The sequence below is a fragment of the Spea bombifrons genome, chromosome 1, assembly GCF_027358695.1.
Source record: "Spea bombifrons isolate aSpeBom1 chromosome 1, aSpeBom1.2.pri, whole genome shotgun sequence".
NCBI classification, from domain to species: domain Eukaryota; kingdom Metazoa; phylum Chordata; class Amphibia; order Anura; family Pelobatidae; genus Spea; species Spea bombifrons.
In genome coordinates, this window is record NC_071087.1 from 117776216 (window position 1) to 118037023 (window position 260808).

At 41.9% G+C, this 260808-nt stretch overlaps 17 protein-coding genes and 2 long non-coding RNA genes across 35 annotated transcripts; 10 read left to right on the top strand and 9 right to left on the bottom strand.

Annotated features, from left to right (window-relative positions):
* The first annotated feature begins 1176 nt into the window (after positions 1–1176).
* On the top strand, positions 1177–5249 carry ACADS (acyl-CoA dehydrogenase short chain). Its single transcript, XM_053457261.1, has 10 exons — positions 1177–1316; positions 1391–1539; positions 1708–1857; positions 2839–2950; positions 3037–3188; positions 3436–3606; positions 3689–3826; positions 3909–4004; positions 4461–4517; positions 4846–5249. The coding sequence occupies exons 1-10, from the start codon at positions 1265–1267 to the stop codon at positions 4996–4998; spliced, it is 1230 nt and encodes a 409-aa protein (XP_053313236.1). The 5' UTR covers positions 1177–1264; the 3' UTR covers positions 4999–5249.
* Positions 5250–16541: 11292 nt separating this feature from the next.
* On the bottom strand, positions 16542–34804 carry SPPL3 (signal peptide peptidase like 3). The gene is made up of 11 exons (XM_053470069.1): positions 34556–34804; positions 21734–21811; positions 21204–21292; positions 20853–20972; positions 20699–20777; positions 19615–19727; positions 19057–19163; positions 18670–18833; positions 17931–18130; positions 17721–17830; positions 16542–17615 (listed from the first exon to the last, which is right to left on the bottom strand). The coding sequence occupies exons 1-11, from the start codon at positions 34576–34578 to the stop codon at positions 17544–17546; spliced, it is 1155 nt and encodes a 384-aa protein (XP_053326044.1). The 5' UTR covers positions 34579–34804; the 3' UTR covers positions 16542–17543.
* Positions 34805–51448: 16644 nt separating this feature from the next.
* HNF1A (HNF1 homeobox A) lies at positions 51449–69635 on the top strand. Its single transcript, XM_053470083.1, has 9 exons — positions 51449–51849; positions 58859–59058; positions 63072–63258; positions 64632–64861; positions 64944–65258; positions 67801–67989; positions 68312–68478; positions 68638–68725; positions 69171–69635. The coding sequence occupies exons 1-9, from the start codon at positions 51530–51532 to the stop codon at positions 69296–69298; spliced, it is 1824 nt and encodes a 607-aa protein (XP_053326058.1). The 5' UTR covers positions 51449–51529; the 3' UTR covers positions 69299–69635.
* On the bottom strand, positions 52448–53265 carry LOC128500834 (uncharacterized). The gene is made up of 2 exons (XR_008354955.1): positions 52981–53265; positions 52448–52785 (listed from the first exon to the last, which is right to left on the bottom strand). It is a non-coding gene; the product is annotated as an uncharacterized LOC128500834 (long non-coding RNA).
* C1H12orf43 (chromosome 1 C12orf43 homolog) lies at positions 69394–74633 on the bottom strand. Its single transcript, XM_053470093.1, has 6 exons — positions 74502–74633; positions 73176–73233; positions 73003–73101; positions 72839–72909; positions 70539–70629; positions 69394–70111 (listed from the first exon to the last, which is right to left on the bottom strand). The coding sequence occupies exons 1-6, from the start codon at positions 74593–74595 to the stop codon at positions 69724–69726; spliced, it is 801 nt and encodes a 266-aa protein (XP_053326068.1). The 5' UTR covers positions 74596–74633; the 3' UTR covers positions 69394–69723.
* Positions 74634–74662: 29 nt separating this feature from the next.
* On the top strand, positions 74663–80423 carry RNF185 (ring finger protein 185). Of its 3 annotated transcripts, none has more exons than XM_053470106.1 (8): positions 74663–74733; positions 76890–77049; positions 77140–77358; positions 77570–77588; positions 77988–78100; positions 78208–78262; positions 78578–78695; positions 79545–80423. In XM_053470106.1, the coding sequence occupies exons 3-8, from the start codon at positions 77189–77191 to the stop codon at positions 79640–79642; spliced, it is 573 nt and encodes a 190-aa protein (XP_053326081.1). In that variant the 5' UTR covers positions 74663–74733; positions 76890–77049; positions 77140–77188; the 3' UTR covers positions 79643–80423. The 3 variants fall into 3 exon arrangements, with proteins under 3 accessions (XP_053326081.1, XP_053326095.1, XP_053326090.1); XM_053470120.1 differs by having other exon boundaries at positions 79548–80423; XM_053470115.1 differs by having other exon boundaries at positions 74667–74740.
* Positions 80424–82170: 1747 nt separating this feature from the next.
* Positions 82171–93240, top strand: LIMK2 (LIM domain kinase 2). Of its 2 annotated transcripts, none has more exons than XM_053470142.1 (16): positions 82171–82309; positions 84368–84435; positions 88116–88206; positions 88639–88748; positions 88864–89028; positions 89273–89363; positions 89505–89665; positions 90441–90615; positions 90700–90786; positions 90908–91036; positions 91572–91628; positions 91714–91779; positions 92263–92437; positions 92554–92609; positions 92724–92881; positions 92975–93240. In XM_053470142.1, exons 2-16 carry the CDS (start codon positions 84416–84418, stop codon positions 93138–93140), a joined length of 1707 nt encoding a protein of 568 aa, XP_053326117.1. In that variant the 5' UTR covers positions 82171–82309; positions 84368–84415; the 3' UTR covers positions 93141–93240. The 2 variants fall into 2 exon arrangements, with proteins under 2 accessions (XP_053326117.1, XP_053326126.1); XM_053470151.1 differs by having other exon boundaries at positions 91714–91728.
* Positions 93241–94289: 1049 nt separating this feature from the next.
* On the bottom strand, positions 94290–97969 carry PIK3IP1 (phosphoinositide-3-kinase interacting protein 1). Its single transcript, XM_053470166.1, has 4 exons — positions 97771–97969; positions 95749–95940; positions 95442–95520; positions 94290–95179 (listed from the first exon to the last, which is right to left on the bottom strand). Exons 1-4 carry the CDS (start codon positions 97826–97828, stop codon positions 94984–94986), a joined length of 525 nt encoding a protein of 174 aa, XP_053326141.1. The 5' UTR covers positions 97829–97969; the 3' UTR covers positions 94290–94983.
* A 1785-nt stretch (positions 97970–99754) lies between these two features.
* On the bottom strand, positions 99755–110670 carry PATZ1 (POZ/BTB and AT hook containing zinc finger 1). Of its 6 annotated transcripts, none has more exons than XM_053470180.1 (7): positions 110459–110670; positions 108520–109659; positions 106934–106997; positions 106516–106575; positions 104733–104904; positions 102669–102806; positions 99755–101097 (listed from the first exon to the last, which is right to left on the bottom strand). In XM_053470180.1, the coding sequence occupies exons 2-7, from the start codon at positions 109656–109658 to the stop codon at positions 100598–100600; spliced, it is 2073 nt and encodes a 690-aa protein (XP_053326155.1). In that variant the 5' UTR covers position 109659; positions 110459–110670; the 3' UTR covers positions 99755–100597. The 6 variants fall into 6 exon arrangements, with proteins under 6 accessions (XP_053326155.1, XP_053326161.1, XP_053326172.1 ...); XM_053470186.1 differs by having other exon boundaries at positions 110445–110670; XM_053470197.1 differs by having other exon boundaries at positions 110411–110670.
* Positions 110671–113185: 2515 nt separating this feature from the next.
* On the top strand, positions 113186–116734 carry DRG1 (developmentally regulated GTP binding protein 1). The gene is made up of 9 exons (XM_053457272.1): positions 113186–113346; positions 113571–113694; positions 113828–114003; positions 114928–114997; positions 115072–115241; positions 115648–115778; positions 115858–116025; positions 116161–116283; positions 116511–116734. The coding sequence occupies exons 1-9, from the start codon at positions 113305–113307 to the stop codon at positions 116608–116610; spliced, it is 1104 nt and encodes a 367-aa protein (XP_053313247.1). The 5' UTR covers positions 113186–113304; the 3' UTR covers positions 116611–116734.
* Positions 116735–120560: 3826 nt separating this feature from the next.
* On the bottom strand, positions 120561–129574 carry EIF4ENIF1 (eukaryotic translation initiation factor 4E nuclear import factor 1). The gene is made up of 19 exons (XM_053470236.1): positions 129416–129574; positions 128741–128859; positions 128552–128625; positions 128338–128465; positions 127935–128227; positions 127525–127726; positions 127033–127190; positions 126193–126328; positions 125717–125893; positions 125182–125414; positions 124611–124685; positions 124343–124524; positions 124167–124248; positions 123364–123500; positions 123189–123276; positions 122111–122240; positions 121692–122018; positions 121442–121606; positions 120561–121291 (listed from the first exon to the last, which is right to left on the bottom strand). Exons 2-19 carry the CDS (start codon positions 128828–128830, stop codon positions 121092–121094), a joined length of 2877 nt encoding a protein of 958 aa, XP_053326211.1. The 5' UTR covers positions 128831–128859; positions 129416–129574; the 3' UTR covers positions 120561–121091.
* Positions 129575–132316: 2742 nt separating this feature from the next.
* SFI1 (SFI1 centrin binding protein) lies at positions 132317–146047 on the top strand. Its single transcript, XM_053452547.1, has 34 exons — positions 132317–132452; positions 133078–133176; positions 133279–133350; positions 133876–133986; positions 134746–134840; positions 134983–135100; positions 135196–135298; positions 135776–135932; positions 136051–136212; positions 136327–136397; positions 136490–136582; positions 136959–137056; positions 137148–137214; positions 137398–137528; positions 138346–138427; positions 138634–138812; positions 139125–139132; positions 139794–139883; positions 140102–140382; positions 140593–140688; positions 140788–140864; positions 141135–141237; positions 141307–141403; positions 141473–141633; positions 141745–141819; positions 141896–141970; positions 142124–142300; positions 142533–142768; positions 143194–143286; positions 143381–143846; positions 145108–145225; positions 145389–145509; positions 145608–145719; positions 145870–146047. Exons 1-34 carry the CDS (start codon positions 132430–132432, stop codon positions 145981–145983), a joined length of 4161 nt encoding a protein of 1386 aa, XP_053308522.1. The 5' UTR covers positions 132317–132429; the 3' UTR covers positions 145984–146047.
* A 416-nt stretch (positions 146048–146463) lies between these two features.
* On the bottom strand, positions 146464–155216 carry PISD (phosphatidylserine decarboxylase). Of its 5 annotated transcripts, XM_053470257.1 has the most exons (8): positions 155133–155216; positions 154690–154748; positions 154048–154223; positions 148444–148680; positions 147905–148043; positions 147677–147811; positions 147020–147180; positions 146464–146899 (listed from the first exon to the last, which is right to left on the bottom strand). In XM_053470257.1, the coding sequence occupies exons 1-8, from the start codon at positions 155180–155182 to the stop codon at positions 146675–146677; spliced, it is 1182 nt and encodes a 393-aa protein (XP_053326232.1). In that variant the 5' UTR covers positions 155183–155216; the 3' UTR covers positions 146464–146674. The 5 variants fall into 5 exon arrangements, with proteins under 5 accessions (XP_053326232.1, XP_053326252.1, XP_053326224.1 ...); XM_053470277.1 differs by lacking the exons at positions 154690–154748; positions 155133–155216 and adding an exon at positions 149818–149983 and having other exon boundaries at positions 154048–154183; XM_053470249.1 differs by lacking the exons at positions 154048–154223; positions 154690–154748; positions 155133–155216 and adding exons at positions 149818–149983; positions 151194–151783.
* Positions 155217–160634: 5418 nt separating this feature from the next.
* On the top strand, positions 160635–173437 carry LOC128500939 (serotransferrin-2-like). The gene is made up of 18 exons (XM_053470316.1): positions 160635–160746; positions 161097–161222; positions 161963–162120; positions 162841–162940; positions 163815–163991; positions 165122–165284; positions 165769–165833; positions 166180–166337; positions 166467–166653; positions 166770–166918; positions 167024–167114; positions 167918–167977; positions 169014–169196; positions 170411–170561; positions 171794–171876; positions 172575–172759; positions 172957–173146; positions 173302–173437. Exons 2-18 carry the CDS (start codon positions 161144–161146, stop codon positions 173349–173351), a joined length of 2229 nt encoding a protein of 742 aa, XP_053326291.1. The 5' UTR covers positions 160635–160746; positions 161097–161143; the 3' UTR covers positions 173352–173437.
* A 1713-nt stretch (positions 173438–175150) lies between these two features.
* Positions 175151–176036, bottom strand: LOC128500949 (uncharacterized). Its single transcript, XR_008354965.1, has 2 exons — positions 175584–176036; positions 175151–175552 (listed from the first exon to the last, which is right to left on the bottom strand). It is a non-coding gene; the product is annotated as an uncharacterized LOC128500949 (long non-coding RNA).
* Positions 176037–176241: 205 nt separating this feature from the next.
* On the bottom strand, positions 176242–188928 carry PRR14L (proline rich 14 like). The gene is made up of 9 exons (XM_053452651.1): positions 188880–188928; positions 187105–187521; positions 186020–186101; positions 179661–183888; positions 178786–178857; positions 178079–178253; positions 177819–177931; positions 177210–177281; positions 176242–176533 (listed from the first exon to the last, which is right to left on the bottom strand). The coding sequence occupies exons 2-9, from the start codon at positions 187471–187473 to the stop codon at positions 176242–176244; spliced, it is 5403 nt and encodes a 1800-aa protein (XP_053308626.1). The 5' UTR covers positions 187474–187521; positions 188880–188928.
* A 45-nt stretch (positions 188929–188973) lies between these two features.
* DEPDC5 (DEP domain containing 5, GATOR1 subcomplex subunit) lies at positions 188974–209463 on the top strand. Of its 5 annotated transcripts, none has more exons than XM_053470283.1 (43): positions 188974–189074; positions 189214–189318; positions 190274–190361; positions 190744–190790; positions 190877–190962; positions 191186–191269; positions 192601–192650; positions 192857–192926; positions 193008–193086; positions 193184–193245; positions 193331–193400; positions 193802–193877; positions 194299–194402; positions 194873–194947; positions 195072–195206; positions 195443–195504; positions 195615–195688; positions 195774–195843; positions 196000–196036; positions 196558–196678; positions 198219–198433; positions 198537–198740; positions 198824–198959; positions 199798–199895; positions 199998–200048; positions 201819–202002; positions 202502–202662; positions 202755–202872; positions 203132–203299; positions 203417–203636; positions 203720–203841; positions 203932–204031; positions 204130–204192; positions 205500–205630; positions 205719–205802; positions 206080–206212; positions 206296–206404; positions 206521–206748; positions 207643–207812; positions 207902–208073; positions 208257–208317; positions 208402–208484; positions 208579–209463. In XM_053470283.1, the coding sequence occupies exons 2-43, from the start codon at positions 189261–189263 to the stop codon at positions 208872–208874; spliced, it is 4755 nt and encodes a 1584-aa protein (XP_053326258.1). In that variant the 5' UTR covers positions 188974–189074; positions 189214–189260; the 3' UTR covers positions 208875–209463. The 5 variants fall into 5 exon arrangements, 4 of the variants coding, with proteins under 4 accessions (XP_053326258.1, XP_053326271.1, XP_053326265.1 ...); XM_053470296.1 differs by having other exon boundaries at positions 206521–206688; XM_053470290.1 differs by having other exon boundaries at positions 201846–202002.
* A 1754-nt stretch (positions 209464–211217) lies between these two features.
* On the top strand, positions 211218–213946 carry YWHAH (tyrosine 3-monooxygenase/tryptophan 5-monooxygenase activation protein eta). Its single transcript, XM_053470331.1, has 2 exons — positions 211218–211467; positions 212510–213946. Exons 1-2 carry the CDS (start codon positions 211381–211383, stop codon positions 213164–213166), a joined length of 744 nt encoding a protein of 247 aa, XP_053326306.1. The 5' UTR covers positions 211218–211380; the 3' UTR covers positions 213167–213946.
* Positions 213947–233862: 19916 nt separating this feature from the next.
* On the top strand, positions 233863–254576 carry SLC5A1 (solute carrier family 5 member 1). The gene is made up of 15 exons (XM_053470342.1): positions 233863–234170; positions 234840–234911; positions 242365–242469; positions 243639–243698; positions 244794–244898; positions 246685–246790; positions 248742–248822; positions 249200–249420; positions 249509–249644; positions 249742–249849; positions 250560–250710; positions 250893–251061; positions 252794–253009; positions 253203–253305; positions 253887–254576. Exons 1-15 carry the CDS (start codon positions 234048–234050, stop codon positions 254096–254098), a joined length of 1968 nt encoding a protein of 655 aa, XP_053326317.1. The 5' UTR covers positions 233863–234047; the 3' UTR covers positions 254099–254576.
* The last annotated feature ends 6232 nt before the right edge of the window (positions 254577–260808 follow it).

Below are 260808 nucleotides of genomic sequence, written 5' to 3' on the forward strand. Positions count from 1 at the left end.
CCACAAGTAATCGTGACGGGGAAAATAAAGGTACGTCACTAAAGAAGAAACCATTGTTAAAATGTATTTTTCCTAATGGTGATAGAACTTATCTGATTGCATTAGTTGGGTAGATACATACAGCTTTCCTATCTAATGCTGTATATGCTCCAGGCAACACAACTCTGCAAGCTATCCTCTCAACGCTCCCTTTAGGATATAAACCCCAGTGGTTTAAATCCTTAATGACTGGTTTCATGGTGGTGGGGGGGGATACAGCACGATAAACTGGTCCTGAGAACCTGCGACAGCAGCGACTAAAATTTCTTCAGCTCTCCACGATACCTTAACTTGAGCTCAACATAACTTACGGTGTGAAATATGATCATACATTTAAAAAGCCATGTCATTTTAAATAAATTTTTATTAATTTAATTGATGGGGCATCCTAATAGAATGACATCATACAGAATAAAAAGTCTATGAGATCAAGTTCAAGATGATCTGCATAAATGCATTTTAATAAGGACTGAGACAATTCAGTTCAACCTTAATGAAATCCAATTAGAAAATAAACCCCAGCTCGCTATTTGAATAAAGAGATACACATTTATTTATGACATTGTACAGAATAACAATTGGGTCTTCATCAGGTGCTAAAGACAGTAAAAAAAAAACAGGCTTTTACAGGTAAGAACCTGAATAATAGAGAAATTATTTTTATTAGGTGGACTCCTCTATTTCATTATTTCTCCAACCTTGATGGACTCAACATGTTTAAATTGGAATGCAAGATCCCACAATATTGGCAACACGATTTGGTGATCAGATATCTTGTTTTCGATATGCACGAATAAGGTCACTCTGTTTAGTGTCCTTCTAGGCACACACAATAGAAAATGATGAATCGAACAAGGGAAAAATTAGGCAAATCGAATATGTTCACGATAAGTAGATTGTTATGGCAGCCAGGATGTGGGCTTCAGTAAATAGTCACTGGTCCCTGGCTGGCCCGTATGGGCCGGCAGATAGATAAAGTACTCAATGAGCAGGAGAGCAGCACTAGCCCCACACCACGTGATCCTCCGTGTCTTCTATCATACGCAGAATAACCGTATCCAGCGGCAACCGCCAGCAAGTCACGTGACCTAGTGTTTACAACTCTCACGTGATATTCTGTCTTCTGCTCTGTTATGTGGACGCATCCAATCTACGTCACTGACAGGCGGACGGTGCCGGTGACGTCAGCAGAAGAACCCGGTGTTTTGGGAAAGTTTGATCCAGGATGATGTTGGGAATGTTGACCGTGGGCCGGAGCTGCGGGGCTGCCCGGACGGGTGAGCAGGGCACAGAGTGTCTGACCCGACATGTATGTTTGACCTTCGTGTCACTCATGACCTTTCTTCCTCAGCCCTTCGGTCCTTGCATACCGTGTATCAGACCGCCGAACTTCCGGAAACTCACCGGATGCTGCGGGAGACATGCAGGGACTTTGCAGAGAAGGAACTGCAGCCCATAGCGGCCAAACTGGACCGGGAGCACCTGTATCCGCGGGAGCAGGTACGGCACATGGCCACTCTTATCTAGGACACCAGAGGTCGCGCCACTTGTGTGCTGAAAGCTGCTGTGTAACTATTTGGGGAGGAATACATAGAATGATGTATTACACTGGCTGGGAAGTCAAAATGTCAAAGAATATAATTCTACTTCTATTTTTTTGTATTCTAGGTACTAAAGATGGGCCAGATGGGGTTAATGGCAGTGGAAGTCCCAGAAGAGTTTGGTGGTGCTGGGCTAGATTATTTGGCATATTCTATTGGAGTGGAGGAGATCAGCCGTGGATGCGCGTCCACAGGGGTCATCATGAGCGTTAACAACGTGAGTCCAGATGTAATGGGCCACTGCCCGTGACCTACGCTGCACCCACCCTGGGCAGCGTACAAACTGCATATATGGCAGTCCTTGGTTTTTTGGTCCAGCATTTGGATGTTCCTGTAAATGTGTTCAGTTCTGTATGCAGAGAAAAGTAATGACCTTCAAAGCTAGATTCATTTACTAAACTGGAAATCTGTGGGCAGGTTGGACTTTTCAGCTCATTGGGTTCATTGTTTATTCTGAGGATCTCAATTCATTGGGGATAATTCATTAATGGGAAACCTGTGGTTTTTAACTCGCTATCTTCTGTAATCCTTTATTAAGGACCAACACTGTCAGATTTCTCCAGTGTGAAGGGCTGAGAGGGTGGTAGATACATGGTAGAGGCTAATGCAGTGAGAGAATTTAAACATGCATGGGACAGGCATAAAGATATCCTGCGTCTGAGACGAGACCAAGAATTCATTATGGGCTGAGCCTTTACATCGTTTACAAATGGACAGACTACATGGGTGGAACGGCTCTTATCTGCTGTCAAATTCTGTATGTATATTGCATGAGAAGACTGAAGAAAATATCACCGATATAAGTATACATTATACAGGGCCCCACTTGGGTAAGACCTCCACAGTGTATAATGAAGTGAAGGATCTGAAACACAGATCTGTTTTAATGAATAAACCTTTGTGTACTTGTCATGCAATAAGGGTTGACATTACCTTGAGTGTTGCATATGCTAAAAAGATTAGCCGAGGTGCTTCAACTAGGTATATGGTGTATAGTCTTAAAGATATTAGCTGGAGATATTTGCCTTGCGTGTCAATTCTGGACAATATACTGGGTCCATCTCTTTTGCTTGGTTCTGACAATCCCCACATTTATTACTGTAGTAAAATCACAGTTCTGATGTCAGCTTTGTGCCCCCGTGGAGTGGTTTAGCGATTGCTAGAAAGATGATATACTTTATTCTGTTCTGCTCTCCAGTCCCTTTATTTAGGGCCAGTTCTGAAATATGGTACAGAAGAGCAGAAAAGACATTGGATTACTCCATTTAGCAGCGGTGAGAAGGTTGGTTGCTTTGCCCTGAGTGAACCAGGTATGTTGGCCCCACGTGGGTGTCCTAGACACATCTCAATACTTGAGATTCCACGTCCCACCATCACGGTTTTTGGTCTCGCGCAGGTAACGGAAGCGATGCAGGTGCTGCGAGCACTGTCGCCAGACTTGAGGGAGAAGAGTGGGTTCTTAATGGCACCAAATCCTGGATCACAAATGCATGGGATGCCTCTGCAGTCGTCGTGTTTGCGACCACAGACAAGGCCCTAAAACACAAGGCAAGAGACTTTTAGATTTATTCATCAAGGGTCCCCTTTTTAGTAAAGGTAGACACGTGATCGTGATTTTGCAAACAATATTTAAAAATAGTTTAAACTCTCTTATTGTGATAACATGAGACACTGTCCAGCTGATCATTTCACTGCTTCTGGTGTACAGCAGTTTAGATCATGATGCCATCGCAAACCTCTGCCTTACATCTTCTGCTTGCTCAGTTTGCTTTTCAACGTCATGTTTCTGCCGTAGGGCATCAGTGCTTTTTTGGTGGAGATGCCAACTCCAGGTTTGTCTCTTGGGAAGAAGGAAGACAAGCTGGGTATCAGAGCCTCCTCCACAGCAAACCTCATATTTGAAGACTGCAGAATCCCACGTCACAATCTCCTGGGACAGCCTGGAATGGGTTTCAAAATAGCTATGGTGAGGGCTGCAACACGACATGCACCGCGCATGGTGACAAAGCTGCTCCGTTCTCAGCGTACATTTGTTCCTGTGTTTACAGCAAACGTTGGACTCTGGCAGGATCGGGATTGCATCTCAGGCCCTCGGCATTGCCCAGGCTGCTCTGGACTGTGCCGTGGATTATTCAGAAAAGCGAATTGCATTTGGAGCATCTATCAGCAAATTGCAAGCCATCCAGGTGCGAGAAGTCTACAGCACTCATAACTGTGTTTTAGGAACGACACATGTAGGAAGTCTAACTTCATTTCTCTTTGCTTCAGTTTAAACTGGCAGACATGGCACTGGCTTTAGAAAGTGCTCGACTGCTCACATGGAGAGCTGCCATGCTGAAAGATAACCGGAAACCCTACACTAAGGTGAGGTCTGAGACAATATCTGAAGTCAGATAACAGAACCTTCAATCTGGTTGTGATTTTTTGAAACAAAACAAAAAAAACTATTCATCAAATATTATACATAACAGAGCAGAGGATAGTAATGCAATGCAACATGTATGATAACAATCTGCGATGGTGCACTTCACAGGGGAAGAGCCAGGGCCATGATCTAGAAAATAAATACTGCGGGCAATGAATGCTAAGCACAGATATCTTTAGTCTCCCCTCATAGGTGGGCCGAGGCAGAATATAAGAAACAGTGGGTTTGGGATCAGAAAATAATGTATTTGTTAAGCCACATCTTTGCCTTGTTGATGCTAAAATCTGTAATTGTTTTGGCCTCTACTTTAACAAACTTGGTGACGTTAAGCACGTTTAAGCACTGAGATGTTATAGAAATCAGATTTTAACTATTAAATTGTTTTCTCTTCTCAGGAAGCTGCAATGGCTAAACTAGCCGCATCGGAAGCTGCTACTCAGATCTCTCATCAGGTAATATCAGTAATAAGATAAGCTGTCTACAACGCTTATTTTTCTGTGTAGAAAAAAAAAATCTAGTGTAAATACATTAGGTGTATTTTGGAAAGACAATATAATGGAAATAAAAAAGTGTTAAAGTGCGCTCAAAAAACAAAATAAGGTAAATTATTAGTGGATTTTTTTATAGGAGCTGTGCCTTTAAAATCAAATGTTTAATTATATTTTTTATACATTTAATGATGAGTAGTGTACGATCTAATGAACTTTCACAATGTTGCGTGTTTTATTGATTTCTTTTTTTATTGGATATGAGCGTTTGTCATACTTTCCTATTTATCAGGCCATTCAAGTCCTTGGAGGTATGGGCTATGTGACGGAGATGCCAGCCGAACGCCATTACAGAGATGCGAGAATCACGGAAATCTATGAAGGGACCAGCGAAATCCAAAGGCTGGTGATTGCAAACCAGCTGCTGAAAGAATACCGCAGCTAGGACACTATCCTAGAACTGGATCATGCCAGCCTCTCTCTTCTATGAGGAACACCTCGTTTATGAATAGGATAATTACTTTTAATGCACTATTGTCTTATTTTAAAGAAAACAACGTGCTGCTCCGTGTCATACAAGGCAAATCTCCAGGACTGCTGTAATTTTTGGGGATGAGTGAAAGTGCTGAAATCTGAATTAATTTTGCTGGCTGGTGTGTGGTACTTTTAAGGGATTAAAATTATCTGCGCACAGTATGTTTAAAGAAAATAAACAGATATTTGTATTTTTAAAGAAAATAAACAGATTTTTGAATTTAGTCGCCACACAAGCCAGGTCCTCGACAATACAAATATAAGCATACAGTAGCCAAGGATGAGACTTTACACTGTTTGCAAGGTGATTTATGCCAGTGAATTAATTTTACTATGTGATTAAAATATCCAACCATGACAAATCATGTTAGATATAGAAGAATATAAAATGAAAAACCAAAAAGTGAAATTGAAAGTGTAAAGGCTACGTTAATGGTTTGAATTGGTTCTCTGTGCCCCTGTCCCCTTCCCTCTTGTATTTCCAGGAATTTCCTTAATTGTTCAACTAATCTTTTTGTAGAAGAGACTTTGGTGTCGCCATGTGCTGTGAGGGTACACACTCAATTTAAACTGCGAACTTGACAATCTCTTGCATGTCAGGCCTGACCTTTGTACTCCTGCCCTTTGGGTATCGCAGCGCTTTAGTATTATATATATAGAATTATAAAGAAGCTGCAGTACGTCATACAATTTAACAGAAGAGCCTCACCAGCTCTGAAAAGCCTCTTACCTACAGCGACCTTGAGCAGTAACCTTTAAATGTCACACCTTAGCGTGTACATCCTTGCCTATATTGTTCAGTGTATGAAACTGAGACGTGCCTTTTTCACGTTGTCTCTTCCTGTGATAATATCAGCATTAGGGTGCAATTCTTTAAAACAATATGGAGTCAATTCAGATTTTTCTATGGGTGAAGCTCACTTGACATATAAAATGTACATTCAAATTGTGTATAGCTTCCATTCTTTATTTCTCAGCGTGTAATTATGCACAGTTACCTAAATGGGCTTTTTATATGCTATTTGCATGTATGTACAAAATTTAATATTTACATTTTCACAGGGATTGAGGCTTTTAAGAGATATATTTAATTTGTTTGTGCCATTTTATTATGTGACATAAGGAACAGTTTACCTTAACCTACAGTTTTCTAACAGCTAAACTTGTCCTCAAGAAGAAGGGAAAGAAATCCAAGTAATTTATAAGACTGTTGCCAAAATATAGGTATGGGGGGGCAAATAAAGATAACTTAGTCCCACAAAATGTGGGTTTAGGTATACACTGCTTATTTTACCCATAAACACCATTAGTTCCATTTAGTATGCTAAACTATAGGATTCAGCATTTCTTTATAAACAGATCCACTGAAAGTTCACTACAAACATCCTTCACCTTGTGCCCTCCTAATGACTGCTGCCTGTCAACAGATATGAAACCCGCAGCGCTACTTACTCTATCAGTTTATAACTGAAGCATTCCACAGGAGACTTTGTGCCGTCGATGTGATTATAAAAATCTCTGTTAAACAGATCTTCGACCAACCATGCAATGAAAATGACGCACTTGCAGTAAACAGGACATTTGGGTGAGGCAAGTGAACTCTGCAGCCCAGCCTTACAGAAATCACCTCTCATGGAATTTGACAGCAGATAAGAACCATTCTGCCCATTTCTCTTGGTGTAAAGGATTTGAGCCCCTATCGGTCCTTGGTCTGGTCCCATAGTGACGATAGATTTATGTCTATTCCATGAACGTTTACATTCCTTCACTGTGTTAGCTTCTACCACCTTTGTTGGGAGATTGTTTCGTTAATCTACTACTCTCTCGGTGAAGAACAACTTCCTTAAATTACATCTAAGCCTCTGACCCTCTAGTTTTAGACTACTTCCTCTTCTAGCACTTCTCCTTTCAAATAAGCTTCTCTAATGTACTTTAAATCATTTTATGTATTTCAATTTCACATCCGCCCGATCAGCAGCTGCAGCCTGGAGGACTGGTTGGGGAGATCACAATTCCCCTGTCACCCGGCCAAAATTAGGGAGCGCTAGGTCTGTCAATTCAGACCTCAGCTTATGACATCATTCCTGCGCTCTGCATCAATAGCCGGCCCATACTGATGAGGGAGCACGGAAGCAGAGGTCTGAAGTGACAGACCTTGTGCTCCCATGACAGGATGGAGGATGAGAAGGTAAGATATGATGAAAGGGGTGTAAGGGCAGTGTATGTGTATATGTGTGTGTTTATTGGCAGGCGTGTGTAAGGGCAGTGTATGTGTAAATGTGTATTTATGGGCAGGTATTTGTAAAACCAGCATGTAAGGGCAGTGTATGTGTGTTTACGGGCAGGTGTGTGTAAGGGCAGTGTATGTGTATATGTGTCTTTATGGGCAGGTGTCTGAAAAGGCATAGTCAATAAAATAACCTCTGGTAAAAATAAAAAAATAAAAATAGCTAGGGAGGGGGCACAGAAACCAGAATTTTAGCCAATAGCTAACAGTTATAATTTTCCAAGATGGCGAGAGGTGTACCAACATCCAAGTCACGTCACTTCCTTTCTCTGATTAGGGATGAGTGACCTCATAGACTTTGACATGTCATAGAAGATGTGTTCCGTGCAGTGGCATCAGACTGGCAGAAACCGGCTAGTTAAGCGTTTATGAACCACTGACCGTTATCGAATGTGTCCTTCCTTAACATAGTTCCACCAATAAGAGGCTGAAAATGTTACTTTATACGGGCAATAGAACTTCAGAGGAGATGGCAAAGAATGAGTTGTTTTACAAAGAATTCAAAATGTTGTTTTTTTTAATAAAACCAAATTAGGATCAATCTATCCAAGAAGAATTCTGCTCGGTCACTCGTTCATTATGAAAGTAAATCTATTCCATGTTCTCGGTCTCTGTCGTTTCCCAGAGTTTAAGGTGATATCACCCAAGACTAATCATAGGCGTCGCTACAGGGGGCAAAGAGGAGCAATTACCCCCCCCAGATTACTCCTTGCCCTGAGTTCTGGGGGCCCCGTGGCGAGTCACATTGCTGCCCACAAAGAGATTCCCCACAATGCCCCTAAAACTGTAGGGTATCTATAGGGAAGGGCGAGTCTCCTGAGCTGCACCGAAGAAGGAGCAAGATTGCCCGATGAGCAAGGCCCTAATCACTATGTACTGGCAATTGATGCCGAGCGCCGGGATATGACATCATATCACGTGCTCTGCATTACTAGCCAGTGGATAGTGATGAGAGAGCACTAAAGCAGAGGTCTGAAATGACAGACCTCACGCTCTCACCACAGGATGGAGGATGATGAAAGAAGGAAGATGATAAAGGTAAGAGATGGGGAGAAAAGGTTGGGGGTGTGTGAATGGATAGGCATATATAAGGGCAGTGTATTTATATATTTGTTTATGGGCAGTGTGTGCGTGTAAAGGCAGTGTATGTGGGTAGTCCTGTGAAAGGGCTGTGTACGTGTATATGTGGGTTTATCATCAGGTGTGTGTGTGTGTAGTCATGTATAATGGCAGTGTATGTGCGTGTTTTTATGCAGAGGAGTTTGTAAAAGGCAGTGTGTATGGGCAGTCATGTGTAAGTGTGTCTTTATGGGCAGGTTTTTGTAAAGCCAGCATGTAAAGGCAGTGTATGTGTATATATATATATATGTTTTTGGGCAGCTATGTGTAAAGGAAGCGTGTGTGGGCACATGTCTTTATGGGCAGGTATGTGTAAAGGCAATGTCAATAAAATAACCTCTGTAAAAAAAAAAAATAAAAAAAAATAATAGCCGGGGGCCACAACATTTAATTCTTACCTTGGGTGCAAAAGGAGCCAGCTACGGTTCTGCTTTCGTGATACTTTTTATCCTGCAAACCGCATTTTAGTAGCTCTCCTCTGAACTCTCCAGTATGTCAATGCACTTCTGGAGATGAGGTCTCTGTAACTACACAAAATACTCTAGGTGAGATCTGGACAGAGATCTGTAAAGCGACAGAACCACCTCTCTCTCTCTTCCTGCTACTAATGCCTCACTATACAACCTAGCACCACTCTTTTTGATGATATGTTATTGCATGGTCTGCTCACCTATAACTCATCGAAAACAATTACTGTGCGTCTCTCTTCCCTTGTCACTGAAAGAACAGTGCTCCTAAAGCATCCTAATTGATCCAAGAGCGTGGAGATGGTCTAAAGTGCAGATTCCCTTTTTTCTTTTTTCGTTTCGAAACTTCAGTTTCTAAGGTTAAACATGAGGCGTTTTAATTCAGGAAGCTATGGTAACTTTTGTTCCTCCTTTCTGTACCAGCTTTATTATGCTATAGCAATGTGCCCATACACGTACCATCTTCAAGTAACACAATTATATAGGAGTGTGCAGTCCTCAGATACTGCAGAATAAGACACTGGTCCCTTTTATAATACTGTCAGTATAAAAAGAAAACAATGGTTGATGATATTTATTTTTGGAGTCTGGAGAGCTATAGTAACATTTACATGTGCATTCTTTCCTATGAAAGTACTATAAATAATAAAATACATAGTGGGGGTCAGCACAATTAAAAAAATAAAATAAATTATATATACTTCTAATGAAATCAAATCAAACTCCCTCAGCTGTAGCCAGAGAGTCAAGATGGCTGTATGTGCTATTTCTATTTTTATTCTTTATATTTGGTAGATACAAAGTAAGAGCAACCTGAAAATGATAACGTATGGTACAGCACAGTATACCAGCCAACTTCAGCAGTTTTAAGTGAAACAAGCCAAGTTTTTAAACATTGAAGGTTCATTTAAATACATAAGGGGCCTAAGGACTGGACAAACTTTTTATGTTGGCTATTCATTAGTGCTCTTACTGGAAGACCTTGGCAATCGCTAGCAGAGGGGTCTGCCAGAACAGATCTTTCTTGAAATGCAGACAGAGAGCTCACTTGCTATGAAACTGCACAATGTGTTCTATGGGATGGGCTCTATTTCTCCACAAAAGAGGCAATAATGCAGACAGTCCATCACGCTCCTCAGCAGTACGGAGGCACCAACCTTCAACTATTCCAGGACCTGGAACCATCTATTCTATATAAGAGAAAGCAATGGAAACTGTTTACAGGCAGGCTTTGCACCCTGGGCCTCTGGATAAGCCTAGGGGTTCCCCTTCAAGCTCATGCTCAATTATGAAGCTTAATGCAAGGTATTCCAGGCATATGACGACCTCCAAACCTTCACCAAACCACTCACACAAACATGACAGGCAGCACTTTCAATCTCCCATTACATAAACCACAAATGGATGAGTACCCATTTTCTTATTTTGCCCCCGGCTTTTTTTTTTTTTTTTTAAATTTGTGTAGTCCATGCTCGTTCCTGGGCAATATGCCAGTTTGGAGGCCTACTCTAATTTGGAGGCCCATCCAACCGGCTGTAAACTGTCTCCGTTTTGCTTACTGCTCACCTAAACACTCTGACTGCATCTCCTGCTCTCAGGGTAAACAGCCCCACGCCCTTACAGTGTCCCCCTTTGGGTCTACTCATCTACTAATTTCTGTGTCGATTTCACTGAAGATCGTGGATCATGACTGTTATACATGTATCAGACACTGCCGATTCCTCTCAGGTCAACTGATCTTTAAACTCTCCTACATTGTATCGTATCCTTTATTTGGCATAATAAGAGGCCAAGAGTCCGCAAATACACCATGTATCTTTTGTCTCCGCACAGAGGCCTTGGATTACCTGACAAAAGTACCGTATTTGCTCGATTATAAGACGAGGTTTTTTCCAGAGCAAATGCTCTGAAAAATACCCCTCGTCTTATAATCGAGGTCGTCTTCTAATCATACCTCATTCTGCTTCGGCCGTGCTGCTTACCGGGGTTTAATCGCGAGCAGCGTCTGTGCTATTAGCAGCAGGAAACAGGAAGTTAGCACAGTGCTCACATAACTCTAGCTCCCCCCTCCTTCCTCTGGGGGCGGGGCCAGAGAAGTTGCTCGCACAGCCGGGCCCCTGCAGAAGTCTGCGAGTGGGAGATCTGCAGTTCAGGTAAGGGGATGGGGGGGTGGGGGGTTTGAGCGTGTGTGTGTATGTGTGATTAATGGAATGAATGAGTATTTAAATGTTTGTGAATGAGTGTGTGTGTGTGATAGCATGTATGTGTAAGGGGGGTGGGGGTGGTAGCATGGCATAGGGAGGCTGTAATCACACTTCTCCAGAAATGAGTTTTAACCCCCTATATGCCACTCAGCCCCATGATATGCCTTTTAACCCCCTATATGCCAGAGTGGCATATAGGGGTATAAGGCATATCATGGGGCAGAGGGGCATATAGGGGGTTAAAAGGCACATCATGGGGCAGAGTGGCAAATAGGGGGGTATAAGGCATTTCTGGGGGCAGAGTGGCAAGCCTGGGGGCAGATGTGCATAACTGGGGGGGCAGGTTGGCAAATAAAAGGAAATAAAAAATATATTTTTCTCAATCATAGCTTTTATTAAATATGAAAATTAGTTTACATGAATTAATATTTACTAGTAAAACTTTTTTCCTATAGGGTCGTCTTATATTCAGGCTTTTTGTTTTTTTTCTTAAATTAATATTTTGATTTTGGGGGGTCGTCTTATAATCAGGGTCGTCTTATAATCGAGCAAATACGGTATTTCCTGGAGGCATAATTCACTCACATAGTAACCATGCACACCTCCACTGGACGTCCCTGATGGGTAGAACTTGAAGAGTTTTGTTTGGCCAAGATTCCCTCTTTAAGATTCACTGGACACATAAAGCAGCAAGACCTCTCTTGTGTACCAGGTGTCCACAACTCCACGCGAATTTGGGTCCTAAGTGCTTTGAAACACTCGCTTCAACCAACTCCCCACTTATGCCACTGTTTGGGAATAGGTCCTTCCCTATTTGTGTGGTACCATGTGCTTTCCACAACTATATTTAAGCTGACCTCACTAGGAGAACGGGACCTGTTTCACAACCATAAACCGAGGCCCTACAATGAACATAAGACTATCTTTTTCCTGGAGACACCCGATTTATTTTGCTATATACAACTATGTGTTGTTGTATCATCTTCTGACATTAATACAGCAGCTTGCAGACCCTTAAAGTGGTTCAAACATCATTATTTATAGGCAAAGTTATCCCTAGGTTTGATTTCCCAAATCTACCGGTCATATTTTTGGCCAGTAGAAGCACGAGGTGGGAAGAGGACACAGGGGAGTCTCTGGAGGGTAAGGAGTGGATGGACATCTGGGAGGCAGCAGCAAAGATCTCAATTTGAACTTCCCACAAGGAACAAGCCTACAAGACGATGATGCAGTGGTATATCACCCCGACTAAACTCTACCATATGGGAGTTTCTGCCTCCCCTGTCTGCTGGAAGGGCTGTGGTAATCCCAGGTCCTACCACAATATCTGGTAGTCCTGCCAAAGAATTCAAGTTTTCAAGACCTGATCAAAACTCTCATTACACGAGTTCTACACAAACCATTTACATTATCCACTTGGATGATACTACTATCTAAGCTACAAGACACGCTTAGGAATCCAGAAAATATGTGTGTGTGTGTGTGTGTGTGTGTGTGTGTGTGTGTGTGTGTGTGTCACAAACTACATTTACCAAAGGCATCTTGGCTCTCATGACCTCTTTACATGTCAACACCTATCCAAGGCTAGCAGCAGGATGCTACTGAATAGAAGGTTGGGTCATACCTCAGATGCAAAATTCCATATTTGCTATAAATATCAAACCAAATTCCTAGAAAGTAATAAGAAAATCAAGCACATTAAGATGCATAGAAATAAACGGTCACATTCCAGTTTATCTGCTCTTGGAATTCTCATACCAATCTGAGATGTTTCCTTCTCATTTCATTACCACAAATCATGTTTTCTCTTGGGCAGTATATAGATGCAGCCATGTTGCCGTCTCTCCCCAACATATCTATTGAAAGTAATCTCTAGAAGCAGAAGTTAGGTACTTTCACTTTTTTTTTTTTCTTGGGGAATTCTTGGGGCATACTTTTTCATACGACACAAAGGAAGGCACTGACAGGATGTTGCCTTAAGTTAACATTTCTCAATTTATATTTATGTAACCAAATATTAAGGAGATTAAATGAATGACGAGGCTAATTTCCTTCACGTGCAGAAGCAGTCATTATGTATCAATCTGGTAAAATCACCTTTAAAGTGCAGTCTGCTAAAATAAGGAAAGGAGGAACTACAAAGACTCACATCAATATTCTCCCTGAATCATACATACATACATATATATGGCTTTAATACAGGCATGCTGTATTTCTACCCCTTCTCCAAAGCGAGCAGCAGCATTCTACAGGTAAATAGAGAATGCTCGCTAACATTTCTTTACTACTAGTATCCGATTAAAACCATTAAGTTGTTTCAGGCAGCTACAGATTAGTCGTTTGAATGCACTTACAGCAGTTATCTCAGCCCCATCTACTAGACAAACACCCGGCCTCCTTTACATACAGCCTGTTAAACAGAACAAAGCAGTCTCAATTTGCCAGCCCAACTCTAATGAAAGTCTATGGAGGAAAATTAGTGTTTGCCATAAAATAATGCGGTTTGAGCAGGGAACCTCAGAGGGGAAAAAAAAAACAAGTTCAAGAAGATTTTTTTTTCTATGTGACATGACATTTGCCATGGTTGTAATAAAAGAATGTTTTAAATGAATCACACTATGCGTGTTTTATTTTAGGTCACAGGTCTGCTTTCAATGTGCTGAATCTTTAATATCACACAAAAACCTGAAAAAAGAAAACTTTATATTTTCCTAATTAGAACTGGAAGGAGGAATGGACAGTCTCCTCTGCCAATTTTCTTTTTTTCTTTTGAATTTGTCTACTGGATTTTATTTATGGATATATATCTTGGTTGGCTTCTAAAAATATGTTCAACTTACATATATGACCCATACCCTACAAAAGGTCTATCCAGCACGTCCAGCAATCAACTGGGAAAAGTCCACAGAGATGGTAATGTTGCATGAAGGCATACGATGGCAGTATTTCCCCCTCCTGTCCTACAGGAGGCAAACTTAAAGCACTGGGGGGGGCACCGGGGGTCTGGCACAATTTACCACTTGCAATTAAGAAGCTACAGTCACATATCCTGCTAAACAAGGGTTTAAAATAAACTGGGTTTCTTTTACTCTTAAATGATGTGAGGTGCTAATTATGGCCTCATTATCTGCACCCAGACAGCACACTAAAAATAATGATGCAAAGCGGTACATTTGGTATAAAGAAGAGTGCATACTTTCGAGAACATGCCCAGGAGCTGGGATAGATAAATAACCGTCATGAAAACGCTGCAAAACATCTGAAGTGAATAAGGCCCTTGTGTGCCCAATTTTCCGTTTTGATTTAGGACATTCCAAACATTACATACACACATGAGTTATCCAAGTTTTAACCTTTTGATTTTCCATAATAAACTATTTTATGTCGCTATTTGATAGTTTAAGGTTGTCCAGGCCCTGCCTAAAGCCCTTCCCCCAAATAAAATACTGAATACTGCAACATACAAAACGTATTTAAGAAGAGGGATGTAGTTATGGTTTGACCTACTGAATTCATTATGCATTATAAAATATTCTTGGCAAGTTTCTCCTAATCTAAAAGCTGACCCTGTACAGTGTATAGTGATATCTACGTTTATTTTTTTTATTTTTAAAGTAACCTCATTGATTAAACAACGGGCAATTGTCGCAGGATGAGCTTGCCAAGCATTGTCTTTCAGGCAACAAACAGTGGGTTGAACCACAACTACTGCTTTGGTAAACAGAGACCCATGAGTAACACAGAAACTACTAAAATACACAGATGGTATGCGGTTTCTTTCCAGGTTTCTTTACGCAGATCTGTCACGTTTCCCAAACCTACCTCTGTGTTAGCTTAATACTTAATGTACCTACATAATGATGTTGAGATAAAATAGGAAAGAAATAGGCAGATATTTTTTGATGTATATTTATAATATATATATATATATATATATATATATATATTATACATACACCACTGGGAGCAGCTACCTTAAGTGGGAACTGTCACTATCATTGCCTTTAGTATGTTTTTAAGCTTCTGCTTGTCAGTATAATTGTTTTGGAGAGATTTATTTCAGTTTACCTTCTAGAAATGGAGATCTGCGTGTCAATGTGTCACAGCTATCATTATCTAATCAACTCCTTGCCCTGAAGTTCTGAATCCATAAACACTCAGCAATTTTATGGAGAGGAGAAGTGATGCAAAGCCGAAGAAAAGAAAGGTGGGGAAGAGTCTCAGAGTTAGCATTAGTTGGGAGTTTACTTCTACGCACATTATAAATATATTATATATATAGCGACAGCTTATTTTAATTCATTAACATACTGAACTGTAAAAACTGAGGATTTGGGCAAATGACTCTTTTTGTTAAATTACTGTGACTGACGGCAGCTGAATTTGCAGAGTGAAAAAGAAAGATATCAACACCACAGATGTTCTTAAAGTAGTTCTCCCTCTTTTTTGAGCGAGATCTTTGCTTCGGCACGGTAAGATAGTTCCTTATCTTTAAGCCAGATAGTTTATTTGTTTTGGGACTGACAAGATGAAAAGGTAGCGGCACAGGTAGGTTTAATAAACTTAGATACGCTAAAAGCCGCAATTGCGACAGTTCCCCTTAATGTGGTGTAATATAGATAACTCCACACTTCGATTAATAGAACCTAGTTATTTGTCTTGTTACTATTAATACAGATTACAAAATAAAGCCTTGTTGTAGCGTCACAGACAATGACATCATACTACAAGTACTCGTTAGAACCTCTGATTGCAGGATGATGTAACAATCACACAAAGCTTTAGGCCTCGAAATGGCATAAGCCGTGTGTTAAATAGGCATCAATATGAAACACTCGGCAGTCGAAGGGCGTTTCTTTTAGACCTAGCTTTTAAAAAAAATAAATCCCAAAGCCATTTTAATATTCTTTTAAATACTTATATAAATATATTATTTATATAATATATAAATAAAGAAAATGTGAAAATGCATAAAAGTTGAAGAGGTGCAGCGCATGGTACTATAAAGACTTAACTACCGTGACATACCCCTTCAGCAAAAATATTGAATGGGGGACAATTTCATGGTGATATTTATGAAACCCATTATCAAGTTATCCAAGCAACTTGCCATGAGAAAGACATACTAATATTCTCCAACTCATTCCCACGCTGTAAGAGAAGCACCTTCACACATATATGACAATTAAGCTATACACACTATAAAGACTTTCAATAGAGAGCAAGTCAGAGAGCACGATAAAAGTTGCAGAGGCAGGACGACAGCACCATGTTTGAAAGTTTTTTTTGTCAGGGATTTTTTTTTCCATTGGTGGGTGTCACATGAGAGGTTCAGAAATACAGCAGACAAATGAAACAATACTAAAATACACAAAAATAGAAAAAGAAAAAATGTATTTACAGGAAGATAACATTATTTATGATGGAGGGAGCGATGAGCGCAGCAAGTCAGACATGCAAAAGTCCGAAGGGAACTGCTAAAACTGCTGCGCAAGGATGAAGAGACAAAGGGTTTGGGACATTTCATCTGCCCTAGGTCACTACATTGATCAGAACCAAATACAGTCACTAAACAGCCCATGAATACATCAGAACGAGCACACGATACACTGGATTGGAACTGAGGCTTCACTTTTGCATGGATGGATTAGTCATATAAAGCCAAAGATGAAATTGCAGGACATGCGACAGACCACAGCAGGCCTGACCTTAACTGGCCTCTTCTGCAAGTATTTATATTTATAGAAAATATGTAATGCAGTCTCACCTTCTGCAAAGTGAAGTGGGGTGAAATGGAATTAAATACATCAGACTATGTTTGTATCTCACACTGGCTGAGATCTAAAAAGTCACTTCACACCACATAAGATATTAAACAAAAAAAAAAAAAGAAGAGAATGGATAGCTGGTAAGAGGGCACTGTTGCTCCTCACTAGGTCTGGTCCCAAAGGCTGCAAGGGATTTCAAATAGTCCATAGCAGAAAGGCCTTTAATGTCACATGCTACATAGAGCTGTTAATGGGCCAGACTTCAAAAGTTTATGGAGTTAACACCCTAAAAATCATTCTTCTAGCTCCTGGTTTATTTGTTAGTTTGAGCTCCACATTGAGTCCAAAACCCGCTGTTGAGAGCATGTGTAAGGATAGTCGTCCTATGACCTTACAGTGAAGACACACAAAGAAGAAGAAGAAGCCACAAAACCCTTTTCCATGAATGTCTTTTTTTTTTTTTTTAAACTTTTGTTATTTTTCACAAAATCCATTCATCCAAGGTCCGTCAGCTCTAGCTGTGTCGAGTATGTATAGAGTCTTGCAGAGGTGATAAAGCCAAAGGGTTAACAAATTCTGCTAGGTTTGGCCTCGAGTGTCCTCTGCTCCCATCATACCTCGAGGAAGCGAGTGCTGGTGGCCTTGGCATGGAACGGCTCCGACCACATCCGACGAAGGTCACCCTTAATGTGAGAAAATACAGTAAACATATTGCACCATATGTAGACTTTACTGGTTGTGTGAAATTAGAGCAAACACTGGAAGCAAATTTCTGGTAACAAACCTACCTTTAGATAAGCCATAGTTAGGAGCGGTAATAAAGTAAATGGGACCAAATAGAGCAATGCAGGCTGAGCAGCTCGGTGAATACGTGAAGCCACTGTTGCAGTTAACAGTCCTGTGAAAGATAAAACCAAAAATACATTTGTGGCGTAGCTGCTAACAAAGCGTCGTACATTGAATATCATTCGTTAAATGACCTGCTATGGACTACTTACCCACAAAGTACCCAATGAGCGTACAGTGGAAATACGAAACCCTTTGCATACGGCCAGAGATATTGGCAGTCCCGGGGGCACCGCATGGATCGGCGGTTGCCTGCTTTTTGTAATTATCATAGCGCAGCACAAAACACAGGAGAAGTCCAGGCATCACAATGTCCCCAATTCCCAACATGGAGAAGTGACTGCCTGTGGAACTACATGAAAACTAGTGTTACAAATGGTTAGGTGCTTATTAAGATTGAACAGCTGCAGTCAGGTGTTACTATTCCAGCTTTCATCAATTAAAATACATTAGAATACACACTTTTTATCATGACACTGCCATAGCCATCCGTTTTTGATTTCCTTAGGCACATGATTGATAATCAAGATACTCAAGTACTTGCTGATTCACCTCACTGACACCACTTTACAGTATGAAAGGCCAACCCTAATGTGCTTCTGCTTCAAGAAAAAACTGGATGGCCCAGTATAAAGCATATTAAATCTGTGATCAATTGAACATCGCCACACTAATTGAACTGCACATTATGCAGGGAGTTAAGTAACATATTGTTACAGAGAGGTTTGCCAGGTGTCCCACTTCATAATGAACGGTGTATTTAGGGAGTTGAAACCATAGCTCTTGCAAACTTTCATGCCAACTCATGCTTTAGGATATAAACACAAAATACATCCTCTCCATTTCATCAATCTCTTGATATTTACTAATCTCTCCTGCTTACACTCTTACCTTGGGAAAACTAATTTCCCTGGTAGGGATAGCCGAGGGACATCTCTTCCAACATTGGGTCCCAGGTGAAGCTTCCTAGATAACACATCCAGAGGATTATCTGCAGGCTGGGTGGCCACTTTTACCATCACATTGCTATTAAATATGTAGGCAGAAAAGAAAACCTGAAAGAACAAAGACAAATAAATAGGAGACAGGAAGAGACACCACTGACATGAAAGGGGAATTTTACATTTCAGAATGATAGTAAATGCATTCAAGCAAAACAAAATGAACAATGTATTATTGTGTTATACATATTATATATCGGGTTACAACACATAAAGGGCACCGAAAACAGAATGAGGCTAAATATACTACTTTTTCACTATTATGACTTCTACTTACCCAGAATACATCATATATAAGCAGCCCAGAAAGCAGCAAACAGGACACCTTCAGACTGGGCAGACGAACAAAGGCAATCATGGCGACACATAGTCCCATGGCCAGGGCTGCAATAGTATAAAAATTATATATCAAAATAATTGCATTCCAAGATCTCATTCCACTTAGGAACAATGCAAAATCACCAACTCTACCAGCCAACAATCTATTTGTTATAAAGTGTAAGTGTGTGTGTGTGTTATATATATATATATATATATATATATATATATATATATATATATATATATATATATATATATATATATGGTCCAGAACTATTCATGCGTATAGGAGCTTGGTACTGAACACAATATACAAATGCTGGATTTGTTTATCTAACAAGCTGTCAAGTATAACTAGAACTATATATATCTATATCTCTCTCTATATCTATATATCTATATATCTATATATCTATATATCTATATATCTATATATCTATATATATATATATATATATATATATATATATATATATATATATATATATATATATATATATATATATATACTCACCGTCCATGAGCAGCCAGTGACCCGTGAGCACCCAAATAAGGACAAGCAGCACAGAAAGAGAAAATGAAAGCAGCTCCGCAACAGTGAAGCGGCCGCAGCATCCAAACGAGATTCTGAAAAACATAAAATGGGCTTAGCGTTATCTTTATAGGACTTTTATAGCAGTAGCTGGAGTTACTAGCAGAGAATGTTCAAACATATCTGTATTTAAAAAAAAAAAAAAAAAAAAAAAAAAAGTTTATCACAGTCCAAACCAATCCGAGAGCAGCAAATGGGATAAATTCCTATTAAGGCCAAAGCATGAAATTAAAAAATCGTTCAGTCCAGTTGATTAACGTGTTCAATCTGTACTGCAAGATTTGGGGCAGGTTTTATAAAGCACGGTCTTAATACACAAACCGCAGCCGGGAACGACACCGCACAACATGGGTGGAAACATCTTGTACCGAGCTTGAGGTTTACATGTATGTTACAGCAGCGGTACATCAAGATAGCCCATTACCCAGATCTTATGACTAATAAGAGGAGGGTGAGCACAACGCAACCGTAAAGACCAAAGAGCACAAAGATTAGAGATGTCTGGAAAAGAAAGAAATAAGGGCAAAAAACATAGCTGGTAATGTTCATAAGTCTCCACTTTAAAGAAAATATGATACATAAATAAAATTGTTGAATGGCAACATTTACAAAACATGCGTTTCTGGAAATCACTGAATGGAACTGTATATTGGTTAAAATGGAGAACTGTGCGTGTGTCTGCATCCCCGCTTTCCTGATCACTTAATGTATGATCAGCAACAAGAGCGTGATCTGTGAAGATTCTTCAAGTGTCTCCAACACTTACAGATACTTAGTGTGACATGAGCACAGATACTGAAACTGCCATGTAATGAGGCTTACATAGTGCGGAGGGAAGGGAGACCAGAAGGTCAGACAGCCTGATCTTCCAGCCAGTGCAATACACACAAGGCATACTATTACTGACCGTGTCCTCAGTATAATACAGCACACCTACAGGGGTGGCCAGATGTCAAGAGTGCAGAAAGATATCTGGGGAACGCTGCATCACAAAGCTTATACTTACTTGTTCTGAGTAGAGCAGGGCCTGGTTAAATACTGGCACATGGGAAGTAAGAGGAATGCAAACGCTATCGTCGCAAGAACTGTAACACACAAAGCAACGTATGAGTACCAAAGCAATATTAGGAATTCCTATAATTCATATGGACCACACTCACCTGCAGTGCAAATAGTAAAAACAACCTGTACAGAGTCAAAGAAGAAAAACATGACCAACAGTGACACAGAAGCTCCAATAGGGAGGAACAAAGCCTGAGTCGAGTCAATGGTCTGGATACCTGGAAGAAAGATTGGATCATATTATGATGATGGTAAAACCCAAACAGCATCATTTCCCTACAGACCAAAGCTTTTATGAACTGGTGTGATAGATAATTCTCTGTTTTCAGTTTAAGAATGGCAAATCAGCATCACTGGCCCCTGCTTACAACTGCAACGTACTGCAAGGCACATTGAGACACCGTGTAACACAAAAGGTAAAAGGGTAACCGTAATCAGCCATTTCTTACTATTATTGGTGCTGTTCCCACTAAATGTTCCAGGAGAGCCACTACCGTCCTTCTCTTTGTCTTGATTTTCAAAGTCCATGTTGAGAGACCTAAAAGAGATGAAAAGAAAGAAATACCAATAAAAAAGCAATTCACAAAATCCTGACAAAACAAGAGCTCAACATTCTGTACACAGGATTCAAGGAAAAGAAAACCGCAAACTGAAAATAAGGGAGCAGGCAACAGCTTCAGAAAACCACAGCTTGACATTGAGACGAACAGGTACACAACGCCCAAACGTGCACAACCCTAAAAGGTTGTTTCTGTTACACAAACATGGCCAACAATTGCTACTATGAATGAGTCTGCTTCATGGTTTACAGAAAGAGCATGCTTCACACACAGTAGCTCCACCAGTCCAGTGCTGAAGCAAATGGAAACAGAACTATAATAACCTAAGCACAGAATAGCCCATTAAAAAAATAAATCCAACTATGCAAGCATAAATATATTAAATATAAAATTAAATATAAACACACACACACACTCACCTGAAACTGCCATAGACTATGAGAAGGATTGAAATCAGGAACGTGGAGACTTGACTGGAATCCACCAGAGAATAAGCCCTGTAGAAGAATGGAAACAAAGTGGAGCTCAGTACACGCGGTCGTATGTTGGCGAGAGCTACAATACAAGCAAACTGGCCTGCTGTACAGCAAAGGCATTCCCTCAACCGACGTCTAATGTAAATACACACATTAACAGCAAAAATAAATGGTAAAAGCTGTTTTACAGTAGTAATGGAAAACAAAAGTATGATGAGAATTTCCTTCAACAAAAATTGTCACAAAGCCAATTTTTGGGAAATGAAAAAACACAAAGTTTCAACACAAAAAACCCAGAAGCAGGTTTTTCAGGGCACCTCTCAAATGTGAGGATTATAGGGAATAACACAAGACCAATGGAAAACAGCAATAATGAGCAAAGAGCATCCATCCTTTTCACAACCCGCGGGGCGTGGGCGTTTCACATCACACCCAACAGCAACGGATCGCACATCCTCTTTTTCTACCATCAATGCAAAGAAAAGGTCCTTGTGAGCCCAATACTGGCATTAGTAGGTTTTACTATTTTTGAGAGTAGGTTAGCACTGTTACACCTCTGTGCCCGCAAACACAAAAATCCCTACAAACCATTCAATGACTTTATGAGAAACAGAGGAAACGCTGTCTAGTAAAAGCCATAAAGCTGTACAACCAGACCCGACCAAACTACCCCATGAACTGCGACCACCTAACCTAAGAAAGGCCAGTAATACACAATGGATGGTATTTCAGATTATCACCCTAAGCACAATAAGCAATATTCACCGCTGGCAATTTAGAACAAAGTGGATGTTATATTATTCTGTGTACCTCTCGCAAAGTGGAATAAAGTGGAAAAACAGGCATTTATAGCACTACTGGAACCAAAATAGTTACATAAAAAAAAAAAAGTAACTCGCTCTGCTTGCAGAGAGTTTTGTGAAAGCGAGGAACAAGCCAGGCCGCCACTTGTAACCCACACACTGAGCAACGCCTGCCATCCACAGACAAAAGGACCAACCAATCCCATCCCCGATCTCGCAGGCCAAGGGGATTTTAATTACCGCTTTGCAGTCTCAGAGCTATTTGTGTCTGCTTCACAGGCGAGGGTTTCCATCATGGAGCCTCTGTAGAAAACGCCAGGCCAAGACACAGAGGGCTCTGTCAAAGCCGTACAATAGGAGCATTCTCCTCAGTTCACCACGACAGCCATCACCCCCACCGCCGTCAGCCTCCACGGACTGGCACACCGAGAGCAGCGCTGGCCGGCGGCGCGGATGAACTGCATGTAACACGCAGGTGCAAACAGCTCCTCTGAATGCATTCCAAAGCAACAGCTCCAGAAACGACACACTTACATAATGACACACGCACACGCACTGGCTGCGAACACCGGCCTCGACAACACGCAGCCAGGGAACCCCACGGCACCTGCAGACAGACGCTACCGTCCTACGCCAAGTACCTGCTGCTAACAGATGTATTCGGCCACACAGATGAAACGACACAAACGGCTAGATTTCAGTGCAAATATGCAGATATCGGTACGTGCAAATAATCACACCAACATATATTTCACACACACCAGATAATAGCAACTGAAACTCATCCATTCCACCTCAATACAAACATTTAGAGCCGTGACCATTAACATTTCATTCATTTTCACATAAATAACACTTAATTTACCAATTTGCACAAGAACAGTTTTTATCCATAATATAACCATTTTAGGGAATAACATTTTGCGGATTCTGATATGTTTTTTGAACCTCGTTAATGCCCGTTAAACATCTTTAATCTTTTACATATATACCTTTTAAGCGTTACGAAAAAAAGTTACAGAATATGGAAGTAATGAGTAGCAATCATCGACATTCAGTAACCCGTGCGTTCTCAAACCTTAGTGTACCGGCCGGGTATTTACACTGGCACGGGTCTCTAAAACTTTGGTCAGCATTTGCAATGAAGCTTGTACACAAATAGCATTAATATAACTGGTATTAAGTTAAATATTCCATCCGCAAGCACACACTTCCGGAGCCACCTCCTCTACGCTGCATCGGCAGCTACCGCGGATGGATACTGTCGCAGTAACACGCTAGGTCGTACTACTCCATAAATACACAAACACTGCACACCGCTGGAAGCCGTGAACACAAAGCACATGATCTTTAAAGAGTGCAATGTATGAAAAGGAAAGAAAACGTAACCCTCCTAAAAAAAGCAGCTCATTTGTGATATACGTCAGGTGATGCCAAAAACATACAAGGGTAGTGCCAATATATCATATGCCACAATACAGAACTTAGAGCACAGCATACTCCAGACACGTGCGGTGTGTAGGCCAGTAATATATGGTACTATTAAATACTAGCGATCGGAGGCTGTGCCAAGACGATCTGAACAGTTCACAGTCAGGTCATGACAACAGAACCTTAATTCAGAGTTTCACTAACTTAAATATTGTACCTCAACCAAACTCACCATATTACATTAAAGGGGGCTACGGGGTCACCTCGCATGTATATATCTGTGCATAGCGAGGCATTGTGCAACATTTACAATACATGCTTAATAAATTATGGCTATTTGTAAAAATAGACTGATAAAGACGCAGCAGTATTTTGGTAAGCGAGATAGTGAGAAGGCATACGGCTCCTCCTCGCTTCTCAGGAGATTAAAGACTGCAACATCAGCTTCATGATGCAGCGTGAGAATCGGGCAGACTGGGGAGGTGCGATGCTGAAGAGCAAACCATTTCTATTCTGAGCGCTCACATTTCTGGAATACTGAAGCTCCACCGGAAGAAGTGCAGAGTCATGGGAGCCAGTCTACCCTGGGTACCTGTTAACCTGATCAACAACCCACAAGGTTGCTAAAGCTCAATGCACCAGCAGTTGCCCATCCCCAACAAACCTGGAAAATGTCAACAGCTGTGCCAAGAAAACATGGAAATACAAACTCCATTAACTACAGACCTTTTACCTTACTTCCCATCTTCTCTGGGGTTCTGGAAACACAGGTCCACAAGAAACTGAAGGTATCACCAACAGCACAATCCCCAACTAGCCTCGCTTCCATCCGGATTTAGTCCAGATAGCTACATTTCTGCTCTGCTAAAAATCATCAACGATATCCAAAGCGGCAAGGCAGATATACAGGGCTATGCAAGGCTGTTCGAGCAGGCCAATGCCGCAGAGAAGCGGGCAGATCCCCGGCAGGACAGGCGCAGGAACTCTCAGGGGTGCATCTCAGATTTGGGGATACATGCTTCAAAATAAACACAGGTCAGAGCTCGGGGCAACACACAAGACAGGGGGCATGTAGTTCAACAACTCGGTATTTGCATGCAGTCGGGGCTGGCTCTGGATGACCAGGCTGTAATGTGGTCCGGGTGGAAGTGCAGTTGCCAGTGTGGAGATTTCAGGTCAGGTGGAGCCTCCAGAGATAAAGATATCCGGTATATTCACTGCGGTCACATTGGCAGGTATTCAACCCATACTTTCCATTCACTCTCTCATGAGTTTAACAGTTAACTATAGTTAAATTTTTAGTTGCTCTCCTCACCCCAACTCATTTCTTTTTCCACACATATCATGCCATTGATGGGCATGCTAGTTAGTCCTCTAATAAAATCAACATTGTAGACTTACACACTGGCACGAAATAACAATACCAGCCGTATGACTTCATATGTTGCCTAGGGCTGCAAAGAGAATTCCTCTCACAGCCTGCCTCTGCATCACCAATGGAATTTACAGCTAGGATAAAAATCTTATTCAGAAAGACGCTTGCTCTAGCTGTTAAAAAACAATATACCCCTTTAGAGGAACCGTGCAAGAAACATTAGCACTACCGTGTGAAGACCAATACAGACTTCGCACACCTCTGAAGTACCATTTCTAAGACTTTGGCTTCCTGTGCTCGGCGAGGGTCCCACAGCCATACAGCTACACACACTAACACTAGAAATGCATTAGCGTCACAGACCCAGCCAAGAACACATTGCATTCTTCACATAAAGAAAACTATATTGTGTTACCGCATTTGTACATCTTAGATGTATAACAAATAACAGACACTGTAGGAAAGGACACAGCACGAGCGTTTGGCAGTTTTATATAACTTGAATAACTTCAACAAAGAGCATGACTTTTATGAAGCTTTTATAGCAAACATCTTCTCATTCATTAATAATGGACCTTGGACTCCACTGAAGCTGGGAAGGAAACCAGAAGTGAAACCGCTATATCTGAAGCTCTGTTCATGATTTCCAATGCTTTGATTGCATGAACTGCATCACTCACACAAGCAACGTTATATATAAAGCATAGGTTGTTAAGTAACAGAATGCACGCCAACTGAGATGAATGCATCACTGAATTGTGACACGGCAGACCACGTTTGGCCAGTTAATCACAGTAACACACCTTTCCAGCTAGACATGGCCAACTGGTTTGGCTTTTTGGCAGAAAGCGCCTATCCAACGGTTGGGGCTCCTCTGCTTCAGGCAAGGTATATACACTGTGTCAAGGACAAGAAGCTTAAAAGTAGCCCTTAATCACTGCACTGAAAAACTTTCCTTCAAAATGTGCCGGGCAGAGAAACGATCCAAAGTAAGCCTTTCTGGCACCAAGTGTAAATGAAGCTGGAGAGATCAAAGGGTTGCACAGCGGTAACGCTTTTGGGGGGCAAGGGGTGTGTTTTTTTGCTATTAGTACTGATTATTTTTAACTGCAAGCTTGAAATAAAAATATATTTATATTAAAAAAAAAAACAAAAAAAAACAACATGCAGGAAAAATGTGTGCGTTGCCAACATACTGTATACATCGTTAGCAATGACGTTGATTTCCATCCTCTTTCATATAAATTACCCCAGAAGGAAGCTCTTTTAAAAATGATGGATCTAAGTCATGCAAAACGCTTCGATATATAAGTCATTAAAAAAAATCAAAAATTCCTTTTGAGGTTTTCTAGCAGAAAAGACACACCGATTCTTTTTCAGAGCATGAAGTTTTTGTTATAGTTGCAAGAAACTCACAATTATGGCAACAATAACACCCAGGGAATATAGGTAACAGTGCTATGCGCGCATGAAGAGTAATTCATGGTACCCGATTAGGCTGCAGGCTGGGATTATCATTACTCCCTGACCCTTACCCCAAAGAGGTAATCTGATCCTAAGAAATGTGTGTGTTTGTGTATACATTAATGGGTGAATTAAGGACAACTCACCTATTTGTGAAGCCGATTAGGAACCTTACACTGTTGTGGAATAGAGATTTTAAGCACTTTTTCTGTTAAACAATACTTATGTATCTGCCATCACCAAGACCCCGGTTCTATTTTCTTCCTACACCAGATCCCATTTAATTCGCAAATAGAAGCGGCATTAATATTAAGAAAACCCAACAGGTACATTACACAGTGCCCTGCAAAAAGAAACGCAACGAGATCCGATTTCTCCCCAACTCGTGGATTCAGAATGTAACCCCATTTAGGAAACCTGGGTTTATGTTAAATATAAGGACACAGATGCTTCTCGACTTATGATGGGGTTACGTACCCTTTGGGTAATCACATCAACGTACTCCATGCGAATCGCTATTTCCCAACATTTTTTTGGGGATAGATTTGCAATTCCACAATGTGCACATCAAACACGCTTCCTTATTAAACATAGAAAGATCTCACACCCTTACAGATGGACTCGTGTATTTGCTCCAGGAAAGGGTTGCCACACAAATAAATAGCTGGTGACATCAGGCAGCACCTAAACAATTTGCTTTCCTATGAAAAAATGGGTGTTTCTCCCAGGAAGGTATTGCTACACGCAATGATTGCATGTAAATATAATGAGAATCCACCTAGCTCTTTAGCCCCATTTAACAATGAATTACATCGAACCCAGAAGCGCTGAAAGAGGAGAGGGGGCAACAGCCGTGCGCAGCAATCTATATAGAAACCCTCCGCAGGGCACATGGAGGTTATAGAAAAGGGACAGCCGTGTGTACCATGATCCGCCGCGGATACTGTAGTAGAAGATAGTTTGAAATGGATGTATTCTTGGAGTAAATACATCATCTATTCTTGAGCTTAATACTCATTTGCTTCATTTTCTTATAATTTAGGTAAATATTAAAAAGCATTTCTCTTTCTTACAATGCAAGATGTTTGTGCAACACCACATCTAGCACGACAAACAAATGGATTCACGGCATGCACCAAGGGCTTCCTTTATAGATAATGGGGTCTGGGCAAACCCCACTTCATCTGAAACCAGGGGCGTCCAACCTGCGGCCCTCCAGGTGCTGCAGGACTATATCTCCCATAATGCTAAGGGGCTGGCTGAGGAGGATGGAAGATGTAGTCCTGCAGCATACTCTTAAAGCCAGACATGTTTCAGTTCCTGTACCAGAGAATACAATATGGATGTGCACTTCACAAAAAGCAAAACCATTTATTGTGAGAAGCACGTTGAGGAAAAGCCTTAAGTGGGTAATACCGCGTGATGCATCTGAAACGGCTGGTGAGTCACGCAACAGAGACGACGTACTGTCACGACAATCATCCGCTTTCATCGATCAGCATTCAGCTACACATTTACCTTGTTTTTGTGTGTTCCCTTTTCTCAAGGAGGGATGCCACAGGAGATTTATCGCTCTGACATTTTCCTTCAATGCGACTGCACAAAGTGAGCACACGGTTACTCGCAGCCATAAGCTTGAAGGGGAGTGCATACACATAGCCCAGATCGTGTGTCTGGATACTAGAGGGACCAACTACACTGGAAATATTATTGGAAGACCGCATAACACCATCCTATGCCAAAACATATGTAATATGCCTCAAGGCAACGGCCTCGGAACTTCACTTTCTGCAGAGAATCTTCTCTTTGGGAAGAGAGACTTTACACAGAATTAGAACAGTGTCATACATGCTGGAACAGCGGTTATTTGGGGACTTTTTGAAGCTTCATGCCATGGAATCGCCGTATTTGAACTTTTTTGGTAAGTCTGTGGCCTTGGTATAATTCACTTTTACAACTACAAACCGGACAGTTAATAGTGTGTTTTATTTTATAGTTTATACTTACACCAGGAATTTTACCTCTGACTTACGCAGCTGAAACTTAGCTGAGTCTGAAGGGATTTTAAGTCATAAACATGAAGTGGTTCCAGCCAGAACAGGCCAGCGGTGGAAGTGGTAAGACCGGTTTTAAATGTTAGGACCTGCTGACAACAACAATCCCATCAAACAAAACATCAATGGACTAAGAAAAAGGGAGGTGGAGAACAAAAAAAGGACGATTTCAATTTTCAACTGCCTTAGCCTAAAGCCCCCTTCTGCACCCACCTTAAAACAAAGATAGTATTGGAAGTGCCAATAACTGGAGAACTCCTTCCAAGGCTGCTTCCAAGCACAGTTGGGTGTACACACCGTGATCAGCACAGATCAGGAGAGGGAGAAATAGTTTCTCCCCCCCCAAAAAAAAGGGGGGAAAAATGAAGGGAAATAATAGAAAGCAAGGACACCAACAGAAAACTTTAGTTTTCCCTAATGCTAGCCACTGCTCAAAATACTATATACCCTACTGTCTACACAGCTCTACTACCATTAAATAAATAATCCAGCCGGCGTTCGCCTTTAACATTATGGCCTTATACAGGAAGCAATAACACAGCACAGCAGCACCATCTGCTTAAGTCAATGTGTGATCGCCTTTGTCTAATTAATATACAAGAAGCCAGGTTTAATCTGACGAATGGCATTATCCTATTATGCTATGATGTTTAAAAAAATCATGGTTATTACATAACTCTTTAGAGCCAAACTGTAAAATCATATTTAATGAGGAACTCGTTGTTGGCTTACAGCGCACAGATGCGCAAGACCTTTTTCCCACATATAGATCCAACATCGTCAAACATTCCCAAGAAAACAGGCATGTGAGGGAGGAAAAATGGTCACAATAACCAGGTAAAACGAAGGACATTAAAACCTGGGATTTAATTAGATTCAATTGACATGACAAATCTGAGGTTTGAAGAAGTTTGGTAAAGTTCAGAATACAGACATACTATAAATCAACGTTTAAGCTTTACATTTTCTCCAACATACCGCAATGTAGAAATAGAAGAATATTACTCCAATATTTCTGGTGCTCGAACTGGGCTCCACCAGCACCCCAAAATATCACAAATAAAGTCGCCCAGCACTACAGTAGTTAAGTTAGGTGTTTTTAATTCAACAACAAGGGCAACGTTTCGACCTTACGGTCTTTATCGAGGCAACATTGCCCTTGTTATTGAATTAAATACACCTCACTTAACTACTGGAGCGCTGAGCGACTTTATTTGTGTCAACGTCCTGTACTTAAGCTGAATGTCATGAGTATGCTACAAAAGTTTCCAAAAAAAACATGAAATACTAGAACGTGAATTCTCGGGGGAACAATGGCAAGCAATTATGCAGCAGACTAATAAAACCTTCATTAATGTACCATGCGAAGGGACCAGTTTCAAAGTATCAATGAGCTTGTACATTGCACTGCCTAGCCACGATTTAAAAAGTTATCCTCATGTGTTTGTTTCCACGAGTGGAATTCAGCGTTCCAAATTATATCCCTGGTTTTGGGACGCAGAATGGGTGGGGATCCTTGGGTTTCACTCCATAATGCTGGATCTCTCAAAAACCTCCAGATTGTGTTGCTAAAGGCTGGAAAACATAAGTCCCAGACATGGAAACGTTTTGCAAAAGGATGATTTGATTTATGAAATGGTGAGTTGGTTGCTCAAGTGGAAGATACTCAGAAGGCCTTGGTGTCTGTGGGATAGAAAGTTGTAAGGGCCAATAAAATAGGTGAGGCTTCCTTTCTCTCCGGGAGACATGGCTTTCTTTCTCCCTCCCGTACGGCTGAAGCAGGGGTGGCGAAGCAGTTGCCAATTTTATGGAGACCTTCTAACTTGGAGACAATTAATAACCTTTTTTTGTTCATTTACAGGGATAAGGACAAAAAAAGAAACCAGTGTTTTTATTAGTGTTTGGGGGGCTTATTGGTTGAGGATTTGGATTTTCCAAAGGTTCCTAGCCATCTTTTTTTTTTTCCTGACACTTAACGTGGTCAATGCTGAATATGGTTGTATGGCCTCCAGGCGAACACCTCAATGGTTATGTTTTCTTTTTTTTGTGGAACCAACAAAAATTTCATAATCAAAAAAAACTAAAAGTCCCACCACAGCATTGGAGTCCTAGAGGGAAGACTCAATAGATAAGGAACAGAAGGAAAGTGTCCAGACTTAATGCCCTTTCATGACTCACACCTGCCACTCTAAAGAGGCTATAATACAAAAATCAGGAAAGGAGAAGGAAAAGGATAAATTATTATTGTTGCTGTTGTTGTTTTATATAGCGCTGTACAGTGGGTAGACAGGACATAAGAAGTAGTATGTAACATAACAAATTGACTTACAGAGACAACAGGTGAGGGGGGGGGCTGCTCAAACGAGCTTACAGTCTTAGCTTTCCCTCCATCGCAAAACACGTTTACTCCGGATTTTAAGTTACCTCACTCCATTGCAAAATGCGCCAAACTAGGGCATAATTATATTTTATTTTGGCTTAATGAAGAACTAAATTAGACTAAGTTGCACTAGCTAAACCACCCACAGTGACCCTTGACCAATACCAGACACAAGCATTCTGAACTTCCAGTGCTTTGCCCCTTCGAATAGGAGTTTAGTCATGAATGTGGAGTTTGGCCATCAACACAGAAGCCATCTAATGAGGCCCAAGAGCAACAAATATTGTTCCTAAATATAATATTTTTCTTGGTTTGTAGTGAACCTGTGCTCCACAAAAAAACATATGCATCACAGATATATAATATATACTCTTTTCCTAGCGCATGCACTTATACAAAGGTACTGGCACTGGCCATTATCCATAACCCTCTATATTCAGTCACACAATACTATGCCCACACTCTTGTGAATAGCATTGGGGACACTCCAGAGGGATTTGAGTGTGTCCCTGTGTCCAGTAGCCATGGTTAACATCTTTAAACTGCTGAATAATTTCAGGTTATATAGAAAAACATAGAATTTGATGGCAAATAACCATTTGGTCAATCTAGTCTGCCCATTTTTCCCGATGTAAAGACTCAGACCTTAATCAGTCCTTGGTCTAGTCTTAGATACAGGGTAGTTTATGCTTATCCCACTTCTGATGAGAGGTTGTTCTATTTATTTATCACCCTTTGTAAGCTTTACATCTAAACCCTTGTTTTAGAGTATGATTTTTTTTGTTCCAACATATCTACTTTGAAATAAACTTTGCTCCTGTTCTTTGTTAAATATATAACTTGTCACCCAACGCTTTGCGATTAGGTGCCCTATAAAGTGACATGATATTCTTGTATGGTAGGTACATATTAAACAGGTAATCATGACCTAGCATTTTTTTTTTCTTTTCTAAGGACAAGTAGATATATGTTTCAACGCTCACTGCATGATATTGAAACACCATTTCAGTGAGGAGCTTTATTCAGTAGCCATCTCCCGAGGTCAGGCAGGATCGCATGTTGGAGAACCAGTATATTTCCTTGTAGTCTGAATGACCTATGAACTCAACTAGAAACACCTGTATAAGCAACATAAGTATGCTTCAGTATACAGAAGGGTGGTGTTAGCAGCTATAATACATTGGCCAAAGGTTAAAAAAAATGTAAAAAAAAAAACAAAAAAACAAGACTATATAATTAAGGGTAATAGTTTTGCCAAGAGAGGGGTTATTAGACTGCAATTTCTTCCTACATAATAGTTGAAAGTTAGTTTTACCAAAGTTCACAAACAATCCTAGGAAACTTTGAAAGGCCAGCCATATGTAGCACTTTTATACAGAACGCAACTTGTGCTGACTTTACAAGACAATTAGTGTAACTACAGATAAACGTTCCAACGCCGAACCTTAATATGCTACATCCGAACATGAATGATACATTGATAATGTACATTGAACGTGTGTACAAAAGTCTACACAATAACACGCTAAAAGTGCTACAAATTATATTTTTTAGATTACAGGGGATTGTTTGTGTGTGTATGTATATTATATATATATATATATATATATATATATATATATATATATATACACACACACACACACAATATGAAGTGTCGTTCCCTAGTCTACTGAAACTTTACACGGTGTTGGAACTACGCTTGGTTTGTCTATCCAGTTTAAAAAGGTTTTGCGTGTTAATGATGCACATTGAATATACAATGATATAGATCATTATTGAATTCTTTCTGCCCACTGCTCATGGATGCACATCATGCTCATGCTTTGCAAAGAAAAAAACCATTTTATAAGCTGTAAACAAAGAAAGCCTCATATTCGTTTTATTAACGTAAATTTATAATCCCATAAACAGAATTAGGAGCTTTTTATGAATTTACACAGAACTTGCTTCCCCAAAATGAACCGACACATGAATAGGTTACTCATATCGCGCCTTAATGTCCATCTCCCCTTTTCCCAAAAACAAAAAAAAAACAAATAAAAATGCATTTTTTATTCAAAAGCTAAGCTATAATCATATCTTTAAGCTTGTTGATACAGTTATAATGCAAAAATGCTTTGGAGTCAGCAGGCTCGCCTACACCTTTGAGTTTATGGTCACGCCAAAATGACAATTAGACAAATTCTGCGAATCTAGACAAAACAAGTCTTACAAACGATGCCTCAGGAACAGGGCTAATAATATTTTAGATTAAACAACCTCCCCCACCCTCACAACAATAAATGTAAAGGCTATCACAGTACAAAGAATAAAAGTTATCAACTTTAATATAATGCAAGTACTCAAGAGCAGGGCCTTCTTGTCTCCTCATACTATTGTATTTATGTCCCTGTATGTACGGACAAATATGTATAGAATTTAGGAGCCAATCACATTCGTAGGCCAGCATGATATTTGTTTTAGGAATTTATTAAGTGGCAAGTTGTATAGATCAATATAAAATGGCCCAAAGGAAAGAGCCAGACATAGGAGACAAGGAGCAATGGCTATCCAGCTCCAGGGTTGTGCCAAGACTTGTGTTACATAAATCTGTTGTCTATTGTTACTCTAAACGTTATTGTTAATTGCCTGGCCTTTGCCTGGATTTAAAATACGAGCCCAATCAATAACAATTCATCATGCAAAAGGTCAACCCATCTTCAGTGCTACTCACCACTAAAACAATAACCCCAAATATACTGAACAGGAACAGACCATCTAAAGCATGTCTCACACTGAACAGGGGGTCCCCAAAACAAGACACCCACAGATACATCTCCCACCCAAAGACCTGGATGGGGTACAGACCGCATCATCAAAGGGTTGAGAAGGCCGCAACGGGGAGACATTTATACCAAAAATTATAAAGGCAATCCTAAATGACTGCATCCTACAGAACAATGGGGTTTGATAAGCTATGCACTATGTGGATACACACCACAAATACCGCAATCAGTACAAAAGCCCTTCCCACACAGCTCTCAGCTCCATTCCGTGGCTACATAACAAAGCCGCATCCCGGTACCTATTGCGACGGCAGGCCCCCACTGGGGCATTACGGTGTCCCGATAAGACCACCAACGGGACTGCCCAGAAACGTTCACACCTAGAAAACACCTAACCCGGGGCCCAAACAAAGGACGGAGCCTAAAACGCTCACATATGCAACCTAGCAAGCAGCTGCGGCCCACAACAATAACAAGCAATCTCTCTCACCACGAATAGGTTTGCTCAGCCATGGCGGCGGCTGCTGCTGCGGCGGCTCCTCCGATGTTCAGAGCTCAGGTCCGGTGTCTGTCAGCGGCGACTCTGCAGGTCGACACACAACATGACGCCGGGACTCAGTTTCTGGAAAAGAAAGGACTCCTGAAGAAAAGGTCCATTGCAGGAGATGACAGAAGAAGCGAATACCGGGTTTACACTAGCGAAGAGGCCAGGGTTGCGCGCTCAGCTCTGTCGTGAACGATGCGCGGCCCCGAGACGTAAGCCTAAGGAGCGCGCACGCGTGTTGAGGGAAGCTTGTACCGTGACGACACATCGGGCGTACCGCCTGCATACACCACCCACTCACTGCGCCACTCCCTCTATTATGTCATTCGGGTTGGTACATTGGGCCCTATTATGAAATGTGCTCCTTCCAAAGCAGCGAGGGTGTGTCTACGGGTGAGGGCTTTACTGAGATTAGAAAACATTCGTGGCTTGTTCTTAGCTATGCAACCAACAAGAATAATGCATTTTATTTAAATAACTTATAGTTACATTACATTATATAGCGCCAGCAGATTCCGTAGCGCTGTTACAATCAGTTGGATCGTTTAAAGCCACTCACAATTACAATCTGGTATAAAAGAAGAGGGCCCTGCTCTAGTGATCTAACAATCTAGTGGGTGGTTGAGGGGAAGTGAAAGAGTAGGAGAGGACTGCATGGATGGGGATGAGTTGATAGATTTCAGATTAGGATGCTGGCTGAGAGTGGAAGGTTGTACGCTTCTCAAAAAAGTAGGGTTTTCAGAGAGCTTTTGAAAGGGAGAAAGTCTGATGGGATGAGGAAAGGAAATTTCCACAGAAGGGGTGCAGCACGAGTGAAATCCTGAAATGAGAAGAGGTTATGACAGTAGAAAAGAGATGAAAGTCATGAGAGGAATGAAAATGGTGGATGGGGGGTGTTTAGATAGGAGGGTGGAGGTATAAGGGGTTGCAGATTTGTTAAGGGCTCTCTGTAGATCAGGGTCAGAAGTTTGAATTTGATTCTGAAGGGTATGGGGAGCCAATGTTGCGATAGTGGTGCGGCAAATGGGGAACATTGGTATTTGCTCGATTATAAGACGAGGTTTTTTTCAGAGCAAATGCTCTGAAAAATACCCCTCGTCTTATAATCGGGGTCGTCTTCTAATCAGACCTCAAATAGAGGTCTGATTAGGAGACTAAGATCCAGATCCCCCGCACCGCTGCAGGGGACCTGGATCCTCCTATCGTCGCCCCCCCCCACGCACGCACTTACCGGTGCTTCCGGAGGTGAAGTTGGCAGCGGGGGTTTGTATGCGTCCGTCGCAAATACCTTCCCCGACTGTCAGAGATCAGAGTTCCAGAGTTCCTGATCGCTGACAGCCGGGGAAGGTATTTGCGACGGACGCATACAAACCCCCGCTGCCAACTCCACCTCCTTCCGGCTGCCGCGGAATGAGACGTCAACCCGCTGCCCCGGCAATACAACAGGAAATTGGAAGCACCGGTAAGTAAGTAAGTGTGTGTGTGTGTGTGTGTGTGTGTGTGTGTGTGTGTAGGGCATTTCTGGAATGCCTTACACCCCTATATGCCACTCTGGCACTTAGGGGGTTAAAAGGCATATTATGGGGCAGAGTGGCATATAGGGAGGTATAAGGCATTTCAGGAGGCAGAGTGGCGTTAAGGGGGCATTTAATAGTGCACTCTGCCTCCTGAAATGCCTTATACCTCCCTATATGCCACTCTGCCCCATAATATGCCTTTTAACCCCCTAAATGCCAGAGTGGCATATAGGGGTATAAGGCATTTCTGGAGGCAGAGTGCTCTATATAATGCCTTTTAACTCCCTTAATGCCACTCTGCCTCCTGGAATGCCTTATACCTCCCTATATGCCACTCTGCCCCATAATATGCATTTTAACCCCCTAAATGCCAGAATGGGATATAGGGGTATAAGGCATTTCTGGAGGCAGAGTGGCACATAGGGGGTCAAAAGGCATACCATGGGGCACAGTGGCATATAGAGGGTTAAAAGGCATATCATGGGCCACAGTGCCATATTGGTGTGGCAAGCCTGGGGGCAGATGTGCGTAACTGGGGGCAGGTTGGAAAATACAAGGAAATAAAAACAAAAAAAATATTTTTCTCAATCATAGCTTTTATTAAAAAAAATAGTTTACATGAATTAACATTTACTGGTAAAACTTTTTTCCTTTAGGGTCGTCTTATATTCAGGCTTTTTCTTTTTTTCCTAAGTTAATATTCAGATTTTGGGGGGTCGTCTTATAATCAGGGTCGTCTTATAATCGAGCAAATACGGTAATTTAGCTGTAGTGTTGAGGATGGATTGGAGGGGGAGACCAGTTAGCAGGGAGTTTCAATAGTCCAGACGGCATATCACAAGGGAGTGGATTAATATTTGGGTTGTTTTTCGTTTGTTTTTCAAATGTGACACCAAGACAGTGAACTTGGTCTGTCAACAGTAAGAGATATGTTAGGAATTATGGAAAGAACAGATGGCCGGATTACTATAAATTCTGTCATGGAGATATTGAGCTTTAGGTAATGGGATGCCATCCGAGATGCAATTCCTAAAATTCAGTCGGTGAGGCGAGTTAGAAGAGAGGGTGAACGGTTAGAATAAGAAATATACATTAGGGTGTTGTCTGCATATAGGTGGTACTGGAAGTCAAAGGAAAATATGAGTTGTCCGAGGAAAGAGGTGTAGATGGAGAATTGAGCTCTGAGGGACACCAACACATAGTGGTAGGGGAGAGGAGCAAGTTCCAGTGAATGAGACACTAAATGTATGTCAGAGAAGTAGGATTTAAACCAGGAAAGTGCTCTGTCATGGATGCCACAAGCATGAAGGGTTTGTAGGAGGAGAGGGTGGTCAACTGTTTCAAAGGCTGCAGAGAGATCCAAGAGTATTAATACAATATTTGCTCGAATATAAGACAAGGTTTTTTCCAGAGCAAATAGAGGGCTGACTATAAGACTAATATCCAGATCCCCCGCAGCACTCAAGAGGACCTGGATCCTCTATGGCTGCCAGACAGTCTCCTGAATTCACCCCTTCCTCACACAAAAAACAACCCAAATATTAATCCACTTCCTGGTGATATCCCGTCTGGACTATTGCAACTCTCTACTAACTTGTCTCCCCCTCAAGCCTTTAGCCTCTGCAATCCATCCTCAGCGCTGTAGCTAGATTAATCTTCCTCTGTCACTGTTCCTCATCTGTTGCTCCATTATGCAAATTGCTCCATTGACTCTCCATTTTATTGAGAATCAAATTCAAACTTTTGATCCTGATCTACAAAACCCTTAACAACTTTGCACTTCCCTTATATCTCTACCCTCCTATCCAAATACATCCCTAGCCTAGTCTTTATTCCTCTCATGACTTGCGTCTCTCCTCCACTGTCATAGCCTCTGGATGCCAGGAAGGCCATCATCGTATACTTAAAGACCTATAGGCAGTGGTAAATACTGGCCTAAGCCAACTAGGCCAAGGGGGCAGCAGCTCTCTGTCGCATAATAGAGAGCCTGATCGCTGTATTCACTCCACGTAGCTCAACTACTCAATGGGTCAGTTAAAATGGAGATCTCTTCAGCAGCTCCATTAACACTATGGAGGGTTGACCGACATAGTATCCTTCAGTGCTTCCTTCAAAAGTGGCGTACCGGTATATGATGCCATATTCTGACATCCAGTAGAAAGGACAGTGGTGCAGAGGTGGCAGCATTTAAATAAAGGTAAATATGATGCTGCCCATAGGGGATTATTTACTGTGTAAATCTGTGCAATCTGGGACAATAACACAGAAAAAGGTGACTGTAACAAATAAATTCATAATTTCCATGAGGCAAGCATGGCAGGTACCTCAGGCCACACAAGGTGCTTGAGCTGCCTACAGGCATTGGAAACCAAGTAACCCCCTCCGATCCAAGAGGGAATTACCCTGTATGGTAAATTTGGACTGGGTCCGGCCATGCACCAGTCCACCTTCAGAAGCAGATATAATGTCAAAGTGGGGTTTTGGCTTGCAAGGCTGCCCCAGCCAACATTGCAGAATCCCTGGAGCTTTAGGGTCAGCAGCCACTTAATGAATCAATTACCGTATTGGCTCGGATATAGGCCGCCCCCGTATATAGGCCGCACCATAAAAGTTTGGTGCTTTTTTAAAGAAAAAGTTTTTTTCTTTAAAAAAGCACCAAAAAAACATGCTGCCACTCTGTCCCCCCTCCCCCGAGATATGCTACCACTGTCCTCCCTCCCCGAGATATGCTGCCACTGTCCTCCCTCCCCGAGATATGCTACCACTGTACTCCTCTGCCCCCCGACTTACCGGAACAGACTCCCGGGTGTCTTGCGGGGCCGGCGGGGGACATCTACGCAATACGCGTATACAACTTCCGGTGCCGGCACCGGAAGTTGTATTGCGTAGATGTCCCCCGCCGGCCCCGCAAGACACCCGGGAGTCTGCTCCGGTAAGTCCGGGGGGGCATAGTCCGCACGATGCGCTTAGACAACCTCCCGTGCCGGCACCCCCCCCCCCCCGTGGGAAGTGCCGGCAGGTGAGGCTGTCTGAGCGTATCGGGGAGTAGGATGCAGGTCCCCTGCACCGCTGCGGGGGATCTGTATCCTAACCCCACTGCAGTCCCGGGCGTCGGGCGCTAGACCCCGAATATAGGCCGAAAAAGTGTGGCCTATATTCGAGCCAAAACGGTATTATGTATTATTTACTGTTTTATACAGCACCGCCGCATTCTGTATCGCTGTACAGTTTAATAAAAGGAGTTTTCTATAGCTTTGTTTTTTGCAGTTGTAGACTGGAATCTGTGATGGCATATTTGAGTTTAGACCTGGCCAGTCCAATGTACCAGGCTTCATTAACAAAGGGTATATACCGTATTTGCTCGATTATAAGACGACCCCGATTATAAGACGACCCCCCAAAATCAAAATATTAATTTAGGAAAAAAACAAAAAGCCTGAATATAAGACTACCCTATAGGGAAAAAGTTTTACCAGTAAATATTAATTAATGTAAATTATTTTCATGTTTAATAAAAGCTATGATTGAGAAAAATATATTTTTTAAATTTCCTTTTATTTGCCAACCTGCCCCCCCAGTTATGCCACTCTGCCCCCAGAAATGCTTTATACCCCCCTATTTGCCACTCTGCCCCATGATATGCCTTATACCCCTGTATGCCACTCTGGCATATAGGGGGTTAAAAGGCATATCATGGGGCTGAGTGGCATATAGGGGGGTATAAAGCATTTCTGGAGGTATATAGGCATATAGGGGGTTAAAATGCATTTCTGGAGGTCCAGAAATGCATTTTAACCCCCTATATGCCACTCAGCCCCATGATATGCCTTTTAACCCAGCATGTACTGGCTGCCTTGGCTTGATAGGAGTGTGATTGCTGTTAGCAGTTTGATATATATATATATATCAAACTGCTAACAGCAATCACACTCCTATCAAGCCAAGGCAGCCAGTACATGCTGGAACCTGGGGATGATAGCAGTGGGATTACAGCCTCCATATGCCATGCTACAACCCCCACCCCCCTTACACATCCATGCTATCACACACACACTCACACTCATTCACAAACATTTAAATACTCATTCATTCCCTTAATCACACACACTTCACACATACTCAAAAACCCTCCCCCACCCCCTCACCTGAACTGCAGATCTCCCACTCGCAGACTTCTGCAGGGGACCGGCTGTAGCAACTTCTCTGGCCCCGCCCTCAGAGGAGGGAGGGGGGAGATAGTTCTGTGAGGACGCTGCAAGCTTCCTGCCCTGCTTCTAACAGAAGAGACGCTGCTCGCGACCGGTAAGCAGCATGGCGCCAGCATTTTTTTGGAGTCTGATTAGAAGACGACCCCGATTATAAGACGAGGGGTATTTTTCAGAGCATTTGCTCTGGAAAAAACCTCGTCTTATAATCGAGCAAATACGGTATTAAAGTACTTTGTAAGTGCTTCAATATGCAATCACTAAAGCACTTACCTTTATGAGAAGATTTGTGGTCTGATGTTTCGTGCCACCATCTGGCTGCTTAAGGCAATCAATCAGTGGCGGGAAAGCATTTCCATTGAAATCAATGTGAGCACTTTACGTGCATGCGGGGGTCTCCCTTAGAACCTTTGCTGAACCAGTGCTAGAGCTGACTTCAGCCAACCAAATATCCTGCAAGTCAAATAGCTGGAGGGGCAAATTAACAATTCCACCCATTTTCAAAGGGGACCACACAAAAATGTAAAGAGAGCACTGAGCTACCATGTGCATTAAGTGCATATGATGGCTGGAGTATGCCTATAAGGTTTAGATGAGAGTTGCAGCCTAGATGTTTACATAAACCCATTTATTTTGCTCAGTTAATGCCTCCTCTGCATATGGTTGTGTTTAGCCATGGAATGCACATTTGCTCTAATACAGATAATTATGTCAATACAAACATGCCGAAACATCTTCTCAACAGACTATTGCAGTTGTCTGCTATGTATTTATGAGTTTGGGTGGGTGTGTGGCATCTATTAGCATTGTTTTCCTTCTGAAGGTAGTATAAAGCAGATTATCAGGTGACACACTTTAATTTTTGAAGATTCTATGTAGTGACTCACCTAATGTTTTTAATCAACATACCTGGGAACTTCCAGGCTTTAGCTCCCAGTAGCCTTCCTTCTTCGGGTAGGCTGATGGTGTTGGTGAGTGGGGCTGACATCATCAGTAGACAGGGCGAATGGTGTCAATGGGTGAAGTTGGCAACATTGCGGGTGAGGCTAGCCCCAACTACACTATATTTGTAATGACATAAGATGGCAAATAGCCATGGGCCATTAAAGGGCCCTGACATAAAAAGCCAGGTGTTCCCAACCATGACGTTCTAGTAGTAAAAGCACTAATTGAGAGGGTCAGGTGTAATGAGATTTGTGTACAATATGAAGAAGGCCGCTCCAGACTGTGTGACCCAGAGATGCGGGTACTTTATCCTGAGACCCTGAGTTTGGAGCAAAAATTCTGAAACTTAGGGGCAGAACCTTGGAGTCCCAGATATAATGATAGGGGTGGTAAGAGAGAGAAGGTACGAACAAATTTCAATCAATTTGGGGCTTTAATGTTTAAAGAGCATATCTTTGGAGGTCAGACCCAATGAGTGCATTCATTTTGTCACATATTTCGAACTTATAGTTTAATTTTTCTTTTTAGTGTTTTATGTAGCAGTACATCATTGGTGGAAGGGAATGCAGAATACATGGGTCATCTCTAAATCACTACCCTATGGGCAGAATGAGATAGATATATGGATAATTGTGGTTACTGATTGTGGCATACTGGAGAATCCTCAGGGTTTGTACCCTGAGTCTCAGGGTTTTTGCTCCAATCTCAGGGTAAAGGGACAGATTCTTAGGACTCTTTCCTATTCTACTCTCCTTTGGTCACACATAAGACTCTCAACTGGTGCTTTTGCTTCCAGTATGTTATGGTTGACATCCCTGCTTGAATGCTCAATTAAGTGTATCTTAAAATAATGACAAGTCAAGGTTTCATTGAGGACTGTTATAAGAGCCATTTTGTTAACACATTAAGGGAGTCACTACATAGAATCACCAGAACAGACTATTAAAGGGTGATTAGTTCAAGAGTCTCAGGGTCAGTTAATTTAGAAAGTCCCCAGGTATGCCGATAGGCAGAATCAGTAATGGGGTAGCTAAACGTATGTGTTGGGTCCATGAAGTGTATAAAAACATTTGCATGAAAATAAAAACACAATTTCTGGGGCAGACATTAAGCCTTGGAGTATGAAAAACAAAGGCATAGTCCTCGGAAATAGTCGGCCAGCTAGAAGGTTTACTGTTGTTATACAGAGACAAGGCAGATTTGTTGAATGTTTTTAAGAAGGAAGTTACATTTAGATTGATTCAACACCTGTCCTACCCTGAAGGGTCTCCCTTCAAGCATGTTTTGGATGATGAGATATGGAATATGCATACCTGGGAACCTATGGGCTCTGGTTTACCCAGAGCCTTCCCTTGAAAGACACGTCCAGGACTGCCCGCTGACATTGCAAAAAACACCCTCATTTAAAGGGGAAATGGGCCAGGAGTAGGGCGTGTCAGCATCCCGCTCCCGCAACCTGGCAGATTCAGGTGTTGACCCAGAGATCTCTTATCCCTGAGTTCTATGGGCCAAATGCGGCTAATTCCCAGGTATGGCATCATGTACTATCACATCATCGTTAGGGTGTTGGTCCTGGGTTCCTTTTGAAAATAGAGTCAGCTTTGAAGTTGTTACCACTGCACCCAAACAGTTGTATATTGACAAATTTACAGAGTGGGTGGTGCTGTTCCTTGTTCTTATTTTAAAGGCTTTTAGCACATTCATGCATTGCTGCCTCCAGCACAGAACAGATATTTAAAAGGTTGTGAACTGTTTAGGTGTACTTCTGTTAATAGGCCCGACAGGGGGCAAAGGATCACTGCAGGCTCTTATAAGGGCTAAAGGGCTTACTGATGGAACTAAGGAAGGGTTGCTGCCATTTCCTAAACATTCTTTGAAGGCTTCTTCCAGGGTGTGTGACCAGGGTGTGGTTTGGGTGTGGCTAGTGTAGAAAGTAGAGGAGAGAAAAAGAAGTGACAAGGGACAAGAGAAAGATGAGAGAAAAGAGGTAATGGAAGTGAGACAAGTAGGAACGAGATAGAGTTGAAAAACAAAGTAAGAATGGAAAGGACAGAAGTATTAAAAAGAAAATTGAGGCACACCCCCAGGCACACACCCTGCTTACCCTGTGTAAAGCTTCAGCCTGTTTTCAAAGTGGAGACACACAATAACACACAATCACTCTCACACAAACTAACACCCAGACGCTAACACACACCCAGACAATGACATTCACACATACATTTGCAACGCCAGGCAACATTACGTGACCCAGCTGAACCCTGCCTCTGTTTGGAAACCACCATCAGCCCAGTGGTTTCCAGGAAATAAAGAGGTAATTGCGACACTCGAGACCTACCTCTTTATTCTTTGATTGTCCCTGTCAAACCGGAAAATTGTCTGATGGCAAGTCCTGGCTAGAGTGTGGCTTTAAACAAGAGGTTACAGCAGGAAAAACAAGAAGTAATTTTAAAAGAATACTGACTAATCAAGTTTTTGCTTCTGTGGAACAAGTTTTTGACAGATTTTAGTAAGGTTTCAGTTTGTGAAAGGACCATGCAGAGCAGGGAGCCTCGCTTATAGATAGACATGTGTGGTCTTTTGGTTTTGGTGTATCACTGTGCCAGAAATGGCCTGTGGAATGCCACTGGCTAGGGCTCATCTAAAATGTCAGATTTATCCAAGCTATTCCTATTAAATTCTAATGATCAGTGCTTAGAAACTGAACAGGTATATTTTGGACAGATAATCTAGGGGCAATATTTCCATATACAAATGATAATAATAATATTTTATATGCTACACTGCATGAGGCCTAACATCAGTTCCAAAGCAAGGCAGATATGGTGGGCCTTCCCCTGTTACCTTAATTTAGGTATAATAATGTAAATTGTGTTATACATTTAATTATTCTAATTAAGAAAATACTTTTATTGTTGAACTAATTTTACTTTAGGCTTTAAATAAATGTATTCAAAATCTGGTTGGTTGTTTCTAAAGAAAGAGAAAACTACTTTTAGTGACCATTAAGTCAAAATGTAATTCAACCTATGAATCATCATCCACAGATGTCCACAAGGGGGGAGTCAGGAGCATCAAATGTTTAAAAAGGAAGGGGAAAGGAATGTTGTGACCCATCTTTCTTCCTCTAGAATACGTTTATGTGTTACCAGTGGATGTAGTAAAGTCATCATAAAGAGGTAGGTTTTCTAGAATACTGTGCTCATGTATTACCAGTGGATGTAGTAAAGTCATCATAAAGAGGTAGGTTTTCTAGAATACTGTGCTCATGTGTTACCAGTGGATGTAGTAAAGTCATCATAAAGAGGTAGGTTTTCTAGAATACTGTGCTCATGTGTTACCAGTGGATGTAGTAAAGTCATCATAAAGAGGTAGGTTTTCTAGAATACTGTGCTCATGTGTTACCAGTGGATGTAGTAAAGTCATCATAAAGAGGTAGGGCTTCTAGAATACTGTGCTCATGTGTTACCAGTGGATGTAGTAAAGTCATCACAAAGAGGTAGGTCCTCTGGAATACTGTGCTCATGTGTTACCAGTGGATGTAGTAAAGTCATCATAAAGAGGTAGGTTTTCTAGAATACTGTGCTCATGTGTTACCAGTGGATGTAGTAAAGTCATCATAAAGAGGTAGGTTTTCTAGAATACTGTGCTCATGTGTTACCAGTGGATGTAGTAAAGTCATCATAAAGAGGTAGGGCTTCTAGAATACTGTGCTCATGTGTTACCAATGGATGTAGTAAAGTCACTGTAAATGAGACGGTCCTCTCGAATTCTGAGTTTATGATGTTGTAAAGGGACAATCAAAACAAATATAGCCATATTAACCAAAAAAGAAAATGGAGTCTTTAATTGAAGTTGAAACCTTATATTGGGTCAACATAGAAATAAAAATATACAACCGTTGGGGCCTAGTAGGTTTCTTCTTCTTCAGTTAGCATTTAAAGAAGAGATCATATGCTCAAGTAAGGAAGCATTAGGGGCATCATCATATCACACTTCACAAACTCATACTCAAATATTGCAAAAGGGCAAATAGAATGAACACGGTGACATCAATAATTATCAAGTTGGTAACTTAGTGAAGATCAGAAAGCAGACATTTTTACTTCTGTATAACGATGTTCAACACTGACTAAAGGCTACAGTAAAAAAAAAAAAAAAAAATTTGTACATATTAGCATACCTGGAAACTCCTTGGCTCAGACAACCTGGAGCCTACCCTTGCGGGACGCCGCCAGGACTGCCCACCTACATCAGTGGGCAGTCCTGCTGATGTTGGCGGGCGGTCCTACTGATGTCAGTGTGAGTTCCTGCCGGCGTCAGTGGACGTTCCTATTGGCATCATGGGAAACACGCCCATAAAAAGGGGAGATGGGCACCCGCGACCCAGAGGATTTACCCTATCTGCCTCAAAAAGAACGTAACCCCTATAGTCAACAGTTGAGGTCATGAAGAATAGTCTCCGATGATGCTGTCTTTGACATTAGGGCCAATGAGTTAAAAGATGAGTTTAGAACTCCTGGAAATGATCATTGCCTCAAAGGAAGTTCAAGACACTTGACAAAGAGGACACATAGAATTTGTAACAAATCGTTGATAAATTGGTTCCTCTGCTAACAAAGCTCTTGTGGTTCTTAAAAAATCTGTGGGGGACCAAATGGTGCTTCATATCACAGGGTAACCGTATCAACTGCAATAGTGTGAGTGTATTTTTAGGTGTATTTTTCTTTTACGCATCGCTGAGTGTCAAAGAATGAAATTTGCTGGCGCTATATAAATACATTAATAAAATAATAATTTATGATTACCATATCACATCATATTTGAACTGCCTGTCTGTGGTATAGGTGTTGAAGTCTTCTTGCATTATCGAATACATATTTTAAACACTAGACCAGTGACCATACGTATTAAGGAATATGAGCTGTATCACGACACAATGTGACCTTACCTATACTGAGACAATTTAATGCACATTTTCTATCTCATTTTGTGTGAGCCAGCCATTTATTGCCTTACAAACTCTTTTCAAATATTTTTATTAAAGTTTTGTCAAAAAACATTTTTGTAACTCTGTTTACCATTTTGTACTGGAAAAAAATTTGTGTGCCCCAAACCCAACATACACTCTTGTCGGCAGTTGTTATGTTTAAAGTAATTAGTGTAACTAGTGTCCCCTAACAGGGAGCCTGATTATAGTAATTACAGTAGTGGTAGCGCACATGGGTTATTCACCAAAGGTTCTTCCCCTGGAGTGTGAGCCAGCAACTGTTTTCTATTGTACTTCCCAGTATAGAGTCACCCGGCTATGATTCATGTCTAGCTGCGAGGAGCCTTTCACAGAAGTGTCTCTAGGGCTTTCTTTAAGAATTTGAGTCTTCTGACCAGACATTATCATCTGCTAGGTGTGTGTGTTTTTCAACATTAAGCAGATTTTTTTTTCTTGTTTAATCCACTTTTTGTTTTTTCACAACCACTTTTGGTAAGTGTGTGACCCCACGAGTAATTCTTACTATTTTTTTTTGAGCTTTTTAACACCACTCTGTGTGGGTCCAATCTGTTTGTTTGAAAAAATCATTTATTAAAGCTACCAAAAGCTTGCAATTTTTTATATTCAGTTATGGTCAGTATACATGTTTTAGAGATTTGCTTTACAAGTAAGAGGCTTTCATATTATGTAAACTAAAGTCTATGTTAAAAGTTGACAGTACTAGACTTATTCATTTGTTGTCCTGATGTTAGTATTTATATTTCTCCCCCCATGATGTCATATTTTGGCGCCTGGTAGTGAAGATGGCAGCTGCGAGAGGAGCGTGGGGGGGGGAATCTGACCTGGAAAGAAATGCAAACGCTGAGTATACCAGGCAAATACCCTATTGTTGGACTTTTCAAGCATTTCTTGTAGTGGTCTTCCACTCGCTAACAGGACTGCCCACTGACATCGGTGAGTGGTCCCAATGATGGCAAGGCTGGTCCCCCTGTGGGCATCAGTGGGCATTACTGCTGACGTCAATTGGCATACCCACTGACATTGCGAGAAACGCCCCCATATAAAGGGGAAATGGGTGGGGAGTGGGTCGTGCCAGGACCCCGCGACCCAGGGGTTCGGGTGTTGACCTGGAGAAGTAGCACTTCTCCCAGAGTTTTCTGGGCCAAACCTGGAGGGGTTTCCAGTTATGCTGGCCAGACTCCTCAGGTAGACTGGGGACACAAACATCCTCAGGGGTCCATATACAGCTGCAACTTTCCCCAGTGACTGTCCTTCAGTAACCTGCCAGTGCCCTGTGAATAGAGAGTGCTGGTGAAGTTAGGAAAACCTCGAAAAGCTACCTCCCCCTGCCTGAATTGGAATATTCCAGGCCAGTCCTTTCTGGAATGGAAGCGGCAGCTGGCCCATAGGCATACCTGGGAGCTCTTAGGGTTTGACGCTGAGTCTGTGGGATTTTGCCTCAATCTAAGGGTGGAGGGGCAGATTTCCAGTGTCATACCGTCTGGAACTGACCCTTCCTATTCTACACTGCTGTGACTTGGAATTGGTGCTTTTGCTACACAGTTTATGAGTAACTACATAAAATCACCACACCAGGCTATTAAAGGCTCATTTAGAACGCTCCCAGGTATGGGCTTGGGGTACCTATTGGTTTCAATGAGAGTGCCTTCCTGCTACTGATTGTCTGCTTCTAGCAGTGGCTAGAAAGTGAGACCAAGGTGTGTGTGTGTATGGGGGGTTCTGTGGCACTGGAGCTGCAGCTTCTCCATAATGTTTTTTCTTACAGGTTGCAGAATGCACTTACTTTTAAGTACTTTAATGTGTATTCTTCATTGGTGGGTCTGCGTGGGGCACTGAAATGTTGCTTTAAGTGATTGGTGGATGGCATTGATTAAAATGCATGATTTATAAACACATTTGTAATTTTCACCAGATGTAAGTTAAGTTGTAAAAAACACAAACAGTATTTTATATAAGTTAATTTTGCCTTGGAGGTTAGCATGGATGAAGTGCTTTCAATACTATTTTAAGTCCTCATCTGGCCTGGATCAACTGATTTGAAAATGTAACATTTTAAATTCAAGTTCCTCAAAAATTGTGCTCTCAATTAGTCTCCTCCCAAGATTCAGGTCCTTGAGACTTTCCCTGCTGCACACCTGATGTCAATATTTGTGTTTGATTCAGATGATGGATGTTGGATGTTATCATGTCTCAGCTGCCTGAATGTGACCCTCACATCTAAATATGTGGGTAAGTAGTTCTGTGATTTATACATTAAACATGTATAAAAAGATAATCCAGCCATCACGCGCACTTTAATGCATATGATAGACGTGTCCCCTTTAAATTAACCTTTTATTACTCTTCTTAGTGCATGGAGAGATTTACTATAACCACCCTGTGCATCTGCACGATTTTCCTGCTCCCCAGCTCCTTGGCTTGCAAGGCATAGGTTAAGTAGTTTCTACTGCATAATTTATATCAACATTTAAATTAACTTAAACGTTATCAACACAGTAGGGACACAATATGTATATAGGTTGAACTTGATGGACTTTGGTCTTTTTTCAACCTTATGAACTGTTACTATGTTACTATGTTATTATTGTTCACATGGTATGGCTGTGGGGCAAGTGTTCACTATGACCTTTTATTTAACATTGTGATGCCCACCATACCCACAAAACTCTTTGTACTCCTCTCCTAAATGGGGGTACTTTGCGGGTATGTATAAATCTGTGTAAGGGATTCTGTATATGTGTTCACAACTTTCATTGTTATCTTACCTTTCATCCATTTAGCCGCTTCTCTGACCAACCTCCACTTTGCCACCCATTGCTTTATTAACCTTTAGAAAACAACTTCAAATCCTAGGGCCTGGTCACCCTGTGTGCCAACATGATGAGAATTCTGGAGATGATCACCTCCTCCCTGGTGCCTACACACACACATGATGCCACCGGCCACTGCTAATAGCATGGAAACCTGACATGTGCCAAGGCAGTAATGCTGGTAAGGGGAGCCACCATGCAGGTCTGTCTTATGTTGGCTGGTCCAGGAGAGTGAGTAAGCAACCTAGTTTACTTTGGCATTTTAGAATGGTACAAATGTTAGGGCCAGGTCACTTGGTCTGGCTGTCAGGCACAATGAGCCACTATCCTGGAGGCTGCTTGCACAGTGGCTGTGGGGGTAGGGAGTGAGTATGTGTATGTTTTGTTAGCATTAATGTAAGTGTGCTAGCATAAGTGTAAGTGTGTGTAAGTATATATGTGTTAGCATGAGTGTTTGTCAGAGTGTGTATGTAAATATGTGTGTCAGTAAGTAAGTTATGGGAGGGGGAATTGGTTCACAAGGTCACTTGTCTTTATCTGGCCCCTAGGCCAAGAGGTGCCAACCCTTTACCAGAATATACTCATCTAAATCCAGAGAATGAATTGGTATATGCAAAAGATATTTCCACTACACAAATCTTGGGATAATTTGAGTTTCGATGCCCCCCAGAGCTCTTCCCCTCATGCACCTTATGAGAGGTGTCAGGGGATGGAACTGAGTTGGGTCAGTTATTTATCTGCAAAGTTACTGGCTTTTGTGGAAACTAATATGGCCAAACTGTAACGGTCAGGGAAGTAACGCCAAAGCAGAAAAAATGGTGTGCTTGTTCTGGCACCTTGTGCCACATATTTCAGTCTCCATGATGCAAATTTAGTACTTTACCGTTTAATCCAAATTTCTCCAAAACATTTAAAATGCATGGGAAAAAGACGAGATCTAAGAAGTTTTATGAAAAAAACTGTATTATAATTATTACTATTATAAACTATGTATATAAATTGTGTTTGCTACAGTGCCCTTTTAAGGTGCATATACAACATTTCCGTCACGCAAGCCTGTGTTGTGGTTGACTCAATGTTATAAAACTCAATCAGGCGAATTAACCCTAAAACCCAATATGTTGAACCACTGGTAAATTACTTGCTTTTCTTTTTAGCGTGCATGAAAAATGTATTTGTTCCCCACAGGTGGTCCCACAATGTGGATTTCATACCGAGTATTCTAAGTAATGCTTTCTGTGCCAAAGAGGTAAGAGGTGTGGGGCAGCTTTCCCTTTCTCTTGGGAGTGTTGATCCTGCAGCACTGGTGCCTTTTAGAGATAAAGCCTGCTGTCACATAGGGCACGGCCTTTCAATCAAACATTGAGGCCACAGCTTCCTCCTGGACTATTTAACCCCTACATTGCTAGACAACTCAGTCTTTTTTCAGCTATTCATTGAGTTCTAGCGCTAGGTGATTCAGAAACACAATTTGTTGTGGCTCCAGAGGAAACAGAAAAAAAAACAAAAAACTCAATCAGAACCATTAGTGATTTTGCATTTTTATTTAACATAAAATGTATATGTACGGCTGCATGGTTTTAGACAGATTCTAATCATGTGGAGGGAGGCTTATCTATTTCCTAATACCAAAAGCATTTGTCCATTGCAAAATTATTAAGCCTTTTCACTGCTACATAGAATCATGGAGTGTATTGGCAATTGTGGACCTCCTGGAGGTAATTCTGTAGCTTTTATATTTTTTTAAATCTCCCAGTAGAGACATCTCTTTCCTTTCCAAATTGAATCTCTTATTTATCTTCAAAATCAATAAGTTATTATTATTACTGTTACACAACACAATATGTTCACAAAAAGGTCACCTTTATCTTTATTAACTATATATATATATATATATATATATATATATATATATATATATATATATAATTGTTATGTATCTTGATAATGGGACTTGCCATTATATATATATATCCTGTTATCAAGGCATATAGGAATTAGGGTATTCAATAATTTCTGGCGAGGTCTCCCTTCTTACATTTATTTGCTGTCACGGTGTCACTTCACCTGTTTTAAGCTTTCATGACTTTACTCTTATCCTTTTCTTTCCCTCACTTCCCTTGCTCTCCCCTCCTCTCTCACTTGTGCACTTTGTGCAGAGTTGGGGTCCAAAGTTCAGTAACTTGCAAAGCGCAGGGATAAATATGAACCTTAGAGGATTTGCTTTGCTGTGATGTAAACAGACAGGCAAGGGTCCCTTATCTGCTATGTCTCAGAGAAGCTTGTTCAGGGGGTGACCAGTCTGGTTGCGGCCACATAGCAAGTGTATTTTTTGGGGGGGAGGAGGAGACAGAAGGTGGGTAGAGCATGGGCTCCCGCCTGCTTATCCCTGTTACTGCCGCAGGATGGTGAGATGGTAGAAAGGGAACAGGATGGCGTCTCGACTCAGCTACTTACAACAGGAGCTTTTAAAAGCTCTGCTGGAATCTGGGGTCACCAAGGAAGCTCTGACCAAAGCTTTGACTGATGGGGACAATTACTCATACCCCAGAGACCCGCTGAATGATATGAGTAGTTTGGAAGGTGGGGAGCACTGCGTGCAATTGCCTAATGGGTTGGGAGAGCCTCAGATATCAGAAGACGAAAGTTCTGAGGATGGGGGGGACTTTACACCACCAATTATAAAGGAGTTAGAAAGACTGAGCCCTGAAGAAGCTGCTCATCAGAAGGCGGTGGTGGAGCGACTCCTTCAGTAAGACCTTTTTCCGCTGCACTCTTTTATATAACCTTTGCCGTGCATGTTCTTTCTCTGTTTTCCCAACTTTTGGTCTATTTTTTAAATGATCCTTCTAATAATTCTTGCGAGTCTCCCTTTTCCATGTTTCCATGTAATGTTACCTGCATCCCCCAAGCAGCTCTTAATCTTTTCAGAAAAGTATGCCTCCAATTGTTTCCAGGTGAGGTGTGATTTGTGTCTAGTGAAATAGCTCCTTTATGTTTAGTGTATTCAAATCTTCAGCCATGGACAATGACGTTCTTACGGAATACTGGAAATTAATGAATGGAATAGACCCCTTTGCTCGCAAACATTGTCTTGCTGCACCGGAGAGGATGTAAAACATATCCTCTAGTTCACAATTATTTCCTTTTTTCTTCTGGGCTCTGTAGCTCCTGTTCTTTAAATGGAAAGTTCTTTACTATTCCATGGTTACTTATAAACCTTCTTTATTGTTCTCCTGCGTCATATATTTTTTCCTTAAAGATGTTTTTTCCCGTTGTTTATCCCCCTGGACCAGGTCGATTGTCTTGATTTACATTGAATGTTTTGCCTTATTGGGATTCAGCTTGAATTATTTTCTTCTTGAGGTGCCTTTGCTGATGTCTCCCACTCTTCTTATGGTGATGTGGGTCTTCAGTTTCTGGCCTTGGTAATACTGTGGGTTATGATAATCACTGGACTCAGGGGGCCTGAGCTGGTTACTAATTATCCAAGTCCTCCATAATTTGTGCATTTATAAACCAAATGGCCCCTGTCTTATGTGATGATTAACTTCTGCTTAACCCCTCCATTGCTACTTTGAACTGAAGTTGTAATGCAATATACATGTTAAGGTGCTGTAACAAGGTACAGGGCAATATTCTGCTGTGTGCGTGTTTAATAAATGCCACAAGGTCCAGGTCCACTCAGCTGTGGAAAAAGTATGTAAGCAGGAGGACATACCTGATTAAATATCAATCCTAATTAGGTAGATAGTAATTTTATTATATTTTGTGGAATTTGTAGAGGTTTTCTCCAGAGACAGGATCCCAGGTAAATGTCCCTCTGTGCAGACACACAAAGGCCCCAGATTGTAGGAATGCCCATCCCAAAGCCCATTCTTACCTTTCTCCTTCATTGCCTTCAAGTGAAATAACATCCAAATCCAGCTCTTGTTCTTGTTAGCTGATCATCCCAGCAGCTCCATTTTATAGTCCAGGCCTTACTCTGCCAACCAGCACAGAGTGTTCATAGACAAGGTGCGTAGCCGATTTGGGTCTCTTCTGATGGAAATCTCTTCATATGAACTTTCCATTTAAATTGGTTGTGCTGCTATAAATTATCAACCAGCCTCTTGTTTCCTCTGAGTTGATAACTAACTAACTGGGTTACTTATTGTTCACGGAACAAAGGGGAGGTGAAAACGCCCTTAGAAATGACCTCTAAGGATGGAGAAAGAGGTTGAGGGGCATCAGCTTCACCATGGTGTATTTGGTTGGATCTGATACGGCTTCTGTGATGTTCTAAAGGTTTGGACAGTGTAGACAAAAAGGGATCCATCTTCACAATGTATAACCCACATGTTACTCTTGTTGCTTATTAGAAGTAGCAGGTTGGGTTTTCCCCTAAATTTGGGGGAGATGGTCATATTCCCATATCTCATGGAAAAAAAGATGTACTGTATACTTCATATTGACAGAGCACAGAACCACAGAATTTTCATTGGGGAAACGGGGGTCTTTGTGCCCTGTTGCATTCTTATTACAACAGTTTCATGTAATTGCTTCAGGTTCAGCCCTGTTTAATTGTTATAAACTAATGACTTGGAGAGCTTATTACCTCTAAAACCTTTATGAATTATTAGTCTATGTTATGTTGGGAATTAATCTACAATCATTTTTTTTCCCGGGGCCGCACTAGCCCTCTGGGCTTTTTTTTATAGATACTTTCCGCTCACACATTGCGTAACAACTATTGTTTGCTTGCTGCTTGCAACTTGGACTTTGTGCTTAGATAAGCAGGTATCAGTAGCTAAGTGAATCAACACATGGCATGGGGGATGGGGTGCTTGCTGTGTGAGTGCATACAGGTGTGCATATAATGTGATCCTGTATTCAACTAAGAAATGTGTGTCACCTTGACCAAACTAAACTCAGAACCCATGAAATAAGTTTTTATATAGGCACAGCCTGATAAGTAGGAAAGGTGACGGAGAAGTCATGTATAGACTAGGTGACCAGAAGAATTTGGCTAATGTTTTTTTTGTCTGTTTGCACACTTATTTTCACATAAACCACACATATTACAGGTGCAGAGGCACAGAAAGAGCAGCCATTTTTGGAATACATAATAATATGGAGAAGAGAAAAGTAGGACTTCAAAGGGCATGGTTGGAATCTTGGCGAGAATGGAGGGAATGCCTGGGAATATAAAAAAATGCCCCGTGGATCCTCCTGGATAAACCTGACCTTGTATTGTCAGAAAAGATCACTTATTTGATTTCCTTCTGTAACTGCAAAGATTGAGAGTAGCAAATCTTGGAGCAGCCTAATAATAGCTGAACTTTCAAATCTGGGCACTTCTCAATAAGTCTGGCCATTCACCTTTGGCAATGCAGAAAAAAAGAGACCTGAAGTCTAGTCGTGATGTAGTATACATATAACTAGAGTTGGAAAAAAACTGCTATATGCTTCATTTAAGTACTGCTCTAAAAGTATTTGGTTTTTCTAAGAACTGTCATGTTCCATCAGCAATAGATCATATCTTCACTGCATTAAAATTACCTGACTTCCACATACCTGCCACAACTAAGTAAATTTCCTTCTAAATCTTAACTTTGAAAAAAAAGTGAAGCATTCAACGCTGCTACATTTAGTAACACCACTCGATAAAGGAACTTACACACACATGGGCTACATTAAATGAAAAATATAAAAACATGCATTTGTTTCGCAAAAGGTGCTAAAAAAAAAGCAAGGATATTGTTTAATGGATTGCAGAGCTTAGAAAGGGGACTATCCTTTTCAATGACACCTTGTAATTATGGAGTCTACTTTAGCTTTTTTTTTGTTTTCCATTTATAAGCAAAATGTCTTAGACCCATTTCATACATAAACTTCCTAGGTTAATGTATTTGGCTACTGTCATGCTGAAACATGCTGATACAATGCTTAATGAGAAAGAAAGTGTGGTGAGAGTACCAGTGTCTGTGATTCAGAAACAATAATAATTTGTAGGCATAAAAGTGAATAAAAAAATGTAATAAATACTCTCCTTCCAAGTTTACTCTCACAGCTGCAACCCTAGAACAGCACTCTCCAGATGCTGATATCGACAAATGAAAGTCACAAAGGGGCGCTCATGATGAATGATGAAAAAATAAGCAACAAAACAATAGTGTAGCCAGACCAAAGAACTGCAACAATGTATTCAGTTATAGAGGTGGTCACCTTTGCTGATGATCAATTAATCAAGGGCATTTGATTAGCAGCACTTGTCTACTACTTAGCATCTTAATTCCTATGGGAGCGCTTTTTCATACATGGCTTCTCCACTTTGGCTTCATTTTGTTGAATAAATCATGACATCGTGTAATATGTCATATGTTGTTGTTCATCTAATTTTTAGAGCTGCTAAAGAACAGATGCTTGTTTTTATGTCCTGATATGGTAAACCATAGAATTCAAAGAGGTGTACTTTCTTTTTCACATGACTGTATATATTTTAAAGTAAAACACACAATTCTTAAATGAATCGGTCAAAAATGCCCACAGGAATAAACCCAATCAGTCTAAAACAAAATGTAAACTTTCTATTTATTTTTTCAATAAAAACAGCGTATTCTGGGCTGATTTTCAAGTTCCTCACGTGCTATTGTATGGAAAGAAAACGATAGATGAAATTACCAGTATGTCCCCAGGCTTGAATGCTATACTCGTAATAGGAATATCAACATGCGGTATTTTAAATGTCTCAGTGCCTATTTATCATTTAATTATAATTAGACATTTTGGATTGCATTAACCCAAAGCATAACCTGTTCTCATACCACCCAATATTTCTGTAAGTAAGATTTTTTTGGGTGGGGTAGAGGTGTGATTAAGGCTTTACTGTGATTTATGTGACTGTGACCTACTTCTCTGCTAACTATTTATGTAACTCTGTGTTGAGTTTAAAAGATGAATAATGTATTTTGGTATACCACTTGATATATTACATATAACATATTCTTCTAATTATATACACATTGCTGTGAATGTCCAGGCTGTGGATCACCATGATGCACTCCTATCCTCCAAACACTCTTAGGACCTTTATAAAAAGGCACATTAAGAGAGGAGGCAGATGGATTTTGGTCCCAAACAGGGACTTCCCATTCTTATTGTGGACACTTAGGACATGCACCTCATTTTGGTTCTGCTGATAATCATGAATAATTGATAATTGTTGCACATGGACAATATATATTGCATGTATATTATGTAACATATATTTTTTTAGGAACTCTTGTTTTCTTACTCTGCACAAGGTCCCCTCATTGAACATTATTTAAATGTATTTGTATGCATGAATCAAGTGTGAAACAACATAACGCTGTTCAGCTTTCCAAAAATATTGGACTACTCCACACTGCCAGAGAGTGTAGCTGATATGCCCGAGGGCGCATGAATTTAGGGCAGCAGGAGGAGTGGGTCGTGCTCATTGAGTAACTGTGTGAGGGGGAGACAAAAGGCCTCTGTAAGATCTTATAAAACATCTCTTCATAAAGTGTGTTGAGAATAGACTGATTCAGCTTTCAGAAGATCAGAGTTAGCCTTTTACATACACCTGCTTGAATGTTGTTATTGCCTGTGTGTGTGAGGGCGAGGGGAAAAAACTGTTGTAGTTGAGTAATTTTGATGTCTAGCATTATCAAGCAGTTTGTTTAACGGTTTGTGTCTGTCAGCTGGAGACAGGTGGCATTGTTCAGGAGATCAAACTATGTGTTTGTGGGAAATTAGAATGGGAGATTGGTAACACTCGTGTTGCGGCCCAGACTCCATTCTATACTCTTCAACAAATACAGCTACGCAAATAGCAGACTTTCAATGGTGGGTGAGAGTGGGTCTGACATCAGTGGGCTCTTTGGTGGATAATGGGAAAATGAGCTCTTTCGAAAGCCTGCGAGCATCACACAACATACCAGAAGCAGAGATCTTTACAGAAACAGTAATATGAGGTATAGTTGAATATTCTATTTATGAACGCTTGCTTATACAGAGAAGATGAGTACCTCAGCTCGTATCCCAGTTGTATTCGCACCTAATTAAACAAAACATTCACTTTTGAAGATTGGGAATCCCCTGTAGATTGATCCACACATTGATGGTATATACTGCAGTCAAAGAACAGTCCTATAAAACTGTAGTTTTATGGTACATGAATCCCTCTAGGCTACAGAGAATTTATCTCGATGCTTGAGGGGATAACTATCTTCATGCTTGCTGGACGTGTGGGGATGGGGCTTCCCTTTGGAGTTCCATCTGATATGAAGGATTCTCCATGTACGTATTGATCCTCAAGTGACGCTTTTCCCTCGGATACTGAAGCTCCCAATTTGACCAAACTCCAGAATCAGCTAGTCCACTGATTATGCGCAGCGACTACACAAGCACTAGCTAAAAAAACAGAAAGGAGCTGTTCACGGCAAAAATACAAGGTCATATGCCTAGGTTCCAGGCCATTTGGGACCCCTGGCTGACACCATTCCCAACAACTCATGGGGCTCACGCTCATCTGTACACAAAGTTTGTGTTCCGAATATTGGACTCAATATGTTAAACAATACCTAATTTAGTAATAATTTATGCTTGTGATTAACTCTGCAGAGATAATGTAGCTGTATCCAACAACACGTGGACTGTTTACATTGTTTAAAAGTGGATCGTGGACTGTTTCAAAATTATTCAAACTAAAATGGGAGATTGGAAGACTAGGGAATTTTGAGAGATTGTGTATTTTTTTTTCTGGAAAACTCTGTATAGATGTTATCCCCATGTTTGCCCACTCTAGAAATGGATTTGGAATAGCATATTTTGAGGAATGGAAGAAATAGTGAGTGGGTGCTGGAATCTTAGTACTATACAGTGCCTGTATGGATTTGGGATCTAGGAGATGTAGGGGTAGATCCAATAGAGATGAGAGGTTGGTGTCCGGGACCTCTAGGGAGGTGTAGGTGATTTATTAGAAAGCCAAACGCTTTTCTGGATGGTTTTAGTCTCTAGAGAGCAGACTGGATCGTTTTGTAAATAAATCTTGTTGAACAATGAGCTGAAGGTGGTATTTCTGGTTTTAGTAATTTCGAAGTATTTACTAGCGTAGGCATTGGTGTCAGGTGCTTTATTGTTAAGTAGGATGAGATCTCTTCTTGTGATATAGGTGCTTTAAACATCTCTCTCTGGTTATTAGGTAATCTGGATAATTTAGATTGTTGGAGAAATGAGACACCAGTTGAGAAGTTATTGGGAATATCTGAAAATTCATCAAAAAGAAAAAAGATTTAACATTATTATGTGATACCCTCCTAACCCTTAAACACTCTGAGGTCCTAGTGGAGATGGACATCTAGAGAGCCCTGTGTTAACTTTGGCTAAAATATAATATCAAAAGTGCATGGTCATGGGTTTTAATTTGCATATTACAATTTTTTCTTCTTTGTTTGGTTAAATATTGTGGCACACCATCCAGTAAATTTGGATTTGAGCCAGGATTTAGCAAGTCTCTGTGTTTGTTTCATGTCTTTCAAGATGCTTGTAACCAGTTTCACTTCATTTAACCATTTCTCCAGAGCATCTTAAAATGATTTAAAAACCATAGCTGTATATGTTTTCATCTTCCAGTATAGCTATTCTGATTCCTTATTCAACTGCTTTTGTGATCAGGAACGCATATAATAATCTATAGGATAGTCACACCTTTGTTTGGTGAGTGCATTAACATGGAGACTACTTACTTTGCTTTGAAGGGAAGACCCATGGCATGTGGCCAAGCTGGTGAAATCCTACCTTCAGCAACACAACATCCCACAACGAGAGGTGGTGGATACCACAGGGCTCAACCAGTCTCACCTCTCCCAGCATCTCAACAAAGGTACCCCCATGAAAACACAAAAGCGAGCGGCGCTGTACACCTGGTATGTTGGCAAGCAGCGAGAAATTGCTAAACGTAAGTATAGCAAAGTATATCTTACACTGAAGGAATATAAAATACATTAGATAAACATATAATAAATAAGCTTTTCATCCATATATACATTTTTTTTTAAATGATATATAGTATTAACCCTTTTGTATCGAAGGGTTTTTCTCTCCCTTAATATTGACATTTTTTCTGTTTGTTCAGAGATAAATCTCCTTCTTTATTGTAAATACACCTCTACAAATGATATTTTTTTAAGGAAGGAGGGCTTTCTTTAGAACCCATTTTTATATATTTGACCCATCACCTATAATAAGGGAAAACAAAGCAGAAAAAAATGTTGCAGCAAAGATCAGAAACTGCGCTGAGGATGCTAATATTCAGTAATTACAACAGATCAGGCTATCCAAAGGGATACATTATTATGTATGGGGTTGTTTTTGGATTTTTGTAGCCTTAAAACAAACCTCTAGCCCGCTATGATATTCCTAAGCACCTCCTTAGCCTATACCAAAAAAATAACATACAAAAAAGAAAAAAACTTTTAGACAAAGAGAAAGATAAACACAGGGATTGCTGTAATAAGCAAATTGCTCAATGCGGTCTTGAATGGTTTTAATGCAAACCAAAAATCATGATGGCATGGAACAGCACTATGAACATAAGGGGTTCAAATAAACATTTTCCAATTCAAATATTCTCATAGAATACCAGAAGAAAAATGCAATTTGCATACCTAAAAAGGAAACAACAAAACCTTGCATCAGCTTTCTGAGTCAAAATCATTCTCCGGGTTCATGTTAAAATACCGTATTTGCTCGATTATAAGACGACCCTGATTATAAGACGACCCCCCAAAATCTGAATATTAATTTAGGAAAAAAATAAAAAGCCTGATTACAAGACGACCCTATAGGAAAAAAAGTTTTACTAGAAAATATTAATTCATGTAAACTATTTTTTTCATATTTAATAAAAGCTATGATTGAGAAAAATATTTTTTGTTTCATGTCCTTTAATTTGCTAATCTGCCCCCCAGTTATGCACATCTGCCCCCAGAAATGCCTTATACCCCCTATATGCCACTCTGCCTCCCTGATATGCTTTTACCCTCCTATATGCCACTCTGCCCATGATATGCCTTTTAACCCCCTATATGCCACTCTGGGGGGTTAAAAGGTATATCATGGGACAGAGTGACACAGGGCCGGCCTTTGGGGTGTGCGACCTGTGCGACCGCACAGGGCGCCACACTCCAGGGGGCGCCGCCGCCGCCGGGTCCTCCGCCGCCGCGGGGTCCTCCTCCGCAGCCGCCACGGGGTCCTCCGCCGCTGCCGCCGCCGCCGCCGCCGCCCCCCCCCTCTGCACCTAAATGAAAACATTGTTGGTTTTTTTTAACTTTATTTAACAACCTCCATGTTAAATAAAGTTTTTTTTAACTTTATTTAACATGGAGGATGCTAAATAAAGTTAAAAAAACCAACAATGTTTTCATTTATGTCCCGGGCAGGGGCGCCGAGCGGTTGCTCGTGAAGTTCTCAGCAACCGCTCGACGCCCCTTACTCTCCGTGGGGGGGATAGTTTGAAGGAAGAGGCAGAGGGGGGATAGTTTGAAGGAAGAGGCAGAGGGGGGGTAGTTTGAAGGAAGAGGCAGAGGGGGGGTAGTTTGAAGGGGCAGAGGGGGGGTAGTTTGAAGGAAGAGGCAGAGGGGGGGTAGTTTGAAGGGGCAGGGGGGGTAGTTTGAAGGGGCAGAGGGGGGGTAGTTTGAAGGGGCAGAGGGGGGGGTAGTTTGAAGGGGCAGAGGGGGGTAGTTTGAAGGGGCAGAGGGGGGGTAGTTTGAAGGGGCAGAGGGGGGGTAGTTTGAAGGGGCAGAGGGGGGGTAGTTTGAAGGAAGAGGCAGAGGGGGGGTAGTTTGAAGGGGCAGGGGGGGTAGTTTGAAGGGGCAGGGGCGCCGAGCGGTTGCTCGTGAAGTTCTCAGCAACCGCTCGACGCCCCTTACTCTCCGTGGGGGGGATAGTTTGAAGGAAGAGGCAGAGGGGGGATAGTTTGAAGGAAGAGGCAGAGGGGGGGTAGTTTGAAGGAAGAGGCAGAGGGGGGGTAGTTTGAAGGGGCAGAGGGGGGGTAGTTTGAAGGAAGAGGCAGAGGGGGGGTAGTTTGAAGGGGCAGGGGGGGTAGTTTGAAGGGACAGAGGGGGGGTAGTTTGAAGGGGCAGAGGGGGGGGGTAGTTTGAAGGGGCAGAGGGGGGTAGTTTGAAGGGGCAGAGGGGGGGTAGTTTGAAGGGGCAGAGGGGGGGTAGTTTGAAGGGGCAGAGGGGGGGTAGTTTGAAGGGGCAGAGAGGGGAGTAGTTTGAAGGGGCAGATGGGAGTAGTTTGAAGGGGCATAGGGGGGTAGTTTGAAGGGGCGGGGGGTAGTTTGAAGGGGCAGGGGGGGTAGTTTGAAGGGGCAGAGGGGGGGGGAGTGAGGGGGGGGGCGCCAGAGGAGTGGTTCGCACAGGGCGCCGGAACACCTAAGGCCGGCTCTGGAGTGACATATAGGGGGTATAAGGCATTTCTAGAGGCAGAGTGGCATAAAGGGGGACACTTACACACCCAGACACTAATTTACCCACTTACATACCAAGACACTTACATACCCACTGTGACACACATACCCAGACACTGATATACCCACTCAGACACACTTCCAAACCAAGACACGCACTTAAGCACTTCACTCACCGCGATGGCTCAGCAGGCGCTTAGTATACTGCGGCTCCCACGGCATTACGGCATGACGCGCTGTGACCCCGCTAGGCCCCGCCTCCTGCAGAGAATTAAAGCGGTAAATCTACCGGATCCGCCTTTGACTTTGGGACGGCACAGTGCCGCCCGGGTCCCACGGGGTCTTGCTTCTGGAGTGCCGTGCCAAGATCAATTATTTCCCTCAACCGGCTCTGCTCCCCGGCAGTGGGCCGGCTATCGCGGCGCGGAGGAGGCGTCCCCCATGCTGAGAGCACACTATGCAGATAAAGGTACGCTGCAGCCCGCGCTTTCACGGCGCTCGCTGCTAGACGCCCGGTAGCAGCTGAGGTTACCAGACCGAAGGATCCAGATTCCCTGCAGCGCTGCAGGGAATCTGGATCTTAGTCTCATAGTCAGACCTCTGTTTGAGGTCTGATTAGAAGACGACCCCGATTACAAGACGAGGGGTATTTTTCAGAGCATTTGCTCTGAAAAAAACCTCGTCTTATAATCGAGCAAATACGGTATATACGGTATAGCTGGCCAGCCGTTTGAGAGGTGAGCTAGAAATGTAATAGCATGCAGCTCATCCTTTAGAAACCATTATCATGGTGTTACCAAAGAAACAAGTAGTCCGATTTGCTGTAGCGATGTTGAAAAGATTTAGAACTTTCTAGGAAAAGGACATTATGATCATTGGAACCACATGATTTCTGTTTGGGATGTAAATACAATGGGTCGACAGGACATAACAAGTAGTATATAACACATAACAATTTGACTTACAGAAACAAAAGGTGAGGAGGGCCCTGCTTAAAAAAACTTACATTCATGCATAATCAAGATTTTGTCCCAAATACACAATGAGAAATAAATAAAGAATAATAAGAGGGAGCACACGGGTTACAGCAACTATATTAAAAAAAACTTTTCCCCAGTATAAGGATCATTAACCTTATTTCAGGTGCAGATTCCAGTGAGATAAAGCTCATTCAGCAAACTTGCAGTGCAAGGTATAATTTACCCGGCAGTAATGGCTAGCTTGTTTTTAAACTTATTTCGAAAATTATTTGATTATATAAAATTGGGAACAAGACAATTTAAATATTATGTAGACATTTATGTTTGGACCTATTAATGAGTCTGGAAGAGATTAGAATGCCCTGACAGGTGGTGACGGCAGCCATAGAGTTAGGTCTAGAAGTTTGCATGGAATTTTCAACATATGTACCCAGTTCAGTATTTCAATATGTTTGTTCTAACATATTCTGATCCGTTTAGGAGACTTACTCGCATGCCAATCTCTGTTTGTGTTGGCAGAATTCACACATGCAGGGCAGGGGATGTTAACAGATGACATATCCTGTGATGAAGCTCCAAGCAAAAAATTAAGAAGAAACCGTTTCAAATGGGGCCCGGCGTCACAGCATATCTTATTCCAGGCGTATGAACGGCAGAAGAATCCCAGCAAGGAGGAACGTGAGGCACTGGTGGAAGAATGTAACAGGTAAATAGTGAAGATGGCCATAAAACTGAAACACAGACAACAAACGTACAGATGGAAAAATGACTGGACAAAATAACCATGGGGGCGTACCTAGAGTATTTGGCACCTGGGGCGGATCCTGTACGTGCCCCCACACACACACTTTAAAACTGCAAAGCTTCTATCATTAGGCAAACATTGATTGTGCTACAGCATAACTGTTATTATATACTGAGACAGACATTGACGGTGGTACAGCATAACTGCTAACATTATATACTGAAGCAAACATTGACAGTGGTACAGCATAACTGTTATCATTATATACTGAGACAGACATTGACGGTGGTACAGCATAACTGCTATCATTATATACTGAGGCAAACATTGACGGTGGTATAGGATAACTGCTATCATTATATATTGAGGCAAACATTGACGGTGGTATAGGATAACTGTTATCATTATATACTGAGGCAAACATTGTGGTTAACACACCAAAACTGGACAAAAAAATCAACACCAATATTCTATTGAATTGCTAACAGCAATCACACTCCTATCATGCCCACGCAGCGAGTACATGCTGGAACATGGGCATGATAGGAATGTGATTTCAGCCTCTCTATGCCATGCTACCCCCCCTACACTTATACATCCATGCTATCACACACACACTCATTCACAAACATTCAGCATAAACTATAGCATAACACCCATCACTCTCACATACTTACTAATCCACTATCCTACCTTTCCTCTCTCACTGTCCCTTTTCCTCCTCCTCTTCGTTCTTCCTCTTGGCTCGTCTTCTTCTGTGTCCTTCCGGTGCAGTGAGTGCGGAAGGCGGTGGGCGCGGCTTCAGTGTTGTGCGCCGGGATCTGACAACAAATCCCTACCCACAGCATCAGTTGCCGCACGCATCGCAAGGGAGCAGGATCGGAGGTCTGCATTAACAGACCTCCCACCCTCGATTGACTTTAAGACGGTTAGAGGGAGATCCTTGATCTCCCCATCTGAGCCTGCTCCTCCTGCTGCGGACGTTACTGTGGGGTGCCGGCTTGGTGGCACCACCCTGATGAGCGGCACCCAGGCGGACCACCTCCCCACTAGGTACTCTACTGAAACCATGTGACCAACATGAGCTAAAAAAGAACTGTAAATTATTGGATGAAGAAGACAGGGTGAGCAGTTTAAGGATTAGAAGTGATTCACAGAGCTGTAACAGATGTACCACACCTTACTTATCTCCAGTTTGTTGCTCCTACTGCAAATACATGAATGCATAACTTCAAGTAGAGTTGGCAGATTGTATAGTTGTATCATGTTGATTTTATGTTTAAATCTAACTATACTAAATTAGATATTTACCCTGGGATTAACATTGTCCCTAGCTCATTTTTCTTCTGTGATCCAAGGGCCGAATGTCTGCAAAGAGGTGTCTCGCCTTCCCAAGCCCAGGGATTGGGCTCAAATCTGGTGACAGAAGTACGCGTATATAACTGGTTCGCCAATAGGCGTAAGGAGGAGGCTTTTCGGCACAAACTGGCAATGGACACTTACAATGGACAGAGTTCAACACCTTCCTTGTCAGCTCATGACATCTCTCATTCTAAGGGACATGGTAAGTAGTGCACTTTTCGCTCTTTTAGAGTTTCCACTCCATTTTAATTTATCACTGTGACCGTACTCAATTTTTTAATCAGGACTCCGGTACACTCAAGAATCATCCAGTGAGCGAGGGACCGCTATGGTTAGCAGTCAGGGCGGAATGTCTCCCTCCACCCTGGATCACAGCCACAGTCTGATGGGCAGCGACAGCAAGTTAATTTCTGCATCAGGAGGTTCTCTTCCACCTGTAAGCACATTGACTGCTCTGCATAACCTGGACCATGGACAACACACCCTCAGTCAAACACAAAACTTGATCATGGCTTCACTTCCCAGCGTCATGACGATTGGAACAGACGCATCGCTTGGACCAGCGTTCAGCAATCCCGGTTCCTCCACGCTGGTGATTGGTAATGACAATTTACATGGAGAAATGAGTCAAACACTAATCTATGATTTGGTCTCACTATGTTTTCTCCATTTCTTTTTATATTATGCCCTTATTATATCTGCTCCTACCTTTACATCGGTATCTTGGCCAGTTGCTCCCTGCATATAATCATAGGGGAAATAACTGGAATATGAAATGTTGAATTAATGTCTTACATTAAGGCCTTATATAGCCTTTTTCGTGTAATTGTTCATTCATGTTTACTGTAACTGCTTGGTGCGATAATGCATGCTTAGGTAGGGTCCTATTAAAGTAAGGTATTGTTTGAATAGGGGACTCACTTATTAACCCCTTAACGACAATCCCCGTACATGTACGGGGTTGCCGTGCAACGGGTTAACGACAATGCCCGTACATGTACGGGCTGCCGTTAAATAGCTGCAGCGCCGCGATCGCGGCGTTTTCGCCGCGATCGGCGGCTTTGCAGCATCCACGGAAGCCTCACAAGTGAGGCTGACCGTGGATCCGGGGAGGGCAGCCCTCGGCAGCCCTCCCCGGAAGAAAAATGGCCGCCGCCGCATCGATCATCAAAGATCGCGGCGGCGCCCGGCTAAAACTGCTTAGGAAGCGATATGAATCGCTTCCTAAGCATAAACTGTGTTGCTGACATGCCTCAGTATCGAGGCATGTAGCAACACAACCCCCCCGACCCCCGATCGCCTTGTGATTGCTCCGAGGAGCAACCACAAGTGCCATCCTGTGAATGACGTTGCCGTCATTCACAGGATGGCATTAACAATAGATATGAGTTCACAGAGGGTCTATCCAGACCCTCTTGAGAACTCTCGAGCTCCTCCTGCAGGTTGAATGCAGGTACTGCATCCAACCATGCAAGGTCAATGGAGCCCAGCTCACTAGTGAGAGTGACTAGTAAAAAAAAAAAAAAAAAAAAAATTAAAAAAAATTTAAAAAATGTTTCAAAAAAATGTCAAAAATATGGTAACATATAAAAATCCCCACTGTCATCAAAAAAAAAAAAAGTTTTTAATAAGCAAGTCCTAAAATTTTTACAAAATATGTCTTATATCTTTACAAAAATTCCATTATGGAAAGAGTTAAAATATTGGCATTACAAATGCCCATAGGGTGTCTAGTATTAAAAAATATATGAGTTGATGGGGTAAATTGAATTGGCCGGGTTCAAAGATGTCCCAAATATGGGACATGGGGCAGATGTCTAAATGGCAAAAAAATACACACCTCACAAAGGCGGCCTTTTACCTCCCAAATAGCCCTACAAACCCATGCATGGGGGGTATCGCTGCGCTCAGGAGATGTTACTGAACACATATTGGGGTGTTGTGTGACACGGACATACACCAGGAGCGATAAATTTATACAACATGTGTGAAAAAAATACAAAAAGAATTACTACCATAAAGTTTCACAAAGGGTAGTGGTAAAATTAGTGCATTGAAAGGGTTAAAATACCAGCATTTCAAATACCTTGGGGTGTCTAGTTTTTAAAAATATATGATTTGATGGGGTAAATTTCATTGGCCGGCTTCAAAGATACCTGAAATTGCACATGGGGGGAAGAATTACCAGATTTGGAAAAAAAGGTTTTGAAATGGCAAAACGCTACCTGTACTTATTGCCCCATAACGTGCAGAAAAAAGCAAAAAAACATAAAAACATTGGGTATTTCTAAACTCAGGACAAATAGTAGAATCTATTTAGTAGGTTTTTTCATTCGTTTTTGCAGATGAGTAAAAGTTTTCTGTTTAAAAAGTGAGAAAAAGTAATTTTTTAACAAAAAATCCCCATATTTTATCATTTTTTTTATAGTAAATTAGATGATATGATAAAATTAATGGTATCTAAAGAAAGCCCTGTTTGTCCTGAAAAAAACAATATATAATATGTGTGGGAGCATGAAATGAGAGAGAAGAAAATCACAGCTAAACAGTAACACTGAAAAACGTTAAAAGAGCCATTGTCCCACAATATACTACGAGTAAAAACCCCTATTGTCCTTAAGGGGTTAAAAAAGGTTGAAGGCATGCATTATTGCACCAAGCAGTTACAGTAAACATAAATGAACAATTACATGAAAAGGCTAGTCTACATAATACTCTGCATATGTGCAAGCTGCCTAAGTGTTCTTATATGCAAGTCTTTGTTTTGTGTTATCAGTTGACTGCCTTATCCTCCTTCCATACTTTGATGTTTTGCTACCATACCGTGGTTGACCCTCATTGCTTATTTTCTCCTCCACTAGCTGTTATCCCAAGTTTATCATTCTCCACCCTGCTGCATACCACTTTCTCTTATTTCCTGCTCTTGTCGCTGTAGGTACTCATCCTCTACTTATCTCTGGACAAAAAACAGTCTTACATGTACCCCTTTTGTTATCACTTCTGATTTCCCTTGCCCATCTTCACTCCATAACACATTTACGCTTCATGCTTAAATGATGTGTAGTAGCACAATGGATCATTGATGAGCTACAGATTCAAAAACCAATCGGGCTTTCATTCCAGTCTATTTTCTCTTTGTAGGTCTTACATCCCAAGCTCAGAGTGTCCCAGTCATTAACAGTGTGGGCACCAATTTGACCACATTGCAGCCAGTTCAATTCTCCCAGCAACTCCACCCATCACACCAGCAGCCAATTGTGCAACAAGTCCAGGGTCACATGACACAGAACCCCTTCATGGCAACAATGGCTCAGCTGCAGCCACCCCATGGTAAGAAAACCGAGTAATGTGAGTCCCAATACTACGTGGTCAGCAAATGTAACGCATAGGTTTATGAGCGTGGTGATATCATTAGGCTTCGCAAGTGGAGCTCTTGCATCAGGTGCTATTATACCTGGACTGCAGAATACTACACATTTGTAACAATTAATTGGAAAAAAATTCTTAATACTACTGAGTGCTTAAATATGCTTTAATCATGTAAAGTTTGCCTCATTGGCACAAAAAAAAAAGATCTGTGAAGGTTTATTTGGTTTACATGCTAAAGAACACAATTAATCTTTTGTCAATTTGTTGGGTGAATCGCGTTCAGATCAGCGCTTTCTCGAGATTATGGACTCTCCTCTCTTCTCTCAAGCTATCTATAGCCACAAGGCCGATGTTGCCCAATATGCATCTGCTGGCTTCTTCCCACAGACTATGGTAATTACAGAGACATCGAATTTAGGGGCTCTGACAAGCTTGACATCCACTAAACAGGTAAGAGCAGCAAGTGCATGAACCCTCATTTTTGTTTAAAGCAGAAAAGAATGTGACATTAATTTTGTTATACCGTATGTGTCTATAAGCAAAAGGTCAGTGTTAAAACATGATAACGATGTAACGCCTCATGTTTCTATCCTACGTTCTACTATACAGGGAGATTCTCAGGGATCCCAGCTCCAGAGTCAGGACTCTGCCATCTTGCACCTTTCTGCCAACCACAGACTCTCCTCCAGTCCAGCTGGTAAGAAGTGGGGACAATAAAAAAAAAAGTGGCTGCTGCCTTTTAATATATACACATTTGCTATAATTCCATGTTTCATTTCCAAGCATTTAGTGTTTGGGTTTTTTGTTTTTTATATCCATTGTGGTATACATGTAGTGTAGTAGCGATGTACTTTACTACACGATCCAAAGTAGGCAACATGCACCGTTGACGTCAAGAACTGGTGCTATTCTACCCCGATTGCTTCATTTATATTTTATCAATGTATCACTAAACAAAAGACCTAATCACTAAAGATCGATAAAGAATATGTGAGTAGCTCTATCATCCTTTGTGGGTTAGTATAAATAACTAACCTTAGATGCACAATATTTAAAATATACATACTTATTTTATTGGGATTGGATCACTAGTTGTTACTGTGGAAGGCATTTTGAATAATGCAATATTCTTTCCCACGCAGTGTCCTCTGCGAACATGGTACATTACCAGAACGCAAGTACCCCTGAGAGTCACGGTCACCTCCTGTCCCCCTCACATGGCTCCATCGACAGTTTTATTTCCACACAGATGGCATCTTCCTCGCAATGACACCGGTGACCTCCATGAACTACACTTGTGTTCTAATTGCCACTGCTATCTGGACTCAATGGAAGAAACTCTGCTGGACTTTTTTTTTATATATATATAAAGGGACTTTACTCGCTACATTATTGTATTCGCTAATACTAAGATGGTATGAACATATAGGAGGTAACCTGGATGGGCAGAACTCCTGGAGCAACGCCTGTCGCAATATGGCAGGACACATGGAGCCAATGCTGACATGCAAAGGCGGGACACTTTCATATTGTGGATATTTTAACTAATGTGTTGCTTTCTATTGATTTGGATATAATATAAAAAAATCTGAATTTATGGTTCACTACATTTTCTCCCAGACCAGTTCTGAAATGGAGGGCGAGTCCTCAAAGATTTCCAGTTTCCGCCAACTTGCTTTGAAGCCCAGTGTAATGTTACATATCTACTTTCTGCTTTTTCTTCTTCTTTTTCGAACTTTGTCCATTGCTCTCTGTCTCAATTTGAAGTCTGTTCTCTTCTATGTTTTGTGCCTCTTCCTCCTCAAGTATTTCTTTTGTCTTTTTCTTCTTCTTCTTCTTCATACCTTGTCCATTACTCTCTGGCTCTACCTGAAGCGTGGTCCCTAACCTGTCCTCTTCTCCCTCCTCATGGTCATCTTTCTTTTGTTTCTTCTTCTTCTTGTGTTTTTTTGCGCATGGCTGGCTGCTGTCGGTGCTGTCTGAGGTTCTCAAATGCACCTGCTGCAATGCACTGTTTCTTAAGATGTCACTGCCTGACACCGCTGCTTCACGGCACCTCCGCTCCTCCTCTTCACTATCCTCACTGTGAAAAGGACAGAAATAAAATAATAGTACAATTATATGAGTCAGGCTGAAATAACCCCAGGTGTCCAAACTCAAGCACAGCAATAACACACACAAACATGTCTTAAAAAGAAATATTTTATTTGTGTTTCTCGAGTGTGCCTTTCCACTGCAATGCTTTGTACAAAAACTCCACGATCAAGATACATATACATACAGAATGGTTACCACATCTCGATTGAGGTATTGCAATAAATGTGCTCAAACATAAATGAATAGACAATACAGGGAAGACAAGAATGGTAAAGCTAGAGCCAAATGGCAATTTGTGTTGGCATCGTTCATACACCGTGAGGGTGAGATGTGTAATTTTGGGCACCACTACTGATAAACTATAGGATATAATCTTATATATGAAAGCTTAGGGTAGGTTCCATCCACCTTACCTGCTAGATGAAACCATTTTGCGCCTGGAATTTGTGGCCGGCGTCACAGCGCCCATGTCCCCGGGCACAGATGTACAGAACAGACGGAAGCCTAAAAAATATAAGAGAGAAACAAATGATAACTCCTCACCCCAACAAAGGGGAAACAGTACCTACACAGGAGAGGGCAAACATCCATACCTAAGGCACACAAATATATATATATGCACATTATATGGACAAAAGTATTGGGACAAACCTCTTAATTATTGAACTCAATCAGACCCTTTAACACAGGTGTATAAAATTAGACACCTAGCCAGTCTGCATTTATAAACATTTATGATAAAAATGGGTTGTTCTGAAGAGGTCTGTAAATTGAAGCGTGGTGCTGTGATAGGATGCCACCTTTGCAATAAGTCAGTTTGTGAAATTTCATCCCTGCGCGATATTCTACGGTCAGCTGTAAGTGGTATAATTGGAATCGTTTATGAACAGCAGCAACTCGGGCACAAAGCCAAAAGACCAGGCAAAGCCACAGAACGGGGTCACCGATGGCCGAGGTGCGTAAAAGTCACCATTGGCGCAGTCAAAAAGTCACCAAAAGGCAGTCAAAAAGTTTGCTAAAATACTAAGATGCTAAGAAATCACTGAGAATTTGCAATACATTTGGGTGATGAATGAGAGAGAAGGAAATCTCAATCTGAGAGATAATGTCTACACCACAGTGGTGGTGGTTTTATGAAAAAGGAATGTTAGACTTTCAGCACACATTGTCTTTATACGTTGGATTTGAACTACAGTTAAAAGGCCAGTGGTATCTTTTGTGAGATGCCTAAGCTTATTTTGGCTATAATTTTCCACTGGGTGACCAGAGATCATGATATTCAGCAGCTAAATATAACTGGTGACTGAGTTCTCCACTGAGGTGTTCATGTGTCCTCCGCTGACTATTTGGATTCTTGCAGGAGAGTAAGGCGAAGTGAGCAAATGGACACATGCTACCATGCTTTTCTTTGTTATCCTTACTAAGGCTTACTGAGCATGAAAAGAGATTGAAGGATTCATTAAACTGTCATTTCTCAGGGGTGCCGATTTCAGTATAAATTGCATTGGCTCAGATGTCTTTTTATGCTATACTACAATTAAAAAGCATTGCAGTATTGTGAATACTGGAAAACAGGGATTTAGTCAGCAGTCTCCTTGTTACAGCACATCGTGAAAACGTGCTCATCATCCACAGGCTAAGCCGTACAATTAAGTGGTTGATGATGGCCACAAAGATTCAATCTGAAGAAGAGACCTTTGAGGTCCTGACAGCTTACGTGTCTCTACATCAAACATTTTCTTAATGTCTGCTTATTTCTCATCCATCACCAGAACACATTGACATTTTGATTCTGTTTAAAAGGGACATATTAATGTCCCTAACACCCCACTATAGAATAATGTGTATTAACATTAATAAAGCACTTCATTGACCTGGAAATTGCAGTTCCGCTGCACTTCTTCTCCATGGTCGGATAATTCTTGCCACCGATTGGCTGCTTCAAGCAGCCAATCAGTGACAGGAAAATCTTCCTACTGAAATCAATGGGAGGACTCTATACATGTGCACAGTCCCCAGCATGCAGCTGTAGAGCTGACTGGAAATTAGTATATCACACGCCAAACACATCTCCTGCACAGCATTTAGCTGAGGGTGTGGAAAGGGGCAAATGCATTAAAGTGCATGCGATGGATGGAAAGCCCCTTTAACACCTTCAGGAGTATTGCATACAACTTCCAGTTGACATTTTATTTGTTTGTGTTACAATTTCCTTTATTTCTTAAAGGAAAATAGCCCCACACAGATATATATAAAAAGGTGCCAATGCATAATCCCCTTATTTTCACGTTAGCGCTGTGTGCGGTATGCATAAAGATGGCTGAATTTAATTTTTTACCTATGAAGACAAAGGGGTTTATTCACTAAAAGAGGGTAAATAGTTGACAGGACAAGTGGAAGTCTCCACTCCTTGACTTCACAATACATTATGAAGTCCTATGCCCTATATAATGTATTTTTTAATCAGTAAGAGAGCTTCAAACTTCTATCACCCGGAAACTTGCTAGCATTGGGCCTTTATAATGAATAGTGAGATGAGGAAGTTGAAACCACAACTCTCCTGACACCTCTCCCTTTAGTGAATAGACCCCCAAAAGGCACAATGCTGTGGCAATTAAATTATGCTATTTAGACAGAATATTTGTGGATGTGGAAAATGTTACCTATTACCAAACAGGGTGGGATCATAAACAACTATCATTGTTCTACTCACCATCATCCTCGTCAGTAACTGTTGCAGACTTATTTTGAAGCATACTGGTCGCTGGGATTTCTTTGATGGAGCTAAAAGAAGATTAGTAATAATAATAATAATAAGATGAACTGTATACCTCGGCCCACACCCTGGCCTAGGAAAAACCAAATGCATTGGCTTACCTGTCCAGGATGGCAGTAAGTTTTTTGGCTACGTGTGATCGAAATTCAGGAGTGGTCTGCAGCTCATTCCCATCATGATCATGGCAGTCAACCTGAACACTGAAGAGAAATCCAGGTTTAAAGCATGTATACAACAATTATCTCCATTCTAAAGTCTAAACTATACCACTTACCGAAGACTAGGTATAGCTGGAGCAACAGCATCCTGCTTATGTTGAAATGATTTAACACCTGTAACAAAAAGCAACATGTCCATTATGACTCAAATTCCTTATACTTCATGTTTGATATTTAAACTGCACTATAAAATTGAATGAAATAATCAAAACATAAAACAAGCATGGTCAGAAAAGGAACTTTAGAAATATGAAAGACATATCAAAGAAAAGACATCCCAACATCAATCTAATCTGTGATGATACATCAGTGGCTGTATTATAGATATAGCTCAATCCCTCACAAACTTCTATATGCCACACAGAAGATGTTACACCTTGGACCTAGTGTGACCACAACAGCTGTATATATTGCACATGTTGCTGACTAGCTCATGTAAAGCACTTCCTGCATTATGTGACACGCAACCATACATGTCTATGTATATGTGTATAAGGGCGTGAATGTGAGCGTGGGTCTATAAGGACGTGTTAGCATGTGTAAATTTGTCTGTTTACATACGTGTGCCATCATGTATGTTGGAGGGAAAGGCAAAGATTGCACTGTATTGGGGCACTGTCAAGTTGGAGCAAATATGGCATAGGCTGTTTGGGGGCACTGATAAGCTGCTTGGGGCAAAGCTGGAACTTGCATGCTGTTTGGTTAAGTTGGGTGCCCCAGGGCAATATTCACACCAGGGCCCTGCAGTTTTTGAGGTTCCTCCAGATCATACATTTGTGCCAATCACAGATGATTGGCACAAATCATGCCACGAGGCCAGTTGGGGGGGGGGATAAAAGTGCAAGAGGGGACAGAAGTGCTTGGTGCAAGTGTATATAAATAAAAACTGGGCCCCGGCTACACAGTGCCAATTCTCGTGCACACCCATACCGTGGGGCTCCACTCACTATTGGGCTCAAGACCACATGGACTCACTTGACCTTAGCCAAAAGGCTGAGAAGTGAAGTGACTTCGTATAGGTAGTCTGACTACACCTGCTGCATGGCTCTAAGTGTCCACATAGGGAATGTTCTCTTTTCTGCTCCTGTCTACTTTAGACCTATTTAATTGTTTAGCAGACAGTATACTCCGGCTACAAATGGATTTCATATAAACCGTTTTCGAAGTATGTTACTAAAAGGAAACTCGCAAATAATTAGAAAATTTTGACAAACAAATACACATTTTAGCCGCGTGGTACACAATCCCTTTAATATACAAGGCGTGTAGTCATATTGCAAGCCTTCATTATGGTTTCAGGGTTTAGTATTATTGTCAAATGCCCTCATGCTATAAACCCGAATCCTCAGTCACCCCAATTAACGCTTTCTCATGCCCCTCACCCGGTGGCTCCCAGGCTGCCTCGCGAAAACGCTCTAAATCCTCATCGCTGCTGTCGGAGTCCGAATCTGGCGAGGTTTTCCTGGGCGCCGCCATGTTGCGGGGGAGTCACGTGCTAGCGGCGTGCAGCATCATGGTGCTTGTAGTTCTTTCCACGGCCGGACGTGACGTTGACGGGTATTAGGCTTACCGAGGTCCGTAGAGCTGGTTATGGTAAAGAACGGCAAGTGGAAGGTGAGCGGTAAGGGAGGTCTGCGGCCATGTTTACACACCCCTCCGGTCCAGTGAAACTTAGGGCGATAACACAAAGTGTCCTGTACGTAGCTGTCGGCTGACACCGAGCAGACATACCGGGTCCACCCTGTTCAAAGTTCACCCCGGACAGGTTGTGATAGCCGGGGAGGACGTACACTTTGCGTTTAATACCCGTTTCTCTACAGCTTCTCTCTAAAAGTTGTACTTTATAAATCCCTTCCTTTCCGCGGCCTGGATGTGTGTGGCGCTGAGTACACGTCTGTAGTAATCAGCATTTATGTAACGCCCTTGGCTGACATATGGTATATAATCCAATACATGGAGTTAACTAATTAATTGCGCTTCATTAAGTGACGCCATGATACGGAATTGCGTAACACATTTCCAACGTCTACAATCTTGTCTAGTATGTAGCTATATGTACATTGTATCTTATCTCGTTAAACGGTGTACTTGGTGCTTTACAGTCATTTTGATTGGGGTACTATAGGTGTGTATCTACACCCCGCAGAGTTTACACTCTAGTAGTTTGTATATGCCCTGCTTACCTATTCTTATGCTATATACTACTTGTTATGTCCTGTGTGCCTGTTGTACAGCGCTGTGGAATAGGATGGCACTATATAAAACAATAAATAATATTTTTTATGTTTTATGGAATATTTGCTATTGAGCTATTCTTCTGTTGGTTAGAATAACTATAGCTGGTAATATATTTGGTATTCCTAGATTATGAAGTTGCGCGCGGGGCTTCTCTATGAAATACGTTGCTTTATCCAAGTCTGTCGGTCCCGGTCTTGGCAGACCCTCTGAATAAGAAGCGCTGAGCAAATTGTCGGCGCTGTATAAATAAAAGATAAGCGAGTTAGACGTGCTTTGCATTTCTGCAGGAAAAATATGCCGTTTAATCATTTGCTAAAAAAAAATAGTGTAACATGATGCCGGCTTTTTCCAAACTAAACTCAAGTGCAAAGTTGTCATTGTTTATAGTCTGTTTCGTAAAAATATACATTTTGAGGCAGTAGAAATCGGGCAGACTTGGATTCCTGGGGCCGGGGGTGTGCCGTGTTGCTACAGTCTGTGTTGCGTGTAAACGTGCAGCGTTTATATACCATCTAGTGCCTGCCTGTGTTCAGGATTGTAGTGTAGTAAGCGTTATCCCGGGTCTAGATTGCTCTGACATGAACTGAGTTTATTGTGACGTGGACAGTATTAGACAAGCTGCCTGTTATTGTGTGACCTGGGTCTTCTATTCTGCATATTTGACTCGCCTAACCGGTATTCTCAGTTCTTGCCTATATGTGAATGTGTTACTGACCTTGGGCAGGCATTACCAGCTGTGAGTTATAGCTGTCCCTATGGGAAGGGGATTAGACAGGTAAGATGTGCACCCAGGAGGGGGCAATTGCAGACAGGTAAATATGATTACAATACAGTTGTAACTGTGTTCTACAAGAATGAAAAAATATAAAAACAGGGTACTTAGCTTTTTAACCCTCTATTCATTCCTCGGAACACATATGTGGTAGCTTCCCCAAGGACTCTTCCTTCAAAAAGCCCCTTATAACAGGTATATGGATAAAACAGAACAAATTCTGGGGATACAGCTTTAAAAATACTCTGTAAAAAGAATAAAAACCACAAATGGTGCAATAACGTTTAAAAGGTTTAAAACAGCCCCCACTAGTTGTGCCACACTCACAAGATTGTAGTAGGAACTGCGCCTTAAAGATAGCCTGTATCTTAGGAATCCTGAAGATTTACTGGAACTTTTTAAAACCACCTCAAAGTTTTAAAAACCGGTCATCTGCTGGATACAAACGGATGATAGGCAGGCAGGGTATCTTCCAAAAGTTCTTTATTTAAAATAGCCCATTAAAAATGCTTAATGTTTTAAGAAACTAAGTCCAACGCGTTTCGTCATATGTTGACTTCATCAGGGACTAGGTAAATATGATTATTTGCACTGTAGGGACGTGTTGCCTCTCAGGTTTCTTTCATTCTGGCGCTGCTCTGTGATCCTACCCATTTCTATATCCTTTCCTCTTCCATTATCCCCCATTCTCTTCTCTATACATGCAAGGAGTCATGGTGTAACGGACCCCATTAAGGTTGGGCTATGTGCGTCATTGCAGGTTCCTTTCCCACCTGTCAGCGGTTTGCTCTATGGGGACATGATGTAACAGAGTGAAAAAGCAACTTGCTCAAAAAGCTCAGCCTACTCTTCTAGAGACACTAACATACGGTTACTGCAGCAGATGCAGCTTCACTAGAGCACTCGCTGGGCAGCAGTTGGTAAGTATGGGCTGTGATTATATCATTTTACATTTTTCTATCATTACCGTTATTTCTGCTGCTTACGTTACTTTTTCATCTATCTGGCAGGTCTTTAGTTTGGACTCAATTCTCTTTTCCTGCGGACCCGCTGGCTACAATGGCAAGTGCAGGACCGGCTCCCTCTGCATCTGCGGAGAACTCCAGTCCCGGCGGAGCAAGCGGCAGCAGCAACGGCGAGGGCGCCAGCCAGGACAGCACGTTTGAGTGCAACATATGTCTTGATACCGCTAAGGATGCCGTGATTAGCCTTTGTGGCCACCTGTTCTGGTAAGTATTCAGGGAGGGGAGATGTCAGGGAAATAAATTGGGGATTAAAAGTTTAAGGCAGGGAGGGTTTTTTTTGCATATATGGGAACATCCTGAGAGGAGCTGTAATTAAAGTAGATATTAGTTGTGTAATATAATATACATTATAATGATTTTCCTAATTTATGCATTATTTTTTTATTTTTCCCGCAATTGTCCGTCTCCCTTGTAGCTGGCCATGTTTGCACCAGGTGAGTTGTATCAATAATATATACTTTATGCGTATTTATGCACTTATTTAAGCGAGTGGTAAATAAGTCATGTCTGGATATTATATTTGTAATGGCTGTCTATGAATAGCTGGGGATATTGGTCCTTTTATCGGCTGCACTGTGTGCTTGGAGCGATCTGTCTTGTATTTTGTAGTTTCTTTCTCTGTGGATGCTGATGCACTTTACCTTTATATACTTTACTTTCTCTGTAGAAGCTGTCTTTTATTATAGGCGCTACCTGCACATGGTCAATTGTGATTTTTATTCACGTGCACTATAGTTAGACAAATGGGCATAAATATATTTTTTTCACATTGTACAGAACTGCAGAAAATGGTGGCACTATATAAATCAATAAATAAAATGCTTCTTTCTCAGTGGCTGGAAACACGACCTAACCGCCAAGTTTGTCCAGTCTGCAAAGCGGGGATCAGTCGTGATAAAGTCATCCCCCTGTATGGGAGAGGAAGCACCGGACAGGAAGACCCCAGGTGAGAGATGTAGGGCTGTACTGATTTTTTTTTATTCCATGATCAGCTTTGTTGTAACATATGCTGTTGACACTGTATAATATTACACACCTCTTCTCATGTAACAGAGAGAAGACTCCACCAAGGCCTCAAGGGCAAAGACCAGAACCAGAAAACAGAGGGGTGAGTGCAGGTGGCACTGTTACAGCGTGTCTGAGTCACATGATGAAATGATTGCTCCGCACCTGAAATTCTGCAGATGCTCCCGGGACTTGCAAATTATCACGTAACAAGCTGCCCTTGGGATGTATTAATTACATCGCTAACAAGTTGGCTGGGACAATGCTTCCTGTCATTCATTTTATAATTAGAAACATTTGATCGCCAATTTCCTGTTTTATACGCTGGTTTCACCCCTCTCTATAAACCCTAAACTATAAATGGCAATATTGTCCCCCATTTAATAGTTTGATTATGAAATCTTCTTGTTTTGCGCAGGGTTTCCAGGGTTTTGGATTTGGAGATGGAGGGTTCCAGATGTCCTTTGGTATCGGGGCATTTCCATTCGGAATATTTGCCACGGCATTTAATATCAATGATGGCCGTCCACCGCCAGGTATATTTTCAAAAAGATCTGTCTATATGTTATTTTTGTGTGGAGCGCTTGGTGTCTGGTCTTCTATAATGCCTTTCATGCGCATTCACTATCGCTCATAACCTGTGCAGCATTATATTAACCCAGTAAAACCTTCATGACTTTCCATGCTGTCATGACGGCATCGGACATGAAGACAGTAGCGGCAACCAATCAGCAGCCTCAGTAAAGTGAAAAAAGAAAATAAGTTATTTAGCGGCAGGCTGGATCACCATAAACTGCACCTGAAGCCGTCATTTAACCAAACCCATGCTGTTAGCCCTGTAAGATCACAGGAGACTTCCATGATGATTGGATGCCTTGCATTCTCAACGAACGCAAGGACCAATTCATGAGGAGTAGGACCTGCTGATTAATAATAATTAAATATAATATCATTAAAATTAATATCATTAAAATAATTAAAGTAATCTTCCAGGAAATTAGGAAATTCAAGACACTTTCATAGAAAAACTTTTTCCCATCAAAAAGTTTAATAATTTAAGCTTATTAATATTAGTTTAAGTATTAGTATTTTAAGTTATTGATACTTAACATTGGACTATACATCTAAAAATGCTATTAATACTTTGTTTGCATTAACTGTGCCTTTATCTAGCTTCACTGTAATGCTTTCTTCCCCGTAGAAGTATTCTCTCTCCTTGTCCTCTTACACTTGTATGCCCGTGCATTTCCCTTTCCGCTTCTAATATTTGCTTTGTCCTTGATCTATCTGCTTATTTTTTTTTCTGTTGCAGATGATGATTTATAACGTATCTTTATTGCTCAGATAAGCCACCTTCTGTTTACCAACTGTATGTTATCTCTTAGCAGTCCCCGGAACGCCTCAATATGTGGATGAGCAGTTCCTTTCTCGCCTCTTTCTCTTCGTTGCCTTGGTCATTATGTTCTGGCTGCTGATTGCTTGAAGCCATCTCCCTGTGAACTGCATTACGGACTGAATCTCTTCACAAGTTGGACTCCTGCCCTTGCACCATCATATCCTGGATTCTGACCTTTCTTGTTGCATTACAGTCAAATTTCTGCTGTTCGGCGCAGTTTATATAACAAAAGAAAGGGGTACACTGATGTTCGGAGAGCTGAGGGGAAAAAAAAAGTATTATTGTGTCTGATCGAGATGTACGGGAGGGAGCTTGTAGCGTAACAGCATGGGATATGGTGGGAGAGATAGGACATGGTGGGGAAGCATTATGTTTTGGTAAGACGTGGCTGGGACAGAGAGAACATCAGATGCATGGACAATGCATCATGAATTATTTGGGGCAAAAGGCACAATGACTGGATGCCAAAGAGCAAAGGAGGATCCAGGTGGAAAGCAGTGTAAAAAGTGCTGCATTGAGGGCAACAGGAAAAGAAACTGCAGGATGCTGTGAGAAAACTGCGTTAAGTACAGAATGTTAAGGGCAGTTTAAAGCACGGGCTTGAAGAAAAGGACAATGCTGCAGATTTTTCCAGGGGAGAATATTGAGGAGCGCAGCCCACGAGTGCTAGTCACACTAGGGAGAGCAGTGTTAGAACACAGAATCCAGTGACAATTAAAATGAAAATCTTGGGTCGTGTGGAGGAAGATGAGCTATGGGGGTCTCTTGTACCCTCCGCTAAGTGTGATCTGGACCTGGGCGTGGAACAGTGATGATTCCTCAATTTTATGAGATTTACAATAATTAAATTGTACTTTTTAAATGGAAATACTTGCCTGTCTGAACTTGTATGTATACACGTCATAGAGAATGTTTTCTTTGGGCTATGTGTGTGTGGAACACAAAGGGGTTTATTCACTAAAGGGAGAGGTTGCCGCGTCACTGTGAAAGGACTAGCAATGGCAGGCTGATCTATCCCAAATAATGCATAATTTAGTGGATGGTGGAGACTTTGAAGAATTCTCACTATTTAACTATGCATTATAAAGGGCCAGCCAAACTGTTCCAGGAACAGAAGCTCACTACCGTGTAATATAGAGTGAAGTCAGAGTTAAAATCCCAACTTTCCCTTTAGTCAACAAATCACAAAGCGGGGCTTCTATATCCTCATGTACCTGTGATCGGAGGGTCTATCCAGACCTGCCTGAGGTGTCCACCACCCTGTTTCTGGTGCTGTTGGCATTCACACCTCTGATTTTTTTGGTACCTAAGCAGCAGTAAGGTATAAAAGGCACTTGCGCTGAGGGCTACCACATTTGATCATTTGGGAGTGCCTTCCAACAATGGAGACCTTTCGGGGCTTTGGCATAATAACTGGCTTCTATTGAAGAAGCTAAAGTTGGTTATCAAGTTTAAATGGATGCTGGTTCTGGCAGGAATGGAGGGTACTTTGCAAACTGGGACCTTGGTTTGTTTGTTAATCCAACATCTAGAAATAATTGTGCTGGCTGGGCAAAAACAGGCAGAGACTAAAGCAAATTTTCATTATTAAATGAATGAACTGTATTCTGCGTGCTTCACTGTAATAGTCCTCACTGTCTTTCTGACGGGTATCTACAGACAAGTGTTTTGTGAAGTCCATGCAATTATTGCGTGTGTAATTCGAGCGCACTTTAATGCGATCTGCAAACAGGCGAGAAGCGTTTGAAAACTTTCATGTATAATATACAGGGATGCGTTTTCAGGGGCGAATCCAGGGCCACTCTCAAAACACGCACACATCAACACGCTCACATCAACACGCTAACACAGACACCTAGGCACTCAACAAATGCATGCACGCTTAACATACAAACCCACACACACTAACATGCACCCAGACGCTTACACAAGCTGACACACTAACCAACACGCACACAGACACACTAAACACACATCCAAGCGGTGTTAATGTGGCTGGCAGAATATTCACAGCTGCATTTTGTGTTTTTATGCCCTCGCAGGGGCCACCTGGGTACATGGAGTGTATTGTACTATTCAAGATTTTACTATTACTATTGGTGATGTCCAGCTTGCCAATTGTACAGCAGCGCTGCAGTATATGGTGGTGCTATATGGACGAGCACTTAATTATAACATGTGAACAGATATATATATACACCAGAATGAGAACGCCGTTCCCTCATGTGCACATCCTGCAGCCATGTTTGTTTCTATACTTGCAGTTAAAGCTCACAGATGGAGCACAGGGTGTAAGATAACATTTGACCTACATATATAGGTATATACCGTGTATATATATATATGTATGTAGTATCTAATGGGAACTGGAAGCACCGCGTTTAGGTGACATGCTCCCTATACAAAGTGCCATTATGGCTTTCTTAGGAAGGAACATTTTTCTAAGCGTATGTTTTATTTGACGCCCGTATAAATTGACTGGTAACGCAGCCTACACCGCCCCGGCCTGGCCGCCAGGCGTCCCATCGACCAAGCACAGCACACGGGACGGTGCAGGAGAACAACTCCCCCCACGTAGGCGGGAACTAGGTGTGAGGCGTCGACTAATAGGCGGGGAACAATGAGGGGAAATGGGTTGTGTCATGCAGCCAGGTAGCGTTTGAACCACACCGGTACCCGTATTGTGATGTCATCGGATGACATCACCCGCATCTCTAGTGAAGCGGGAGCGGCCCGGGGATCACCGAGCGCTCGGTAGGGATGGGCACGTGACCAAGTCCTAGTGCATCTTGGGAGCTGCGATGCCCTTTGGGGTTCGCAGGGCTCACTGTGCATAGGGGGTGGGAGGCGGTGTATATACTTAATGTAATGTATATAATGATTCCATTTATAGAGGCGGGGAGTGGCGTCCGTTAAATGCAATGTATAATATATGAATGTGTACTCTAACAATGGGGAGCTGGGTAAGGGATATATTATATATATATATATATATATATATATATATATAGTGTGTGTGTGTGTCAGCCCCCAGCCATGTTACAGCTGTACGCACTCGGTTGTGTACATGGTGCTGTTCATGAGTTTTCTGTTACTAGGTGTGCGCTGAATGCATAGGGCTTAGTTTAATGATAACATGTTGTACACGAATAGCCCGGGTGTTACGCGTTATTCACAGAGCTCCTCTATCCGTATATCCCGCACATTATCGGAGGGGGCTGTGTCTGCTGAATGTTGGGAACAATTAGAATGTGCGTTGGGTTGTGATGAGGGTATTGAGCAATTGATTAACTCTATCTTCTCTGGGAACCCGCTCTCCCTTTCTGTTTCAGGCGTCAGAGTTTGAGGCTTTGTGTCGGAGTTTGAGGCTTTGTCGGATAGGTGGGTGTTGAGGGAGTACACAAAGCTGTGAAGCCAGAGGAGGGCTTTCTGGAGTACAGCAAGGAATTCCGCAAACAGGAAGCAAAACAAAAGAAGTTGTGAAAACAAAAGCGGGGAGTAGATCAGAGATGAAGCCTTTTTTGAAGGGTCTTATCGTCGTGGTCAGAGGTGTTTAGTGAAATATCTGGGGAATCTGCTTTATTTTTAAGGCATATAAACGAAAGCCCAGACAATGGTCTTTAGTCTGTCTTGTGTTGGATGCCGGTGGAACGGCTTATGTGTAGTGGAGGGTGGAAGAGATAGATGGGTTACACAGTAGTGTTTAGGACAGTGCTGGATCCTAGAAATGGAGACAGAGTCTATAAGCAGATATTGCATCCCTTTCACTTACTGTCACGGTTTATACAAGACTAACGGAAAATACAGCTCGCTGTATTAATATATCTCAAACAGCTGATGGGTTTTTAAATTCAATGAAAAATACACTTAATAAGACTGTTGGCATTTCGTGCCTCGGGGCAGGGATGGGTTCTTAGGTGCCGCACATATAATACGTCATATTGATTAAAGTGGCAGCAGTCTGCCCGAGGATACTCTGTATTTGCCCCAGTATGACCCAGCTACATAGCTGAAGTTGCCACATTGTCCCAGATTACAGCCCTCGGTGTTGCCTCGCCTGTCATTCTTTGTATTTGACGCTCACAATCCTTGCTGCGTTTGTTAATTTTAATGAAAAATTAGTGGTATAGCTGGCAATATCTTTAATGCGTTCCTTGTAATTCGGTTTTCCTTTGTAATGGATGGGATCGGCATAAGTATTCTATCGTGAAAAAACTTCTCGCATAACTGCTCTGTGATAATCCTACCTTCCAGCATAAAGAAGTATCATATGGCATAGATCAGCCAATCGGAGAGCACGCTTGGGTACCTGATCTCATCTTACTACATAGCAACTGCGGATATTGATTTGTTTAGCGTTGTAGCAATGGGATGGAATCTCAAGCATTACATGCATTGTATATTATGTCTGTGCCTCGTAATAGGGTTTATTTACTAGAAGGAGCATCGGAGTTAAATGGTATATAGTGACTTCACTATACATTATGAAGGCCCGTTCCCAACATGCTTCTGCTGTATGAAGCGCTTGGTTGGCTCTGTATAATGGATAGTTAAATCAGCAAGTCTGCTAACCCATTAAATTATACATTATTCTAGCTGGAGGAACCTGCCAAGGTTGCGCCTTCTTAATCGATAGCGAAGTAAGAGAGCTGGAACTAGCAATATCATTTATTCATGCGCAATTCATGAATGTAGTAATTGCCGCAAATATAACATTTAAAGTTATGTTTGCCAGTCGTTCTTAGGGACTTTGTGCCGTAGTTGCTACCTATTGCCGCCTCTTCGTTAATTCATGTAAATATTTGCTTTCAGCTTGAGCCGAAAGATTTCTCAGCAGCGGGGTCATCTCAGAATGCCTAGATGAGGGCGAGTGATTCCTGGTAAGAATTCTTACACCTCAATGCTTTGTATTCACACAGGAGTCAAATTTGATATTTTAAATAATATAAAATGTTTCGGTTTAAACCGAATGTTTCTCCAGCCTCCGCCGAGCTACTTCGATTTTTCCCTTATCCACAAGTGATGTACTAGATTATCTTGTAGGCTAGTGTGTGCAGACAGGTGTAGATTTGTACCATGTTAGCCATAGAAAGCAAAAGAGCAAAGCTGGTAGATATACCTTCATTGGCTAACTGAAGTGTAATAGATTGCAAGCTTTTGGGGCTATGTAGGTCTCTTCTTCAGGCTTATTATACATCTGAAGCAGAAATTGCTCATACATTTGTACGGTAACATACAGAGATTGTACGGTAATTAAAAAAAAAAACGTATTGTGTGTGTGTATATGTGTTACTTGGATGATGGGAATTGTAGCTGGTGAAGTTCCTATCTGTAACTATATTTTCTTCCTTTATTTTGCTTTTTTTATGGTTTGGTTTGGCACATATGGGGGAATAACTGGGAATATATATACCGTATTGGCTCGGATATAGGCCGCACCCTAAAAGTTAGGTGCTTTTCTAAGGAAAAATGTTTCTTAGTTTAAAAAAAAGTAGATATATACTTCCACTCTGCCCCCCCCGAGATATGCTCCCACTCTGCCCTCCACCCTATATATATATATATATATATACTGCCACTCTGCCCTCCCCCCCTCGAGACATGCTGCCACTCTGCCCCCAAGATGTGCCCCCCCACGACTTACCAAAGAAGACTCCAGTGTGTCTTGCGGGGCCGGCAGGGGACACCTACGCAATACGCGTAGACAGCTTCCGGCACGGGAGGTTGTCTAAGCGCATCACGCAGACGTGCCGGCAGCGGAGGCTGTTCACGCGCATCGCCGCTGCCTGTGAACGTCTACACGATGCGCTTAGACACTCCCCCCGTGGGAAGTGCCGGCAGGGGAGGCTGTCTGAGCGTATCAGACAGTAGGATGCAGGTCCCCTGCACCGCTGCGGGGGATCTGTATCCTAACCCTGCTGCCTGCCCAGCGCCCGGAACTGCATGTCCCGGGCGTCGGGCGCTAGACCCCGAATATAGGCTGTACCCCCACTTTAAAGACTTAAAGTGGGGGAAAAAAGTGCGGCCTATATTCGGGCCAATACTGTATATATATTGTGATGATATGCATTGTTTGCCTGAAACGAGGGAAGTATAGTTAAACTTGTCCTGAAAAAGAGATGGATGTTTCCTTTGGTAATGCGAAAGTAGTTTCTAGGGTTTTGACCCTAAACCTACTTATAGCAAAACTACAAAAATGTATCCGGCTTCTCACAGAGAAAATGTATGAGAAAAAAAAAAGAAATGGCGAAATTTTGAATTTAGTGATTATTTAATGTATAGATACTATGCAATGGACAAAAATCAACATACATTGGTCCCCCATAGGCAGCACTATATAGAGTTATATAAGGCTTGTGGCTGTGACCGGTGTACAAAGCCCATTTTACAGCTACTCAGCTGCTTTAACCACGTGCTGTAAGTGAGGAAGTGCTCTGATAACCGACATTATTTTATATGCAAAGTGTTAAGCTTTTGAGCTCAAGTAAAGGATAAGGGTGTTCCTGTATTGCAAAATACATGGGCACGTGCTTTGTACCTTCAGTAACTTGTCTCCTCGCATTAGGGCAAGTGAATGAGTAATTAAAGCTCACTAAGATGTTGTTTCCTTCAGGATAAAATACAGTGGTGTATATGTTGAAAAAAAACTGGTTTTGTTCCAATAAACCTCCATTATCTACAGACTTGGAGGGTGGTAGAAAAGGGGACAAGCCTCCCAGCCGAAGTGATAGAGGTAAACACAGTGATGGGATTTAAAACACATGGGACGGGCATAGCTCAAATCTAAAACAAGAACAAGGGCCAATTAAGGTCTGAGACTTTAAATGAGGGATAACAGGCAAACTAGATGGGCCAAATGGTTCTTATCTGCCAACAAACTCTGTATGCATGTTAACCCACCTTCAGGGTTTATTCACAGAGGTGGCAGGAGAGATGCGGTTTCAACTAGACTTGGGCACCAGGGGGCTCTTCGTGCTCGTCTTCGGGGGGGGGAATCTCCGTATTCCGCGAATATTCGCCTGTTCCTGTCTTCTCTTCGGGCGAATATTCGTGGACATTCTTCGTGTTCGGTTTTTCTTCGTTTTCCCGGTTAAGGGGTTAATACGGGGTTAACGCAGCTCTGGTGCCAGGAGTTTAAATGTACGTATGAGCAACTCTATTGGTCGTCAGCAGGGGGCTCGTCTGCCATTGGTTGATGGCAGATGAGCCCCCTGCTGGCGACCAATAGGGTCGCTCGTACAGACTGTTAAACTCCTGGTGCCGTAACTTACCCGGCACATCCCTCTGGTCTCCCTCCCTGTTCAATTAGTTAAATGTCCGTACGAGCGACCAATAAAGTCGCTTGTACGGACATTTAACTGATAGAACAGGGAGACCAGTGGGATCTGCCGGGTAATTTGCAGCATTGGGGTTAACTTTTATTAGGGGTTCACTTCTTTTTTACAGGGTTAAGGGGCAGTGCGAGTGAGCCTATTGGTCACCTGCAGGGTCTTCCTCTGGCATCGACCAATTGGTCGATGCCAGAGGAGGTCCCTGTAGGCGACCAATAGGCTCAATCGCGCTGCCCTGTAACCCGTGACGGCGAACCTGCGGATTTCCACCGTGAACTGCCGCGATGGCGCGAAGACAAGGTAAGTTAGAAGGGGGGGGAGAATGATAGACGAAGACGATCACGAAGATCTTCGTGGTGTGTGTCTTCGTCTTCGCCTACATTTTACCGCCGCTGTCTTCTCTTCAGCGTGTCTTCGGAACGAACACGAAAACGCGCTCTTCATGTTCGTTTTCATGTTCGCCCGAAGACGAATGCACAAGTCTAGTTTCAACCTCTTTACTTCACTGTACGTTTTGAAGGTCCAACCCCAGTGAGCTTCTGTTGAAGGAAGAGCTTAGCTGGCCGGGCATATTTAGATTTATTCAGTTTCTACTCGCACATCAATTATGCATTGTAAGATTGGATCGGCAATGCTTACTGGAGTAGCTGTTGGTTGAATTAATGGTCGAATTCTCCTCAGAAAAAGTTTTTTCTTTATTTAGATTATGCGCATAATCGAGACAAGGCACACAACACACAAAAGTCGAAGCGTTGTCTAATTACGTATTTGGATTACATGGTTTATATAACTTCTTATATTTCTTATCTACTTCTAATAGCATGCATCATTCTGATTGGTTACTTTTTAAGCAGGTTACGCCTCTTAGTAGATATGTTGGCGTAACTCGTGATATATCATAGACTAGACATTTTCTACTGTCTTTGTCAGCAATAATATTTATGATAACATAAGCATTTTTATAACAGTAGCTTTGTAGTGTTGACCCTTCATACTGAATAGTGAATAAACTTCTTTTTTTCTTTGTGCAGCTCCTTCATAACTTTTGAACTCTCTCCAAAAGCCCAACATCACTAAATGCCATTAATAGCTATGTCCAGTTTCACAATGATAATTAGAAGAAGAAAAAAAGTTCAGTATGATTTGAGGGGATTTTACGGTTGATTCCCAAGAAAACACTCTGTTTCCATCTCTATTTTGTATTATTTACATTTCTTCTGTTTTCTCAGTGATTCCGAGCTTCTCTCTCCAGTGGACCCCTGGGTTTCACAAGCAGAACAATGTCTCAGCTGCAAACTGCAACTCACAGGACCAGCGATGGTAATAACAAACCATTACAAACTCCGTATTTTCTGCATTTCCTCCGAAACACCTTAAAACTTTGTGTTAAAGCATTTGTCCTATTCTGTATATTTACAGAGCTAAGCCTGCCCCATCCCAACAATCTTAAACCCAACGTAGTGTAGCAAAGTGATTGAATGTTTTATTAATTGTTAAATGTATAATTATTAATGTAATGGCTGTTGGCTGGCCAAAACAAGATGCTGAATCTGCTTCAAATCATCGTAGAAATAAAAGGACGTTTTGTATAAAAAGTATTCTTGGTGCAAAGTTTTAAAAATGGTCTTATCACCTAAACCAGACATCACGAGGCTTCTCATTACTTTTCCCTCTCTCTGTCCTCTTCTGTGCATGTGCACGGAGCTTTGAATGGTCCCCCTTTGCATATATCGGTCTGTGTTTTCCCCACAGGTTGTCTGCCAATACAAGTTTCACCCAGAATGCTTCTGCTGCTCTGGCTGCAAGGCAATGATTGAGGATGGAGAGTCATTCTGTCTGGTGCAGGGCACCGCACTTTACTGGTGAGGGATACCAATGATACACATACGCTCCCTTTACTTGAGATGTTCTGTAACCACACACTCCTTCGGGCACAATTAATGTGTTTTGGTCACTGCCTGTGCTTCACTTTTACAGCGGACCATGTCACAAGCTGCTTCTCTTACGACCGCAATTTGAGGGTCTTTGCAATGAACCTGCACAAGAAAAGCATGTTCACACGCTCACCCTCGTGCAAATCCATCCGCATGTTGTAGGGAAAAGGGGCTTCTCTGTGTCGGTGGATGACATGCAGGTCACACAGTGAGTATGGATTCCGTCTGTACCCTTGTAATGTGGAGTGGACCATCTTCACTTCCCCAACACAGTTATAGAAATTGTAACTCCTATTTCTGTTCCCCTCTCAATTATTCTCTTGCTTCATCTAAATGTTATTAATAGATAAGTCCTCGATCCAGTCCCAAGTGGAAAGCAAAAGGGTTGGCTTTACTCTGTCTGGTGACAGGCCTGACGGTGTCATGAAACTTTTTGAACCTTTCTCTTACAGGGTGAGTCCTGAAGTTCGGAGCACGCTGCACCTCGGTGACCGTATTGTGGAGATTAATGGAGCTCCTGTCAGCTCGTTGCCCCCCAGCGAGGTTAGTAATCTTCATCATGCTATGTAGGCTACAGTATTAACTGTTGATGATGGGGTGCAGTTATAATTATATTTTGTGATGGCCCTTGTTTGGCGAACTGCCTGGCCCTCCTCATTCCTTCTCTCCCTTCGTTTTCCTCAGGCTGATGAGCTGCTTTGCTGCCCAGATAAGACCCTGCAGCTTCTGGTAGAGCGCAACCCAGCATCAACTTCCCCTGATAACCCTGCCCCCAAACCTTCTTCCTTGTGCACAACAGATGGAAAGGCCTGTTCAGAGGGCACTATCAAACGCAGCTCTATCCGGTCATTTTTAGTACTACCAAGTTTCACTTTTACATTGATTCTGGTTCTATTCATTATACTCCTCGTACAGACTTCATGTCTGTGTTGCTATCGTTCATTTTATCCTCTATTACTCATCCTCTTCCTTGAACTTTGTTGCTACCGTGTTTTTATAAAATATGCTCTTGTTCAATGTTTTATTCAGTATCTCTTGCCAAGGTTGTCTTGGTTCTACCATTAAAGGAGTAGCCATGTCATGATGGGGAAAATAAAAAAAAACTAGAAATACCTCATAGCCTTCCCTTGATTTGTACGGTGTTTTTTCTCTGAAGGCACAGCAGGGTGCCCCGGGGATCGCGCATGAACCCAGCCGCTAGGGAGGAAACAGGAGCTTTCCTAGTGTCTGTATGTGGGTGGACCCGGTGCCTGTAACAGGCCAACTGTGAGGAAGCAGGCTCCTGTTAAGCAAAGAGCTGTTTTTAACTTAATTCCCCCTGTTTTTTCTGAAGTCCTAGCAAAAGTAGTTTTACCCAACTGTTGTTGAACAATAATCAGCATGGCTGCCCCTTTAACAACTTTTCTGAAATTGTTCTCATTGCTGCTGTAGCCGGCACCTACCGCACTAATATGACTTTCATCTCGATATCTCATCTGTACTTTTCCAGTTTCTACATTCATACTTCATCCTCCTTCCTTACAGTCCTACTCGCTTCTACTTGACAATGCTATTCTAACCTTTTCCTCCCATCAATGACTTTCCTTGTTTCGGTCCAGCTTATACCTTATTTTCCTGCAGTCGGAGCAATAGTAACAGCCGTTCCCCGGGACCATGCTCTCCCAAAGACCCCCGCTCTGTGTATCGCTCAGAGTCTCTCCGCTGTGCTGTTGGACAAACTCAGCAGATTTTCCGCCCATCTGACCTGCTGCACGGAGAAGAACTGGGCAAAGGCTTCTTTGGACGAGCTATCAAGGTGATTGTGGGGGGGAGGGTGGTGGTGAATGGGGTGGATCACGTTAATGTTCTGATTCACTTAGCCAACTGTTTGCATATGCAGGTCACACACAGGGCCACAGGCAGGGTGATGGTGATGAAAGAACTAATCCAATTCGATGAACAGACTCAGAAAACGTTCCTCACTGAGGTACGCACAAGCTCCTACTCTGAGATGCAGCTTACCTTAATCAGATTTCATACTATTTGTACCTTGTGGCGGGGAGAAGGTTTGCGTGACGATGGGTGACGTTTTTTTTATTTTTTCTCAGGTGAAAGTCATGCGCTCTCTGGATCACCCCAATGTGCTACGTTTTATTGGGGTTCTGTATAAGGACCGTAGGCTGAACCTACTGACTGAGTACATTGAGTGCGGAACGTTGAAAGACTTCCTGAGAGGGGTAAGAGCACTAGAGTAGCTTTGGTGGTGAAAGTCATTTGAAAGGATGTGTATTTTTGATTCTGAAAAAGTTTTGCCAAGAGGTCAAAGTCATGGGTTTAATATACAGCAGTTATTACCTCTACCAGAAGGAAGTTGTAGCTAACCACCACCCTTGGTATGAAGAGGTAGAGTTTTTAATACAGTGTGAAACTTACTTTATTGTATGGATTTTTCTGCCTTCATCTGGATTATTGCAATTAAGGACATTTATATTATTCTTTCGGTATTGCTTCGTGCAGCCATCGTAAGGGTGGATTGAGGACAATTGAGAGGGAAGTTCAGGGCAGGACATTGTATGTGCACTTAATGCTATCCTTGGAGACATATTACATATGCTAAAAGTGATAAAGGTGCCATGTCTATCCATGCTCTCAAATTCCAGAGAAAGGCCAAATGTTTTGAGGCAATGCAGTGGGTAAAAGGGTCAATTATTTAAACAGTTTTAATGACAATAATACCTTTTTTGTTTTCCCCCTATCACATGTATCTTCAAGGATCATTGTCCTTGGCAGCAGAAAGTCTCTTTTGCTAAAGACATTTCATGTGGAATGGTAAGTTTAGTTAGTATGTACTGCCTTTTTATATAGATATGTATTTATTGTAGATACTTATGCCATAAATGTTTCTTCCCATCAGGCGTATCTTCACTCCGTGAGCATCATCCACAGAGACCTCAATTCACACAACTGTCTAATAAAGATGGTAACGCCAAAAATGCTCTTTACAACTATCCCCCCTATTCTCTTGTTCTCACTAATACAGAATACATATTCGGTAAATCATAAACCGCCTACCAGATGTGTTTGTGCCTTATGATAGATGTCAATTTAATGACTAGGTAAAAACTTTTAATACTAATCTTGAAAGCTGCCTTTAAAAATGGAACACATTGAGTTAAGGTTTGTTGTGTATCTTTATCTCCCCTTACAGTAAGCCTAAACTGATGGACATAGGCTGCATATGTGTGCACATACTCCAAATTAATATGCAAAACTTGGCTTGCTTAAAGGCCTTTGACACTATTTGAGGCACAAATACTTTATGCGTCTTTTTGCAGTAATATCACAAATATTCTCTAGACAGTAACTTGAAATCTCCTCCTCCAACTTATATATATTACCAATAAGATAAAAATTGAAAAAAATATTAATTTCTTGCACCATTCTAAATACTTGCGCTCTTAAGGACGGCACAGTGGTTGTTGCAGACTTTGGGCTATCACGGCTTATTGTTGAAGAGAAGCCAAGGCCTGCCCCAGAACGCCCACCCACCAAAAAACGAACATTGCGCAAGAGTGACCGCAAGAAGCGTTACACCGTGGTGGGAAATCCATACTGGATGGCACCTGAGATGTTAAATGGTATGGAAAGTAACCCTTTCTGTGGTGGGTAGGCGGATGTGGGGAGTTTAGTTTGGAAACAATGATTTTGAGGAAGTCTTTCCTTGGTCTTGGGGTAACCTGATCTTCTTCACCAGGAAAGCATTACGATGAGAAGGTGGACGTATTTTCATTTGGGATTGTGCTGTGTGAGGTATGAAGACTTTTACCTAGAAAATGACATCTGTGTAATTGCAGACCTCTGCATCCTCCATTTATGCTAAAATCTGCATCCTCCACCTATTCCTATGCTTGTCTTTCTCTGCAGATTATTGGACAAGTATATGCTGATCCTGATTGTCTGCCACGCACATTGGATTTTGGTCTGAATGTCCAACTCTTCTGGCAGAAATTTGTGCCCAAGGACTGTCCTGCTGGCTTTTTCCCACTGGCCACATCCTGCTGCCAACTTGAACCCGATAGAAGGTGATTATCTTGATATTTGCTGCTGTAATCTCTACTAGGTTTCCAATGCTGTGTTTCTTCTCACGGTTTCAACCCCCCACATCTCTTTTTCAGGCCTGACTTTCCCTATCTGCATGATGCATTTACAGCATTGTCTCTATTCCTGGGAGAGCTGGGGATCCCCCTCCCTTCAGAGATGGAGTATACGGAGCAGAACTTCAGACTGCAGTATGGCCTCGTGCATGATCAAAGTGTATCCCAGGAAAACAATCATTCTTAAGGAGCGAAGGGCACCATTGACATTCTGATTTTACAGAGAGAAACCATCTCTGCATGTTTTTCTTCCTGCACTTTGAATCAAAGCCCTTATTTTCTCACTAGCTCCCACTTGGGTTCAGCATCCATTGGCCACAACATTATTACAAAGGGTAATAGGCTGCAGTTTACATTCAGCTAGGGACCAAAAGTATGAGTGGTTACTCATCTGCTTATTATATTTGCCAGGATTAAGAGGGTCATTTCTTATAGCTCCTCTATACTTGAAAACCTTCCGAACATACTACAGCCCTCCCTCCCTCCACTGGCTATGAAATCCCCATTTCATTTGAGTGCAACGTTACACATCAGTCTCCCGCAAACCATTGTTTGGTTGCAGGAGTCTCTGTACAACACTTCCATGGGTCAGACACGTTGCACTTTTTTCTTAAAGTTACAAAGAAACACGTACACTTGAATGACGTAGGGTGTAATGTGGCAAAGTGTGCCTTTTGCATTCTATTTGTCACTGGGAAGCAATTTGCTATTCTATGATGATCATTATTTTTCCCATGGTCACTATATGCTGCAGGGGGATATAGCTACATTTTTATAGTGTTCTTATCTGTGTATGTTTTTGGTGAAAACTGGAATTGACTATCTCAGATGACTATTTTTGTTTTGGGGAATTTGACTGTAAATGTTATTTTCCTCACTATGTATGTTTTGGTGAGAACTTGCCTTCTATATTACCTTAAATTTTCTAGTGCCTTTCTCAAATTTAGACCATTTTTAAGATTTTGCTGTGAAACGAACTTTTTTTTTTTGTTTTTTAACACCACTATGCTATGTATGAATCTGGCCCCTAACCAGTGAACAAACAATATAGTTACTACTTTTTCCCCCCTTTCTTTCTTAGCTTGATGTTGGACATTATTCTATGAGGTCAATGTTTGTTTTATTAAAATTGCATACAAGGAAGCTGTTTCACGAGCACCACTTCAGTACCTGTAACCGTAGAGGTATATGGCGGCTATCTGCCCTGCGGGTGAGATGAACCTCTCCTTTTTCAGGTTTGTTCTAAGCAGATGTGTCACTAAGACAGTAGAACATTTCACCATCGCCTTTGTATAATCTAGACCCCCCCATAAGCTTTTTGTGTCATACTCATGTGTTTGTTTTTTTACATTTCACTGGTTTAACAGGCACTGCCTGATATTGTTTTATTTATAGAAACAAAACACTCATGTAAAAAAAAAGTAAATAAACAGATTTTTCTTACAAAAAGTACATTCGACTGTCCATTTAAACACAAATGACATAAACCTTTTAGTTAACTATTGTTCTTATCTGAGGGTAGACACTGCAAGCTTTGAAACCATGCCCTGGCTAACACGCACATATGCAGTGACAACATTTAAACATATAGTCTTATCCAGTCCTAGAGGACTATGTACAGAATTATTGCCCTTAACATACATGGTGTACCAGCCTCTCCCATTAGTTGTGATTTTAGGCAAGCGATAGAGGCTGAAACAAACTACCACCAACAGCCAATATTCTTGAACCCCATGTTGGCGTTCCTGAACCAGGGCACAGGAAAGACCAGACAGACTGTAGTCTTAGAATCACCGATGGTATTGTTCACCTGAGCAAAATCATATTTCATCCTCTGCTGTCTCTATAGAAACATCAAAGTCTCTTATCAGAAATTACAAACAAAAACAAAATCTGGTAACTTCATAAATCATTGCCTCCATTCTCTTGGCCTCCAAAGGCACACCATGACAAGCGTGACAATACCATCATATGTAGTGATGTACCACTACGTCAAAAGTAACATCTTTCGTCTGCGTGTGAGTGGTCCTTCACGCCCCGGGCGTCCCCGTGCAGCTCATCAGGGGTGCCGCTCCATCCTGATTTGTATGACTAGATGAAATCTCTATGTTGTTCTCATCTACAACGTCGCACGAAGGGTTCAAGAACGCAGAAAGTGGTAGGTTTATCCTTTGGATACGACGTTCCTCCACTTCCTGTTCATGTTGTTGCTTAAGATCTCTTCCCCTAGGAGAGGAGGACACATGATTTAGTTATAATGAGCCTCACTGTGTAAAGCCTAGGACTTGGTGATGATGTTTTGGAATGAGTTTGTGTATGTGCTGAAGGGCTAGAAAATAAAGAGAGGTAGGCTGGGTCAATTACTATAAAATCAGAGGGGAAGAAAATGAAAGGATAGTTTGTCTCGTTCTATGGCACTCTTTAACAATCCATCAATTATCTTTGTCAACCATCATGTGATATAATGTGACCCTATCCAAATACTTACCTTTTATATATGTATCCGACCACAATGCCACTACCAATGGCTATGATTATGACTACCATGAGGATGCCCAAGACATACCCTATAATAAGAAAAAAAAAGTGTCACTTTGGTTTACAGAGATACCGCATGCAGTGCCATTCCTAAAAGCAACAACTGGAGAAGAACATTTATGTTGGTATTGCATGTGTTTGTATACACTGGAATTACTGTAATATATGTAATGAATATATGTAATATATGTAATGAAGTGTCTAATTTTACTGCATACAAACTTGTCGATTGTATTGTGGGTCAGGGGATGACTTACCTAGTGTCCCTAGATCCTTCTTCTCCCTAGGTTTTACTTGGACCCTCTCACTAATGCTGATCACAGGCTGGGCTGCCTGAGGCTTTTCACGTGCTTCTACTGGCTCTTTATAGAACGAAATAGATTCTGATGACTCTTCCTGGTGATGCGGAAATTGTGTTGAGGTTTGCATAGGATTTTGTTCGGCTGGTGCTGAAAATAGAAGATGATGTACAGACTGTCAGACGTAGCTCGCGGTGAAGTTCCTCTAGGGTCAACTTTATCACTCTTAAGCAACATCAGGAACATCTTGAGTAAGGACCCATGACAAAACAAGAAAGACCAATATATTAAAAGCAAGGGCTGCGCAAATCCACCATATGCCAAACTGCTAGCCTCTGGGCCATTAACCTTATCTGATTTCATTGGGCACTCGATTCACAACCCATGCTTTTAGGGCCTCTGAAATGGACACGCTTGTCTAATTATCTTCAATCTCTCCAATTCTAAAGCCAACACTTGAAATCTATTCACAAAATCCTCAATTTAGCATATTATTTCTGTTTGGTTTTGTACTTTTGTATTTATTTCCACTACACTAGCCTGTACAAGGACATGGTTTTTCACCAACGATGCTGCTTCGTTGTCAGTTCCCAGCTGATCCATTGAAAACTAGCTTGAGAACCACCAGACCAAAGACCACCAACGGTCTTTGTTTCAGGCATAGACTTGCCATCTTGGTGGCCCATACTGCCGCTCCAGCAGTGTGCGGCCACTGGCTGAATAAATGCGGCCATGCACTGTGGCCTGTCATTTAGCGGGCTACTTGCCTTAATGAACAAGGGCCGCTTAGTCAGCCTCAGACTGGCCCCGTTTTTATTTATATCCCAACTTGAACTGCCCTTGAGACAGCAACTGCCTTTTGCGAGGGACATTTCAATAAAAGCCTCATGTGACTTCCACACGCCTTGTCTCATACTTAATCTCGCTTTGAGACCCACTTATAGAATAGTTTGTGGAATAAGGTGATGGAGCGGAATGCTTACATTGCAGAAGTAGAATTGTTTCAACAAAATAAGGATAGATCCTTATTTTCTTTACAGTACTTGTGTGGAGCTTGAGAAGGTATATGTGGTCAGCAACAGCAGGAACATTTATGGGATGGCGGGGTGAATGGGTTGGTTATAAATACTCTAATGGTAGATCATTGAAGCTGGATCACCCCAGGATGTTGTATGTATGTATGTATATATATATATATATATATATATATATATATATATATATATATATAAAAAAAAAATGTATTATATCTCCCACACAAATCTATATATTTTTACGAAGCTATATTGGATTGTATTTGTAGAAGAATAAAGAAAACACTTTGTGAACACAGAGTGACCTGTTCCAACCCCGAAATACAATAACAATGTTACATAATGCATGTGGGTTTTTCCAACACAGGGAGTGCCAAAAAACATAAAGGTCTGCTAGTTCGCTGGAGAGATCGCGTGCAGAGATAGCCAATGGGAAGTTGGAGAAGGTAACCTCAACGACAAGGAAACCCAATCACGACTCGAATACAAAAAAACGGGTGTGAAACCATACAGAGCCCACCCCTCAAAGGCATCCAGAAAAACAAGGTCATGTGATCCGAGCCCCGCACCGTAAAGAACGGGTTAATATGAAATCATATGGCGTCATCCATTATGTTCGCAAACATGTACAAATAACATCACACATGCCTTAACACGAGCCTTTACACCCGCACAGCAAAGCGGCTGCACGCAAAACATGCAACATGCTTAATGCCTGCAGCGGCAACATACGAAAGTCTGACCCTTCGGGCACGGAGCTGATGTGGGCTGCAACTCCCAGCATCCTCATCGAGCAAAAATTCAGGCTGAGCATGCTAGGGGTCGTTACCCACCGCAGCGCCAAATGATCGCTGTCCAAGCGAGAGTTTTTTTTTTTTTTTTTTTTTAAGGAATCGTTTTAATGTCTCCTAAGTGATAATGAAGGGTCCCTGCCCCGCTCCTTTACCTGGGGTCCCTGACAGCAAATCGCAGCCCACGATCACTAGGAGCAGATGGAGAAGCATGTTGACGGCTGTCGGTGCTGTGCACTCGGTGACTCGGTCTCAGTTCGGTGGGGCTCGCTGTTTGCTCTGAATGCTGCTGGCTGAATGCTAGAGCTCTCGCTTTCCCCCTCTTGTTTTTCCCATCGGTTGCTCCTCCCCCCATTGGGCTGGATGCTGAAGCGGAAGCGTCTGCAGCAAAATGCTGCTCTGCAGTGCGGGGTACAGATGGAGGGGGTGGGGGGTATAGATGGGGGTGGGGGGTATATTCATAATGACCGCCGTGTTTTGCGTTTTTGCACACAATGCCCCATCCGTGTGTCCGGCCCGGTGGCTGTTAGGTGGCATTTCAGCAGGGCAGTGTGTGCGGTGCCTTTAACTGTTCGTGGCGCTCACCCTCAGGCTAAGGTCGGCCGAGTACAGAATATTTACAAACATTCTATGTTCATGAATATAAATGGCCACTGAAAATGCCACAGTAGAGCCCGATCCCCAATGATTTGGCTTTTTGTCGGGGGTGACAAAACTTCAGTGGCCCCCCATTCTACTCTTAAGGGAGAGCAAGAAGATCAGCCCCCCAGATAGGGAAGGATGAGGCCGTTCCCCCTGTGTTAATGTTTCATGCGGATACAATGTGTGTGAATACAGTAGACAGCGGCTTATCAGTAATGGCCTTGATGAGGACAGCATGTTCTGGGTGCTGGGTGAGGGCGATGCTCGGGCACACAGCTTCTGGCAGCACAATTACAGTAGACGAAACCGGTTTGTTCAGGATCTGTGTGCTCAGCTACAGCCACCCCCCCCTGCCAGTGAAAAACACATTACGCTCCACCGTGTACAGCCAGCAGCTCTGCGTTTCCAGGAACAGCCCCAGTTTCACCTTCTCACCCAGAATTTGGCCCGTTTTAAAAACGGAAATTTTTATCCCTCTGCTCTGCGCCGACTCACTTTAGCAGAGCTCTTGTGTAACGGGTTAAAGGGTCCTGATTGCTATGATGCACATTGGACCGGTGTAATAATCCTTTCCCCGTGGCCGCCTGTGAACTTACACTGTACACACTGAAGAAACGGCATCTTTTAAACACCTTTATAATATATATATATATATATATATATATATATATATATATATATATATATATATATATATATATATAATCATAAAAGATCAATTAGTCTTTTAAACATAAACTTGGATCAGCGAACACAACACGCCATTGGAACACAGGAGTGATAAAGGGCCTCTGTACACCTATGAAAATATTCCATTAAAACTATTAAAGCTACACATAGTCTACATTAACAATGTCTATGCTGTGTTTCTGATCCATTTGATGTTATTTTAATGGACAAAACGTACTATTTTTTTAAAAACAAGGACGTTTCTAAGTGACCCCAAACTTGCTGTAGCGTGTCTTTCTGTTAATTATTATTTGAAAGTATAACTAGTGTTTTCTGGTCAAATAAATGGAATTGTCTTGCATTGAATTTGCTGGATCCAGCGAACTCTTGGTAGCAAAAGCGTAAACACATTTAAGGCTGAGGTTTTAAGCTTGGAGGGTGTCTAGGGGTTATTGATAACTTTTTCAGGAGACATTTCATTTTTACAAGTTGCTGACCACCACTCCAACTACAGATGTCCTTTGATTACATTCTAAAGCTCAGAACACTAAATAAATCTATTTATTAAATAATTAAATAAAGCCAAACACTGTGTGTACTTCAGGGTCAGATATTTTCACTTTCTGTTTACCGGATTGGATGATTTCTTAAGGAAATTCCCTCTTGGTGTGTTTGATGCCAGCTACTGATTCAGACAGCCTTTGTGAGGGTGGGAGAGAGGGACAGGAGATAACATTATGATAGTTTGGCTACAGATCTCATCTTCCACAAGTTAAAATAATATTTTCAAACCGAATATCCCAACCAAACAGCAAAAAAAACAAGAAGTACAAGCTATAGGTAGTTTTAATAAATGAATTTAGTTTGATGAAAGCTATGACAGTGACAGATCAATTTAACTCAACCTCTGTATGTGTAAAAGAGGCACATTGACTCATCAGGGGGTCACATCTTAGTCTGGTTATGAAAACTGTGGCCACTTCTGCACCGCCAAGGATCAACTTTAAGGAGAATACAAAACATTCACATAGAAATTCTGTGTGTGCTCCCACACACTCTAAGCCATAAATTGAATGCATATCACCCAGTGCAATCACTGTAAAGGTGGCAATATATCATTGATTCATTCTGTATACTTTGTGTAGCTGGTGCTCCCCGTCACATCTCCCGGGTAGCAGCACTCATTTTCTGAAGCTATCCTTGTAGATCAAGCACTAGATTGTGAGTTTAGCGAGTAGTCTTTAATCATGACCTTGCTAGCCAACTGTGTAACATTGTATTTCCTTTTCTGCTGTATGGGTATCTCAGTTACATACTGCGAGGAGGAAACCACCGCTATCTCTATCCTGTTTCTGGGCACAGTAGATCATATAATACATTTAATTGTGTACTGTAGTCAGTCTTCCTGAGTTTGAGGTGACTTAACCTAGAGGGAGTTTCCAGCAAGCAGCATCCTTCGGAAAGGTGATGAATGTGTTAATGTTCCTTCTGGTCCCCTTTATCCACAGCCTTTGCGACAGATCTACTTCTTCTGCCCTCACTGCAATGAACTTTTTGCTTGTTGCCGTTTCCTTCTATACCAAAGAAATTACTGGTGTCTCCCTTGACAGATGTTCAGTTGTGGGTCTTGCCGTCTCACTCCCTCACATTTCATGCCCTACAGCTTCACATTTACTTCCCCTCCCCTCCTACCCCTTGCTGATCTCCCTCAGTGTCCACAAGAGATGATGCAAACGCTGACTGCACAATTTGGAAACCAAATGACTCCAGTAGAGACATATTTTGTTGGGGTGAGAAAGGCGAAGCTAAAGTTGGTCCCAGGGTGGGACCAAGTGTGGGGCCAAGTGATGCCCCAAGAGCAGGACCCAGAGCAGGACCTAGTGCAGGGCCTAGCGTTGGTCCTAATTCACTAAGTGGGGCTCCCATCGGCCTGGTGTGCACCTTCTGGATATGCTTGTTGAGATAAGCTTTGGAGCGGAAGAAGCTACCACACTCAGAACAAGGATACCTTTTCTCAGGCTCAGCCTCAGTCTTCTTGGGTACGGCAAGGTCACAGGCTGTGTATGAGCCATTGGAACTTTGCTTTTCGGGGGATTTGAGGTCACTTCCATCAGAAAGGTCACCATAGGAATCAGAGCTCTCCTGTTCTCCATGCTGACATTTGTCTCCCTCTGCAAAATATGATACATACATGATATGGACTATTGGTAGACTCCTCCAGCCATTTTCTAAATTTCCATGCATGAAATATTCCACTGACACAAAAAAAGACTCTTCCCTTAACTATAAGTTCCCATGTGTTTTAATACCTGTTCCCAACACTCGAATACAGAATGTCGGGCAGCAAATGAGGAAACTATGAAGAGAGATATTTCTCCAGTTAGCTACACCTGTTCTCCTGAACATCTATTTTAGCTACTCCTGTAACCATCTCTTACAATGCGGCAAACAAACTAAAAAAAACCCAAATCTCAGACAAATCCAGACAACTGCTGCACAGCCTGTGTGTGTGTTAAATGACCCAAGAATAGCAAGGACATGTTTGGTTTAGATGCAGTTTACAGGCCCTGTGCTTCTATTTTTCCATCTGCCACTAAATTAAATTCATTTTTAATTAAACCTTATAAATGTTAGCACAGGTGTGTGAAACAACAAATTGTCAAAAAAAGTAATTAGAACTGCCATGTTTACTTTGTGGCATTAAGTGGCCAGGTATTATAGCGGAGTAAGCTGGCATTGGCTTGTTAAGAGTGGAGATGTTGGCTCCTCTTTTTTTTATTTTTTTAAATATATATATTATTTGGGGCTTTTCTTTTTCTTCACAGAAAAATCAGCTGGGCGTGTGCCTGCCTCAGCAGCCCATGTCTTTGGTCTGGCTTTACGCAGGCTCAGCTCAAGTCTGGCCTGCTCACCCATCTTTGCCAGGTTTACAAAATTACTTGCCTCTGTGAATAAAGTTAATATGCACAGGATATCAAGTCGTGCTGATGGACAAGATGTACAGATAACAAATGTTTTTCATGTCCTATGATTTTTTAATTCTACTTAAAACAGTATATAGATCAGTGTGTATGTTCTATTTCAAGGACAGTCAATACCAGTTGTTCACTCAAACCCCTGCAGACAGCCATAAGCACACTTCCAGAAACAGAACATCATGGGAGCTGTTCTACAACAGTGGACATCTAGGTGATTGATTGTCACAATGTACCACAGCCACTGACCACTTAGCTTGGATTTGTGGAGAACTCATCATTTCAATGAGAATCTTTGCAGTGCCAGAAAGTCATATAAAGATGTATACTATTCCAGAGCAGAGGATGACACCAGAGACAAGTAAAGCCATCCATTCACACAGCTGGAATAAAAAATTATTTCTGAAAAAGCAGAATTTTTTTTTTCTTTTTTTTTTAGGGAATGTGTCTCTGGTATCGGTTTCTGCCACATAGTTAAAAGCACATAACACTGAACGTATGCTCTACGCTCTGATCTCTCTAAATTCACTATGCGTTTTACATGGCCACTCCTGGTTTATTTCTTTGAAGGAAATGTTGAGTTGGCCCTGCATTGTTCAATCAGTGAGATGATGTTTAAGAAAATCTTGCTAATTTGTCACGTGTGCCATGTTTTTGTTCTTTTTCTAGTGTTCCCTGCCCCCCCATTGATGTGCATGGCACCTAACTTCCACTTTTCCCCTAGATGCGCCCCCCTCTGCACGGACAGCTGGCTGTGACTCGCTTGCCTTTCACGCCACAGGTCCGGACACTGTGGAAGAGCGCTGCCCCGTTGGGGACGGACTCCGGCCGGCGAGGGCCTGCACTGAGGAGGGCGCCATGATGTGTTTTTACATGGACCTTTAAGTAGGAGGCGGAGGAGAAACCTAAACAAAATAAAAGCAGGTGAGAGACCTCTAATATATAACACCAGTTATCCCAACCAGTGCTCTTTTTTCCCCCATGCTGCTAACTTACCTTCCCCTTTTTGCAAACTATTTACTGTACAAATACCAACAGTTCCTTTACTCAAAACATTTGCTACCTAACTGAACAGCAAAACAGCGTGCTGGTCCCGTAAGGATCCTGTTTGATGATAGGGGTTTCCTGATTCACACAATACTAAGTGACTTTGTACTCCTTGTTGTATATATCACTTATTCTCTAGATCCGTGTGCACTGATTATTTCCAGACATACAGACTGACCGTTTCTAAGCAACACGGCTGCTAAGAGCTTGGGTCTGGTGATGGCGATCTTCTAGCAGATTGATTCATCGTAGTTCTGCACTCATCAGGGGCTACACTGTATGTAATAAAAGACAGAGCGACTGCTTCTAGGCCATCTCCCAGACCCAACGGGACTATGCTGCCACCTCCTTCTTGTCAACATACCAAGAGATTCATTCACCCAAGGCAGTGCTGCCAGGAGAGTTTTGGTTACAATTCCCTCGCATTAGTGTTCATTGTGAACTGCCAAGTCGACAAGTATTCTCCAGTATGAAGGGCTGAGCTTGCCCCATATAATGCATAATTCAACGGATGAGGACACTGGACAAATCTCACTAATACACAAGGCATTACGCAGGGCCAGCCAAGGTCTTCCTGCAGCAAGCTTGTTGTGGTCCGACCAACTTAATGTATAGTAAATTTAGGGAGTTAAAACCACAACTCTCGTGATAACGCTCCATTTTCCCCTCTCGGTATGCAAGTTGTTGCCTATCAATATGTAACTACATTCCCTTCCATGCCCCCCACACAGTGACCAGAGATTTGGACAGGCAAACCTGATGCTCCGGTGGCAATTACAGTACATATCCCATTGCACACCGAACACTGAAGATCAGCAAAAGTAATGAAACTAGCTATTTAATCATAGAAGATCCTCCAGAAGTGTCCAGTCCTCACAGATTTTAATGTTTCACACATTTAGGTTCATTTTGCAAACTCCATGTAACAGCACTCATCGGTTCATATTACATCTCTAGTGGACCTAGAGAAGTTATTGAAGAACCTGTTCATCCCTTTAGTCAAGGATTGATTTTAACTCAGGGCAATCTACTTTTTTCTACAGCTGTCCCGGCCTAACACCTCATCTAGTCATACTACATAAAAAGGTACTTAAGACAGAACTTGGTGGCATCATCAGCAAAATGGATAGGGATGTGCTTGATGTGGATGTGCTTGATGTGGTTTAGTAAGTTAAAAATCTTCCTTTTGGACAAACCTGCCCTTTGGAAACCATCCATTTTGAAATGGGCTGTGGCTTCCAATTATTACATGAGAAACAAAAATAGTGATCTCCAACACAGGAAAAACCCACAAATTTCCAGAAGACTAACCGTGTAGTAGCATTCTGAACAGGATAATAAAATATCACATGAAATGTGCCGATGTATAACAGTAACCTATATTTGCATGCTGATAAATCTATACTGTCTACACTTGGCAAGGGAATATGGCTGCTGTGTAGGGCACAGGTTAGGATGTCCTCACTCATTCATCCCGCATACTGTAGCACAACATGTTACGTATGCTGCTCAGCAACATCTCAAAGGTATTGTGTGTCATGGCAAAAATGACTGATATGGTCAGAAGCACCATGAAATCTGTGAGAGAACAGAGAGCATTGGAAATGCCTGCTTCCTATCAAAATAAAACCCAGCACATAAACTTGGGGTATGTATATTTTTTTCTATCCCCACATTTGCGCATGAATGATCTACTTTAATGCCTAAAAGAAAGCCTCGTAAGGACGCGTCTACTGCAGCCTGCCTTCTTTCAATAGTCTTCTAGCAACAACTATTCTGGTTACCTCGATTACAGATGCTGCAGAAGTTGCTGGGTCCCTCGCTGTGTTTCTTTAGGTGGTCAGCCATGTACGCAGCCCGCAGGTACTTCCCACACACCTGACACGGCACTTTGTCTTCATGACATGCTAAATGTGATCGCAGCCGGTCACGTGTGGCGAAAGAAGCATTACACGTCTGTATGGAGAGAGGGGAACAGGCCATCTCGTTCAGTCGTGACACAGATAAAGGGTTAAACTTGCATTACATGTACTTGTAATAGCAAATACAAGAACGGTTAATGTATGATTAAAGATTACCTCAAGTAGTAGCAGAATTTAAAAAATATTACCTTACACTCACAGGCATATAAAAAATAGCCTTTCATTCTTTTGAGACAGTAATTAATTCGGGCACCTATACAATCATAAAGGCAGACATATACAGGTATAAAGCCTCTCTAGAACATAACCATACTTATACATAAGCAGGTACTTTGCGGCAATATTAATAACATCCCTTTTTCCATCAATCTTAAAGGAGAAGTCCCACAGTAAAGAAAAATTTGCTCCACAAGCATAAAACTTTTTTACTCATTTTGCTCCAATAAACCTTTTTCTGCAGATGACTTTATCCACTTAAACACTTCACCGAGCTGATACTTTGTGACAATGCTAATGAAGTCCTGCTTCATCAATTCCTCCCCAGACTTTCAGTAGTCAGGGTGTCAGGTTTGGGTGATTAAGACTAAGCCATCATATTGCTTACCACAGGGCAGCGTGATAGGGAATTGGTGTGTGTGTGTGTCTTATAGATCGGGCCCAGAAAACAAACCTAAACACATACAAAATGACACTATATACCGTCATTACAAACATTGAAAAAAAAAAGAAAGAGAACGTTCTTCTTTAAACCAAATGGAACTAAAGTATAAGGAGCCCAAACAAATAGAGACGCAGACTGCAATTCAATTATAATAGCGTTGAGTGGCACAAGTGAGATCAGAATTGTGGTACACAACCTTACAATATCTTACCAACTTATTACCAAACACACACGCATAGACTGTCATATACTGGAACAAACACACTTAGATGAACTACTGGGACACATGGATCTTCATACACAGACGGGTACAAACCCAGAATGCAAGTACTCTGCTACACAACTATGCTGTCACACACATATACATGATGAACACTCACCCGCAACACTGGAACAAAACTTACATGACAGTTCCTACGCACATACTCCCACATAGTGTGAGCTCACAAGAGCAGGGCCCTCTTCTCCTTTTGTACTAGTTTGTTAATCTATTTTACTGACTCTGTTGTAACAGCGCTACGGAATCTGCTGGTGCTATATAAATGTAATGTAACGTACACTTTTGCATTCATACAGATGACCTCTTTTAAAGGGAGAGTATCAGTGTCCGTGTCTCCGAAATCCCAGTAGCAATTCATTAAGAAACAATACTCTGATACTAGGATGCTTGCTTCAGCGGAAGCTGGAGGCTTAGCGGTCCTTCGCAAATAATTTTCTTGCAATATTTGGATTCCCCGCTCCTTTTACATACATGACATAACACACAACATGGAGCACACACAACCTCACACATAAGTCAGGTAACTAAAAGTCACATTAAAGACTGTTACTCAAATTCTGGGTTGTAAAAACTGTCCAAGGGGACATATATCACAGAGAGGTGAGGCGAGGTGTCCTCATTTGCAGGGTACAAGCTCAATTAAATCACCAGTCCCACTTCCGGGGCTTAAGTAAAGTGTTAATTGTCTTTTGATAGGAAATTACCTGTCCACCACCTTTTTCCTGCTTGCTGTGCACTTCACTGGGAAATCCTTCTTTGGTTTTCTAGTTTGGAGAAAAATTGGTGTAGAATCATTTCGGTGGGCCCAGTAACGTGAACTGTCAACTCTGTGTGATTACTGCGCCACATCAACAGCATCCACAGAGCAGTCTAACCCCGTTCATACTATTGTCCCAGGGGTTCGGCAGTTTTCAAGTGTGTAGAAATACATTAAATTGTAATTTATTTTATTTAAATGCCATGTATTTTGACAAGGCGAGTAACTTCCACTGCAGTCCCAATGGGAGATGGGACTGCAAAGTGGGACTGGTGCTTTAAGTCACACAGATTAGTAACTGACACTCATTCCGACCAGACGTCCTTTCCCATATCCATCCTCCCCACAATATGCCCCTTTCATACCTCACATTTGTGGGGTCTCTCTGATGTATGAACTTGTTTGATGTGTCCATTCAGGTGGTCTGGCCTGTGAAAGGGACGGCAGTAATACAGTTACACATATATATACAGAGTAACTGGACGATAATAGCAGAAAAGGAGGGGGTGTGCTTTACAACATTACTGAACAATATCAAGGAGTACTGAATCACAGGAGGAATATTTGCCTATATCTAAACCAATTGTAATAGCCCACCTTTCTTAAAGGACATTATGGAGCCAGAAAAAATAGCATTCTGATCAGCAGCAGTAGGGTTCAAAATGAGAAAATTTAAAAGAAAATAAATAATTAAAATGACTCCTATGATGTCACCATGACATCATAAGGGGTACCACACAGTACCGAGAGAGATCTCTGAGGGCTTGAAAGGGATCTTCAGTAAGAAAAAGTAAAATATATATATATATAAAAAGGTATGGAAGGATAACTCACTTGTTCCTATGTAATACACAGTACAGAGAGTACTGCACCCTGGTGGATATGACCAGGAAAAAAGATAGAGCGGGGGGGGGAATGAATGGAGGAAAACAAGAGATAAACACAGGTATAGCACAGAAACATATGTGCGCAACATTTCATGTTTTTAAAATGGAAGGCGAGGTCTACACATGCTGTCCTGTTGCATCTTTCAGTAGATATAGTTTAATATATATAGTTTAATGCGGCATCAGCACAAAGTTATGTATATACCGTATATATGCTGCTGAACTTGTCCTGGACCATGTGAAACTGTACATGGCAACTAAGTCACGTGTAGCGGAGAACATATCAGTGGGCAACATTGCAAACAAAGCATATGACAAGAATTTGTAGCTGAAATGCATAATAGAAATAATTCTCAATCTATAGTGACTTCTATAGTAACAATGAACCACTTCTGTGCAACACATATGCCAACTTCTGGCTTCTTATTCATGCAAATGGCTACCCACGTATAGCTGTGTTGGTTACACGCAGTTTGTTATTGGAATTATCAATGTATCTTTTTTACATGTTAAACAATAGAAAGCGTTGTATGTATGTGTGTGTGTATGCATGGGGGAGGCAGTCCCTACTCTACCCTCCCCCCCATTGCCTCTTCCTCTCGGGGAGGGGGGCACGCCACAATTTCCTAATGGGGAGGAGAGTTTCTCTTTGTGCTTTTTTCAGATTCACCTCTCACCCCCTTCCTTGTGACCAATAAGAGAGCTCATGCAGAACGGGGGTTCCCGGTGGATACACTACTATATATCTTTCCTATACGCAAAGAGTGATTCAATATCTTCTGTTATGCTAATTTCTAATACAGCATGCTATGCGTATTTGGTAGTTGTTACACGGTTTGCTATTCCAGGCAAGTGCAGCCGTTGATTAATATCATTAGGCCTCAAGAGTAGCAATTATGTTTTCCCAGCATAAGTTCCTCATAGTAGAAGATGGTGAAGATGCATTGCGCACCCGGCATATTCACTTTGTACATATCTGCTTTCTATAGCTGATCTAACATTCTCCGGGATGGGCTAAGGTCAATACATGACTTGATTTACTATGAAACTTTGTCTTCACTCACCTAGAGAATCCCTTCCCGCAACTCTGGCAAATGTAGGGCTTCCCCACAGAACCGTCATGGGATCGGACATGGTATGACATTCTGTCTTTGCGCTTGAACCTCAGCCCACATACAGGGCACGAGTAAGGCTTTTCTCCAGAGTGAGATAACTTGTGGCGGTTTAGATGATACACATCCCGGAAGATCTTCCCGCATAGATCACAGGCTACCTGTTTCCTTGCTCTGTTTCTCTTTCTAGGGATTCCAGAGTCTTCCTGCCCCAATCCATTTTCACCAAAGCGAGAGGGCTGCAGGTCCCCATAGCCAAGCTGTATGCTAGTAACTCCATGCTGTGCCTCGTGCTGCCGTAGGCGTAAGGGGTCCGTGAAAACTTTATCACAGAGTCCACAAGGAAGCACCCCACCTTCACGCAACCCACTAATTGCGCCAAACAAAACTGAATCTAAGACACTGGCCTTTCGGGGCCTACCACGACCTCTCTTCCCTCCAAGGCCTTGAGCTTGGAATTGGGTTGACAACATCTGCTGAGATCCGCCGAGTGCCAAGAGGGAGGTCTGGCTTGGAACTGCAGGTCCTGGACGCACAGAGTCCTCCTCTTCTTCCCCCAGTGATCCAGCAATACCTGAACAGCTCATTACTGTGCCATTAGTCATGTCCAACGGGAATCCAATGTCAGCAGCCCCCGACCTGAAGAGCATTAGCTCTGGACGTGCAGGGGGGACCAATATCTGCACATTCGACTGTTTGATCACCTCCTGGCAGATGTCAATGATGGAGCGCATGAGCAAGAACTTAGCAGCTGTCATAAGTTCAGGAAAGCTCTCCAGTCGTATCACAATGCGAGCAGTGTATGCGAAGTCCAAAATGTCCCCGAAAACTTTTGGGCTGATGGTGTGCATCTCGAGCTCCCTGGGGGTCGGCCCCTCCGCCTCTCCTAAAACAGACTCGAAATACTGACTGCAGGCGGCCAGGACAGCGCGGTGGGCAGGAAAGCTGTCCTCTCCCACGCGAAGCACCACATCACAGAAACGTCCTCCGGTTTTGCGCTGTTGGTTCAGCTGCTGCAGGACATCAGAGCTGTGTTGGCTCACCTGATAGGTGTAGTGTGAGGGACCACAGCCCTCCGCAAGGCGCTCCATGCTGTGAGAAAAGGGACCCAGAGAAGCGTTAGGTCAAAGGGCTGCTGTGGGTAAAAGCTAGTAGGATGTGTGGTCAAAATAATGGGGATCGACACACTGAATAGGCACCGTGGGTGGAAGGTAAAGGCGGGAAGGGGTTTTACTGGTACTGGGGGAACTGGTGAGATATAATTAAATGCTGAATAAAATATCCCTGCAATCGATATATAATATACTGCAAGTATATGCTAACACCAGTTAATATCATGTGAACACAAGGGGTTGACAAATACAGTCGTCAAAATATGGTGACCGTCTGCACCTCGAGCATTTGCCCCGACGGGTATAAAAGGCTGCATGTGTGATGGCAGTAACACACTGCCTTACAGACAACACAAGGGTGCAGCCATGGCCACTGGCTGTACACACACACTGTACTCGTGTTCCCCGGGAGCATATATTACATTTACATTACGCATGCCAAATTTACTACAAGGTGTCCTTAAACTGTAAAGGAGGGGTCCATGTATTTTGGAGCAGCAAACAGGCAGGGAGGGGTCGCGAGGAGGCCAGGGAATTGGGAGGCTAGGAAATGTGAGGGGGCAGTTATTGTAACGTGAGCACCATGTGCTCTGAGAACTATTTTCGGGGTGCACGCATGTACTAAATCCTATAAAGGGCGGTATGTTATTGAACAGTATATATAGGGGCGGGGTATTTAAGGGTAGTGATGGCGCGGGGCCTGGGTATATAGGTGATTAAGTTGGGGGTACCCTGTTATATATTGGGGGGTCGGATTGATGTCACCTGGGTGCGCATACCCGCGTAGCTCCTCCCCTCGTCGGCCGCGGGTACGCGCTGCGCGAGCCGGTGATTTCCGAGGTCCCGGTGTAAGCTTTCGGTGCGCGGTCGCAATGCCGCCTTCAAGTAGACCACATAGAACGGGGGTCTCCCCCCTCGAAAACCGGACACCGGGACCCCACCCCCGGCACCGGTGCACGGACAGCTCCGACCGAATCCTCTGCAGCCTCTTTGTGTCTGATACCCCCCCGGGCAAGGAATCTGTGTCCGCCCCCCCTCCCTATGTGCACTCCCCCCGCCCCTGTGAGCAGGCTGGGAGACCCCGCACATGCCGCCGCCCCCCCCCGTATTCACCCCTCCCGGGATAATATGCGAGCAGGCATGGTGTGGATTGAGGGAAGTCTGTGCCCCCCCTCCCCGGGCTGTTGATATATACTAAATCCCCAGAGATTACCACAATAAACTCTCCTGTACTAATCTGTGTTAGTCGCACATGTGCATTAAACGTTTAAATAACATGCTTATTAATCTGAAGCACCCATTCCGGTGCGATCGTACATATATTACACGTATGTTGGGCACCCTTCGCTCACCCCATGTGCACGCTTACCCCGTAGGCAGATTTCTCAACTTCCTGTAAATATACTTACACAGATGAAATTGAAAATCATCATTAAGAAGAAAAGTAGTTACCATCAAAATAAAAATGTGTTTCCTGTTTATTCCTGGAAATGGATACATTTACCATTTTTAATATTATTTATTGATTTATATAGCGCCATCATATTCCGATTTCATTAAATCCCTTTCAGTCGCATTTGATACCGAAAAAGGTCTTTATGTCGGTGTATTTTTTTACGTACAGTTGCTAACAAAAAGTTTCTTTACTTGGCAACCACGGCTACTGGTGATAATGCATTGTGTTATACGGGCACATATTTAACTGGAATATCTAAAAGGCTGCATTATACTCACTAGTTGAAAACCCCTATTCTACTGGCACAATACTCAGGAGGATCACCTTCCCAAACCTAAAAGCTTCAATTCTTACACTGAAAGGTCAAAGAAAACCAGGAGGACAAATATGCTCCTGCTAGATAACCCCACTGTGAACGCTAATCTACTCCAGATTCCACTTGAGAAACAAGATTTAGGACGGCGATATTCAAATATCTCTAACTGGAGCTGGTATCCAAATAATAACAGTTCATTCGGTGCGGAAAATACCTTTGGACAGCTTCTAAATGCTGCTATTGTCTAGATTGGGGCTTTGAAGAGACGGCGGCCATTTTGGTCACCTTACTCCATGTCAATGTCACGGTCATAGGAGGTATCTGTTCCAAAGCAATTAACCCCCCCACACTCAAAAGAGGAAAATCATTCAAAATCTAAAAAAAAAAAAAATGCAATTTAATATTTCAATAAGCAGTTCTTATTAATGTTGGAGAGCCCTAGTCTCTACGCTGTGGGCCACAGGGTTAAATTAGGCGACACGTTTCTGTCCTTTTAACTGTAGTATTCAAGGCCTAGTCAGTCAAGGCCAAGTATTTCATACCAGATCACGCGTTATACATTTGGCCGAGGACCATATTGCTATTAAGTATACGATTAGCACCCATTATTAATAACTATCGTTTTATCTAACAATAACCTTCCTCATGGTGACAGGTAACTTTCTGGCTCCCCCTTGCAGGAAGCGGGAAAGAGGTCCCTCTGACCATGGTGGGCAGTCCTGATGCCTTGGGCAGTCCCGCTGATGTTGCCATTGTTGAAGGGGAAATGGGACGGGAGTGGGGTGTGCTGCAACACCGCGACCCGACCTGGGGAAACTGTCTCCAGGCGTGTCAATGTGGCCGACAGACCTGGGAAAGGTGAGACACTGGGACCAACCAGAATGGTGCCTATGATTTGGAAAATGGTCAGAAGACAGTAACAGCACATTTGGATTGGGCGTGTATAGCTTTGTATTTGTTTTTGCGGTGGCCAGTTACTTGGCTGCTACACCGGCACTGCTAAATTCCTGAAGCATCTTTCTCGATGGATAATAACATTGTGTGCGGCGGCGGTGGGTGGGCTGCGCACAGGTTCTTGATGCATATGTGGCTGTTTGAGGCCGTCACGGACCACTTGTGTAATCATAACTGGGCACTTTCTAAAAGAGCTGGCCCTGAGACTCTGGAAATATTAACACTTTAATAGATCATCGTGAAGACTCTAGTGACACACCAAATGCGTTAACAAGAGTCTCATACTGGTCATCACTTACCACTATTTAAAGATATTCTTTATTGAGTCATCAGCACATATATCAGCCATAACATATTGGTACAAAAATCACCAATTGGGAGTCATATATAATCACAACAGTGCAGAAAAAGGAGTCAGCTCCAGACCAAGTGACCCTAACAATTAACCCCTTCATCCTTAGACCTGAGATTTGGGCAAAAACTCTAAGACTAAGGGTCCCAGGCTGAGAGTTCGCAGGATCATTTATCACAACAAACTGACGCATATACATCGTGCAGATGTATCTAGATGTATCAAGCTTTTCAGAGTAATCAATTGACACCTCCACGATTGGTTTTGAACTACAACTCCCAGGATTCCCAGACAGATTGATTTGATGACGATTACGGGGGTTGGATTTCAACAACTGGAAAACTGGAGTGCGCGTGCGTAGTCGTACTGCAAGCACCATAGAGTGCGAAAGGAAAGATAATCACCTTTTTAGTTACTGACCGGAAGCGTGAAGTCATTGCCGGCAAGTCGTGAGCCTGCCTGGGTTGCGCCTGCGCAGTGCCGTACTCGGCCAGGTTTTTTTCCTGCGCCCGTTTCTCGTTGTGCGGAGAGTTAAATCTACGCAACCATGAGTGGGACACTGGCAAAGATCGCCGAGATAGAGGCCGAGGTGAATAGATACTGTCATTAGACGTTTAGCCACTTGCTTGACAGCTGTAGGCCAACACGTGTTCACGGGGTTAACTGTGACCGGAGTTCGGGGCTCCAGCGGGTGACGGTCGAGAATGTAGTCATGACACCTAGGACGGCAGACTGTGACGCTGACATGTCTGATCAGGGGCAGATATGGTGCTTGGGTGATCCCGGGTGACAGTATTTTCATGCACTTTGCAGATGGCCAGGACCCAGAAAAATAAAGCCACAGCACATCACCTGGGGCTGCTAAAGGCCCGTCTGGCTAAACTGCGACGAGAGCTGATCACACCAAAGGGAGGCGGAGGAGGTGGCCCCGGAGAAGGTGCGTTTGCCTCTTACCGCACTCTGTGACCGTAACCCCATCCGTGCAGCAGCGCGTCATTCAGATGGCCATATGTTTATTAATAACAACTAAAATGATGGGTGGTTTTTGTCTTTTAATTTATTTTTTTCAGGGTTTGACGTTGCAAAGACGGGAGATGCTCGAATTGGTTTTGTGGGATTTCCATCTGTGGGAAAATCTACCCTTCTAAGTAACTTGGCTGGTGTTTACTCTGAAGTTGCAGCCTATGAATTCACAACGTTGACCACAGTCCCTGGAGTCGTACGATATAAAGGAGCCAAAATTCAGGTGCCTGTTCTTCTTTTGGCAGATAAACGATGGTCGTTTTTTGTTAAACCCATTTTTTTGTAAAGTTTGTTCACAAACTCATTATATAAATGATGTAAATATAAGCCTCACCTTTTCACCAGTCTTTACAAATCAGTTTGTTGAATGATTTCTATTTTGTCAGATTTTATTTCCAGATGTTTTGACGTTTAATGGTATAAGGGTTTGGGTCAGCGCAGTATTAAAGGGAACTACCATTTTGGTAATCCATTAAAATGTTGTAAAAATATTCTATTTTCTTTTTCAAAACAATTGAGATTTTCGCATTTTTCAGCAGCCGCATGTCAGCCATTTGTATGCGTTCTACCTTTATCGTAGCCCAGTGTTCTAGACAAATACCCCGACTCCTTATAGAACTTGCCAGCAGATAAGAACCATTCAGCCCATCTAGTCAGTATGAGGGAAAGAGTAAACGAATGCATATGTGTGTGATAGCATGGATGTGTAAGTGGGGGAGGAAGCATGGCACAGGCAGGCTGTTTGGGGGCCTATGCTTCCAATGTGGGTGTTGGGCAGATCCTGTAGATGCAATCAGGGTGCCAGGGCTGACATGATACTAAAGGGGAGGGGCATTAATTCACAAAGGGGTGCTAGCTGGGGGCATCACATAAATCAATACTGGGTGGTGGGATAAATACACAATGTGGGGCTAGCTGGGGGCAATACACAAGGGTGTTGGGGGCATTAGGGTGACCATATTGGCCATGTTTTCCAAGAAACATAACTTTTACATGTTGCTTACCAGCCCAGATACAATGCTGTCCTGCAGTATGGGGGATGCATAGACTCATAGAAGGAACCAACTATATACATATACGCCATATGTATATATGTGTTGTTCACCATGGATTACATTACTCTCTCTTTGTCTCGTCTCTTTGACAGCTTCTGGACTTGCCAGGAATCATTGAGGGAGCAAAGGATGGAAAGGGCAGAGGTCGACAGGTTATCGCAGGTAATCATTTTTCTGCGTCTCAGGTATTTTGGTGGATATTTTTGAATAGGTATTTAAAAAAAAAATTCTTGCAGTGGCACGAACATGCAACCTGATTCTAATTGTTTTGGATGTGTTGAAACCATTGGGTCACAAGAAGATCATTGAGAATGAACTGGAGGGATTTGGAATTAGATTGAACAAAAGACCACCTAACATTGGATTCAAGAAGAAGGACAAAGGAGGAATAAACCTTACAGCTACTGTAAGTAATACACAACAATGTGCGACAAGGGCTAAAGCATATGTTGGAAATAGGCTATTTTATTGAACAGAGGACAGTATTTGTTAGAACTGAGCGAACCTTAAATATATGCAGTTGAAAACTCCCCTTGAGGCTCATTGTAAAGGGTGGGTTGATCATGCCTGCATGTGGTCATCATAAAGGTGACATTGTAAAACTGGACCGTAGTTTGTTTAATCCAGTGATTTTGGAATGTTTTTGTGTATATCCCTAACATTCGTATGGCTTATAAAGAATGGATTCATCATTCCTCAAGAAAATGATTCGGCACTTCCATCGTTGCAGTGTCCATCCTGACTTATATGCATTTCAGTGCATTGAAATAAAAAGAATGCTCAAACAATATGATCTGGTTTTATTCATGCAGTGTATTCAGTCAGAACTAGATTTTGAGACGGTGAAGAGTATCTTATCAGAATACAAGATTCACAATGCAGATATTACTCTGCGCAGTGACGCAACTGCTGATGACCTTATTGATGTGGTGGAAGGGAACAGGTCAGTGCACGATCATGTAGCAGTATGTGGCTTACCTGCTAAAGCGCTGTTAGATTTTGTAACATTTTCTTTCTTGCAGAGTTTATATTCCCTGCATCTATGTGTTAAACAAGATTGACCAAATCTCACTGGAAGAGCTGGATATCATTTACAAGGTGCCACACTGCGTGCCAATCTCTGCTCATCACCGTTGGAACTTTGATGACCTTCTAGAAAGAATATGGGACTATCTTCAGCTAGTGCGGATGTAAGTGATCTAAGCTTTTGGAAGAGAAGAGCTGACAATCAAATGTTCTGCAGTGTATACAACTTCAAGCATCCCATCTTACTGAGAATTTTCCCATTTGTCCCCCCCCCTCGTTCTCTGTTCAATGTTTTGCAGTTACACTAAACCCAAGGGACAGCTGCCAGATTATTCTTCTCCTGTGGTGCTGCCTGACTCACGCACTGCCGTGGAAGATTTCTGTACCAAGATCCACAAGAACTTGATAAAAGAGTTCAAATAGTAAGTGTTCACTTTTGTGTGCAGCCCTAATGATGTCATGAGCTCCAACGCAGCTCTGCAATGGAGTTGTAGAGCATGATCACTTGAAATATGATTATAGTGAGCGTTGTGTATTTTGCTGCGGGTCTAGCACTATATTTAGGTGTACTGAAGCTGTCGCTGCATAGCGCAACTATAGCTGGGTCTAGCTATACATTTTTACTAATGGTCATTTATTTTTCTTGCAGTGCTCTTGTTTGGGGAACATCAGTGAAACACAACCCCCAAAAAGTTGGCAAAGATCATGTTATGGAGGATGAAGATGTTATACAGATTGTGAAGAAATAAATAGCTTGTTCTCCGTATATGTGTGCAACCAATGAATAACTCCTAATGTAGACCTTTGCAAGTCATCTTATTACCTGTAAATATTTCACACACACACACAATGTCAATAAATGCTTACTTCTCATTCCTGTTATTGTCCTGATATCTTAGTCCACCATCATACTGTAAATCTGTTAACGCTACAGGTACCACAAACCATTAACCCCTTGATGACAATTGACATGCCTGCGACATCATGAGTTTAAACATGTAGAAAGTGGTCTGATTTCTTCTTAGAAGGTGGTTACTGTAATGCTTCGATGTTGAGATCTGAAATAACACTGAAAAAATGTTGCCGATTTGCCTCAATATCTAGGCATTCAACAGCAGCGGAAACTCACTCCTGGGTGCAAAGGTGGTGGCGCCTATTAAAAACTAAACAAGATGCCAAGAGGGTCTCTACAGACGTTCATGAGAACTCAGCTCCTCTTGCAGGTTGAATACAGGGGCTGCATCCAACCATGCAAGTCAATGGGGCCTGTAATCCTAAAATCATGGCAGGGAAAGTTAACCCCTTAATGACAGCCTGTACATGTATGGGCTCAAAATGCATTTTCAATGGGTTTAAGAACCGCCCTTTGTCCTTAAGAGATTAAAATACCAATATTTGAAATGCCCTGGGGTGTAAAGTTTTCAAACATATATGGTAAATTGAACTGACTGGCTTCAAAGATGTCCCAAAGAGGACAAGGAGGCAGACTGACCGGTTTTGGGGAAAAAAAAGGTTGTGAAATATCAACTTGGTTATAGCTTGGGTACAAAATACAATTGTCCGTGTGTGCTTAGTGTTAAAAAAAACCTACAGGTGCTCTGTCCGTATATGTCCAAAGATTTGTTTTTGTTTAATTGTCACAGATAAATTAGAATCTAACGCGTTTTGTCCGATGCGGCTTCCTCAGAGTGGGGATGGTGACTCAGGTGCTGTTCTTCCCTTATATTCAGTCCTAATATATATCCTTGATAGTCCTTGATATCGCAATAATTTATTAATTCTGGGTTTCTGATACAATATTCTTCAATGTTGATCCACAGAGAGTTTCTTGAAGAGTTATTAGAATCGTAATGGTCACAGAGGTAAGAAAATAATCATATTACATTCTCTAAGCCATACTGCGTCAAACATTTGTCTCAGTTTCATTATGGGGGTAGAAAGGTATTTGAACAATTTTTTTTATTATTATTGTGCAGCTATTAAATCACTTTTTTTACTAATATCCTGGAAGTGGATGAAGTTTCCACCTCATAATTATTGTATTTATCAATGCTAATATTCAATAAAAACCTTAATTATGACAAACATCTGTCATATAATTGCAAATCCTATTTGGGACAATCTGTGGATCCAATATCGATTATCTTGCTATAATCGATAAAAACATTTGTATGAACTGAATTGATATATATGAATGGTATATATAAAAAGCTTTATTAAATCATAATAAAAGTGGTTAAAAAAAAAAGGTCAAAATCTGTGTTCAGACCTAAGATGTAGTTTGTTCAAAAACATTGGGTATTTCTAAACGCAGGACAATTATCAGAATCTATTTAGCACATTTTTTCATTAGCTTTTGTAGAGTTTTCAAATAAGTGTCATAAAAGGTTTTCACCGTATTTGATATTTTTTTACATATTAGATATGATCAAAATAATGGTATGTAAAGAAAGTTCTTCTGTCCTGAAAAAAACAAAACAGTACACTAAACGAGAGAGAAGACAATCACAGCTAAACATGAGCACCCCAGAAATGTTAAGACCGTAGTGACAAAGGGTACAGAAAATAAATAGCTCTGTCCTCAAGGGGTTAATATCAAGACAAAAGCCAGGTCAGGAGATGACTCTCTGGGGCATTGTCATGACATCTGAAAAATACCTATTTTGGAGGCTATTCTGTTGCAAACAATAAGCTATGAACCTGATGGATTCTCAAACCCCTTTTCATGTCTCTATTCCATTCTCCTGTTAAGAATATGGAAACAGACATTGTTTAGGCATCCAGAGGGGGATTCTTTGGGTACAGGACTACAGCTCTTAATATTTAGCCAAACAACCTGATTAGCCACATTCATTTGGGATGCTGTCTGTCCATATAAGCAGTTTACTTCTCCTAGACCAAGAGTGAGAACCCATCCACAAGTTGAGTGACCAAAGTTCTAGCTACTGTTTTCACTATACCCGTTTTGAGATGGCTGCATTCTATATCCTGGAAGGTTGTAGCCCTATGCAATTTAATCAGCACAGGAACTCATGTTGAACAGGACACAAATGAAACCGCAAACATACATTGGGTCATAAAGTTCTCATTCACGCATTTTTGTTCTTCCACAGTGTCTGTGTGTGTGTGTGTGTGTGTGTGTGTGTGAGGGGTTGTTTGTGTACGGGAGAGTTTTGTCTTAATGCCTAGACATCATTATACATTATGAAGGTCCAACCACAGGGAGCTTCTGCCACAGGTAGAGCTTGGCTGACCCTTGTATAAGTTAGCAAGATCTCCCCAACGTCCTCGCCTTGCAAAATAAGTCTTATTTGGGGTGGCGCTTCTTGGTGGTGGAAGGGTCTAGAGCAGCGGTTCTCAACCTGTGGGTCACAACCAGTGTTCCCTCTAAGCTGTGCGCATGTGCACGCGCGCATAGCTTTCTTAGAGCGCACACGTCCAAAAAATGTGCGCACAACAGTTTTTCCCCAAAAAGAGAAGAACATTATTTTGTTTGAAACTTTATGCGGCACAGATATTGTGCGCACAAAACTTTTGCTCTGTGAAAATTTTTGCACAAGAGAAATTTTCTGCGCACGCCAACTAAGAAAAATTAGATGGAACATTGGCCGCGACCCCTTTGGGGGGGGGTCGAATGACCCTTTCACAGGGGTCGTCTGAGACCATCGGAAAACACATTTCCGATGGTCTTAGGAACCGGGACACCGCTCCTCTAGCCATCTCCAGGCGGATCCGCCCGCACGCAGATACACCCACATACGAGTACCTGACATGATGACATCGCGCCAACCCCATCATATACACCCCAAACAAATACAGGTGTATGTGACAGGGTTGGCACCATAGTGTACTTATGCAGTTATGAAGTAGCAACGAAAATAATTATGGTTGGGGGGGGGGGTCACCACAACATGAGGAACTGTATTAAAGGGTCACGGCATTAGGAAGGTTGAGAACCACTGGTCTAGCGCATCTCCTTCACAATGAGTATAGAAGTAAGGCAGTTATAACCATGGCTCTCTTCAAACCCTAGTGTCTGCAGGAATAAATCTTGTGCCATTTATTTTTTTATTTTAGTTTGATTGTATGGTAGACATCTTACTTTTCATAAACCTACCCTAGAGCCATCAATACACTTGTGAGAAAACACTTGTAGATGCGCTATATAGATAGAGGTTTCCTTTTTCTTCCACCCCAAAGCTGCCTGAACCCGCCAATCAATCATTATTCCAAAAGTGTGCAATTTCTAAAACAGTTTTTAATACTAACCATTCAGGGATTGGAAAAAAACAAACTAACACAGCCTAGCCTAACACTCTCCAGCCAAGCGTGCATACTATAGCTTTTCACGTCAATGCCACATCTTTAAAACCTACACAACTTTAAGCCCTGACAAGTTAGTTTCCTTTCGGACCAATTGCAGAATCAAGTCTACATGAACAAGGTTGATTTTAGTCGGTCAAAATCCCAATTGTATTTGGTTAGCATTTTATATGTCAGTCCAAAAAGTCGTTTTAAACCTGGCTGGAGTGACCAGAACACCCACAGCGGGAGGACAGGGTGTACTCCTCAGCCCTGTCTAGTAAAAGTTATGTGCATATAAGCACAAGGACACTCCGATCGTTCACTCTGATAAACGTCTAGTAAATAGTGTTAGTGAAGCAGAAGTACACAGGATTCATACCACTTGAACACGCTATGTTGGCATATGCAGTTTTAATTGAAAGAAAAGAGACATGTACAAATTAAAGGGAGAGCTCAGACTTGGTAAGTGGCAAAAACAGCACAAGAGTAAGCTTCCTCTTTACAGAGTCTCAAACAAAAAACCTAAACCTAACTGTGATTTATATACACAAGGGCAGAAAGAAAGAAAAAAAAAAAAAAAATTAGCTTTATACAAGTCTGTACACAAGTTCATCTGCAAGGATCATTGCAGCCCCTCAGCATGATCAGAAAAAAAACTAAACAGAAATTAGACATGCCCCTTTTCCAAAAGGCTTCCAGGGCAAAATATGCTGTTCCAAACACAGTCTGCAGTAATATTCAGCAGATGGGGAGGGAGTAGACGCTCCATGTTCCTGCAATTTTTTTTAGTAGACCCTGCATAGCACAGCCCAAATTCTAAACAAAACAAAACTCAGCAGAAGTGTTATCAGGTTTGTGATCATTATACTCCGCTTTAGAGGGGCTGGACTAGGCAGAGGGAAGCAGATGGTGGCACAGTTCAGCCTCATTGTCTGTATTCCAGTTCATCCACACTGATCACTTTAGCGGGCATTGAAGGGAGAGGCTGCTGCAGGACATCAGACCCAAACCACTTTGCCAGTCCAACAGGTGAAGTACTCCTCAGAGGACGCTGCTCCATCATGTGAAGCCCAGGGCGGTTTGTCAAGCCTTGTGAGGGAGCATGGGTTCCTGAGAAGCCAGATCCTGCCGATCAAAAAAGAATGATTAAGGATTTTAATGACATGGCAATTTTTCTGTCAGAGAAGACGGTTTGTCTCATGACATTGTATATGAAACTACTTTTGCTTTAATATTTCTCCAGAAATTGTCAGCCCAACCTAATATGACTCTTACCGGCGCGCGGCACTGGTTGTTGCATCATTGCGAGCTGCAGAGGGTTTGCAGGACGTTGGTTCAGAATAGGGTGCCCTGCAGCTGGTAATGGGTAGAAAGGCTGACCAAGAACTGATGGGGAAAGAGCATGTAGAGAGGGCAGGTCAACACCAGATGGAAGTAGTCCTGTAGCATGGGAAACCAAATACAATGAAGTTATATTATGCAACATGTTCAAAATGCTTCAATTAACTACCTAATTACTACATACCAGCTTGCAGGAGAGGAAGATGTTGTGGAGGAACACCCTGCGCTAGCATCCTCTGTACCAACCCTGGGTGCAACTGGTGGGATGGCCGGACAACTGGCACAATGGGCATCTGGTGAAGGGGGCGCAGAAAAGATCCTGGTACTGGGGATGCTAGAGTGGGAGTTCTCCTCCCGGCAGATTTGGGACGGAAGTCCTGGTCTTTGGTGTAACGGCCCTGCTGGGGAAGAGGTGGGGTACCAGCTGAGTGTGGAGAAGATGGGAATCTTGTACCCACTACTGGGGAGGTCTCCTGGGCAGCAGTAGTTTCTGGACTAGATAAAGCTCCATCTGTTAACAGGAGGAAGAAACCACCAAGTTAAACTACAACTTAAGATACATAACCAACCACAATTACACTTTTTTTTTTTTTAAATTATTACCTTCCTGCACACTTTTTCCCTCCTCTCTTCCCTGGTAGCTTTGCTTTCCAGCAGAAGCCTCATCTTTACTCTTTTCTTTGCTTTCATACATCTTTCGGATTACTGAGGTAGGCGTGAAAGATGGGGACAACTATGGGGTAGATAGCAGGCAGAGGGGAAACAAAAAAAAAAAGTCAGAATGAGCCAGCAAGAAGCAAAAAAGGTAATTATGCAGGCATGGTGGTTTTATTCTTTTTATACCTGTGTAGAAAGAACTATAGCCAACCATGTAAGTTATACTCTGCAGAGCAAAACAAAGTGTAAGCTGATATAATGCTCTGCGAACTCAAACATATAAACCGGGTCTTTTCATCCTTGTGCAGACCAGCAGTTATAACCACCTGGTTATAAGAACAGAACCAAATGCATGTGTTTATTTTTTAAAGAAAGGCTTCCCTTATTTATTCATTCAACATGTCTATCATGCAAAGCCTTAAACACTGTGCATTTTTACAAATATTGATTTCCTAAATTCATACAAAATGTCTGAGAACAAGGAGGGACCCCCAACGAAACAAGCTAAAAAGTAAGCAGAAAGCCCTAAATTTTCATTTTGTTGTTTTTTCACAGACGCTCTCAATGTCTTTTCCGCAGAGTTGTTTCTTCTTATTCTTCGGCCTTCGTCCGCTTTTCCTTGGTACATAAACAAGGCCCCCCCAGAGAGCTTCTGCAAAAAGGCAGACTGCCCTCACGGGGCGCACCATGGCTCTGCCCTTATGCAGAAGTACCTCAAGATGTCATAATATTGCCGACTTATTCATGGTGAAAGTTTCAGAGACAACACATTTTGTTTCCAATAGGAAAAAACCCCTCTGAATTTGGTCCCAACCAAATGTTTGAATAGCTTGGTCCATTTGAATGGCAACACAATGGAACTTTGTTTACTGGACCGTTCCATTGACCACCAGGAGAGGACTGCTTTTCAAGCTTCGTTCCAAGCAACTCTCACACACTAATTCAAATGAAGTAACATAGCAAGTTCAAAGCAATAAAGTGGACCTATGTTAGTGGAGACTACACATTTGGAAGCAGTACTTACCATGCTAGTGACTGGGGCACCAGGTCCCGGAGATATTGACTTCCCCCGTAAATTGGGCACTGGAGATTTGGGTATCCTCTGCTGCTGTCTGATTAAGAGTAGGCAGAAATCTAGGTTGATTTGATGCTATTGTATATACCATGACAGAGCCAGCAGCTAGTTAAGCCCTACTCACCTGCTCCGGTAACCATCTCTACCTCTGTCCATGGGCATTTTTCCATAAACAGAAGGATAGTAGCTTGCAGCTTGGAGGGCAAGCTCATGTGATAGTAATCCTTCCATTGCGGCTTGATGCAGGTCCAGCGGAAGAACCTACAGAAAAATAAGTCACATAATGCTGGAGGCATTAAAAAGCCTAAGAGGGAGGGTTCTTCCACTCTGCAGATCTCACTAACAGTATTGTGTACAGTTCTGGAGACCATCTCCAAAAGTGTATTCACATATTGGAGAGAATTCAGAGAAACACTACTAAAATAGTGAATGTTTTGCAGGGGAAGTTATCTGGAAAGATTAAAAGCGATCTCAATAAGCATAGCTTGGAAGGGCTTTTAGGTAGAGAACAGCCTTCTAGCAGACGTGGTAGAGGATAATGCCGTGAAGTTTTTTTTGTTTTTTTTTAGAAAGTGTGTGAATCTAAGATGAGACCAAGGAACGATTAGGATTTCTTTAAAGCAGAAAACAAAAGTTTGGTAGACTACATGGGCTAAATGTTTTGACAAACAAAAGCACTTATTTCTGGTTGGGAGTACAAATATTTAGTACCATATCTATGGAAGATTTTAAAGAACTACAAGTTCGAACAAAAAAAATTACTCAAAGGGTTGTGTGCACCTTAGTCAGCCTCTTAAATTACTAAACCTGGCTACTTGCTGGTTAATTTTAATACAGGTCTATTCAGTTTGGTCACATGTAAAGGTTCAGTTTTGGTGGGGGATTTCCAAGTTGTCAGCCAATGATTGCAGAACACTGAAGTTTTACCTGTGCCATCACAGGGCTGTCTGCTTTAGGTACACCTGTGAGGAACTGCTCTCCAAGGAGATGCTGGGGACCTGCAGAGAAGATTACAAAAAAAAAACCAACATTAAAAAAAACTGGGGGAAAACCAAAAGCCACAGACCTTATGCACAGCTATGTACACCTAGACTGTATACTTGCCAAGAGGAGAAGGTATTCGATTTCGAAGGTAGTCTGCAGAAGAGGCTCGTGGGGGGAATGCTTGCGGTATTTGAGGAGATGGGGACCTTTGCCTTAATAGGGAAGATGTGGAGTCCAGTGCTCCCATGAGATTGTTCATGACATTGGAGGATGGGTCAGGGATTGGAGGGCCAAGCAGCTCCTAATTGGAGACAAGGCAGGTTTTTGGAGATTAGCAAAGATTAGTACAACTCTGGTAACAGAGAGAACCATTCAAATAATTTATACCTGTAAAATATTACGCTGAAGGGTATTTCCCATAACATCAGAGGATGCAGACATCAAGTGAGCATCTAGATTTCTCTATGCACAGAAAATAAAATGGCTTTATACAGCTGTAGCAAGGTTACAAGATAAACTTGAAATGAAACCCAAGAGTGACACCCACAGCCAAGTGAACAAGATCAAGTGAACACAAGCATTAGACCAGGCATGATATATCACAACTGCGGCCACCACACAATGACAAGACCACTTTGGGAACTTTGAAGGGTAAAGGTATGTTTTCTATGTTCAGCGAGAAGCAACAAATTAAAGACGATGCACATCCCAAATCGCAGTTAAGTTAAGCAGAGCAAATAAACGCCATGCAATACCATTATTGCCAAGGAACCAGACAGACTGTTTGCACAGACAGTTTCATCCATTTTAAAGGAGGGTTGGAGGAAACTGCACCAGCTACAACAGACTATTATTAAACTAGATTAAAGGAGGATACATAAAAATACCATATTGCAGGCACCAGGGAGAGGCTATATTGAGCAGCCAGCAGCCATTTCCTTGCACACACATTACTTACATTATCTTTGGGCTGAGAAGGCAGTGTCCCACTTGCCTTCATACTGCTTACGAGTTTATTGAAGGCAGACATATCTGCATCCCGTCGAGGTTTTGCTGGGCCAGCCATAGCCGTCAGAGCCTCTTCCAACTGCTCAGCCATGAACGGTGTTGCAATCTTTCTTTCCTGTTCCACTTTCAGCCCCTTGAGCCCAGCTTCAACCTCCTCCACTGATAAGACCACGCCAGAATGTGCTGATCCAAAAAAGGTACACAGCCGGTTAGCAAGCAAGGTTTTGCATCACTGGTTATTAATTTCAAATTTATACCGGAAAAGGCGGCTTTCTATTGTCATGCGTTAAGCATAGCCTTTCATAACAGGAATCCCTAAACTTTGTATGCTCAATATAGAAAGTACTTTATAGGCCACCTTGTAACTAAATCAGAGAAACCATCTGCCTTTCGAAGACAAGATTCATGGAGGGTATAGAGAGAGAAAGGTGGAGGGAACACAAAGTGTAGCATTGTAATTGTCACCCACAGCCCTTAAAACTCACTGCTCTCTCGAAGCTTCTCTTTGTTAGCAGTCAGGCTGGATAGCAGAGGCTTCAAGTCTACTTTGGCTTTGTGCAACATCTCCAAGATGTCAACTTTCTCAGCATGGTCTTCTAATTGGATAGGAGCAAAGTAATTTCCAGTGCTTTGCCCAATGGAGGGAAGCACCTGTTCCAACCCTGCAAAACAAGTGCTGGTTTAAGTGTGTGCATCTATGGAAATACTCTCAATGTACTGGATTTTAGTATATTTTGTTACATAGATGCGTCCCCCACCCCCCCCCCCCATTTTCTGTCAATCTACCACCATATTAGCTGAGAAATTATGGAAGCAGCACAGCATGTACAACACAAGGAGAAATAAACACGCATAGCATTAAACCAATGATATGTAAAGGATACCAATCTTAGCAACATTTTACTTCCCAATGTCTGCTCCCAATCAAATTCTACAACCCCTTCTTTATGCCCAATTTTACCAGCTAGCCTCTCCAGTTCTTCATGGGGCGTTGAACGCAGACTGCTGGAACGGCTCCCTGAGTGACTGTGATTGGAAAACCACCTGCTGAATCTGCTTGCAGACACTGATCCCTCACCCAGAACATCCTCTATCATCTACGAGAAAGACAGAATCAGATATCCAACCTTGTTAGCACCAGGGATCTCTTGAGCTGGGATGGAGAGACACTTACTTGCCAGAGATGTGTCTGCTCTGTTGACTCGGTATGTCTGGTTTGAACCTGAGCTCCAGATTTAATAGGTCTTAAGGCACCCATGCCAAGCAACCCCCCACCCCAAAGAAACCAGTATGATGAAGCAGTTTAAAAAAAAAAAAAAGAAGAAGTTTTCCACTTTAAACTGTCAGAATCACATCTGAATTACAGCACAAAAACTTTTAGGAAACTTTCACTGGAATCTAGACTCATTTTATACACTGCACATAGAGCAAAGACAAGGGCCAAATAAGGATGGAGATACACATAAGATACCAGTTTTCTGACTAGGTCTTGTCTGAAGTATGGCAACAGTTTCCCAGAGATGGACATCATCACGATGTCCAGTTACAATGGAAATTGGAGATATCAAGCCAGGTTACACAAAGACCCTACAAACACACACATACACACAAAAGTGCATCACCATAAACCAGTGATCCCACCGTAAGTGCAAAACCCCATGTACCAAGTGATGTGACCAGGAAGCATCATTCAGTTTAATAATGAAAAGTTACAACCACCTTCTCAAACCCAATCAACCCACTTTCACTAGACACGATACTTCCATGGGCTAGAGTGTGCTGCCCGCTGCATGCAACTCACCGATGCCAAGCCTGGCACACTTTTATCCAGGTTAAAAAACTCATTAAAGTCAAAATCCCCCGGGCCTTGTAGAGCTGGCTCTTGAGGCACTTCCTGGTCTGCTGCGCTCTCAGAAGGTAGGGCAGCTTCTTCTAACATTGCCCCATTGCATTCAAATCCTAAAAGAGAAAGGTAGTTGTCATAACTTATTGCTAAACGTCTTAATTTAACAGTTCTCCTCCTTGGTACACATGCCCTATACTAAACAGTCATTGGAATACACCCAACTGATTGGTCACACTTTCAATTCAAAAAATTGTCTGCTTGATGCATCTTACAGAAGACCACAGCTACTAGAAGCGCGCCAGCTACACATTAAACCGTTATATTTTAAAGTTAGATGAATAACATGGGGAAATGTCAGTCTACTTTTTATGTTTCAGACATGTTTTATACTCAGAGACGGTCCGTTAGCAACACTGGGCCCTCTCAAGCTGCCTTTGATACACTTGCCTTCTTTGATTGAGACTGTGCGTTTACGAGTTCTTTTCCGCCCCTTCTGATCTTCCTCTAAGATTTTGTCATCAAAGCCAGTAAGTTCAATAGTTTCAGATTGGCTAGTTGGACCCCCGGAGAACCACTCTGGTTCCTCTTCTGTATAAGAGTCATTTCTCCGCCTCTCACCAAACACACGCTTGCTGTCCCCATATTCTCTCTGTGTTGGGGATAAAGAACATGCACACAACAAGTAAAGACACCACAAAGTAGATGAATTAAGAAAAAAAAAAAATCTCATGTACACCAATATTTAAAACGCACAAACCTTAACTGTAGATCTAAAACCAATCATTGAAAAATGTAGCAACAAACTATGCTTTCATGGATATAATATTGTAAAACTAAAACAGGCCAAATGCTCTCACCCTGAATCTCTTATCTTTATATTCCTTCTCTCGCTCTCGACTGTCCCGAGGCTCTCTGATATCCTTTTCTACTCCACGCAAGTCACGATCAAAGCCCCTCGCAGCCATAATCCTTCCGCTACCAATCCGTCGGCCACCAATGAGACGCAAGCTCTCATTTTCCTTGTTATCGAGGGGGCTTCCAGCTCTACGAGAGTTGACAGCTGCCGTGACATGACACCCACCCCCAAAGCTCCTTCTCTGTGGGCTGAGTACCACGTCGAGATCATCCTCTTTCACACGCTCTCTTGGGTCTGCAAGGAACAAATAAAGCCCGTAAAATAAATCATTTTTAATGATATAGGGTGGAGCTCTGTCAACAATAACTAAAAGCAGGGCAGTCAGCTAATGCCTTCAAACTCACCAACTATCCTGCGTTTCAGAGATGTTCTTTCTGACTCAGGCTCCTTTCTCAAGGCATCGACAGGTGAGCTACGGCCCGAAGTCGGGTAGAGGGATGCATGCCACTTCTCAGGATCCCATACACCATCACTTTTGCCAGAGAAACAGAATTGGTGTTAAAAACCCAATTGTGTAACAAAACGTGAGAATAAGGACCAGACACGAGAACAAAATACCTGTCGTATTTATCTAGCAAACAGGAAGGCCGCTGTCTAGAATGAGGGAGCTCCTTGATATCCAGCAATTCTTCCTGAAATGAAAACACATAGATTTTTACCTTCTGGTAGGAGTGCAACTTCTCACACACACTAAGTTTTCCATAAAGAGATTAAACAAGTTTCCATCTCGCTGCCAGTAGTACATGCCTTAGTATAGCAGTGACATGATTTGCTCCGGGGGGCTTTCTTGATGTCAGCAAAAGGGTCTTTGCTGTCAGTTTCTTCTTTATGATCCATGCTGAGAGGCCGGGGTAAACACTATACACCTACCAAATGAGACAAAGCATTATATATATAGATTTTTTATTTATTTTTTTTAAAATAAAAAGCATAGCCATGACCAGCCTGCCATTCGAACACACCAATGTTTAGGTTAGGTTACAGTTCAGCCACCTGTCACACAAAGTACCGCCGGTAATGTATGGCGTACAGAGTGTGGTTCCTCTACATCAACCCAGGGAACAAAGCACAAGCTATAAAACTTCCCATTCCCGACACGGAGTAACCACGCATAATGCCGGGCGAGCCCGGAACCTTTTACCTGCTTACGATATGGGAGCGGGTAGCAACAATGGAAATGCTACTCCACAGAAACAAGGCCTAAAGCTGCCGGTTCCGCATTGAGGGAGTCGTGAAATTGCAGAAACGCGACAAATGCCCGCACACCATACAATACCCGGGAACCTGCCCACCGAGCCCAAGCTCACCGCTTTTACTTGAGCACACCCCCACGTCCTCCCGGTCCCCCCTCCCTCTAATACCCCCCACCGCGTACACACACGCCGCTTGACGCACAGCACGCACGGAACGCAAAGTACGTACCGGCCCCGTGGCTCCCTGAGCCCGGCCTGCCTGCAGTCCACCGGGAGCTTCGGGGCCCTCAATCCTTCGGACTACGACTCGTACCGATTCCTCCAACACAACTGCCGGTCACAACAGGCACCAAAAGACGGCTACGTCAGTAGGACCCCAGACGTTTAACGTCATGTAGTGACGCCGCCAGGCGTGGTTTCTTACCTTAACCCTCTGTCTTCCGGCGAGGGACGTGTGTCACGTGATAGGGACGTTTGCCTGGGTAGTGCCAATTTGTTGTATTGAAATAAGCTAGAGCTGAGCTTAAAGGTAAAGACTATAAACTAATGCAGTTCAGCACCCAGGAGCTCTTATTTCATTGGGTTCATTCGTCTGCAGGTGCCATTGGAGGGAGATCATGTGATATTTTAGATCCCGCTCAGACCCCAATGATTTTTGGCAATAATTTTCTTTCCTCTATAGGTACCTCCCAAGTGTCTTTCTTTAGGAGCGACAGTCTGTCATTTCTATTAAATCAAAATGTGGGTAGTAGTTTGTACCAGTGTTATAGTGCCCAAAACATAGTAATAACGTCTATAAAATCAGCAGAAAGTGTTCTTATAAATGGAATTTACGTAAAAAGATGCATTATTCTTCTTGTAAGTAAATAATTAAACTGAGAGGTCATAAAGTCGCATAAAAACTCTTGGTAAAGCCCCACCCAATCACACCTCTAACCACACCCCCTTTGGCCATTTGTAATTTGGGAGGCATGTGATGGCTATGAAGTTCTTTCCTGCCTACACTTTTATGAATCAAAGGGTCCTGGCTGATAAAGACAAGGACGCTCCATTGTTTAACCACAATGTATTTGACTGGGCCAAGTTTGGAGCCCCGCCGTTGCTATGGCGCAGTACATGGTCTGAGTCAGGCGCAGAACACCATGTTTTTTGTGTAGGTTACACACAGCACCTTTTTTTTTTGCGCTTGCTGATAAGAGCCCCCCGGCCCCTCCAAGCACTTTTTTTTATTTTCGGGTCACTAGCCCTGGCCTTTTAGGCTGGTGTGCAATGCACAAAACTTTTATCACATCAGGGTAAAGGGCTAAGGCTTCATTATGGAGCACTTTTGTGTATAGTTTTTTTTCACAATTGCACCATTTTACACACAGTGCACGTTTGCTTTTTATCTGGTTTGGTTTTTTAACACACTGAAAACGCCATGATGAAGCTGGGTCCCCTAAACGTCTTGGTTTTTCTGATAAGAAGGCCTAGGTAGGCCTTATGGGTGGCTCCCCTCCATCGAAGATTTCAGAAGATCTTGCCCTGTCATGGGTCTTTTGGCCAGGCTCCCCTGAAAAACAAAGAGACCGGGTGTTCACTGTGGCATTCTGGCACATTTGGCACTGAGCACCTGCACCGTTTGGCTTCAAGAAAAAAATAATCGACTGGGCTAAGCTGCGCCTATGTGCAGACCGGGAGGCTGCCTGTGCTGTCAGACATAGTATGCCGTTTTTACATATTGCTGACCAGCCCAGATAAAATGCTGCCCTGCAGTATGTGGGATGTATAGACTTATGGACGGGAACCAATTAGTTATACATATACTGCAGGGCAGCGCTTTATCTGGGCTGGTCAACAATACGTAAAATTATATGTGTTGTGGTAAACATGGCCCACGTGGGCACCCTACCAAACTCCTCTGCCTATCTCTGTTTCATTCCTGGCGCTCCCCACATGATCCCCACCGTGGGTGTCTGTGAGCAAGGGGCACATACACTGTTCACCCCCAGATGTTCCCAATTGAACCTATAGGGTAATTTGAAGAAGTGATGACGGCACATAAACGGTTGGGAAGTATAAAAGAAAGCGACCTGGAATGACAATATCAAAACTAGTTGAAACAGAGGAAGGCGTGAATGTCGGGGACGTAGTGTAACATCACGTCCTGCCACTATCGTAGCTTAGCCTCCATTTGGAAAACGTTCTGTGGCTGCTTGTGCTTGTAAAGTTTTAATAGTAAAAAACAATTTTTTTTAAACTTAAGCGCCGTCTTGCCGTTATTTAAATTCGGTTTCGGTAAGTTGTAACACACCGCTGGTGAGTAAGTCCAATCACCAAAGGGTCTCTCAGCCCACCAGGAGCACATTATATTCGCATGCAGAATTATAACATACTGTTGTCAGTTTGGCGGCCATATTGTTACACATCTCACCAGGACACAACATTTTCATGCTGATGACAAGGAAAGCGCTGCCTGCCCGTGGGATGTATAACTGAGTAATCAGCCTATACTCCCCACACACTGCACAGCAGAGCTTTATATGCGCAGTGGATGTGAATGCCTCCTACCTGTTGTGTGTTGAAGACACTGACTGTCATTAAACTAACGATTACAGAATATTACTAAAGAATTATCATCACCAAAGTCAATCAATTTAAAGTTTCTCCCCAAAAGCACGTTAATAAGGCCAGCTTAGAGAAGCACTGATTCACCTGCACCCTCGCGAGGACAACTCCTACAACTTTTCACATGCTGAGAAACCCTGCTACAGACATAGAAACCAAGACAATGCCCCTTAATACACAAGCGACGCTTCATTGCTCGTATACGTGTTAGTGCGCATGCGTACAGAAATCCGACTCCTCTCTGAGGCGCTCCAAGCAGGCCTCAGCGTAGCCAATAGAGCAATTGCTGGGAAGTTGATGAAGTCACGGGTGTCCTAGTATAAAAACTAATCCTATGTATTTATCCGGGAAGGGAGGGGGGTATCTCTCAATTTAGCCTGCCTTTGTATAAGAGGAGCTGCTCCTTGGTGTAGTAGGAATGGATGCCTATCAGAGTAGAAAGCAGTTTTTCCCACAGTATTAGTTTATTTAACCGTACACGTTCATTACCCGCCCTCTATAAACACGGTCACGTTTTACGGCTGACGCTAAAGCAGCAAAACTCCGGCGTCCTGTCTCCATGCCAACAAGCGGGAATAAGCGCGCGGAGGTATTAGTGGGCGGGGCCGCTGGTGGCAGAGGTAAAGCCGTGACAGCATGGAGAGAGCGGTGAGAAGAAGGTATGTTTCCCGCAGAGTTATATTAAGGGATATATAGATGGTGCCTCAGTGTCAGCATGTAACTAATACAGTGTTTACATAATATGCAGCTGACAGCTCAGTATACGCGACAGTATATGTCAGTATACATGACACTGGTTAATGTATAGTATATGCTTATGCTTAGGACCCCTCAGGGGGTGATGGGGCAAAATCTCAGGGTGACTCAGTTTAGAGCTGACTCATTCATTACTCTGCTCTATATTGCTCTGTTGGTACTTAATTCTCCTAATTAGTGCTTTTTTATTAGTATGTCATGGTTAATATCCCTGTTGGAATGAATGCTACTCAATGAATCATTTAGTTAACACGCTTGATGAGTTTTTACATATGATCTGCATAAGGGGCCATTAAAGGGTCAATATTTAAGATTATTGGGGGCAGCTCAAGTTCCCAGGTATGCATACTTTTGCTTGATTTCTGACTTGATCTGATTTCACCTGCTTGATGATGTGTCAAAAAAGAGCATGTGCCCTCATGCCTAAGCTTCGATGTTTTGTTAAAATAATGCTGCAATGAGTGTTTGATGGCTGCTTTATTCCCATATGTTTGATCCCTACTAATCTAGCCCATCATACCTTTACAGGGTACCTGGGAGTAAGCCTCCAAAGAACGTCCGTCCTGTAACATACCGCGTGGGGTATACATGGAATCGGGGAGGCAGGCTGAAAGAACTGCGTATAAGGTTTGTTGGGACTGGAGGTTTATGAACAGGTGGAAAGGACAGGTATCCACTTTTTTTTTGTATTCAATCTTGATTGCGTAACAAATACTGTCCTCCATGTAGAAATCTGGCCAGAAAGTTCCTGCTTCTGTGGATTAGAAAAACATTTGGAAGAGTCCTTCCTTCCACTGCAAGGTAACAAAGTTTGATCTGTATGTTCCATCTCTAGTGAATTAATTTAATGATTGTCTTGGATGTTTGGAATTAAACATTCCTGTATTAGATGACATACTGGCAACCATGTGATTGTCTTACCTCTTTACACTTTTATATGCTCTTTTTTAAGGTTTTTTTTTTCTTGTTCTCTACCCCCCCCCCACGGTTTAAACTATTTAAATTTATACATGAGCTTTGTGTCAAGGAAAAAAGTTAATAACTTTTATTTAGTCAACACAGAAAAAAAGGTAAAGGACATAGACGGTTGTGTTTTCATTTAGATCAAATAGATTGAATCGGAAGAACAGACGTCCGAGGGCCCAAAAGCTTTGGTGACTCTACCTCTTTTCCTGTGTTGAGTAAATAAAATATACCAGGTTTGACTCTTTAATTAAACCAATCCCGCTAAATCCTTTTTCCTTGTAGTGGGAGCATCGTTTTTTCTGGATTATTGTTTTAAGGCTTATTTAAACATAAAAAATAATTTAGTGTTTGTTTCTGCAGGCTGCACCACTCCAGTTGGTTGTTGCGTTCATGTTTTGACAAGTGGAAAGAGGAGTGGTGGGTTTTACGCAAGGAGTGGAGACTTGGTATCCGAGCTGAATGCCATCACAGGTCTGTGTTACATATTTTAAGCTCCTCCACGCAATATAGTTTTGCTGTTCCAAAGTCCAAAACTGTCTGTGCTGTTGGTCTACTAAACAGACTAGGCAATAGATGTGAGAAAAGGTGAGCAGGTCCCGAAATTTGCATTATAGTTGCAAGCACCTTGCAATTATGGCACCAATCTTACTAAGGGTTAAATAGTGGGCTATGCATGTGATAGAAGGACCTGCTCCTTTTGTAAGCCTAATGTATTGATGTGAGAATGATCCATGAGGTCAGATCAGTCTTCCATCAATATATTGGATGTGAACCCTCAATGGGTTCTTGTAACACAATATCGAGTGATCCCTCATTATTAGCGCAACAACTCATTGCATTATTGTCCTTAGTAGCTCTTAAGGGCTTTGACAGTTTATTGCATAATACTCTAGAATGGTACCTTAGAACGGTAAGCTGATGATGCGTGAGTAAACATTGAGCATAAAACTGTAAAGAACAGTGAATTTCATGCACTGGCTACTTTCATAGATACTCTGAACAGTGAGTCTAATTGGAATGCTGCATAGAGGTACTTGGCAGGTTGGTAGGTAATAGGGCATTATCTCCTGCTTTGTTGTTTGAGGATCCGGTCGCCAGCACAAGACAGCATCATAGTTTTTGTGCCCAGTTATCTCTATCACTTGTACTCAAACTCTAGGAATGACAGGGTTCTAGTAAAGCTGCTATGTGAGGTTTCCCGCTTATGCTGCACTTTTCCCAACCTTGCAGGTATGTACTATACAGGTTGTGTTTCCAGGCATGGCAAAGATTTGTGCTTACACAACGCAAAAAAAAGCAGAAGGACCAGGTTGCGGAGTGTCATGGTGAGCGTTACAAAAACAAATTAATTTTTTTATTTCTATTTTTTATAAATATAAATACTGAAGAACTAGAAGGAGTTGTGAGATGGAAGAGACATCCTTTGTATTTTTTGTATGTAGTTATTGTGTCATTTGTTGTCCTCAGCTCAGAAACATGTGCTTTTTCAAGCATTACAACGGTGGATAATCTATGTAAGAATCCAAAGGACTAAAAAGCAAATGCTGTCTGAGGCGTTGGAGTTCAGGGGCGAAAGAGTTCTACGGTGAGTAGTCAGAATATCAATGTAACTTGTTGGATAAGCGTTGGGATTATGCCCCTGTCGCTGTACCTGCTTGTTCATATTTGTCTTTGTTACAGAAACTCTTGGAAGACGTGGACATTCCATTTTCAACAGAAAGAAATGGCGCATAAAATGGAAACCCTTGCTTTAAAACATTGGTCATTCAGTCTGCAATCCAGGGTATGTGGCAGACCATAGCTGCTTGATGATTAAGAAGAGCATTTCAATGTTATTTTGTAACCCTTAAGGATAAATGATTGTACATTGCATCGTGCCAGTGTGGAAAATGAAGCATATTTATCATTACCAGCTCTGAACAGCCTTGAAGAAAAAGTTACACCAACCTCCTCCTTCAAAGATCTTGTCATAACTAAATTGATTTATCAGATTATTAGAACTGCCTATAGCTTATATGTTTTTGGTTTTTTTGTAGTTCGTGTAATTGTTTTAGATATGTGCGGTTTAAAAGTACGGGGTATTTTACCCTAAATAATCTGATTATTATTTAGCGTGCAAAACTGAAACTAAAAGACAGGTTGAAAGGCACTGTTGATTGTCTAAGGACTTTGCTTGGTTCTTACAGAGTAATGAATTATCTCTTTTATGCTTCATCAACATCCCCCTGCCCTTTTTTTTTGGATCTCCTGGGTTCTGTAGGCCTGGCTGCAATGGAAAGCATTGTACTTTCACATCCAAATGGAGAATGAAAGGGAAGAGCGAGCAATGATGCACCACCGGAGATGGAAGCTCCAGGAAGTTCTCAGAGCGTGGCTGCTTTATTTGTATAATCGTAGAGAGAAAAAAAGGGAGCATAGTGAGTATTGAACCAGTAAACAGTAAAGAAATCAAAAGCCTGAATAATTTGCATTCATAGGTTAACTGGTTTTCCCAATGAGCTGCATTATTTGAAGTTTAACTTTTTTTTTTGGCAGGGTTGGCCATGGATCTTTATCATAAACACCTGACCGGCATATATTTTTCATCGTGGCGAGGTGCCTTGGAGAGAGCTAGGAGTGTACACACTGTGGAAGAGCATTGCGAGACCTTGGCTGGGCGCTGTGTTCTCAGAAGAGCTTTTAATCACTGGAAGCATTGTATCCTTTCTCTATATTCCATTGTGAATTGCACCTTAGTAAACATTGTCATTGATTTTATGTGAATAAAACAGTCTTTGCCCTATATTGTCATTTTCTTTAACGTAGATGTAGATATGCTAATATGTTCTGAGAAATACCATCTTTCGGAAATTGCCCAGGCACATGACAGGCGTCGCCTCCTGGTAATATTTCTCCAAACTGAGCTGGTGCTCATCATTCTCCAAAATGTTCTTTAAGCAGATTTATTACGTTTACATCATCTTTGTCTTTTCAGAGGTTTGGCTGTCACATGCTGAAAGTCAATGTCTGCCAGGTCCACGCATCTCAACTGAGAAACCAACAAGCTGCCCAACAGTATGATGTGATGGTGGGCATACAGTAACCGAAATTACCAACAGCTTCATAGTGTCTAAATAGTTTTTGATATTCAAAAGCATCTTTGGGGGGGTGGGGGAATTTTCCAGGACACATCGGTCCATGCTATCATGCTTCCACACCTGCAACAGCAGTAAAAGCCAGGTTGCCGGCAAACCAAATGTTCACTAGGAATAAACGTATAAGGAAAAGATCAGCTCTATGACTTTTTTTTTATTCTCCCAAGGAGCAGCTTAATATTAACATTGACTTCAGACTCTATTTGTATGCCCAGTGCAAATATTTTATACATAGCTGAATTATAGAATATTAATGTTCCATTTTGTATCAGAATGGCTCTTCATAATCCCGTTTTTTTACCCTCCCAGCTCATCTGCAGGTCTTGGAAAATCTGGCAGTCCCGTTTGGAGCAGAAAGAAGAGGAGCAAATCCGTCCCCTAACAATGGCGGCACATGCTCACTACAGGTAGTATTTGTCTATTCCAACCAACTTCCAACAACAAGCCTTCGCGTTCTGCAGGGGAGATGTTACTGATGACATATTTCTTTTGCTTTAGGCAAACGTTGATGCTGAAGTCTTTCAATGCGTGGTTACAGTACAAGGAAATACGACAAATGAAACGGGTACATAATGTGTACTAGAAAGTAGGAGTCTTCTCAACTTCCCACTCAATATTTTGCAACTGAATATATCTGTCTTTTTGTATAAGACTGGAATTGATAGGTGTTTATATAGTTAGTTTATAAAGTTATGACACTAAGAATATGATTCAGAGATTTGCAGCGCTTTTTCTGTCTGGGATTCAGGTTCTACGTAGAGCTGCAGATGATCACTTTGCCAGGAGTACGTTGCCTCGCAGTTTCCAGCGGTGGAGAGAACATCAGATCATTCAGAAGCAGAACAGGGAAATGGAGGAACAGGCCACACAGTTTCACAGGTAAGCGATATACAATGCATGTATTCTAAAAATCCACAAAATGATCTTTGTAGTAAAATCAAATATTAAAAAGCAGGAGTTGTTTCAAAGCAAAGTGTGGAAACTCCTTGTATCCCTGGAAATCAACAATTCTTGTATATTAAATTCATAAATAACAATATAGTCTGTGAACAACCCTAACGATATACGTTAAACTAATATTTGTGTTAAAACTAGTGGTTTTTTTTTAAATTTGATCTTAGGAAATATACAGCTGTTAGTAACATTACTAAAAGATTTCAAATGAAAAGTGTTTGGTGATTCATTTGGGTAGGTGTAATCTTCTGGAGCCTTTACTGCTCCACCAACATTTTAGTCCATTAAATAAATAAAATAGCAGTGGGCGCATTGCTTGCTTTGGGAGTTGTAGTTTCCTGACCGAAGCGTTTTCTAGTTACCTCCTTCTGTAGCATAGGAAGTGAAGAGTGGACAGAAGATGATGATAGTACATAGGGCCAAGTGCAGGTGGAAAGGTAAACCTGTGCTGAAGTCTTCATTAATATTGTTCCTATTTTGTGTAAGATATAAAGTACCCTTTTTGGTTTAAAGCCCCAAATCCAAAACAATCATTTTTTTCAGTCGAAGAACCAAATTCTTTGATGTTTTTACATGCATGGTAGATTCTGCTTATACATTCGAACAAGTCAATCTATTCTAGGAGCGTCTCCTGTTTGGGTTTCAGTGACAGATGTCTCCTGGCTGAGTACCTCTTGAGTTATACTGTATATGTTCTTTACATACAGATTAGGAATGATCACTGTATTGTGCTGATCCTTAGGTACTCTGTGCAAAGATGGATACTCTCCACCTGGTGTCAAAAACTGAACCAGCAGAGGGAAAATCGCTTGTCTGAGAGAATGGTAGGTCCTGTTGCTGACCACCCCAGCATTGCTGTTGATTGCATCTCGCCATTTCCAAGACCACTATACCATTTCTGAGATCACAAAAGGAGAAGAAGACTAGCATCGGATCTCCAAGATGGAGACAGTAGTTGTAGCTGTAGGCCTAGCAATTTATGTATTACCTTTTTGGTAATTGTTCCCTCTATTCATCACTTTTATTGCAGGCTATCCTACATTGTAATTGGAGACTCCTGGAGCAGCACTGGATCAGGTGGAAGGATTGTCTAGTGTCTGTCCTGGAGGAAAGAGAAGCTGACACTCTAGCTGTAGAGCATTGTCGAAGAGCCCGACTCTCAAAGGCTTTACAAATATGGAAAGCAAACGTGTATGAACTAAAATCTGAGTAAGTTCTGTACCTTTACAAAAGTACCTGAGAATTTACAATAGATGAAATCACAGTCACTGACCCGAGGGTAAAATAATAGCAGTCCCGTCTCTCAAAACACCGCTTACATTTAAGTATATAAACGTAACCTTCAATATAAGATGGTGCATTACTCTCTCTAATGTGCAATGCCCTATACAGCCCTACCAACAGAGAATGCACATTATGGTACTTTAACCTCTTAAGGACCTAGGCTATTTTACACTACAGGAAAAGGGCAGATTTGGTGTTTGCTTTCTTCATCTATAATTTCCCTCAACATTTATTCAGTTTTCCAGGTATATAAATGATACACTGCTAATGTAAAGGGGAGAGAATAACAAAGTATATATTTGTTAACTTGCTCTGAGTTGGTAACCCTATATGCCTAAATGATTTTCAATTATTTTATGTTTTTTTTTAATATTTTTATTAATAATAAAATTTAGGTTAATTATCACTTTAAAAAAAAAAAAAGGGGACAGCCTCCCTTCTTCTCATGAGCAATGTGGGGGGATTGGCCAAGAACAAAAACAAAGGCAATGGTTACGATGCTTACCCATGCTTGTGGTTTGCTGTAGAAGCGACCATGTGGACGGCAATGCAGGGATTGGATGTGCTCAGGCCAAGTGCGTCAATTACGCAGGAGCAATTTTATCTGATTCGTTACAGGCCCTATAGGACCATTTCTTTCCCTGATGTCTGATATGTCATTAGTCACAAAGGGGTTACTATGCATAAGTAATAAAACACTTGGTGAATGAGTTGCACTGCACCACCAGCTCCACTGTGGGTCTTACATGCTAGTTGCGGCTTCTCAAATCAATAGGAGCTTTGAAAGAACCCCTGGAAAAGGATGGCTGGACTGTCCGTTTTAAATGCGTGATATTAACTCGTGGCCAGGCACTATTTCTTTCATTGATTAGAGAACAAAACTGTTGTCTCTTCACTTTCCTTTAGGCTCGGTTACTCGGCTGGCAGGTTGTCTCAGTGGATATGACCAGTCTGTAGCTGTTATTAGCCCGGTGGCCTTGGTGTACCATCAGCATGGTATCCTACTAAATAGGCTAAGAGGCAAAAGAAGCATTGGTTGCTATAGCAATTACACCATCTTCAGTTTGCTAAATATTTGCTTTTTATATGTAACCCAAAGCATTAGATCTCTTATAAGGAGCGTATCTTGGTCCCCCCCATCACAATGCAGTGAGAATGGGTCAGTTAAACAGGACGGGTGACATTGCAATTGTAAGCACCGTCTCAATTAAAAGTTGTTTACTGTAGTGTAGTTATCGGAAATTTACATGCGGATTCACATCTTGACAAAGGAGAAAGCAAAGCTGCACAGCCGAGCCCGTGCTTACGTTTAAATCTGTGCCATTTGTTGATGAGTAATGAAGATACATGCCCACAGCAGATCACTGCTAAACCCCACACTGATTTCCTTCACAATGCGTTCACTTGTTTCTGTATCAGAAGGGGCCGAGAGGAGGACGCCGTGCGTCATCACTGCCAATGCCGTGTACAGAAGGCCTGGCGCTGCTGGAGAATGGTGAGGGGTGTTCGTTTGGCTCGGCCTGCTTACAGTGAACTTTTCACAGCGTGCTGCGTGGGGGAGGCAATGCCAGCTGTCCAGCGGGGCTGACAATATCACAATTAAAGGCTTCTATGTGCGTGAATCGGTATATATGCGCGGAGCGAGTTTTAATTCATATAAGTGACATTTATACTGCGAAATGGGTAATCTTTCTTTTGGTGGCAGTTTGTGGCCTACAGGCTTCAGAAAAGACAAAGTCAACTGAGTGCAGATCTATATCACCAGCAGCGCCTTCTAGCCCGGACTCTGGTGGCATGGAAGGTAAAGTCCTATTTAAAGTCCGCTCTTTTTTACTTTAAGGTGCAAGGAAATATTGTACAGTATATATATTACCCCGTGCCCATTCTCACTCTGTTATAGCTTTGTTGCTGGAACTCACGGAAGATATTGCTTCAAGTGGAGGAGAAAAACAAGCAGCATAAGGATTCTCTCCTGAGGTTGGTTCTGTAACGACGAATGAGTTAATCTGCTTTGTGGATTTTTTTACGTTCCTGTTTACGTTACCATGGTGTCCAGTGCGGTCATTCGTACAGCTTTTAATATATCTGTAATTGCTGCTTCTCGAAATATTATTATGCATGTTATGTGGCTGGAAAAAAAAATTTCTTGATGCTATAGGCTCAAATCTTGATTTAGAGTAAACCCAAATTTACTTTGTGATTGTACATGATTTGTATCCTTGACTTGCTTTAGATTTTGTCTCTTAGAGCTTCGCTTTACACATGGAGAAGGCACGCGGTAGCCCAATCTGTGGAGAGAAGGCTGGAAGCCCAGGCTCTGCATCATTACAGGACCATGATCCTTAAACAGGTTAGCCATCAGACTTCTGTGTGTACTGCGGGCTTTTAACGGATGCATAGTGACCCACATCTGCCGTAGGTTTTGCACGCATGGAGGGACACTGCGTGTATGCAGGCACATCGCAGAGCCCAGAAGGATGAGACCCTGAGGGAGGCTGTTAAGAGTTTGCAGAGAGGTACGAATCTGAACAAAGGAAGCTGATCGTGTGGGAAACCACCGTACCTTAACCTAGTATCTGTTACAGGAAGACTTTCCTTCTTATTTCATCGCTGGATGGAATGCAGCTGTACAGCTAAGGAACTAAGGCTTAAGATGGAGATGGCTGCAGAGTATCACGCCAAAAAACTTCTGATGATATGCATCAAGAACTGGAAATGTTACCATGATCTTTGCTTGAGGAAAACGGTGAACCATTATTGTGTCTACATACAAGCTGTCATTGTCTTTATGCTCCTAAAGCTTTCTGTATGTACAGAATGAGCTAAACTCACTGGATGCTGCTGTTTCTTGGTACAGCTGCTGCAGCGTCAGGAAGGCTGGTTCACGGCACGCAGACTTGGAAAATTCATCCTCGGACTGTGGCACCAAAGGGTAAATGATGAAACCCATCAAGTCTTGGTGAAGTTTTTTTAAGCAGTCCCTGATGTGGTTAAAATGTGTATTTCAGCTGGTGGAAAAGCAAGAACAGGATAAGAAGACAATCCAAGCCTTGTGGCACTGGTCCCTCACGCTCCAAGGAAAGGTATTACAGTCCCTTTTTTTTTTTTTTTTCCTAATGCCCTTTTTTGCCTGTAGAATTTTAAAATGCAGTTTTTAATTAATGTTAGTGTGGTGTACTTGTATACGCGTATAATAAGCATTAGCTCGCTGTATTACGCTTGACTTTTATGCCTAGGTGTTTGATGGCTGGGTGGCTTATGTCTGGGAGCGTCGGAGAAAGAAGAGTCGTATCAATGAAGCAGTGGATGTGTATCGTACAGACCTTCTACGGGAAGGGGTCTCCAGAATCTTGCACTACATGTCTGACATGAAACACTTAAGAGCTCAGAAGACCACTCAGTATCAAGTAAAGGTACAAGGTGTTCCACAATAATAGGCCAATAAGGGCTTGGCTAACTTATTCTGCTACTCTATAGCTTTTGTGTGCTAGGGAGACATGGCTAATCCTTCTGATATTCCAAATGTGCTTTTTTTTTTTCCTTTCCCCTTTTCCTTTCCTCAATAGATTAGATTGTTTCAGGTTATTTTACTTGGTATAGTTCCTAGAGTACTAAATTTTCCTTTTCTCCATCTCTTGACTTCAGGAAGTGTATACCCTAAACCTCGCGGCACGGCACTGTGCCATGGTTTGGAAGGAGAAAGTTTTCAAGAAGCGCACACAAGTCCCTCCAAAAAAAGTGACTTTCGACATCCCTCCTTTCCATGTACCACGTAAAAGTGACGTAAGCCACACAGTGCCACCATCTGCACTCCAGTCTTCTTCTAGGGACAGGGAGCTTACTGCTGCACAGGGCAGCGGGGAACCCATGCTGAGGTATGTGTAAGTAGGGCATCTATACGTTAATGTGTATATGCTAATGCACAGGTCAGGACACCAGTGGAGATACACTTACCAGAACAGTCTAATGTCTAAACGAGTACAATAATAAAACTTCCTTCAAGTGATAATTTGAAATCGTGGCATGTTGAGGGAGCACCCACCATTTACAGACTGTCCTATGATTAGCACTGTGGGTTTAATCGTAAAACCCCTCTATATATGACTGTACTACTACTACTGTGACGGGGTGATTGCCTGTCGAATCTTAAATCGTGTTTTTGCAGTATGGTATTGGATAGCAATGTGAGTTTTAAACCTTTATGTATATAAAGTATACTTTATAGTGAAGTGTCATGTGCTCATCCCTTTATGCGATTTAATTCCTTAAGAAGGAGTTGGCATTTGCCGTCTCTTGTTCTGTACAGAAGCACATTGCGGTCAGACAGGTTAAAACCCCGCACTCCGGAATTTCTGCTACACTCGTTGGAGAAAGAGGGGCTGCTGGGATCTGTGCTGAGGTGAGAGTTCAGGGGTGTAATAATCTAAAAGTAGTGATTCTTACAATACCAGAGAAGCACTAACAGGTACACTAATACTTTTGTGTAATCGCAGTGACTGCACGATGTCAGATCATGCAGAAACGGACTCCGTATTGAAGACAGACTTGCGACCAGAACCTGCAAAACCAGAGCAGGGCATCCCTATTGTGCCCCCGTACCCTGTGTGTGGTGTAAGTATCTGTCCTGCGCAGCCGCCTGCAGCCGTTAAGACCACCTCAGCTGAAGCATCTATACCTACCGTTGATCTGAGCAGCCCACCTGCGGCACCTGTATCTGAAGTAGCTCCTCACTCGAAACCACAGCCTTCTGCACCAATTCCAGCATTAAGGCCTCCTTCGTCTTTCACACCTCTGCCACAGAACCAGATATACCTGGTAAGTCATCGCTTGTTAGCCATTGACCATATTCACATCGCACAAGAAAAGTCAGTGAACCTGTGTTGTGTATACCAAAAGCAAAAGTTTCTCAAGATCTCTATTATGATTACTCTCCATTACTGCTACAATATGCTGTTTAGGGTAGCCTTAAGAAGGGCAGACGAGGAGAAGGAAGAGAACTTGGATTAGAAGATCCCCAAACAAATAGGTTGTTCATAAATAACAAAAAAAAAAACAACAAAACGGTGATTGACTCATGGAACAGTCAATAGCAGCATTTTGGTTCTTCCTATTATGGTAGCCAATGATCTTACAAAGGTTGTTAAAGTGGGAGCATGCTGCCAGCTGAGCAAGTTGGCAAGAAGGGGACAGCCTAGTGTTAATGGCACTACTTTCATAACTAACAAGTGTGTGTGTGTGTGTCTCATATATATGAATCTCAACCTCGCTCGAACACCCATGTACACATTCTTTCTCCTGCTCCTCCTCTCCATCTCCCAGGTGCCACAAACCTTAGGCTAAGCTCTAACACGCCACATCACTGCCCCCTACTGGCGCAGTCACGTAACGCACCCGCCTCAGTGGGTCTCTATTGGCAAGAAACAAGTTTATAAAAAAAAAAAAAAACCCTTCCTGACATGTAAGGATCAGGTGCCCGTCACTCACTAAAAACCCCTCATAAAAAAAAAAACATAAAGCACAAGAGTGAATGAATTAATTTATTTTAAGGGCAAAAAAAGATTGTTTTGGTGGCCTACAGCCCCCAACGGAATTGTAGCCTTCAAGTGGGTGCATCGGAGGCCAAAACGTGCTCCACTTATGTAAATGTGTATTTTCTGTCTACATTGTGTTTATGCCTAACCTTCCAATATTTTGTAACCTTTGTGTATGCAAAACTATTTACTACATTTAGCAAGGTGATTAAAGTATAATCCTCTGGCAGCAGAACAATTTCCAGAGGGTTAACGGTTTTATGCTCCCTTGTTATTACCATGCTGCTTCTTCACTGCCAGGCTGCATGGTCCCCCTTCCGTTTAAGCCTGTCCCCGCTGTCACAGTAAAGGGCTTTTAACCCCCAGCACTTGGCAGGCCCTGGTTAGGTGACGTATCTTCTTGTATTAAAATATTGGAACTTTACCCCTACAGCCTAAATATCTGAACATTGGCCAAAGTTAATGGGAATTGTTCAGCTGCTGGATGTCTTCAAGTAGGCACTCATGCACTACATAATAAAGTACAAATCGAGGATGTCACCACAATCTTGTTTGATACTTGTAGCAAACACAGCAGCCTCGCTCAAGGTTCGATCTGAAATAGCACTATATTTATAGATACGCAGGAAGTAGCTACGCTTGATCTCGCACATTTTGCTTGTGTTAATAGTGATTTCCTCTTTCTTCAGACTACTGCTGTTCCTCGCGGTGTGGAGCTGCCACGTCATGATTACTCCAAGAGGCTGCTGTCGCCAAGTGACTTCTTGCATGGATTAGACACGCAGGCATTGACGTGCAGCAGTAAAGGTGGGAATCCGCATGACCCCTATATGAAATAAGGCTGTGGACAATGCTTATTTCTCCTGTAACACGTAGCAGAATTATAATGCTTGGTTCTGTTACTAAGCTTCTGTCTAGTAGCTAAAGACCCCCCATATGTTCATGTCATTTATGACCTATTCTGTTGCAGTGCTGGGGGATCCAATTTCTAAGCATGCAGAAGTAGAAAGGAAGACTACAGCCCTGGAACAAGAACTCGCACACATTCAACGGGCGATGCAGCAATACCACGATGAGAAGCAGGAATTAAAGTATGTAACATTAAAAAAAAAACAAAAAAAAAAACTGGGGAATTGTAATTCTGTGTAAGATCAGGCGATCGATTAACCTGTTCATTGTCTTCTTCCAGATCTTTACGCAGACATGCAGGAGTTCTGCGCAAGTGGCTAGACACCAGCGATCCTCTGCTAAACCCTGATGAACTACTGGTCACAGAAGAGGTGCAAACCGAGCTGCAGCAGGTAAAGCATTGCATATACCTCTGTAACCCCACATTACCTGACACTGCTTGTCTGGCTCGAATATCGCTGCTTACACTATGATTTTCAAGGGCTAATAATAATGGCATGTTATGCTTTCTATCTCCTACTGAATGCCTTATTCCCCTGTAGCTGGATTTGCAAATCGAGAAGATGGAACGCCGGAGAACTACAGCGAAAAAGACAATTCAGGACTATATCATTCGCACACAAGAAATCAGGGAGGCTCTGGGTTCTTTACAATGACCGAGTCATTTTTCTCCATTTATAATAAACTGTCCTAAATAAAATAAACATTAACTTTTTTTTTTTTATTTTATTTCAAAATGTCTGCTAATAAATGAATTAATGTGTTTGCGAACTCATACCTTTCCCAGAAGTACAAAATAAAACGTGCTACATCTCCTGCAGGCAGTGTTACACCTGGTGGGCTGACAGGAGGAAGGGTCCTGTCCAGATCTTTTGGTCACAAACACTAATTCCATAGGAAGCCATCTACTTCAATCAGTGACCCATCCTCCTGGCCCAGCCAACCTTTGCAATTGTCACCTCACCACTGAGCTGCCGTAGGGGGTAGCACTTCCCTGAGGTGGACAGTTTCTTTATCTCTTCAGCGTTTAGCGATTCACCAGCAGTTCATATTCTAGAAAGTGAACACATATTTAAAATATCATTTTTGGCTAAGTGCTACCATCACGGTCCTTGAATCACCCCCCCGCCATCATGGGGCAAGGTATAAAACCCAAACAAGTGCTGAATGGAGGAGGGCGGCTGGTGTGAGAGGCAGTGATCATAGCTGATGACCTGAATCTGCACGACTTCCCTGCAGAGTGGTGGCCATGGCTTTAACCTGTGCAACGCTGCTCACGTGAGCCTCTGGGAAAATTCACATTGGCTGGGCCGGCGTTGGTCCGAGTAGATGTAAAATTGATACTTCCTATAGGGAGCCAACTGCCTCCCCAAAATGTATTTTTTGTCCAGGCTTTAGGTTGAAGGTAAAATCTTTTGGTGCCTCAAATATTAGAACAATTGTGGAACCCAGGTTGAATTCTCCTAGTTGCTCTCCTTTCCGCATAACAATGCCTTCCTGGTTATTGTTCGTTACGTAGCTAAAATCGTTGTGGGAACCTTTGCTATAGCGTGGAGAGTTGGTCTGCAAATCCTAATAGAGGGAAGGGGAAAAAAAAACGTGAACAAGTTCTGTTTTAAATGATTGTCTCTATACAAGCAAGCAGCCCTTTCCCCACATACTTCTTACATACACAACTACAATCCTACTTACCCTATCAAAATATATGCGGATGGAGCCTACATTAGTAGCGCCCACTGCCGTTAGAGAGAAAAATCCGTGCTTCCAGCTCCCCGTCAAAACTACTCTCTCGTTATAACAGAAAAGTTCTTTAATCCATCGTGCAACTCCTGGGTTCACAGACATGAGGGATCCTGCAAAACAGATGTACACATTATTTATACTATTATCTGGTTAATGAAAACATTTAGATATTGAGCCCAAATAACTACCCGGTCCCAATAAAAACAGGATAAACCCCCTTCTGTAGACTATAGGATGTTCTTGTGCCCAAGACCAGTTTCCATAGTTATATTACACAGTCAAGTACTTTTGCAGTGCATGCAATCACGGGTTACTCAAAAACATTACACATACGCTTATAAAGTAGGCTTTGACACAAACAAGCTCAAAGCACGACGTGTATTTATTAGGAAGTATAGTGCTGCTTGCAATTACACGTTTACTTTGAGGACCTAATTCCTGCTATTGCAGCTATTAAGAGGTGTCAACATACACATATTCCCCCTGGCAGAGGAGTATATGCATGGAAACCTTAGCTCATCAGTTTTTGGGCAAGCAAGGCTTTAACCTCTTCTTTAAGCCTTCCGTAGGTGTGCAGGTCAGGTAAATACTCCTTACAGGGCTTACCTGGGAAATGTCTGCGGTGATGCACGTTCCAGTCCGTAGGGGAGTGAAAACAGTGATAATCGCCCGGAGCCAAATAAATGACACAGTGATACAGTTCGTTCCCTTCCTGCGTGACCAGCTTATCCTGGAATGAAGCTGGAAAAAAAAATCTCACTATAAAATATAGTATTTTTTTGATATGCCACATTTCGCTATTTTTGCCAGATTTTAGCTTTTCATAATACTTACTCTTGCTCACGGGCATGTTTACAGTCCAGTTCTGTGGCCCCAGGAAGGACTCGAGAGAGTAGGTGACGCCTTTCACTTGCTCCACCTCACAGTTTTTTACTTTACCGAAGTGCAGTATCTTTCCATCAGACGGGCTGATCTGGGGACCAAACAGAAAGCAAAATGAAGATGCCGAAGGTTTTTCAACCTAATTCGCCACCATTTTCTGTACAAATCCAATGGCTCAGGATAAAGTAACATTACAGATCTTACAGCAGGTACAGAAATGAAAAGATGAGGCTGAGCAGGTTTTTTTAATCTGATGTTAGCATCAAGAAATTCTTCTCCAACTACGGTGTCCGCACAAAAATTACTGAATTCTGCAGTGTGATTAAAAGTATTGATAAATGTGAAGAAGCCCATAGTGTTCATTATGTCACATGAGCCCAAAAGGTCCTTTCAGATATTCTCCCATATTACTTTTACTGAATATGCTAATTGTGTCATGCACCCAGAAGGCGGTGCTGCCCGCTAGGCCCCAGTTAAGCCCATTAACGCACCACACTATGGGAATCGCACACAGGCCGCGTGTGAGGCTTCAGTTTCCGTCGGAAGAATTCGCTGAGGTTACGGTAATGGTGCAGGTCTTCCACCGCTGCCTCCTTCATATTCACCCCAAAGGTCCAGATGTAGAGACTGTACACCGGCTTTCTCAGCCATGTTGGAAGCTCCACCTGATTGAGACGGCCCCATGCCCGTGAGAGCAGCCGTGTTGGCACAGACTTGTACAGAGCAACCTATTAAACATAAAACACAATTTATATTAAAAAAGTTATACATTTGTCCAGGCCTGTGTATTGTTGGAACAGATGGTCTAATATACAGTGACAAGAACGAAAAGCAAACCGGTAGGATGGATCACCAAACAACATTGCACACAAAGTACAATATACAAGTAAAACATTCAGGATCCAGGTTTATCTAATCTGCCACCCATATTGATCTGACAACTACACTACAGCATAGGAAATTTTACCTGTACTCATCAGCACTATTTCAGAATAGCTCGAGCCAGACACACACTAAATAGCCATACGCTCGTTAGACACACACTCAATGTTCAACTCTCAACATGTCTTGAAGGATAACTTAGGTGTGATGGACACTGATCTAGTAAAGATCCTGTGAGTGCCTCTAGTTATCCAAACTGGATTGATTGAATATTTTAAAAGAAACACATGCACCAGTAGCCTATTTAGATGTAGCCAGGAGCAACATAGAAATCAAAGGTATATAATAGGACCCGAAACATGAAGCCCCACCCCTGTTATGGACCATCCAAAACATAACTATCACTCAACTTTACCAAGCTCCTGTGACCTAGAATGCAGTACAGGTTGGTTTACAGCAACTGTACAATATTCAGCCTGGCTGACAAACAGAAGGATATTCTAACCGTATCCGAGATCCTTATGACCCGACATGTTGAGGACTGGAATATGTTCTACATATAAGCAACGCAGACGTCACTTGGATCTTTCTGCCATCTACCAGCTTTTGTGTTCACAATGTCAGCTTTGATAATACGTTACATCCATGGCATCCTCCAGATGGTGCACAAAAAGCTCACATTCCATCCCACCCACAGAACGACGGCTCTGGCTAAGAAAGCAATGACTTCCAATAACTTGTGCTGCTGTTCCAGGCGCTGCCCCACTCACAGGGTTCAGTTATCCAAAGTAAAGTTTGATTCATGGTGTTAGAGACAATGAGTTTCTCAGTGAGCGCTAAAACATTCCAGACATCTTCATGACAAAGCAATCCTTACACAGTCAACCTCAGATCCCATTAATGTCATCAAGAGATCAGACAGCCTCATCAAGTGAGCTACACATTCCACTTTCAGAGGCTATTCCACCTGGCAGGACACTTACCCTGCTGGTAGGGCGCCATCCCACTCTGACCAATGGCTTAAGGGCAGCAAAAGGCAGGAGGTAATAAAGGATTGTCAGAGGCCAGGACCGCAGTTTCAGGGCGGACCTAGACATGCAGGTCAACTGCCCCAACTTCCGTCTGAGTGCCAGCTGTGGAAACTGCAACCTGTGGGATCAGACACAAGTGTCAAGGGATCCTGCAAAGGCACAGCATAAAGTGTGGCACACAACCATTAATCACAGTGCCACAGGGAAACAAAGCACCAGACAGCACACAAAGGGTAGTAAATAAGGGATGGCATGAGATCTCAAAATACACCCAATACAAAAAAAGTGTACTACATGAAAGCACAAATGGGATCCAAAATGTATGATATGATAACCCATGAACAAAATAATAACTCATCCTGCTCTTCATATACACTATAACTGCAAAGAAAATGAACACAAGAAAAGAGCTTGGATGGCTCTTCCACCCCCGTCTACAAAAAGGGACATCGTTTCCAAGGTTACATGTCTCATCCAGCTAGTCATGCTTTCTTTGTGTCTTGAGCCTATACACAATGTCCTTCTGTGAGGCATGCCTACGTTCACAGCACTAGGGTCAAAAAAAGCCTATGGGATAAAACTAAAAGCAATTTAAAGGGCCTAAAAACGGGGCAAAACATTCCACATTAGCACAGGGTTATATTGTATGAAGAGATCCCAATACATATACTTACAGGCAGAGCTGGATATAAAGAAAGTGTGTTAAGAAAGGAGATGGGAAACCGTCACACCCATAATTTCACAATTAATAGGGTTGTTAAGCACCATGACCCCCCCCCGACCTCTCTAAGCATCATCGCTAGTCACTTAGCTGTAGGACGCTATTCACTAAGGGGGCGGGGAGACGCAGGACCTACTTGTGTAACTGCCCAAAGACAGACATCTTCAGAGCATCAACTCACAGACTGAAGACAACAGCATCCGCAAGCACCAACAGAAAGTACTCACCGGAGTGCAGCCACCCTTAGCCTGAGCTCCTATCCATTACCGGCTGGTCAGAAAATGAGGTACCCAATAACCAGGGCCGCCTACTGCTCCCCCCCTTCACTGCAGACAGCCACCGTCCAATCCCTGCCTAGCTGCCTCTTTCCCCATCCATTGCTTTGAGAGATACATTGTTGTGAGCCCCAGTGCCTCATTCATACAGCACATGCTGAGCCAGCTGCTTTTCTGCCCGACTGCCTGCACAGTAACAGCATTCTCTTCCCCCTCCCCCGCACACTAACCTGAATACATAAGGAGCTTTTGCCTAATTAGGCCAAACAAAAGCTTAGCCATTGCTCTCCGTACCCTTCCCCTGGCTCAGCTGAGTTGATGTCTGAGGGTACCTGAAGCGCGCTCGTCTCTGGGGAGTGCTAGTGTCGAGTTTTGCTGGTTCTGATGGATCTGTCTGTTCCTCTCTGCCCCAGCTGCTGGTGCTGGCTGCCCGCGTTCTGCGAACATGAAGTTTCACTTTGCGTAGGTTGTAACGGGAAGGAGGAGGGTCGGTTACAGGTTTCCGGCATCTCACCATCTCTTCAGGTGTACGTCCAGAGCGAGCAGGGCCCCCTTTGAATGGCACATCGTCAGGTCGGAGGCCGCCGGTCTCTGCTGCCTCCTATACTGCTGAAGGATGTGACGACAGACTAATTCTCTGTGGGGCGATAAGCAGGTTTCTGGTCCTCGCTCCTCCCTCTTCTCAGGAGCCAGCACATGCGTCGCTTACCTTCACTGACTGCTGCTTCATGTAAGTGCTTTAGAACTGCAAATACTGAGCACTGTAAGAGTTGTATCAGGCAGGCAGTACCGCAAGGGCAGGAATGGATTTGAAGACATCAAGAAGAGTCTATGTTGCTTCTGATGGATCTCCTGGACATGATGTAACACTTCCCAAATGGGGCATAAATGTTGCAGACCTTCATTTTTCTACACTGGCTTCATATATGTAGACCAAGTGCACACTCATAATTTTGTCCATAACAAAGTCACAGGGAAAAAAAAGGTAGCAAATACACTGGGGTAAACCTAATGAAGTCCATTCATTGATGGATTTTCTCAAGAGAAACATCACCTCCACATGAACATCTTTTCCTGCTAAACACCAATACCAAGAGTTGATGGAAATGTCCAACATTAAAAGACAAACCAGACTGTAGACACAAAAATGGCTTCCAATGAACAAAAGCTAATGATGGGGTAAGTAGACATAATGAGATCACATACAGTTATCTCCTCAACAGTACTGCCTCCAGCGGACAGAGAGACACAATATCCAGTTACTCCAAAGCACTGATGTGTTAAATATAAACATACTATGCGTCATAAAAGGCGATAAAATAAATCAAGTACTAGGTAAATAATAATGTTTTCGTGGAATCACTGGCCTGCAAACCACCACTCCATATATACCAAAAGAGCAATTCCAAACAACCATGTGCCAAGCATCCACCTCATACTAAACTCAGAAAGCGCAGGGCAGCTAAAGTACCGGTCCATACAGTTCTACCATAACACTGAGTAATTGCCATGTATAAAAAACACCAGTCATACCAAATCAAATCTTACAATGAGGAAAGAGGACAAAGTTAAGACCTCCATTTAACCTATTCTTTGATTTATATAGCACAACCAAATTCCACAGCGTTGTACAAAGGGTGAACAGGACACAAGTAGTGCATCACATGGCAATCCGAACTTACAGACACAAAAGGTGACAAGGGCTCTGCTTAAGCGGACAATCTAGGACTGATTATCCAAACACAAGGCAGAAATAAAACCGTTGACCCCTCCCCCCATCGCCATAAGTAGCAAAATACCTCATCCTTTCAGGCACATATTAAAAAACTCAAGTACTCTAAAGAAGATTTTCAATATTGTAGGCATTTTTCACTATGCAACAACATTGCACAAAGGAAGTTGGGATGTAACAACCGTGTAACTGCGATTCAATCCTTGGATCAGCCATTGTCAGAGTGAGGTAATCTAAACCAATCTACAACCTGCGGGCCAAATTCAGCCACAAGTTTTTATCCTACCCCCAGCAACTAGCCCAGGTGGTAGGGCTGGACTGGGTTACTGGGATACAGGGAAATATCCCGGCAGGCCACCTCACCCGGGACCTGTCTTGAGTCTGGTCATCGTTTTCAATGTGTGGCCGCAGTGGCAGCCACAGCTCTGCACATCTGCCAGTCAGCGTGGGCTGATGGGCAGAGCAAAAGCTCGCCGCAGGCCTACAAAAAGGGAGAATGACAGACTCGGTCGGGGACAGGGAGTTAAGGTGATCAATGCACACAAAAATATGAATTAGGGCATGCTGGGTATAGAGAGGGGGGTGATTTTGGTGAAATACAGGGTGATGATAGGGGATGGAAGTTATGGTGGGGAAGAATATGATTATGAAGATTATGGAAAGTATAAATATAGTGGTTGGAGGACATAATGTATATGAATTATGATGTGGGTGGGTGTGATGATGGACAGGAGCAGCTCTACACTTACATATATACACACACAGCCACTTCAATACCAAACACTTACACATATATACACAGTTTCTTTATTAAAATTGAAGATTGCTAGAATATTTTTTTTTAAAAATCAGTCATTTCTGTTAATCTTTGTTTCTCATCTGTACCTGCAATGCAGGTGTAAGCACGGCATCCTATTTTTAATTGTCACATTTCTCTTTTGTTCTGAAACATATAATGCTGATTACCCCGTAAAAATATCCAAATAAAAAAACATACTCATTCATAAAACAGATTTTTTTCCTTTGACCCGCAAAAGCGTTAATATACAATGTTGCCCTCGCACTGAAACGGTTCACCACTAAATCGCTTTTTATTCATATATGACTTCTTAAGTATTTGGAAGCCCTCAAACATACAAACTTTTCTCTCTACATGCCACAAAATTACAATATTAGCACTGTGACTCTAGACTGCAAGATCTAGTTCACGTGGTGAAGTTCCTTAATGCGTCAGGGTTTTTGGCTGCCTTAATTCCCTGCTTCCAGAATAAGGTAATAACTCATGCACCGATGCCATAAAAATTCCAATATTGCAGATGATCATTTGGAAATCTAACCCACTGGCCAAAATACCCAATTTATGTCAATACCCCTATTTTGCCTTCACCATTTATTTCTATTTTTTTTTAAATTAAATTCTGATGACTAAAAGGCCAAAATGAGACTGAACTTACCTCCCAAGTGTGAGCTACTTTGGGTGGCACATCTATGCCCAGTTTTTCTAGACGGTGATCTTTATAATTATCATACTGTTTGTAAGCGGCATATCCCCCACCAGTCCCAAGCAAGACGTAGACTGGTCGAAATCGAACAGCCAAGTTGGCAGAAGCTGCATGAAGTTTTCTTCCATCTGCATAAGAACAAGAGACAGAAATCAAGGTAAATAATATCACAGCAAAAAATGTTACAGAAAAGAGAAAAAAAAATACATCTCACTTTATACAAAGTGGCTCAAAACCACACACAATAAAAATTGTCAAAAGTATTACACATCTGGTATTTTGTGTTGGTATACAGAATAACTTTATAGTTCAAAACAAAGTCTAGTTTAATTTGAGTCACGATATATATATATATATATATATATATATATATATATATCAGAGAGAGAGAGCGAGAAAGAGTAAGAAAGAGAGCGAGAGAAAGAGTAAGAAAGAGAGCGAGAGAGAGGAGAGAGAAGAAAGAAAGAGTGAGAGAGAGAGAGAGAAGAAAGAAAGAGTGAGAGAGAAGTGAGAGAGTATGTGTCATCTTTTAAGACATCTGAATCCTCAGGGAAATAACCTGGCTCTAACCATCAAACGCTAAAGACAACTCACTTGAATGAAAGCTCCTTGCTGGGACACAGTTCTGGAGGGACCGTCCGCATCCAAGGAGTCTAAAAACAACAAAAAGAGACATAACTGAGACCAATCTGGGAAACTGACCGTCCAAGAACCAAACAAGAGCACTCAGTTTAAATGTATGTAGGCAGCTGCTGTGAAGCAGAAATCAAATGACATCAATGACTACTCGTCAGAAATACACTTAAACGTCAAAATTGAACTAACATGTGTATGAAGACAGAGGTGATCAGAACCACACGTTTATCTACCCTCTTCAGCTAGATCCACCCCGTGCCCATTAGGTGGCACTCAACTGCCCGCAGCCACATTGCAGATTTTCTAACAGCAAGAAGCCAGTTCTGACAGATATTACTATTAACCCCTGTTATTACCGGTGCTAGCCTGCACACAAACAGCCCAGTCACGAGCTCTCTTACCGGATCATAGCCCGATGGCCACAGCTCGCCCTCCACATGAGCGTTGCCATCTTACTACCGTTTCACCTCAGTCCACACCTATGACGCATCAAAGTGCGCCGAGGCTCTTTACACACTAGAGCTAAAACAGGACTTATCGCAATCTAAGAGCCGATTTTGTGGATACATTAACATAAGCCTCAATTAATCGTTATCTCAGCCCACATGTTAGTTTTCTTATTCCATTGTATATACCTTACCACTGACGCTTTTTATGCGAGGTGTTGTTATCTCGAGTGTTTACAGCTTCGCGCGAACTGTCAGCCAAGATACACGCCTGCGCATGCGTAATACAAACAGTAGTTAAAGACGCAGTAACGCTTTCTCTTAGCATAACTTATAAATTACATTTGAAGTTCAGCACGACTTTGATACAGTAGATGGGAATTTTAAGGCAGATCTGTCACTGTCTTATTTTCCTTTTCTCAGAATCTGCATGATTATCCCTTCCCGTTGCATTATCGCTCCCCTTTTTGTTAATTTTTTTTTAGGCAACATAACGTTTACAGTCAACGGAAAACAAATACCTTTTCTAATTAGATGTGTCCAATTTGACTTATTTAAACTTCCCTGTTCCTTTAAATGAATTAATACTTTAGTTTAAATGCATATATCCCAAGTGTCCCTGGATGCAGATACAGTCCCTCTTTCCTTTGTACCTTTTGCCTCTTTACCTACCCCAAGCTCCCTAGCTTGCAGTAGATATGTAAACTCGCCGTCAGTCAGCTCCAGCGCTAGCTTAGAGATGGCTCCAGGGGGTCTTTAACAAGACCCTGCATGCACATGCACAAAAAATGCTTGATTGGCAGTTTTAAGCATGAAAATTAGACCACAAAGAGGGCATGGCACTGCAGCTCTGGAGCTGCAGCCTCTCATAAAGGTGAGTTATTCATTTATTATTGTTGTTTTTTCCCCGACAGGTTACATAATACATATAAAAGTAGTAACACAGCAGCCTATTGTACGGCGTTAAGTAATATGATGGCGCTATATAAACCAATAAATAATGATATGCAGTCTTTGTTGCTGAGGCCGCATAGGGCAATGGGGGGTCCTTTAATACTATAAAATAATACAAATATTCTAGTCTTGCAGGCTGGTGGTATGACATCATCAAGGGCCCTTCATACCCACCTAAACAACACAAGAACAGGGGGATAAGCCCTCGAGAAATGAGCAGGGGATCTACTCCAACAAGTTGTGATCACCATCCACATACAAGAGGCCCCTCCAACCCAGGATTTTTAACTTTAGATTAAATAATTTTTTAATATTTATTTTTGTTTAGAAGGCACTGGGCTGAGAATCTTCATCTTGAAATGACTGTAAAATGTTATTTGTTGGGTATATTTTTTTTTGGACTGTTACATTTTTTCTTTGTTAAATAATTCAGCTATGAGACCATTGGTTCCTCACCCTCCCAATCTGCTGCTTCAGTGGGAGACTGTGATGAGGGCAGAGAGGCAAAGCTAGGAGGCTTCTGCGGAACTGGCCAATCTGCGGAGGTAATGATGTGAAGAACAGTTGGAGTAACATGTGACTCTTTGCCACATGGATTAAATGTACCAGGTGCGCATATAAGCTGTCAGCTGGCAGAGAGCAACCGAGCAGCATTTTGCACTCCTTGGGTTCCAGCGCTTATAGGATCAGTCCCCAGATTCATGCCTCCCAACAGCCATGACACCCACAGGACATTCACACCTTCCAGTTTGGCCACTTAATGGTCCTGTCCTGCCCCTCCTCGTCCTCGCCCCCAACAAAGGGGTCCTGATTTGGACACCTGAAAATTTGGGAGCTATGCATATTCCCATCCCTTGCACTGTATACAATCAGAGCCGGCCTTAGGTGTTCTGGCTCCCTGTGCGGACTACTCCTCTGGCGCCCCCCCTCTGCCCCTTCAAACTACCCCCCATCTGCCCCTTCAAACTCCCCCCCTGCCCCTTCAAACTATCCCCCCTCTGCCCCTTCAAACTATCCTCCCTCTGCCCCTTCAAACTATCCCCCCCTCTGCCTTTTCAAACTACCCCCCTCTGCCCCTTCAAACTATCCCGCCCCCCTCTGCCCCTTCAAAATACCCCCCCTCTCCCTACTTCTCCTTATCCTAACTTACCTTGAGGAGTCCTGCGGTGAGAGCGGGAGGCATCCGTCTTCTCGCTCTGCCGCGGTGCTGGCATTTCATGTTGAGCGCCGGAATAGTCCAGCGCTCAACATGAGATGCCGGCACCGCGACGGAGTCACGGAGAGTAAGGGGCGTCGAGCGGTTGCTCAGAACTTCACGAGCAACCGCTCGGCGCCCCTGCCCGGGACTTAGATTAAAGTATCAGTTTTTTTTAAAACTTTATTTAAATGAATGATGTTAAATAAAGTTTAAAAAAAACAACAAAAAAAACCCTGATGCTTTAATTTATGTCCCGGGCAAGCGCCTCTGCTGCCATGGCGCCCTGTGCGGCCGCACAGGTCGCACACCCCTAAGGCCGGCCCTGTATACAATAATACCCCTCCCAGCACTGTATACAGTAATAACCCCCAGTGCTGTATACAGTAATAACCACAGTGCTTTATGCAGTAATAACCCAAGCGCTATATTCAGTTAACACCCCAGTGCTGTATACAGTAATAACCCCCAGCTCTGTATACAGTAATATAACCCTTGGTGCTGTATACAGTGATATAGCTGTCAGGGCTGTATTCCAATAAACAATAAATCTTTATCTTGTCATGATATTCTGGGTAACTTTCCCTGCACAAACACCACACTGAGCTGTCGCTGTGTCCTGCTTTGTGATTAAAAATGAGTCATTCTACTTCAATTAGTTCCACTTCAACTGCTTTTAAAAAAAATAAGCAAGAAATCATAAAAAAATAGCAAGGGAGCGGAGCAACATTTTGAAAATGTAATTTTAAGCTGATATGACCAATAAAAAAAGTGGGGGGAAAATCCACTGGTGCCTCCTATAACAGTTGGGTTACCGTTATTTCCGTTTATTGATAAACATGCAGCGTTGGAGATCTATCCTTGGAGTCAGAGTTTGCTTGACAGCAGCTGCTCGCAACGCATTCTGCCTTATCGGTTCTGTTCACAGGTCACATATAATAATGTAAGATGTTTTATTAATTGCTGGAATGAATCCTAGTCTTATCTCAGATGTAGCGGTTCCCCATCAAACAGTAAAGTGTGACTTAGTTAATGTATGTATGCGTAAAATATTTGTTGACATGATTTTATACAAAACAAGATATGAATAAAAAATCTTTTATTTCTAAGTCTTCATTTTCTTCATAAAAAAGACAAGATGTTTGTGGTTTATCTTAAAAAAGACAAGATGTTTGTGGTTTATCTTAAAAAAGACAAGATGTTTGTGGTTTATCTTTGCAACGGAGGAGAAATGTAGTAGCAATAGGTCATCAAAAACTAGAGAGTCAGAGGTTTAGATGGAGTGTAAGAAGGTTTTACTTTACTGAGAGACTGGTAGGTATGTGGAACTGCCTCCAAGCAGTTAGGAAATTTAAACTTGCATTGGCTCCTGAATCTGAAACGAGACCGAAAGTCCCAAAAGACTAAAGCCTGAGTAATTGTTGGCACGTATGTCTCTTCTCTTTTAATTGCTGCTCAAGGTTAATAACCTTGTAAAGATGGTACAGTGTGGACAATGTGATCCTCACAAAATGCTGCTTACAGAAGACCCTTTAAATGCCAAATTAATTAGTTTCTCCCGTTAACTGGAACATGACAAAAGCAAATTACTAGTTGAAAGAAAAATTCACAGACAAAGATTATGAGAATAATAAATTTATTATATATATTTTTTCCATTTAGTTGACCTTAAAGCAGGTCAAGGAAGGGGGCTACCTCGGGACTCACAAAGAGCCAGTCTCCAGCACTCAGGAGAGAAAAAACCTCCTTTTTGGAGGAAATCTCTGAGGGACCATGGCTGGAAGAATTGCCCTTCCCTCTGGGCATTAAGAGGTTAATTGTAGCTTGTGGATGGGCATTTTTTTTGTGGCAATGAGGGGCGGCAAAATACAATGCAATCTAAAGGCTGCTGTTCGGTACAAATTAAAAATGAAATGTAAATAAATCATAATAAATGTCGATCTGCAGGTTACAATCTTCAGATGTCTGCCGGGAGCCTGACACTCTGCGAATCTCTTTGCCGGAGAGCCGACACTCCACAGATCTCTTTGTCAGACGGCCAACAGATTTTACATGGTTCTTCATACTTCGTTGCTGCTGTTGATGGAGATGCTCCAGACTGACAGATGTGCTTGTCTGTGCAGCTTCTGACATCACAGGAGGATCTGGCAGCAAATTTTCTCAAAAGGGCGGGGCTTACTCTTCAGCAGCCAGCACCAATCGAAACACAGGGGAGGGACTATCTAGCCACCTACCACCTCTCTCATTCTCCCAGCCGCTCCCCCGAGTGTCTCTGTTTTGACACGCCTCTTCCATCTTGCGTCTTCCGGAGATCCTAGTTCTGCTCAAGGCAAGAAGAAGAAAAAGGAGTGAGTGTCATGGCTGGGTGTGATGGCAGTGAGGTGTAATGTGTAATGGCTGGGTGTGATAGCAGTGAGGTGTAATGTGTAATAGCTGGGTGTGATAGGCCTGATGTGTGCACCGGGCATTTGATGTGCCAGATGGTCAGTCTGGGCTTTTGGGGCTCCAAGAGATGGGGAGGCATAGATACAAAAGCCTAGTGTTTCTATCATTGCTCTTTAGTATTATAATTGGCAAATAAAACAATAGGCATTGCTCTTTCTAAAAGCTCAACTTGTATGAAAGATCGCATTTCTAGATATACAGCTCTGCAGAATACAAATAAATCAATAAATACTATTATATGTGTGCTCTGGGCATTAGTAGCGTGCATTTATTGTTCCATCTTGTGGTCAGTGGTTTGTGTAAGTTTGTTGTGATCTGTGCAGTTGCTACACCACTATTAGGATTCTCTAAAATGTACAAAGTAGGATGACCACATCGATAAAATGTACTTAGACTTATGGAAGGGGACTGATTAGTCAGTTATACATCCATACTGCAGGGCAGCATTTAATCTGGGCTGGTCTGTAATATGTAAAAATTATGCGTCCTGGAAAACATGGCTGATGTGGGCACCCTAGTGCTAAGGGTTTCTAACAGCCAATAAAAGACGGCAGCCAAGTCTATGTAAGTGCACCATTTTGTATAAATCAATTTAAGGGTTTGATGACTTATTAGCACTCATACCTGAGAAAGGTTCTAGTTTAATCCTAATATTAGATATAGCTGGGACGTTTCTGGCTCCGGCTAAATTGCGGGATGCGGGTAGGAGGTCGTGCTGACATTGTGGGCGGTCCTGCTGAAGTCAGTGGGAGGTCCTGCTGATGTAGTGGGTGGTCCCCTCTGGAGGGGAAGAGGGTGGGGAGGGGGTAGTGACCCTGAGACCCGCAGAAGCAACGTTTCTCCCGGAGTCTCCGGGCAAAATCCCAAGAGTCCCCAGGTATGCAGTCAAAACCTCGTACATGTGTATGAACAGGGGCCGGGGAGCAGCAAAGTATCTTGTGCGACCAGACATAAAGAGCTGCTTTGTCATCTTTGGTGAGTTGAAATACACACAGAGATTATTTGAACATAGAGGCTAGTTTTCTTCTAGATTGATTATAGCTGTAGAGCATTACTGTATAGTTTTTCTAGCACATCTCACAGCTCTTCTCAAAGCTTTGCTGGGTTCCACTGCTATTGACTTTTCCGACTCCAAAAACACATCTGTGTCCAGTATGTTGTCAGTGAGGTTTGGCAGATCTTTCTTGTTTTTGAAGTGTTTGCTGAGAACATGTTGCTGCTCTGTCAGTTATCACCATAGCCTAAAATATTTCACTGCTAATGGTTTCCATGTGTGCCTCCTCCCTCTTCCTCCATCCGTTTCTCCCTTCTCTTGTCTTTACCAGACTTATCTCTTGCCATATCGGAGAGATGATATAATCCTACTCAAACAATGGAGTGCCTCTCCTGCTTTATCCTCTACACTATGTGCACGCTGTCATTCATCTCCATGCTACCTTCTTTGGCATCAGGTAGGTGAAGCCCGGGCACGTGGGTTAATTAGCAAAGTACACAAATGCTCCAGTGTGGGTGAATGTTGACATATCCCCTCACCTACTGAAACCAAGCACAGGGTACAAGCCGAGGCTGTGGTGCACAAAATGAGGTAGAGTTTACTATTTTATATATCACAATCATATTCCATAGCGCTGTACAACGGATTAGACAAATACCATGATTTGAGGAGCAAGTGGGCTGATGCATGGTATACAGTAGAGGTGTATCATAGAGACACGGGTTGTAGACTGAGGGTAAAAGGACCAGACACAGGGCGAAGACTATATGAACGAGTTTTATATGAACGCAGTCACAGACTTAATGTAGAGAGAATTTGTTTGGGTTTTTTTGTTTGTATTTCCTTCTAGGAGTTATGGAGTCTTTAGCTGGAGTTGATCCCTTTTATTGGGCCAACATAGAAAAATGTCATTATTGGGCCAACATAGAAAAATTTAAAGTTACATAAGCTTTTGGGTAAGAGAGCTGGGATACAATGTTGTAACCATGCAATCTGCACCGTACAGTTGATAGAGGAAGCACAAGATGGTTGTCTACGCCAGAGGAGGCTCCCTCCTCAAGATAATTAGATGCTCTGCATGGGAAGGGCAGGTGGTCTGGCAGGTGGTGCCAGGAGGTAGCCTAAGATAGCAGCCTCCATTACATCAGCGTTTAGTGCATGGGCTGTATGTGATTGTCACCCTATTCTACTGCTCAGGAAAGAAGTTTCGATGGTGCACCTTATCTGATGCCGAACAGAGGAAATGTTCTTATTTGGCACGGACTCTTCAGTCTGTGCTGCCTGCAAACGATGCATTCTCCAGGGTTTCTTGTGTGAGAGCTCACAATACACAGGACTGCATGACCAAGATCAGGGTAAGAGGATGTACATTACTGGGAAGTATTTTACCAAATGGTAAAACTGGAGAGTTCACTATGATGAGAACTCCTGTACTATTCGTAATGATGGATAGTAGATCCTAACAGACTTTTTACATTTCACGTACCTCTTCAAACTATCAGGCTCATGGGAGAGCTGGCACCTTCTGGCCCAGGAGGCAAAAAAGCCAGATGACCCCATCGGCCTCTTGCCCCCCAACATATGCACTGACACACATATGTACACATACCTACTCAAACTTACACACTAACACACATACACGTGCTTAAAAATACACACACTAACATAGACTTACTCAGACTCACTGACACACTTACATGCTAATGCTAACACACACTCCTTCTCACACCACTTACACATACACATTCATGCTAACGCACAAACATTTACACATCCACACCAGCACACACTTATACATACATTCTCATTCTAACATACATACTCCCTCTTACTGCCTTGCTCCCCTTTGCATCCCCTAGACCTCACTGGCAGCTTTCACTACAGGGTGACATAACCAGGGGTCCAAACTGCCCTTTAGGAACAATTTTGGACTGGGCTGGGGGCGAGGAGGATGGGCATTCGCCCCCTATACCCAGGACCAGCCCATCCCTGATCAGGCTACAAATCTCATGGAAATTTTCTGTATAATGCATCATTTCCGTTGCCTGGCTTTGTGATATTTGATGCTTTCTCAGGGAAATAAGGCAGATGCGGTGTCCCTTGATGCGGGAGAGGTGTACACAGCCATCCAACTGTATGATTTGGCAGCTGTAGCAAAAGAACAGCACTCAGAAGGTAAAGTTCACTGTGCATTTAGAAGCATATAATCTTTATCAGTGCATAATTTGGCCTTTGTCTTAGATTCAGAATAGCCACATGCCTATCCCATGCATGTATACATTCCCTTACCATATTAGTGTCTACCACTTCTGGGAGGCTGGTCCACTTATCTCTCACCCTTTCAATAAAGTGAACTTCCTTACATCAACATTACATCTTATAGAACCTTGTATATGGACTGTTATATTATTTCCACTGCCTGTTAAATAATGAGAAAAAAACCCTCAAAAAACTAAAATTGACCAGCCTTCACAGACAGCTTTGACCTTATTGTACTGTCCTGCCAACAGGATTAACATCAATATATTACTCAAGTGACAATATCTGACTCACTCAGTCAACAGTACCATTAGATTTGCTCTTGGTTGTAGAATCCCTCAGTAGATTGTTCTGTCTAACAATATCTGAATGGCCAAGTCACTCCAGGTGGCAGTATCAGTCTCCAACATCTTGTGACGTACTGACGTGTATTAATACAACAAGGATAAGAAGTATTCATAGAATAATTATGATATGCAGTATCTACAGTGCTGGCAACCATGAGGTGACCCTGGCACTTTAAGGCTTACAGCCGTCTGACGGCTGACGGATTCATATGGCTGGCTGCACTCAGATAGCCAGTTCAGACCTGATTAGCTGAAATATATATTTGGTGACTGTATGCTCCACGGAGCAGGTATCTCCTTTTCTAATGTAATAGGTTATACCCCAATCAAAAAATCTCTGTGATTACACTTAATGTACGTCCCCTTATTATACTGTAAACTGTAAAGTACATCTGTCAAGTAAAATATGAATTCATACATAATGGTGCCCTATTTCCCCACAGGGAGCTGCGTGTTTGCAGTTGCTGTTGCCCGGCGTGGCACTCTGAGCATTGACAGCCTAAGAGGTACCCGCTCTTGCCATAGCGGGGCGCGGTGGACATCAGGCTGGAATATCCCGTTAGGATTCTTGCTGTCCAAGAACTTTCTCTATTGGGATGAGAAACAACCTCTGAGTAAAGGCAAGCTTACAAAAAAAAACATGCCCTGATCATTATGTAGAACTATGTGATTACAGTCTTTAATTATAACAAGCATAATATGAAAAGGAATACACATGGAGTACAGCTTGAAGTGATAATAAGCAGGGACATAACTAGAATGCACTGGCTCCTGTTGGAAAAATTGAGCCGGGGCTCTCCAAATATTGGTATGTGCCATCATTGCCCCCAAACAACTTGTCTGTGCCTTCTTTGCCCCTTGCCCCCCCCTCCAACATACACTCTGGTACATATATGCAAACACACATACACAAATTACACACAGTTAGTATAGCTGTGGCTTGTAGATTCTTACCTGTAACAAGGTAGATGCTATGACTCAAATCTAGCAGAAACTACTGCCATATTACTAGGATGCTAGTTACTTTCTCTTCCAAACCAACACAACAAAGAGATCACATAAATTCTAATGAAGCTAATAAGTTATCACACATATCATACATATACAGAACAATAATGAATAAATAGCTTACAATACACATATTAACGGTTCACTACTTGTTACGATTTAATTCCCTTTAGTGTATGTTGTTTCCCACATTAAAGCCATGCAAGCTGATCCTGAAGTCACTGTTAGGGAAATGCAAACACAGAGAGTAATGTATAAAAAGGGATTTGCGTGCAAAAGTGGTGACTGTAACAATCCATGGAGTGCCACAATCATCAGAAATGTGTAATTGTTTTTTTTCAGTGTCAGAATGGTAGCAACAGCCTCAAGCACCACGTGTACTTGTTCAAAAATGAGTGTTGGACACTATTTTCTAAAAAAAAATGATTACCAGCTGTCGTAAACCATACATTTCACAATTTGTCACTATCAGTTAAATGTTGGCCAGATTGCCAGTTAGGAAACCAAAGACCCATAGAATTTCTCAACCTATTGTATATCTTTTATTGCTTTTCCTAAATGTTACTCATTTGAGAACTTGAATACAGTTGAATAAAATATGGTTTTATTCGTTTGGACAATTCTGTATAAAGAAAAATCAGAACCCTCTTAGTTTATGTTGGCATTTTATGACTAAATGTAATAAATGTTAATCTGACCTTTTTTTGTTGATTGTGAATGTCCTTCTGTTTGCTCCTTGTAGTTGTCAGCAGGTATTTCAACGCCAGTTGCATTCCAGGAATTGGGATCTCTGTCCCCAACCTGTGTGAACTGTGCCAGGGGCCTAAATCCTATGTAAGGGACAAGAATAACTTCTGTGAGACAAGCAGCAGTGAACCATTTTCTGGTACCGATGGTGCTTTCAGGTAAGACATCTGCATCATCTGCATCACGTTCAGGGTCACATTCAGGGGTGTGGAGCCAGCTTGTATTTATGGGGCTCCGTACACTGGCGTACTCCCTCCTCTCATTCCTACCTTGGATAACGATGCAAAGTATCTTCTCTCTACATTTTAACTTGAAATGAAAAGTAGATTGTAACTAGATTATATGAATCATATGTAGCCATATGTTAATCACGTATTTATGCATTGGTCTGTTATTGAAAGCTTTATTGAAGACACCAGGAACATACTGTTTTCGGTTACTCTTAGTGTCACACCAGGGTTACAAAACACATTTTGCAAATAACAAATTAAAGTTCAAAGGATACTTTTTTCAAAAATTCCTTTTTATTTTGTGGACAGGACCAGTGTTGTCTCCAACAATTTGTGTTAGAATTTTTTTTCTAGAGACAGAAATAACTATTGGCCTGCAAGTATTGGATTTACTGGATCTTGTTCTGTTTAGGTGTTTGAAGAGTGGTGCTGGGGATGTGGCGTTCATGGATCACTTATCAATCATCAATGCTACAGGTAAGACTGAGTGTTTGTGAACTTGTGTTCTATTTTTCCATACAAAGATAGGCCTGCATATGCCGGTACGCAGAATATCAATGGCTGTGGCCTTTTTTGGGCCATTCAGCCTAAGAGTTAAGCCCGAGATAGGAGCTTATTAGTAGAGTCTGCTAAATTTGTGGCTAATGATGGCAAGGGCAACAATCGTCAATGTAGAAAATCTGGCCCTGACCTAAACATATTTGGCAAAATACACACACAAGATTTAATCAGGTTGCTGAATTTTCCTTATTACCAGTCCTCCTTTGCTGTCGCGGTTTAGCAGCAGAGGCTTATTTTGGCACCTTTTCCATTACATTCACAGATTCAGAATTAGAGGCATTTGAACTCTTATGTCCAGATGGGTCTACAGCTCCTCTGAGTTCCTTCCGAAAGTGTAATCTGGGACAGGGTCCCAACAAAGCCATAGTGACCAGAGGTCCCCTGCACAGGATCACTAAGAGGTTTCTCACCTTGATCCAGGTGACTTGTAACATATGTATGATTGAGGCTTTTCAAATCACTTTTCTTTTTCCTTTTTTTGTGGACATATTTAAAAATAAAAGCTAGAACCACCCCAAAATGTATTATTTCATTTTATTTTTTGTGCAGGGCTTGTTTGGCCGCAACGGGAGACAGCGGAATCGCTTTTCCCTCTTTGCATCAGATCCTTTTGGGGGGCAAAATCTCCTGTTTTATGATACTACACAGAAGCTGCAAGTCTTGAATGATGATGTCGACATGGCTGGGATTCTGGGACTGGATTATGTGGCACTACTGAAAGGACTGGGGCATGAAGGTGAGAAATAAAGGCAGTCTGTCTTCCTGCCTACAAGCCTTAACTGATGTTATACAGCTAGTTAGGGTGTTGTGGGTGTGATGGTTAATTCACGCGTAGCTTCTTTCTCCCCTTAGGTATCTCTCTGGATAATAGTGTTGTCCGCTGGTGCTGTATCAGTGCTGCAGAGATGCGGAAGTGTGAGGACTGGGCACTGAATGTGAGGTCTGATCCACTAGTCTGTATTCAGGCAACTTCTCCAACTGGCTGTATCGAGATGATCAAGGTATTTATATGGATATGTATATTTTTACATTTATACATGAACATGCATTTTATGTGCGCTACTCAATTACCTGTGTCCTCTCACCTTCTTATGTCTTGGTTTCAGAGGAATGAAGCAGATGCTGTGTCTTTAGATGCTACTCATGCATATATTGCCGGGCGGTGTGGTCTGCAGCCCGCTGCTGTCGAATACTGGGGTGAGCTGTCTGATCCAGCTTATCCAGGGTGCTTCTGTTTGTAAGGCAGTTTGATTGTGGAGTCTGATTGCAGAGAAAAGCACACATGAAATATAAAATATAACACCTCAAGAGTTAACAATAGCATGTATTCATTATACAAAAATATTGGGACATTTGGCCATTAAACCAACAGGGACTTTTATGACATTGTATTCTAAATACATAGACATTAATTTTGTATTTTGTTCCCCCTTTGCACAGTCATGCTGGAATAGAAAAGGGTCTTCTCCAAACTGGTCACACAAAGTTGGAAGCATAGCATTGTCCCCTTCAGCATACCAAGACATTTTGGACAAGGCTATGCTTCCAACCTAGTGGGAACAAATTTAGTTCCTGGATTACTAATTGGGCGAACTGAATAGGAAGGGAACAAAATTTGTTACCCAAAAACGAATGGGCCACAGACAGATCCAGAGGCACAGGCACACCAATGGTGTGGTCAATTATGGCCAGTAGCAAAAAAGTGGCAAGTTCAACAGTATTACTAAAGAAGGAATGTTAGCATGAGACAGTTTTTAATGGGCTACGTAAGAGGTGCAGGTAGCCAGGAGGCTTACAGTTATATATTACTGCTGATACGATGGCAGTATGACCAGAAGGAGCAAGAAAAACATGATTTTACTACGAAACACAACACAATTAAATACCAAGAAGACCAAACTTTGTGGTGATTTACAACATGATCTGCAACAGCAAACAGTATTTGGTTGCTTCTCTTCTGACATGAAGTCCTGACATTATCCTTTATGCTCACCCTTCAGGTGAAATCTCTGATTGTGTTATGGAGCCTGAAGAGAATCAGCACAATGTCAGTGGCAGAGGTAAGATCGGTGTCACTCACTCAGAAACTCAAACAGATTTGTCCTATATCCTTCCACAGCCTAACAACAGAAATCATTCTTTCTATTATATTTTTGCTCTTGCTTATACAAAGATATGTAATATCTCCATTTCTTTGTATTATTAATAATTGATTTGAAGCTTGAAGAAAAAAAAAGTTATAAAATGGCTTCAACATGAACAGTTAATCATTTTTAGTCTTAATGTCTATACAATACAATAGTTTGACATAAACCTTCATTGAGTCCTTCATTTAGATAGATGGTCCCACAGTGGGACTGAAATAACATTTTCCAAATTTGATGTCCCGCCTGGGAGTCAAAATCTTTGGGTTGTAGTTGTCACTGGTCTCAGGAATAAGCATAACAATAAAGTATGCTGGAGATTTCCCTGCTTACTCTAAAGAAATTAAGTAAACCGAATAAAAATGTTTCTAGGCGGGGTGAATTATGCTGAAAATAAGACAGGAGGAACATGATCTGAAGGGCCTACAAGGGAATGGCTTACCTTTACTCCAATGTCATCTACCACAGCACCTCTATTGATGCGGCATCAAGATATGTGTTTTTAAAGCACCTATGCATATTTATACTAGGTTTTTTATCTGTTATACTTTTGAAAAGATTCTGATTTTATTAAATCCCCATACCACGGGTGTTAATTTAACAGCAGTGTGGATTCTACTTCCATAGAAACCTATCCAGATAAATTATATTTTCCACTACATGGACCTCATGATATTATATTCAACTAAATGTGTCTTCTAGGCAGAGGCCTGCATGGCTTATATAGTATGAGTTAGGATACACAAACAAGATTCTGATTTTTTTTATAAGATTTCTACAATCCTGTAGATATTTGTCATTATAAGCTATTTACATCCAACTCCAATGATGAGCTGTTTGCTACAAGGAAACACAATGGTGGGGAGTTGAGGCAACTGAAATGTACATCAGTGGAATTGGTCTTTTGGTCCTATGCTGTCATTTGGTCACTCATTCAAGTCTCTTCCTGTAGATTTTCCTCCTCTTTATGCTCTGGCAATAACCAAGAAAACCACAAGAGCTGTGACTCTGTCTGGCATGGGTCAGCGTAGATCCTGCCATGGTTACCTGTACAGTCCTGCTGGGTGGTTGCTGCTCTCCAAACACACGGTGCGGACCCAAGGGAACAAGACATGGGACTGTGACATTAACTTAGGTAACTTTGGGCAGAAGTGGAGAAGCGAGAAACCATGGCACTGGAATGAGAAATAGATATTTAATGTTCATCCTTTTCCATAAAAAGTAATTTGCTGGGGAGAAAATGTTGTTTTGTACAGTACTGGACAGGGGCTGAGCAGCCTTCGTCTACCTCTCCCAGCTGCCTACTACTGATGCCAGCTATGACCAGCCAGGTTGTGTGCACTACAAGGCCGCTACCTTAAACCAGAATAATTTTAAAGGTGATGGGAATTCTCAAAAGCAGATGCAAAGAAAACCTATACGTTGTTTCTTTAGTATAATTTTAGAACGTACGTGTGCCTAACATGTGATATGTTGTGTACTGTCACCTTCATGGGTGTGCAGTCTACATGTATATACAACCATACAATTATTAGATTGAAGGGGAATGAGATGATGAATGTGATGTGTTGCACAATTTGAATTCATGAAAAGCTTAACCTTTTCTGAAAAAAATAATAGTTTTTCCTTAGGAATAATGTAAGCTGTTGTAACCAAGAAAAACTACAAAAAGAGGCCTAAACTACCAAGGGGAGCTGTACTCAAAGTTTTAAGTCATACATGACTTGAAGATGTAAGAAAATAGTAGTATTACCGTACCTGGGAACTCTCAGGGTTTTTGCCCCAATCTCAAGGTCTCAGGGTAAAGGGGGCAGAATCTCAAGGTCACGCAGTCTATTCTACACTGTTGCGATCAAGGTTTCCATGAGGTACTAGAGCCATTCATGCTCTACTTCACTGTCCCTGTCTCAATTTTCCACAGCTCCGCTTCTTCTCTTGCCTCTTCTTGTTCTTCTTTCTTCATCCACTATCCAGTATCAGCTCTGTTAACCAGGCCTCTTTGCACACCCTCACCCCAATTGAAGGAACGGAGGAGTGGTTGTTCCTGCGGCTCTGCCCTTTTGCAGAAGTCCGCTTCTCTTTCTCTGCTGATCTGTCTGTATTATACTGACCTCTTGGAGCACTTCCACAAAGGGCAGATGGTGTGTTCCCCTTTGTGGAAGCACTCTGGGAGGCCTGGTTAAAAGAGCAAGAAGAGGCAAGACAAGGAATAGAGCTGCAGAAAAGGAGACAGGAACACGGAAGCGGTCAGTGGAGTATATATGATATTCAGCAAACACAAATATAACTACAGATAGTAAAAAGTTTGTGTGAAGAAATGAGAAATGTGCTTTTTGACCCCGTTTGCAGCTTACGAGAACTATTTCTGGAAAGGGTGCATGCCAGGAGCAGAACGTGACCTGTGCAAGGTGTGTGTGGGCTGGGAGGAAGATGGCAGAATCAATGGAAGGTGCGCAGCCAATCACGATGAGCGTTACTATGGCAACATGGGAGCCCTAAGGTAAGGCCATAACGTGGGAAATGGTCTCATTGAGACTTTTCCTCTTGCGTGACCCTGCAGCCATGCTGCCTATACTAATGCCCCTGGTCCCCTTCACTAACTGCCGACTCACCTTGTGTATGTAAACCTTCTCAGTAAAGTAAATACCGCCCAAATAGTTTGTGTAGAGGACAGCCGTGAGAATTTTATTTCAGACTTCACCAACATTAAAAAAAATGATGTAAAGTTGCATAAACTTTTGGGAATTAATAATTCCTAGTGAAGATGAGACCATATGCAACTTTACATCTATTTTTTGATGTTAAAAAAGTGGGCCAATACAACTACATTCATTGTAGCTAATTCATTTATTCGCTCCTCAGAATAAAAATCACTTTCAGGACCGTATATTTTGCTACAATTTATATTTTTCCTGGGACAATTTATATTTTTCTCTTGTTTTCAACTATGTCCTGTATTTAGAAGGCTATGGGGGATGTTTCCTTCAGCTGATCATTTTGCATCTTTTTGAGGGCCAGAGTGAGGAAGACATCAGGGGGTATATTCCATAAAGCCCTAATTTGCCTGGGCAAATATTTATCTAATATATATCTGTGTGTAAGGAATTGACTGCTTTGCTGGAGGATAGAGGGAACAAGGCAGGGCAGTTATGTCATTAATAACAAAACCTAAAGCGTGGCCAGGAACATCCTATGGTTGTGAAATCTGGCACAGAGTATTCCAAGATTTGAAGGCTAGTGATATCATACTTGCAAACATGGATCTCAACATATTCCTGCTTTCTATAAGCTACAAGATCTTTTAAATTCACTACACTTGCTGAGTGCAACATGCATTTTCTTAAATGTTTAATTAAATATCTGACCTCTAATAGAAGCAAGTAGGTGCTACCTAACCTTATGGAGGACACCAAAAGTGGCACGCTCTGGCAGCGAATGAGCTTCCTATCCAGAAGCCCTCTCTCTTGAAATTGTAGTGGAAGTCTCTTACATACGCTGACTGGATCCTTATAGATGGATCATATATCTGCAAGAGCAGTATTTTATGTTTAGTGTCAGTATGGGCATTTGTGCTTGAGAATGATGCTCCAATGTAGAACTCTGCGATGGCACAAGATAAATCCGTTTCAAAACATGTCAAATCCACTTTAACACAAAAACGACAGTACTGGTCACAGACTACCTTAAAGTAACCCTTACTGAGGGTGATTTGTTTGCCTTATATAATGCCAGGTGTCTAGTTGGAGACCCAGCCGGACGCAGTTTTGGAGATGTTGCCTTCCTGGAGCATCACTCACTGCAGGACAACATTGCAAGTAAGACGTTAATTACAATATGATCTCAGTATTCACTACCTGACTTTAGTGGCAGATTTCATTTATTCCCTACGCATAATAGTGACAGATCCCAGTAATAAAATATCATTTACTCCCTCTGCCTCTTTGTATGTAGTCCATCACTCTCTGATGTCAATCTTCCTGTTCCATAGAAACTTTGCAACTTCTGTTCTGTGAACATCATCGAACTATAGTCCCATTCTCATAGAATATGCAGCTCATTATTAGATTTATTTATTTTCAATGCATGATGGAGTCCATTTTGCTTTGGCTCCAATGTATTTACTGCATGCAAATTGGAGCATACATTGTTTGGGTATTGACGTTGAAAATTAGACATTATCCCTGACCTCCTCTACCCTTATCTCGGAGAATTGTATTTCTTCTACTGTATATATTTGCAGGAAAATCTGAATGGGTAAAAAGCAATGCAGTGTCATTGGTTACTGTCCCATGGTAGGAATATATAACACTTATTGAGGTACATTGACACAGTGGTGTCCTAGATCATATGTGACCATAAAGTGTTTGAGATAGGTGTTTTTAAATAACATTTGCAGTGAATGTTTGTTGGGTGTGCACCAATGTCTTGCTTTGTTGTATCTCTTACATTTAATATGAATATCAGGTGCTCTTTTAAGGACCTCTAAACCAACTCCCAAGCTGTTTGTTTGCAGACTTGGAGAAGACCGGCTGGGCACATGGATTCAGCACCTCGGACTTTGAGCTGCTTTGTCCAAACGATGGCCGTGCAGCCCTTGCTGAGTGGAGAAGCTGTAACCTGGGAACTATCCCTCCCAGCGTGGTTATGACACGACCCGTTATCACAGCCAAAGTCTATGACTTCCTTGTGAAATCACAGGTAAGGAAGGATGAATTAGGATGGGATGGTCATGCAAGAGAGAAGAGGGGTTTCTGAAATGATCTTGCGATCATACTGTAAGTAAGTAAAGGTACTAGTGAAGTCCCTGCGCTTATCTTTCTACTGTACTCCTGCACTGTTCATCCATAGGGAGCTGGAACATATGTCACCCCGCCACCTTGTGTTTCTTTATGCAGGAGAGCCTAGGGCTGGGTAAAGGCTCCATGTTCCAGTTATTCCAGTCGGCAGAGGTCTATGGAGAGGGGGATCTACTTTTTAAGGAGTCCACTTCATGTCTTCGTCCCATTGGTAGCCTCAGCCTTCAGGATATACTGGGGGAAAGCTTCATGAATCTTGCACACTCAGTGTTTGACTGCACACAAGCAGGTACTGGATCTCATCTATCTTCATGAAGCTGTTTTTGTTATATCCCCCCACTATACTAATGTCTCCTATGTATTGATTAACCCCCTATTTCATATTTCTTTATAGTATTGCTGATGTTTATCTCTTACAAAAGTACTCCTATTGTTTACTTTCAGGTATTTTAGACTTCTGCAAAAAAGACATGTGCACAGACAGCAAGACCTAAAAGAGTTTGTCTTAAAAGTGACCGCAAAACCAACTATGGTTTGTTGAACAGACTTGCTGCATTTAGTATGCCCAGGGAAATAATTTCAGAGTCCTGCTGAAATAAAGGCAGGATCCGGTAACATTCTGTACGATCATCACGCCATTGAGTCACAGAAGATCTCAAGAACAGAAATTATTTTGAAAAATGCGAAGTAGTTTTCTTTTTTACTGAAGCATTCAACACACTACCGTGTACACTAAAACTTCCCATTTTCCCTTATTGCTAAACCTCTTATTCAAACTAATTCCAAGATTCAGAAAGAACGCCCAAAGAGAAAGCATGCATTTTTTTAACATATAAAAAACAAATCTTAAAAACAGTTTAAACAAGTTTAAGATAAGGGACTTTTTCTTCTCAATTGAATTAAAACTTACTATAAGTTAGAAAACATTTACCCAACATCTCAACTCCTTGTGAGCCCCTTGTGTTGTTCATACATAATGTCGATACTGTATATTTTGTGGGTATTGTTTGTTTAACTCTATATTGTGCATGTAAAGATTGGCCACTTCTTAGCGGAGGTGTCACTGGTATTGGCTCTTAATGAACTGAAATCCAGTGAATAAGCCCCATATTATTTTGATCATGATAATTGCAAGATGATTTGCTGGGTGACAGGTAACTCACACATATGCATTTTTTTAATTTTTTTTTTTTTTTTTACCAGTATCGCATTAAAAACACGTTTTAAAGCAATTCTTCATTTCACTTTCTATAATGCCTTTAGGTGCATATTTTCCACGTGTATGTAGTCTAGCTCAGTTATCTTAGCCCGTTCTATTAAGCACCCTGACTCCTTATCATACTGTCTTCAGTTAAACAACAGAATGGCTTGGTCCTAATCACTTTAAGTGACCGACTCATGAAAGTATCCAGAGAAAATGATTGGAATAAGCAGGTCTTCCTGCTCAGTATGATGTTTAGGCACCCAGAATGATAATGTCTGCAGGTAAATAAGGTTGGAATGATTTTATTTTTTTTTTACGCAAAACTACATTACAGTGTACAACACCGCATTCAATGCTCAAATAAAAATGTATATTTTTCCACGGGACCCCCCCCCTTTTGATTGCTTTCCCTTAAATATTACATGATGTAATCCTTTTAAGATGTAAATAAACCAGGGGGTTTTCTAGCATCTCAAATCCTTTTTGTATGGCATTTCACCCTTTGGTGATCTCTTGGGGTTCACCAAGTGTAAAGGCGAGTCCAGACGCGGACCTTCTCGCTCTCTTTTGTGTAGAGGGAAACCATCTGCAAACCACTCACGAGGCCCAGGAAGGACGAAATGTACTTCTGGGGTCGTTGCCTCTCATTTTGGTTCTAGACGGCTCTTTTGGGTGGACCAGACTGATATGTAGATGGAAGATTTTTTTTTCTCTGTAATGGCACAAGAGAGCAAAAATTTGAGATGCTCCCAAGCGGGGACAAACCGTAAGGCAGTTTATAAATGTTTATCTTTCCTTGGTGAGCATCTCATCTTTTTTTGTGTATGAAATGTTTTCTAGGCTCTCAATGTTTTGCTGGTGAGTTTCGGTCCTGTGTGTTAAACATTAAAACTTATTACCATAATGACAGATTTAGTCATGTCTAAATGATCTAATTTTTCTTTTTGCCATTTGTGTAGCGTTTTAATGAAAAAAGTAATAATTTGAATATCGCTTCAAGCTATTAAAAAGCCTAGGAGCTGCCAGTATACCGCACCATCAATTTTACACCAAGCGCAACTATTGTTTCGTATAAATGAAAACCCATACTTTATAGTTGAACAACAGTAATTGGTTTTTATTATAGCATCATAAATAAAAATACAAAACAAACAACTATCTCCGATTCACAGAAAGCGCATGGTCCAGAAAACACACTGCACACATCTCTTATCTTACTCCGCACAGAAGCTGGCTCTTAACCCATTCGCTGCCTGTCGAAAGCATATTATTGTATGCCAGACAGGGAAAAATTGCACGGTGTGGAAAGATAAACATTGTCATTCGTCACTTGTGGCAGTCATTGTTACCAATACTAGAAAGCTGGAGCCAGTCTGTATGCACAGAAAACCTGCTGTCATGCAACAAGGACTGCGGCAATAAACATTCTATCAGGAACGCTCCACTAAAGATCGGGTAAGAAGAAAACTCAGGGTGTCTGAAGTAGGAAGCCTTACTTCCAACACAACTTCCCATGATTAACATTACATGGGTTAACAAGGGGTTTATAAAATATGGCCCATTATGTAGCAATGGTCTAGGTGCGAAGGTATGACTGTGGAACTAAAGGAGCTGTGTGCTAATGCAAAGGGTATACTCTGTGCTTAACAAGAGCTCACTTTCGTTCAGTATGACCTGGAACAGCACAATTTACACATAAAATCAGTGTATTCATGTGATTACATTAACTACAAACACTAAATGGTGGATTTTAACATATGTATATAAACATTGAAATAAGTGCATTAACGCTCTTCACTTTACAGTGCAGGGGTTAGGACTTTTCTATGGAAAATCCCAAAGCTATAAGATAAAAACTGCAGTGTTCCACGCTAAAGTCCAGATCCATACACCACGAGGAAAGAATTGCATGATCGTATCCTTAGTGCATAGCAAATTGCATGCTGGGGTATGCTTTCCATTGGGGACTAGAGGGCTGAAATGGACACGTTTCATCACATGAAAACAATAGAACTAAGAGTATGACTTTTTTGTTTATAATGGGCTCTACTTAATTTCTGTGAAGGAATAACTCATAGCTGCCCTCCCTTTGGATTCTCACCCACCTCTTTTGGTTGACACACTATACACAGATATTTTAAGGGGAGATAATGGCTGACAAGCACTTCCCCACCATCACATTAACTTGGGGTTTCTGTGGCCTCGGTGGATCTTTCCACAGCTTCTTCCTCTAGTAGGAACTTATCCAAGTCCATGAGTTTTTGGATAAGTAGCGCATCAAGCTGCACCCCCTGCATGGCAGCCTTTCGTCCTCGCTTAGACCCTGTAAAGACCTTCACTTTGCTTTTAGCTCTCATTGGCTTTGGCACGGTACAGTCTCGAAATTCCAGAATACGCTTCCTCTTCTGCTGGGAGACAGAGACTAAAATTCCATTCTTTTCTTTTGGCTCCTCGAATATCGTTTCAAGGCTCCTGGAGAAGAAATTAGGGAGAAAAAATCTCAAATAACTCAAGGCCAGGGGTAATTAGAGCTTGTTAAATCACATCATATGCAGTACACATGAAGCTCACACACAACCGTTTTGAAGTAAAACTGAAAGTAGATCAACTTATGATCACTGCACCCTTTTGTAGATCTGCAGACCCTTGGGCGTACTAAAGGGATGTAGAATAAGATATCTTCGGTCTTTGCCAATAATCTAATCTTGACTAATCTATTTTAGTAGCAGCTGGGACACACCGCAGATTGTAGGAAAGTTGGGTGAACTTCATGGTATTTTTTTTTACTCAAAAACTTTATGAACAACAACATTTTGTTCACATAATCAGTAGCAACAACCAAATAAACTCTAAAGGGAACAACAGTGATGTGCAGAAACATTTAAAGAGGTGAAAGAAACGTTCAATCAAATGACAATAGGAATTTCACACAGTAATGGAAGGATGAGAAAATGTAGGTGATGGCACAATGGAGAGTACAAGTAATGTAAGTAATGCCATGTAAGTACAAGAGCTGGAACAAGGTAATGTCAGCTTGCTTGGAATTAAACCTGCATCTTGAATGGTAAAGGAATACCGTAATACCAGACATGTCTCCAGTAGACTTTACACTTGGACTCATTCTGATTTAGGGATTTGGGATGCTCACCGGGTTGCAGGTGGAGACTTGTAGTTCTTGTTTGTGTATATATCCTCCAAGCTGAATTCCTTTTTATTTATTCTAAAACCAAAAGGAGAGGGGAAGGTATAAGCATTTAAACCAGCAGTTTGATTTCTGTAGTTAAAGCGGAGCTGTCATTCACACTGTATGTCATTACATTCTATGTATCCACATTGCACTAGTAAAAAGTTTAGCATAGACATTGCAGCGCATGCGCTATGTATCCTCTCTAGCGTACCAAAGACAATCTCATCTGCAGAATTCTCCGACACACTAGAGAAGACCTCTGTGGCCCATATATATATATATTTATTTTATATATATAAAATCATTTTCTACACTAATATCCTCTTTCTTAAAGAGACTAGATGTACGAGCCAATCGTTGCCAATATATCTGATTGGTCTACACTGCTATTATATTGAGGTTTGTGTTGGACATTATGGCATTTGGTTTATACAAAGACAATTTAACGACTTAACGGCTTGAGAATCAGTGAGAGACATAACATGGCTACAATACTGTTAATGTATATAATATAATGGCAAACACAGTATGAAGCTTGAACATTGTCAGTGTATTTGGATTTTTTTTAACCTTTTAGGCTTGGGCAATCCCATGGGGGTGAGGTTGGGGTCTGGTTTGGGTACGGTTTTCCGGATTCGTATTTGAGACACACGCTGAGGTTTCTTTGCCAGAACTTCTTTCTTCTATTGAAGAAAAACAGGGGGGGGGGGACAAGTTATTCCTGGTGAACACTTAATAAATAAAAATATCATTTGAACAGCATATTACAATATAGATTTAGATACAGAGAAGATATCGCGTTACAAGATACTATGAAGAGCAGCACTTACGTCATTTTCCTTTCTGCCGCTCTGCGCTCTGACACGTGAACCAGGTAAGGACTCTTTTTGTTCAAATGCATGAACAGGAGATTTAGGAGGTGAAATCCCAAGAGGCGGCTCTAGGTTATCTTCAAGTTTACATGTCTTTGGTTTCACGGAGGGCGATTGATTCTCCTCTTTTAGACTGGAATAAACAGATAAAATTAGAAATGCTTCTTAACTCACTAAGCAATCAGACTAGTAAAGGTACTCCCCAAGCCTACTTCTTAACCTGATACATTGACATAGTTAAAGTCTTACACCACATTTACCATAAAATTGCTGGTATAATACGCAGGTATAACCTTCCACCAAGTTTTGTGGGGGAAAGTCATAATTGCATATAAAACACACGCATAACTCCAACTTCACATACATTGACAATCATACATGTACATGCTAATTTATACAAAACTCAAGCCATGCATCTACATTTAAGACTGGCCGTCGGTGGTGAGCATCGGAATATAACGTCATTTCCTCATGCTAAGAAGAACGTTTTTCTTTCTGCACCCCCCGTTTCAGGGAGCTAGAAAAAGGGGTTAATTATGTGTATTATATTTTATAGGTAATGCTGATCTTTCATGATTCTTCTATGTAATCCCCAAGCAAGCCAGATTTCATAATTCCCTTTTTAATGTTGAGAACCACAGTAAAAGTAAATTATTTTAACTCACCTATGTGTGTCCTCTGTTGAGGGTCCGGTGTTCAGCAGAAGTCTAGGAGCTCCAAGCAAATGGTCTGGATACCTTCATGAACATAGCCAAGGAGGAAACACAGTGAAGATTAAAAGAGCAACAAGCATTGACACTAAACACAGATAAAGTCTGAGATGGATCGTGATTGCTAATATGATACTCATAAAACTAAAGTCTTGTGAAGCCTTACTGATATCTATGTAGGACATTTTGGAGGACCTCTGAGGCCCATTGAAGGCTATACCTCCAGTTGAAATAAAAGGAAGTATTTTTTACAAATTTATATATTTCGTGGTTTTGCATTTGTCTTGTATGTTATAAATGGACAGGCCTCCCATCAGAGGTAGTAGAGGCTAATACAGTGATGGTATTTCAACATGCATAGGATAGCCATAAAGCAATGTTGAATCTAAGACAAGACCAAGGACTAATTAAGGTCTTCACAGATCAGGGAAAATGGAAGACTAGATTGGCCAAGTAGCTCTTATCCATCAAATTATGTGTTTCTTTGTTACTACTTTACTAAGTCAGAAATTACTGCTGCTTTCTTTTAAATAGACAATTACCCAGAAACATGTCAAAACATGTAACTATCTTTCTCATTCCTTTGTGTTATTTCCATTTAAGGAACAGTGTATATTTTATTAGCTCTTGCCCTATCTGCAAAAGCTGGAATGATATTTTAAATTATTAGACACTAGGTGGGGACACAACCGATAAACACAAATAAAGGAAATAGCAGATGCTGATCAGAGGATACACTCATGTTCGATCGTTCTTAAAAAGAAAGAAACACTTATAACACAGACCAGTATAAAGCTATATAAGGAATGGGCCAAATAAGCAGGTGTTACCTGACACTGATGCCAAGGTCTGTCTGCTGCACACTGCAGTTGTGATGAAAGGTAGGGCAGTCAGAAGGGGGAGATGATGAGCCATGCCGACTCCATGTGGACAGGGCCCGGCCAAGAGAATGGGGCAAAGAGACGTGTTTTCTTGCTGGCGAAATGTGTTGTGAGATCTTTAGGCCTTGTGCAAATTGAGCCACGGAGAGTCGCTGGACGGTGGGGATCCTGCTTCCCAGATTCCTTCTCCTTGTCCATAACCTGTAACATCCGGGAGATGAAAGTGCTAGAATAGTATGAAGGCCGTGCATTGAGCATCCAGAACCTCTTCTTATGGCAGGTGTTCTGTGTGTGGAACCTGAGGGAGGGGCTTCTATGGCTCTGAAGCGTGGATCCCACTGAGTGAGTATGTGGATATTCTGTGAAGTGGTAGGGAGATGTGGAGAGAGGAAGAGAGAAAGCGTCCATTCAGATAGTTGCGATGAGTTACCGGTAGTCGTTTGCCCTCTAGGCACACCAAGCGGCGAACTAAGCCTTATAAATTCTGGTAAACTACAAGAATCCAGTTTAATGTGAAAGGAAACCGGAAATGTAGCAGCATCACAGGGACTCAGCACACTGTTGTTACTTAGTCTATTGTAGCACATCTGAGATGCAGGATACAGAGCTAGTGGCTGGGAAAGAAGGTGGTCTCTGTCTGTCTTAAGGGATATAGTCTGCGACCAATGTTCTCCAGAAGGTGAGCTCAGCTTCATGTTCACACAAGAGAAAGCCTCCAGCAGTTTCCTGGCTTGGAGCTGCACGCCACCAAATTTAGTGCGTCTTAACCTGCTCGTGAAAGATTGTGAGCGGCAGGAGCCAGTAACCGGGGACATCAGTCTAGAGGCAATAGACGACAACTGGTGCAATAAGGCTTGATCTTTGGTGTATTTATGCAGGAATGCGTGCTTCATGCGAGAGCTGACTACATCTCTCTGCATCGGGTGATGATTTGAGGTCTGTGCAGTAAAGCTCAATGGTTTTCTTGCCGCGTCCTTAAACAGATGAAATTTGCACTCTTCTTTAGAAGTTGAGAAACTACTTGCTTTTATCGGTATAGTGCCCTTATAGGTGCCAAGTCTTTGGGGAGCTTGGATATGCCCCTGCACAGGATTACTCTTACATTTTCTGCTTGGTTGTCTTTTCACAAACAAATTTTTGGTTAAGTGAGAGCTGCATCCGGAGGTACTTGGCAAGTCTTGGTAAGAGAGCGGATGGAGGCTTGTAGATTTAACAGTGCAATTTAAGTCCATGTGAGCAGGCGTAGTGTCAGTTTGCTGAAACAACGGGGAACGTTTTCTACTAGAAATATTTGGCCTTTCTGCTTCTGGTAAAATTTCGCAGGTAGGATTTTGGGGATCCAGCATATGCCCAGTGACACAATTTAATGCATTTTGTGGATTTTTGGAAGCAATGGCCATGCGATTACAACTTGTAAAATCAATGTTTTGCTTCAGCATCTTGCTTTTCGGCTCGTGTTCTTGCAGAAGTCTTTCCTGGTGCACATTGGTTCTAAAGGTAGAATGTTCTTTCGAGCTTTCACCACATAACCTTTTACGTTTAACTTGCCAGTGACGAACTTTAGCAGGCGAGGTATTCTTCCCAAGGCTTGAGACTAAATGAAGTTTTGTCTCAACAGGAGGCTGTAAAATTCTTACTGAAACAAGATCTATTACGTGTGAAGAGTCTTTCACACAACTCCTGGACTCAGGTACAGAAAACACTTTAATATCATTGTTAGATACAGAACAATGTTCCAAGCTCGGTTGATGTACATCTGTCTGACCAACTTCTTTAGTTAGGGAAAAACAAAAAGGGTTAGGAACAAGAGACTGTAAGCTTCCCACTGCAATGTCATCGTAGCTTTGGCTTTTATTAATATCTGCCTTTTGTTTCACAGAATGAAATGGCAGAAGAGAGGAAAAAGTGCCAACTGGTAAGATACTTATAGCCTCTCTTCTATCTTTAGAGCACTGCAGGTGTTCATATTTACCTGCGTCACATTCAGAAGACGAGTTATTACTCTTTTCAGCGGACAGCCCATCACCATCTGTCCCTCTGGCAGCATCTCCTTTCAAAAGTGCGTAAGGGTGACTCACCTCAACTGGTGCAGAGGACTCCTGGGACGTGCATAACTCTGCAGCGTTGACTTTATAAATTACAAGAGAGCTATCAGAGTCACCATCTAAGATATTATTTCTACTTGAAGTATTCACAACAGATGAATTTACTATACAGCTGGACACATTGGATATCTCAGCAACAGTACCTGACAGGACCTTACAGCTGGACGTTGAGCATTCATGCATCGTACCAAACCCTGTTTCCTTAGATTTGCCATACCCAGCACAGATATGGTCGTTATGTCTCTGTAAGCGATCCCAATCTCCAGACTTGCAACTGATATCTTCGGAATCCTGTTGCTCTTCTTTCCTCGTGAAAAGTAATGAAGAGTGTTCCAATAAGCTCAGTTCCTCAATCTCCTTCCGGACGCCACTGTTATCTTGATTCTGACATTTATACATAGTGTCGCTGGAAACAGAGGTTTGATGATTCTCCTTGTAATGTGCGGTAGGTACTTCCAGCTTTGCCAGGAAACCCAAAACATCTATGTATGGTACAATGGCATTCTGCGGAATTGTTTCTTCAACAAAAATGGTCAGAGGAGAGGATAGTTGATTTTCTCTTGAAGACTTGACGTTGCCAGGGGTCTGATAAGGCACTTCATTCAATGAACTGGATTTCAAGTTTGTTTCTTTAAGTGCTAGTGGTAAATCTTCAGACTGTGATAGCATGGTGCAATTTTCACTCGAAAGGTCACTAAGATTGGTTTCTTGAAGATCATTTTGTTTGCTTGAATCATCAACTTCATTAAGTTGTTTATCAATTACTCTAAAATGTAACCTCCCACTTGACTCAGTCTCTTTGCTTCTCATGGAATGTCCTTCTTCAACAAGCAAAAGATTCAGGTCAGGAGACCCCAGTGGTGGTACAGTGGGACAAATGACATGTCTTTCATCTTCCTTTAGCTGCAGGTCTGTTAGAGATCTCACACTGCTATCCTGGTGTTCAAGCAGATGTGTGTCTTGGCACAGCTGCTTTGTCACATCAGAGTCTTTATAGTTCTGGTGTCGATTATCACAATTCACAGAAACTAGTATGTTATGCTGCATCGAGTAACTAGTTATCCTTTCATCATGCATTATTGCTGCAGTCGTTGACAGTGCAGGCTTCAAATCCATACCACGTGATAACCAGCCCTCCTCTTCCCTGGTACAGCGGAGTTGTTTTGGACAATCAACTAATTGATGAGAGTTACATTCATCAGTCATTTGTGAAATAGGGAATTCTTCTGCTTCTGACTTGGCAACTAACATATGTTCAACAGGCTGTCTACAATTTGAATCATTGGACAAGACGTCTTCTAAAACTGCTCCCGTTTCGCTAAATTGTTCAAACAAATGTTCAGTAGCTAAACGATCCGATGACCCGGAAAAGTCTTGGGAGTGAACATCCTCCATGGATACATCTGCATTCTCAGACAATGTTGAGGAAAGACCTGCTTCTTTACTGTCAGGTCTTTGGACCACTGTAGACTGCACCTCCTCAGTTTCTTTAAGTTCACACGCATTACGTCCTGTATGTGGGCATGCTTCGTTAAACACTGTACTTTCCAAAGGACGCCCAATGTTTGCTTCTGTTTCACAGTCTGCATGTGTACTTGAAACGTCAGGTAAAGACTGTGGAACCCCTTCATATTTTTCAGTTACTTCAGACTTTGCAGACTCTGAGGGATCAAGGCATTCAGAACTTCTCTCACTTAAAGTATTAAATGCACTAGGGTGAAGTGGCAAGTGCAGATCTTCAAGGCACAATGTACTGTTTGAAGCATCCCCATCACTCTTGCTGTCGGACTGGTTGATTCTAGAGACTGATGCACTATTTTTCTGGTAAACATGATCCCCGGAAGAACTGCATGATGAAGCCTGGGGCTCGGCAGTGTTAAAACCGGGGCTATCTGACACTTCCCCACAGGACTTACAATTCTGGTCTGGGGGTTCACTCCTGTGAGTATCGGGCTGGAGAATACTCAATCTCTCATTCGGTTCTGAATGTAAAACTGCCCCAGCATCCCTGGCTACCATACCTGAAGCTTTACCATTCAGCTTGAGCACAGACTCATTCAACACCTCATCATCTGTAAAGGAAAATGGAAGAAAAACAGACCTTGATAACACTATTGTCTTCTGTTTCATACAAGCAACTTCCTACCTGATGTAACTGACACCAGGGTATTATGTTAGGTCAGTCCTGCAAATACACATTTACTCATAATATATCTATGACATTACTGGCATTATAAACTACTGTACAAAACAGCGATCAAAACTGGAGGCTTATGCTTCCACATTTGTCTACACACCCCTGTTAAAATGCCAGGTTCTTGTGATGTTAAAGAATGAGACAAAGATAAATCATGTCAGAACTTCTTCCACCTTTAATGTGACCTATAACGTGAACAATTCCATTGCAAAACAAACTGAAATCTTTGAGGTGACAAAAAACAAAAAAACACTAACCTGGTTGCATAAGCGTGCACACCCTTAAACTAATATTTTGTTGAAGCACCTTTTGATTTTATTACAGCAATCAGTCTTTTCGGGTAGGAGCATGGCAGATCTTGACGTGGCAATATATGCCCACTCTTCTCTGCAAAAGCGCTCCAAATCTGTCAGATTGCGAGGACATCTCCTGTGTGCAGCCCTCTTCAGATCACCCCACAGATGTTCAATTGGATTCAGGTCTGGGCTCTGGCTGGACCATTCCAAAACATTAATCTTCTTCTGGTGAAGCCATGCTTTTGTAGATTTGGATGTGTGCTTTGGGTCGTTGTTGTGCTGAAAGGTGAACTTCATCTTCATCTTCCTAATGGATGCCTGAAGGTTTTGTGCCACAATTGCCTGGTATTTGGAACTGTTCATAATTCCCTCCACCCTGACTAAGGCCCCGGTTCCAGCTGAAGAAAACCAGCCCCAAAGCATGATGCTGCCACCACCATGCTTCACTGTGGGTATGGTGTTCTTTGGGTAATATGCAGTGCTGTTTTTGCGCCAAACATACCATTTGGAATTATGGGCAAAAAGTTCAACCTTGGTTTCATCAGACCATAACATTTTCCCACGTGCCTTTGGGGGACTTGATGTTCGTTTTTGCAAACTTCAGCTGGTCTTGGATGGTTTTCTTTGTAAGAAAAGGCTTTGGTCTTGCCACCCTACCCCATAGCCCATTCCTATGAAGAATACGGGAGATTGTTGTCACATGTAGCACACAGCCAGTATTTGCCAGAAATTCCTGCAGTTCCTTTAATGTTGCAGTAGGCCACTTGTAAGCCTCCCTGACCACTTCTACTCGTCTTTTCATGAATCTTGGAGGGAGGTCCAGTTCTTGGTAATGTCTCTGTTGTGCCATATTGTCTCCACTTGATGATGACTGTCTTCACTGTGTTCCATGGTATATCTAATGCTTTGAAAATCCTTTTGTACCCTTCTCCTGACTGATATCTTTCAATAATGAGATCCCTCTGATGCTTTGGAAGCTCTCTGCGGACCATGGTTTTTGCTCTGAGATGCAACTAAGCAAATGTCAGGTAAATCCTACTAGAACAGCTGAACTTTATTTGTGATTAATCAGAGTCACTTTAAATGATGGCAGATGTGTAAAGACATCTATTTAACATTGGTTGGAACGTGATTGGTTAATTCTGAACACAGCCCCAGGTATAAAAGGGTGTGCACACTTATGCAACCAGGTTATTGTGAGGGCCCCCCCTCAAATATTTTAGCTTTTTTTTGCAATGGAATTGTTCATGTTATAAGTCACATTAAAGGTGGAAAAAGTTCCGACATGATTTATCTTTGTCTCATTCATTCACAAGAACCTGGCATTTTTAACAGGGGTGTGTAGACTTTTTATATCCACTGTAAATTTGGTCCCTGTTGTTACATTACTAAGCTTATACTCGAAGTGACCTAATGCTTGGTAATATGCGTAAATATCCATCATCTCCAGAACTGACATCAGATATCTTGTAGAAACATTAAAGAAAAACCCAGAACTGCATAAAAGACACATATTTGTTTCCAACATTTGAGAGACTACTTTAGGTAGTTATCGCTTACTTTATGCCAATAAAGACCACACTAATAGAGATACAATGCCTATGAGATATGATCTGTTGCTGCCACCTCACCATCCCTACTTCATTTTAATTTGCTTGCTGCTTTGAGGTTTGCTTTTTCAGGATTAACAATGTCACTTAGATACAATACCTGCTATGTGCAACAATGGGAGCTCAGGACGGAGAGACGTCTCAATAAGATCCGCTGTTACTTGCAGTGCAGAAGATTCAACCTAAAATTAAAGAAACATGATTACCAATCATTTAGATAGTCCACAAACTTTCTATGGATTTGTAAGAAAAAGTAGGAGAGAGGAGGAGGGCTTACTTATACACCTTAAATGCAGAAAAGGAAAGACTACAAAAATTAGACCATTCTGAAACAGTACAAGTCAAAATACAATTGTGTGCATATTAGTGTTCAAAACTTCCAGCGACCTGCATAAAAGTTATGGTGCCTACATGGACACCTCATCGAAACCTGTGAAGCTTGAAACTGGGGTTCTTGGTTGCCTCGTGCAGAGGACTCACTTGCATTTCAGTTCTATGCTACCCTTGTGGACATTATTAATTTGATGTCTCTTTTGTAATGGCACAAATGAGCTAAAATGTACGACTTCCTAAAATATGGACTTAAACTCAATGAATTTGGAAAGCCTTACCAGAATGCACAGATTCAGGTCCAAGAATAACCCAGAGGTGGTAACTTCCCAGTAGCACCATTCTGCCTTACTTAGTAAAAGCAAACCAGAGCCAGGATTGTGGTAAATCTAGCGTAGTTTCTTGCAACCCTTAATTCCCTTGTACTTCAACGGAAACTACATGTTTCCTGGAGCTGCAAGTGAGACAGGCGCTGGTTCGCCAAGTTGAGTGGCTGTTGCAAGTCATAGGTGAAATCATCATCTTAAATCAATTTCATTGACTTAGTGGGAATTAACAATATTTTGTTATTTTAACGAATGAGCATCATGAGAGTCAGGGCTTAAAGCAGCCAAAAGTTTACTATACAAAACATGTCAACTTTTTGCTTGCTTTGTTTACATCAGTCAACAAGCAGTTCTCCAGTTGGTGTTATACTTTAGTTACATGATCCTTTGCTAGCCCAAACTGCTAGAGAGCTACTCGTTACTTACACTGTCTCTTACGTGCTCAAGTATACATTGATCAGATGTCTCAGTTTATTCAATGCACATTATTTACACTGAATGTATTTATAGATACAGCTTTGTCACTTACCGGGTCTTGGAGTAGCAGATTCTGAGTAGATGGAGAGACTTCCAGGGAGCCTCCTCTATCCACAACACCCAACATTACAGCAGCACTCGAGACACAAGCCTCCTTGAACCCTTGGTCTCCAGTTTTAGAGATAAACTCAGGAGTTTGTGTAAATTCAATGTCTTTAATCCCACTGCTGTGTGTCAATTCTAACACCTGCTCAAAAGTCTCGAGTGTAACCGGCCCCAGGTTTGAGCTCAGGTCTTCATTACTTTCCAGCTCATTGACGAAGCGCATATGCAGCACTGGGTACAACTGTGAGGTGGCTCTGTTCACAGGAGACTCCGGACAATGCAGGTTCCTTCTCTCTAGAGCTCCAAGCCCCAGCATTATGATAAGGGATGTCCAGGGGCACGCCACCGACCTGTAAACAGGCCCCTGCAAGAAAAAAATAAAAAAAGGATCTATTTGAAATCTAACCGCTTTGATAGATCGCCGATTACATACGCCAGTCAGTCAACAATGGAATTCAAAACGCCAGTGCTGAATATAAGGAAATCTACCTTTTGCTAAATATGTTCAACGGTACATGCAACATCTAAGCAGATAATGGGGGAATTAAACATGCAAGGGATGGGTATATAGCTATCCTAGATCTAAGACAAGATCAAGGACTGATTAAAGTCTGAGTATCCACTTTAGGCATAGCCTAGGGGGTGGCATGAAGGCTTGCAAGGCACAGCCTACGGAGGGGGCATAACAGCTTGCAGGGCACAGCCTACAGAGGGGGCATCAAGGTTGGCAGGGCACAGCCTAGGGGGGGCATCAAGGTTTGCAGGGCACAGCCTAGGCGGGCATCAAGATTTGCAGGGCACAACCTGGGGGTGCATCAAGATTTGCAAGGCACAGCCTAGGGGGGGCATCAAGGTTTGCAGGGCACAGCCTGGGGGGGGGCATCAAGGTTTGCAGGGCACAGCCTGGGGGGGGCATCAAGGTTTGCAGGGCACAGCCTGGGGGGGGCATCAAGGTTTGCAGGGCACAGCCTGGGGGGGGCATCAAGGTTTGCAGGGCACAGCCTAGGGGGGGCATCAAGGTTTGCAGGGCACAGCCTAGGAGGGGCATCAAGGTTTGCAGGGCACAGCCTAGGAGGGGCATCAAGGTTTGCAGGGCACAGCCTACGGGGGGGGGGCATCAAGGTTTGCAGGGCACAGCCTACGGGGTGGGGGCATCAAGGTTTGCAGGGCACAGTCTAGGAGGGGGGCATCAAGGTTTGCAGGACACTGCCTACGGGGGGGGGCATCAAGGTTTGCAGGACACTGCCTACGGGGGGGGGCATCAAGGTTTGCAGGACACTGCCTACGGGGGGGGGCATCAAGGTTTGCAGGACACAGCCTACGGGGGGGGGCATCAAGGTTTGCAGGACACAGCCTACGGGGGTGGCATCAAGGTTTGCAGGACACAGCCTACGGGGGGGGGGCATCAAGGTTTGCAGGACACAGCCCATGGGGGGCACTCAGGCATGCAGGGCACAGTTATGCTATGGGCCCAGGTGGCACGGGCTAGCAGATCCTTATACTTTCCACACAACCAACTACAACTTCAAGAAACATTAGCTTTCCGATCCCCGGAACAGTCACTCTGATCCCGCTTAGAAATACATCATTATCACGGCGAAAGCCAATGACACTTTCCACTCTTTCACAAAACCCCCGTCATTCCTGTACCTGCCTCGTTCCTTAACAAGCATCTCTACTTCTCCCTCCTCCCCTGCCCCTCGCTCTCCCCCTATCTCTCACTTTTTCGGACGCTCCATGTCTTCGTCACTGTCTCCTCCCGAACATCGACTTACCTCACTTCCTGTGTGCTTCTCTGTCGTCACTTCCCGCAGAATGTCACGTGTGACAGCTTTAAAGTGGCAGCTTGGGCTTCGCCTAGGGATCCGTTCAGGGGCCCGGGGCATTTGAATGAAGGGACCCGTGAAGTTAGTGAATGTAATGCCCCCGGGCTGTTCTTCCACTTCTTATGCTGTATTTCCTCTTTATCTGCCCCCGTCCTACCTGTCACGTGATCACTGTTTACTTTCTGCACCCCCATAAACAGCATGTGTCATGTCTGCCTGTCTCCCCTCAGACCGCAGCCAGACTCCGAATGTGTGGAGGATTAGTGCGCAGCCCACCATGAGAACCAACAAAGTATACAAGCTGGTCATCCACAAGAAAGGCTTCGGGGGCAGCGGTGAGGGCAGAGTGGATACAGTGATCCGTAGTGTTAATGATCGGTTCTGGGACACGGCTGAGATAATCACAGTGTAACCCAATGAAATCTTCTTGCTGATTTCTTCACATATAGTTATTGGCACCAGAAATTCACTTACATGGGGAGCGCAGCTTTGTGATCCTTCATGGGTTAACATTTTAAGGCCACAGGGCATCTTTAGGGTAATAGTTCCATTAGACAGTGTAAGTGGTTTCAAATACAGTCTTTTTTAGTGTTACTTAGCAAACAGAGCAGTGGCGGCATACAAAATATGTGGGTGCAAAATTTTTAAAAAGGGGTTGTGTTTGCATAGCAAGGTACATTCTTCAGCAATAGAGCATTGGTTGCCATGGTGATAGGGTCATTTCTTTTTAATTCAGAATCACTTATAATACATGATCACCAAAATATTCAACATACCCACCTACTAGGTATGGCAACCTGACTTAGAATTAGTTATATTCATTGCCCCTATTCTGTAAATTTGTATATAAGAAAAATAATGCTTTAGAGGTAGAGGGGCGTAAAGTATGCATTATTTCCTTTACATTGTCCAGAATTCTACAGCAGTGCCTGTCAAATTATGTTGTTTTTTTTTTTTGTTTTGTTTTTTTTAGCATTTGCCTCTTTTTTTTAAATCCATATTTACCATTAGATGTTTTTGGTGGCCATTTCTAGTATCACTCTTGAATTATTAATAGACAACATTAAGGACTTTGATTAATTGCCCTATAAAAAACATGCAGTGGAGATGTTTCAAATCTTTCACTTTTTGTCTCGGAAATGGGTAGAATAAAAGTACTTACTTTAATCCTTACCTGAAGAACGTTGTTGTGTTCTGTATAAGCTATATAATGTGAAGTTTCTCTCCCTGGTTCTTCAGGGTAATCTCAGTGTGTTTAAGTTTCTCATTGGTGTTTTCTTTTTATTTCAGATGATGAACTGGTCATAAATCCCAAGGTTTTCCCACACATTAAGCTTGGGGACATTGTGGAGATTGCGCATCCCAATGATGAATACAGGTGAGAAGACTAGAAGAAGAGGACTAGCTATGTCCTGATCTGACACACGTTAGAAGACTAAGAACCATTAGACTTTGCGTTACCATGAGCATTTTCTAACATCTGCCTCTTAGCCCACCCTGGAACTTTTATATCATTGTTAAATAAACTAACTAGTATTGTGTTGGTGACAAGAATGCGAGGTCCTGCCAATAGTCCTTTCAAACCTTGTGTGTTGATATGGAGTATGAAAGGCCAACCCTAGTGAGCTTTCAGGATGTGATGTGATGTGAGGTTTAAGAAACATCTCACATTGGTGTATAAACCCTTTGTGATAGCCTATACATTGTCACTTTGACTTGTTGTCTATAAATTGAAGTTGTTCTGATGGTTTTCTCCCCAGTCCACTTCTTCTGCAGGTGAAATCTCTGAAAGAAGATTTGCAGAAAGGTACACTGTTTTCCATACTGGTTTCCTTACTACATTTCTTTTTTTCCTCTGTTCCGTCAATGTTCATTCAAGCCCTCTCTTTACAGAGACAGTCAGTATTGACCAGACCGTGGCTCAGGTTTTCCGTCTTCGCCCGTACCAGGATGTGTATGTTAATGTAGCAGACCCAAAGGTGGGTTAATAGATGGGTTTATTCCTTTAACCATTAGTTAAGATGACCTCAGACATTTGATGTCACCAAATTAAATATGCATTGTACAGGGAGTAGTTGTCCAGTGCTACTGATTGCATTCTAATAATAGGGATCGGTGTAGGATAATAATAATAAAGTATGGTAATGGTAAATAATGTGGGAGTACAAGTCATAACTACTCACCATTGGCCTGTCTTTCCAGGATGTAACTCTTGACCTTGTGGAGCTGACCTTTAAGGACCAATATATAGGACGTGGGGATATGTGGAGACTTAAGAAGAGTTTGGTAAGTTTTCGCTCAGGAAGGGTTAACATTCACAGTGAAACATTTTTCTAAATCCTTTTTTAAATCAATTATTTAACTGATAGAACTGATTAAAGCTGGTTAAAAACTAGCAGTAAAAGTATAAAACAAGAATTGCAACTGTTTCAAAGAAGATGTTTAAGGCTGTGCTCTTCTGGACCGTGACATTTCACTTGGTGATTGACAGTTATGAGAGTTGTACTTCAAAGTGAAGGGTTGATGTAATCTACACTGATATTTGATGCAGGTAGTTTTTTGATGAACGCATATCATGTATTGATATCACAATGTGTCATGATAACTATCAAATCTAATGGAAATAAACTCTGGATATTAAGATTTGTACCCTCCAAAATTTAATTCTAAACCCTTACAATGTCTGAATGTCACCCTTATTCTCATAACAGAATTTGAGGTTATAAAAGTAGGTTCTCTACCAGTATTTCTTTGTTAAGTATAAGGTTTTTCTTATCTTAATAATAGTTTGGGTTTCTCTCCAGATTTTAACTGTGCCACTGAAATAAAATTGTAATATCACACTACTGTTCTAATAAAATAGAAAAAAAAGCATATAGCCATATTAGCCCAACAGTAGATGAAGCCTTTAGTCGAAGCATGCGCTTTATTGGGCCAGCAAATCCTCATCTGGCTCCATGCTACCTATGGATTATGACTTGGTGTTAATCCCCTCTTTCTAAGACTCATTGTTGCTTAGTATGCAATTTCATGTGAGGAAGAGATAGCTGAGGTCCTGAAAGCTTATCACTGTACTGCCCCAAACAGCTTCACAATATATAAATGTTCTTAAAATACTTAAGTACTTTGTTAAAATGAAGAATAATTTAATTTATGAAGAATGTACCGCTACCTCCAACTCACAATGATTCCTGGTAGTTTTGGTAGCTTAAAGTAGCCAATCGCTGGCAAGAGTTTGCTTCCATTGAAATGAGTGAGGGTGCCAAATGCACATGGAAATGGAGTACCTCGCGCATGGGCACCTCTGAGCAAAGTTCATTCCCTGCAAAGCAAGAGTGTGGGGAGATGAGACATAAAACATAAAAACCCCCATCAAATTGTATTCAGAGAATTCGAATGAGTCCCCGTATGCAACTGGATGCAAAAAACATGAATTATTATGCATGAGGATGTAGTGTACCCTTAACAGTGTCTGGTGCTGTTGATGTTGTGCATGATTGTATTAGATCAAGTGGATATGGGAGCAAACAATCCTAGAGCTGCACAGGGGTGAAACTGATATGTTTGATGCTTAATTTTCCCTGGTCTAATGAATGGCTGATCCCTCTTCTTCACAGGTCAGCTCTTGTGCTTACATCACTCAGAAAGTGGAGTTTGCTGGAATCCGGTACGTTTCTCCTTTGTGTCTTTTATTCCTTACAATAGTATTATCCAATTGGGGACTCTTTAAATCTTGAGAGTGGTTCTTGGACTTCCAACATAGATTGTGGAATTGTTTCTTAAACAAAATGAAGCCTTGGATCCCGGTATCACTGAGTAAGATCAGTATCCTAGACAGTGAAAGAGGAAATTGACTTGGTTTCTGACTTGCAGAGCACAAGCAGGAGAGCTATGGGTAAAGAGCGAGAAAGTAACCTGTGGATACATCAGCGAGGACACAAGGGTTTGTGTAGCACCTTCTTCTCATTATCCTGTTTAATGAGTCATGCGTTCTACTGACTCACTCATATTTTCATTGGTGCAGGTAGTTTTTCGCTCCACCTCGGCCATGGTGTATATATTCATACAGATGAGCTGTGAGATGTGGGACTTTGATATCTATGGTAAAGTTGGCTATAAAGGTTCTGGCCATAGGCTTATATCCCAAGGGCCCGTGAGTGATTTGTTTTTACTTACTGCTCAATCTCCACTGGATTGTAGGTGACCTGTATTTTGAAAAGGCTGTGAACGGGTTCCTGGCTGATCTCTTTAACAAATGGAAGGTAAATATTGCCGTGCAAGTTTCTTGTCATTACATCAGGTCATGTCAGCAGTGGTTATTATGAACACCATGTTTTTCTGACCTAGGAGAAGAACTGCAGTCATGAGGTTACAGTCGTGCTCTTCTCCAGAACACTGTATGATGCAAAGTCTATTGGTATGTACAGTGCTCTACAGGGACATTCCTAGTATATTTATTTGCTGTTATATAAATACATTTTTTTGTGTGTACATGAAGCCAGTGATATAAATTCCCCAGCGCAATATTTTTCTATAACCTATCAGTTATTGGCTATGGCCTCCTTTATGGTGTTTTACTTGCGGTGTGCTTGGCCCTGTTGTCTAATATGTTGTGATTTGAGGATAAACGGCTGTCACCTGAATCATATATTCTACCAGTGGTTCTTAAAATCTCCTCCTCGTGTGTGTTATTTTGGGGTGTTATTTTGGAGAAGCGCTAGTTTGACCCTCTGGCTATTTATTGTATCTCTTTTTGTCATGCCTGCCTCTTCCCATGTGCCTTTATCTCATCTATTTCTTTTGCTTCATGTGTTCCAGATGAATTCCCTGAAGCCCATCGCAATGCCTCCGTCATGCAGGATCACAAGGGCAGATTCTATGAAGATTTCTACAAGTATAAATGCTGATAATGAAACCATTTCCCTCATCTTTTTTTTTTTAGTTTTCCGTTGTCCCTTTGTCAGAATAGTTGTTGTTCCACTTCTTCTTCCACACAGAGGAATGATCAGTTAAATTGGCTCTTTAAATGACCAGCCGTGACTTTTGCAGCACCAGAAATAAATAATGTACTTGTCTAGGGGTATCTCTGTACCTGTTGTGTGATCAAATAGACAGTTTGTTGGCACAATACAGGGTTACAGAGAGTATTACTTGGTGTCATGTCTGCTTTTTAACATAATGCAGGCAAGTTCCCCTTCTGAGTTACAGGGCAGTCTGACGTCTGATTTATTTGATTATTTAGACTCTGTCTTCCACCAGAAGCCTTGTTCTTTCTATCAATTCTAGATAGACAGCTCTCTGTTTATTCTGGCCAGGGTGGTTGTGCAGAATGAAAGACGTGAAGAATGGACATCTTTGTTAGTTACTGTTAAGAACCTCTTCATTCAGTACCCTGTGCTGGTTCGCCTGGAATCTACAGGTAAGAGGGGCACACGTGCCTACCTCCATTCAGGCACTAGATATGCATATATAGTAGATATCAAATTTCCTTTTCCTAGATTGTATTAACTGAAGGACTCATAAATTGTTACTTTTTGTCAATAATCTTACTACTGCTGTTATGTCTTTCTATGGCAACTTTTTTTTAAGCGGCCCTAGTCTAGAATCCATTGTAAATCATGCATTTTCTTTAGATGATTTAGTTTAGATGAGTTGTTGAATCAAACGCCTTATCTGTAAACCTCTACCCAAAACCATAACATACTATTTTAATTAGTAGAGCTTTATCAGACCAGTTGTTTTTAACACACACAACTCATTGTGATATTAGCCATACAATACGCAATCTGAGTTGCTTATTTATTGTATGTAAATTAATTACCAAAGCATTGCACATCGATAGAGGTTAGGATGTCCTCTCGACATATTCTCGACCTTGTCTGCTTGCAGAAGGATTTCCACGAGGGCATAACTCTACCTCTGACCAAGGAAACTATCTAGAGGCCATTAATCTGTCATTTAATGGTGAGTAGCCATACGGTGCTGTGTGTAACTTGGCAAACACAATACTTCTTATTTCTACTTTAATGATGGATCCCTTCTCGTGTCTCCTGACCTAATCTCTCTTTTGTTTCCGACCCATCCACAGTGTTTGACAAGCATTATATAAATCGCAACTTTGATCGCACTGGACAGATGTCTGTGGTGATCACTCCAGGAGTTGGGGTATTCCAAGTGGATCGTTCTCTCATGATCCTCACCAAGCAACGCATGATTGACAACGGTAAAAAGGAGAGGGAGTCGGGTACAGCAAGTGTAAACGAGGAAGTGTTGAGTGCTTGTGAATGTAGAAAGGGCGTATTGACAGTATTTTATTGGTCATCTGTGACTCAGGTGGCTTTAACTAATTGATAGACGTAGGGTACAGATAAACTAATTTGTGTATGAGAGATATTGAGTAGCATCAAATACACCATATGGCTATTGATTTTCACTGACCTATTACTGTTCTGCTTCCAGGGATTGGTGTGGACCTGGTGTGCATGGGGGAGCAGCCTCTGCATGCTGTCCCCCTCTTTAAGGTGGGTGTCATCGCCATTCTTGTTGTGCAGATACCTTGTTCCAGATCTAGAGATGGCGTTCTGAGCTCATGGTGGTTCTACGTCTTCTAATTCTCCTGTCTGTTTTTCAGCTGCATAATCGCTGCAATTCAGGTGACTCACGGCTGGGAGATGATTATAACATTCCTCACTGGATCAATCATAGGTGATTTGTGGACAGGGAGAGATTTCAATTTCCCTGGACATTTGTCAGTTAGGACTGGCTTGACATCCTTCTGCTTTCCTTCTAGCTTCTACACATCCCAAAGTCAGCCTCTGAACAATAGCTTCACCCCACGTATTAAACTGGCAGCTCGAAAGGTATTATAATAGGAGAAATGGATATAGATCATAAGTAACATTTCTCAAAGGGGCAAGCAGATTGTAGAATATGGGTTCACTTTTTTGTTTATATGTGTTTTGAATATATGCCTCTTTGTTCTGAAACAATGTATTTGATATCTTTCATGTTTTTAGGTGGTCAATGAGAAGGGCAGGCTTGGAAGAGATTCTTGTAAGTGCACCCCAAGCTTCACCAGCCTCATACACATAGTATCTGTACTTAACATGTGTGGGTTATATCCTTGACTATTTGTGAAGTCGGGACAAAAGAAAGAATCTGATACCCCATCTTTGGCAACATACATCCTCAAATTGTTTGTCCTGCCTTGGAGGCGGCTTTGGATCACATGGTCCAACTGTAGTTCTTGCATTAAAGCTTCCAAGTTTCAGCTTGTAGATTCTGTTTGCAAGCTATAGATTTAGACTATTAGACTGGTATCAGGGCCATCCTCAGATGTTTTCCGGCCCAGTTTTAGTTTAGTCCCCCACTGTGTCACAGTCTGTCATGTTATCCCCCCAGGTCCCCCCATGTTAAAAATGTATGGCTACCCTGACCCCATATTATAAGTCTTTACCTGTGAAACAGTATTCACGGTACAGATGTGAGAAGAGTGTTGGACTATGGGGACCTCATACAACTGCCTTGTACAGTATGCTTGTGGACGGTTTCATTGTCCTCCTCTTGTTTTGCAGCATTAGGAAGCCCCAAAGAGACAGAAAATGCATTGCCAATACAAGTGGACTACGATGCTTACGACTCTCAGGTCTTTCGTCTTCCTGGCCCTTCTAGAGCGCAACGCAGCACAAACTTCCGGTGAGAAGGAGGGAGCAACCGAAAGCGTTAAATACAACATAATGCTTGTTTTCTAACTCTAACACTGAAAGAGTAGCTGCATGCAGTAGAAGCACCGGAAAAATAAATGACATTTTGGAGACTAGGTGGGGTTTCTGTTAACACAGCTGCATGGGTTTATTTAGTGTGCAACACTTCTTATATACTCTATAGACTTTAGTGCATGGACGCACTTTTATCGCCTTAAAAAAAATAAAAATAAAACCTCAGCAGTTGTCAGTGGTCTGTCAAATGAAGCAAGTTGGTGTTCCGATCTTGTTCTTGTGGTCTGATTATAATTCAGAATTCACACACAACAGCTGAGGCTTCTAAGATTGAATGGTTCTGGCGCAGCTGCCTGTTAGGCCCTATGGGAAAATCCATCATTCATGCAGACTTAGTGATAGAAGAAACTTGACTTTTAAATACAGTTTTGCTTTGACCTCTGTCATTTTCATATAAATATATTTGTTTTTTCTACCCTGCAACAGAATAGATGAGACGTATCCCCTAGCTATCATCACTAGTAGACACAACAGCCGTGCCTTTTTGCTTAGCATGTTGTCATATGGTAACTGTGGCAATGTTTGTTGCCTGTGTTAAGCCTTGGGCTGTAGTGGCCTGGGGTCATATTCATTCTGGTGTACATGTATCTAAGTATTGTACATCAGCTTGTTTCATTCATGTGCGTGCTAATTGGTTTTACCCTGATAAGGAGCAGTCAACCATCAGTTTGGAAAAAAGTTATTTTGATTCATTTCTCACCATCTCTGTGGTATGATATAACATATAACCTTCACATCTCTCCCCTTTGCTGACATTTGCACCTAATCTTGGTTTACAGGCCCCAATGCTGATGGGATTGAGATGCTAGTTAAAATTAACTGTGAGCCTGGCAAGCAGATGGTTTAATTTGGGAGAGTGTGAACTAAACCTATGACGTCAGGAGGCAGCTAGAATACTGTATCAGCTTTTGGATTTAGTGGTACAGTAGGGGGTGTCTTTCAGATAGGAACCCATGTAGCCCCCCGTTTTCCTGATGTAAACACGCAAACATTAATCAGTCCTTGGTCTCGTCTGATTCAGTATCGCCATATGCAAGTTTAAATTCCTTATATGCATTAACCTCTACCAATTCTGCTGGGGGCTGTTCAGCTTATCTACCACAGTCACAGTAAAGTTAATTTCTGTTGATGGGATGTTTGTTATATGAGGCTACTTAACTCTCTTTCTGCATAATTAGAGTGACAGCCACACTGAACAGTAAATAAAGTACCTCTCTTAGCAGAATGTTACATGCCGAATGTGTATGATATCTAAATCTCTGCGGAAACCAAGTCAATTTCCTCTAACTCTTTCACTGTGTAGGATACAGATCTTACTCAGTGATACCCGGATCCAAGGCTTCATTTTGTTTAAGGAACCATTCCACAATCTATGTTGGAAGTTCAAGAACCACTCTCAACCTGTGTTACCCTTTCCCACATTTCTAAAATGTATACTGTTGTCCTGTCTCCTTTAGGTCTGTGCGAGAGACTCAGACGCGGAAGAGTTCGTACTCCTATGATACCTCCTGCAGCCCCTCTCAGCAAAACCGCCCTTTCCCACCAGAGGAAGGTCGAAGCCAGACTTCAGATGAAAGCTCCCTGGGCAAAATCTCCAACATCCTGCTCATACCAAGACCACATCTCCATCAGTATGAAGCCAGCAGCTCTCTGGGTTATACCAGCAATAGAGGTAAATGATCAGTGTCCATTCTATGCACTGCAAGGATTTTAGTCTTTGTCATGGAGAGATGTAGAAAAGTTTGTTCACTGAGAATTCCCCCCCCTATCGATAGATTTTCTGGAGCGAATGATGGAATCCCAACAAAGAGATTCAAGTGCCCCTGGCAGATTCCATGTGGGCAGTGCTGAGTCCATGTTGCATATCCGTCCAGGGGAATACCACCCTCAGAGAGCACTTATCAACCCTTTTGCCCCCTCTCGAATGCCCATGAAGCTCACTTCAAACCGCAGAAGGTGGATGCACACATTCCCTGTTGGTAGGTCATTGCTTCTTTGCTTTGGTTGCAGCTACATCTTAACTACATACAATTTCCAATTTCTTTTTTTTTATGTTGCCCAGGTCCCTCTGGTGAAGCCATACAAATACACCATCAGACGCGGCAAAACATGGCGGAGCTGCAGGGAAGTAGCCACAGAGAGGCAGTTCATTCTTCAGCGGAACTTCTGGAGCTGGCTTACCATGAAGCAACTGGAAAGTGAGTAACTGGGGGGTTTATGAGACAGCAGTGTGCCGTCTGGAGCTTTAAATAACGTGACCATAGCTAAGTATCACTAAAACACTGTGACCTGAACAATGTGTAACATGCATGGAGCATAAATATGAACTTTACATGTATAGTAATACAGTAATCATATATATGCTATTAAGGCAAGATATTTATTAAACTATAGTAGCAGACATTATTTCTAGAGCTAATAGGAGATTACTTATTATTTAGCTACATCATATGGTTCACTCATAGACATGAGTGGGGAACAAAGTACTTTTGGAGGGTATATATTATCATGTTTTTCATAGTGGGTCAAACTTTCAGCTACATTTGTAAAAGTGTTTATAAATCAAAACAATCATCCAATGAGAAGTAATGTAGTATTGGTGAATTTACACAATTTGGTGTAAGATTATAGAACAACTAACCTATATAACCTGTCTAAAGATATACTAGCTAAAAGACAAAAATTGTATTACTGATATCCTGGCAGAAATAGCTTTAGTCTATATGACATTTGGTAAACGTGTACACAAGGGATCATGGGAACTGGTTAAAAAACTAAAATAAAAAAATTAAATAAAAATGATTACATTAAATTGGTGTCAGATTTTGTGACCACAAAATTCCCTTACAAATGCGAATCGCCACAATATCTAGCAGGAGAAAACAAGACACTTAGTACCTTAAGCATATGCAGGACTCGATGTGTATTGTGCTAACAATGTGCTTCCGCGTTAACAGAAATATGGAATTGGATTCTTGGAAAACTGTAACTGTTCAACTTATAAAGGTCATGTTAGTATATGTGCTTTCCCTACAGACACAGCCCTCGCACACCTGGAGACACCGGTTCTTGTGGGAGCACTGAGGAATTTTCTGCCAGCACACCCATCAATGGTCAGAAGGGCCACGGTACAGGTAACCACAACAATTTGGGCACAGATATCACAAAATACCAAGAGATATAGCAATGTTTGTATAGCGGCCAGACGTGCGACACTTCCTTTTTTTGTATTGCAGGATATAACCACAAAGAGAGAGATAACAACCTGCAATGCGGTCCCGAACCCAGTGAGTCTGAGTTACCGGACAGTAAAACAGTGGCCCTCTGCCTGTGTTCTCAAATGGGAACAGGTGGATGAGTTACTGGATTAAATACTTAGTATCAATATAAATTCACCTGTGCACATGTGAGGACATTCTGAAAAGTGGCAACTTTTGAAGTGGGCCACCTGTACAGCATGCAGTTAGCTGTAGAGTCCACCTTGTAAATACTTGGGTGGGAGCTTTCTGACGCAAAGTCAGCTCTAGTGGAGGCTCAGGGTGGGTTTCTGGAGTGCAGTCTTAATAACCACTCCCTCCCCATACACATGCGCACAAAGCCCTTTCCTGCCACTGCCTGACTTCGGTGGTGCAAAACCTTGGACCAAGGAGGAGACATTCTTCTGTAGGGCTGGAGCTGCAGCTTCTGCTAAAGGTTGTTTATTCATGGCAGCTTTTAATGCATACTAAAGTACTTACAAAGTAGTAATATGCATTATTTGTTCTGGAGAATGCCTGAGACATTAGAATGTCACTTTTAAATCAACTATCAAGTTTAACCTTTTTCACATACCTATGTCCCTTGATCCAGAAAACAGTAAAGAAAAAAAAATACACACACGTAAACCTTAAAACAAGAAAAGCTACGTGGAAGGGTAGGAGGGGTAGGAAATAACAAAATTAAGATGGGGAGGGGCAAAAAAAGGACTATGTTGCCGTAATATTTGGCTTGTGAACAGAAGTAAGAACTCTGTAGTCAGAAAATCAACTTTGCTCACCTACAAAGCAAAATTGTCCTATGTAAAGGCTACGTATTCATCAAATGCTTTTCAAATCATGACTATGAGTGCATGTAATTAGAAATAGATTTGGATCAACATTCAGTTTGCATTTTCCAAGCATGCTATAAGTGGGTGGATGGGGTTTGCTCCGTTACCTATTCTTTAAAACGTTTGAAGTGTGTCCTGTTCCTCCACCTTGTGAATGCCCCCACCTTGTGACACCTTGGAGTGTGCTCCACATGTTATGAGCACCTGGGAGTGTGTCCTCAAATGCCTTTGTCTACCCTCTGCTCTAAAGTTAACCGATATAGGTGTGTACGGTGTGTATGTGCATGCTATCTTAAAAGAACTTTGTCATAGGAAGATTGTTGCTAGTAGTTACATTTGAACACCATGTATTAATGTGACCTCCCCTCTGGTTACCCTAGCTTTGATGTGTTTACCCTCAGATACCCTGTGGTCTTGTCCTTATGTGTTTCACATTGCATGTATGCCTGCATATCTAAGACTAGTTTAACTTCCCTCTTTGACTGCCGTTTGTAAAATATGAGTTAATTTGGTTACCTGTTAATCTGTGATGTTGATCAAAAGTGATGTAATTCCCAAAGCATGATGGGACACGATGCTTCTAAGCATGGCAATTAATCTGCTCTCTCTTTTTCTCCTTTTCTCCCTCTTTCACCCACTGTGTCTCTCTTGCGCTTTTCCTATCCATCATGATCATGTTGTCACCTCTACATCTTTCTCTACATGATTTCTCGCTTACCTGTGTCACTAACCACTGTTTCTATCTCTTTATCTTTACCACTTACTTCTGTCTTCTGCTTCATATTTATGTTACCGTTACAATATCTGGCTCCTCGTACCCCTTTTCTCTCTTATACTCACCCCTACATAATAATTATCACATTTTACTCCACCATTGCTTTCCCCATTTCGTCTGCCTTTGTTTCATTTGCATTCCCTTTTCACGTCTGTTCTTGACACGCACTCCCTCCAAAACCCCTACTGTGGGCAGTTTTGATGCTGTCTACTCCCCCTGTAGTGCCTGGTTTCTGCTGCACGGTTGGGGTGGACTGGAAGTCTCTTACCACCCCTGCCTGCCTGCCACTCACAACAGACTACTTCCCGGATAGACTGAGCCTACAGAATGACTACACCGAAGGGTGCTACGATCTGCTGCCAGAGGCTGATTTAGACAGGTGCGAAATTTACGGTTAAGCGTGGGGAAAGTTAAGATGGGGGTTTGAAGGACAATGGGGTTTCTAATCCTTTTGAAAGCAAATATACAACGAATATGAGCAGATGATACATTGCCCAGTTATGTTTATGATGGAAGTGGGGAAGTCTGCTAAAGACACAGAGATTGTAGGTTCCGTAAAATGTGTTTACATTTTAAGAATAAAGGACAGTGTTGTTGGAGGCAGAAAGAGCAAGTCAGCTCTGCCTGTTCAGAGGATATATCTTGTGCGAAGAACACAAATTCTAAAGATATCATTCTAGAACCTTTACTAATGGGCTGCAGAGTATTTCTTTGAATCTCACCGATGTGTACAGCTTTACAACATGATGCATTGCGTCCTTCTCCGGTGCCCAGGAATAAGCAAGTTGTGTCACAAGAAAGGACAAGGGTCTACATAAGTCTTGTAGTGCACGAGATGTCAATGTCACATTCATTCTTAGAGGTCTCTTATTGCACAGGCGCGAAGAGGGTGGTACACCGATGACTGCCCAACAGGTTTTTGAAGAGTTTATTTGCCAACGTCTCATGCAAGGTTACCAGATCATTGTTCAGCCAAAACACCAAAAGTCAAGCACGGCTGCCCCGCCACCCCTCAGCAGCAGCCCTCTCTACAGAAGAGGTAGTGCCTCTCTGAGTCTTCTCTGTTCATCGTTTAGAGTGTATACAGGATGCCTCTGAACAGATTTTATTCTATGCTTTTTTTATTGTCAGGGTTGGTTTCACGTAACCGCCATGAAGAGGAAAACCAGTACTGGCTGAGCATGGGGAGAACGTTCCACAAAGTAACCTGCAAGGACAAGATCATTACAGTTACCAGATACCTGCCAAAGTATAAACCCCTGGTCACTGAAAAGAATAGGCATTTCTGCGAGGGAGGGATGTTTGGAGACGTGGGAAATAGGAATGATACTGGAGAAAGATTTGTCTTGCTGTAGTTTGTAGAATTGTGTGGTAGAGCATGATTGGCCAGTAAGTATGGTTTCTTTGCGTGAAGAGCTGGGTAGGCTTGTGAATACTTAATTGTATAAGGTAGCTAAATTGTAGATTGTGTGGATTTTATATTCACTATTTTCTTCTTTGTTTACAAGGTATCCATATGAATCTGCCCAGATTAGCTATACATACAACCTGTGCCCTTCACACTCTGCCTGTGACTTTGTGTCCAGCTGGGTGGAATATTCCCATGAACGTCTGGAGGATTACAAGTGGAATTACCTGGATCAGTACATTTGCTCTGCTGGCTCAGAAGATTTCAGGTGGGAATAATGCGGTGACGTGTGGGCTCGCAGAATATCATAATATATTATGCCAGTCCTTCCTGTAGTATTGGCGCTCAAAGGGCATATTATCCTCTGTGACTTTTGCTTCTGTAGTCTCATTGAGTCCCTGAAGTTCTGGCGAACACGGTTCCTCCTTCTGCCGTCCTGTGTGGGGCCAACCAAGCGCATCACTGAGGGGGAACAAAGATGTGACCTGTATGGAGACAGACCACGCTCTGAGCAAGAAGAGGGGCAGCTTTTAGATGGCTTTCTTCGATTTGTGGAGGGATTAAACCGTATCCGTCGGCGTCACAGATCTGACCGTATGATCAGGGTACAGATTCTTGGTCACTATTAGACCTACTATTAAAAAAGAATCTTGTAATGCTCTTATTACATGGTTGCTCCATTCTCTAGAAAGGTGCAGGTATGAAGGGAATGCAGCTTCCGTCTCACCCACCAGAGCCTGCCGGGCCCCCTATTGGAAAGAAAGGAACCTCTGCGCTCTCAGCTTTGTTAGAAATGGAGGCCAATCAAAAGTAAGAGGTTAACTTTCTTACAGAACCCCTTTCACCCTTCCAATTGGTAGTGCTTGATGCAGATGTGGCTCTTTGTTAATGTATTTTCAGGAGTCTGGGAGAGCAGCAAGCTCTTGTTCATACTGGGAAGGTGTCTTCTCAGGTACTAGACCCCGTTGTCACACCAACCTATGTGGATAGTCCTCGTAAGGTAAGGGATTGCTGGCTGTGTCTAATTTGAATCCTGCAAGCTTTGGAAACTGTCTTTGCCTCTCTTCAATCTTGTGCCTGCACTGTCGCTTCCCTCAGGATTCTGCCTTCTTTATGGAGTCTATCCGTAGCCCCCGCACAGCACCCACCTTCAATCCGCAGGTAGGAATCTGCAGAAGCACTTGCTGGAATATTTAGGCAAAGTGCAAAAGACTGTGTCCGTAGCTCACTTGTTACTTTCTTGAAGCTATTATTTTGTCTTCCCATGTAGACAGATTAGATAGAATATATTTCAAAATGTGCGCATAACTCTCCTTCTGTTTCTTGCTTTGTTGGATCTGCCTTCGTCCGTCCAAAATAATCTCATGTTACGTGTCATGTCGTTTCCCATTATCAATGCATCATTTTGTCCTGCACGCTTCTGAATTTTTAATAGGAAATTCGCTTTCAGTAAAAAAAAATTCCATTACAATTTAGGTAACAAAAAAACCCCAATATAATCTCCTGTGTATGGTAGTGATAAAAAAGTAAGCGATAATGTATTTTGGTACGAATGCAAGATGCTCAGACAGCCAGTCACTTTGGTAATTGTGGTGTAGAGAGACGAGGCGTATCCTTAGTGAGAGAGAGTCCGTTAATGGATTTCACAGTCGTACACAGATTTGCATCTTTTGTGGTTTAGATGTTTCAAGTTAAATGTACCGACCCCGGAATTTCTGGTGCCATTTCAGTAGACATAGACTTAAACTAGTGGGGTCATTTCTCCATGAGAGAATAACTGACCGTTATAGGACTATGGAATAGAATTAAGAGTAATGGAACTACTGAAAGTGTCCTTAACAACTCATCAGAGCTCAAGAATGTGTAATGCTAGCGATTTGTTTAAAGAGCTTAGCAGTTTTGAGGACAGCTTTACTTATATTATCTTTGTTTACCATTGGTCATGCGTAGACCCCAGGTCAGGTAGTTACACTTATTGGCGTTTCCCTTTTGTATCTTTTGTAACATTTGTATCTAATGCAGGTTGAATATGTGACCAAAGTATTGCCGACATAGTTTATTATCAGGTTAAGACAAAACTGCAGAACAATTTCACATACTGGTGTAATGTGTTTACTTATTTTGGCAATTTCCAATATGGGCACTGGTTTCGCAAACCAAGGACCACTATTCTTCCTCCCAATAGCTCTTATTTCTTCTGCATCTCATTAGAAATAAATCTGTACACCTGTCAATACATTGCTTTTAACTTCATCTGTAAAATACAAAAGCAAAAGTCATCATAAACAGATTATTTGAAATTATTGTATATGCATAGTTATAAATGTGTATACAATATTCGGAATATACTCGAAGTGTTTGCATATATAGTGCATGCACAAGTTATATATGTGCTAGTTGTGTGTGTGCATAAAAGTTGAGTTTCTGCAGTATTTGACTTCTGTCTCTTTAACCCATGCTATCTTTAGATCTCTATTGACCAAGGGGTTTTCCTCTTTTCTGATGGAAACAATGTTCTTTCAAACACAACCACACCTGAGAGGTCACAAAGCCAAGTGGGAAATACAGGAGAGCAGTCGTCTTTCTCCGTGGAGCCCAGGTACCAGAAAAACTAGACAGTCTTTGTCTGTCCATATTATGTTGGGCTTATATATAGAATATATTTTTTATTATCTGCTATCTTTCAGTGTGTCACAGATGTCTGGTGGACCAAGCACTCTGCCTTCCAATGCCACCATGAGTGACATTCTAGAGGCTATGAAACACCCAACGTAAGCAATTTAGGAACTAGTAATGACAAAATGCTAACACGCTGGGTGGGAATACTCCTACAACATGGTTGAGATGTACAATCTAGGTGACATAAGTGACAGTAGTCTGTGAGAGCATTGGGCAAAACTTTTGTGTGTGGTGGGAGTGGGGTAGCTGCTGTGGGTTGGTGCTTCCTGCAGTTCCATTGTTCAGCTATTACCTGAATGCAGTAGACATCCACAGTATAAGATCATTGATTATGGAGGGCGTTGTGTGATGTTGTTGCTCTGTGTGCAGTACAGGTATTCCACTACTGTCAGAACAAAAGGGTCTCCCTCCGTGCTGCTTTATCAGTGCTGAGGTTGTTCATTGGCTGGTTAACAATATTACCTGGGTGCAGAGTCAAGGAATGGCTATGGACATCATGCAGGTAAGAGGTTTTCCTGAAACATTGCCCATAAACATTATGCATTTGACGTTATCTTACACCTCCATCTTCTATGTGTATTACAGAAGATGCTGGAAGAGCAGTATATCACACATGCTTCAGGGGAAACACTCAGGACCTTCATCTATGGTTTTTACTTATACAAGATCCCACCTGAGAGGGAACCAGAACGAGGTGAGAGTAGAGTGGATTGTGTCAGGAAGCATAATTGGCAAATAGTTGCCTGATTATTGTATATTTGTGTAGATTATAAATAATATGCATACCAATGCTTTATTTTCCTCCAATAGCAACAAGTCTGACACAACCGAGCCCGTGGCACTCCTTTGCCATGGAGGATTTCACAGCTTTTCAGAGGAAGTGGTTTGAGGTGGCACTAGTTGAAGAGGAGCTCCTACATTCAGAGATCCCACCATTTCTCCTGCCTTGGTTGCCCAGTCGCCCAGCCTCTTATGCAAGTAGGCACAGCTCCTTCAGCCGCAGCTTCGGAGGAAGGAGCCAAGCCGCAGCTCTGCTAGGTAGCTGCCCAGCAATGGGCAGGAGAGCTGATGGAGAGCCGGTTCCAAGAGAATGATCTCCCGTGGACCTCCGATCCCTTTTTTATGTCATCATTTTTACATGGATACGTTTATAGATATCATATATCCCTCCTCCCAGGATAGACTAATTATATCTAGTAGTAGCTATCATAAGCACTGACCATTTATAAACTCACACAATTCCCTTTCTTTAAAACCTTATTTACCAAAATGATTATGCTTGAAAAATAAGTGACTAGCGTCACTTAGCTAAAGGAGGGTTATAGGTTGTGATATTGCTGTATATATAGTGATTTAGAGTGCTGCTTTAAATCTGAGTCTCACAGGAATATAGTTATTAAGGTGATTCTTTACATGGCACCTATTTTTTCGCTATAACTATCCATACACTTAGCCGCCTAAAATCAATGACATCACTGTGTCCATGTGACATCATTATTTCTTCTCTTGGCTTTCACATGTTGCAGTGTGTCTCCAACAGCTCTCCCCCTGCTGGTTATCATGTAACTTGCATGCAAAAACTCCCAAACCGAGCCTTTTTAACATGCTCTGTCTCATCCATCCCAGCATCTTCCTTACTGGGTCTTCTAATGTGCATGAGAAGCTAGTGGATGTCTCTTTTCTGTTACTCCATATCGGTGTTCCTGATTACAATACCTTGGGTCTCACATGGGTTTTACCTAAAGTGATGTGGAATCCTCAGATTTTTGCATGCATATAGCGAGTGGATGGTAATGGTGCTTCATACAACATTTTGTAATTCCAAAGATCTCCCTTCCTCTGGATGTCTATCATATGGTTGAGTGATAATCACCTTCTCTGTGTCTGACGTGTTGTTTTTATTTCTGCCTCATGTGTCTGCATTCTTGATAGCTGCCACTGTTCCAGAGCAAAGAACAGTCACCCTAGATGTGGATGTTAATAATCGTACAGACCGGCTAGAATGGTGCAGCTGCTACTATCACGGAAATTTCTCCCTGACTGCTGCCTTCGAGATTAAGCTGCATTGGATGGCGGTAACTGCTGCTGTGCTGTTTGAAATGGTAGGACCTTCTTGTTACATTATTCATTAAGCCTATCCGATTTGTGTCTATTTTTCAGATTTGATATTTGTCCTCTTTTTCATCTGCAGGTTCAAGGCTGGCACAGGAAGGCCACTTCTTGCGGTTTCCTACTCGTCCCAGTATTGGAGGGCCCATTCGCTCTGCCTAGCTACCTATATGGAGATCCCCTACGTGCACAGCTCTTCATTCCCCTCAACATCAGCTGCCTGTTGAAAGCTGATAGCGACCATCTATTTGAGGGTATAATTCACATTTCCTCAATTTCCTATTTTAAAATATACATTTTTAACAACGGGGCACAACTAGTGAGCCTTCCAGGAACGGGTGTGATGACTTATGGAGGCAAGTCGGTATATGGGTCCAAGAGAAGGTAGACGGGTTGGGCGTTATGTGATGTTGTTTAATTACCCCCCTTTGTTTCAGGATTTGAGCCAGAGAGTTATTTGGAGCGAATGCATTTGTTACAGGAAGTGATTGCATACAGGTAATATTGTTAATGAAGTTCCATTCATCCTATGTCACCCACACTCCCACCACTTACAATATGAATGTACTTTTCCCCTTCTAGGTTTGGTTTCATTCAAGATAAATATACAGCATCTGCGTTCAATTTCCCATCAGAGAATAAACCACAGTATATACATGTAACAGGTGAATTAAAAAACAATCAATTTAGTGCCCCCCCCAATGTCCATACTACATGCCCTTTCTAACATGCTCTAACCTGTGTCCTCTCTGTTTTCAGGGGCCGTATTTTTACAATTACCATATTCCAAGCGTAAATATACCTCAGGGCAGCAAAGGAGGCGGAGAAATTCCACCAGCTCTTCCACACAAAGCTTATTTGGGGATGAACGGATTGGGTATAACTGGGCATACAACACTATGCTGACCAAGACTTGGCGGTCTAGTGGCACGGGAGATGAACGCTTTGCTGACCGGCTGCTCAAGGATTTTACAGACTTTTGTGCCAATCGTGACAACAGACTGAGCGCTTTCTGGGCTAGCTGTCTGGAAAAGAGGAACATGAGTGAACCCTAGACGCATCCAAGGAGTAACCTTAATCTTTAACACCAGTGAAGTGTATTGTCTACTGACTTATTCCCTCACACAGGTTGAACGGTGGTGCCTTGTGCTTGGACACTTGCTGCTAGTACTCGCTTCACACAGGTTACTGATGATTTCGGTTTACCTGACCCTGGACGTGGACCATAAAGACATTGGCACTAATCGCTGAATCTTTGCTGGTTGGCATAGTGGTTTGCACTCTTGTGTTTTACTGTTAATATATTTGACTTCTCAGCTTATGTTCAATGATCAATACATCATTTTTAAAATATCATTGTTTAGATTGAAGTTTACTTTAACAAAAAAAAAACTTTAAATTTTGACATTATTTCCTGCTTACAATTATATCCCGATTTCCTTAAAAATCCGGCATTTATTTCCCTGAGCTTTATTCATAAAACCATGCACTGGAGCATCTCACAGACTTAACTATACATTATGTAGAGGTTACTTGGCCTTTGAGACGCTCGCTGTCTTGGCTCTGTGTACTTTATGCGAGGTGTAATATTTGATCTTGCCTTAATTCATGGCTTCCCAAATAAACAACATTGTCTTCAAAGACCATCAGCTTAAAAGGCCACTTGATTGTGGTGCTACATCTCTATGTCACTGGATGTGTCCTAAATGGTTTCTTTATTGGACTAAAAGTTAGCTGGTTGGAAGGCGCAAGGGACATTAGTCTTTTCTCTTTTAAAAATGACTGTTGGCTGATAGGACTGGTTTGCTGCATGGAGGCAGGTCCTACTCTTTGTTGTGTCTGCCTCTGCATGTGCAATGCATGCAGAAACAAGTGAGAACCACATGGCAGTGAAGGTGCATTCCAGTCACAGCCTTGCTGCCCACAGTTAGTAGAATCTGATGATGGATCTTATGTGCAAGCCTCAGACTATGGTAACCATACAGTCCGGGTATATGTAAAAAAAAAAAAAAAAAAAAATACAATGGACCTTGGCCCATTGAAGGGGAACTCCCATTATTTTTTCTTTCTTAGTGGCATAGCTACTCAATCAGTAGGGTACCTCGTAAAAGTGCTTGGTGAAGCAGTGTGCTGGGAAACTTATCTTCAGCATGCAAGAGTGTCCATAGTCTGCGGTAAATCGAGTCTTCACTCCTCGATAGCATCACCTTTTCCTGCAGGACTTCAGACTTAATAGGGCACTACTAGCCTGACGCCCAATATGCAGAAAAGATGGGATGTCAGATGCCTCCTGCGACATTGTTTTACGTGTGATGTATGCGCTGCGCTGTTCTGATTTCCAGAAGCCAGAGGATAATGCATAGGTGACAGTACATGAAAATTATTTAATTATGGGGTCTCAACTAAAGCATTAGGTATTGATCACAAACATAACTCGAAGTTCCCTAGTAAACAGCAAACGTATTCTCTCTATACAAGACTGACCGGTTTTTGTCAAGTGTTAGGGGGCACAGCCATGAGGCTCTTAGTCAGCGACCAACGGTATCAGGAGGGGGCACCAGAAACACAATACTAGGGTGCTACATAAAGGTAGAAGTCCCAGGACCGGCCCTGCCTTTTGCGATAGTATGAGGCTATACAGCCGCACGACTGTGTAGAAGCCTAACCACTACAGCTGCCTATCAGATCTTCTGGGTAAGCATTTCAGAAAGATTTAGGCTCAGACTAAATCGTTCTCATAATCAATGCAATAGACTGTAAGCTTGGGCACAGGGCCTCTCCACCTAATGTATCGGTTTGTGTTAGTCTGTCAATTCTAGTTTTGCCATACCCCTCAAGCATATGTAAAGAAGCACTGCATAAATTGTTGGCAGCATATACCATATTTGCTCAATTATAAGATGACCCTGATTATAAGACAACTCACCAAAATTTGAATATTTAGGAAAAATAAACAAAAAGCATGAATATAACCATACCATATAGGGGAAAAAAAAAAGTTTTATTAGTAAGCATTACGGTAAATTAAAGATAATAATAATAATACACTGCTAACTTAATTTATGCTTTAAACTTTCAGCTATGGCTTCCACTTCGCTTAACAGACCAGGCCAGGCCATATGTTATATGAACAACGTTGTCCTCGTTTTTCAAAATCTCTGCAGAAAATATACCGGCCCGTTATTTTTCACCTTCCCTCGTGGCCCTGGGTCCCCTCCTCGTACATTTGTAGTCCTTCCACAGGCTTTTTGCCCCCCTCCACCTCCATCATGCCGTTATCTTGCCTGCTCCCCCACCCTTGCAGTGCATTGCAGCACTCGGACTGCGCACGCGTGTACGAACTTCTATAAATAGCTCATGACGTCACCTAGAAATATAGACGAAGGCGACGCCCCCCAGCCCCGCCCCCTCATAGTGCGTCCCGGGCTGCAGAGTCGCTAGGAGTAGAGCGCGGAGGCTGAACGGGAGCCTGAGCACCACCTAGCACCGACACCGGGAGCAGCCTGACCTACCAGAGCTACAACCTCAAAGCGGTACTTGACTTACCCGTCCCGTAACAGAATGGCGGACCGGGAACAGCTGTTGCAGAGAGCACGTTTGGCGGAGCAAGCTGAGAGATATGAAGATATGGCGGCAGCTATGAGAGCGGTGAGTATGTCTGGACGTGAAATGAATCGGACACACACGGTATAGGAGGGGCTGGTGGGGACACGGAAAATGCTGCCTCCCCACCCCTGACATCTCACTCGGTCTGGCCATACTGTCTGTGTGATAGAATGAATATCCCTATGTATAGATGTCCATGTCACCTTGTACGTAACATCTGTGCTGTATATAGAGTGTATTTTCTGAGTCTAAATATATATATATATATATATATATATATATATTAAAATTAATGGCAGTTTTAGTTATTCACAATTATTAAGAAATCCATATGTAGGTGTGTTTTAAATATATATAGATAGATAGATAATGAGGATTACCTGTATGCATGTGACATGTTTTGCTGGACTGTTTTTTGTGTTTTGTGGTGGATAACGATATGGGGCAGACATATACCTATTTTATTGTGTGTTCACTTACCTGCTATTCTTATTGCAATTTAATACCGTAGTATCTCACTGCTACCACGGCTTTTAGCTTTATAAAATAAAGTTCCCGATTGATAGCTTTGTGTGCTTATGTGCATATGTCAGTTGCTCATAGCGCTTATTAGCATTATTGGTCGTGAATATATGTGAATTTATATTTTATATATTTGTGGCCGCACAGGTAACTGTAGGTAGTGTATATATATCACCTATATATGTTACCTTGTACAGAAATCTTTTTGTGCCACACACCTATACTGCTCCTGTCAAGCCATCTATAATGGGGTGCGGGTTCATAAGTAATGAATGGAAATTGTGTTGCAGTGTAGAGTCCACTAAGTATAGCCTTTTGAAGCCATGCTATATGTCCACGTTAACACAATTTGTGGATTAACCATAGTATGTACATGTTGGTGTTCGCTATATGAGGCAGAATGATATCACAGGTAGGGTAGAGCATTGCTGATTGCATGCAAATATGGGAGCAGCATTTGGAATGATGGCACATGACTAGGGCTGCTTCCGCAAAGGGCCACATATTGCATATTAACTTGTATTTTAGTAGCGTCTAAATCTTCAAATCCTCTTTTATGCAGGTCACCGAACATAACGAGCCCCTCTCCAATGAAGATCGTAACCTGCTATCCGTAGCATACAAGAATGTAGTGGGTGCTCGTAGGTCCTCTTGGCGTGTCATCAGTAGCATTGAACAGAAGACATTTCCAGATGGTAATGAGAAGAAGCTGGAGAAAGTGAAAGCGTACAGAGAGAAGATAGAGGCTGAGCTTGAAGGTGTGTGCAATGAAGTGTTGTCTCTTCTTGACAAGTTCCTCATTAAAAATTGCAACGATTTTCAATACGAGAGCAAAGTTTTCTACCTGAAGATGAAGGGTGATTATTACCGTTACCTGTCAGAGGTTGCCTCAGGGGAGAGGAAGAGAACCGTAACAGAGTCGTCTGAGGCTTCATATAAGGAGGCCTTTGAAATTAGCAAGGAGCACATGCAGCCCACTCATCCGATTCGGCTTGGCCTGGCCCTCAACTTTTCTGTCTTCTACTATGAAATACAGGGTGCACCAGAGCAGGCCTGTCTTCTGGCCAAGCAGGCCTTCGATGACGCCATTGCTGAGCTAGACACGCTTAATGAAGACTCCTACAAGGACTCCACCCTCATCATGCAGCTTCTACGAGACAACCTGACCCTGTGGACAAGTGACCAGCAGGATGAAGAGACCGGAGAAGGCAACAATTAGAGGGTTCTGCGTCTTGCTGCTGCCCGTAACTTACCCACTCCCCATCACAACCTGCCACCTACACCGCTCCTGACATGTCCCTGTGCTTATCATATCCGTATCATTGGCACAACTGCTCATATTGCTGCCTACCCGGGGAGACGGGTTCTTGCGGCGTCCTCATGGGCATTGCTGGGTTGAGTTGGCACCTCAGCAGTTTCTCTGGTTACCTTTGCTCTGCGCGGTGGAGGCAAGAAAGCTGCAGTTTGAGAGAGGCGCCCGCACACTCCTTATCGATGGGGCACGTACGGGCTGGAATGATGCAAAGTGGTCCCGTTTTATTCCGTTAAACTCTTTTAAGTTTCAATTTGTGCAGCGTTCCCTGTGCATGTAAAAAAAACTCCCCACTTCTCTAAATCTACCCCGTCCCCCCAGCCAGGTTCCGTGAAGTAGGATTCTCCGCAGTTCAGGCTGTGACTGATGGTGAACTCAGCGAGGTGGTTGGGGGGTACCTATTTTGTTGGCTTACAATAGACGTTTTAAATGTGGGCTTTGTGAATTTTTATGTTTGCCCTTAAATTATGGTGTGATTTAATTCTGCCACCTTATGGGTTTAATGCTCTGCAAGTTATTTTATTATTTTTCTTGTTCCGCTACATTTTTGAGGGCTCTATTATTTGATTGTACGCAATGTGTTAGTCAGTTTTTGTTAGATCTGACTGCACCTACAACAGTGTGTATTTGCCTGTTACGATGGATAAGAATTATGTGGATTAAATAAATGCTGCTTTGAGGATATGATACCTGCGCGAGCCTCTTGTCTCTTTCTTGGAGGGACTACTAAGGGAAACATCACTAAAACTGTTTTTATTATTATAAAATTTAAAAAAAAATTATTGAAATTCATTTCTATGAAGGTTTTCTGTTTTAAAACAAATGTTTTTGGCAGCTGCATATAAGTCAAACACCTTGATTCCTTCAGTTCTTCCCTAATTTCTACACATAGAATGGCTCGGTCTTAATCACGCAGACACTGAGTAAAGTCTACGAAGCAAAGAAGTATTTTCCCATGGGATTTCCCATTTAGGTGTGGATATGTACGCCGACCCATCTGCTTGGCCACGAAGAAAAGGGAGACATGAGCGCGGGGTTGTCTGATTTTTTTTTTTTTTTTTTTTTAACCATATTTCATTGACTGTTCGTCCCTTTTTTTTTTTTACTAGGTAAACTACTACTGTGTTGTCTTATAGTTAAATTAGAATTAAAGATTGTAGGAAATTACCCCCTAACAATTATTACGGTGTAATGGATATAAATTTAAAATGCAAAATGGTTCATTTTTTTTATGCAGTAGACTCCCGGATTAAATGGGGCAGGGAATTTCTACACCCGTTTAAAATGTTGACCATATTGGTGAACACATGGTTCTATACGGTATGTAAGCATCCTGGATTATTCCACAGATACCTAATGTAATACTTTAAATATACAACCACCTTTCAAGATTAAAAATTTCCTAAGAGGGTATAAAGACTTTATTAATAAGTGCCAGCCGGTAATGGCCAGAGCAGCAAACCTCTTATTTTATCTTCTGCTTCCTGCCATTTATTTTACTTTTCGGAAATCGACGGAGGAAAGTCTCCGAACGAAGAACCTGCGTTTATTTTTATTTTTTTATATCTGCATTACAGCCCTGAGCCCATCCTACCCATAGAATATGTTATTATTCATAGGTGGAGGGTACATTCTTAAATAAGAATATTGAACAGAATCCTGGCTGTAGGGCACGAATATTTTACGGACACTGGATATTTCTCCCGATATGCACAGGGCCACGTTTTCCTTTAAATAACCCCTTAAATATAGGCTTGTTGGCAAATTAACTATGTTTATAGTTTTAAAATGGTCAGTGCTTTCAAAATTCCTCTCTAAAATATCCAATACTCTTTTATATATAATCCATGATCCAACACACTTCATTGAGCAGATATGATAGGTTAGCCTTTCTCAATGTGTAGTTAAATGAAGGAATCTCACTGATGTAATGGTGTATCACCTAGGTTAACTAAACATGGTTGAGTTGGTATGAGATAATAGTAGTGTGTATTAATATACCAAAATGTAAAGCTTTGAGCATTTAAATAAAGGACATATATTTCAAATAATGGGAAATGTAAGAGCAAGAGGCCATAATCTAAAACTAGAGGCTCAGAGAATTACATGTAAGTATGGAACAGTCTCCCAGTAGAAGTGGTAAGGGATAAATACAGTAAGGGGATTTAAACATGCACGGGACAGGCATATAGCTATCCTGACTCTAAGATCTAGAGTCTTTACATCAGGAAAATGCACAAATTCTATGTTTACTCCTACCACTTTGACAGGGGCAGCTTAATTTCTAATTTATGTACCTTTGGCACCGATCTGTCTGCCGACTGAGTGCATCACTGAGAGACATACCGCATGTATTACGTGTTATGCTAACGGAACAGTGGTTCACCCTATCTCAACCTGTGAAGGAACATAGATATTCTGGAAATGGGCACTACGGCGATGCAGAATATCAAATTCTTCTATAGATGTCTGAATGCGATCGCAATTATGTTTACATCAAGATTGCAGGTAATGGTGGAGATAGGATTTTCTCTGCTGCCAGAGCAACAGGATGAGATTGATGGAAGCTTCTGTTTCCATAGCAACAATGCTGCTGGGAGTGGTCTCTTCCTAGTTCGATCTGGCAGAGATCTCACTACTTGCCTTGATAGTCTTGCATGAGATAGTAGTAAGTCACGCTGCTTCCCGTTGTGACTTTAACGGTAACATTTGATTCCACATATGGACCGATTTTACCCAAAAAACAGTATAATGTGACACTTTGCTGTCGGCTGGTTGCTAACCAGGCAAACCACTATCTACTTTGTACCATCTTCATGCATTGTCTTATAAAGAAGGAAAGGAAAATCCTATTCTATCACATTCTGCATTGCTATGGGAATGGCGTGTTACAGCAACCAGATCGGTCACCTTGGAGATGGTGTGATGTCACTGCACGGTTACCAAGGTGACAGTTAACATTTGCTCTTATCAGGGATGGTGAGGTCTATCATGTAATAGGGTATCCTTGAAATGGTTAAAATAAAACCCTCTAGTAAACTACTGATAGGTTTACCGATTGCTGTGAAATCTGATAGTTTGCAGGATTTTTTTTTTTTAAATCCTGTTTTTTTGGTATAAATCTTATGTTACCCGAGGCCACCTCCTGCTTAAATTTAGTTGGTATCTGGTATCTTTTATTTGGAACTACGGTAATAAGTGGCTGTCAGTGAGGCCAACCTAGATAATATCTACCTGTCAATAACACATATAATAATAAAATAGTTTGTTATAAATCAAGCTGTCACAATGTTGCGATTTAGTTGTTTGCAGTCATATAAATATAGTCCCAAATACCAAAACAGTCTATTACCAGTATCAGATTAAAAATTAATTTTCAAAGGTACAGTATCTCACAAAAGTGAGTACAGCCCTCACATTTTTGTAAATATTTTATTAAATCTTTTCATGTGACAACACTGAAGAAATGACACTCTACTACAATGTAAAGTAGTGAGAGTACAGCCGGTGTAACAGTGTAAATTTGCTGTCCCCTCAAAATAACTCAACACACAGCCATTAATGTCTAAACCTTGACAACAAAAGTGAGTACACCCCTAAGTGGAAATGTCCAAATTGGGCCTTGTTGATAAAATGTGTCAAGTACATGTTGCACAGCAGTTGAGTCCACCTGTCTAAAACATTTCAGTCTATTTTATTTTATAAAAATGGTATGGTTATTGATGTAATAAAAACTTTTTGCTGCTCAGGTTTTATAGCAATAAAAATATTAGAGCCTGTGGCGAATATAGGTCATGATATGCCTTGAGACTGCGGATATCTGTTCACCAACTAGGCTGCGACTTTAAATAATACAACTAATAACAGAGTCCACATAAAACAATAAAAATCTCAAGTGCATAATGTGTCTCCATCATTTTCTCATTATACGGATCATGTGTAAAAATGTATTATTCACAAGCAGTAGTTTTCCAAATCTGCCCTGAAATAGGCATTTTTGGTACATTGGAAGGGAAGAACTGAAACCTCCCTTCATGGTGAGAAGCCACAAACTGTCTATATGGGCTGCAAAGAAAATTATCTCTAGAATTCATTGAGCCGCAGTACAATTCTTTACTTTAGTGGAGGTAAAATAATACATTCTTACAAACTAGCCACCAGGTAATGCCACTTCAACCACAGTTACACCCCATATATTACAAGTCTCTGCATGCCTTTAAGACACAGGCAAACCTTGCAGGGGGGCTCCAGGTGGCCGAAACTTAGTTCCCAGGTATACTTAGGAGTAAGTGGACTGTGCTGATTATGAACACTCAGAACACAAACATCCTCAGGGGCCCATATCAACCCCCCCCGATTGCCCTTCAGTAACTTGGCAGTGCCCTGTGTATCATGGTGTGAATATAAAGTGCTGAGAGAGTTAGGTAAGTCCATGAATAGAATTCAACCTCCCCCTGCCTCGAGTGGTTTATTCCAGGGTACTTCCTATCGGCAATGTAACAAAGTGCTTCCTGTGGTAGGGTGTGTGGGACACCCTTTTGTATGTATAAATCCAGGTGAGTGCATGAGGGCCGCATACTAGGCTTATTATTAATGAACGTCCTCCATTTATGATTTGGCATTGTTAATGGTGATAACATCTGTCCTGTTTGGGATGTCACAGCACACAGCAAGTAAAAATGTTTCATTATATAAATTTGTAAATAACTAAAATATACAGGACAATAATTTCCATGGGGCAAGAGCATGAGCAGAAATCATCAGAAGTTTCAGTAGGAGTGCTTTCCCGCCACTGATTGGCTGCTTCAACTGGCTAGACAGAGGGACCGGGGGGGGGGGGGGGGGGGTGCTGTGGTGCTTGAGCTGCAGCTTCTCCTTAAGGTAAGTCTTTTTTTTCTTACAGGTTGCAGAATGCACTTACTTTTAAGTACTTTAATGTGTATTCTTCATTGGTGGGTCTGCGTGGGGCACTGAAATGTTGCTTTAAGTGATTGGTGGATGGCCTTGATTAAAATGCATGATTTATAAACGCATTTGTAAATTTCACCACACGGAAGTTAAGTTGTAAAAAACACAAACAGTATTTTAGATTAGTTCATATTGTCTTGGAGGTTAGCATGGATGAAGGGCTTTCAATACTATTTAAGTCCTCATCTGGCTCTGGTCTGGATCAACTGATTTGAACATTTAACAATTTTAACATTTAACATAAGTTCCTCAGGAATCATGCTCTCAATTAGTCTCTTTACCATTCCAAGATCCCACAGAATGGACAGAGGGGATCTCCATATCACCTTTTTAGTTTTCCCCAATGTAAACAGAATATATGTGTGAGAACAGAAGAGAAATCATGCTTCGGTAACTTTTAGCATTTCTCTAGTAAACATGACCTGAAAAAATCAACGTGGTTGATTACTGAGCAAAAAGCAAATAATTTTGTAAGAATTGTTGTGTGCTGCATACTGGAATGCTATAATTTGAAATTTTTACTGGGCAATGTGAATCTTAATATTCAGGTTCCTATCAGGTCGTGATCCAGGTTATTGAGATTTTACTTACTACAACCTAATGGTTATATTAGTACCTGTAGTTAATGTTCTTAAATGTCAAGTTTTAGGCTTACTTCCTAATACCGCCTGCTCCTTGCCCCACATGGTTTTGTTTCCTGAGTGTAATCTACTGTCAGTTTTAATTCTATTTGTTTTTGTTTTTGTTTCTTGTTTAGATTTCTGTCTGCATTGAGCTGCCTTAATGTGGCCCTCAAATCTGAATTGGCGGGTAAGTAGTGATTTATCCCAGATTTATGTTTAAGGGGACAGTCCAGCAATCACACGCACTTTAATGCATGTGATAGTTGCCCCCCCATTAAATTAACCTTTAAAACAAAGTTCCTCAAACAGAGAACGATCAGAGCAGAATAGAGTAAAGCAATAGTCTTTTTCCCAAAGAGAGTCTTTAAAACCAAAAAAGGACTGATCTGTAGAAATAGGCACAGGCACAGCTTCAACTCAACTCAACAGCACGGCTGTTCAGGAAATCACAGTTCTCGTAGACCAGCCTGAATGCAGTAGAAGGAGAGTTTATGGTCTGTTCCCCCTTCGGTACAGAGCTGCATGCGCGATCTCTGTCACACAACTTGCTGCCCATATGCAGTAAATACAGTATATGTAATCAACAAATAAGTCATAACTGTATGAGACTGTAATAACTGTATGAGACTGTATAACTGTACACAAGGATTTCTTTATACACAGTATCATAATTTGATTACAGACATAATTCTTTCAGCTTTAATTGACTATATCAATGGAGCAAATTGACATATACCAAGTTGACTGTGTCTTTAAACAGCCTGGAATTGATGCTGTGGCTTTATTTAAGAGCCTACCTCTACAGCGAGGGTCTTTTTGCCTTTCATACCATGAAAATCAGAAAAAAGATTGTGGACCATAAGTCCAGTTCCTCCTTAGGAGCAATTCCAAACAACTGCATGTACCATGGTCAACTCATGCACATATTAAAAACATTGGACCACACAGGAACTGCATTGTTCAGGAAGGAGGCACATATTAACTCCCACGACTGAAACTTTTGTCCTAGATGTTCAACTGAACCCAAAGAGAACAACAAAGGAGCTGGTGCAGGGATGGACTTACCCACCTGGGCATGGATCAAGGACCTACGAAGGTCGGGGCCCTGTAGGGTTGGGGGCATCTGCAAGAATAGGGCTGGTTAGGGGGAGATCATGGGGTCGCAACAGTGATGGGGCCTGTCTCTTTAGGGGCCTGGGGGCCCTTGCTACCACTTATTCAGAAAGGGCCAATACGACCTGGAATGTGCCAGCCCAGGTTGAAAGGGCCCTTTCTAAACAATTTTAAACCGCCACAGGTGAGAAAGGAACACAGCAGAGTCACATTACGGCATGTGTCCCCGTGTTTACGTACAATATGAGTGCCAGAGTGTTGCAAGGGGCAAAGAAGGCACAGACAAGCTGTTTGGGGACAATGATGGCACAGGCAGAGTGTTTAGGGGTTAGGATTGCACTGACTAGCTGTTTGGGAGGAAAGGTGGCACTGTGGGGTAAAGCTGGGGGGCCCCAGGGCAATTTTCACAGTGGGACCCTGTGGTTTCTACTTGTGCCTGGGCCCAAAACCAAGGGAGGGAGGTCTGTATAACACTTCCTTGTGATGAGTGGCAGCTTCTTATGCTGTGCACTGGGATTTGATGTCATACCCCGACGCACGTCTGGCTCAGTATAAATAAAGTCATGGCAGTTATGCTGCACCATCATCAATGTCCGGCTCAGTATAAAGTGATGGCACTTTTGCTGTACCACCATCAATCTCTGGCTCAGTATATAGTGATGGCAGTTATGCTGTACCACTGTCAATGTCTGACGCAGTATATAGTGAACCACGGGGGCCTATTACTTTTTTGTTGCCCAGGACCCAGGATGGTCTCAGTCTGTCCCTGGGTTGGAGGCATCAGGTACCAAAGTATCTATATACACCATTAAGACAGCCCTACGTAGCCATGGCCTGAAAGGCTGTCACTCCAGGAAGATGCCTCTATTCCAAGACCAGCATTAAAAAGTCGGAATGAAGTTTGCAGATGATTACCCAAACCTAGCATTTTGGAGGAGTGTTATCTGGTCAGAAAAACAAAAATTAAACAGTTTGGTCATAATGACCAGTGCTATGTATTGAAGAAAAAGGGTGAAGCTTTTAATCAGAAGAGCACCATCCCAACTGTGAAGCATGTGTGTGGAAGCATTATGATGTGGGGGAGTTTTGCAGGTGCACTTTAGAAAATAGATAGCATTATGAGGAAACAGTGCAAGTGAAAACATATGCTTTTGGAAAGGTTTTGGTGTATGTAAGCTGTCTGCTTTCACAATGTATGGTCATTTGTATAATAATGAATTTAGGGTTTGGAATCAAAGGCACCAACAGAGAAGGGATACTCTCCAGGGGTCAGACAGCTGAAGCAGAAGATTCTATATTTTTACATAGATGTGTGTATTTTCACATAGACTGTCTATCACCTCCATTACTGGGCTAAACAGGAACTCTCTGTTGGGTGAGCGAGTTTTTGGGAGGTACAAGGGATTCTGGGAAAACTAGTCAGGGGCTACAAGAGTTAGTCTAAGAAAGGAGAGCGCAGTTAACAGAAGTGTTCTGGGTCAGGAGACTCAGAACGAAGCTGCACAAGATGGGTCCGAGAAAATGCTGTGAGTTTTTATAGTTTTTACATGGTATTTCTGGCAGCTGCAGATTAGCCATTTGCATGTGTTCTGGCGCTGTTATCTTATCCAATTCTACAAGACAAAACGCTGTGACTCCTTATCATACCGCCTGTGGTAAACAGGTGGCTCAAAAGGACCCTCTGACTAATTTACATCAATGACGTCACTGGATAAAAAAAAACACTTTTGGATTACCAGTACCATAAATAATCAGTTCAGTTTGGTGTGTGGAACTAAATGGAATGAATCCCACTTTTCTTCAATGTTAAAATGTGTTACTGTAACGGTATTGAATGATGATTTTTTTTTTCATTTACATACATTAAATTATATATTACAAACAGTTTTTCATTTGCAACATTGTGTCTGTCTATCAGAATTTCACATTAATGGCACACTCCAGCCATAATATGCACTTTAATGCATCTGCGTGTTTTCTTTAACTTCTCATGTGGTCCTCTTAGTGATTTGCATTTGCCTTTATTAGTGTGGTAGAGTGAAATGAGTGTGGTAGTAAAATAAATCACTATATCTCACTGTATTAGTCTGTTATAATAGTACTAATAATAACAACAATTTCAAAGAAAAGTACTTTAATGTATCTGCAATTTAGCAACTACTACTGATTACTGGTAAGACATTAAATAGATGAAAATAATGTTAATCTTCAATAAATACCGTAAACATTATTGCCATATATTTTTGGGTTATAAGCTGCAGTCTCATAACATCATAGATAAAAATTAAATATACTATATATCCCAAAACAGGATGCTGAAGAAAACAAAAATCATCTCAATTTAGAATAATAAAAATACAATTATATTTACCACGTCTTGTTGCTGGTGTCCAACTAGTCCCGGTTGATATAATCCAGGTTCAGTGGCAAAATAATGTCCTTAAAATTAGGCCATTACCATAAAATCCCATTTAGCCAAGAGAATAAAATAATGACGATGAGTAAAACAAAATTGGAGAGAGAGCTTATAAAGACAATACTGAAAGACAATTAGCAAAAACTCCTATTGATTACAATCCGCCAATCAGAGTCCATTATATACCACTAAGAGCACAATGTAAACCAGCTCTATCCACAGAATCAAAGTATTCACGCACCATGGTTGAATAAAAGGCTTCTTAACGAGTGCCCAGGTGTTAAACGCGTGTGTGTTTATTTCTTCTGTATAATCCATTTGTCTGACTGGCTATGTTATTATGCTTTTTTTATTCTATGGGACTACGGGCCAGAATAGATAACGATACATTTACTTTACCTCTGCTTGTATCTTTGAGGAGCCAGTGGCTATTTGGTTTTGCAGTTATACCACTAAGAGGTGCTCTTGTCTAAGGAATATATTAACAGAATAATACAGCACATCTATGAAAGCCCACCTAGGAATATACTAATTATTATTTCATTATTTATTGAACATTAAATCAAGTTTAATTCCCATAACAAGAATCATACAACTGGGATGGGATTTTCTCTCCCTTAAAAATACCATTATAATTGGAGGTACCTGGTACACCGCATGTAATTCACAATGAAATCCAGATTACCTACCAGATATAACAAAAATATATATGATGTACACAGCACCATATAATATTTTTGCATGTATTAAATATATACAGTATAAGGAAAATCTAGGTTTATACTAATATATTATTCTTACTAAATAAAGGAATATAATAAAAAGGCACCTATTATAACTTGCTTAAGATACATATCTTTCCAGTAAAAAATATCTCACCTACCATACACTAACATCTACACACGCAATCTAACACCATACACCAACACATACATTCATACATATACACACACTTTCTCCCTCTTCCCTTCCTCTCTCGGGAACCACTAACCCTAGGCTCACCCCTGACATGCTAACACCATGTGCTGACATTACACTAACACTATACACTATACACTATACACTAACAATCACACACACTCACACATGCTAACACCAAATACTAACACACGCACACTCATGCTAACACATACATTTACACCAAACACACTCCTTCCAACACCAAAGTCTGTGTTTCCATAGCGACACGGCTGAGTCTAAACTGCAGGGGGCGTGTGAGACTCTAAGACAATTCTGCACTGAACAAGACAGTACATGAGGCGTTGCTGGATGAAGAGCACTCCTCCCACGCGCCTATGACCAGAGCCGTGGGGAAGATGCCGCGGGGACCGAACCTGACACATGCACCTGCCTTAACATATCAGCCAACATTTTAAATGGCCACTTTTGTTTTGGTTGTGTGGTTAGAAGGAACAGAGCTTCATATCCATACCCCCCAAACACAGATTTTCTAGAAAAGGAGGAGATTATCCCTTCTAAACAGGGATACTTTGAAGGTGTAAATACATACGTGTAAGAGTTTCTGTATGTGCGCGTTCATAATTTCACTTCTCATGTTTTGTCCATTGAGTCTCTTCTGTGACCTACCTCCCATTTGCCATAAATTGCTTTAACAATTTTTCTTTTGTCTATCCCTATTACAGGTTTTTACTCATCACATCCCAGTTTCTTTGTCCAGAAGCTCCTAAAGAGGAGAGTGAACTGCTTGTGTAAATCTATGTTGGCTGAAGCACTATATCACCACAAACAGGAGGGACACTTTTTCCCTAAAATAAGGGCTGGCCCTTTAAGGGAAACATGACATCTACCAAGTGCGTACAGCTGGTAAGGTGCAGCACCATGCACTTCTGTCTTATGTTGACAAGCAAGGGTGTGCCTTGGGTACTTCAAAAGGGTATAAATGCTACCGGGACTGGCCATAAGGAGCACCGGGCAATTCTCCATGTTAGTCTGCTGGATACACATCTCTGCGCGTGAAAAAGAAAGTACACGCTCTTTGAATTCATAGTTTTACATATCAGGACATTAGAACAATTATCTGTTCCTTAAGAGGTCTAAAAATTAGGTAAATAAAACCTCAGATGAACAACAATGTATTACATAATACAGTGTCATGATTTAGTCAACTGGTTTTAAGCCACATTGTAAACCACACACATTGGACAGTTCCATTGAAACGCAGCACCATATATGGATTGTTCATTCATAAACTGAACCAGTGACACTCGGCAGATGCATGATCTGGGTTATTGAAAAGGAGTGCTCTCAACATTTAGAGGCTAATAAGTGTAAACGGATGAATTCTCTGTTTTGAGGGCGTTCCCTCCTATGGAAAAAAGCAACAAAAATGTTTCTTTTCTTTTCGTTCTAGGATAACAAACTTATTTTTAAAAGCCCCCACTCTTTTAAATCAATTTTAGTTTTCATATAACACATTGTTTTTGACAGCTGCACATTAGCTAAATGTATTGTGTTTTAACATAAAAATATAGAATTTGACGGCAGAACTATTCAGCCATCTAGTCTGCCTGTTTTTCCCTGCAGTAGAGACTCAAACCATAATCAGTCTTAGATACGGGATTATTATTATTTATTGGTTTATATAGCGCCATCATATTCCATAGCGCTGTACAATGGGTACACAGGACATAACAAGTGGTAAATAACATAATACAGGGCTCTCTCCACCTAATGTATCGTTTTGTCTCAGTCTGTCAATTCTCGTCCTGTCATACCGCTCGAATATATGTATTGTATGAAGCGCTGCGTAGATTGTTGGCGCTATATAAATAAAAGAGAATAACAATAATTTGACCTGCAGAAACAACAGGTGAGGAGGGCCCTGCTCAAACAGGTTTACAATCTATAGGGAGTTAGGGTGTATCACACAATAGCCATTTGGAAAGAACACAGCATCCGCGTGTAGTAGGCCGCGATTGACGGGATAAGGAAAGAGAGACCCAATGCGCAGTATACATACCTGGGAACTTCTGGATTCCGGCTACCCGGAGTCTACTTATGCAGGACGTGACGTTGGGGGCGTTCTCACTGACATTGCGGGAAACACCCCAATTTAAAGAGAAAATCGGCGGGGAGTGGGGAGTGTCAAGAGCCCCTTCCTGCGACACGACAGGATTTGGCTGTTGACCCCGAGAACTGGAGAAGCAGTGGTTTGACCCGGAGAGTTCCCAGTTATGGCGATATGGGAGTCTGGATGTGGTAGTCACTTAGGGTTTTGTTTGTAATTAGAGAAGAAAGGTGAGGGTGCATGTTTTTACCTTTCTTATGAGATGCCCTATCAAGTACGAGTGTTTAGGGACACTGTACATTTGGCATTGAAAGAATTGTTTGGCATTTTATGATTGGAAAAATAAATAAATTGTGCAGGCAGTTTGGAAAACAATAGTTGGCGATCTCCTGTCTCTTGCCTCTTAAGAAGTCACACAGGAAACAGCAGACATTTGTACAGTAGTTTAATGGCCTTATGATGTCATTCTAGATTTGCTTTCAATTTGTTGTGTAAAGAATGTACACACCTACTTTGTGATCTTTAGTATATAGAAAAATGATGATGACGATAATAATAATAATAAGGATGCTGCCCGAGTCTTACCGTAATAATGCTTGTCTTTAGCAGTGGCAAGTGAGTCCCTGCAGAGGGTGCAATTTCTCTATAACTAGATGATAGATTGCTTACTGATAGTCAACTCCTCAGGCTACTTGGGTGAGTTTGGAAAAAGAACTATTTTAAAATTGCCTTTACTGCAGTACCAGAGCTGTCTGTGCCTAATGGAGTGTGGGGGTCTAGGGTGACTTGACTTTTTGCGGGGCACCCATTAGCGAAAACACACGCTGTCATGCTATTCAATCTATAGAGATATTAGAGAACATATGTTAACCATCAACATTACATGAAGCACATTTATCATCTGGAAGTGCAGCTCCTACTTTTCACCACACATCCCTTGTGCTTCTTGTTAAGGTCAGATGATTTCTGTTGGGTGTGAAGTAATCAAGCAGTAGCTACTTCAAGATTTAAGTAAATCATTGTTGTGCATTCCACTTGCCTATCTTTAGCTGATCTTTAATGATTAGTAAGAGAGGAATGCCTGGACACTCAAGTAGAAAATCACCCTCATCACTGCTCATCTCACAGACCAACACCTCTGGCAGCTTATCCACCCTTTGCTCACTTTCAAGCATCACCACTTTCTGCTTCCCTTCACATACACCAAAACCACAGGCTCCTTTTCACATCCATGCAACTCTGTACTGTTCATTAACAAATGCTAATGAGAATTTGGCCCCTTTTTTTCTAAATGGTTTAAGTAAATAAAGTAAAGCAGTCATACTCACAGTTCTTGTTTAGAAAATATCTATTGGGTGAGATATTCTTAATCCTTTACTTAACCCACATGTCTAAAGAGGTTGAAAAAAAGCACTCCATACCTTCATCCAAAGGTGTTCCTTTCTAGTCCTTTGCCTGGCACATTGGTAGGTATGCTACCAACCGTGGCAGTTTAACCCTTGGAATTATGGGGTCAGATCACATTTTTTCATGTGGGAGACCAGGCCACTTGTCATAGCTTAGCTGCAGAGAGTTGATCCCCACTGTCCCCACTTTGGAAGTAACATTAGCACAAGCACTGTGCGCCAGTGGAGGAGGAATTAGAATCCTGGACTGTTTTCAGGGTTTGGCCTTGGCCTCTTAGTTCCATGGAAGGGTAATGTTAATGATAATGAAAAAGCCATTTTAGGCAATTGAATGCTGGCACCAATTTTGGGGAAAGACCCTTCCTGTTCCAGATTGATTGTGCCTCTGGGTACAAAGCAAGGTCCATAGAGACAATGGTTTCATGAGTTTGGTGTGGAGGAACACAACTGTCCTGAACACAGCCCTAACCTCAACCCCACTGAATACCTTTGGGTTGAATTGGAACATAGATTGTGAGCCAGGCCTTCTCATCCTTCATTAGTATCTAACCTTACAAATCCTCTTTTGGCTAAATGGACAACAATTCCCTCAGACATACTCCAAAATCTTGTGGAAAGCCTTCCCAAAAGAGTGGAATCTGTTATAGCCGCATTATAGAGGGGCAAACTCTATATTAACGCCTATGATTTTTTTATAGGATATCCAACAAGCTTGTATAAGTATGATGGGTCGGTGTCCACATCATTTATCGTTTTATCATATAGTGTATTTTGGTCTATTTTCATATACCAGAAAATGTCACCAGCTTAGTTTGTGCCATCTACACCTACAACTCCATATACGTGAAATATCAACTTGATTGAATGTGATAAATGCAGGCTTTTTACTTTGCCTCAAAATATGGAATATGCTAATATAATCCATGTAATTCCAAAAACCTGTTTACCTAATACTAAGCATAACATTAAATGGTCCTATTTATTTATTATTGTGCAACCTGTTCTGCCTTGTCAGGCTAGATAGCAGAAATTAGATCAATGGAACCTCTGTATCTAATGTAAAGTTCATGAAGTTCATAGGCCGCCTTAATGATGGATGGTCCAAGGTTATGGTGCAGGACAAGATTCCTTAAGATCTTATCTTCAACTACTCAGTATCTCAGAAATGCTATAATTGCAGCTAATAAGTAACCAGGGTTTTGGCCTGGACAACATGGAGGTTTCAATCACCAAGTTTTTGTTTTACTCTGCAAGTAAAGGAAAAAAGAAGGCCAAGAAGAATGTCCAGATGCTTCAGATGTTTCAGTGTAGGTTTCACAAGCAAACCTTAAAATATGACTTAGTGCTTTACTGTACTTGAAAGTACAACCAAGAAATGTCTACTGTATTAATGACACAAAATTATTTTTATATATTAAATGTATTTTTCTACTATTCCCAGTAAATTAAATGCTCTGAAATCTCTATAGCATGTCCTCAATCAGCTTCTGAAACAATTCCTTGTTCAGGGGAGGATCATAGATCTGGTTGCACACATGGTTTTCCAAAGAACATGCAGCAGGTATCTCATGACCATTTGACCTCTGTTTATCAAAGCCTGTTAAAAGAAAACACTATATAATAAGAGTGATTTTCCAGTTGTAGCTTTCTGTTTCAACACATCTTTCATATACAGTACATTAAGCTTTTCCATGTTTCCCCTCTCAATGGCTTTTCCAGGAGCTCAGGATGTTTGCTGGGTATGAGAGTTCTACTGGACTGAAATTCACAATAACATGTATATAAACAGCAATGTTACTGTGGTAGTATAAATGAAATACATTTTTCTTCTAATTCACTAAATCAGTTAGCCTCCCCCTAAGCATTTACCCTTAACCATATATACTGAAGGAAAGATTTTGCTATTTCAAATGTTGGCAGGTATTATAATTAAATAAATGCGGAATGCGGTAACAATGGACGGTGGCAAGGTTTGTAGTTCTGCAATCTCCTCTTGAAGTTCTAAAATGACACAGCTGTAGGAGTCAGGCCTTGCACCATGACAGGCCTGTGGCAGGAATGATTGAGAATGAGAGGAAACTGCAGAGGCTGTAAAAAGAAGCAGAGAAAACTGCATTAGTCCATTAGGAACGGAAGGCCCATAGCTTAGAAATAGAAATTGGATTTGAGTGGGTACAAATTGTAAGAATGGAGCTGTTGTAGGATAGAATTCTGAATTGTTCCACAACAATAAAACAGCATTGTCTCGAGATATGTTGGGCAAACCATTAGCAGTATGCCTCTCAATTAATTTAGACTACATTAAATAAAATGTACCTTTACTATCTACCGACTTTGTCTTCCATTAATTATTTTCACTTGCTCAAGGGACATGACAAAAAAATGAGCAATGCATTATGTGGTAGTTTCAACTATGTGGCAGTCTTCCAGCAGGAAGTTTGAAATAACTGATTTCGCAAGCCACAAAAGTAATCCATGTGAGGTTTGAGATTCTTCCCGGATGCCTGGTCTGCCAGATTAGGAATGAGCTCATAATTTGGCCTCACCTGGAACTGGACTGTGAGATGAGCTATAGTTTGGTCTTGCTTTTCAAATCAGGCAACACTCTTCTTTCTATATTTGAGCTCTGCTGCCAAAATAGTTCTTGACTTGTGGAATTTCCTTGCTGTTGGCTACTTTTGAAAACCTGGAGATAACCAGAAATTACCCTTACTCTCTAATCTAAGAGTACTGGGAGCACTCGTGCAAGTTTCCTGGTGTCTTTAAGAACACACATAAACTGCCCATGGGGCATCGGGTCCTTAATATGGTTTTCACCTTACTTGGGCATAAATAACCTTGTCCCATCTGAGTTTAGCCTAGACACCATGAAATAACTGTGTTTGGAAACGCTACACTGCCACTTTATGAATATAATGGATTACAAATACATCAAATATGATATTTACAGACGCTAGCTGGTAGCTCTTAACTAATTGTTTAATTTGAAAAATGAGGCCCAGTATTCAGACTAGCATATATATATATATATATATATATATATATATATATATATATATATATATATATATATTAAAAAAATAGGTCCTTTTGGGTCAATCAGAAGTAATTGATAAGTAACATGTCCAGTTCCAGGATATAGCTGTATTGGTCCAAGAGAGGAAGGACTCAACCTTTTTATTTGGCCAACATGAAAATAAAAGAAGCTTTTGGGACCTCAGAGGTCTCTTCATCAGACAGACTCTGACCTGTATTCCATTATATATACAGTTCACTGTCTCTGTTAGTTGTTTTGCTAATGTTATAATCCGATCACTATTATCTCCATAATGTAGGATAGGCATGCTAAGGGCTATGTGACTGTTACAGCTCATTGAGTAGCCAGATAGTCTTCATTAGTGTGTTTTTGGCGTATAATCCACCTCATTAATGTCAGGTGTTTTTTATGAGTTTGTTATATTACTTGTGCTGATAACATTGCCGGTAAGAATACTTATTATTGAGGGCTATATAGTTAAACAAATGGCTCTACACACTTAAAACTGCAACCACCTTTTATATGCTCATGTAAGTGTCAAAACTAGAACAATGCATTCATCTGGCTTTATGGTCCATGTTATGTACCTTGGGAACTAAAAACACCAATGGGGCTGTTTTGTGTTATTTCCTAATAAGATACGTTTGCACATGTTAGCCACTTCCTGCATAGAACCCGAAGAGGGTATGCAGTTTCTAAAATGATTTTAATTACCTGCTATACCAGGTATCTGCACAGTTTTAATAGTACTTGTTAAAACCCATAGGGTTGTAATGCTGGGGATCACTAACATCATTGAGCCTACAGAAAAGGTCGAGTAAACGGCTCAGAAACACATTGGTACTGAGTTTTCCTTGTTAGCAGTGGAAGAAACAAGTGCATTTCATAAACATGATATTGGATTGCTTTGAACTGCATTCTATTGCAAGCTCTCAAGACTACTTAAGTCTCCTCTTAAGGTATATTGTATCAGAAATAAAAGGATATTTTGCAGCCAGATGTTACCCATATCCCCCTGACACTCCAATGTCCTATGGAGTCCACTAAACAATCAATGCTTGTAAGTACTTTCATATACATTCTTCAAAAGTGAAAAAGGGACCTCTCAGCTATCATAAACAAGACACAAAGAATAAAAAAGAAAATATATGCCAGTTTCCTGCATACATCAATTCAGGTACACTTGGTCAAACTATACGCAGAAATCCAGTCCATGCCCATATTTTGCCCAGTTTTTTGGCACACTGCCCACCGTATTTTTATGGTAACCATTTCTGCACATGTTGCATATAATGCAGTGGAGGATCCAGAGCCTGACCTCAGGAGGGGCACTCACACTAACACACACAGATACTCAACACTAAAACTCATGCATACACACTAACACACACACAGACACACACATGCAGACACTCACTGACACACACAGACACTCACACCAACACGACTAGACAATCAACTCTAACACACACCCAGACACTCACACTAACACATACAGATACTCAACACTAAAACTCATGCATACACACTAACACACACCCAGACACACACATGCAGACACTCACTGGCACACACAGACACTCACACCAACACGACTAGACAATCAACTCTAACACACACCCAGACACTCACATTAACACATACAGATTCTCAACACTAAAACTCATGCATACACACTAACACACACCCAGACACATACATGCAGACACTCACTGGCACACACAGACACTCACACCAACACGACTAGACAATCAACTCTAACACACACCCAGACACTCACACTAACACATACAGATACTCAACACTAAAACTCATGCATACACACTAACACACACCCAGACACACACATGCAGACACTCACTGGCACACACAGACACTCACACCAACACGACTAGACAATCAACTCTAACACACACCCAGACACTCACATTAACACATACAGATACTCAACACTAACACTCATGCATACACACTAACACACACCCAGACACACACATGCAGACACTCACTGGCACACACAGACACTCACACCAACACGACTAGACAATCAACTCTAACACACACCCAGACACTCACATTAACACATACAGATACTCAACACTAAAACTCATGCATACACACTAACACACACCCAGACACACACATGCAGACACTCACTGGCACACACAGACACTCACACCAACACGACTAGACAATCAACTCTAACACACACCCAGACACTCACATTAACACATACAGATTCTCAACACTAAAACTCATGCATACACACTAACACACACCCAGACACATACATGCAGACACTCACTGGCACACACAGACACTCACACCAACACGACTAGACAATCAACTCTAACACACACCCAGACACTCACACTAACACATACAGATACTCAACACTAAAACTCATGCATACACACTAACACACACCCAGACACACACATGCAGACACTCACTGGCACACACAGACACTCACACCAACACGACTAGACAATCAACTCTAACACACACCCAGACACTCACATTAACACATACAGATACTCAACACTAACACTCATGCATACACACTAACACACACCCAGACACACACATGCAGACACTCACTGGCACACACAGACACTCACACCAACACGACTAGACAATCAACTCTAACACACACCCAGACACTCACATTAACACATACAGATACTCAACACTAACACTCATGCATACACACTAACACACACACAGACACAGTGAAACAGTGTATTAACTTTATAAAGAGCAAGCGTGCAGAAAAACACAAGTGTTACTTAGTTTATCATCAATCAATCATCAATTATCATCAACATTTTTCATGAACTTTTAAATGGCTACAAGAAATCTTTTTATTTTTATTCTTCTCGTGGATACCTACTGTTGTACATGACTTTTTTTGAAGTTTGCACATTATTATTTTGGAAAGGGATTTCCAGAAACCTTCTGATATTATCTACATACGGATCCAGGGGCACATGTGAATATGCTCTGTTTGTGAACCTTTCAGATACTGCACAAAGTTAAGATAAGCTCTTTATAAACTTGATACACTCTTCCATTGTTTCAATTAACAGGTTCCTAGTGGACAGAATAATTAAATACTCCCAACAGTTTATACTTGTCTTGGATAGATGACATTATTCATTATACAGTATCTGTTGGTGAAGAGTGGATTTTGAAATATAATTTGACAACCAGTGTTTTTGTAATTTTCATTCCCAGACAAAGACATATGTTCACACACACTAACATACCCAGACACACACACATACTAAAATATCCAAAGACACATGTTTACACGCTAAAGCTAACCCCCACACACTCATAGATACCCAGATACACACATACTAACATTCCCAGACATACACACTTTCACTAACACACCCAGACGCACTTTAACTAACATTGACGCGTTGCCTCCTGGATCCCCCAATGGTGTAATGGTTTATGCAAAATTGGAAGTTATAACAGGGAGAACAATGGCTTGTACATCCCTCTTGTTTTAGGTTTGTCATCTATAAAAAAACAATCTCTAAAATTGTTTTGTTAGTCAGTCAAAGGGCATGTACCAAGCATCAGAGACCATGATTGATTTAACTATATGAGTGGCTGATGGAGCTTTAGCTATATACGTGATCCAAGTTAGTGGTGACTATACAGTCAAGGACATATCTAAATGTATAGTCCTCTATGACCCCTGAACAGAACATTAGACACACACTTGCTTCTCTGTCTGCAGAACTGGGCTACCTGGGCTTATGGTTATGTGCATTGTGACCATAAGGAGGGTTTGCAAAGACAAAGGCTTTTAAGAAGAATAAAATAAAGGATAACATTGACACATAATCCTATTATGCAAACGTCTTCCAGGCACTTTCACCCTAGCATCACTTGTCACACCCAGTCTCTTCCTCCTCCTTCTCCTCCCTGTCTCCGGTTATCACAGGTGAGGCTGTCTCAATGCCTTATAGTGGAATGCTGAAGTATGAAACTTATCTAGCTCTTAACAGGGTTTGGGAAAGTAGATCTGGGGGCAGGTTATACATTGATAGGAAGGTAAGAGACTGGTGAACCTCTATGAGATTGGGTTTATAATTAACCCTACATCCCAGAGTCACACCTGACAGCAGAGGGACCAGCAGACAGCTTGGTGCAGTGTCCCAGAGGAGAGAATTGGGCAGAATGGAGACAACACAGAGCCCCACAACAGCCCCACCAGACAAGAATACTATCCCTATCAACAACCCTGCGGACATATCTGTCATTGTGGTGTATTTTGTAGTTGTTCTGGCTGTTGGATTATGGGTGAGTAAATTCTCTATTTATTTAGCCACCTGTATTACTGGCCAGCATTTAGCCTCTTGCATAATAATAAATACAGTGCGCATAACATAGAATTAACATTTACAGAGGGAGGCTAGTAACTCTTAACCCTGGAGGCAAACAAAGTCAATTAGCCCAGAAACATAGGGGTTAGGTGTATACAGTGTTTTGGGTATAAACTTTCATAAGCACTCTTATTAACACACAAAATAATTAATTAAATGATCCATTCAACAGGGATATTCATTACAGCATTTATAAAATCTCAAAATATGTGTGGCAGGCAAGAGTCTCAGCACACAGTATCCAGTCCAGGTCACATTCACCAAACAAGATTACCTAGAACCCCTAAAACGGAGAACACAAGCAGTCAAGTCAGGTTGCAAATGCTGCGTATAATCGTTGAACATCTAGAACACACATAAAGGTAGAGAAAGGGTTCAGGTAGTGGCCTATAATCAGTCAAACACCCCAGGTGGCTATTGATATCTTTCCCTTTCCCCAATTTTGTAGACTTGCCATTGCCAGGTGTAGCTCACCAGTTGTAGTATGGGTAGGATATGGTACTTAGGCATAGAATTTCTGGAATGCATAAAAGGTTCATCTTGCCCGAAGGATTCAGAAAAAAAACAATTTATCCTTGTCTCCTAGGCTATGGTAAGGACAAGCCGTGGCACAGTCGGAGGCTTCTTCTTGGCAGGACGTAGCATGGTGTGGTGGCCGGTGAGTTTTATGAGGACCCTTAGGTCTTGTTGCTCATTAGACAAATGATCTACCATAATGTATGTGTATATAGTATGTGATAGATAGAAGCAGGTATACAAGGAAATTCAGCCATTCTAGCTGCCGTGGACAACAAATCCTATCATATTCATCCAGCTAGAGTTAGAGAAATTGCTCATTCATGAATAGACAGACCCATTGTTAGTTTGATGAGTTCTTTGTCAAGACTCCATTGAGCCTATCCACATCATTTTTGTGTTATAAAGTTGTGCTGATGTGTTGTGGCCCCCCAGCCCGCTAGTTTTCATGATGTGATTTGAGTGAGCAGTTGATCAGACCCTGAGTATTTTATTTAGCATAGTGACTGATACCGCAGTTTAAATGAGAATATATGCATGGCTACAGGACCAGGAACATGTACAATCTGCATTACGGGCAGTTGCATATCCACACCTTGTAATCCAGGAAGAGGTTGTAAAAGCTCTCTGAGTAATGTCTTGGGAGAGCATCTCCTCCTTTTTTGGCACCTGGAGAGTTTCTTTGTGCCCCTGGCCAGTCTGTGTAACCAACGCAAACACACCAGCAGTAGACCCACTGCTTTTAACATCAAGAAAATCCAGTTTTGCGTAATAAGTTCTATCAGCCCTAGGAAAGTAAAAGAGGAGGTCCCTGTATGACTCCAGATGAGTGCATCTGGTTTATTTAGGACAATTCACAATGAAGGGAGGAGATTTGGGTAATTTCCAAATGTGTCTTTTGTAAATAATAAATGTTACCTGACATTCAGTTACTTGTACTGTTAGTCCAATCCAGATCTTCTATTCATTTCCTAACAAAAAATGTAACACAGCCCCAGGAACAAGAAAGTTAGTTCCCTGTAGACCATGATTTAGATTTAGTTAACAGGTCCTTGAATAGCAGGGACACTAGCTAAACTTACCTCAATATAGGTGGCACACAGTATGTTTAAGGAAAATTCCTCAGCATATGCTCATATATCCCCACAAACTTTTTTTGCTGATATGAATCTACATTTACCATAATAAGGTCAATCTATTATTATTTTTATTATTATTTATTGTTTTATATACGCCATCATATTCCACAGCTCTGTACAATGAGTAAATAGGACACAACAAGTAGTATGTAACAGAACAATTTACAGGAACAACAAGTGATGAGGGCCCTGCTCACAAGAGCTAACAATCTAGAGAGATGGACCAGTCACACTAGTATTGCAGGAGAGGGAATATGGATATGGATAAGGAAGGGCGTTAACGTGTAAACCCGTAGGCTTCCTTAAAAAGTGGGTATTGAGGGATTTTTGAAGGACTGAAGGCAGTGGAAAGGTGGATAACCAGGGAAGGATATTCCAAAGGATGGGGGCAGCCTTTAATAAATCTAGCAATGTATCAGAGCTAGAAAACAGAGGGCTGGAATCAGATGAGCGGGGAGAACGGGTAGGAGTGTACTTGGAGATGAGCGAGGAGATGTAAGTAGGGGAAACCCCTATTTAGAGCCTTGAAAGAGAGCCAGCATTTTCAAATGAATTCTGAAGCGCACAGATAGCCAGTCAAGAGACTGACAGAGGGGAGAGGTGTTTGTGAACCAATGGGTGAGGGACATAAGTGTGGAAGCAGCATTCATAGTGGACTGAAGAGGGGTGAGACGGGTATAAGGGAGACCAGCTAGGACAGGGTTACTATAATCAAGGTGGAAGATAATGCATTGTAACAAGGATAAGTGCATTAGTGGCAACAAATGAATAAATGCAATGTTTTTGAGATGAAGACTGGATATAGGGAGGGGAAAAATGAGAGTCAAGGATAACACCCAGGCAGTGGGCATGATTGGATGGGCAGATGATTGCACCATTGGCATTGAGGCAAACTGCTGAGGGAATGTTAGAGGAAGGGAAGATGAGAAGTTTGGTTTTGTAGAGATTGAGTTTTATGAAACATGCAGACATCCAGTTACAGACGGAGGCATTGAGAGGTTCACAGAGTTACACCCATGAGTAGTTATATTTTGGTCTCAAAGGTTGGAAGTATTTTTATATAGATATGTTACACAATTAAACATCATTAGTTTGCACCACTGACCTTCATAACACACAGAACTAATCTTGCCCCATCCTACCTCACATACCTTGTGGCCCCTTCTATGTCATCCATACTGTGACCAACAGCCTGCTCTCAACCTTAACGCCCTGCGATCTGCCTCACATGTTATGTAAACCTCTGTCTGGGTTACTGCTGACACCTTAACCACATGTTGAAAGTCCACACAAGAGTGGAATTGTTCCTGTGTATAATTGCAGAGGTGCAGATCTTTGTGGTTAATGATTTCAGTCGATTGTGTGCTTAATAACTGTTATTAAGATTAATAATTCATCTAGTTAAGGATTGGTTTTGCACATTTTTTCACAGGGTTTTACTTTTTATACTCCTTATGAACACTCGTTTAAGCCATGGTGATCTGTTTAGTGCAAGTGAGGCTGGCAGAATTTAGCCTGGGTAGGCAAGTCCATCCTAGTGATCAGTAATACAGTAGCCAGAATGTAAATGCTGCCTTAAGTTCTTGATACATATAGAATTTCAAGTATAACACAAAAAGCTTCAAGTCTTGGCCCAAATTGTTTAAGTAAAGCAAGGACATTTACCATAGTTTACAAAAAATTGAAGTCCATCCAATATCACAACCACAATCGTTGTGGGATTCATGTTTCTCACTTGTGTCAGGATACCCACTGCTGCTTCCAGATAATGGGTACCTACTCCTACCAGCTAACTAACTGTACATCTGTACCCAGCCAGCAAATCAGATATCTGTTCATGCAAAGGCAAGTTGTCCTTCAAATTGGGAAACTGTTGAGTCCTAAACACAGAACATGAAACCATGGGCGTAGGAGCCCCTAAAAATCTGGGGGATAGCATTTTCCCCCATCAGATGCCCCATTTTTTCTCCCCCCCCAGATACCTCTTTCCTCACTTTCCCCTACCCCACTTTCTCCCTATCTCTTTTTTTTGCAAACACGTACAAGAATATATATCTTGAAACACTGGTAAAAATAATGTACGTTTAGTACATTAAATATAGGAAAAAACAGCTAATCTTTGGGGCCCCCTCCACCCTCCCTAGCATGCAATCACTCCCTCCGCTCCTACACCAAAAAAATATATTTGCCACACTGACTGCAGGTTATGGGAAGATTGTGAGAGTCAGCACAGTCTTCCCTCCGTCTGACCGTGACTTTGAGAGGTCCTGTCCCCGTAATCATCCCCAGAGCCCCTTTGTCCCCTCATTCACTAAACCACACCTCTCTTTTACTTACTCCCTGTAGTTCAGGTATAGATCAAATAAACAACACATGAAACTGCACTGCAGGTATAGATCAACTGAATAAGACATACAAACCCTGTATTTGCAGGAATACATAAATAATGAATGGAAACATAGCATAGTAGATACAGATCAACAGAATAACACAAAAACCCAGCACTGCAGGTATAGATCAACTGGAATTCACATAAAAACTCAGCATTAAAGGTATAGATAAAACCCCCTAAATTACAGGCATAGATCACAGGCTGCACACCCCAAAGCCAGCCCCGGTGTCCACACTGCCCACATAGAACCTGACCAGCCCCCTAATTACACAAACAGATTACAGTCCAGAGCGAGCCAACTTTGTCCCTTAACAGCCCAGCGTGAGCCATCTTTGTCCCCAAACATCCTGCCCTGTGCCATCTTTGTCCCACAAACACCCTATCGCTATCTACACCCTTTTCTCACTATTTACCCCCTCTCCCATTTCTCACTATCTACCCTCTCCCTACCCCCCTTTGTAGTTAACTTACCCTGCTGAAGCTTCACTGCTGAGCGCCGGCATATGATGTCATATTCCGGCGCCATACACCAGGACAGAGGCCTCGCGCTCCCACCACTGCAGTCAGGGCATCGCTGAGGCGGGTGGCGGCAGGGAGTACAGGAGGCAGAGGTGCCGTACGGCATTTCGATTCCCTCGGCCCTGGGGGGTTATTATCGGTCCCCCCCGCATTATTTACTGGGGGGGGGTCTTCCCCCCCCTGGTTCCTACGCCCATGCATAAAACAAAATGCTGGATGTGTGCCATATATTTTCGCTTCTACAACTATCAGTTGCATAACAAACAAAATATGCAAACAAGTTCCCAGACTATCCAGGCATTTCCCAAAGTTTGCAGTTAGCACAGTTTCTCTCAGTCTTGCTCGCCCTCCCTTTTGATTTCACCCCTTCCTATTACACTTCCAACGCCTATCTTAACCTCTGTTTGCAATTCTTCTAGATATCTATTCCCAGTTGAGACAGTCACTCCTTTCTTCTCAATGCAGTTCTGCAACCACAACCTTTTATGCTTTCTTCTGTCCTGATGTCACATACCCTCCAAACGTTATCCTAGAAGCAGAAGCTGACATTTTTTGTTTTTCTGCTCTATGCTTGATGTTGTTTAGCCTGTTACAATAACAAAATGTATCATATAATACATGATAGAATCCTTTTAGGTACAAACTATTATTAGAATTAGATACAAACTTTAACATGCATGTTCATACAGATGTTGTCCTTCCTGGATGGAAATTAATTGCAAATGTAACTATTTGAACCTATTAAAAATATTAGACTCAAACATGTATGAAAATGGCTTTTTCATTGATTATGTTAACCTGATGAAGTTGGTAGAGCAGTGAACATCTCTAAAATGTCACAACTTTCCAACTTGACTTTTGGAATGCGAAATAAAGGATAAAATAAAGAATACTTGTGAAAGGAGTCAAATCTCATCTCTCCATGTGTGCAATTGTCAAGTGAATGCCTAGTACAGGAAAATTAAAGATTCAGAGCGCTGACTACAATGGGTGACAAACCTCCCTTTTGCATGCTTCGGTAATCTACCTTCACATAAGATATGTCCTACTTGTTTCTACATAATGCTCATTCATTTTGCCTCCGAACATTTGAAATGGCTAAAGGGCCATAGCAGCTACCCCTTGAGCCCACAACAACCACGGTCGCATCTGCCTACCACTGCCTCCGACCACTTCCACGCAAACCCACAGCTTAAGCAAAATACGTCTCTTGTACTGCCCAGTGGATGCAGGAACTCAGCAGAGTCACGTTATGTCACGTTATGTGATGCTGGTATGTTCCTGCTTCCCCTGAGCGGTAAAAGAGAAGTTGTTTGCACATTTTAAAGCAACACAGAGAAATCTGCAGGTGATGGTGCAGGAGGGAGTGTGGATATATATGTGTGAATGAGTGAATGAATGAGTATGTGTGAACAAGTTAGTGAATGAGTATGTGTGAATTAGTAAATGAATAAGTGAATGATTAAACAAATTTACTGCTGTTTTTAATACATATTATAATTGTGGCTTTTAGGGCTGTAGAACACACTACACTACTATACACTACTACCCTGCAAACATTCTGAGCTCCTATAAAAGTAGAATATGGGAGGAAGATAGAGGGAAAGGGGGTTTGGTTCCTGAAAGACTGCCCCCTAAAGGGGGACACTAGGTATGCTTTATTAGGAGAGTACAAAGAATGTCTGCTTCCCCCGCAGACTTCAGCTGATTTGCATGGGGTTTTCTCAAGTGCAAAATAAAGCACCCAGTATGTTTTCTGATAACGTTTCATGTTGCATATGCAGGGGTCAAAGAGACATTTACTATTTACATAAAACTAGACAAGCAGTGTTATCACAAAACAGATTAGGTAGTTTATTAGAGGTAATTTCCCTTTAAATTGAATATGTATAGTGAGTGTTTAGTAGTTTATGAGCTTGAATTGAACATTACATAAGGGAGATATTTAAAACGTAATCAGAGTGATGTATCCTTGTATTTTATACTTGATATGGCTCTTATCTCTTCTTAGGAGGTTACTTTACACCCATCATGACATTATAAATACACTTCAACTATGCAACGATGGTTGTAAACTTTCATAACTAACCTATAATGTATTTATATATATATATATATATATATATATATACACATTTTTCCTAGACAAATGTGCATATGTTTAAGCTCTCATATGTTGAAGCTCTCATATGTTTAAGCTCTCTTTCTCCATCTCTCTGTGTCATTCTGATGGGTGCCTTAAACACCTGTTTTAGTGGGACCACAGTGGTTGTAGTGTTGACTGCTAGTACTTGATTGAGTTTTCTGGCATAAGCCAACAACAATGGCCAGGTGAGATGTTCACACTGAAGGGAGCCTAACTTCAGTGAGAAAAAAAGCTCTCAAGTGTGCCATGCCATGCTTCTAATGTCCCTCCATATCTGCGGGTTTTCAATCCTTCAAAAGCCGCTCTATAATTACATGAGATCAAACACGAGAAAAATCCTAAAAACAGGAAAGACTGTGATTCTCACCATCCTCTGCCGCCATATGACAGTACAAGCACACATAGATGTCCACGGATGGTAGAGTTCTGCATAATATTCATGTAATAGAGGCTTTGGCTCTTGAGCATTTTAAAGGTGCTTCGTGGTCTGGCATTTTCACATTTCTTACAGAAGCCTCCAGTTTACAGTCTGCTGCTCAGTGTTAAATGGCAGACCCATAACAAGAGCTCTTTGCTCCTTGGGTAGAGTTGGAGGTCCCACCTTGTGCTGACATCATATCTGCTTCTGGAATGAAAGGAGGACCTTACATGGTACCTTGTTATCTGCTGATATTTGCTGGTTCTCCAGTGTTTCCCTCTAGTATCTAACATTTCTGGCATCTCTATTCTTATCTCTGTTTAGTCCCTAGTAATGACAATCTCTAGTAAGATGTTCCCTCACTCATGGAATGAGATAAAGGAATCTGATGTACTATCGGGTTAGGATGGCAAATGCTGCCCTGAAAAAATCTTAAAATGGTAGCAAGTATGCATTTGCATAAAATAAAGCATTTTTAGTAAATAGATTAATACATTAATTGACCACCATAAAACCAAATTAAATGATTTGTTTATAATGTACCTTTAATTGTTTGGAATAATTTGGAATTTTGGTCAGCAAAATGATAAAGGCCACATTAGATTAAGCCACATTATCGTTACGGAATTTGCAAGCACTATTTATATGAAATGTAACGTAATGATCTGCTCCAAAAGGTTTGTTTCATTTGCAATTGTTTTTATAGCTTTGGATGCAAATGTGTCTTTGGTAAGTGGAGTGTATGACTTCAGGTGCATTTAAGCCTCCAGAAGTCAATGCCAGCACCAGTGGGGTTTCCCAGCAACATAAGACAATATAAGAAGTGCATTAGTACTACATTTTACAGGGCAAATGAGAGCTTTGTTACACCCTAATCCACTCAACATGAAAGTTATAGCTACAGCACACTTCCCAAATACATGGCCTTATAACCCTTGACCCACACTGATTTTATGCTTTTTTTTTTTTTTTTTTTTACAGATTGGGGCTTCATTGTTTGCCAGCAACATCGGCAGTGGACACTTTGTGGGTCTGGCAGGAACAGCAGCTGCTGGAGGCATTGTGATTGGAGGCTTTGAATGGAATGTAAGATTTTCAACGTATTATGTAATGCAAAAACAATGTTCTCTAGAGCTCTTTTTGGCTAATCATTTAACTTTAATGATCCACTGCACCGCTGTTGTCAAACCTTTCTCAGATTAAAGCTCAATCGGCTCACATCTAAAATCCAGTATTTCTATCTATCTATCTATCTATCTATCTATCTATCTATCTATCTATCTATCTATCTATCTATCTATCTATCCATCCATCCATCTATCTATCTATCTATCTATCTATCTATCTATCTATCTATCTATCTATCTATCTATCTATCTATCTATCTATCTATCTATCTATCTATCCATCCATCCATCTATCTATCTATCTATCTATCTATCTATCTATCTATCTATCTATCTATCTATTTATCTGTCTATATCTGTATACATATAATATGACCCATGCTCAATTGACACGTTTGAGACATCAAAACAATCTATTTGCTAGAATAGCTGTAGCCACCAGACAAGCGGTAGCATCCTAATGGAACACAAATCTGGTAAAATATAGTCAAAATCAGAGAGGCTATTGAAATGGATCGACTAACCGCTCTATAACATGATTCATAAAACTCTTTCCATAAGCTTTGGAACCTGTGGCTATACAACCTTACTATTGCACACCTGAGTTGTAAACTATGACATTCAAATATGGCTTTTATACCACATACTGGGAGAATACCTTCTCCCCCCAAGGAGGTAATTCTATCCATACCACATACACACTGTACCCCCTTCCCTTTCTCTCTCTCCTATCTCTATACTTTCGCTATAGTCTCTGTGCTTTCTGATTAGACTTTCAGTCTTATTGTAACATTTCTCGCCCCTTCTTTTACGATTTATGCAAAGTTACACTTTTAGGGATGTTGAGAGGAATTTTGTCTGTATCTCTCACGTACGACTTATGTTTCAATATAAAACATAAAAATGTAAAAACAAAGAATAGAAAAATGAATAAGAAGCAGCCAGTAAGCTTTGAGATGTGTGTTCTTCATCACATTCATGTTACACTATAGGTGTTCTAAGTTTACATTTTTACATACGTAAGCTTGATTCTGATTTCGGAGATGTCTGCAATTTGAATGATAGATATTCCTGTTTAGGACTGCGCAGGATCAGAATCATAAATCATAAATATACTTTTTCTGTTAGGCACTGGTGATTGTTGTGTTTCTTGGCTGGGTTTTCGTGCCAATCTATGTGAAGGCTGGGGTAAGTAGCACTTACAAAACTTTACTCTTTATCACAGTGTGTTGTAAGACTTGTAGGGTTGGCGGTCCCAGCTCAATTAAGATACCCCACCTTGGATCCACAATAAATAAGCCTTTCCATTAATGGATCAGTATTGCTTTTCACCTCCAGCATTCAACAGTGCAGGGACTACACCAAAGTGACACCATGTTTTTCCCAGTCCCTCTCAGCTTGTTTACACTTATTTTTACATACGGCTTCCATCTGATTTATGGCCATCAATGATGCTGATGACTGCATTTATTAGGGTTGTAAAAGACAATATGTGTAAGATGGAACGTTGTACATTTGTGGCATTGATAAACAGCATTAACAGATTTGATTCTTTGTTTAGAGTTTCTTACATTAGCCAGTTTATGTAGATAATGTTTAATTGTTTTTAATATATAGTCATTTATGATGATAATACAGGTACTCTGTTCCTATTCCACCTAAATGTTTTGTGTGTGCTTATCAGTGACTCTTACAGTAAGATTTCCCAGGAACCTAATGATTATACAGTGCTTAATGATATTAGGTAATAATCCTGTTAATAATTATGTTAATAAGATCATTTTCAGTCTTTAAAGGAAGATATGTGTGAAAAGTTATAAGAGAATCTATCTTGGTTTATGTAGGCAATACATTAACCAAGGTCATTTTTTAAATTCTTTTCATGGGCCTGTGCTCGTTGACTAGCAGAAAAAGGAGATATATCGGTGACTCAAAGACACGAAGGATGTGTAAGGGATGTAGAATTTCTGGAAGAATCAGGAATTTCAAATATTAATGTGAATTTATTTAAGCTAATTGAGAAATGAACCTTTTATATCCTATTTATCGTAGAGATATTTGGAATATAACCTGAACATTCTTAACCAAGTACCCAGCTAATAGATTTTTGTAACCCAGAACTTCCATATCTGGGAATTTTGCCCCAGTCACCATCACTCTCTGCCTGTGTACATTTAGTACACAAATTACAGATGGCCACTGGTGTTAAAAGTAATACTTCTAGCGCTATATGTATACGTTCCTGCAAGTGTGCCATTGCTTATGTCCTTTCTTTGTTCTTAGGTGGTTACAATGCCAGAATATTTGAGAAAACGGTTTGGAGGCGATAGGATACGGATCTATTTGTCAGTTCTCTCACTGCTACTCTATGTCTTCACCAAGATCTCTGTAAGCTGCCTCTTTATCCATTATTACATTTTGTACCCAGTAATTGTTTCCTACTGTTGTTGTTTCACTGACATTTGGTGCTGCTACACTCCAGGCAACATCACCCACATTCAGTACTACCACTTTGGCCTCCCATATGGTTTGAAATTGTGTTACTGGCATCACTCTACTGCAGGGGTGTCCAAGTTTTTTCTGCAGTGGGCCACTTCATCAGAATTGTATACGTGCGCGGGCCGCACTCATTTTTCACTGTGACAAAAAATATGGCCTTTAATAAAATATGCAGATTAAAATAAAGTAAATAACACAAAACCTTTACTCTTCCTCTCACTCAGGATTCCCTAGATTTATTCTAGGGATGAACTAAAATGAAAATTCTGGACCAAAACATTCAGGGTTCACTTAGCCAAAACCGAAAATGACCCCCACCTTTAAAAATAATAATAAAAACTCACATTTTTAATAAAAGTAGGTAACACACAATTGGAAAAAATTAGCAATATGACTTGGCAACCAGTAAATGCTGGTACCTAGGCATGATGGGACTGTGCTCGCTGTGATTGCTGTTAGCAATCACACTCCTATCATGCCAAGTCAGCCAGTACATGCTGGTACAGGGTGGCTGTAAGTGATGTGCAGACCCCATACTGCTGGCAGCATCACTACACAAGGGGGGCAGCTAGCTAGGTTTCAGCATGTACTGGCTGACTTGGCATGATAGGAGTGTGATTGCTAACAGTAGTCACAGTCCCATCATGCCTAGGTTCCAGCACTTACACATCCATCCAGTAAATACTGGAACCTAGGCATTATGGGACTGTGATTGCTGTTAGCAATCACACTCCTATCATGCCAAGTCAGCCAGTACATGCTGGTTCAGGGTGGCTGTAAGTGCAGACCCCATACTGCTGGCAGCATCAATACACAAGGGGGGCAGCTGGCCAGGTTTCAGCATGTACTGGCTGACTTAGCATGATAGGAGTGTGATTGCTAACAGCAATCACAGTCCCATCATGCCTAGGTTCCAGCACTTACACATCCATGCTATCACACACACACACACACACACACACACACACTCATTTATTCATATAATCATTCATTCACAGATTCATTCCCTCAATCACACACACTCATTCAAACACCCTCCCCACCTCCTTACCTGCAAGGCAGATCCTCGATGCCGCTTACAGACTTCAGCAGGGGGCGCGGCCTCCCTCTGCCTTCTCTGCTAAAGCACAGAGGAAGTAGGATGTCACGTGAACTCCGCTTCCTCTGTGTGTAGTCCAGATGACCCTCCCACAAGTAAGTAGCAGGGCTTGAGGTGCGGCTCGCGTAAGATCGGTTGCCCTGGCTGCCGATCTTACGCGGGCCGCACCTCGAGGTCTCGCGGGCCGCATTTGGCCCGCGGGCCGCATGTTGGACGCCCCTGCTCTACTGCATGGACATGCTCTGTAACATAGGAAACAATCTCGTGGCGGTGGCCCCTAGCAGCTAGTATGCCTATATAGTCGGCCTTAGATTTTTAGGGACCTTAAGCAAAAACATTTACAGGGGCCGATTCTTAACACATGTAATAAACAAAATATTTGGGGCCCCTTCTAAAAGCTGCATGGGAAATGTTGCAGGATGTCGATTTTGTGAAGTTGTGTGTGTTCACTTATCCGTATGATATCTAAAAATCCTAAACTCAATTGTAAGTGTACCGTTGTAAATTAACCCATACCTGTTCTCTCCGTTACACTGGGGTCATTGGACTCAATTTATATCTACAATATATTTTCAGGCTGACATGTACTCAGGAGCCATCTTTATCCAGCAAGCTATGAAGATCAATATCTACATAGCCATTGTTATGTTGCTCCTTATTACGGCTTTGTACACTGTGACAGGTGAGCCTCACTCCGCTTTGTAAGCGTATCCAGACTCCTAGTATACTTTTATTTACCGTTAACTTAACGTATTAACACTGTACCATCACTGCCTTGCATGTATACAACACCAGCAAGGTAAAGTGCGTTACGCTAACATTGTACAATGTACAGGCACCGTATGTTCCCCCAGTCCAGTAAAGTTCCTTTCCTCTCGACAGTGCCATTTCTGGAACAGTAGCAGTATTGTGTCTACAAGGGCAGTGAGCATTATCATTTAATATCAGACTATAGCCTATTCCTCCAACCTTTAGTGATCTGGGCTCAGTAATCGACAACTTTTGTATAGTGCCTATCTTGGTGCATGGGAATATGTTCATTATACATGTTGTAGAACTTAAATCCCATTTAAAGGACTGATGCATTTCCTGTTGTTTTGTGGAAAGCGAAAGATCCACGAGATGTTTTCCTAGCAGTCGTCAGTTATACCTAGGTAGTGATTACCAAAAGAGAAAAACATGTTACCAGGAAAATACTGTATCCAAGGAATTAGACTAAGTAAAGCGTGTAAATGGGCGTTATTCAGCATCATGGGTTGATAAGGAGGAATTACACCTGATCTGAGCAGGTATCATTTACAGATTATCACATTAACCTATCATAAAATAACACAGTCATAACACACGCACAAAGGTCACCTGCTGCTTTTTCTCAGCTCCCCTTCTTAAAAAATTGCACTGGTCATTGCCAGACATGTTAAATTGAGTACTACAAATATTATAGTCAGAATTTCTTCAATACCAAAAGATTAGTTTATGGAAATGAATGTTAGTTACACATAGAAGCTTCATGTGTTAGATTCTATCATTGTTCTATCAATGTTTCCCACATATAATAGGGGTATACTTGAAGGAACAGATAAACAATGTTTATAATTTGCAGAATAATACCAAACATTCTGCTCTTGCAATATGGAGGATTTGTTGAAGTGGTTAGAACTTCACTGCGTAGCAAAGGCTGCCTGAAAAGTAACTTTTTGGTAGCCTTCCATACTAGTCCATGCCTTTATAAAAAGCAACATGGATGACATTATCCCTTTTAAATGCTGTGAGCAGGTCAAGGATTTTCAGTTACAGATGTCCATGATTAGATCTGGATAAATAAAAATGGGGCCCCAAGCAAGCCTCTAGTAGTGGGCTTCCTAGTGGTGCAATGTGATGTAGACTGAGGTCTGTCCAGCCTCCAGCACAGATCTTTCCACTCGCAGTTCTTCCTTGCCCGCCTCTGTTCCATCTGATGAGGGCTCTGGTATATGATCCCGGAGCTCTGCAACCTCAGGTGGTGCTCAGACCAAGAAGGAGAAACATCTTTGTTAGAAGCTGCACGGACCTCCACCTGTTGCAGGCTTGGAGCATCCTGGAGGCTGTTAAGGGGCCCCCAAAACTCCCTTTTCACTGTGTTAACCCTTTGGGTCACTAAGAAATGTTGTTGCTTTTGAAAGAAAAGGTTAGTTGGTCCATTAAAATAACAGGAAAAGGATCAGCAATACAGTATAGACATCGTTAACGTTGCAAATGATGACTGTAGCGGGAAACACTTGATTTTTAATGGAATATCTTTGTGGGCATAAAGACTTTATCAGCAGTCATCACTCCTGTGTTCCAAAGGCACTTTGTGTTTGCTAATCCAAGTTTTAAAGGCTAATTGATAATTAGAAAACTCTTGTGATTATGTTAAACAGCTAGAAATGGCCATAAATCAGATGGAAGCATTTTTCCATGAAAACAGCTAAGTATTTGCATCAGGAGTGTTTTATTCTTCTCACCTCTTATAAGACTAAAAGGTTTAGCGGTTTTCACTTAACCGCTAAAGTCATGTGCAGGTAAATAAGGCCAGGTGTTGCAAACATAGGAAGCGGTGTGTCTGAAGCTTTTTTTTTTACAGATCATGATTTGCCCTTCTATCCATACAGGCGGTCTCGCAGCAGTAATTTACACAGATACCCTGCAGACCATCATCATGCTGGTAGGATCATTCATCCTTGTTGGTTTTGGTGAGTTCTCATTACACCTTGTCCCCTTACAAGCATCTAGCTTTAATCAAACCCACTCCTTTCAGTTACATATTGCTTACTGAGTAGAATTGCACTGATCTTGGACTAACGTTTCACATACAGGGTTCATGTATATCTTACTTTCCCTTACTGATATCCAACACATTTTCTTCTGATATTCAGCGTTCATAGATCTTCCTGTTACTTATGGCTCTAATTCTCATTTTTCTTATGTCTCAGTGATTTGTTTTGATTTTCACGCAAAATACTAATCTAACATTGATCCTTTTGGAACATAAATCTTTATGTTGGCACAAATTTCTTGCCAGCCTCAAACAAATCTTTACATCAGATAAACATTGGTTTATATCTTACAGCTTTCAATAAAGTTGGTGGATACGAAGAATTTGTAGCCAAATATATGCAAGCCATTCCTTCTAATGTCTCCTATGGTAACGTTGTCATTCCTGAAAAATGCTACACCCCAAGGGCTGATGCGTTTCACCTCTTTCGAGACCCGATCACTGGAGACATGCCATGGCCAGGCCTTATTTTTGGACTGACCATCCTAGCCTTGTGGTATTGGTGCACTGACCAGGTAATTCAGATTACGTTGCACATCCTTCAAACTTGCTTAAAAGATACAGGAACCGGAAATCTTAACCTTTTATGTTTTCTTCTGGTAGGTGATTGTCCAACGATGTCTCTCAGCCAAAAATATGTCTCATGTAAAAGCTGGGTGTATCCTGTGTGGATATCTTAAATTGCTGCCTATGTTCCTAATGGTGTTCCCTGGAATGATCAGTCGTATTCTGTACACAGGTATACTCCTTATCTATTAAGATTTGCCAAAAAGGCTACTCTGTCTTTGTTAATATTGGCATTTAAGGATGACTCTGCCATGTTTTTCTTTTCTCAGATGACGTAGCTTGCGTAGTGCCAGCAGAATGTAAAAGGATCTGTGACACAGAAATTGGGTGTACTAACATCGCTTATCCAAAAATGGTGATCGAGCTGATGCCAGATGGTAAGGCACTTAGTATCGTTATAACCCAATCCACTGACTGTAAATTGTGTATCGCTCATTGCTACATCTCCATTAATGAAGAAACCAATATCACAAGGGTAGAATATTAAGTATATAATTATAGGTATTTCTAGTGTAGGTTCACATAAGCTAGGTATCACGGATTATTGAGAAGCATCCTTTAGCTTCCTTATGGATTATCCAATATGAGTTTTTGGTTTGGGAATCACATGTGGTGACATATTTTCCCCTAGGCCTATGGCTGCAGTTTAACCAGCCCATTACCCTACCCTGATCTCACACTGTACTGCACATCCAGAATGCAGGAATATGATGTCATATTCCAGTATTCAGCATGGTAGACAGTGACCAGGAAAGATAGTGGCACTGTCCCAGGTCAGCAATGAGTGATGTGAAATGCCTGAGCGATCAACTAGATAATAAAACCATAATTAAGCATTTTAAGTGGTGATGTGCAGCTGCTTTCAGTGACAGCGTCTGCCCCTGGCACTGTATACCTTCTTATTCTCAGGAATGTGATAAGAGAGTGGAGGAATAAACAGCAAAGACAAATTAATTGGATAACTAGAAATGGAGACTTCTGTGTAGATTCCACGCTGATTCTATAGAATACTCCTCAGAACTTGGTCCTCTGGCCGGCCACCTAGTTTACATGACATTGACACTTTGGCTGTGTGCTATTTCTCCAGGGCTCCGTGGCCTGATGCTGTCTGTGATGTTGGCCTCCCTCATGAGCTCCCTTACCTCAATCTTCAATAGTGCCAGCACCCTGTTTACCATGGACATTTACACCAAGATCCGCAAGAAGGCATCCGAGAAGGAGCTGATGATAGCAGGAAGGTGAGAAGCTCTGTAATACTCTCTCTTCACCCCTCTCAACTTTAAGCAACTGTGATTACTGGTCTTTATATTGTTTGCATGGAAATGTTTTACATTTTTCTTTTAACTGAATATTCTCTTTCCTAAAAAAATGCAAATATTCATTTAATCCCCTCCTAATCAGATCACTTTTTCTGTTTCAGGGTCTTCATCATTTTTCTGATTGGGGTGAGCATTGCCTGGGTCCCTATCCTACAGTCTGCACAGAGCGGACAGCTGTTTGATTACATACAGTCTGTCACCAGCTACCTGGGACCACCCATTGCCTCTGTCTTCTTCCTTGCTATCTTTGTCAAGAGAGTGAATGAGCAGGTGAGTTTCTAACTGGACAGAATTAACACAGTTTGTCAGATTCAGTGGGCTCACAAAAGTTATGAAGTATGTCTAAAAGAGGAATTATTCCCCAAAAACAAAACACAGCACCATAGGTACCAAAATAGAAAAACTAAGGGAATTGGCTGCACATGGCCTTACCCTGTAATTTAGTATTTACGTTTTTATGCTGAGCCTGTCTTACATGTACAAGAGCTCATACATTATATTACATTTATTGATAAAGCTGGCAGATTCCGCAGCGCTGTTACAGTCAACACATACAATAACAAACTGGTGCAAAGGAGAGGAGGGCCCTTCTCTAGTGAGCTTGCAATCTAGTGGGTGGTTGAGGGGGAAGTGAGACAATAGGAGAGGACTGCTTGGATGGGGATGAGTTGATCTGGCTCCGATCATGTGTTGAAGCTGTTGATTGTTCAGATGGCTTGATTATGATGATGGGTGGGAGTAATGGGAAGGAATGTTGTACGCTTCCCTGAACAGGTGGGTTTTCAGAGAGGTTTTGAAAGTTGCGTATGACGCAGAAAGTCTGAATGGAACGGGGAAGGGAATTCCACAGGAGGGGTGCGGTGCAGGCGAAATCCTGCTTTCTGCAATGGTACTTGGTATGTCTTTTCCCTCCAGTGTAACTCCAGTGTAACTCTTAACTGCCCACTTATGAAGAGTCCACTCAGGGTAAGGCCACAGCAGCTACGTTTCCAAGTGAGGCCTAGGAATTTATAGAGCTGCCTCACAAGTGGTCAGATAAGGTGATGGCATACAGGAGGCAGATGTTTCACACCTTGGCTAACAAATGCAATTAAGCTAGACTAGAGGGTACCAAATGTAATCCTTTGAGAGCAGCAGGGTATGGAGACATGCAGGATAAAGGCATACCTGGTAGAAAACAGGGGTAACAGCAGGAAATGAGGGGTTCAGGTGAAATGTGTGATAATCATACCTTTAAGAGAAGGAGATATGGCAGACATTAGTGATTGCCAGAGGAGCAGTTGGATAAAAGCATGAAGACCAGGGATGGATGTCTGGATAGTCCAGTGTAACGCTTAACTGCCCACTTATGAAGAGTCCACTTGGGTTAAGGCCACAGCAGCTACATTTCCAAGCATCCCACCCCATATAAAGATATTTAGCCCTGCCACATATCTTTACTCCTTATGGAAGACACGTTTCATGGTCTTTTCCCTATATGGTTGTTGTCATGATAACTGAGAATTTAAGCTTTTACTCCAGCTACAAGTGCACATATAAGTGCGACCAAAATGTACAAGTTCTTTCCTCTACAAATATATGTTCCTAATGTACATATTAAACAATTTGTGATACTATACTATATTTAATATGTAAGAGCCCAGGTAAAGAGTCCCATGCTTAAAAATGGTAGCATCCTTTCTGCTCCACCACCACTTTTGTGTCCTTCCTTCTGTACATTGTATAACTTTGCAAATTCCAGCAGGCCCGTCTTGTGCCTATGTGCATATATGAATGTATCTCGGTATATGATAGGCTTGGGAGGAGGAAGGACTAAGGCACTAAGGTTCCAGCAAAAATAAGTTATTTGTTACGCTAGATATATAGACATTGTTGTTCTATTATTCAGTTCATGATATCATAAACAGCATATATCTTCGGAACACCCTAGGATATGGACAATGATGTATGTTAAATATACCGTGTCATAGGTAGCAGCTAACGTTTTGTATTTTTGTTATAGGGAGCATTTTGGGGGCTAATCATTGGACTATTAATTGGTCTCTCAAGGATGATTGCCGAATTTGCCTATGGAACTGGAAGCTGTGTAGCGCCCAGTAACTGCCCAAAGATCATCTGTGGAGTGCACTATCTGTATTTTGCTATTATTTTGTTTACTGCTACCAGCATTATTGTCCTGGCAGTATCATTCATGACAAAACCTATTCCAGACAAGCATGTAAGTATAATCCCCAAATTCTGATAGAATGTGAAAACTGGAATGTATGTTGTAGACCATTTTCATGAGCTACCACATGTACCGGCATCTTCAAGGCCATATGCCTAAGCCCATACACATAAGAATACGCTGTGTGGTTCTCATCGTGTTGGCAATTCTAGTTGTCATACTCAAATCAATTCATTTGTCTCAGCTTTACAGATTATGTTGGTCCCTAAGGAACAGCACAGAAGAAAGAGAAGATCTAGATGCCAACGATTGGGTTGAAGAACAAGAAGAAGACAACTTTGACGAAGGTCAGTCTTACAGGAATGACAAAGCATGGTTTAGGAAATGTATTTATATGTCTGCCACAATAACTAATAATTATTTTTTGTACCTGCTGTAACATCGGAAAACTTATTTAGCTCTTGACCATGAGTTTGTTCGGAATATCCTTTTGCTTATGCCATCCCTATTTAAAGTCACTTACTTTATTAACACCAAAAAATATCCTTTTGGAAAGATATTCTATGAAGCCTCCACAGTTTCAGTGGGGTAACACTTCTAGTGTTAGGCTTTAACCTTTTGTCTAAATGATACTTCCCTGAATAGTATTGCCTTTATGTATTTGAATGTTTTTTTTGGCATTTTCCCTGGTCTTTTTTTTGTACGCATATCGATATCCTTCTGTGTATGAGATCTGTGGTATGATCCACAGTCTAATAATACATTTTCTTACATAATACATAATACATAATACTGCTCGCACTGTTACACTGAAGCCCACTGATGTCTCCATGAATGATAAGTGAGTGTGTTGGTTAGGGCACACTCCCAATGTTGGGAATCTGGCTGCCTGGGAAATAAAGTGGAATTATTTTTTCTCTCGATACAGAACAAGGAGAAGCGAGCTGTTGGAAGAAAGCCTACAACTGGTTCTGTGGTTTTGAAGATAAAAAAGCTCCCAAGCTTAGTAAGGAGGAGATGGCGGCATTGGAGGCCAAGATGACCGACACCTCAGAGAAACCTTTATGGAGGAATGTTGTTAATATCAATGGCATCATTCTGTTGTCTGTGGCTGTTTTCTGCCATGCATACTTTGCATAAGTGCAATGTCCAGCCTTTTGATAGTAGAAATGCACAGTGCTGTACCCACTCACCTCTCTATATCAGATCAGAGAATAATAAGAGGTCGGTACAGATACCAGGTGTGTCAGCCACAAGGAAGTCATCTAGCCCTTTTAAAAACAGAACTATGCTGATTTGTGATTTGTGACGTGGGACTGATTTAAAAAATATCAATATTTCATGAAAACCATTATAATTTAATAATTTGAATGACGTATTTGCATGCACTGTGCTGTGCCACAGCAGACAGAGCCTCATGTTCATTCGGGAAATGAACCACATCCATGAAATGCTGGATTGCATTGTAGTGGTGAATGCATTGCTATGAGGACTGGCTCCGCAGATGCAATATTTGCATATGGAAAGACTACTGCATCAGCCTGTGTAACGGCCAAAGATTTTCCTTTAGGAAGGTAATAAAGTGCCCATATTTTTAATAAAGACGTTAAAACAACAACATTGCTGTGCTGAGTTATATGATGTTATATGAAACGGTTGTTGGACACTTGATCATCACACCTACATGAGCTTGTGAGAAATCCAAAACCATGGGCATTACTATGAAGTTGTGCCCATTCAGCTGAAAGAGTTTTTGTGAGGTGAGGCACTGATGTTGGACGAGAAGACCTGGATCTCGATATGTGTTCCAATTCATCCCAAAGGTGTTCAATGGGGTTGAGGTCAGGGCTCTGTGCACGACACAGGCATTGTGTATAGTGCTCTATCTTGTGTGCAGCTGCTCATCCGTAAAACCCATTTCAAGTTCCTCATGAGCAATGCATGCGCTGATGTTACTTCCAGAGGCAGTTTTGAACTCTGTAGTGAGTGATGTTACAGAGGACAGGTGATTTATTTTTGCACTACTGGCTTCAGCACTTGGTGTACCAGCATTGTGAATGTGTGCTGTCTTTGGCTTTATGGCTGAGCTGTTCTTCTATACCTCCATGTCACAATAATAGCACTTACAGTGGACAGGGTCAGATCTAGCACCTGTGCCAAATGTGGCAGCCTATGACAGTGCCACATTTAAAGTCACTGAGTCCTTCGGTAAGACCCATTCTACTGCCACTGTTTGTCTATGGAGATGGCTGCCCATGTGCTTGATTTATACACCTTTAGCAGTGGGTGTGGATGGAACACCTAAACTCAATAATTAGGAGAGGTGTCCACATACTTTTAGTCATATTGTGTGCTGACATCATGCCTCGCAACATTTCAAATGGTCAAAAAGGGAAACCTTTGTTTCAAGAGGGGGGTAATTAATTGATTAAGACATTAAGAGGAATATTATTTTGTTACAAAATTACATTTATAAATGCATTTTATTCACATTTGTAATGTTAAGGGCTATAGAACACTAGGATACACTCATGGTCACCAAATATTTGGCGATAATAGAAAAGAGGGACACGAGGCAAGGAAAGGGGTGGCTTTAAATCCAAAAATGGAGCTGCCTCTCTTAAAGAGGATACTTGGAACGAGTTATATAAGGCTGGCTTACCTCAGGAGAAGCTCACTTGAGTTGAATTTTAATGCACAAAGTTGGTGAGATGAAAACACCTGCTTCATTGAATAAAAAATCTAAGACTGATTGATTGATTAAGATTGATTAAAATAGTACATAAGGGAGGTGAGTTAAAGGAGAGAACATAGAACATTCTCCCAGTAGAAATATAAAATAGAAATAAAAAAAAAAAATTAAAAATAAAATTAGAAATAGTGAATACTGTCTTGCCTCTATCAAGCCCACATTTGTTTTCCGTGAATAATGTCCTTGCCAATGTTTGTGCAGTTTCATACATTGCTGTAGTCACTGTTTCATGGCTTCTTGTCTGGAACACCTTTACAATTCACACCCCCTAAGTCAGACACATGTGCGCGTGTCTGCCTGGGTATGTTAGTGCGCGTGTCTGCCTGGGTATGTTAGTGCGCGTGTCTGCCTGGGTATGTTAGTGCGCGTGTCTGCCTGGGTATGTTAGTGCACGTGTCTGCCTGGGTATGTTAGTGCGCGTGTCTGCCTGGGTATGTTGGTGCGCGTGTCTGTCTGGGTATGTTAGTGTGCATGTCTGCCTGGGTATGTTGGTGCGCGTGTCTGTCTGGGTATGTTGGTGCGCGTGTCTGCCTGGGTATGTTAGTGTGCGTGTCTGTCTGGGTATGTTGGTGCGTGTGTCTGTCTGGGTATGTTAGTGCGTGTGTCTGTCTGGGTATGTTAGTGCGCGTGTCTGCCTGGGTATGTTGGTGCGCGTGTCTGCCTGGGTATGTTAGTGCGCGTGTCTGCCTGGGTATGTTGGTGCGCGTGTCTGCCTGGGTATGTTGGTGCGCGTGTCTGCCTGGGTATGTTGGTGCGCGTGTCTGCCTGGGTATGTTAGTGCGCGTGTCTGCCTGGGTATGTTGGTGCGCGTGTCTGTCTGGGTATGTTAGTGTGCATGTCTGCCTGGGTATGTTGGTGCGCGTGTCTGTCTGGGTATGTTGGTGCGCGTGTCTGCCTGGGTATGTTAGTGTGCGTGTCTGTCTGGGTATGTTGGTGCGTGTGTCTGTCTGGGTATGTTAGTGCGTGTGTCTGTCTGGGTATGTTAGTGCGCGTGTCTGCCTGGGTATGTTGGTGCGCGTGTCTGCCTGGGTATGTTAGTGCGCGTGTCTGCCTGGGTATGTTGGTGCGCGTGTCTGCCTGGGTATGTTGGTGCGCGTGTCTGCCTGGGTATGTTGGTGCGCGTGTCTGCCTGGGTATGTTGGTGCGCGTGTCTGCCTGGGTATGTTAGTGCGCGTGTCTGCCTGGGTATGTTAGTGCGCGTGTCTGCCTGGGTATGTTAGTGCGCGTGTCTGCCTGGGTATGTTGGTGCGCGTGTCTGTCTGGGTATGTTAGTGTGCGTGTCTGCCTGGGTATGTTGGTGCGCGTGTCTGTCTGGGTATGTTAGTGCGCGTGTCTGCCTGGGTATGTTGGTGCGTGTGTCTGCCTGGGTATGTTAGTGCGCGTGTCTGCCTGGGTATGTTAGTGCGCGTGTCTGCCTGGGTATGTTAGTGCGCGTGTCTGCCTGGGTATGTTAGTGCGCGTGTCTATCTGGGTATGTTAGTGCACGTGTCTGCCTGGGTATGTTAGTGCGCGTGTCTGTCTGGGTATGTTAGTGCGCGTGTCTGTCTGGGTATGTTAGTGCGCATGTCTGTCTGGGTATGTTAGTGCGCGTGTCTGTCTGGGTATGTTAGTGCCCGTGTCTGTCTGGGTATGTTAGTGCGCGTGTCTGTCTGGGTATGTTAGTGCGCGTGTCTGTCTGGGTATGTTAGTGCGCGTGTCTGTCTGGGTATGTTAGTGCGCGTGTCTGCCTGGGTATGTTGGTGCGTGTGTGCCCGGGTATGTTAGTGCGCGTGTCTGCCTGGGTATGTTGGTGCGTGTGTGCCCGGGTATGTTAGTGCGCGTGTCTGCCTGGGTATGTTAGTGAACGTGTCTGTCTGGGTATGTTAGTGCGCGTGTCTGTCTGGGTATGTTAGTGCGCGTGTCTGTCTGGGTATGTTAGTGCGCGTGTCTGTCTGGGTATGTTAGTGCGCGTGTCTGTCTGGGTATGTTAGTGCGCGTGTCTGTCTGGGTATGTTAGTGAACGTGTCTGTCTGGGTATGTTAGTGCGCGTGTCTGTCTGGGTATGTTAGTGCGCGTGTCTGCCTGGGTATGTTAGTGTGCGTGTCTGTCTGGGTATGTTAGTGTGCGTGTCTGCCTGGGTATGTTAGTGTGCGTGTCTGCCTGGGTATGTTAGTGTGCGTGTCTGTCTGGGTATGTTGGTGCGTGTGTCTGTCTGGGTATGTTAGTGCGTGTGTCTGTCTGGGTATGTTAGTGCGCGTGTCTGTCTGGGTATGTTAGTGCGCGTGTCTGTCTGGGTATGTTAGTGCGCGTGTCTGTCTGGGTATGTTAGTGCGCGTGTCTGCCTGGGTATGTTAGTGTGCGTGTCTGTCTGGGTATGTTAGTGTGCGTGTCTGCCTGGGTATGTTAGTGTGCGTGTCTGCCTGGGTATGTTAGTGTGCGTGTCTGTCTGGGTATGTTGGTGCGTGTGTCTGTCTGGGTATGTTAGTGCGTGTGTCTGTCTGGGTATGTTAGTGCGCGTGTCTGTCTGGGTATGTTAGTGCGCGTGTCTGTCTGGGTATGTTAGTGCGCGTGTCTGTCTGGGTATGTTAGTGCGCGTGTCTGCCTGGGTATGTTAGTGCGCGTGTCTGTCTGGGTATGTTAGTGCGCGTGTCTGCCTGGGTATGTTAGTGTGCGTGTCTGTCTGGGTATGTTAGTGTGCGTGTCTGCCTGGGTATGTTAGTGTGCGTGTCTGTCTGGGTATGTTGGTGCGTGTGTCTGTCTGGGTATGTTAGTGCGTGTGTCTGTCTGGGTATGTTAGTGCGCGTGTCTGTCTGGGTATGTTAGTGCGCGTGTCTGTCTGGGTATGTTAGTGCGCGTGTCTGCCTTGGTATGTTAGTGTGCGTGTCTGTCTGGGTATGTTAGTGTGCGTGTCTGCCTGGGTATGTTAGTGTGCGTGTCTGCCTGGGTATGTTAGTGTGCGTGTCTGTCTGGGTATGTTGGTGCGTGTGTCTGTCTGGGTATGTTAGTGCGTGTGTCTGTCTGGGTATGTTAGTGCGCGTGTCTGTCTGGGTATGTTAGTGCGCGTGTCTGTCTGGGTATGTTAGTGCGCGTGTCTGTCTGGGTATGTTAGTGCGCGTGTCTGCCTTGGTATGTTAGTGTGCGTGTCTGTCTGGGTATGTTAGTGTGCGTGTCTGCCTGGGTATGTTAGTGCGCGTGTCTGTCTGGGTATGTTAGTGCGTGTGTCTGTCTGGGTATGTTAGTGCGCGTGTCTGTCTGGGTATGTTAGTGCGCGTGTCTGTCTGGGTATGTTAGTGCGCGTGTCTGCCTGGTTAACCCGCATGTTTTTTTTGTTTTGAAGAATGCATATTAAAGTACTCACAGATGACATTGATATGTTTTGTTTCTTAATGGGGTTGTCAGCAACATTAAACAGTCCTATTAATGAAATTTAAGTCATGTATTTATTCCAGAAACCATTTACTATTACTTTTGTGGAAAATGGGCTATCCTTATTTGTTATCCCCATCTGACCTTAGTTAGTTGATAGTAGCTTAGAATGATTAATGCAAAGTATACGGTAATAAGCTATGCCAACAAAATGATGATAACAGTATGAAAACAAAAGAAAGGGAGATCCATTGTATGCTTTAACTTTTATCATTGTAAATCAACTTGGTTTATCTGGGTTTACTTTAAGGGCACGATTTCCAAAAAAGAGCTTTCACCGATACTAGACCAAAATACAGTCTGTCTACAGAAAACATTTTATTGTGGATGTTACAGTCCCAGTTGTCAATCACTTCGAAGCCAACATATATAAATAACAAAACAAAAAAACATATTCAGTATTTGTAAGCACCTACACTTTACGTGTTTTAAGTAGTTACATAAGCACTTCTACCACATTAAATTAAATTATGAAGACTGACAAAAGTGAGTTCCCTGACCCACTATTAACCAGCTAGAAGGCACTTTCCTTAAGCCCACTCTGTTCTTACGGAAAGGGGGTATTAACCAGCTCTTTGCATCCATTGATTCCCCACTATGCTCTATTAGACTATTTCAAATCTTTTACCTCTGTATCTCTCCACCTCCATGACTACCTCAGTACCTCGGCAATAAACCATTAAATGTGAAGCCCGCTCTGTTACTCTTGTGTTTGCCACTGCTACTTCTGGTCCTCCACGTATTTCTCTCTGTTCCCCACACGGTCAACCACTAAACTCAACCAACACGCTGAACCCAAACAATCTAATTCCTTTCATCTCCAACCATAAACTCCCTTCTGTTTTCAGCTGTGCCCTGTGGAATGCCCATTGTGTATGCAACAAACTTACTAGTATACATGACCTATTTATCTCCCATGCTTTTAACCTCCTAGCACCTACTGAAACCCGGATCCCCTCTTTTGACACTATCGCCTCTGCTGCACTCTCCTTCGGAGGATTTTACTTAAGCCACACTCCTAGGCCTGATGGCAGAAAGGGTGGTGGTGTAGGCATCCTTCTCTCACCTCATTGCGCCTTCCAGCGTATACCAAGCCCTCCCTCCCTCTCATTCGGTTCCTTTCAGGTTCACACAATCCATTATTTCTCTCCACTCTGTATTCAAGTTGCAGTAATATATCGCCCTCCAGGTCCTATCTCACAGTTCTTTGACCACTTTTCTGCCTGGCTCCCCTTCTTCCTCTCTTCTAATATCCCCCACAAGGTAGAATTCTTAATCCAATGCCATCCCAGTTTAACAGTTTGAATGTTGTCAGGCTTTTTTTTTTCACTTACAGATGTGGGTTTAAATATGTGGGTGCTTTTTATTTTCTCACCCCACTTGAGGTTAAAATATCATATTGATATATTCTGCCCCCACTAAACTTTTTTATGTGTGGGAGAGGGAGCTTGGCACTGTTACATACACAAGGCTGTGCATACCCCAGGAGCCAGAGAACAACAGCTTCACAAATTGGATTGCTGGTACTTATTAGAACTTAGATATGGACCCCTGGTCTGCTTTTCTTTAAGATGGTCAGGAAACTAGGCCTTCATGTTTTAAGAGGAGATGAGAGGGTAGGACCTTCTATCAATTGCTTCATCCTCAACCCATCGGCAGGTAAGTAGGGAAAGAGCAGGGTACTCTGTGCATG

What these genes read in the sequence shown, in the direction of transcription:
- PISD (XM_053470249.1), bottom strand. Translation starts at nt 151,378, where the DNA reads ATGGTGAGATGCCGGAAACCTGTAACCGACCCTCCTCCTTCCCGTTAC. An exon ending in AAACATGCCCGTGAGCAAGA is followed by an intron (nt 147,812 to 147,904) that starts GTAAGTATTATG and finishes TTTTTTTTCCAG; the next exon opens with CTTCATTCCAGGATAAGCTG. An exon ending in TCCGCATATATTTTGATAGG is followed by an intron (nt 146,900 to 147,019) that starts GTAAGTAGGATT and finishes TCCCTCTATTAG; the next exon opens with GATTTGCAGACCAACTCTCC.
- RNF185 (XM_053470106.1), top strand. Translation starts at nt 77,189, where the DNA reads ATGGCAAGTGCAGGACCGGCTCCCTCTGCATCTGCGGAGAACTCCAGT. An exon ending in CAGAACCAGAAAACAGAGGG is followed by an intron (nt 78,263 to 78,577) that starts GTGAGTGCAGGT and finishes TGTTTTGCGCAG; the next exon opens with GGTTTCCAGGGTTTTGGATT. An exon ending in TGATGGCCGTCCACCGCCAG is followed by an intron (nt 78,696 to 79,544) that starts GTATATTTTCAA and finishes GTTATCTCTTAG; the next exon opens with CAGTCCCCGGAACGCCTCAA.
- PRR14L (XM_053452651.1), bottom strand. Translation starts at nt 187,473, where the DNA reads ATGCTGGGGCTTGGAGCTCTAGAGAGAAGGAACCTGCATTGTCCGGAG. An exon ending in GACCTTGGCATCAGTGTCAG is followed by an intron (nt 178,858 to 179,660) that starts GTAACACCTGCT and finishes ATGTTCATGAAG; the next exon opens with GTATCCAGACCATTTGCTTG. An exon ending in AAGTCTCCACCTGCAACCCG is followed by an intron (nt 176,534 to 177,209) that starts GTGAGCATCCCA and finishes TTTCTTCTCCAG; the next exon opens with GAGCCTTGAAACGATATTCG.
- PIK3IP1 (XM_053470166.1), bottom strand. Translation starts at nt 97,828, where the DNA reads ATGCTTCTCCATCTGCTCCTAGTGATCGTGGGCTGCGATTTGCTGTCA. An exon ending in TTTGCTGTCAGGGACCCCAG is followed by an intron (nt 95,941 to 97,770) that starts GTAAAGGAGCGG and finishes TTCTATTTTCAG; the next exon opens with CACCAGCCGAACAAAATCCT. An exon ending in GAAGGATCTAGGGACACTAG is followed by an intron (nt 95,521 to 95,748) that starts GTAAGTCATCCC and finishes TTCTTATTATAG; the next exon opens with GGTATGTCTTGGGCATCCTC.
- C1H12orf43 (XM_053470093.1), bottom strand. Translation starts at nt 74,595, where the DNA reads ATGGCGGCGCCCAGGAAAACCTCGCCAGATTCGGACTCCGACAGCAGC. An exon ending in GGCAGCCTGGGAGCCACCGG is followed by an intron (nt 73,234 to 74,501) that starts GTGAGGGGCATG and finishes TTTTTGTTACAG; the next exon opens with GTGTTAAATCATTTCAACAT. An exon ending in CCAGCTATACCTAGTCTTCG is followed by an intron (nt 73,102 to 73,175) that starts GTAAGTGGTATA and finishes ATTTCTCTTCAG; the next exon opens with TGTTCAGGTTGACTGCCATG.
- SLC5A1 (XM_053470342.1), top strand. Translation starts at nt 234,048, where the DNA reads ATGGAGACAACACAGAGCCCCACAACAGCCCCACCAGACAAGAATACT. An exon ending in TTGGAGGCTTTGAATGGAAT is followed by an intron (nt 242,470 to 243,638) that starts GTAAGATTTTCA and finishes TTTTTCTGTTAG; the next exon opens with GCACTGGTGATTGTTGTGTT. An exon ending in ATTCATCCTTGTTGGTTTTG is followed by an intron (nt 248,823 to 249,199) that starts GTGAGTTCTCAT and finishes TATATCTTACAG; the next exon opens with CTTTCAATAAAGTTGGTGGA.
- EIF4ENIF1 (XM_053470236.1), bottom strand. Translation starts at nt 128,830, where the DNA reads ATGGATCATAAAGAAGAAACTGACAGCAAAGACCCTTTTGCTGACATC. An exon ending in CACAGTCTCAATCAAAGAAG is followed by an intron (nt 127,191 to 127,524) that starts GCAAGTGTATCA and finishes TTTCTCTTTTAG; the next exon opens with GATTTGAATGCAATGGGGCA. An exon ending in AGAGATGGTTACCGGAGCAG is followed by an intron (nt 123,277 to 123,363) that starts GTGAGTAGGGCT and finishes ACTCTTAATCAG; the next exon opens with ACAGCAGCAGAGGATACCCA.
- YWHAH (XM_053470331.1), top strand. Translation starts at nt 211,381, where the DNA reads ATGGCGGACCGGGAACAGCTGTTGCAGAGAGCACGTTTGGCGGAGCAA. An exon ending in TGGCGGCAGCTATGAGAGCG is followed by an intron (nt 211,468 to 212,509) that starts GTGAGTATGTCT and finishes TCTTTTATGCAG; the next exon opens with GTCACCGAACATAACGAGCC.
- DRG1 (XM_053457272.1), top strand. Translation starts at nt 113,305, where the DNA reads ATGAGTGGGACACTGGCAAAGATCGCCGAGATAGAGGCCGAG. An exon ending in AGGTCGACAGGTTATCGCAG is followed by an intron (nt 114,998 to 115,071) that starts GTAATCATTTTT and finishes AAATTCTTGCAG; the next exon opens with TGGCACGAACATGCAACCTG. An exon ending in GATGTGGTGGAAGGGAACAG is followed by an intron (nt 115,779 to 115,857) that starts GTCAGTGCACGA and finishes TCTTTCTTGCAG; the next exon opens with AGTTTATATTCCCTGCATCT.
- DEPDC5 (XM_053470283.1), top strand. Translation starts at nt 189,261, where the DNA reads ATGAGAACCAACAAAGTATACAAGCTGGTCATCCACAAGAAAGGCTTC. An exon ending in CACCCACCTTCAATCCGCAG is followed by an intron (nt 204,193 to 205,499) that starts GTAGGAATCTGC and finishes TGCTATCTTTAG; the next exon opens with ATCTCTATTGACCAAGGGGT. An exon ending in CCAAGCCGCAGCTCTGCTAG is followed by an intron (nt 206,749 to 207,642) that starts GTAGCTGCCCAG and finishes CATTCTTGATAG; the next exon opens with CTGCCACTGTTCCAGAGCAA.
- SFI1 (XM_053452547.1), top strand. Translation starts at nt 132,430, where the DNA reads ATGGAGAGAGCGGTGAGAAGAAG. An exon ending in CGAGCTGAATGCCATCACAG is followed by an intron (nt 133,987 to 134,745) that starts GTCTGTGTTACA and finishes CCAACCTTGCAG; the next exon opens with GTATGTACTATACAGGTTGT. An exon ending in TGCAAACCGAGCTGCAGCAG is followed by an intron (nt 145,720 to 145,869) that starts GTAAAGCATTGC and finishes ATTCCCCTGTAG; the next exon opens with CTGGATTTGCAAATCGAGAA.
- ACADS (XM_053457261.1), top strand. Translation starts at nt 1,265, where the DNA reads ATGATGTTGGGAATGTTGACCGTGGGCCGGAGCTGCGGGGCTGCCCGG. An exon ending in CTTTGCCCTGAGTGAACCAG is followed by an intron (nt 2,951 to 3,036) that starts GTATGTTGGCCC and finishes GGTCTCGCGCAG; the next exon opens with GTAACGGAAGCGATGCAGGT. An exon ending in GCAAATTGCAAGCCATCCAG is followed by an intron (nt 3,827 to 3,908) that starts GTGCGAGAAGTC and finishes TCTTTGCTTCAG; the next exon opens with TTTAAACTGGCAGACATGGC.
- PATZ1 (XM_053470180.1), bottom strand. Translation starts at nt 109,658, where the DNA reads ATGGAGCGCCTTGCGGAGGGCTGTGGTCCCTCACACTACACCTATCAG. An exon ending in AGGAAAAAGGTGGTGGACAG is followed by an intron (nt 104,905 to 106,515) that starts GTAATTTCCTAT and finishes CTCTCCATACAG; the next exon opens with ACGTGTAATGCTTCTTTCGC. An exon ending in CTGCAGCATCTGTAATCGAG is followed by an intron (nt 102,807 to 104,732) that starts GTAACCAGAATA and finishes TATTTTGTTTAG; the next exon opens with GTTTCTCCTCCGCCTCCTAC.
- SPPL3 (XM_053470069.1), bottom strand. Translation starts at nt 34,578, where the DNA reads ATGGCTGAGCAAACCTATTCGTG. An exon ending in CCCTGCTCTACTCAGAACAA is followed by an intron (nt 19,728 to 20,698) that starts GTAAGTATAAGC and finishes TATGTTTTTCAG; the next exon opens with AATCTCGTTTGGATGCTGCG. An exon ending in TCACTGGCTGCTCATGGACG is followed by an intron (nt 19,164 to 19,614) that starts GTGAGTATATAT and finishes ATACTATTGCAG; the next exon opens with CCCTGGCCATGGGACTATGT.
- LOC128500939 (XM_053470316.1), top strand. Translation starts at nt 161,144, where the DNA reads ATGGAGTGCCTCTCCTGCTTTATCCTCTACACTATGTGCACGCTGTCA. An exon ending in GAAAGGACTGGGGCATGAAG is followed by an intron (nt 166,654 to 166,769) that starts GTGAGAAATAAA and finishes TTCTCCCCTTAG; the next exon opens with GTATCTCTCTGGATAATAGT. An exon ending in ACTTCCTTGTGAAATCACAG is followed by an intron (nt 172,760 to 172,956) that starts GTAAGGAAGGAT and finishes TTCTTTATGCAG; the next exon opens with GAGAGCCTAGGGCTGGGTAA.
- LIMK2 (XM_053470142.1), top strand. Translation starts at nt 84,416, where the DNA reads ATGAGGGCGAGTGATTCCTG. An exon ending in GATGACATGCAGGTCACACA is followed by an intron (nt 89,029 to 89,272) that starts GTGAGTATGGAT and finishes TTTCTCTTACAG; the next exon opens with GGTGAGTCCTGAAGTTCGGA. An exon ending in AAGACATTTCATGTGGAATG is followed by an intron (nt 91,629 to 91,713) that starts GTAAGTTTAGTT and finishes TCTTCCCATCAG; the next exon opens with GCGTATCTTCACTCCGTGAG.
- HNF1A (XM_053470083.1), top strand. Translation starts at nt 51,530, where the DNA reads ATGGCGTCTCGACTCAGCTACTTACAACAGGAGCTTTTAAAAGCTCTG. An exon ending in CTGGTGGAAGAATGTAACAG is followed by an intron (nt 63,259 to 64,631) that starts GTAAATAGTGAA and finishes CATTGTCCCTAG; the next exon opens with CTCATTTTTCTTCTGTGATC. An exon ending in CTCTCATTCTAAGGGACATG is followed by an intron (nt 64,862 to 64,943) that starts GTAAGTAGTGCA and finishes TTTTTTAATCAG; the next exon opens with GACTCCGGTACACTCAAGAA.